Here is a 262,578-nt window from a genome sequence, read left to right on the forward strand (position 1 = left end):
TTCAGCCATAATGGTTGGAAAATTATTTTGTTTCTTCTGCAGCGTCAATGGAGCCAATCCTGGCTGGTCTAACCAGAGAGCCTCAAACTTCTGCATAACATTACATTTTTGGTATAAAAACTTCTCCAGGTGTAGAGACAAAATTTAAAAGCAGAGTTAATCTAGATTATGACTCCATTACATAAACTTCAGAAATATACCCAAGAATACACACGATTCCCGAATAAGTTATATCTGTATGATATATATATATATATATATATATATATATATATATATATTGCGTTAACAAGTTGCAACACTTCTTGCCGATATATCCTTAATCGAGGGCAGTTCCACATCAGGTTCACTAAACCAGCCGCAGACTCTTGACATCTTAGGCAAGTGTTATACGTCCTACATCCCATCTTAAAAACCGTCTAGGGATATAGTACTCTATGTAGAGACGCAGTGTGTATAGCTGACAGGCTTTGGGCAAGAACTTCAATATGTTGCGCCACTGTTCATCTGAAATAACTTACACTTCGATTTTATCATCAGAGGGGACTTCTTTATAGTTGCTTGTTAGATACACACCTAATGTAAGGAAATAACTCCTTTGGTATCACTTCCTATAGCCATCATATCTAGCACCATGTTTTTAGCAGCTTTCTCAATATAACAGTCTAACCAGATTCAGAGAAATTACATGGCAGAGTTGTAATAATTGGTATAAGCATGAACAACAGTGAGAATTCCTGTCACAACTGATTAAACACTTTGAAGTCAGGCACCTTATTATTTGACATTGCAACAAGAGCCAATACCATCTCCTCCACCGCTATAGGTGCATCAGGGGTAGCAACTAGAGATGAGCGAGTATACTCGTCCGAGCTTGATGCTCGTTCGAGTATTAAGGTACTCGAAACGGCTCGTTGCTCGGACGAGTATTTCCCCTGCTCGAGATCGAGCATTTAATTAAAAAAACACAGTGAAGAACAATGAAGAATAGAATAAAAACAGTGAACACAGTGAACACAGGATCATTTAAGTGAAAAACACAGTGAAAAACACAGTGAAGAATAGATTACAGATGTTCGGCACATCTGCTTACTTGTCGGGAGATACGCGCGGAACGGTGCGAACAAAATACTATGTGAAGAACAATATATATGTGTGAAGAACACATTGCAGAACACGGTGAGCAGGACAGAGACAACGAGGAGCAGCACAGAGACACCGGGGAGCAGCACGGAGACATGGGGCAGCGGCAGCACGAAGACATGGGGCAGCGGCAGCACGAAGACATGGGGCAGCGCAGCACGGAGACATCAGGCAGCGGCACGGAGACATCGGGGCACGGAGACATCGGGGCACGGAGACAGCGGGGCACGGAGACAGCTGGGCACGGAGACAGCTGGGCACGGAGACATCGGGGCACGGAGACAGCTGGGCACGGAGACAGCTGGGCACGGAGACATCGGGGCACGGAGACAGCGGGGCACGGAGACAGCGGGGCACGGAGACATCGGGGCACGGAGACATCGGGGCACGGAGACAGCTGGGCACGGAGACAGCGGGGCACGGAGAGAGCGGGGCACGGAGACAGCGGGGCACGGAGACAGCGGGGCACGGAGACATCGGGGCACGGAGACAGCGGGGCACGGAGACATCGGGGCACGGAGAGAGCGGGGCACAGAGACAGCGGGGCACAGAGACAGCGGGGCACGGAGACAGCGGGGCACGGAGACAGCTGGGCACGGAGACAGCTGGGCACGGAGACAGCGGGGCACGGAGACAGCTGGGCACGGAGACAGCGGGGCACGGAGACAGCGGGGCACGGAGACAGCGTATCTCCCGACAAGTAAGCAGATGTGCCGAACATCTGCAATCTATTCTTCACTGTGTTTTTCACTTAAATGATCCTATTCTTCACTGTTCTTCACATCTGCTAACTTGTCGGGAGATAATATACGCGCGGAACAGTGAAGAATAGATTGCAGATGTTTGCATACATCTGCTAACTTATCAGAAGACATTCTTTTTCAATTAATTAACACATTTTATTCCCGAACCATGGTCCCTTTGAAAAATGCTCGAGTCTCCCATTGACTTCAATGGGGCTCGTTATTCGAGACGAGCACTCGAGCATCTGGAAAAGTTCGTCTCGAATAACGAGCACTCGAGCATTTTAGTGCTCGCTCATCTCTAGTAGCAACCTTTTCTGCTGCTAAACTGCACAGAGGAACATTATTAAGAAAGGAATCCAGCTGATCTTGTGTAGGGTCTACCAGATGAGTATGAATTTTAACAGCGTATCCCTTATCTGAATAGGTTGAGTAACTATATCTACCCTTTCATTTCATAGAGCTGGTATACAGTATGTGATGAGCCCTTTTGAGCAGATGCCATAACAGCAACAACCCCCCTTATCCATCTCTGACCACTGACAAAGGGAATTTGCCTATGAATTAGAATACACACTCCCCTGGAATAGGATTCATATACAGAGTTATACAAAATATTGTTCCACCCAAGAGGCCTTCAAGGACCTTGTGGTCTCTGAGGTCTGAATACTGTTTAATTGTATCTAACATGGCCTTCCTCTTTGCTGGGTCCCCATGTCCCCTTAATATTCCATGACAACACATTGATAGGTACTGTCATTGCACTACGTACAAAAAGAGGTGCAGAATAAACCAGATGACTTGATAAGTAGAAATTGGATGGTGCCCAGAGGACAGTGGCTAATAACAGAGAAAAAGGAATAGTTTGCTCAACCCCCTCCCGCCTATATAGGAACTTAAGCAGAGCGGGCCTTATAGGTGCCCTACAAATCAAGGTCCCACTCCTGGACCCCCCTGGAAAAACTAAAACCTACGAGTAAGGTGTGGTGCTTGTCAATCACAACAGGGCATGAGGAGCAGAACAAGAGGAACACACAATAGGGCATTATTCCCCCCTTCTCCCTCACAAAACTTTATTAGCCAGTTTATTGCTGTACCTGTGCGTCACTGCGATTACACTAAAGAGTATAATTAGTATAAAACAAATCAACATATGCTTTCACTTTTAGAGGAAATAAACAAAACCACACTCAAAATATGCTGAATCTCAACACCCTGAGTCCGAGTAGCAGTATGCAGAAAACATGATCAGGGCCTCAACCGGCCCAGTTTCTGTGATCCTGTAGCAGATGTTCAATGGGTAGTTCCTACAACTTGCAGAAGAGCTGGATACATCATGGAATACAGGATCTGCAGGGCACAGACACGCTGTAGTCAGGAAATAGTGACATTTGTTGACCATCAATGGACAGATCCTCCATTTCTCTTGCCTTCCTAAAAAGAGAATCCCGGTCACAATAATGTAAGATTCGCACCAACACAGTTCTAGGAGGAGAGCCAGGAAGCAGCGGTCTAGTAGGGACACTTTGCGCTCTCAACCACAAAAAAATGGAGTTGGGGAACCTTTTCCAGAAGTATTCAGCAGCCAGGTTTCAGAGAATTTTGTTGTTCGATTCCCCTCGATTTCTTCTAGTATGCCCACCAGATCCACATTTTCAAAATCATCTTGTTTTGGGACAGTATCTAGTGCACAGGAATCTGTACATCTCTCTGAATTGGGGGTACAGATTCTGTCCACTAGAAAGCTTCTATGTTTCCTTCCATAGGATGACAGCAAGTAGAGATCTAGAAAACCGTGAGAAATTGATACAGAAAGTATATTGGAAAATTGTATAATTTTTCATCATACAAACAACAACATTAATTTGCTGAAGTGGGAATACCCCTTTAACAGTCTCCAGGTAACAGCCATTTAGTTGGAAAAATCTCACAGCTGCCAGGCAGGGATGAAAGCTCCAGTTCACCAATCTGTTTGCATTCTTGGCGACATGAGATAGTCCTGGGAAGACAACAGGCTATAGGAGAAACACAGCACACAGGCAGAGATGAGAACTCCAGCTCACCAACCTAGTGGATGCGTATTTGTGTCTGTAGATTGGGCAGGGATGAGAGACTATATGGGGAATAGCAGGCAGGCAGGGATGGGGGCTCACCAACCTGATGGATGTGTATTGGTGGCCCAAGAAAGCTCAGGGTAGCTGGCAGTCCTCGTGACTGCAGCAGTCCGTACCTGAGGGCCTTCACACTAGGATGCAGCAGCAGGGAGCAGGCCACTGGAAGCCAAGAGGAGCACCACAATGCAGTGGAGAGTTTCAGCACTGAAATCAGTCTGTTAACCTAATGGTTAAAAATAAGGTCTATTGGTTTGGTAGGAAACATTTGCAATTGGATTAAAAAGTGACTGAAGGATTGTATACAGAGATTTGTGGTCATCTAATTTTCCTCGGAATGGTCACCAGTTATAAGTGGTGTACACCAGGGCTCGGGCCAGCTTCAGGAGAGAAAGGCGACATCATAGAAGGGCCAGCTGCAGGGGAAAACGAGGGCCTTACAGGAGGGAGGCCAGCTGTGGAAAACGGGGGCCTTACAGGAGGGAGGCCAGCTGTAGAAAACGGGGGCCTTACAGGAGGGAGGCCAGCTGTAGAAAACGGGGGCCTTACAGGAGGGAGGCCAGCTGTGGAAAACGGGGGCCTTACAGGAGGGAGGCCAGCTGTGGAAAACAGGGGCCTTACAGGAGGGAGGCCAGCTGTGGAAAACGGGGGCCTTACAGGAGGGAGGCCAGCTGTGGAAACGGGGGCATTACAAGAGTATTATAGGAGGGAGGCTGCAGAAACTAGTTTGAGTTGGGGTTAGGTACAGCGAACAGCTGGTCACTGGTTATAAAAAGGTTGGAGACCACTGCCACAAGCTACTTTGCTGCAGTATTATGCTGTTATATGCTGTTAAATTGGTAGATTTACTGTTCAGGAGCCTAGGAAAGCTGGTTGCTTTTTCTGTGGAAGATTTGATGTTAGCCATGTTGGTTGTCACATGGCTTTTCCAGGTAAATTTGAAATTTTAATTGAATGAGCTTTACAAGTCTTGATACCTCCATCATTGATGAAGTATGGTGTGAACCTTTCCTGCGGAGTTAAGTAATTGTCTGATGCACAGAGGAGTCCAGAGGAATATAATTGCAATACATCAGCAGGATATCTGTGTGTCCTTTTGGTCTAGTTTATAGATGAGGCCTTTCATTAACCTTGCAGATTAAAGATGTATTCACACAGTGCAACTGCAACACATGATTCAGTTTCTAATTCTCACTGCTTAGTGCATGATGAAACTGAACATTCACAACATATCAATTTTGGTCTTGCCACATTCAACTATGACCATTCTTGAAAGCCTTCGTTCCCAATCAAATAGTGACCAAAGAAAGAAATATTAGGGAAATTTGTAACACTAAACCAACTGCTGGTCCCAGGGCCGATTCTAGCATATTTGCTGCCTGAGGCGAATATTAAAACGCCCCCCCGCTCCCTGTTAAGTAAATCCTTAAACTTTACTAACAATTAGCAATCCTACAGGCAGCGCACTGACACTGTGTGACTGACTACAGGTTCTGAGAGGCATTAGTGGCATCTAGTACCTTATAGATGACAATCTCTTCCATCAGTAGAACTTTATTCCGGGTTCTCCAATCCATGACGTATCACAGGTGAATTCATGGCCAGATATCTTCAGCTCCGTGCAGCATCTCCACCCGACATCCCTAAAAATATCACAGTCACTTACAGTATGAAGTATATACCCCTCACAACACAACTGACCGCACTCTCCCCACATATAAAACATCCCTTCATTATATATATTCTACTGGAATTATAGCATACACAGCACCAATCAATATACAACACCCTCAATTTATTAATACAGAACCCCCAACATTTGGTTTAAATGATTCAAAGTAATTACTAATCTATCCCACCCTGTTATTATGTTACATGTGATTTTATATTCAGTGCTACCCTGATTAATGTAAATATATAGCACCCCCTAATATACAGCCCACCCCAGCTTAGTAATATACAGTATCATATATACAGTTCCCCCGCTCAGTAATATACTATATCATATATACAGTTCCCCCGCTCTGTAATATACTATATCATATATACAGCCCCCCAGCTTAGTAATATACTATATCATATATACAGCCCCCCAGCTTAGTAATATACTGTACCCCATATACAGCCCCCAGCTTAGTAATATACTGTATCCCATATACAGCCCCCCAGCTTAGTAATATACTGTATCCCATATACATCCCCCCAGCTTAGTAATATACTGTACCCCATATACAGCCCCCCAGCTTAGTAATATACTGAATCCCATATACACCCCCCCCAGCTTAGTAATATACTGTTTACCCCCCAGCTGAAATCTGGCCCCATATAAATATATAACACCCCCAGGAAAAGAAGAATCTGGCCTCGTATAATATATACAGCCCCCCAGTATAAAATTATTCTGGCCCATATAATATATATAGCACCCCCCACCCCAGTATAAATGACTCTGACCCCATATAGTATATACTGCATCCCCCCCCTAGTATAAAACAATTCTGGACCCATATAATATATCAAGACACACACACACAATAAAACAATTCTGGCCCCATATAATATATCAAACACCCCCCCTCGACAGTATAAAACAATTATGGCCCCATATAATATATCAAACCCCCCCCCCCCGACAGTATAAAACAATTATGGCCCCATATAATATATCAAACCCACACACACACAGAGTTTAAAACAATTATGGCCACATATAATGCATACAGCACCCACCAGTATATGACAATTATGGCCCCATATAATGTATACAGCCCCCCCCCAGTATAAAACAAGTATGGCCACGTATAATGTATACAACCCCCCCCCCACACACACACAGTATATGACAATTATGGCCCCCACTCCCCCTTATCAGCCAGATTACAATTAATGAAAGTGCATGAAAAATAATAAAATCATACTCACCTGCAGGCAGCTGCTCCCTCGGCGCGCGGCTCCGGTCTTCACGCGGCTCTCCCGTGAACCGCGGCTCCGCACAGTGACACAGGCGTCGTGACGTCATGACGCCTGTGTCACTGATTAGAACGGAGCGACGCAGCAGCCGGAAAGGCGCTGCGTCGCTCCGCATATAAATCGCGCCTGTGTCTTAAAGAGACAGGCACGATTTATTTAGCTGGTGGGCGAATCGCCCACTTTAGAGCGGCGAATTTCGCTGCCCTGTACAAGGACCCGCAATCTGCCGCCTGAGGCGAGATTTTCATCTTGCCTCATGGCAGATGCGGCCCTGGCTGGTCCTTATTGACCTTTGGTTTGGACCTCTGAACTTTAGACTCTGTATACTGCATTATGGATACATTGCCGTTTATTGGGAAAACTCTCCTTATACATGTCAAATCTGTGACCACATATTTTGCATTGTGATTGAGGAGTTTTGAGGAGTCACATAAAATAGTGATCATAGACCAATAAGTTTTTCCTCATTCTGAAATGGCTGATAACAGGGAACAATTATGGCATAATTCAAGGCAAGATTACTTTTTTTCATAGTCTAACTACCCATACCATTCTATTGCCTATGGCTGCTTGGGACTGGAGACTATTTGCGAAAGACTTTTTACTACGACCACTCAAAAATGTGTATTAGGTGCAAATAAATAAATAAAGTTGAGAAAAACTTTCCGGGACAGGTGGAAAATTGAAGGCAATAAAATGAAGGCATAAAAGCGAAGAGAAAAAAAAAATAAAAAAAAAAAAAATATATATATATAAAATGACCCCCCTATTCGGTGGTGAATTTAAAAAGTATATCCAGCTAAATAAAACAATGTTCCAGATCGTATATATAAGACATTTAATTTACAATTTTAAGATAGATTAAATCAATGTTTAATAAAGTACATGCAGATAAAAGCAAAAGTCTTGTTTAGGGTCAATAAAATCAGTTTGATAAGTACAAAGTAAAAAGTATAGGACTTGGTTAAAAGACAAAGTCAGTGTCTGTCATATGAACTGCCCAAGCAAACTTATCCCGGTAGGTCTTATTGTAGATTTTCTCCAGAGTTACATCCCATTTCTTACACCTGTGGAAAAAAAGATATTACATAAGTAAAGATGTCACTTGTGTGTACCGTATTTTCCGGACTATAAGGCGCACTTAAAAGCCTTGGATTTCCTTGGAAATCCAAAGTGCGCCTTGTAGTCCGGTGCGCCCTATATGAGGGCAGCGGACCCTACTTACATAGGTCCCCGCTACCGGAGACAGCAGATCTCCAGCGGGAACTGCAGACCACGCGGCACGAACAACTTCTGCCGCGTGGTCTGCAGTTCCCGCTGGAGATCTGCTGTCTCCGGTAGCGGGGATCTATGTAAGTATTCTATTCTCCACCTCCCCCTCACCTTCCCCGCTCACCTTCCCCGCCTCTTCTCGGCGTCGCGTCGGGTCTCCGCCACGCCCCCGGACCCTGCGCCTTATAGTCCGATGCGCCTTATATATGGAATTATTACATATATAAGGCGCATCGGACTGTTGCGCCTTACATTCCGGTGCGCCTAATGGCCCGGAAAATACGGTAGTCCCCTCCTCTCTGTATAATAGAAGAGGGTCCGCAAACATGTCTCTTAATTGATAAAAAAAAGTTTTTCTAAACTAGACATAACCTTTAACAATCTTATGAACTGGCTATTAGATATTTGCTACAGAAATAGAAAGCATAAAGCTGTTCATAAACTATTAACAAGCCCCACATGGCAAGCTGAATGGTGGGAAGCAGTATGGTTTTACATGGCTCTATGTAAGCTTTAAAGCACAACAGTAACTTTTTTTTTCACAAATCAATAGCTCTTGGGATTTAGAACACCTTTGCCCATTATCTTTGCAATGTGTAAATACAGTATCTATATAGTGTAAAAATGTTCATGGATTTACTTGTAGGAATCTCACTAGATTTGCTGCTAAATTAGTGAATGAACACAAGGTATCATCGGAACTGTGGGCAGATTGAACTGGGCTTAACTTCAGGGCAGGTACAGGAAGATGTTAGTCTCCTCTTTTCATCGCTGGTGAGAAAGATTTTTGACAAACACTTTAAGAACAGAAAATGCCACAACTTTGAGGAGAAAATAGGCATAACACAATATGGGCATCATGCTGTTTGTTTTCAATTGGGGAATCACATATGGCAATTTGGTAAAAGCATTATAACTTCGAAGTTATACTTTAAGATGCCAATGTACACCACACAAACAACTTGATTTTTGTGGAACTGGCCAACCATGTAGATGGGATGCTAAAAAGATGGAATGATGCTGGATTTCAACATACCTGATACTAAGTTATAAGATATGGCATTGACTTTTTCTGCTCTCATCACCGAGATGAGCATTCATGTTTTTGCTGGGACATACTGGAATTAGATTTGCACAGTAACCTTCACAGACTTTATGAATTGAATGAATTACCCACCATGCCACTGAAATCCTGGGGTCCAGATAGTTTAGCTTGGAGGTGCTCAAGGCAATCTGTTTATTTTCTTCTCTGTCAGTTGCCTGCACCTCCAGTTTCATCAGCTGCTCCTCTGCCCTCATGACTGCTTTCTTCTTGCTTTCCACAACTCTAAGGCAAAAAGGTAACATTTCTCATTTCTATGGATGAAAAACATGATTCCAAGGCCTACTACAGAAATACCAAATTTATAGAATGAAAAGGTTTTTTTGCTGTAACGTTTTTCTTTTTATTCTTTTCTACATGTAGGATAACTACCTTTTATAAGTGTGTATCTCGGCTTCTGAATAATATGGCATCAGACACTAGATCTCAACTATCCATTAGAACTTATAAGGTTTCAAAAGTCAATAGGAGACTTATTTCCAGTTTTTTCTGGGATAATTTGGGTGTGGAAAATGCAAATCCACAAGACAAACTCAGTTTGAACATACTGTAAGGGTTAATAAGTGAGATTTTCAAAAATGTACAACATTCCCCTCACCACTTTCTTAATCCTGGAAGAGATTTTGGATTGGATTGGATTGGATTGGATTTGGGGGGGGGGGGGGTAAATACATACTTTTTGATCTTTTCTGTGTCATTTTCTTTAGCTTCTTTTTTAGCTTCTTTTAACTCCTTTTTAGCCAATGAAATCTGTTCTTTTTTGGCCTCAATCTAAGAAGAAGAAGAGAAGACAATGCAGGGATAGCAGGGATACAAATTTAGCAGTTTTATGTACATAGCACTCAATATTAAATTATTACCATCAGTGATTGGAAATCACAGAATTATACAAGGTCAAAACTCATTTTTCTGACAGGAGCAGCATTCCCACTGCATTGCAGTTAAAATTGCATCACAACTGTATCCAGAGATTTGCATATAGCTTAGATGTGATCTACTGAAAAAGTGATATACAACATGTTTAAAAAAAAAAAAAAACTGCAGCAAAAACTAGATCAAAAGGTGAGCGCAGTCCTCTACAATGCAGATGTGATGCAGTTTTCACTGAAGTCTTTTTCTTTAGTTCTGGTAGAAAGTGTAGACTGTGCACTGCAATCTCATCTGACTCTACGAATCACTGTAGATTGAACAGTTGTCTCAGGAAAGCCTCCCTTAGAGACGCGAGCTACACGGTGTGATTCGCCAAGGGAGGAAGCTGCTGCAGACACCCCTTGGTGGTGGTTTTTATACCTGAAAAAATATTTGTTTCATCTCCATTAGTTGACATCAGCCATTCTGAAAAGGTAACAAGCTGATATACTTAGACACTTGGGGGGGGGGGGGGGGGGGAAGCAGAAGGAGAGTGTATACACCTGAGCCTCAGATAATCTTCTTCTGTGGGAAGCATTTGCTATGTACAGCCTTGTAGACTCTGGAAGCAGAAGAGGTTACCATTCACTGACAACATACAAGAGTAGAACTTTATTATGAAGCTACAAAACTCCTCTAAAATGTGCCAGGATCCGAATGAGAATTAGTCACTGATCGGTAACAGTGCTTCTATGACAACCCCTCCAAAAAATATCCAGCATGTGACTAAATAGACAGCATATTTTGTTGCATTTCCAACCTTGGATCTCAAATTAGCCATGGATTGATCAAATGTTTTTGGTGGTGCCCGTTGATGGTTGCAAAGTATAGCAACCGCCCTGTTGGCTCGGTTGTAAGACAGGATCTTTCCCGGGACAGTGTCTTCCGCTGGGGAAAAACAAAAATATTCAGATCATTAGATTATCCTTACCCAGCAAGTAAAAGGGGTTGAATCTGCACTTTTATCCTTCCTACCCCTGAACAGAATCACATCTACAAGCTGATGAGGAATGGCAAATGATGAGAGGAAGAGAAAGAAATGCCATACAAATATTCATATACATCTAAATATTCAGACTGCATGAATTCAAGAAATTCTAAAAACACATCTTTGTCTTTGTGTCATACACCACCCTCTCCATGTTTGTACACAGAGCAAAACTATACTCCATGGTGGATTATAATATACTGTATGCGGTTTGGGAGGTAGCCTGGCCACACAAACCACCCATCAAATTTTATACTGAGAAGGACCTTCACCAATGAAATTCTCATTCATATGTTCCTGCTCTCAATACGCATATACCCAGGAGCCATTTCAAGACCTTTGAAAGGCCTCCAGAAGGTCCTTACAGATTTAAAGCAGGCAGAAAGGACATCGCCTCCATTCCGCAATAAGCTGATTATAGACAGTACCATACTGTATGTAGGAAGTGATTCCAGACTTGTAGGGGCTTTAATATTTATACAGCCCATGGCCATCTTAATCCATCCCTGACTATACTCACAGTGTCTTACTTACCCTTAATTTACATGAATCAGGGAAATAACCTAAATGCAAACGATCTCCATGATCAGGAAGACCACATACATTCTTGGATGGCTGCTTCTGTTTTTTTTTTAGTCTGTAGAACGGCCCCATTGACTTTAATTGGAAAGCTGGCTACACATGCGATCACCGTATTTCTCTCCATAGAAGTCTATGGCCTACATACAGTGATATTCACCGCATATGGCAGTTTTTGTGGTGGGGTACTCAGGAGATCAGGTCAAGTGGGTGACAGCCCACTATATTGTTTTTGGGAAGATGGCTCATTTTGGTAGCATATTGGTTACATATGGGCAAGATACAGCCCATTTATGCGGCTAAATAACACCCGCAAAAAAGAGACAGCAAAATGCATATGGTCACGTGTATGAGGCCTTAGTATTGCATCATAGCTTCATTGAACTGAATGGCTCAGATGAAATGCTACCTGTAATCTGTGGATAGTATAGTTTCCAGAAGAGAGCAGCCTCAATTACCATCCAGCTGCTTGATATCAATTTACTATATTACTCACTCTTCAGGCAGTTCAGTCGTTTTATCTCAATATTTGTTTAAAGATATAAAAAAAAGTTGTTAGTTTAATATCAATTAGCATATCTTAAGGGAATTCACAGGATTTATGTCAAAACAAGCAAAGAATTGCTCATTAAATTTAATATACTGGTTTTACACTGATGCATTATACCCACTACCCGATCTTGGGAATTTATGTACATCTATAAACAGTAACACTTTATTTAACAACTAGCTATTAGCAAATGAAGGTTTTAACGCAAAGCCTGGTTCAGGTTGTATAACATCATCCCACTGAGAACACAGGGCTGCGGATCAAGTGATTGAGTCTTACGATCTGTCAGTTCCTGAAGTTGCTGTTGCAGTGTGACTGAGGCGTTGTACGTCCTGAAAACCTTCGCCGTCAGTCCTTCCATCAGGGATTGTAGATGTTTGTTCAGCATTGGTGTCTGCAGGAAGAAGCAGGAGAGAGGCTTGATACATCTAGATAGAGACATACTTACACATCCATGCAGTGTGCTACAAAAACCTTTTATCATTCAATATTTTTAATTAAACAATGACAAAGTTGAAACAAGTAAATCTCTCGGGGAAGGGGGGGGGGGTTACAGAAGTGGGAACATGGCTTAGCAGGATAATAAAAGTCAGAGTAACAAGAGATGATATAGTTGCCGCTAGTGGGATGGATACACTGAGAGAAATGCCACACAACCTGCCCTATTTCCTTGTTTCTTAAGGCAAGGAAGTCAAGGAACAGGAGTAAGGGGGAAAGTGAAAAAGGAGGGGAGTAATGTTCCTATGTAACTTACATAGGACTGCTGCTTTTCCCTCCATGTAAAGGAGACAGCCCTGCGTAAGTTCAATAGTGCAGTGCTTTACACAGGACTGTCTGATAGGGATTGGGATCCTGCAATCCTATGTACAGTGAGTGAATAAGCATCAAGGCTGTTTGTGGGGTCGGAAATTTAAATGGAATGAGCAGAACTGAGAGTTCACCCAGCAGCCATCTCACATCCAGAACTCCTGTGCTGCTTCTTTATCTCATCTTCAGTTCTTCCTGGTGACAGGCAGGAGAAGAGCAGGGGCTGAGGCAGGAGACACTGTGTGAGTGTCCAGCGTCAGTGACTCCTCCCATATGCAACCTCTGACCTCTGTGGCCGGCTCCGTGCTGCTGCCTCCTGAAGCATGTGTAAGCTGTGAGCAGACAGCAGCGCTGGCACACAGGAAACTCCATAGAGACCTGACACCTTCACAGCAGGAAGATCGGCTGAGCAGGATCAGTTTCAGTAAGCCTGCGGCAGTGGTCCAGGCATCGCGCCCTCTTTGGCACGCGTGCCATAGGTTCGCCACCACTGCACTAGTGTATCAATGAAAATATATAAGCATAATAGTAAATCTCGGAAAGCCTTACAAAGTAATCGTAGGATTCCAAGTTCAGTAATAAATTGAAGGTTGGTGATCTGAGCTGAGCATGAGCTCCTCCATACGCTGAAGAACTAGATACTGAGGGGGTCCTAGGAGAATTCCAGAGCTGAGGAATGATGGTGTGGCATTCTCAGCATGGACCATCCAGGGAGCATTTAGCTTTGGGGATGGATGCCGGCAGGACAGAGTAAATGGTGGCGTTTAAGTAGTCCAATTGGAGATTAATAAATTCTTTCATCAGGGAGAGCAATCCCTCCCAGAATAGCTGGATAAGCGGGCAACTCCACTAAATGTGGGTCATGGTGCCCCCACAGTGCCAGCAAGTGCCTGGTGCATTAGGGAAAAAGAGATAGAGTCTCATAAGAAGGTTTGTCTAGTACCAAGTTATCCCATAGCAGGGAGTATACAGTGGTGAGCAGTTCAATAACGTATAAAAAACCATTGTCAACAAAAGTAGCGCATTTAACGTTGTGGTGTCCTACTATAAAGCCCTTCATGCCATCATTGGCTCGTTTATATATATATATATCGTATAAGAGGGGGGGATAGGGCGCAACACTGCCTCGTGCCATTTCAAACAAAGAAAGAACTGGAGAGAGTCAGAGGCAGATTTGTGCTGTGGGGCTGTGATATAGAGCATTCACCCTAGCTACCATATTTGTCCTGATTCCTAAATAAGTGAGTGTCCATTCTAAGCATCAACAGATCACCCAGTCTCTAAAGCAATTCCAGCGACAAGAGTAGCAAGAATAGGAGCTTCACCTGCCTGACTGGCTCGATAGGTGTGTAAATCCCTGGGTGGGTAAGGGGTGAGAAAATTATACAACTCTATGCAATAGGAAGTGAACGCCTCTGCAACTTCCAATGGTTTTTGGATGGTAGGGAAGTATGTATGTATGATGCAGTCCATAAGTCCAAATTCATAAGATGAATGGGTGCAGAGTCAGTAGAGATGTTTCAGGTTACGATCAAGGCCAGGCTTTAAGTAATGTTGCACCATCGCATAGTGTCTCCTTTTAGATGGTTGCTTTGTTTCAAGACTTTGAAGCAAGGTCAGGCTTTCTACTGTAGAGTTTACTTTTGTTTATAATCAGGAGCCATGCATCATCAATATACCACAAAGAGGGCTTTTTTAAGGTCTTCCATTTAGGAAAGACGGGAAAGACATGGTCTGCAGTGTGCTCAAAACAAAAGCGGGTAATTTGGGACAGGAAAACCGAGAGATAGACCGTGTCACGCCATAAGGACTCATTAAGTCGCCAGAATAACCCCGCCGACGGCAGGAAGAAGAATATTGTGCATGGTCCGATAGGTAGATATTGCCTGTTTCAATCTTGGGTATCTTACTGTGATGTGGGAAGATGTAGTCAATGCGACTATAGCAGCTGAAGACCTGGGAGAAGGAGTTCTCATGTGTGGAAGTTCAAGGCACCAAATGTTGTATAGCTGCATTGCATGAAGAAACCTTTTGATTTTGTGAAGTTTGTTGTAGACTATAGAAGTGGGTTTATTGGAATATTAAGATTAAGATTTCTAAAGTGTATCAGGGAGCCTCAAGAGAATAAACAGATTTCATCTAGGATGCAAACTAAGAAGATTGGTTGAAATTCAGTCAGTACATGTAATGACATGGAGTTGAGCACTTTCAAAATTCACTGTCCAGAGACTTAAACCAGTGGGACTGATCACAGCATTAGATCCTAACCCAGGGTTAAATAGAACCGGTCAACAGGCTTTACCAGACTACTAGCCCCCTCATGTAGGGTATGAACTGTCATTTTAAGAATTCCCTTTTATGTGAAATCTCACTTGTTTAGCTAAAAAAAAAAAAAAAATCTCAGGCAAGTCAGATAAATATGACCCTTCAACTCCTGTTCACTTGAGAGGAGTGGTTGCAGGGAAAGCGTCACTGTTCTATATTACCTAGAAACAAGATTTTAATGTCATATTAAAAGTGAAGAATCTCATCTTTCAGATCACATCAGGCACATTATGCTTTTGTGATCCACAGAACCAGAGAGATGCAGGTAAAGGTTAAGACATAGTTGGAAGACCCAGTTCCCGCCTATTATTTAGCTGCCTTTATTTCCAGTTCTGTAGCTCACAGAAGCTTGATGGGATCTGAAAGACATAAAAATGTGACACCAACCTGCCAAACACTAAACTTTACTAATTTCAAGTAAATATGACTCTTCTCACCTCATTTTCATATGATTTAGGGAGATATTATTGTCTTTATTTTATATTATCATCATCATCATCAAGATCTCCATCATCCCATCCTATCACATCATCATTATATTATCATATCATCTCATCATCATCATCTACATATCCATATCATATCATTATCATCATATCATCTCATCATCATCATCTACATATCCATATCATATCATTATCATCATATCATCTCATCATCATCATCATCTACATATCCATATCATATCATTATCATCATATCATCTCATCATCATCATCTACATATCTATATCATATCATTATCATCATATCATATCATCATCTACATATCCATATCATATCATTATCATTATATCATCATCATCATATCATTTGATATGGAGATTATGAGATGATCTGGTAATATGAAATGGTAATATGATAACGAGAAATGATATCGTAATATGATAACGAGAAATGATATCACGATTAGAGATGAGCGAGCACTAAAATGCTCGAGTGCTCGTCTCGAATAACGAGCCCCATTGAAGTCAATGGGAGACCCGAGCATTTTTCCGTGCTGCCCGATGTCTCCGCGCGTATCTTCCGACAAGTAAGCAGATGTGCCGAACATCTAATCTATTCTTCACTGTGTTTTTCACTGTGTTTTTCACTTAAATGATCCTGTGTTCACTGTTTTTATTCTATTCTTCATTGTTCTTCACTGTGTTTTTTTAATTAAATGCTCGATCTCGAGCAGGGGAAATACTCGTCCGAGCAACGAGCCGTTTCGAGTACCTTAATACTCGAACGAGCATCAAGCTCGGACGAGTATACTCGCTCATCTCTAATCACGATATGATAAAGAGAAATGATATCACGATATGATAACGAGAAATGATATCACGATATGATAACGAGAAATGATATCACGATATGATAACGAGAAATGATATCACGATATGATAACGAGAAATGATATCACGATATGATAACGATATGATAATGATATCATCATTATCATCATGTCATCAGCTCATAATATGATGCGATAATGATGCGATTATGATGCGATAATGATGCGATAATGATATCATATCATATCTCATCAGCTCATCATCATCATATCATAATCTCATAATTTCCATCTCCATATCATTATCATATCATTATATCATTTCTCATCATCAGCTCATCATATAATCATCTCATAATCTCCATATCATTATCATATCATAATATGATAATCATGATCATCATCATCTCATAATCTCCATCTCATTATCATCTCATTATCATATCATAACATTTCTCATCATCATCATATCTCATCTCCATTGCATTATCATATATTATATCATTATCATATCATTTCTCATCATATCATTATCTCATAATCTCCATATCATTATCAAATAATATGGAGATTATGAGACGAGATGATGCGATGATACGATAATGATATAATGATACGATACGATAATGATATAATGAGACGATATGATCATCATATCCCCCATAATCACCATAATCATCTCAAACTCTCCATATCATATCATTATCATATGATATGGAGATTATGAGATGAGATGATGATGATCTGATGAGGAGGATGAGCTGATGATGATGAGAAATAATATGATAATGATATAATGAGATGATATGATAATGATACGATAATGATATCATATCAATTCTCACCATCAGCTCATCATCATCTCATAATCTCCATCTCATATCATTATCATATCATTTCACATCTCATCATCATATCATTTCACATCTCATCATTATATCATATCATATCATTATCTCATATCATTTCATTATATCATATCACTATCTCATATCATCATTTCATTATATCATATCATTATCTCATATCATCATTTCATTATATCATATCATATCTCATATCATCATTTCATTATATCATATCATTATCTCATATCATCATTTCATTAGCATCTCATCATATTATAATCTCATTATCTCATTATCATATTATAATCTCCATCACCATATCATTATATCATATAATTTCTTATCATCATCATCAGCAGCTCATCATCAAGCTCATCATCATCTCATCAGTATATCATCATATCATATCAGTATATCATCATCATATCATAATATCCATCTCCATATCATATCATTATCATTATCATTTCATTATCATATTATATTATCAAATCATTATCATATCATTTCTCATCATCAGCTCATCATCATCTCATCATCATGTTATCTCATAATCTCCCTCTCCAGATCATAGCAAAATCATGGCAAAATCATAGCAAAATCATATCTCATATCATTATCACCATCTCATCATCATCTCATCATTATATCATCAGCTCATCATAATCTCATAATCTCCATATCATATCATTATTATATTATTATATCATCATCATCATGTAATTCATCATAATCTCATTTTATCATCATCTCCATATCACATATCATTATATCTTTTCTTATCATCATCAGCTCATCATTTCATCATTATATCATCATCTACTCTCATCAGTATATCATCAAATCATCTCATCAGTATATCATATCATATCATCTCATCAGTATATCATCATATCATATAATTTCTCATCATCATCTCATATGATATAAAAATCTCCATCTCCATATCATATAATTATCATATCATATATTATCAAATCATCATATCAATCATTTCTCTTCATCAGCTCCTCATCATATCATAATCATTTCTCTTCATCAGCTCCTCATCATATCATAATCATTTCTCTTCATCAGCTCCTCATCATATCATAATCATTTCTCTTCATCAGCTCCTCATCATCTTATTATAGCATTAACATCTCATTAACATCTGCCCGATAGGATATGATATGATAATGATATGATAATGATATCATCATGTCATAATCTCCATCTCCATATCATAATCATATAATTTCATCATATCATGTAATTTATCATCATCATCTCATCATTATTAAAATCATCTCCATCTCATATAATTATCATATCATAATCATCATCATCATCTCATATCATATCATATCATCTCATCAGTATATCATCATATCAACTCATAATCTCCATCTCCATATCATATCAACATATCATATCATGAAATCATCATATCATAATCATTTCTCATCATCAGTTCATCATCATTATATCACCGTATAATCTCATAATCTCCCTCTCCAGATTATATCAGTATCATATTATCATATAATCTCTCATCATTATTTCATCAGCTCTTAGTCTCATCATCAGCTCATATCATCTCATCTCCATCTCCTATTATCATATCATTATTAGAGATGAGCGAGCACTAAAATGCTCGGGTACTCGTTATTCGAGACGAACTTTTCCCGATGCTCGAGTGCTCGTCTCGAATAACGAGCCCCATTGAAGTCAATGGGAGACTCGAGCATTTTTCAAGGGGACCAAGGCTCTGCACAGGGAAGCTTGGCCAAACACCTGGGAACCTCAGAAAAGGATGGAAACACCACGGAAATGGACAGGAAACAGCAGGGGCAGCATGCATGGATGCCTCTGAGGCTGCATAATCGCACCATTATGCCAAAATTATGGGCAACAGCATGGCCATGACAGAGTGACAGAATGAAGCTAGATAGCATCTAAAACATCCAATAATTGACCCTGACACTATAGGGGACGGCATGCAGAGGCAGCGGCAGCAGGCTAGAGAGTGTCATGGCGACATACCCTAAATGGACTCAGGCTTCAAACCAATGGGTGGCAGAGAGGAACCAAAGGAGGTGAGCAAGAAGCGCTCAAATAATATCGGTACATGATAAAAGTTTGCCAGTATATTTTGTGGATTACACAGCAGGGTGGCGACAAAGTTAACATGGAAGCCATGAAAACAACCCAAAATTCTGCCTGACACAGCTCGTTTGATAAGGGGACCATGTATGGAGGCAGTGAACTAGTAGTAGATTAAAGGTGCTGCAGTTAAAACTATGTTAGTTGGATCTTGGCATGGAGCTGGCGCTCCGCTGCCAGGCGAGCTTTCGCCAATCCAAGCCCCTGTCTCTAGGCTACTCCCCAAACAGCACTTCTAAGAACCTTTTGTATAAGATCAAGTGTAGTAGCGTTCTTATAAGTTTAGGATATGGCGGGTGAGGGGAATGTAAACAGATGCGCAAGAAGCGCTGAAATAATATCGGTAAATGATAAAAGTTTGCCAGTATTTTTTGTGGATTACACAGCAGGGTGGCGACAAAGTTAACAAGTTTGATGTGGAATCCATGAAAACAACCCAAATTTCTGCCTGACACAGCTCGTTTGATAAGGGGACCATGTATGCTTACAGTTCATGCCAGTCGCTGCACTGGCTGCCAGTCTCCTTTCGAATACAGTTTAAAATAATAACCCTCATTCATAAAGCTCTGTATAATGCTGCACCCCCCTACCTCTCCTCTCTTATCTCAGTCTATCGCCCAACCCGTGCTCTTAGATCCGCCAGTGATCTTAGATTAACCTCTACCCTAGTGCGGACCTCCCACTCGCGTCTCCAAGACTTCTCTAGAGCTGCACCAATTCTATGGAATGCTCTGCCCCGGACTATCAGACTAATACCTAACCTCCAAAGTTTCAAACATGCTCTTAAAACCCATTTCTTTAGGCAAGCCTATAACACTCATTAACTGCATGAAGTTTTAACTCTTCTACTAACCCGTCCTGTGTCGTCCTCCCATCTGTTATCCAGCAACCAACAGGCACCAGACTTCTCTGCAGTCCCATTCACCCTGGACCTGGTATATAAGATGACGGCTGAGTGGTTCAAGCGACAGCAATTCCATTTATTATATTTTGTTCTATTCCCTAAGAAGAATGGCTTGACCATTAAATATTCTTTTACCTCGTGTTACCCCATCATCTTCATAAACCGTAAGCTCTGGCGAGCAGGGACCTCACTCCTGTTGTTCCATACAAATGTTGTGCTCTGTTACATTACATTTGTATTTGTTTCCTATGATTTGTAAAGCGCTAGGGAATATGATGGCGCCATATAAATAAAGATTATTATTATTATTATTATTATTATTATGGAGGCAGTGAACTAGTAGTAGATTAAAGGTGCTGCAGTTAAAACTATGTTAGTTGGATCTTGGGATGGAGCTGGCGCTCCGCTGCCAGGCGAGCTTTCGCCAATCCAAGCCCCTGTCTCTAGGCTAATCCCCAAACAGCACTTCTAAGAACCTTTTGTATAAGATCAAGTGTAGTAGCGTTCTTATAAGTTTGGGATATGGCGGGTGAGGGGAATGTAAACAGATGCGCAAGAAGCGCTGAAATAATATCGGTTAATCATAAAAGTTTGCCAGTATATTTTGTGGATAACACAGCAGGGTGGCGACAAAGTTAACAACTTTGATGTGGAATCCATGAAAACAACCCAAATTTCTGCCTGACACACCTTGTTTGATAAGGGGACGATGTATGGAGGCAGCTATATGGACGACTTTTGGAGGTAGCAATGGAGACAACGTGTGGAGGCTGCTACGGAGACAATTTAATTTGGATAGTGCCTGTATGTGGCAGTCCAAAAAAGTTTTCAAACCAGAGGAGCAGGTAGGTGGCCCTCCAGAAAAATTGAATAGATTGAGTGCCTGTATGTGGCACTCCCAAAAATTGTTTAAAACAGAGGACCGGGTAGGTGGCCCTCCAGAAAAATTAAATGCATAAAGTACTATAGCTAGAGCCAGTGGGCCCTGTCAAAAAATAGCCAGTTTCCTCTGCTTTAGTGTACAAAGAGAAGGAGAAGGAGGAAAATGAGGAGGAGGAGGAGGAGGAGTGCATAAATTATTCAGGTTGAGCTTCCTTCACCTGGTGGAGATTGGAAATTATGAGAAATCCAGGCTTTATTCATCTTAATAAGCGTCAGCCTGTCAGTCGACAGGCGTGTACGCTTATCGGTGATGATGCCACCAGCTGCACTGAAAACCCGCTCGGACAAGACGCTAGCGGCAGGGCAGGCAAGAACCTCCAAGGCGTCCACATGTCCAGTTTTGAAACCCAGTAGTTGTAGGGAGCTGTGTGATCATTTAGGACGATGGTATGGTCAGCTACGTACTCCCTCACCATCTTTCTATAAAGATCAGCCCTACTCTGCCGAGACTGGGGACAGGTGACAGTGTCTTGCTGGGGTGACATAAAGCTGGCAAAAGCCTTGTAAAGCGTACCCTTGCCAGTGCTGGACAAGCTGCCTGCTCGCCTACTCTCCCTCGCTACTTGTCCCGCAGAACTACGCACTCTGCCACTAGCGCTGTCAGAAGGGAAATACTGTTTCAGCTTGTGCACCAGGGCCTGCTGGTATTCATGCATTCTCACACTCCTTTCCTCTCCAGGGATGAGAGTGGAAAGATTTTGCTTGTACCGTGGGTCCAGGAGAGTGAATACCCAGTAATCGGAGCTGGAATAAATTCTTTGAACGCGAGGGTCACGGGATAGGCAGTCTAGCATGAAATCTGCCATATGCGCCAGAGTCCCAACGCGCAAGAATTCACTCCCCTCACTGGCCTGACTGCCCATTTCCTCCTCCTCCAACTCCTCTTCTTCTGCCCATACACGCTGAACAGTGAAGGTCTGAGCAATGCTCCCCTCTTGTGTCTCGCCAACATTCTCCTCCTCTTCCTCCTCATCCTCCTCCGATATGCGCTGAGAAACAGACCTGAGGGTGCTTTGGCTATCAACAAGGGAATCTTCTTCCCCCGTCTCTTGTGACGAGCGCAAAGCTTCCGACTTCATGCTGATCAGAGAGTTTTTCAACAGGCCAAGCAGCGGGATGGTGAAGCTGATGATGGCGGCATCGCCACTGACCATCTGTGTTGACTCCTCAAAGTTACTCAGCACCTGACAGATATCAGACATCCACGTCCACTCCTCATTGTAGACTTGAGGAAGCTGACTGACCTGACTACCAGTTCTGGTGGAAGTTGACATCTGGCAGTCTACAATGGCTCTGCGCTGCTGGTAAACTCTGGATAACATGGTTAATGTTGAATTCCACCTCGTGGGCACGTCGCACAACAGTCGGTGAGCGGGCAGTTGGAGGCGGCGCTGCGCTGCCCTGAGAGTGGCAGCATCTGTGCTGGACTTCCTGAAATGCGCACAGATGCGGCGCACCTTCGTGAGCAAATCTGACAGATTGGGGTATGTCTTGAGGAAACGCTGAACTATCAGATTTAACACATGGGCCAGGCATGGCACATGTGTCAGTCTGCCGAGTTGCAGAGCCGCCACCAGGTTACGGCCGTTGTCACACACAACCATGCCTGGCTTCAGGTTCAGCGGTGCCAGCCACAGATCAGTCTGCGCCGTGATGCCCTGTAATAGTTCTTGGGCGGTGTGCCTTTTATCGCCTAGGCTCAGCAGTTTCAGCACCGCCTGCTGTCGCTTAGCGACGGCACTGCTGCTGTGCCTAGAGCTAGCGACTGATGGTGCCATGCCCACGGATGGTAGTTCGGAGGAGGAGGTGGAGGAGGGGTGGGAGGAGGAGGAGGCATAGTAGGCCTTTGAGACCTGGACCGAGGTAGGCCCCGCAATCCTCGGCGTCGGCAGTATATGACCAGCCCCAGGGTCAGACTCGGTCCCAGCCTTCACCAAGTTAACCCAATGTGCCGTCAGCGATATATAGTGGCCCTGCCCGGCAGCACTCGTCCACGTGTCCGTGGTCAGGTGGACCTTGTCAGAAACGGCGTTGGTCAGGGCACGGATGATGTTGTCTGACACGTGCTGGTGCAGGGCTGGGACGGCACATCGGGAAAAGTAGTGGCGGCTGGGGACCGAATACCGAGGGGCGGCCGCCGCCATGAGGTTGCGAAAGGCCTCGGTCTCTACTAGCCTATAGGGCAGCATCTCCAGGCTAAGCAATCTGGAGATGTGGACATTAAGGGCTTGGGCGTGCGGGTGGGTTGCACTATATTTTCTTTTCCGCTCCAGCGTCTGGGGTATGGAGAGCTGAACGCCGGTGGATGCTGTGGAGGATCGTGGAGGCGACGATGGGGTTTTTGTGCCAGGGTCCTGGGCAGGGGGCTGACTATCAGCTGACACAGGGGAAGGAGCAGTGGTGTGCACGGCCGGAGGTGAACGGGCTTGGTGCCACTGATTCGGGTGTTTAGCATTCATATGCCTGCGCATACTGGTGGTAGTTAAGCTAGTAGTGGTGGAACCCCTGCTGATCCTGGTTTGGCAAAGGTTGCACACCACAGTCCGTCGGTCATCCGGTGTTTCCTTAAAGAACCTCCAGACTTCTGAAAATCTAGCCCTCGCCGCGGGAGCCCTCGCCACGGGAGCTTCACTACGTGACACATTTGGCGCTGATGCACCTGCTCTGGCCCTGCCTCTCCGTCTGGCCCCACCACTGCCTCTTCCAACCTGTTCTGCTATAGGACTCTCCTCCGTCTCAGAAGCACTGTGTTCACCCGGCCTCTCAACCCAGCTTGGGTCTGTCACCTCATCATCCTCCGATCCCTCAGTCTGCTCCCCCCTCGGACTTCCTGCCCTGACAACAACTTCACCACTGTCTGACAACTGTGTCTCCTCATCGTCCGACACCTCTTTACATACTTCTTCCACTACGTGAATAATGTCATCATCACCCACAGACTGGGACTGGTGGAAAACCTGGGCATCGGAAAATTGCTCAGCAGCAACCGGACAAGTGGTTTGTGACTGTGGGAAGGGTCCAGAAAACAGTTCCTCAGAGTATGCCGGTTCAAATGCCAAATTTTCCTGGGAGGGGGCAGACTGGGGGGGAGGAGGCTGAGGTGCAGGAGCTGGAGGAGTGCCGATTTCGGTGACATGGGTGGACTGCGTGGAAGACTGACTGGTGGACAAATTGCTCGAAGCATTGTCGGCAATCCACGACATCACCTGTTCGCACTGTTCTGGCCTCAACAGTGCTCTACCACGAGTCCCAGTAACTTCAGACATGATGAACCTAGGGAGTGTAGCTCTGCGGCGTTCCCCTGCTCCCTCATCAGCAGGTGGTGTCTCACCCCACCCAGGACCACGGCCTCTGACCCCTGCAGTAGATGGACGCCCACGTCCCCGCCCTCGTCCTCTACCCCTAGCCCTCGGGTTAAACATTTTGAAAATGAAAGTTATATAACTTTAATATTTTTTTTAACTTTTTTTTGTGTTTTTTAGGTTTTTTTTGTGTTTTTTAGTTTTTAAAACCAAACAATGCTATCCTATTGCTATGGCTATTTTCTAGCCAAGTATGAAAGCACACTGATGAGATGACGCTGAGTTATGAAAAAATAAAAGGAAAATAAAAAGGAAATGGCAGACTGTGCCTAATTGAAATCCAACCCCTAATAAATTTTCCCACTTCGGTCTTTGCGATGGATATGTGCATCACTAAGCGCTAAACACAGCGGTCGCAAGTCTCACTCCAAATTCCTCACAATTGGCTAGTATATGCACTGCAGCAAGGACAGCCACCAGCAGATCAACCAGAAATAAAATATATATAACGCTATTGTAGGCGTAAGTAAGCCGTTTGGATTCTCCTTTGGCTATTTTCTAGCCAAGTATGAAAGCACACTGATGAGATGACGCTGAGTTATGAAAAAATAAAAGGAAAATAAAAAGGAAATGGCAGACTGTGCCTAATTGAAATCCAACCCCTAATAAATTTTCCCACTTCGGTCTTTGCGATGGATATGTGCATCACTAAGCGCTAAACACAGCGGTCGCAAGTCTCACTCCAAATTCCTCACAATTGGCTAGTATATGCACTGCAGCAAGGACAGCCACCAGCAGATCAACCAGAAATAAAATATATATAACGCTATTGTAGGCGTAAGCAAGCCGTTTGGATTCTCCTTTGGGGTGGATATGTGTGTCACTAAGAGCTAAACACAACGGTAGCAAGTCCCCCTGCAAATTCCTCACAATATGGTACTAGCTGCACTACTAGTGCCAGCAAGCCCAGCCACAAGCAAACAAAAAAAAAAAATATATAACGTTATTGTAGCCCTAAGAAGGGCTGTTGGGTTCTTGTTGAATCACTCCTGCCTTACAGTAATCTACTAGCACCCTAACGCTGTCCCTGACCAGCAGCAGCTCTCTCCCTAGCGGCATCCAGACACAGAATGATCCGAGCAGCGCGGGCAGCGGCTAGTCTATCCCAGGGTCACCTGATCTGGCCAGCAAACCACTGCTATCGACGTGTAAGGGTACCACGTCATGCTGGGTGGAGTGCAGAGTCTCCTGGCTTGTGATTGGCTCTGTTTCTGGCCGCCAAAAAGCAAAACGGCGGGAGCTGCCATTTTCTCGAGCGGGCGAAGTATTCGTCCGAGCAACGAGCAGTTTCGAGTACGCTAATGCTCGAACGAGCATCAAGCTCGGACGAGTATGTTCGCTCATCTCTAATCATTATCAAATGCTTATCATCATCTCATCATTATATCATCATACCATCATCTCATATCATCTCACCTCATAATCTCCATCTCCTATCATTATCATATCCTATCCTATGTTATCATTATATCAGCTCTTCATCATCATAAACTCTTCATCACCATCTCCTCACCATATCATCAGCAGATCATCATCATCTCATGATTGTCATCATGTCATCATAATCTCCATCTCGATACGATAATGATATGATAATCATCGCCATATCAACGCCATATCGTCATCATATGCATCTAACCCCATCTACAGAAGGGCATGGACGAAGCCCTTTCCTATGGACCAAAGGTGCTTTTAGGCCACACTACTGTCAGCCACTGCAGTCCCTGGGAATCTAGCTGCCCCCACACTGGTTTTTATACACCGGTGGGGTAATGTTGCATACACGGTGATAGTGAAGGAGACAGTCCCAACATCACATCTCAGAACGATATATACTTGGATCAATCTTTGTGTCTTTAATAGAGATGAGCGAGTATACTCGTCCGAGCTTGATGCTCGTTCGAGTATTAAGGTACTCGAAACGGCTCGTTGCTCGGACGAGTATTTCCCCTGCTCGAGATCGAGCATTTAATTAAAAAAACACAGTGAAGAACAATGAAGAATAGAATAAAAACAGTGAACACAGTGAACACAGGATCATTTAAGTGAAAAACACAGTGAAAAACACAGTGAAGAATAGATTACAGATGTTCGGCACATCTGCTTACTTGTCGGGAGATACGCGCGGAACGGTGCGAACAAAATAGCATGTGAAGAACAATATATATGTGTGAAGAACACATTGCAGAAAACGGTGAGCAGGACAGAGACACCGGGGAGCAGCACGGAGACATGGGGCAGCGGCAGCACGAAGACATGCGGCACGGAGCGGCACGGAGACTTCGGGGCACGGAGACAGCGGGGCACGGAGACATCAGGCAGCGGCACGGAGACATCAGGCAGCGGCACGGAGACAGCGGGGCACGGAGACAGCGGGGCACGGAGACAGCGGGGCACGGAGACAGCGGGGCACGGAGACAGCGGGGCACGGAGACAGCGTGGCACGGAGACAGCGTGGCACGGAGACAGCGTGGCACGGAGACAGCGTATCTCCCGACAAGTAAGCAGATGTGCCGAACATCTGCAATCTATTCTTCACTGTGTTTTTCACTTAAATGATCCTATTCTTCACTGTTCTTCACATCTGCTAACTTGTCGGGAGATAATATACGCGCGGAACAGTGAAGAATAGATTGCAGATGTTTGCATACATCTGCTAACTTATCAGAAGACATTCTTTTTCAATTAATTAACACATTTTATTCCCGAACCATGCTCCCTTTGAAAAATGCTCGAGTCTCCCATTGACTTCAATGGGGCTCGTTATTCGAGACGAGCACTCGAGCATCTGGAAAAGTTCGTCTCGAATAACGAGCACTCGAGCATTTTAGTGCTCGCTCATCTCTAGTCTTTAACCTTTAGATGTAAAGATTTGTGAATGAAAATAGAGACTCCTTTGGATTTGATGTCAGGTAATATCCTGTTCAATCAAAATACAAATTCTATTTACAACAGGGATATGTTCTCAGTGAAAATGGGTTTCTTGTATAAAAAGGATATGGACGTTACGTTTATAAAAGGAATACAAGACTTGTGAGCTATAAAGAAATAAAGAAGCTATATTAAGGGGTTCCTCACGACTGAAATGGCAGTTTAGGGGCTATGCAAGATACTTGAAGGCACACTCTGATACCTTGGGGAGAAAAGGAAGGGGGGAATGGGAAAGGGACAGGTAGGAAACAGAAGAGAAAGGGAGAGAGAAAACAAGAAACCAGACTAAGTAGAACTTCCAGAAAACTAACAATGACAGTTGCTTGTCAAGGAATTTTGGCAGCACAAACATGGAGGCATTATACCTAGCTCTACACAGACATCAGAGCAACGAGTGAGTAACAGTTATGGAGGAAGTAAATGTAAACACTAAGTTAGAGTAAAATTCTTTGGCCAATGACAGAGGGGAACCCAAAGGCACTAAAAATGCAATTATAGGGAACAACAAGGGGGATCGGATGTGACTATGATAAGAAGGTGGGTATGTGTACTATAGCATAGTTAAATAGATCTATTAGAGAGGGCACAGATACTCACTGGTGGTATGCCAAGAGTACTCAAATAGAAAGACAATAGGGATTTGTTATAAGGGTGAGGGGTTAGTGGCTGAGTACATGTCAAAATATAACCACATATAGATAATGTCACACCACAGATGGGGAGTTGGCACCCTAACATCACCAGATTAGTTTAAGACAGTCATTTGCCATAGTAAAATGCAATAATGTTTGCACCAACAGCAGGTCAAGTAGCATATTGAAGATACCTGAGAGGGTTGGTGGAAGATTAGGAGAATGTGTCCGTTTAATCATTTTAATGTTGCGCCATTTTCTTGATGGTTTGGTTTTTACAACTTTTACTGTGCAGTCCAAATGAAATATTATCTTTCAGATCGGGCTGATGTTTTCATATATACCAATTTGGAAACCTTTGAAAATCTTTTATTAAAATTTTTTCATAGGCAACGCAATGGCATAAAAGTGGAGATTCAGACATTTTTTCTGCAACTGTTTACACTGTAGCGGATGATTATTTTTATGGGATTATTATCATTAATAAGAGGAAAGAATCGGAGGAAGAAAAAAGGTGACAATTTCATTCTCCTTTCCATCGTTTTCCTGCAAATGGATGAGACTAAAGTAGCTACCACAAGGGGGTCATTACCAGGGCGTAAGGTGTGTAGAGGGCTGCTACAGAAGGGGAGGCCTGGGGGTGTCATTAATTGAAGGTGCTGTAAAGCACATGGCATATGGTGTGGGGGCCTACAAAAAGTAGACAAATGGAGGCTTTAGAAAGAAGATGCAAGAGGTAGCTACAGAAAGGGGGCATTTTAAAAAGGTGGGCAAGAGCGTTAACATTATGTCATGGGGGGACCACTGAAAAGCATGCATTATTTGTGGCACCCATACAAAAGCGGGAATTATTTATGGCCACACTTTCGGAGGGGGTAGCTGGGGAAATATTATAATTAAGAGGTAATTATAGGACATCTGGACACTATATTTGCATACTAATGTAAAGTTACAAAAAGGAGTGGGACATAACTAATTTTTTTTATTTGTCTGTAGCTAACAGAACTAAAAGCCTTATGTGACCTAAAAGAGGGGATTACCAGTATATGATATGATTGTGTCTGAAGTGACACTCCTCCCGCAGTCTGTACCTCCTCCAAGGTCATGTGAAAATCTGCAGTTTACATAAAAGGGGGAATATTAGAAATACCTTTCATATCCTATTTGAGGGGGCTGGTAGTTTAATGGGGTAAAATCTGGTGACAGCGTCTGTGATAACGTTGCACAACTGTACATTTGTTTGTGTTTCATTTTTTCCCTTTCATTGAGTCTCCTTAAATTTATGACTGGTTAGAGGAGCAAATGTTAATTACTGCAAGTGCAGAAATTCACACCTCTGATAAGAGATCAAAAGGAATAGGGGACCTGTGTGTGTTTTTGCCGCCAAAATAACAGAAAGGAAATACCATAACTGGGGCATAATTCATAATTATGGGTCCCCAGTTACACAGGAAAGTTATGGGGTCTATATACACTCTTGGACCGAGTATTGGAAGTCTAGTCGCAGGGGATGTCAGCCAATTTCAGAACACCCCTAATATTAGGCTTGGACACCTCGAGTGTGGTATGGGGTAAATGGTAATAAGGTACCCAGTTGATTGGAAACAATGGCGCGGTTGTGCCATCTTCCAATCAAAAGTTAAGGGGTTTTACTAAAACCCCAAATCCAGAGAGTACCTCTCTGATGGGAAGGGAGATGTCCCCCTCACAGTGACATCACAGTGAAACGGCCACATGGCTTGGTTCAGTGTGAGGACTCTATACACTAGAAGATTGGATTGCTCTCCATGCCCTGTCCTTGGGCCAAAGTATCCATTTCCATAGCAAGAGGTTTTGTTTCTGTTTTCCCTAACTGTATCTGACAATTTTGTTTTGAGTGTACCGTTTTTTATGTATAAAGTGTTAACTTTAATAAGCCTCTACTTAAAAGCCTTAAAGAATCTGAGTCTCTGAAGGGAATTACGTTACCAGAGTTCATTTTAAGCATAGACCATGTCGTAACCTTTCACATGTTCTGTTTGAATTCATTATTTTAATATAGCATATGTAGTAATTGCATGTGTGAATCATCAGTGAGTGCATTGTCTGTGTGGTTGAGGTGCCTACGGCCTGCTTTGTGAAAGTAACTCGTGGGTGGTGGCAGTGACTGGATTGGCTGGGTGCAGAACATGTGGAGTAAATTTAGCGCTAGGATGCCACTTTGTAGAAATGGGGGGGGGGGGGGGGGAGTGAAGGGCTTAATTCTGGGACTCCATAGAGTAGGTGCACCTCGTGTGAACTCCATGGTGCAGGGTTAGTGAAAGAGTCCCTTTAACCTATTCATGATATGCCTTTCTTTTCAACTACAGGACTATATTGCTAGTAAAGTGGCTTCCCTAATGGTCATATTTTTTTAATCTTTCTGGAGGTAATCATTGGCTGGGGCTATGCCATTTTGATGCTATTCTTGAAGTAGTTAAGTAGCCCCTGCTTCCTTCTGCATCATTGAGGAACTATCTTGCACTTCAAGGCATTTAAGATCAGTTTAGCGAAGCAACCTATAATTTGATGTGCTTCTCTATATATTTTTCCACTCTCTAGTCAACCTTTTAATCAAATAATATATATATATATATATATATATATATATATATATATATATATATATATATATATATATATTTTTTTTTAAATCAGAAAAATTTCTGAAAGGACCCAATTTCCCCAGTATTCTAGAAGGAAATGCACTATAACCAACACACTATATTTGCTACAGCATGTAGAATCACTTCTATCACTGATTTATACATTTTTATACACTAACAGATTTAACAATGTAACAGATCATAAAATGGTAAAAAACTGGTAAATAGAATATCTGAGGTTCAATGTGTGTTAGGGATGGCTATACATAAACCTTTAGTCAATAGCAGCAAAGTGGTTCCCTAACAATACAGAAGTTACATTTGCATTTGGAGAGGTTTGCAACCTCTGCTATAGAGTGTGTTGCGTTTCAGAGTTCAGGTTGTGGATCCTTATCTAACAGCGCAGGACGCCTAGAATAAATTCTTATAATTTTTTATTTATAAAAACTGGTCATATATATATTGACCTTAGAACAGATGATTGCACATGAAAATGCTTAAAAAAATGAATAAGTTAAAAGGCACTACGCGTTTCAAATCTGTATTGGACTTTTCCGCAGGGGGAAACAAGACTTGGACCTGTTGTTCCTAGACAGCAGTGGACCACCAATTTTCTAGATTTAGTACCTACCAATAATCCCAATTTCCACTAGTCCACCATGACAGCCGCCTGGAGGATGCCCTATGACCTCTGTGGGAACAGGAAGGAGAGAGATTAAAAGTCCCCTCCCAGAATCCTCCCACTAGCGACTACCAAATAACCCCACCGGGAATAGATGAAAACTGTATTTATTAGGCCGTCATCGTGGACAAGTGGAAACTGATTTACCGGTAGGTACTAAATCTGAATTTCCACCACGTCCCCATGACGACCACCTTGAGACTTTAATGAGATGATAAGTTAGGGTGGGATAACAGATGGAAGCACCTTCCTTCCGAAGGCCAAGTCTTTATTTTTTGGAAGGTCCAGTCTATAATGCTTAGAGAATGTATTCTGAGAAGTCCAAGTTGCCGCTTCGCACATTTGGTCCATCTTTGCTCCCCTTTACTCTGCCCAGGAGGTGAATATGGCTCTTGTGGAGTGAGCCCTCAGGATCGAGGGTACCGGCGTATTCTGAAGAATGTAGCATTTGGATATTGCCATCTTGAGCCATCTAGCAATAGCAATCTTGAATGCCTTTTTACCCTTGTTAGGTCTCTGGAACTGAATAAAGAGATTATCTACACACCATGCTTCAGTGGATTGGAGGTATTTTAACATAATGCACCTTACATCAAGCTGGAGGATGATGGATTATCACAGAAAGACTGAAGGACAATCCCTTGATTTCTATGAAAGTTGAAGACCACCTTAGGAAGAAAAGTAGAGTCAAGTGTTATTATAATTCTATCGTCAGGTATAAAGGTTCTTGCATTGAAATGGCTTGGGGCTCTTCTAGTCTTCGGGCTGATGTAATGGCTATCAGAAAGACTGTCTTTAAAGTCAGGTTTCTGATTTCAGATTAAGGACTTTTTTTTAAGGACCTGAGGCCGGATTCTAGAAGAGGCGGTTATAAACCTTTTTACCCACCAATTGTCCATAAAGCAGCAGTCGTGGAAAGCACTTAAGGCAGATACTTTGACCTTTAGGGTGCTTGTAGATAGACCCTTCTCTAGTCCCCACAAAAGGATACAAATTTTTTCCATACTTTGTGATACATGGCAAATGTTATAGGTTTTCTACTTGCCTGTAGAGTGTTCACCACTTTTGAAGAAAGACCATTCTTCATTAGGAGTTCCCTTTCAGGATCCATGCCGATAGGTTGAAGTAGTCCGTCTTTGATATAGGTGGTCCCTTTTCTTCCACCAAAAAATGGAAATCCGCGCAGCTTGGTCTTGGTCAATGTCTCCTCCCTATTGCTTTAGCCAAAGAACTCTTCTGGAGGTGTTAGTGAGGGCCCCTCCTTTGGCCGAGAATCTGATAGATTCTATGAGGCATCTGCCTTTTTAAAAAAAAGAGTGCTTCTGATTTTCAATCCATAGAATCTCAAAGCTGTGCCACAGCTTCAAATGGCAAAACCATTTTATTTTTAGATACTTTAGACAACTGTACATCCACCTTAGGACCTGCATCCCAAATTTTCAAATCGTTAGGTTCAAAACAGTAAGCGTTCCTGAATTGAGATGGTTATCTTCTTTTCAGGGTCCTGCCATTCTGTAGAAATCAATTCTTTGAGAGTGTCATTAACAGAAAAAAACCTTTTCCGTTTACTCCTTAGGGCTCCGAAGAGATCCTCTTCGGAGTACCCGCTATACTACGAGTTAAATACCTTTTTGGGAGCCAATCCCTCTGTTGAAGGCCACAGCCAGCGTTCACGTTTCAAGCTCCGGTGCGCGGGAAGACGGAGAATCATTTAAGGTGCATGGAGTGCCACCGCTCTCCCTTAGGCGCTGGATGCCAGTGGGATAAGCGGTAATCAGGTCAGACAGGGAAGATCAGGGAGGACCGGAGTCGTCCGTGAACCTGGCATTGCTTGGTCCCAGACCGCACCTGGACAATGTGAGGGAGAGATTTATCTCCATCCTGACCCTGTGGGAACAGGAAGTACACTGGTGGGAGGATGATGGGAGGGGACTTTTAACCTCTCTCATTCCTGTTCCCACAGAGGTCAAAGGGCATCCTCCAGGTTGCCGTCATGGGGGTTGTGGTTTTGCCAATAGTCTGCACATGATGGTGCTCTTTTTTGTTTCTCTCTCAACCTTCTACAATCTAAAGCTGCTAGAGAGTGCATCATATAGGTAGATAACATTGTACATGGAGATAGAAAGCACTGCCTTGAGAACCCCTGTCAAATTGGACACCTTGGTGGACCAAAGTACCCAATAGAAGGGCCTGTCAAGCATTCGTATGTGCTCTTTGTTATAGGTGTAAACAGATTCCTAATTTACTCATTGCCATGGACCAGGTTCTGATTGCATGAATTGATAAATATATTTTGTAAATGGAGTTGAGTTCCTCAACTTGTGGCTTTTCCGCCTAAAAATAACAGTATGATAAAAAGGTCCATTCTACGCATCACACAGCTTATCCGCCTCTCTGATCTGTGTGCCAGTTGTATATTTCTCACACACCAAGAGGACAACAAAGTTAATTTGCAGAACAAAGCATATTTCCAAGAATTTGGATGAATGCCACTAGTGTTCATCTCTGAGCAGCGATGACACTGCTCCTTGTTCCCTGCACATGCCACTTAGCGGTGTATTTAGGTTTTATTGTAGGCATGACAAGGCTCCTCGCCTTTTGCTGGCCACCAACTCTTCTAAGAAATGAGGCAATTGCATATGGTGATGATGACTTCCACTCTCTATGGGACTACTAACACCAGCTGATGACAAGACAACGGCCAAGAGCTGCCAGCTTTAATAGATCTCTGCTAATCTGTGTTTTCATAAGGGTTACACTCACATTCAGTCTGTCAAATAGATCATCGCCTTCCTGCTTATTCTCCATAAATAACTGAACATTCTTAAACACCTGGAAAAAAAAATAAGTGGGAGATAATCATTCAACAAGCCCCTGCCGTGGCCCATACAAAGTATTAGAGAAAATTAGGTCCTGGGCAACATAGAAGTACCACAGTTACTCAAACATCCATGCACAAATGTGGCCATTTCATACCCACCCACAATTGCCTAAATGGTAAAAAGCCCTTTGCGTTTGAGGTGCAGAGCGGTGAAGTTTACTCCTGTAGATCCGTTTCTTAGGAAACACCAGGAAATGAAAGACTTGGGAAAATCGCCAATACCTTAAACCCACAGAGTTTAGCATGTGTGTGCAAGACACTGTGCTTTGGTGAATGGTATAGTTTATATCCATGCTAGATTATCTTTGTGATGGATGTTAAAGACAACATCAATCTAAATTTACAGTATATACATTAGGTTATGTCATAATTATTTACCTTTTTCTCCACTGGAACTTTGTTGTAATACCGGATGGAGTCTTTACCCAGGAAGTCAAACTCAACTACATGTTTCTCTCCATCAAGTTCTGGGTAAAGTTTAATATGCTCAACTCTCAATGAACAACAACCTACGGTGTCTGCCGTCTCCCCTTCTTCCTTTTCATTACCCGCTCTCAGAGCCAGCTGCAGGATGAAATTGCATAGTAATGAACACAAAATAAAAAGGGGAATCCATTTGCCTAGTCCCAGTTTTCTATCCCTCCTTCTGCCCAGTTATCCGTGACTGTGCTTCTTATGCAACACATGTATGTAAGTTGTGTTCACCAGTTCTCCTACACAACAGATTATCAAGGAAGGCTAATGGCATAGCAATAGACAGATCATTGAAATTCTCACCCCACTTAATGGGAAGATTAAACAAATTAGATTATTGGGGTAGAAGGAACAAGACCCCGGCATTGTGACTGCGGGGATATTCTTATATTTGTTATCCATGGCCTCCCTCCTAAAATCAACTTTAAAAAATTATGCTTATGAGCCCAAAGGGCTCCTGGGGGTGTTACCAGAGCCCCTCTGTGTTGTAGCTTCACATGCAAGAAGCACTTCCCCATCCCAATGTGTGCTTTAAAGGATATCTACAACCAGTATAAAGGACCAAGCACACTGACCTCCTGGCGTGTGTCCCCTCTGGCAGGATCTGCTCTTCTTTAAGCTTCCGATTTTAACCAAAAAAGGCATTAAAAATTATGAAAATGAGCATGAGAGGCTCCAGGCTCTATTAACACCTATGGAGCCCAGAGTGTCTCAGGCTCATTTGCATAATTTTAAAAGCCTAAAATTGTAAAAAAAAACAGGGCATAAGAAGCAAAAAGAACAGCAGATCCTGTCAAAGGGGGCACACACCAGTATGTCAGTGTGCTTGGTTTACATTCCTTAATTCTGGCGGTAGATTAATCTCCTCTAATGACTTTGTCATAGTATGTTGAGAAATTCTAGAAGTACCATGTTAGCCAGGAAAAAGGAATGATACTTATTTGGCTATCCAGAAAAATGATATTTGTTACAAGCTTCCAGGGCACACAGGCCCCTTCTTCAGGCATGGATACAAATGAAGCACTGAGAGAAAAACACAACATTTGAGGGATGTTACACTAAGATAATTAGTACATCTGGTAAGATAATTAAGATAAGGTGGGGCAATAAAACTGTAGGTTATGTTACAGAGAAAAGGGTGATGGGGGGTGGGGTGGCCTAGGATGGCAGGGGTCTGGAGTCAGTCTCTTGTGGGGTTTGAAGTGAGTCCATGTAATGAGCCATAAACCCAGGTGCAATATTGAAGCCTTTTGTCAGTGACTGGAAGGTCATCATCAGTTTGAACTCCCAGTTTTTCTTTTCTCTGTTATCCTTAAAGTCACCTTTCAGTACTAGGACCTTTAAATCCTTCCTGCTGTGGCCTGGTATAGAAAAGTGTTTCCTCTCAGGTGTGTCCATCCCCTCGCTTATGGTGTGTCTGAGAATTCATCCTGCTCTGAAGTTTTTGTTGAGTCTCCCCAATGTATACATTATTTTTGCGACATATCCCCAACACACAACAGGAGTAGAAAATCGCGGGCACGCATTCTCCTGTATATCCTCCAATGTTGTGTACATGATACTGTGCATGAGGTGTCGCAAAAATATATACATTGGGGAGACTCAACAAAAACTACAGAGCAGGATGAATTCTCACAGACACACCATAAGCGAGGGGATGGATAAACCTGTGGGAAAACACTTTTCTAGACCAGGCCACAGCGAGAAGGATTTAAAGGTCCTCTACTGGGAGTTCAAGCTGATGATGACCTTTAGTCACTGACACAAGGCCTCAATATTGCACCTGGGTTTATGGATCATTACATGGACTCACTTCAATCCCCACAAGAGACTGACTCCAGACCCCTGCCATCCTAGGCCACCCCACCACCCATCACCCTTCTCTGTGTAACATAAACTCCTGTTTTATTGCCCCGCATTATCTTGAGTCTCACCAGATGTACTAATTATCTTAGTGTAACATCTCTCAAATGTTGTGGTTTTCTCTCAGTGCTTCATTTGTATCCATGCCTGAAGAAGGGGCCTGTGTGCCCTGAAAGCTGGCCACAAATATTTTTCTGGTTAGCCGGGAATTTGGTAGTTTTTACACAAAAGTATTTACATCAGAATTCTAATGGCTTTGTAAAATTGTGAAGGATTTGGGTCACAGTTGATGGCGGGCAGTGGGATGCAAGAACCTCATAGACTGCCATCAACAGTAAGTGTGTGGTACCAATGCTTTGTATGTATGTACAGGTACGCTTGGAAACAAACAGCGAATAAGTATAAACACTGTACCTTGTCAATAAAGTATAGAGCTACTGCTCTCTGTCGTATTCTCATCTCCTTTGACTTGAAGTCCTCCCGATATGTTCTTCTAATTCTGTCAACATGGTTTCTCAGCTTTCTGGCCACTTCATATTTTTCCCAATCTTTTTCTCCCTTGAATTAAATGAAATTTATGATAAATATTCCAGAATAACTATCTTAACTGTAACCTGTAGAATATTCTTCAAAGTATGCTCGTATTAGAAACTAGTTTTACAGCTAATTTTCTTATTGTGATTTTCCATGGCCTTCCCACTGGTTACTCCTGAGGAAGTCACCATTTGGTGACGATACGTGTGGGGTCTGCCCACCTTCCCCTCTCTGTCCATGCCTCTTCTACGGGGTTACATGATGTTCATTTGGGTACTGTATTCATTTGGCAAACATGCACTAGGACCACACATCAGTCACTCAGTGTTTCATTTATATGGTCTGCATGTCTTTTGTACATTATTGTGCATTTGTATGGTTTACATTATAGGGACCACGAGTGCCTCTCAGTAGTCTTCTACACCTTGTCGCTGTACTTTTTAATTGTTTTTATATTTGTTTGTCCTGTTCTTTCATTGTGTGTGCATTTATTCATTAATAAAATTCAAGTTATTTTGTCAGTCCTGTGTACGCATCCAACTGTTCTTTGCCCACATATGATATGATATGACTAGAAAATAGGATAGAACCACGTCACATAGTAGTTTTGGTATTGGTTGCCTTGGGTTTATTTAACAGAAATTGATAATTTTTTTGGTAACAGTTTTGTATTTGTAAAATAACTTCAGTATTCCAAATACTGTCTATAGGTCTCTAGATCAGCAATATTATTAAAAAAAAAAGACTTAAAGAGGATGGCTCCCCTTTAAGCAGTCCTGCTTTTGTATTTTGTGCTTCTTGTATATTGTGTGAGAACCCTCCAAGCTTGCTTCTTTACATCTCTGAGCTCTTCTGAATAGTTGGAGCAGCAGAATATGACTCAACCTCCTCCCTCTCAGTCGGTCAGTGTGGACGAACTGCGAGAAGAGAGACACCTCACATGGACAAGCAAAGGGGGGGGGGGGGGGGGGTTGTGCAGCAGTTCAGTGCACACACCAGTGCACCAGAGTGTCCCAGGTCCAGATACAATAATGGAATATAAATGCATTATTCACAGTCCAGCTGCTACTAATATGAACTAAGGAATGATTTCCCAGATCTTCAGAGCCAATACTGAACACTGTCTGCATCTTTGTTTGGTCAGAAGTGCTAACAGATTCCCTTTAAAAGGACATCTACCACCAGGATGAAGGATTGTAAACCAAATACACTGACATACTGGTGTGCGCCCCCTCTGGCGGGATCTCCTCTGCTTTAAGCTTCTTATGCCCTTGCTTTTATGAAAAAAAGGCTTTGCCAATTATGCAAATGATCCTGTGGGGCTCCAGCCTCCATTAAAACCTATGTAGCCTGGAGCCCCACAGGCTCATTTTCACAATTGTAAAAGCCAATTTTTAAAAACCAGGGCATAAAAAGCTCAAAGAAGAGCTGATAAGTATGCTTGGCTTATAATCTTTCACACTCGTGGTATATGATCTTTAAGGATAGAAAAAGGCCCCTCATAACAGGATCATAGTTGTATTTATTCCTGTCACTAGCTTATATGCAATCCAGAATAAAAAGTCTTGTAGAAGGTTAAATTACACATTGATCACAAAAGCCTGGATGCCTGATATGCGAATTCAGGTTCTCCCTTTCCCTTTGTCCTTGACACTCACAATGTATTGTCATTTGAAATCAGTTTTGGATGATCTTCACAAATGTTTTTCCATGTTTATTACCTGTGGCAAAGCAAAAATCAAAGCTTTCCCAGACTGCCAGTAACCGATGCCAGTTCTGTTCATTCCCCGACTTAATTTGCTGCTTTTTTCTGCCGAGATTTACTCTAATTATGAGCAATGGGCATTCGTGAGTGGTAATAAAGCGACAACACATTGCACCTCAGATGGGTACTGCTCTCCATCAGCTGCAGTCATGGCATGTTATAATCTGATGCTGCACAACTTCTGTATAGTCAGATGTATGGCACCTGCACCCATACGCACAGGGTGAAGCCATTCATCAAATATTCAGAGAACAGGCCTAGGGCTGCTCAATGCCAGTTCACATAAAGCCCTGGAAAGAACTGTAAACTGGAACTGGTTGGAAACCAACATCTCTGTGCACGTACAGAAAATTTTTTTGTGATATTTTGTGACTAAAAGAGCTGTAGATCTGCTACTAGCCCCCTTAGTGTGAATGGCATCTTAAGAGAGCATCCGAATGGAGAGCATAACATATATTGTGCCCTTTAAATACCAATTCTGTTATTTGCATCAAAATGCACTTAAACCATAGTTGGTAAACCATAGTTAGAGCTTGGACCTGAAGCAAGCACTTTACCAACTAATGGCCTTCCCTCTGGGCCCCTTACACTTGGGGACCCCAAAGAATTTGCACAGTTTTCACATGAACACCTCTAGCTGTGCTGCTGTTTGAAACTGCTGAGAACTGCTGTACCATAAAACCAAACTTCCTATTATATCTTCACACCTTAAATACCTGCTTAGAAGGTCCAACAGGTCTGAATGCTCCTTCTCTCCTGGTAAACGAGACTATATTTGCAGTTGTTTGACAAGGGAATATTTGAACCCTTCTCAGCAAATGTTAGTGTTTGGCTGTAGATTGAAAATATGACTTCATTTTCAATCTATAGATCCCAGCGGGCCTAGAAATGAACTGATTGTGCTCTGCTGAGCATAGGAAGAGCTGATGTGTGGAGCGGGGCACAGCAAAGCTCTGGGTAGTAAAATCTCATTTCTAGGAGGATATAAAAAGGAGATGGAAGAATATTGGCTGGAATAATATTCATTGCACAGTAACCTTTAATAGTAATTCTACTTGCAAAAATAGGAAGTCAAACAAACACAGGAAAAACTCGCCCATACCCATTTTGGAATGACCATATTTTTAGCACTTGCTACAGAGCTGCATCCCTGCTCCTCAATGTTCAGCACTGGTTAAAATATAGAACAGAGAATGAGGCCTTGTGTGTAATTACGTGGCCCAAGGACTACCCAGGACTGCAGTTATAGAATAATAAAATATCTACATTTATTATGGATTCCAAGATTGTGTATTGATGTTTTGTTGTTCAGATTTTATAATGTGGGTAGAAATTTTAAAATCCAAGGGCGTTTGGACAGTGAAAAGATTACAGTCAGTGTACAAAATGTACAAATTTTGAAAGATGAATGAAAAGTGCCCCTTCTACTGATCTTTGGTTAAAGGGGAGCAGGGGTGTAGCTAGGTCAAATGATCCGGGGCCTGTGCCACAGATCTTTTGGCCTATGCCCCGAATGTCCTGGTCAGCAGGACACTCGTCCCGCTGCCCAGGGGTGGGGAGGGGTGAAGAGAGCCATTAGCTCAGTTTTCCACTGCAGAGACCAGGAGACACCTCCTGCTTGAAGCAGCTTATTACAGCTGCCGGGAGCAGGAGACGCCAGGTGATTACGTGGATGAATGTGTTTTTTAAAAAAAAATTATGTATGTATGTATGTATGTATGTATGTATGTATGTATGTGTGTGGGGGGGGGCTGCGGAGGACACTACATGGGGCATTACTGGTGGCATACGGCTGCCATAGGAGTGCCCGGTATGGTTAGCACACATTTGCGTCAACATGCCATCACTGACAAAAGATCTTTCCAGAAAGAACGTCCTGCATGGCTTCGTATGGAGAGGGGAGGAGTGAGGAACACTCACCCCCACCCCTTCAGCAGTCCTGGCCCAGGCGTAGCTTGAATGTGTGTGTACAGTTAGAGAGGTACAGTTGTTATTGGCACAACCACAAGTGAATGGGGTCATGTACAAGATATACTACTGAAAATTTGGTACATATGCATTGGGGCCCAGATCTTTTGCAACCCTAGCAACACCCCTGAAGGGGACAGACTTCATGAATCATAAGTGAACATTTAATTCTTCAAAGTTCAAAGAGAAACAAAAGTGTATATTTTAAAATGGCACCACATTTCTTGTAAAGTGTCAGCTTTTGAGGCTTCTCAATTATGTGGAACTTCCAGAGGTTAATACATAAACAGTGAGAACTGTTCAGTCTTCCATTATCTAACCAAATCTACAGACATCAGATTAGCTCAGTTCACACCTGCTTTAGGAATTCCTGTATTAAGTTCTTTCACAAAATGATAATGGAAGACTAATAAACCTATTAACATGTCCATCAATGTCACAGGTATTTTAATGGCTTCCATTACTTTCTGTTTGCACCACTTCGGTCACTGCTTCCAATATTTAAACAGAAAATTGGATGAAAACTGATAAAACTAATTTATAATGAAAATAATTGAAGTCACTCCCCTTTCCAGCCCACTGCCACCCCATTTACAAGTTTGTCATTTTTTTCCATACCTTTAACTTAGAATTTGCATTCAGCATCACATATTTCACAGATCCCTGCACATTTTCAGTCCATGAAGCCAACCAAGTAACCGTGTTGTCATGACGAACTTCTTTCCACTTATGACCAGTAGGGGGTACAGGTATTTTGGAGTCCCTGAAACAATGGGTAGAACAAAAAAAAAACAAAAAAACAAGCCAATGACCTAACTATTGATAGAGGAGAGCACTGTTCTTAGGTACATGGAAGCTAGATTAAAGGGGATGGCTACTCAAAACCAATGTCATGGGAACCCCTTTCACTGGAAAGATCAATGAAACCTTCCTATAGTTCATACACAAACCTTCCTATAGTTCTGCATATATTTCATTCAGATGTATGTCATGGGTGCGATATTTACATTATATTTCAATTAGAAATATATACTATTTTTTCTTCATGCATTCACAGGCTTGACTATATATATGGTTATATAAAATAATGCATATAGAAGCCTAAAAGTTCACATCTATAACATTTGTTTACATATGGTATATATTTATGTATATAAACATTATATGGTGTTTAAATGCGATGTTCCAGGGCTAATACACACAGCAGCATTATGGATAAGAATTGTACATTGATAATGAGTCATACGGAAACCAGTCAAACTACATCTATGCAGTCCTGGGATTAAATATGGATTCTGACAATTAAAAAAAATTTAAAATAATAAACTGTTGACAGATACATCCATGTCACAAACCTTGCATCTTCTCTATATCACTACGATCTTGTAGAAGGGATGCAAGCATAAGGTACATTTAGCTGTAGAGGTACTAGAAGTCTAAGCATGCTGTGCCTGTCAAAGGCTAAATTTACGAGAGTCAAAAGTTTCGCGATGCCCAATTTACTCAGCAACTGGAAATATCTCCCCATAAAGCGCTTTTATTGAGCGCACAGGAAATGTAATATACCTGGAGAGCTGAAAGAATTTGCCAAATGTTCACCTTAACTGTAAAGATAAACATTCCCTTTATCTAAATGAAACAGGACCAATGCTTCACAGTCCATAATGCAATCTTTCAATCGTATCACAGGTTATTAAATCTCCACAGAACACAAGAGCCGCAATTTCAAACAAATTTAACCTTGCGGCTCAGAGCAATGTGTCGGAAGTTCAACCTGAGAAACTAGTGAATTGTGGATTACCTGTCAGGTCACAAGTTCACGATCTGGTTGAAGGAGTAAGAAATGAGTTATAGAAGGAATAAAACATGGTTTTGTCTATTACATTAGACTTTATTGTCATTTTCAGCCAAATAAATTTCCCCGTAGGTGGCGCTGTTGTATATTAAATGGATGAATAACAGCTTTTTGTGGTTTGTTATTGCTCTGGTAAAGTAGGTTTCTACCATTCTGATTTTATGCTGAAATATATTTAAATGCAAAAAAAATAGCGCAGATTAAACAAGGTTTTAGCAACTAACTAACAAATGCGTTCACCCTGCACAATTCAGGAGGCTTGAGGAATTTCAAATGATAATCAGGGCTGCTTTTAATATGTATAGCAAGCAATCAACGGGTTTCGGTGCTTAGTGTGTCAAAAATAAAAAGTAACCAAAGTTTTAGCAGCTAAGCAACCTACTGTTATAGATAATGCACTGTGTGTAAAATATTTGGCAAGAAACCATATACAGGTGGTCCCCTACTTGAGAACACAACCTACTTACAGACGACCCCTAGTTACAAACGGACTTCTGGATGTTGGCAATTTACTCTAGCCATAGACTACAATAAATAGCTATACCAGTTAGTAAAGGTGTCTACAATTAAGCTTATTATTAATCCTGATTCTTACGACAACCCAACATTTTTAAAATCCAATTGTCACAGAGAGCAAAACAATTTGTATGGAGCTACAATTATAAAATATACAGTTCAACTTAGGAACAAACCTACAGAACCTATCTTGTGCGTAACACGGAAACTGCCTGTAATAGTTTATAGGGCGAAGACCTGATTGTAAACCAAATGAATATGTTTTGCCAGGTAACCGTAGTGCCTCACTTAGCCACTGGGTGGCGACAATCAACCATGTTATGTGAATTTGAAGACATTGCTTAGTGAAATACTTGAGCTAGTGCTAGGTTATTGCTTGAGAAGGATTGTCACCTAGTGCTAAAGTAGGTTTAATGAATCAGGTCTACACCAGTGACACACTATTACTATAGGGTTAACTCTTGACAACCATTTTTCACTCCATATTCTAAGACATAGGTATTTAGATTTTATAATTCTAAATGCTGGCTACAGCTCCTCTCAGCCAATGCCTAGCATACTTGCCATCTCTGTTGTAAAACTGGCAACTTTTAATGCTGCCATCTTCTTTGGGAAACCCTGATCAGGAAGTAGAATATATGCTCAGGAAAAGCATTGAGTGCAAGAAGAAAGCACCGTGGATGCCGGTGATACCAATGTTAGTGGACAAATACAACACAAATTTAGAGAATAAGCACTTTAATTTGGGTTTTATTATGACCACTCATGTATATCTCCATCAGTAATCAGAACTGCATCAAAAACTGCACCATTTACTAGACCAGGGCGGAGATGTAGTACAAGGCACAGTCCTATAAATGGGTACATGTGTTCTGATGATTGCAGGGTCACAACTAGAGATGAGCGAACATGCTCGTCCGAGCTTGATGCTCGGTCGAGCATTAGCGTACTCGAAACTGCTCGTTGCTCGGACGAATACTTCGCCCGCTCGAGAAAATGGCAGCTCCCGCCGTTTTGCTTTTTGGCGGCCAGAAACAGAGCCAATCACAAGCCAGGAGACTCTGCACTCCACCCAGCATGACGTGGTACCCTTACACGTCGATAGCAGTGGTTGGCTGGCCAGATCAGGTGACCCTGGGATAGACTAGCCGCTGCCCGCGCTGCTCGGATCATTCTGTGTCTGGATGCCGCTAGGGAGAGAGCTGCTGCTGGTCAGGGAAAGCGTTAGGCTGTTCTATTAGAATAGTGTTAGGCAGGAGTGATTCTCCAAGAACCCAACAGCCCTTCTTAGGGCTACAATAACGTTCTACTTTTTTTTTTTTTATTTGCATCTAGTACCATTTTGTGAGGAATTAGCAGGGGGACTTGCTACCGTTGTGTTTAGCTCTTAGTGGCACACATATCCACCTCAAACACCAAAGTGGGAAAATTTAGTAGGGGTTGGATTTCAATTAGGCACAGTCTGCCATTTTTCCTTTTTTATTTTACGTTTATTTTGTTTAATAACTCAGTGTCATCTCATCTGGCATAGTAGTGTGCTTTCATACTTGGCTAGAAAATAGCCATAGGAGAATCCAAACGGCTTACTTACGCCTACAGTAGCGTTATATATTTGATTTCTGGTTGATCTGCTGGTGGCTGTACTTGCTGCAGTGCATCTACTAGCCAATTGTGAGCAATTTGTAGTGAGACTTGCGACCGCTGTGTTTTGCGCTTAGTGACGCACATATCCATTGCAAAGACCGAAGTGGGAAAATTTAGTAGGGGTTGGATTTCAATTAGGCACAGTCTGCCATTTGTCCTTTTTTATTTTACGTTTATTTTGTTTAATAACTCAGCGTCATCTCATCTGGCATAGTAGTGTGCTTTCATACTTGGCTAGAAAATAGCCATAGGAGAATCCAAACGGCTTACTTACGCCTACAGTAGCGTTATATATTTGATTTCTGGTTGATCTGCTGGTGGCTGTACTTGCTGCAGTGCATCTACTAGCCAATTGTGAGCAATTTGTAGTGAGACTTGCGACCGCTGTGTTTTGCGCTTAGTGACGCACATATCCATTGCAAAGACCGAAGTGGGAAAATTTAGTAGGGGTTGGATTTCAATTAGGCACAGTCTGCCATTTGTCCTTTTTTATTTTACGTTTATTTTGTTTCATAACTCTGCGTCATCTCATCTGGCATAGTAGTGTGCTTTCATACTTGGCTAGAAAATAGCCATAGCAATAGGATAGCATCGTTTGGTTTTAAAAACTCAAAAACACAAAAAAAACAAAAAACACAAAAAAAAGTTTAAAAAAAATTAAAGTTATAACTCTCATTTTAAAAATGTTTAACCCGAGGGCTAGGGGTAGAGGACGAGGGCGGGGACGTGGGCGTCCAACTACTGCAGGGGTCAGAGGCCGTGGTCCTGGCCGGGGTGAGACACCACCTGCTTATGAGGGAGCAGGGGAACGCCGCAGAGCTACACTCCCTAGGTTCATGTCTGAAGTTACTGGGACTCGTGGTAGAGCACTGTTGAGGCCAGAACAGTGCGAACAGGTGATGTCGTGGATTGCTGACAATGCTTCGAGCAATTTGTCCACCAGTCAGTCTTCCACGCAGTCCACCCATGTCACCGAAATCGCCACTCCTCCAGCTCCTGCACCTCAGCCTCCCCCCCCCAGTCTGCCCCCTCCCAGGAAAATTTGGCATTTGAACCGGCATACTCTGAGGAACTGTTTTCTGGACCCTTCCCACAGTCACAAACCACTTGTCCGGTTGCTGCTGAGCAATTTTCCGATGCCCAGGTTTTCCACCAGTCACAGTCTGTGGGTGATGATGACCTTCTTGACGTAGTGGAAGTGTGTAAAGAGGTGTCCGACGATGAGGAGACACGGTTGTCAGACAGTGGGGAAGTTGTTGTCAGGGCAGGAAGTCCGAGGGGGGAGCAGACTGAGGGATCGGAGGATGATGAGGTGACAGACCCAAGCTGGGTTGAGAGGCCGGGTGAACACAGTGCTTCTGAGACGGAGGAGAGTCCTCGACCAGAACAGGTTGGAAGAGGCAGTGGTGGGGCCAGACGGAGAGGCAGGGCCAGAGCTGGTGCATCAGCGCCAAATGTGTCAACTAGTGAAGCTCCCGTGGCGAGGGCTCTTGCGGCGAGGGCTAGATCTTCAGAAGTCTGGAGGTTCTTTAAGGAAACACCGGATGACCGACGGACTGTGGTGTGCAACATTTGCCAAACCAGGCTCAGCAGGGGTTCCACCACTACTAGCTTAACTACCACCAGTATGCGCAGGCATATGAATGCTAAACACCCCACTCAGTGGCAACAAGCCCGTTCACCTCCGGCCGTGCACACCACTGCTCCTTCCCCTGTGTCAGCTGATAGTCAGCCCCCTGCCCAGGACCCTGCCACAAAAACCCCATCGTCGCCTCCACGATCCTCCACAGCATCCACCAGCGTTCAGCTCTCCATACCCCAGACGCTGGAGCGGAAACGCAAATATAGTGCAACCCACCCGCACGCCCAAGCCCTTAATGTGCACATCTCCATATTGCTTAGCCTGGAGATGCTGCCCTATAGGCTAGTAGAGACCGAGGCCTTTCGCAACCTCATGGCGGCGGCCGCCCCTCGGTATTCGGTCCGCAGCCGCCACTACTTTTCCCGATGTGCCGTCCCAGCCCTGCACCAGCACGTGTCAGACAACATCATCCGTGCCCTGACCAACGCCGTTTCTGACAAGGTCCACCTGACCACGGACACGTGGACGAGTGCTGCCGGGCAGGGCCACTATATATCGCTGACGGCACATTGGGTTAACTTGGTGGAGGCTGGGAGCGAGTCTGACCCTGCGGCTGGTCATATACTGCCGACGCCGAGGATTGCGGGGCCTACCTCGGTCCAGGTGTTTCAGGCCTACTATGCCTCCTCCTCCACCCACCCCTCCTCCGAACTACCATCCGTGGGCACGGCGCCATCAGTCGGTAGCTCTAGGCACAGCAGCAGTGCCATCGCTAAGCGACAGCAGGCGGTGCTCAAACTGCTGAGCCTAGGCGATAAAAGGCACACCGCCCAAGAGCTATTACAGGGCATCACGGCGCAGACTGATCTGTGGCTGGCACCGCTGAACCTGAAGCCAGGCATGGTTGTGTGTGACAACGGCCGTAACCTGGTGGCGGCTCTGCAACTCGGCAGACTGACACATGTGCCATGCCTGGCCCATGTGTTAAATCTGATAGTTCAGCGTTTCCTCAAGACATACCCCAATCAGTCTGATTTGCTCACGAAGGTGCGCTGCATCTGTGCGCATTTCAGGAAGTCCAGCACAGATGCTGCCACTCTCAGGGCAGCGCAGCGCCGCCTCCAACTGCCCGCTCACCGACTGTTGTGCGACGTGCCCACGAGGTGGAATTCAACACTGACCATGTTATCCAGAGTTTACCAGCAGCGCCGAGCGATTGTAGACTGCCAGATGTCAACTTCCACCAGAACTGGTAGTCAGGTCAGTCAGCTTCCTCAAGTCTACAATGAGGAGTGGACGTGGATGTCTGATATCTGTCAGGTGCTGAGTAACTTTGAGGAGTCAACACAGATGGTCAGTGGCGATGCCGCCATCATCAGCCTCACAATCCCGCTGCTTGGCCTGTTGAAAAACTCTCTGATCAGCATGAAGTCGGAAGCTTTGCGCTCGTCACAAGAGACGGGGGAAGAAGATTCCCTTGTTGATAGCCAAAGCACCCTCAGGTCTGTTTCTCAGCGCATATCGGAGGAGGTGGAGGTGGAGGAGGATGAGGAGGAAGAGGAGGAGAATGTTGGCGAGACACAAGAGGGGACCATTGTTGAGTCCTTCACTGTTCAGCGTGTATGGGCAGAAGAAGAGGAGTTGGAGGAGTTGGAGGAGGAGGAAATGGACAGTCAAGCCAGTGAGGGGAGTGAATTCTTACGCGTTGGTACTCTGGCGCATATGGCAGTTTTCATGCTAGGCTGCCTATCCCGTGACCCTCGCGTTCAAAGAATTTATTCCAGCACCGATTACTGGGTGTTCACTCTCCTGGACCCACGGTACAAGCAAAATCTTTCCACTCTCATCCCTGCAGAGGAAAGGAGTGTGAGAATGCATGAATACCAGCAGGCCCTGGTGCACAAGCTGAAACAGTATTTCCCTTCTGACAGCGCTAGCGGCAGAGTGCGTAGTTCAGCGGGACAAGTAGCGAGGGAGAGTAGGCGAGCAGGCAGCTTGTCCAGCACTGGCAAGGGTACGCTTTACAAGGCTTTTGCCAGCTTTATGTCACCCCAGCAAGACACTGTCACCTGTCCCCAGTCTCAGCAGAGTAGGGCTGATCTTTACAGAAAGATGGTGAGGGAGTACGTAGCTGACCATACCATCGTCCTAAATGATCACACAGCTCCCTACAACTACTGGGTTTCAAAGCTGGACATGTGGCATGAACTGGCGCTGTACGCCTTGGAGGTTCTTGCCTGCCCTGCCGCTAGCGTCTTGTCCGAGCGGGTTTTCAGTGCAGCTGGTGGCATCATCACCGATAAGCGTACACGCCTGTCGGCTGACAGCGCTGACAGGCTGACGCTTATTAAGATGAATAAAGCCTGGATTTCTCATAATTTCCAATCTCCACCAGGTGAAGGAAGCTCAACCTGAATAATTGATCCACTCCTCCTCCTCCTCATTTTCCTCCTTCTCCTCCTCTTTGTACAGTAAAGCAGAGGAAACTGGCTATTTTTTGACAGGGCCCACTGGCTCTAGCTATAGTACTTTATGCATTTAATTTTTCTGGAGGGCCACCTACCCGGTCCTCTGTTTTAAACAATTTTTGGGAGTGCCACATACAGGCACTCAATCTATTCAATTTTTCTGGAGGGCCACCTACCTGCTCCTCTGGTTTGAAAATTTTTTTGGACTGCCACATACAGGCACTATCCAAATTAAATTGTCTCCATAGCAGCCTCCACACGTTGTCTCCATTGCTACCTCCAAAAGTCGTCCATATAGCTGCCTCCATACATCGTCCCCTTATCAAACGAGGTGTGTCAGGCAGAAATTTGGGTTGTTTTCATGGATTCCACATCAAAGTTGTTAACTTTGTCGCCACCCTGCTGTGTTATCCACAAAATATACTGGCAAACTTTTATCATGTACCGATATTATTTGAGCGCTTCTTGCTCACCTCCTTTGGTTCCTCTCTGCCACCCATTGGTTTGAAGCCTGAGTCCATTTAGGGTATGTCGCCATGACACTCTCTAGCCTGCTGCCGCTGCCTCTGCATGCCGTCCCCTATAGTGTCAGGGTCAATTATTGCATGTTTTAGATGCTATCTAGCTTCATTCTGTCACTCTGTCATGGCCATGCTGTTGCCCATAATTTTGGCATAATGGTGCGATTAAGCAGCCTCAGAGGCATCCATGCATGCTGCCCCTGCTGTTTCCTGTCCATTTCCGTGGTGTTTCCATCCTTTTCTGAGGTTCCCAGGTGTTTGGCCAAGCTTCCCTGTGCAGAGCCTTGGTCCCCTTGAAAAATGCTCGAGTCTCCCATTGACTTCAATGGGGTTCGTTATTCGAGACGAGCACTCGAGCATCGGGAAAAGTTCGTCTCGAATAACGAGTACCCGAGCATTTTAGTGCTCGCTCATCTCTAGTCACAACCAGCCCCCCCTCTGATCATACCATGCTTATGATCCATCAATGTATTTCAGTTGAAAACCAATGGAATGAGAATATGAATGGACACATACACATGATAAGGACAGAAAGAAACATTTACATTCAGAACTTATTTGATTCTTGGGTGTTACACTGGATTACAGTGCAGCAAACACTTTAAATGTAGCAAGGTCTCCCTGACTTCTGGTTAGTATATTGAAGCTCATGCAGCAGATATTATACAGAATGCTACCAACCAGTCACCACTAAACACAGAGCTCCCTCGGGTGGGGTATGAAATATCTGGTATCAGCTGATTAGTACTACCTGGGACTGAATTAGAGAGAGAGTTTCACCAGAGGTCACATTTGTCTGAAACTAGGGGTTGTCTGTCCGGTATCCTTAAGTAAGGGACCGTCTCTACATGCACCCCCTGTCATGTATGTATTAAGTACACTTGCATTTCAATCTGAACCTTATAAATAAAGTTGCCTGAAACAAAAACATACAAGGCTTCATCTAGAACACATATAGAGAAATAGAAAAGCTGCACAAAGCTAATAATCAAATTGCAGCTATTATTTACACAATAAAAGCTATAATACAATAGCTGTAATCTAGTTGGTCAACATTTAGAACTGTTCCACTGTGTATTAGTTAAAAAGAACACTGACCTGAACTAACTTTATGTGTAGCATTTGTAACAATACACCTCTTTATAAATGAAAGCTATTCTGTGATTGGTAGCAACAAAATTACTCTTACTAATTGTTACAAATAGCATCACACATGATAGGATTAGATACACAGCTCAAAATACAGTAACACATATGACAAGATTAGATATGCAACACAGCAGACACTATCACAGGAAGGCAATAGATACACTACACCATCTTCCTGCTGTACACTTGACTTTGGGTAACTTACAGAGAACGTGACACCAGAGTTTACCCCCGCTACACTATTAGTTCCCTCAGGTAGGGTATGAAATATCCCTTGGGAATGCAAGTTCATTTATAGTTGTAATAAATTTATTTGAACACCCTTATTTCCATGTGAGTAATGTTCAAACAGAGTAAAAAGACACCCCCAGAGCCATAAGCAATGGGGGACATGACTTTGGTAAAGGGGGACCTACAACACCAGCATTTGTATGCAGTTGTATTGATTTAATATTGGTGTTCTGCTAAGAGAACATTGTACATGTTATTTGCTGTAATGCTGTGAGGACATACTGAGGCACATTTACTTACCCGGCCGCTGGAGTTCATCCATAGTGCATTTTCCGACAATGCACTGTGCCGAGATCAGATTGTGCGCATGATATGCTGCATATGTCGCTTCCCTGCTCAGGAGTTCACCCTCTTCCTGGTGTATGTAAGTGCATCGTCTTGCGACACAAATTGAAAGTTAAATCCCACACTCAGTCCGAATCCATCGGATTGTCCGACGGCCCGCCCCCAATTTTTGTTGCATGAAAGCCAGCGCAGCTGTGCCAAAAACCAATCACGTGCGACACAATCCCCGGCTAAATACCTGTCAGTGTTACGCAAATCCTGAAAACCATAAACAGTCTGACGAAAGTGCGATCCGCGACCCTTTATAAATAAGCCCCACTATATAGTGTTTAGTGTATTACTATGAGGACATAGTATGTAGTGTCTGGTGTGGTACTGTGATAGGGGCGGGGCTTAGATATAGATATTACCTCCTGTCCAATGTCTCACCAGAAGACCAAGAGAAAACATGTCACTCCCACCCACCCTGTTCTATTACTACTCTACAATTGGTTAATTTGTACATGTTATTTCAAGTTTTGTTGGATACTGACCATCTCATACCATGTAATATTGCCATTTGACCGCTTTATGAGATTCATTTCTATCCTTCTAAGCCCTGTCTCTCCATTTTGTCTTAATTTTCACACTCACAGATAACTGGTCATATACCTTGCAACGACAATTAATGAAATCACTGCCTTTTTTAAGGAGCCTTTTATTTAATTGTTAAACTAAAAGAATTCTAGAAAGGAAATGTCATACTCTACCTGTGGAGGCTAGTAGGTTAGTGGGGTAAAACCTGGTGATAGCTTCTCTACACTGAGCTGAATGGGGCAAATCCTGAAGTAGGGACCTCCCTTTCTCTTTACCTATCCAAGCTCCATCACTGTAGTCAAAATGGCCACAATAGCCAATAGCCACTACAAACCTGACTTTCCCAAATAGGGCCTACATGGACAAAGCGCTATTCTTTTAAAAAAAAACTTTCACCACATTTTTCACAAATCCAGCCTCATAGAGCCCTATTAACTGAATGCCACTTCTCCTATTTTTCCATATACAGAGCTGAATAAGGGCTTGGTTCTGTATAACAAATTTCCTAGCGAAATCTATATTTCATGCCGTGTACTGGCTATCTACCTCATGTATGTATCTGATCACATGAAATCACAGTCTGCCAACATGGACTTCTACTCCCCCTCTTGCTTCAGCATATTGTGATTTCATGTAATCAGATACATACAGAAGGTAGATATTAAAGTTAGAACGCTAAAATGTCATCTAAGCTCCTTTACTCACTCCCATGGGGGCCTGACCTAATGGCTTGGGGGAAGCTGGATTCCCCTGGTACACGAGTGGCTGGCTTTAGCATGGCCTACAGCTTGACTTGCCTGGGTTGGGTGAGGCCTGTTCTACCTGGACCAAGCAACCATGACAAGTCCAGTGATGGGATGCAAGAAGAGAGGGAGGTCACAGTATGATGGAGGGCTTCCTTGGGGCACTCCTGTAGTATGCGTTTGTTAGGAATTCCTAGGTAGATGGGAGGTCAGTGATGTTAGTGGCAGTTCGGGATCACAAGTGGAGACAAGGTGTAGATCAATAACTTAGTTCCTTATTTCAGAACTTTAAACAGCAATAACAGGCTGGCATAGTGTCCTATCTGCCAATGTCTGAGGTAGCTGTTTGGATGCAGTCTGGTAGGAGAAGCTCACAGCCCAGTTTAGGGAACTTGGTTGTGGAAAAGGTAGAGGCTTCTTTGGCAGCAATCTTAGGCAGGCTCTGTATAGGTACAGAGCTGCAACAGACCTGATGGAGGAAGATTATTGCAGGCAAGGTGTATGGTTAGCACTGTCAGAAAGTAGACTCCGTTCTCTCTCAGAACTCAGAGACCTTTCTGAAACTCCAGACCCACGTACTATACTATAGGATCTAGTTGGCTGTACTTCACCTGCATAACTAATTATGACCTGAAGTATAAAGGTTTGTAAGGGACCCATTCCACGGGCATTACAACATCAACCTGGTCACATGAAAAGAAGTGCTCAATGATGTAACAGAGCTTTCTATATTAATGTTGCAGCAAGGCACTGTGTGAAACATTTTAAGTGAAACAATTTTTTTTTTACCCCTAATGATAAGTAAACAGTGCTTTATATGTCTGTAGTTGAATATTGGCAGATGTCCCCAAGTATGAATTCCTTACAGCAGCATGTCCTAGCAGTGAGACCTTTCAATCAGGAACAAGGAGGCAGGGCAATGCAAGTAAAACGTAATATGCAGGACTCCTTTAATATTATTGGACACACATCAGTTGAGTTGTATACAAGTTTACAAACACATTTTAACATTGCAGCCATGGAAATGAACCATTTAGGGATAAGGGCAATGATTTTTAATCATAGTTTTTATGTAGCATTTATTTTGGGTGGGTTAGTATGAATAGCAAATAATTGCAAATAATTGCTTAGTCCTAGCCTGATCACTCCTAAAGTTGGACTTTAATAATCTTTCTTAAAGAGGTATCAGACATAATGGGGTATAACAAGCAGATAAATTATACAGGTGAAAGGGTTTTATGTAAAAGCTCACCCGAGAAATATGTTGCATGTAATAAACGAAACATAATTGGCTGGCATATATAAGAGTTGTAATTTTCTAGCAAATGTTGTGTATCTTGAAGTGTGAATCAGGGTGTTATATCCAGATATTGTAACTTTATGTCTGAGCTATTACTGGGGATCTTAGAGTACGGATCAGTCAACTGTTCTTGCTAAAGAAAACTGCAGTATAGCTACAACAATGTTGGACAGATGGTATTTTTGAGACCCAGATGTTTCTTTAAAGAAAAGATACAAAATTACGTAAAATAAGAGACTTTCTTCTAGTAAAAGCTTTTCATTTGTCCATAGGAAGAGAGCGGTATTGCCGCATTTGCTTGAATGTAACCATTTTCTTCTCATACAAGCCCTTTAGGGATCACTTCCTATCATAGGAATTTGCTGCAGGAGAATGAAGAATATTGGGTATACCCCAGTAACAGACAGCCTTTGATAAGTTATTCATGGTATACAGTGGTTTCAGTCGCCTTTTAAAATAATCTTTCAAACACCAAACATGATAAACCTGGCTGCTGTGTTGAATTGGATTATATGCCTGCTGAGGATACTTGGAACGGAGCAGTCTCTGTGTAATCCCCTTGTCTGCAGTTTCTGCACCTTCCTGCTGCTCTCTGCAAGTAACAGAATCGCTCTAATTTGCCTAACTGTCCTATCTTCAATGTGACATGTTTTGACATCACAGGTCAGAAAGACAAGCAGAGCTCTAATCCCATTTAAGACGGTACTCAGCAGGCACGGCACAGCACGCAGCCAGCATAAAGCCCACGATCACACATACTCCGTCCTTGTGAGTTACTAGATGCCACATCACTAAAACGTCTCTCACAGGCTGGAATTTAAGATGCAAAGAAAATAGGGTTTGCAGAATATCAAGTTTTTCGTTTATTAAAGAGATACTAACTACTCACACCCCACATGATATAGTGAATTTATTTCAGGTTAGCTTCGCCATGTGGACTCCGACTGTTGCACACATACAATGCAGCAGTTATGGCAATCTAATACAGGAATGAGAAATCATTTTCGACCTTGCCATCAGGCAACAACAGATATTTGCGACAATTCACTACAGTTATATAACCCCCATAGGCAGCAGACAACTACAATAGATTAGTGAGCTTTCATGAAGATGCCTAGGGTGTCTAGAAAGACAGGGGTTGAATGTAACCAGTAGAGTAACAAAAAAATCTGATGTACAGTAGCAGAGTCTGCATATGGCCCATTCCTAAAACTGAATATGTTTAGAATATTTTCAGTGACTGAAATTACAGCCCCGTTTCAAGAGGCTTTAAGACTGCCGCTCTGACAAATATTCCTGCTCCATCGTGTTAGTGCCTTCATTGGGACACCATATTACAAGGAAAATGGGCCTCTGGTAAAATTAGAGCAGGAGTCCTATTAATTTCTATTACACCTTCTCCACACAATATCTTTGTAATGTTGATGCACTTTTTAGTATTTACCAAGTACAATTTTAAGGTTCCTGGTTCTAGGTCAATAAAGCTTAAAAGGGAATCCATCGCCACAATTTACCTACCTGAACTGCTATGTTACCTAGGGCTATACCCACACATATCATCCATACTTTGTTTTTATTTACCAAAGAAACCCAGCATACCGTTCAATGTATTTTGGCCTTTTTCACCCTCTGTTTTGATAAAAACTAAGGCTGGCAAAAGACCAGAAGGTCAATGGGTAGAGTGCCTCAGGGCTCCAGCTCTAATGCAATAACAATGCCCACCTGCTACCCTAGCCCCTCTTGATCTGGCTTTACAGGCTATTAAACTGTTTCACCCTCAACCCTGCTCCCTCAGCAATCGTGCAGTGAACAGTGCTCACTGCACAAATACTGATGAAGAAGGCGAGAGTATAACAGCTAGTAAGGGGGAGAAGTTTCTGTTATAAGATTGGTGGATCCAGCTGTATCTAGTATAGACAATGCTCTGTGAGCTTGACTGCCTAGAATCTAAGTTATTGCTGGCTATAAACGGAAACAATTTGTCTTATTCACCAATAGCTAACTACTGTAACAAAATATCTTGAAATTGGTGATAAATGAAACATGGAATCTATAAGAAGATTGTAGAACTTTTCCTGTGTACAGTAATTAAGTAGTGCATTAAATACAAGACATGCTGGGATCTGTCCTTGGTTCTGAAGCAGCAGCTCCTTCTCATTTGACATGCCATAGATTTTGTGAAGATTATGCAGACACAACTTGTTAGTCACTTTGCTGTTCTGTGGGTCGATGGGGGTGGAGACCCATTTTCTAACTATTGTAATGGTATTGGCAATAATTACTGAACCACTTAAGTGAATTCCAAGATTTCTAAAGCATCCAGCTGTGATTCCATATTCAGAGGTCTTTCCAGACTCCTTTACAGTAACTGCCTGTGCTCTCAGTCTCAAGTCTCTTTGTAGTCTTATTTAATTGCACTTTCTTCTCTCTGATAAATGACTGCTCCCCCCCTATTTTCAATAGTAACTTTTCAATCCTACTGCTATGGCTTTCTACCTGCTGAAGAAAAACATTATTTAGAATTGACTGTAAGACATTAAATCACACTAACTAAAAAAAAAAAAAAAATTACACGTTATACAAAGTCTGTCAGAAAGAGATAAGTTTCAATGGAATGTGCTGGAGAAGTTGTTCAGTACAGCCCGCGGTCCTCGGGGGATTTTATTCCAATTGGAGTCTTGTCAATATTGTTCACCAGACAGAATCCAACTTCTAATTGCATTGGGATTATTAGCTGTTCTGTAAACTGAATAATTGTGTTTGCATATTGATCTGCCTTCTATGGCCTTCTTGTAATGGCCAGATGTGCTGCATAACTGGTGCTGAAGAGATTTAAATGAGGGGGTTAGGTAGGGCATGTGCCCAGGTGTTGGATAGGGAAGTGTTGGTGCCACAATGAACTAGAGCTAAATATTTTAATAATAATAACAACCTTTCACATTGGCAATGCAGCCAAGCAGTAACAACAATACAACCTAAGGAAAGACTAATGACTGACTAACTACAAATCCCTATATGCACAAGAGTACACAAAGATTTACATACATTACTTTGAGCTACAAGTGAGAAAATAGTTTACAGCAGAAATGACAAGCTTATAAAGGAAAATTTGGTAAAATTGTACACTTTACTATATTCAAGAGTGTGTGTTTGCTGTAGCAAAATAAGGCCACCACCCCTTTAGCTAGTATTAGCTTATTCAGAAACTTCTATGGGTCATATTTTTTTTTCAATATTCTTTGCATTCACCCTGGTATACCATTCAGGATTTTGTAATCCTACAGGTTCACTTTAACCCCTTCCTCACTTGTGCCATAATAGTAAGGCCCATAGCATATCAAATAAGCTGTGGTAAGTGGAATCATCGCCATAAGGAGAAGGTGTCAACTGTACAGTATATTACACAAAAGACTGGAGATAAGACAAGTCTGACTGGAGCATGAAAGGGGTAAATTGCATGTTTGTTTTTTTGGATTAACCTCCATCCCCACCCCCTGCCAGTTACTGGGGGATCTGACCCTTCTATGCCAACCCTGGGGTCTGACGAGTGCTCCAGGGCTCCCCAGTGGTCAGGTCCTGATACATAACACTGCAATGCATTTGTATTGCTGTGCGTTAGCTGTGTATGAGCTTGAAAAAGTGATCATATAATTTCTTGTTCAAGCCTAACTTAGGAAACAAAAGCTTTTTCAATAAAAATAGAGAAAATCTCCACAACACCACCATCACCACATCGTAAAAAACTGTACAATAGATCTAAAACATTATTGGACGTGATTGGTGAATGCCATAAAAACAAAAAGAACTGAAAACATGCCAAAAATGTAGATTTTTCATCAAATCCTTTCACTCATGTCCTAAGAAGTGATTAAGAAAGTTATGTGCCCCAAAATGGTACCACTGAATAGAAAAACTCTTCATGCATAAAGACTTTGGCCAATAAAAAATACTAAAAGTTAAGCCTCTGAAATATGGCAAAGCTGTAACAAATGAGATTTTCTCCACTTTTAATTTATTCAGTAAAATTTGTTAAATACTGTATATACTTGAGTATAAGCCGACCCAAGTATAAGCCGGGGCCCCTTATTTTAACACAAAAACCTGGGAAAACCTATTGACCCGAGTATAAGCCGAGGGCGGGAAATGCATTGGTCACAGCCTCCCCAGTATATAGCCTGCCGGACCCTGCCTATTAGTAGATAGCCAGCACCTGTCCCCCAGTATATAGCTTGCCAGCCCATATCCCCCAGTGTAAAGCCAGCCCCCTGCCCCAGTATATAGCCAGCAGCGGGGTAAGCCGGAAAGGTGAGTTCTGATATATATGTTTTTTTTTACTCGAGTATAAGCCGAGTTTGGGTTTTAGCAAATTTTTTTGTGCTGAAATACTAAGCTTATACTCGAGTATATATGGCATATTAAAAAAAACACTATATAAATTAGGTATTACTATAATACGTAGTGACCCACAGAATAAATAACATTTTTTACAACTTTGCAGTGCATTTTGGAATTTTATCCAATTTGAAGGTGTACATTTTTTGAAAAATAAATTCTATTATCCAAAGAAGACAATTTTTAAATCATAGTTTTAACCTCTGTGAAACACTGAAATTAAATGAAATTAAGTTAAATTTCTAAAAGTTGTGTAGTTTGCATATTGGTAACTTTTGGGTAATTTATGGGGTTTTACTAGTATTTCGGCTTCTCAAACGTATAACATCCTACAGAAATGAGAGGATGCATAAAAGCGTGTCAATATAGTGCAGACATTCAGTAAATGTAAGCTATGAAGTTATTAATTTTAAAAATAGAGAATTTTTTCAGAATTTTTGACAAATTTCAGTTTTCATAAACGCATTTCCTTAAAATCACCTGGGTATGTTAAAACATTCTGAAATTATAGCCACATAAGGTTACACGTATGAACTGATGTCAGGAATGTGCAAAATGGCCAAGTTGTTAAAGGGTTAAAGGCTCAGACTGGTTCCTATAGCCTGTTGGAAAAGACCGGGGGCGACAATGGGTTTTTCCAGTTATTTTCGTTGCCTCATTTCCTTCAAGTTCATTTAAATAGTGTAGACCAAAAATTTCAGGAGAACACTAGAAGCCTGGAAACAAAGTGTAGGAGCTTCTCTTTTGGCTCCAGTGCAATGGAATGATGCTGCCTTCTTCTCCACCCTTCCCTTTCAGGGCTTTGATGTATGAGCTGAATGCACATACCCTAATGCTTGCTAATTGGAACCAAATATAGTAGAAACACCTGTACATAGAAACTAGTGTCATCTAGAGATTCATGAGTTTGTGTCAAGGCAACTGCTTTTGGCCCACAAAAATTCTTTAGCGCGTCATGTGTTCACACACATACCTGCACACATATGTTTATCTATACATAAATTCTAACTAGAAAACACTTACTTGCTGCAGTTAATGATCACATCTTCTGGAAGAATACGTTTCTTCAACATCCCTTGCTTGGGGTGGTCACCTCTCCCACGGAATAACCCCGGGGGCTCAATTTTAAAGTTCCCAATTCGTTCTTTGTGGTGATCCATGACACAGAAGCCAAATTCCTCCACCAGCTTCGCATTCTCTTCTTTCACTTTCTGCCAAGTGATGAAAGAAAGCAGATAAGATTAAAATTAAGATTTGTAACTTTAATATCTAAAGGAAAGAAAAATACATTCTGCAGAACAGCAGAACTCCAGTAATATATCATATGACTGCATAAATACACAGACTTTAATATATATTTATTAGTATAATCCAGGCATTTACAAGCAGGATACAGACCGACTGGTGGGGCTTGGCTGACAGGGAGACTACAGGCTATTCCTTGGACATTTTAATTTAATTAAAAATGATTAATTCTGATATGAATCTTATAGGGAAAGTATATTCATTTGTCCTGCATTAATGCCTCATGCTCTTATGTCAAACCTCCAAATCTCTCATGCTAGGTGTTTCTGCACCCACTATGGTAATATCACCGATATTGGGTCTCCAACCAAAAGCCTTTTTCATAAAGAATGTCCCCCATAATATACCCCATAATGAAAACCCCAGCTGCTGCTTATTTAAGAGAAGTATAAATCTTATGTATACATAAAGAGTTCATAACAAAGCTGCTGTAGAACATCTTAAAAAAAACAAAAAACAAAACAAAAAGAAGACTGCTCATTTCAAGTACTGTTGAGGACTTCTCAGTGGCAGTTTTGCCAAAAGGAAAAAAAGGGAACTGCAGGGAGCCAGCAATAAGACATAGCACAGCACCCTAGTAATGAAAAGCTTGACAATTGTCTAATGACAGAATAATATTAGCAAATCTTGATATTATACAGGTAAAATGCTTGTTTGACCTAAATAAATGTTTGAGAACAGTGATACTTTTTTTTCCTACAGACAATGCAGTAAACGAAAGCATTAACATTATATCGGAGCTACACATACCATGCTGTTACAGTAAACAGTGTCTAGATCCTTCAACAGTAGGTGGATGTTATTTATGTCCCTCCACAAACCACCAATCAGCCCCACATAGAGCAGAAACAGAAAGTGCTCCTGATTATTCCAATCCAAGTCTAAAATTGGTTACTGTCCTTGACAACCCGTTACGAGCCATAACATTCTTATTAAATGGATACAACATCAAGAATTAGAATAGGTTTAAAAAGAATCTCAACATTTGACAAAAATCGACAGCAATTTGTTACACGACCAGTCTTAGTACGATTTGCCTTTATTGCATAATTCAATGTTCCATTACATACCAGTCTTGGTACTATTTGCATCATACATCACATGACCATAATGGGGGCCATGATCTGGCCACACCAAGTTTGTGGAAGCTCAGCTTTCTGTGGAGAGAAGTGACAAGCACTCCTACCAGATGCAAAGTAGTCTGAATGTGACCTTAGTCATAGCATTATTTTATAAATTCATTACAGTACTATATTGTTATGCCATTATTAATTTCACCTATATCCTGTTCTGGTACTGCGTGTGCTTTAAAATGAGGAAAGCAGGATTTAAGGGACAAGGATGCAGCCATGGTGCTTATGCTGGTGAGGAATCTGGTGCTGCAGGAGGAGATTATGCAAGATTCTCAAGAACTTGTATTGGAGGATGAGGATCTGGATTGCAGACAACCAAGACCAACAAGAGATCTATGATGTGGAATGCAATGGTCAATTTTCCTCAACCTCCACCACAATGGATACTTCAGGTTGTAGTCAGAAGTAGTCTGGTGATGACTCATTTAGTTCTAAAGTTTAGTTCTAAAGTGTTCTATATATGCTCTGTGCAAAAAGGAGGTGCAAATAAGAGGCAACATGATCTATTGTTAAAATGGAGGCAGAAATGGTGTTTTCTAACAATGGTCTTGTAATCCTGTCTGTGTAGTAGGAAATAAAAGAGGAGAAGGTTGGTCTATTATTAAGCCTACTTATGAGATTGAGAAGGAAAGGGTGTCAAAAATTTTCTGGACCGTCCAGCAATTTAAAACTGTAAATTTGGGTTAAAAGTTGCCAGCAACAGATAACCTGAGTTCTTTGAAATTGGTGCTGTGCAGAAATGTGTCCCCATCTGAGACTTATGACCCAGTACAAAAGACAGGCAGAGGAATTAAGTGACAGGTGTTACTGTTCATCAAGCTTTAGCAACTCTGGCAAGAACGTGTACAAAGGCTGACGATATCTGCTCTGCCCAAGATCTAAGCAATTAATCATCCCAACTGGAATTCAGTAAATCCAAGCGTTTTACGACTGGGTCTCATTTATCTTCCAGGAGAGAAATAAACAGATCACAACTTTTTGCTGTAAATTTTAGGCACTTTGAATCACATCAAAACATTCTTTTGTTAACGGACTATGGGAAGATGTTGCAGAGGTGACATGGATAATTTACATGCACTTTCTTTGGTATATAAATGGCCATTGTTTTCTTAGAGGATATATGAGAATTTTTCAGTATCAAATGCTGGGACTGTTCGTTCACTCAAATTCAATTGTATTCAGCAGCTGGCTGCGCTGGTATAGAATTATGTCATTGCGGGCAAACATACAACCTTGGTCAAAGGCTATAGTGTGTAGGCGCAGGTGCTGGGCAGGAAAGCCCCACACTGGCCCTCTCTGCGCTGCGGCCCCTTCATGCCCCTCCATGTCCTCATCGTTTAGACCAGTGATGGTCTTTCACCAGGTGACAAAGCAGCCCTATGGTTGCCATTTAAAAGGACCAAGAAAACTTAAAAAAGACTATTAATAAAAGAACATTCTTCTCCCAATTGAAAACTCCTCCCTTGTGTTGTCCCAGTAACATTTTCCTCAATCAGCTAGCAACCCACCACAAGTGTGCTCATTCTTCAATTCCCAATCATTCCAACATCTTCCACCTAGCCAACCACCTCCACCACTGGCTGTAAGAACAGCATATCATCTTTACACTCCATACTTGTTATTCCTCCCGTTTGAGAGGCGGCTATTGTGGAATTCCAAATAAAAGAGTTTTACCTGCTGCAGACCTTGTGTTTGACATTTCTGTGAAAAAAACTACGTACAGAGTTACTATCCTACCAGTGCAACCAAGTTATTTACAAAATAATTGCCTTCCATTGATGATTGAAAAAACACTGATTACCCAATCCAAGGTAACAAAAGCAAAGCTGAAAGTGGATGTGCTGAAGAGAGGAAACCTCAGCCAACTGTGTATGCCCATGGAAAACTGAAGTTGCTACTTTTTTTATTATACAACAATAATAAATAAAGAGGATAATTTTGTCTTTATCAGTAGATGCATATACAATAAAAATGTTTATTTTTTACCAGTTTTTCTTCTTTGGTGCGATTTTTCCTTTCCTCTACTACTCTTTTGTGATAATTGAATATTTCTGTAAAGTCGCACTTTGCCAGATCCGTAAGCACCATCCGTTCCTCGAGGGTCATTTCCTATAAAACATGAAAAGTTTTAGGTTTTCCTAGAAACAAAGCTACTTGGGTTTCTGGAGTCTTCTAGAGGTTTTTTTTCTTCTATTTTAGTCCTATCTAGTCTATTTAGTATCAATTAACATCTCTAGATTTTTTTTGTTAAATTGTCCATCCATGTCACAGTAAATGCTACCCCGGACCCCATAAACATGTACAGAAAGTAGAATAAAACCCATCAACAAAAATTTAAAAACAAACTTTTTCAACTGGTTTTATATAGGTGTGTAAATATAAAAATGTTAAATCTATCTATAATCATGTAGATATACCCATGAGTTATTTGAAAAAAAACTGGGTGATAATCCCTATGGGATAACTCATAGCTTAAAGGGGTACTTTCGTTTGGGCATTCACATCCAGATTCATTAATCTGCCATATATAAACATTTCTTCAATTATTTATTCAAATATTATTCCTATGTGAAGATAATTTCTCGTAAATGTAGTGATTTGGTCCCTTAGAAACAAGACTGTGTCCGTGGATACGGCCACCTCTGCTGGAGGGATTGTCCAAAGAAAAAAAAAAAGTTTTTCTATATGAAATGTCCAGGAGTTACTGCAGGTCCCACAGCCGTCCTGTGGTAATGATCGCTGAAGTCAAGTGGTCAGGCAGGACTCAATAGTGCATGTCTGGCCACTGCTGCCAAAATGTGAGGTTGTCGTATCCGAGGAAACTCTCTCGTTTTTAAGGGACCATATTACTACATTTATGAGAAATTATCTTCACATAGGAACATTTTTTTTTTATAACATCCAATTGAAGAAATGTTTACATATGGCAAATGAATTAAATTAAAATGCCCAGATGGGAATACCCCTTTAAACTGTAACTTGTCATAGGTAATTCCCGCTTCCTAAAGAAAACGATGCCCATATTGTGGTTGGGACATTCCGCACCCCAAAGGATATGTAAAGTCAGTAAGCTATTGATTTCACAGACACTCACTGAACACATGGGTTCTGGGAGGCAAAGGAAGCAAAGCTTAACCACACAACTTCCAGCACCCCACCCACAGTTCCCTAATGACCTAACCCTTCTCCCTCAAGAGTGAGCATTAGGTGCTCCATGTAAACAACGCCAAAATAAAAGGGATAAATCAGCTCAGCCAGAGCAGACTGCTACTTGAGGAATACACTCCGTTCAGTTTTTTCCACCACATTTGGATATTTCAGCTCCACAAAATATTAAAAAAACAAAAAGAACAAAACAGGAGACATTTTCCAGTAGATTATGTGTAGAAAAACTCCCAATCTTGAATGAACTAAAAATACTCTTCAAAACCCTCCAGAGGAACACATCCTTAAAGGGTCTTCGTAATATTCAAAAGAGGAATGACATCCTCCCTAAAATAAGAGACCACTTAATACTGGATTGCATTGGATTGGATTGACTTAAATTGACTTAAATCTGCCAGCAGTTTTCACCATACAAAGCTGAAAACAATGTTCTGTATTAACCCTGGAGATCAGTGTTACCATTCATTTGGCTTGTTTTAAAATATAGCTTTTTTCTTGCCACTACATATAGGCCAGAATTGTAGAGTACATATAGAATAGTTGTCCTCAGGAGGCAGAAGTTGTCCAAAGATCATCCAGAGTGACCATGGACTTCTTAGCCACTTCTCCTGGTTGGACCTGTCACTAAGTGAATAGAAGGTGAGCCATACTTCTTCCATCTACTGTATGAACTATGGATTCTAAAGTGCTGCACAACATTTTCAGTGCAAGACCCTTTTCTTTAAAAGGGAACCTGTCACCAGGAGACCCATTTTAGCACTCCCCCAGTCCCCACAGAGCATAGTACATACACTGCCAAAGTGTTTTTGTATAAAAAAGCGAGAATTAGACTCACCGGTAATTCGTTTTCCATCTAGTCCACCATGACGGCCCACCTGGAGGATTACCCCTTGACCTCTGCAGGGACAGGAAGAAGAGAGGTTAAATGTCCCTCCCCCTGCATCCCTCGCCAGTGTTCTACCAAATAATTACACCAATGGAAGGATGCAAGAGGTTTTATTAGCATGTTACTCCACATACAATAAAAACCAAATAATAACATTTGTAAGGGTTGGGAAAAAATTCCAGGCCGTCATGGTGGACTAGATGGAAAACGAATTACCGGTGAGTCTAATTCTCGCTTTCCATGACGTCCTCCATGACGGCCCACCTGGAGATGTACCAGATAACAACAAAAAAAGGAATTTTTTTAGGGAGGGACTACTGTTTGTAGAACTTTTCTACCAAATGCCAAGTCCTTGGCAGAATGTAAGTCCAGTCTGTAATGTTTTGCAAAAGTTGTGGAACTGGACCAGGTTGCGGCTTTACAGATTTGGTCCAGGGAGGCTCCTGCTCGCTCTGCCCAAGAAGTGGCTACTGCCCTGGTAGAATGGGCCTTGAGGATCGTAGGAGCTTCTAAGTTCTGGATGGAATAACAGTCCCTGATAGTCTGTCTAATCCAGCGGGCGATGGTGATCTTTGACGCCTTTTTTCCTCTGTTCTTGCCCTGGAACTGAAGAAACAAGTTTGAGTCTTTCCGCCAGTTATTAGTTATTTCGAGATAGTGTAGCACTATTCTTCTCACATCTAAGGTATGCCATCTAGCTTCTCCCGAAGTTTTTGGTTTTTGGCAAAAGGAGGGGAGAATAATTTCCTGGTTACGATGGAAATCTGTTGCTACTTTGGGCAGGAAATTTGGATCACGCATCAAGGATATTCTATCGTCCGTAATTTTTAGGTAAGGTTCATTAATGGAGAGTGCTTGAATTTCTCCTAACCTTCTGGCTGTTGTTATGGCAACAAGAAAGGCGGTTTTTAAGGTGCTATTTTTTATGCTTGCGTCCTCTAGAGGTTCGAAAGGGCCCTGTATAAGGCCATTCAGGACTATTGATAAGTCCCAGGGAGGGGTCCTGACAGGACATTTAGGACTTAGTCTAGTGGATGCTCTAAGGAACCGTCTTACCCACCTATGGTCAGCCAGAGAGACATCGAAAAAGACGCTGAGGGCTGAGACTTGGACCTTTAGCGTGCTGGTCTTTAGGCCTTTGGTCAACCCGGCTTGGAGAAACTCTAGTATCTGCTGTATGTTAGGGGAAGACAGATTAGGAATTTCAGGATGGCAAAAGGATACAAATCTTTTCCAGATTTTATGGTAGATTGCTGAAGTAACCGGCTTCCTACTTGCCTGTAATGTTGCAATGACTTCTTCTGAGAGACCTTTAGCCTTCAGCATCTGTTTCTCAGGATCCAGGCTGATAGATGGAGTGATTCTGGATTGGGATGATGAACAGACCCCTGATATAGGAGATCCTTCCTTTGAGGGAGAATAACTGGTTCTTCCAGTGCCAAATTCTTCAGTGCTGGGAACCAGCTTCTTTTTGGCCAGAAGGGAACTATCAAGATAATCTTGAGGTCTTCTTGTCTTATTTTTTGCACCGTCCTTGAGATCAGAGGAAGTGGAGGCAAGGCATAGGCTAGTCTTGAGTGCCAACTGTGGCAGAAGGCATCTAGAAGGTAGTCTGGGGTATTCTTCTGTAGGGAGAAGTAATGGTCTGCTTTCTTGTTTTCTCTGGTGGCAAATAGATCTATTTGTGGTACTCCCCATTTTTGGGTTAGATGGGAGAAAACTTCCTTGTTTAGGCACCACTCGTGGGGATCCAGAGTGTATCGGCTCAGGAAATCTGCCTCTTTGTTTTCTGACCCCTTCAGATGGACTGCCGTCAGAGAGAGGACATTTTCTTCTGCCCAGAGAAAGATCTTTTTTGATATTCTCTGGAGAGATGCGGACTGTGTGCCCCCCTGGCGTTTTAGATAGGCGACTGTGGTCGTGTTGTCTGATAATATTTTTAGGTTTTTGCCTTGTAGTTGATCCGAGCAGGCCTTCAGGGTTTCCCAGACTGCCTTCAGTTTTTTGTAATTTGATGATCTGTTTATCTCTGACTGGGACCACTGACCTTGAACTAGTCTTCCTGGAAGCTTTGCTCCCCAACCTGTCTTGCTTGCATCTGTTAAGATGGATGTTACTGGCCAATTGCTCCATTTTAGGCCCCTGGAGAGATTTTCCGCTGCTTTCCACCAATTTAGCGAACTTTTTACCCATAGGGGAATGTTGGTTTTCCTTTCTAGATGGTTTAGATTGTTGTCCCAGGATGAAAGAATCCAATTCTGAAGATCTCTCGTGTGATTCTGAGCCCAGGGAACACCAGCTATACAGGACGTGAGAAGGCCCAGGAGTTTCATAGCCTCTCGGATTGAGCACTTCTGTCTGCTTTGGAACAGTGATACCTGTAAGGTAAGATTCTTGATCTTCTCTTCTGGAAGAAGAGAGTGTTGATGTACTGAGTCCAGCAATATTCCCAGAAATTTTTGCTTGGTACTTGGTTGGAGATTTGATTTTTCGAAATTTATAATCCAACCTAGGTTTTTTAGGATTGCTAATGTCGTGTCTCTCTGGGATAACAGAATTTCTTCTGAGCTGGAGACTAGAAGAAGATCGTCTAAGTAGGGAATCAGTAGTATGTTCTTGTGTCTTAGTACTGCTACCACCTCTGCCATAATTTTTGTGAACAGTCTGGGAGCTGAGGAGATCCCGAATGGTAGAGCTCTGAATTGGAAGTGTCTTACCTGGTTTTCTGGGGACCGGATGGCAAACCTCAGGAATCTTTGAGAGATGGGATGGATTGGGACGTGGTAATACGCGTCTTTTAAGTCTATAGTGCATAGAGCTGCCCCCTTGGGAATTAATGGTGTTGTGGATTTTAGGGACTCCATCTTGAATCTTCTGTATCTGATATGGGTATTTAGATTCCTTAAATTTATGATCATCCTGTAGGCTCCGTTCGGTTTCTGAACTAAGAAGAGGGGAGAGTAGAACCCTTTCCTTTGATGGTGGGGAGGTACAGGAGAAATGACATTTTTGAGTAGAAGAGATTGAACCTCTTCCCACATGAGCAGAAGCATTTGTTGAGAGGATGTCTTTGTTGTCACAAATGTTTGAGGGGGCGGGGTATCCAACTCGATCTTGTAGCCGTCGCGTATGACTTGTAGAATCCAGGCATTTTTTATGCTTTGCTCCCATTGAGAGGGGAAAAGAGCTAGTCTTCCCCCCACCCTGGCGTCATTGTTTTCTGGCAGGGTTGGGCTGGGTAGTTTGGAAGGAACTATAACCTCTACCTCCTTTTGTGTAGCTCCATCTACCTTGTTTTCCTTTCCCACGATAGGATGGAACTTTGTCGCGGGAATCACGAAAGGAATGCCTCTTCTGTCTAGGTTCTGGAAAGCCTTTTTTCCTATCTGCAGCTTTCTCCAGTTCTGGACCAAATAGGAACTCGCCGGTAAAGGGTATGCCACATAAGTTAGATTTAGATCGGAAGTCTCCTGACCACTGCTTGAGCCAGAGGGCTCTACGGGCGACGTTAGAGAGTGCTCCCTCTTTGGCAGAAAATCTGACGCATTCCCCTGATGCGTCCGCAATGAAGGTGGTTGCTAATTTTAGCAGTGGGAGAGACTCCAGAAGCTTCTCTCTCGAGGTTCCGCTAATAATCTGGTTCTCCAACCCGTTTAGCCAGCAGGTCATTGTTCTGGCGATAGATGTAGTTGCGACATTTGCCTTCAAGTTTAGCATTGCCGACTCCCAGGTTTTCTTTAAGACACTGTCAGATTTGCGATCCATGGGGTCTTTAAGTTGGGTCGCATCCTCGAAGGGGAGGTCGGTCTTTTTAACCATCTTTGTAACCTGGATATCCACTTTTGGGATTGAATTCCAGTATTTTGATTTCTCCTCGTCGAACACGAGCCTATTCCTGAAATCTCTGGCCACTGATAGTCGTTTTTCTGGATCTTTCCACTCTTCCCGGATAAGGTCCTCCAGCACATTATTGACTGGAAAAACCCTCTTCTTTTTTGCTCTCAAGCAACCAAAGAGTTCGTCCTGTACGGACTTTATTTCCACAGGATCTTCAATGTTTAGTGTTTCTCGGACCGCCTTTAGTAAGGTGTCCAGGTTATCCATAGAAAAAAGGAATCTAGTGTCATTTTTTTGTTCCTGGCTGTCTAGCTGTTCTTCCTCACCGCCTTGGTAGGAACAGGAAGCCCTGTCAGGGTCTGAATCCATCTCCTCCAGATTAGGTTCAGAGGGTTTGAACCTTTTAGGAGGAATTCCTTCAGAAAAGAGGGATGCAACTGTACTTTTTACTTCAGATTTGAACATGGATCTCATCTCGTCCATGAAGGACGCTTTTTCCTCCCGCATTATGCTGTCAAGGCAGTCTCTGCATAGCGTTTTTTTATAAGATTCTGGGAGTTTATTAAAACACATGTTGCATCTACGAGATGGAAGGGTCTTAGTCTTTGACTTGTCTTCCTTCTTTTCCTCTTTTTTATCCTCTTTCTTCTCTTTATCTTTCCTCTCCTGAGAGTGAGAAGAAAAAACACGAGGAAGCATAGGGGATGTATATATATATACAGGGCCCCCCTCCACGTTCCACCCTCCAGACCCCCTTACTTACAGATGTCTGAGGAAGGGGGACTGGGTCCATACTGCCTGTGGACAAGGGAGGAGGTAGAGGTGTAAGTGGAGCGGTGATAAGAATAAGCAATCTGCCATCATGCGTTTCACTAACCTGCGCCTGTGACACACTCAGATCTGCAAAAAAACCACCTGCAATCGTCTCAGAAGCAAGAGAGGTCTCTAGTAGACTCTCTGCCTTTTAAACTCACCGCTCCACGCTCCTGACTCCCGAACGCCAATGACGTGAAAGGGTCGCGTCACTTCCGGTGCGACGCGCGGACCGGAAGTCGTCATCCGGCCCAGTGGAACGCAAAACCGGAAGTCGTCATCACAAAACCGGAAGTCGTCATCGGGTTGGTGGAACGCTGCCGCGTTCCACCCGGGAGCCGGAACATGTGGCGCTGCCGTAGATCGTCGCAGGACCGCAGGGATTGCACCAAATACCTCCCCATGATGACAGCCAGGAAGGAGATCGATCGAGGCCCGGGGAGGAGAGGATCTTAGTACCAGGTACCGCGCCTCATAAAGGCGTCCCCCTCCACTCCCACCCCCCTAAGGAGATGAGAAGGAGAGAGACCCTCTCTTCCCCCTGCCTGTGTAGGGACAGGAAGAACACTGGCGAGGGATGCAGGGGGAGGGACATTTAACCTCTCTTCTTCCTGTCCCTGCAGAGGTCAAGGGGTAATCCTCCAGGTGGGCCGTCATGGGGGACGTCATGGAAATATCTTTTTTTCTGTAAAACCTATGTTATATTGTACCTTTCATTAGCATCTGCTGTGTGACTAGGCAGTTGCCAATTGGGTGGGGCTGGAAAGGAGCAGTTCCCCCCCACCCTTGGGAAACATGTGACCTTTTCAAATATACGAATAACTCCCCACACTTGGGATTGGCTGTAGAGGAGCAGGGGGTGTTGCTAAGCCCAGTGATGGGTGTTTTCATATATTTGAAAAGGTCACATGGAGGAGCTGTTTCCCAAGGGTGGGGGTGGGGGGGGGACTGCTCCTTACCAGACCCTCCCAGTGAGCAACTGCCTAGTCACACAGCATATGCTAATGAAAGGTACAATATAACATCTTTTTCTGTAAAACCAATTTTTAATACAAAAACACTTTGGCAGTGTATGTACTATATTCTGTGGGGACTGGGGGAGTGCTAAAAATGGGTCTCCTGGTGACAAGTTCCCTTTAAAGCCCAACTCTAAAATAAATTTTGCTACAACTTTATCCCTGAGCTGTCTGTTATGTTCAATGAATTTATTTGAAGTGAATTGCTTACTAATGTTCAACATATCTGTGCTTTCAAGGATAAGCTGTACTTGTACCGAGAATGAATTACATAGACATGTGCTCCATTTACAATTTGGAAGACTTCTAAAGTAAATTAGATACACTGGATTTTATTTAGGGATATCAGAATATCAGAGGGCTGAAGACATAAATGCCAGACTTTTCAGTTTCTAATTTGCAAGAATTAGCAATAGTGTATTATTTTTTGTTTACACTTTACAGATACTTTAAATACCTTGTGTTGTCCTACCACCTTACAATAAGATCCATTTAACCCCTTCCCGACATTTGACGTAATAGTTCTGCATCGCGGGAGGTGCGTTCCCGCAAAATGCAGTACTATTACGTCAAGCTTCTGGCGCCGGCTCCTGAACGGAGCCGGCGCCAGAAGCTGCGGGTGTCGGCTATATGCTATAGCTGACACCCGCCTCTAACACCCGCGATCGGAGATTTCTCCGATCGCGGGTGTTAACCCCTAACACGCCGCGGTCGCGATGACCGCGGTGTGTTAGAGGCATTTAAAGTTGTCTAAAGCTGAATCGCTCCTCCGATCGCCCGGGGCTGCGCGATCCTCCTCCCGGTGCCGGGTCCCTGCCTTCTGACAGGACCCGGCTGTAAGACACTGGGCATGCGCAGCATGCTCAGTGTCTTACATTACACAGTGCAATACATCTGTATTGCACTGTGTAACCTGTAAAAAAGCTTGAACAAGTGATCAGAAGATCACTTGTTCAAGCTAAGATGTCAGTCACTGTAAAAAAAGGAAAAATAAATAAATAAAGGTTTTTTACAATAAAAATAAATAATAAAAGAAAGTGAAAGTCCCCCCAAACACCACATTTCCCTTTACACAAGTAATAAAGTATAAAAAACACTAAATCACGAAAAAACCCCACTTATTTGGTATCGCCGCGTCCGTAACAATCTGTACAATAAATCCTAATCATAATTGGACCCGCTCGGTGAACGTGGTTAAAAAAAAAAAAAAAAACTTGCCAAAAATTAAAACTTTTTATCAAATTGCTTTACAAAAAATGTTCTAAAAAGTGATCAGAAAAAGTTACAAGCACCAAAATGATACCAATAAAAAGAGCAACTTGTCACGCAAAAAATAAGCTTACAACCAGCTCCGTAAACCAAAAAATACTATAATTATGCCGCTATAAAAATGGCAATACTAAAACAAATGCAATTTTTTCTATTCTAGTTTTCCTTCAATAAAATTGGACAAATAAAAATAAAACTATATAAATGAGGTATCACCATAATCGTAGTGATCCGTAGAATAAAGATAATATATTATTGTTATGCTACAGCGAACACCCCCCAAAAAAATGCTAAAAATCCAAAACAAGAATTGATGATTTTATTTTCCTCCACACGTAAAAAGTTAATAAAATTTCTTCAATAAGCTAAAAACCCACTAAAATTAAGGTTTTTTTACAGTGCATCTCGTCTCGCAAAAAATAAGCCCTTATTTGTCTAAATTGCTTAAAAAATAAATAAAGATTGTATAGCCTATTCCCAACGAGCGTTGTTATAGAACGGTGCGGCGGGTAGTGACTTTCCAACACCGGTCAGGGTAAGACGGCGGCTGTTCACTGATCGGGGTAAGACGGCGGCTGTTCCTCACAGCCATCCATCCTGCCCCATGGACCAGAAGGGTTACGTCCCCCCCACACACCCCCCCAGTTTATTATCGCTGCTACTGGCTCATCAATTCAGACGAGCCAATAGAAGCGAATTTACTTATGACGTCAGTAATACCGGTCACTATGTCTGTAGACACGGTGATCGGAGCAGGGTGCAGGGTTCCTGACAGCCACCAATTTTGCCTTGCGGTCCAGAGGGGTTTTGTTGCCCCCCTCTGTCCATGTTTGCCGCTATTTGCTGGTCGATTTGGTCCAGCCAAAAGCAGCAATATTCGTCACAATGGGCATCGCTAGGGTGAATAAGAGCAACACTTGGTGATAATTTCCCTACTAAAACGAAGATATGGTACAAAAGTGCTGGCTGTACACATTGTTCAGATGATGCTGTACAACTCTTACGTGCTGTTCCAATGTGCATGTCCTGCCGTATCATTTCTCCATTTTCAAGAGGAAGATATTAGGAAACTAATATTGGGACAAGAAGGACGGGCCCCAGGACCTCTGGTTTAGATGTTCCTGTGTTTTGCCAGGACAGCATTTTCCTGGTGAATTCTGCTGCTTCTAATGGTAGGACTCAATAAAGAGTCTGTTCCAAAAGAGGAGTTAGGATGGACACTATATACTGCGACAACTCCAGAGTGACAAAAGTTTAGTTGGTCCCCTGGTATATTCTACCTCCTTATACACTAGACATTCACAATTCACGCCCAACCTATTGTGAATTAATTTCGGTAAAATGAATAATTGTAACAACTGTTATGTCCCGTTGCTCCCTATACCCCTCCATTATTTCATAAGGGGCGCCACATAACGGGCACTGAACTTTCCAGAAATAATTGAAATTTCCATCTTGGACTCCATTGCACATCATATTTGGAAACCACCTGTATGTTCAAAATGCTCATATCCCCACGTGTATTACACTACACCACATATTACACCTTGCTATATTCCCCAAGGGGCGTACATTCAACAATTAGGGTCACTTTTCTGGTTTTCCTCTGTTTTGGTACCACTACGGCTCTCCAAATGTATCCTGACACATGTGAAGGATTTCTGTCAAATTTGGCCTCTAAAAGACAAACATCCCTCTTTTCCTCTACTGTGCGCCCATAAAGCATTTTATATGCACATGTGGGGTACTTCTACACTCGGGAGAAATAATTTTACACCTTTTTTGGGGTTATTTAATATATTATCCCTTGTGGCTTACATAAATTAGGGGTAAAGTGACATTTATAGGAAAATTTTCACCTTTTTAATGATTCGGGCCTAATTGGATCATTCACCTGTAGGGGCAAATACATATATTACACATTGCGAAATTCTCTAAGGGGTGTGCATTCAAAGATTAGGGTCACTTTTCGGATTCTTATCTGTTTTATACCACTAGGGTTCTCCAAACATTTCTGTCAAATTTGGCTTTTAAAAGGCAAACATTCCCCTTTCCTTTTACTGTGCGCCCATACAACATTTTATATACACATGTGGGGTACTTCTACACTGGAGAGAAATAGGTTTACACATTTTGAGGGGTTATTAAATTTTTTTATCCCTTGTGGCTATATAAAATTAGGAGTAAAATGACCTTTATAAGAAAATGTTCACCTTTTATCTATTTAAGTCCTAATTAAATCAAACACCTTTACGGACAAATACACATATTACACCTTGCTAAATTCTCTAAGGGGTGTGCTTTCCAAAATGGTGATACTTGTTGGGGTTCCGCTCTGTTTTGGTACCACTACGGCTCTCTAAATGCATCCTGACATATGTAAAGGATGTCTGTCAAATTTGGCTTCTAAAAGGCCAACGCCCCTCTTTCCCTTCTGAGCTTCACTGCGTACCCATACAACATTTTATTTGCATGTGTGGGGCAATTTTATTCTCGGGAGAAATGCTAGTACACATTTTTTGGGGTTGTTTCATCTTTAATGCCTTATGGGATACAAAAATTAGCCGTAAAAATGACTTTTTTGGGAAAATGTTCACCTTTTTCCTTTTAGGGACCTAATTGAAGCAAACACCTGTAGGGGAAAATACACATATTACACCTTGCTGAATTCTCCAAAGGGTGCACTTTCCAAAATCGTGACACTTGTTGGGGTTCCCCTCTGTTTTGGTACCCCTAGGGCTCTCCAAATGCATCCTGACACATGTAAAGGATTATTGTCAAATCTGGCTTCTAAAAGGCCAAAGCCCCTCTTTCCCTTCTGAGCCCTACTGTGCACCCATACAACACTTTATATGCAAAAGTAGTGCAGTTCTGTGCTTAGGAGAAATAGTTTTACACATTTATGGGGTTGTTTCATCTTTTATCCCTTGAGGCTTACAAAAATTTTGGGTAAAAGTGACTTTTTTGAGAAAATGTTCACCTTTTTTCCCTTTTGGGGCCTAATTGAATCAAACACCTGTTGGGGAAAATACACAAATTACACGTTGCTAAACTCTCCAAGGGGTGTACTTTCCAAAATGGTGTCTCATGTTGGGGCTTTCCTCTGTTTTGGTACCATTATGGCTCTCCAAATACATCCTGACACATGAAAACTTTTTCAGCCTTTTTGCCCTGCAAAAACGAAACAACGCTCTTTCCATTCCAAGTGCCCCCCTGTGCCCGTACAGCAGGGTACAGTGACCAAATGGGTATTGGCATACTCAGGAGGAATTGCCCTCAACATTGTAAAATGCATTTTCCTTTTTAACCCATTGTGAAGGTGCAAATTTTAGTGTTCAATGAATCTATAGTAAGATAAAATTACATTTCTCTAATTTCACTTTCATTTATCTTTCACGCTCATGAAACGCTCAAAGGGTTAACAAAATTCCCAAAGGTTGTTTTGAATATTTTGAGGGGTGTAGTTTCTAAAATGGTGTCATTTGTGGGGGGTTTCTGTCATGTGGGCCTTATAAAGTCACTTCTAACTAAACTGACCCTCCATAAGTAGGTTTTGATGATTTTCGTGAAAATCTGAAAAATTGCACCTAAAGTTATAAGCCTCCTAACATCCTAAAAAAAGGAAAATATGTTTGAAAAATGTTGCCAAGTTAAAGCAGACATATGGAAAATGTTAGTTATCAAGTTATTTTAGTGATATGACCAACTTTCCAAAAAGTAGAAAATTTTGAATTTGGAAAACATTGTTTTTTTCAAAATTTTTGCCAAATTTCCATTTATTTCATAAATAAATACTAAATATATTGATTAAATATCTCAACCAGCATGAAGTACCATGTGTCACGAAAAAACAATCTCAAAATCAACTGGATATGTTAAAGCGTTCCAAAGTTATAACCACTTAAATAGACACATGTCAGATTTTAAAAAATGGGCCGTGTCAGGAAGGTGAAAAGTGGCTTCAGCGTTAAGGGGTTAAAGGGGATGCTCAGTGCAATTTCCGTTAGCTCCATAGAGATTAATAGTGCAGAACGGTCATCCGCGGCTGTCTGCTCCATTAATCTGACGGAGCGACATTCCGGGGGTGTCTCAGCACAGAGACTCCCACTGATCAGAAAGTTAGGCCCTATCCTGTGAATACGGCCTAACTTTAGTTTATGGTAAAACCACTTTAAGTTTGTGGCTGTAATATAAAAAAAAAAAAAAAAAAAAAAAAATAATATATATATATATATATATTTATAATAATAATAATATTATATATATATATTTGCGCACATGTTATATTACAGTACTGAGCACTGGGGGAGTCATCTTAAACTACGGCTGTTTTTAGGTTGCTGCATTCAAACTCTTCCTCAATCATTCCCTTCAGCTGTAATATCCAACCTGAAGCCGGCTACTGCTCTTACTCAGAGGGGAGTGGCTGAGCTCTGTGCAGTACAAAGACACATCAAGGTTGAATTATTTCTTCTTCTTGTTGAATGGTGAAAGATTCCACAGATACTAGGATGCTAAAATGAGGTAAGGAGGTTATCAGCATAAATGTGGTGTCTAATAGACCGTTGCATAGAAAGGTGGCAAGTTGGGTAAATATTGATCATTACAATGAAGATTATTATCTGTGATTATGCCCCTGTTGGTCAGGACCTTGAGTTATAAGTTATACACCTTAACGTTCATCTTTGTTGGAAATATTAAAAGGGGAAAAAAAGGTGCAGAATGACCAGATGTTTAGAAATTAATTGGACTGCTCTGTGCTAGTGAAAACATTTTAAAGCTTTTCTTCCCACTCCAGAGAAAGTTAAAGAGGCCCAAGTTTTGTAAAAGACTTAACGGAGAACAAGAAGTGATAAGCAGATACTCCTGATTTTTTTTTCTTCATATGATTTAGCCTTCTGTAATCTTTCAAAATGTTTCTTTTTGAGAAATCCTGCTGTTTAGGCAATTGCTCTTGAGTTGTCTTTAAACAGGGTGATATATAAATAAGCAGAGCTATTTTGCTGGTGCCCATGCTGAGCTGTAAATAAGGTTTGGTTGGGGATTAAACAAAAGGACAGAGCCCTGACAATAGCTAGAGACAACACTTAACTCTGTAGGGCAAAATCTTGTAAACCAGTCAGTGTCAACAGGACAGTTAAAAAAAAAAAAAATCCATAAAAGAATTTTGAATTCTTTGATTTGATTCCAAATGAAATAGTTTGAAGGGAACACCATCACTTTATATATGTCAGCCAGCATCATCATGTACAGCAGAAAGAGGTGAGCAGATCGATATATAGTTTTGTAAAGAATGTAAAATATGTAGTTTATTTTATTTATTTAGCTTATTGATCTATTGATGGAGGGAGAACAAACAACAAATTAAAAAGGGTGGAAAACGTGAAAACATATACAGTTGGTGATCTGTACATTAAAGTTATGTAATTAAGGACTTGTTTGAATGCGTATTTGAGATGGATGTGTTCTAGCAATATATATATGGTCTGTGTCAGCTGTAGCTATGTAAACAAAACTCGCTGCATCATAATAAGGCTGGGTTCACATCACATTACTTGCCTTAGGTTGTAAGGACACATAAGGAGGATTCCAACGTAATAATCTGTAATATATGGCACAGATGTATCCCACTATATGCCTATATGGTTTGATACGTCGCCCGGAGACTACCCTCCCTACTGAATGCAGGGAGAGGACCCGGTGATGTCACTGTCCATATTAGGACAGTGACATCACTGGGGGAATACCCTGTTCATCGGCAGCAGCCAATTGGCAGCTGCTGCGTAATATGGACAGTGACATCACCGGGTCCTCCCTCCTGCCTAGTGACATAACGCGCTAGGCGAGGCTGTGGGAGGGATGCAATATCGCTCCCCATAGCGATCTATTGCCTCTGATGAGCACATAAGACACTCAGACGAAGACTGTAGTATGAAAAGACTTCACTTGCTATGTTTTTTTCAGCCTGTATTTTTTGACAGACAGGACGTATTTGTTAATGCATATGCTAAGCATACGCAGGTGCTTTCCCGACATATACACCAAGCATATACAAAAAACGTGGTGTAAACCCAGCCTAAGTAATGATGATTTAAGATCTGGAACTCCTGAAATGTTACTTGATAACACAGCTATTTTGAAAGGTTGAGGACACAGACATTGATATAAAGAGTAATGTCAGGGGCACAAGAGTCAGAAAAAGCGATTGGTCAGCGGAACAAGAGACCAAGAGAAAGGGGAAGGCAGTAATGGCACAACAGACTCTGCAAAAGATGTAGGGGCACAAGAGAACGAGAGAGGAAGACGACAGGGAGGCACAAGAGACAGAGAAAGGGAGAGAGTGGGCAGGCATAAAGGAACAAAAAGGGAATTGTCTGGGGGCACAACAGAGAGAGAAAGGGGCAAACAAGTCAGAAAGAAAGGGAGAGGTAGACAGGGCAAAACAGACAGAGTTCAGGGAGGCATAAGAGATCAAAAAGGGGAATGGATGAGAAGGCAAGAGAAAAAGACAGAGTGGTCAAGGAGGAACAAGATACAGACAAAGAGAAGGAAAATTTAGTTGAAATGAGTAAGAAAAAGTAAGAAAAACATCAAGAGTCCTCCAAACAGAGAAGGGCAATATAGGAGACATTTTATCCTTTATCTCAGTTTTCTGTTGCACTCAGTCTAGTCTTCCCCTCCTCTATTCTTATACAGGGAAATACATTAAGACATTTTTTTCCCATAAAACCTCGGTTCATCCTCTATAATGATTGCTCTCAGCTTCATAATTACTTAAAAAGGCAAAGCAGAAAGATATACGTTTGCAGAGGCAGGAGCATGGAGACTCTGGTGGCCTGGCTGAGATGAGCAGCATAAATCGTCTTGTGCTCACCATTTTATGATTTCCCAAGGAAAGCCGTGCAGCAAAGTCTGCAATTACAAATCTTTCACTTTGTACTGAACATTCCTGCGGCTGACAGTGAAAGAAAAAAAAGAAAATTTGTATATTTGTGTTGAACAGCAGTTTTGTGCCAGAGGTGATCCAGTGCCTTATCTGAAGGTCCATCTCCAGGTCTCTGTAGGCCCAAACTCAATCACACTCTCCTGAAAGCAGATGTCCACGGTACCCACAAGACTGATAGCTTTTGGGAAGCTGGTCCAGAGGTCATTAGTGTTTTGCCAATACCTGGACACAAATTTGAATTTATGCCACAATGAAAATGACTGTGGCAGCAAAGCACCTGTCGATTACATTGAGTTTTGTGCAGCTGGAAAGGTCTGTCTCCTCTGCAGCAGTGTAATAATAGGAAATTCTTAACTTCATACAGGGAAGACTGTGGCAAACTGTAGGTATAGAAAAGTTTTTATAGATGGCCGAGAAAGGGGGGGGGGGGGTTAAAAATAAACCTCATCTTCTCTGTCCTCCCGTTCACCCTCAGCGCAGTCCATCACTGCTGACCCTCTGTTTACAAGGGCTTGCAGTGCCATTCCGACTACTGTCTGATGCTGGCTTCAGCACTAATTTCAGTCTGTAGTGGGTGTGCGGTAGTGGGTGTGCGGCAGTGGTCAGGATGGCAGCATTGGCACCTGTATCCTCTCATTTACGGTCTACATATGTATTTATATTGATACCTCCTCCACATTTGAACATATTTACATATATTATAATAGCTGATGACATCACAATGGGGCACTGGTATAAATAGAGCTAACCCTGGGTGACTCCTCTCAGGGAAGAGAGAAGGGAAAGGGGTAGGGAGGGAAATGAAGAGTTGAGCAGACGGGTAAATCGGCAATAAGGCACGGAAACAGGTGGGGAACGATGGGTGGCAAATGAAGGTAAAGGAAAGTAAATGCAGAGGGAAGGAAAGAAAGGTGATGGTGCGAGGCAGAGGCTGCACTACAGAAAAGCAATGATGCAGTGTTTTACATAGCTGCCAGACAGGAGGTTTGGGTCAAAGCCACCATGAGGAAGGAATACTGTGACTCCAGGGCCCAGGCTGTGTGAGACTGTTTGAGATTAGAAATGCTATGATGATTTAAAAATATTTGCCAAACTACTTTCCAACTTCTTCCATCTCCTTTGACCATGTGGACTGGACATACATGCAACTGACCTTAAGAAAGTTTGATTTCCCCCAAAAAGCAATCAATAGTATCTCAATCTCAATAACATCTCAAATGGGACTGCCCAGGGTCGCCCACTCTCCCCCTCTTTGTCCTCATAATGGAGACCTTAATCCAGCACATCAGGCAACACCTGCAATTATCAGGCCTAAAGGATAGAAAGAAAATACACACGACATCTGCATTCGTGGACGACTTACTAATTATAACTTCCAACCCACAAGAATCCTTCAAAATACTTTTGTACCTTTTCCAACAATCAGTCAAACTTTAAAATAAACTGTCAGAACTTGCAAATTGTACTGATGGGATCAGGTTTCAGGCTTCTTGCTGGAAAACCACACCCACAGCTGCCTGTGATTGACAGCTCCATTTCTGATCCTGGGAAAGCTGGGTGTGTCTCTGTAATTGTTTGCCTGCAGCTGCGGTTTGAGTGATGGACAGCTGAGCCAGTCAGTGCTGGAGGTAGTGTCCATTTCTGCCTTATATTCTGCTCAGCCCCTTTATTTGGTGCTGGTTATTGCAGTCTGTATCTAATGCTCTTGCTATTGCGTTTCTTGCTATTCTGTGTACTGACTTCTGCTTTGCCTACTGACCATTCTATTTGCTATACAAATCTGTTCCTTGCCGCCATCTTGGTTTTGAACTGGTTTGTTTGACTCCGCTTGTCTGTATCTGTTGTTTGTCCCTCAGTACCGTTTATCTCCTAGTGTGACCCCACCTTCCTGTCTGTCTTGTGTCGGTTGCTGTTGCATTGTGAACACTGACCTATATCTGTTTCCGGTTACCTGTCCGCTCCACCATCCAGCAGCTGCCAGACGAAGTAGGTTTTCCCTGTCATCTTGTAGGGTCACTCAGGGACCATCAGTTAGGTTCCTGATAGTGGGTTTGCCCTTACCAGGGCGGTTTATCTGCTTTAGGAAGAGCCTTAGGGTGAAGACACACATGGCGTTTTTGGGCCGTTTTTACTAAGTGCGTTTTCAGATCGTTAAAAACGCATGCGTTTTTGTCCGTTTTTCATTGCGCAATTTCGGAAAAACAGACAAACGCATGCGTTTTTAAAAACAGATGCTTTTTTTAACGCATGCGTTTTTAACGATCTGAAAACGCACTTAGTAAAAACAGCCCAAAAACGGCCCAAAAACGCCATGTGTGTCTTCACCCTTAGCCCACAGGGACATCGCAGGGTGAGTTTGCCACCACCTACCTAGTCTGACAGCTAGCGCCAAGCCTGGTTGTGGTTGTGCGGTTGCTGGACAGGTGCTGACATAAGGCCATAGCTTTTGCAGAGTAACTATTTCCTGCCCCTCCCCCCAAAATAAAGATCAGGGACAGCTAACTTGTCTTTTTCCTGGGCTAAATCACATAAAATATTTGGGGATAAACCTATCGAAAGATCACAATGAGTGGTTCGCCCTCAACTATAAACACATTCTGAACACCATTCCCGACTCCCTTAAAAATTGGAAAATCCCTTTCATCTCTTGCTTGGGCAGAGTCAATATTTACAAGATGATGCTGGTCCCATCTCTCCATCAGGATACCGACCACTTCTTCAACTCACTGAGGAAAGCAGCCCTCTCATAAAAGGGCACAGAGGGACTGGCATAAACATTACAACTCCAAATCCTACGTCCACATAGAAGAGGAAATCCTAGGCAAATCCCTGACCCAGACTAATTTGGAAAGACCACTCAACAAATTTTAAAAACCCTCTCTCACACAAGCAGTAATTAACACCTGGGTGACATCCTCTAAATACCCGAGAGTAGGAGTAATAACATCCCCCACAACAAAAATTGGAGATCTTATAGGTTTGGAAGCCTCTCTTCCCACTCAGGGCCTCCCACCTCAGGCAATATTTGTTGAGAAAACAGTATCCGACATCCTGACGCAGCCAGAGGGATCCCCCCCCGCCCTTTAACAATTCCCTAGATCTAACTTTTCTGGTACTCCCAAATCAAAGCCAATGTCATAAAACTGCAAAAAAATAGGCCCCTTTGACAGGGAATCAACATGACTTGAAGAAATTCTAAACACAATTTCACCAAATCCCAAACTCCCGTTCACTATATATAAAAAAAAAAAACACTATTAGATCTGGATAGCACTTCCACCCCTCAATACATTGTGACATGGGAAAAGGAACTTCAGATCCAACTACAACCTGCGGAAATCAAACATACACTTAAAAACTAGCTGTGGCCCCTCAAAGTGCATCACCATGCAAGAGGATTGATTTTAAAGTGCACTTTAAAAACAAGAATTAGACATCATTTGTCCGATGCAAAAAAAAAACAGACAGGCTGTTAACATATCTATGGCATCAAGGCATTTTCAGACTATACACAATGGCAATTGTTCCCAATTTTCCATAACTGCTGTTGAGAGAGTGTTTACTATTGAACAGAGAAAGTTTTGGGATTTTTTCCATTGATACCAGATATCCAGTAGGTCTAAATAAGAGACAAGATATGATATATCAAATATAGTAGCAATTAAAGGTTTGTTTGCAAAATAGAATGCATCTTTCAAATCTCCTTTGCGATATCCCAATTTGTTATTAGCTTGTATGATGTATATTGTAAGGTTTTAAATGTTTCCCGGGTATGTGGAATGTGGTCATGTGACCTGTAATTCGCACAATTTATACACACATGTGAACATTCCGCATTGGGTCAGGAGTAAGGAATATTTCCGAAACGTGTAGACTTGCTAAGCTGTGGTTGTGTGCTTACCCTCCGTTTATCTGCACGTGATGTTTTTAATGTGGAAAATAAAGATGGCTTTGAAAACGTAGTTGAAAACCGTAATCAATTGACTGCATGGAGTTTGGATATCTGGACTTTTCTATTATCTTCGTGTTTATTGGACTTGGAACAGAGTTTGTCCATGCTAAGAACTTCAGAGCCCATGAACAAGCTGTGCGGTGCGGTGAGCTGACTTTTCCTTTTTCCTTTATAGTAGTTTATTAGGCCAATTCTGATGACAGGTTCCCGTTAAGCCTTAACAGTCTTGCTGGATTTTATGCACGCCTCCTGGATGATGTCATCGCTCTCTCCAGCAGGGGAGAGGTGGCAAGTATGGCTACTGGAGGCCTGCAAAATTATTAATCCCAAGCGCTCTGTGTACATCTGTGTACTGGCATGTATTAAGAGGAGACCCCATAATGGGGACTAAACTTACAGATAAACCAACCACTATTTTTCGCAAGGCTCCCTCATTAAAAAACCTACTCACTAAAAGCTATGTGAAATTTAGAGAAGAACAAAACAGAGGAGACAAGAAAGGGAAATTTATACACTGTAAGAAATGCAAACCATGCAAAGAAACTAAACATCCCTGGTGCAGTATAGAAATTAATGGATATAAAATTTTAGGTAACTGTGCGATTAATTGTAATACTACTAATGCAGTATATTTGATGATTTGTCCATGTAATAAGGGATACATAGGTAGAACAGAAAATCAAAACTAGAATTGCTAAGCATTGCTGGAATATCAGAAAGGGCCTTATGAGCCATAGTGTTTCAGCTCATTTAAAAAAAATTCCACAATTCGGACCCAAGTGGAATAATCTTTTGTGGAATAGAGAAAATAATACCCCACTGGGGAGGGGAACAAATTAACATCAAATTAAGTAGAAGAGAGGGATATTGGATCCATAAGTTGGATACCCTGACCCCGAGGGGTTTAAATATTGATTTCTAACTAAAATGCTTCCTAAAAGACTAGCAGTGCTTCATTTATGGATATACACTTCTAAAAAAAAAAAAAAATCATAAAATTATTTAAAAAAAAAAAAAATTTAAAGTATAGAAGGAGTAGAAATTTATAGACAATACTAATACACTAAAACTTGATACACATGTTTAGAGCACAAGAAATATTAATGAACAATTGGCACATTAATGGAGGTATACAAATACAGAATATTAAAATAGATAATGTAGGGTATATGAAACAGTACTATGGAAGACATAACAAGTGGAGAAACACAAACACTGATGTAGATGAATGAATGAGAAGAGTATAGAATTAGAAGAATATATTATGGGTAAAACACACAAGAGCACTTTTCAGATAGCATTATTGAGATATCGATCAGTGTAGAAAGGATGTAGAAAAGACAAAGTTAAGGTTAGGAAAAACAAAGATTTGATTGATACCTGCCCTTATCCAGCTGCTTTGGGAGGGTGTCCTTGGGCTGGTGAGAAACTGTGGAGGGGCGGGATGCTGATGGAACCAGGTATGTATGGGAGGAGTATAGTAGGGAGTTTGCCTAAATTTGAGGTATACTATTGAATAATCACTGGAATAAAATATGAATAAAACTCCTTGGCCACAGGGTAGGATATATGATACCACTTAGGAGGAATGAGACAGATTCTCCACTCCGTTCCTAATTTAATACAACAAAAGCGAGCTAAAACACTAGTTTTCGATTAAAACCTATACTGGGGTAGTATGCTTTTGTATGATATTTTAATGTGAATTTTATTGTATTTTAAAGATTTAATGTTATTGTTATGTTAAGTTGATTAAAGTTATGATTAAAGAAGGGACGAGCATTCAGACGCAAGCAACGCCCTGGAAGAAGCCTTGGAGGCGAAACCATGGGTCGGGCTGACTTGTGAGCTAGCGTCCCGTGGCCAATTTTATTGCGCATTTTAAACTTTTATCTTTGGGAGTATGATGAATTAAATAAAATTTTAAACCTGTTGGAGCATACTACACTATCTGCTTGCATATTCCTTTTAGCAACATTGTTTGATAACAGCAAGACAAATGAGGAATAACGCGTTGGAGCTGGTCTGAACTGGGACATAGTTTCATCGGAAGAATCTGTGGTTGTGGTGCTGGACACTGTCATATGGAGATCTAATACTACAGGAGAGCAATAAGAAGTATTTTGGGAGCTCTGGCTAGAGTGAAATAAAAAATTTTTCTCTGAAAGATTCCTGAACTTATATTAAGACTTTGTGGACCAGTGTTGTTCCACGAGTAGCTCCATAGGAGCAAACTGTGCACAGCGAAAAAATTATTTTATCTCCCCATACCTCCATGGTGGCATGCTGTGATTTCATGTGATCAAATACATACATGGGATACATTTTGCAAATGTTAGGGGGGGAAAGGACCTTAGATGCTGAATGATGTAACAGAGCTCTCTCTCTCCATGTTCCAGCAAGGCACTGTTGACATAGTGGGGCAGATTTACTTACCCGGTCCTGTTGCGATCTCTGCGGTGGATGCAGGTCTTCCAGCAATTCACTAAGGCAGTTCCTCTGACGTCCACCAGGTGTCGCAGCTACACTGAAGTCCGCCGAGACCCCCGGAGTTCACAATCCTATACTTGGTGAAGGTAAGTGCGTGTCCCTCAACCCTTTTTTATTTTTTTAATGCGGCGGTTTCTCCGAATCCGTCGGGTTTTTGTTCTGCCACGCCCCCCGATTTCCGTTGCGTGCATGCAGGCGCCAATGCACCAAAAACCTGGGGCAATTCAGGGAAAAATTGGCGCAAATCAGAAATATTCGGGTAACACGTCGGGAAAACGTGAATCGGGCCCTTAGTAAATGACCCCCAGTATTTCCTACAGAGCTGTATATGTTGGAAGTTGAATAATGGAAGACTGTCCATAAGTACTGGTAGCAGTAACACCTGTCATTAAGGACTAGGTAGGCAGAGTATTGCAGTGATGACTGCATATGCAGGACTCCAAGACTCCAATATTATCATTGTAAACTTATGCAACTTACCAGAGGCAAATCCAAACTGATTTTTTAGCATTGCGGCCATGGTAAGGAACAATCTAGTGATAAGGGCATTGCTTTTTAATCAGGTGAAGTATTTATTGTGTGCGAGTTAACTTAACCCTTAGGCGCACCAGGACGTTATAGTACGTCCCCGAGGCTACATACTGAGCGCACGGGGACGTTCTATAACGTCCTGCTTCTGGCACCGGCTCGCGAACGGAGCCGGCACCAGAAGCAGCGGCTGTCAGCTGTCTAGTACAGCTGACAGCCTGCGCTAACACCCGCGATCGGAGCCGGCTCCGATCGCGGGTGTTAACCCCTTACACGCCGCGGTCAAGCATGACCGCGGCGTGTAAGGGTGTCTGCGCCGTGAATCGGATCCCCCGTGCCGCTTACCGGGGGATCCGATCCACTTCTGGGCAGCTCCGAGGACTGGCATGTGCCCCGGAGCTGCCCGGTTGCCATGGCAGCCAGACCCCTTCCGGGTCTGACTGTAAACTGTCTGAGCATGCGCAAGCTTGCTCAGACAGTTTACACTGCTCTACAATAAAATAGTATTGTAGAGCAGTGTATTGGACTTAAACCAGTGATCAGAGCATCACTGGTTCAAGTTCAAGTATGTATAAGTAAAAAAAAGTAAAAAACACTAAAGTTATCACATTACAATAAATAAAAAATGAATACATTAAAATATAAGCCCCTAAAGTGTCTCTTTCCTATAAAAACACTTAATAAAGTATAAAAAACACAAAAACACCCCGCATATTTGGTATTGCCGCGTCCGTAACAATCTGTATAATAAAACCGAATCGTTACTCGACCCGCACGGTAAAAGCCGTAGAAAAAAAAACGCAAAAACGTTCCGAAAAAAGATAATTTTTAATTAATACCCTATAAAAAATGCTCTAAAAAGTGATTTAAAAAATGTTATGCACTCCAAAATAAGCCCACTAAAAAGAACAACTCTTCTCGCAAAAAATAAGCCCCTAACTAGATTTGTCAGCCGAAAAATAAAAAAGTTATGCATATAAAAACATGGTGATGCTAAAATGAACAAGATTTTCTCCAAATTGGTTTTTATTCAGTACAATTGAATAAAATACACAAAACCCCCACATATTTGGTATCCCTGCGTCCGTAACAATCTGAATAATAAAACAGAATCGTTATTAGATTCGCAAAGTGAACCCCGTTAAAAAAAACCCCAAAGAAGCTAAAAAAAAAGACAATTTTCAATTAATACCCTATAAAAAATGCTCTAAAAATTAATTTAAAAAATGTTATGCAATCTAAAATAAGACCACTAAAAAGAACCATCCTTCTCGCAAAAAATAAGCCCTTAAACAGATTTGTGAGGCGAAAAATAAAAAAGTTATGCATATGAAAGTCGGTGATGCTAAAATTAACAACATTTTTGCCAAATTACTTTTTATTCAGTAAAAATGGGAAAAATAAAAAATCTATATAAATGAGGTCTTTTCGTAATCGTGGCGACCCATAGAATAAAAATAATATACTATTTTTATGGTATGGTAAACGGCCAAAAAAAAAAACAAACAAAAATCTTCCTAAAAAGTGATGATTTTCATTTCCTCCACCAACAAAGAGTTAATAAAATCTCACCAATTAGCCTATAGATTCCCCGAAATTACGTACCAGAAAAGTGCATCTCATGTGGCAAAAGAAATAAGCCCCTATAGGTCCACATTAAAAAAAAGAAAAAAATTATAGCCTGTACAATGTGACATAGCAAATCTGATCTGGATGGCGCCTCGTTCCCTCCTATGCCCAGGCGTGCGCCCATACAGCAGGTTACTACCACATATGGGGTATCCGTGTACTCGGGAGAGATTGGGTAACAAACTTTGTGGAGCCTTTTTTAATTTAATCCATTGTAAATGTTTAATTTTCCACCCAAAATGAGTGTATTGTGAAAAAATATTACAATTTGCAAACTGCACCTTCATTTTGTTTTAACCCCTATAAAACACCTAAAGGGTTAACAAACTTCTTAAAAGTGGTTTTTCATACATTGAGTGGTGTAGTTTCCACAATGGGGTAATTTATGAGTCTAGCTATTATTTAGGCCTCTCAGTGTCAATTAGAAGTTGAGCAGGTCCATCTAAATACAGGTTTTGGTGATTTTACAAAAAATGTGAAAAATGATACCTAAATTCTGAGCCTCATAACATTCTAGTAAAATATGTGGAATCTTAAAAAACCATCCAACATAAAGCAGACATTTGGCAAATGTAAGTTATGAATTTATTTGGGTGCTATGACTATCTGCATCAAAAGTAGAGAATTTAGAATGTTGAAAATAAAGAATTTTTCCAAATTTTTGCCAAATTTTGGTTTTTTTCATAACTAAACGCAAAAGATTTCATCCAAATTTTTAAACTAATTTGAAGTACAATGTGTCACGAGAAAACAATCTCAAAATCCCCTGGATATCTCATAGCGTTCCAAAGCTATAACCACTTATAGTGACACAGGTCAGATTTGAAAAATGGGACCGCGTCCTTAAGGCCAAAAGAGGCTGCGTCCCCTAGGGGTTAAATAGCAGGTTCCCTTTTATTTGGATTTAGGCCATGTATCAGGCCAGCAAAAGTCCAGTAGCTGGCTTACTATTTTGTAGGTGAACGGTTTACCTCTAATGTTATTTTATGCAAACTCCAAAATATACTGTGTCTGATCCCATCCTAGCAAAAGTATTTCAAGGTATATATGTGTTTATTTCATTTTTTTTATTTCATTTTTTTTTAGCCATGGTCCTAGTTCTGCCTACCAATACTTTAGAATATTGTACAGTATGTGTACATTGCCACTGCTTTGCACATAAAAGGGCATGCTTTTAGAGCTTGAGAAAACCCTACTGGGACCACTTCGCTGCAGTATAAACACCATATTTTCTTGCTGTCCTTTTGTTACCTGCATTTACTCTTCTAGCTGACAATGTTTTATTGTTATCACCATTTGTAATGACCTCTACATTAATATCCCAAAGACATCTGCTGCATGCTGACAGGTCAACCATCCCAAAGCCCCAGCACATGGCAAACCGCCAGTAGTGGCATTGACACTGACAATTCCATCTGCAGGCTTTAATAAGTACCTGAGCGTCATCACAAAGGGTTACATATCTTATGGATCATTAATTTTTGTCCCATGGCCATACAGCTGCCTTTGTTTTGTCTTTGAAGTTTAAAGATAAACTCCACCTAAAATGCTGTAAAAAGAAGAAGGAGCGAATATCTGGGTTTACAAAACATCCAACTTCAAGATATAGGAGCCAGACATGACTGCTACCTCTGCACCCCTATAGCTACACCCCCATTAATACCACTTGGGGAAATATGTATTACACAACGCCAAAGGACCAGATATTTGGTCCTTTTTGATGATTGGATATTATATAATATTGTAGTTGTAAATTTTTTTTTAACCACAAATCTTACCATCTTACCAACCTTTTGGTTTGAATATTTTATTAAATTAAAAGTTATGTTTTATAAATTTCCACGTATGGGCTTTTTTGACCACCTTTGGTGGCTTAAGGTGATTATTTTAAATAGGTCGACGCTGCCACAACATTGGTCCGCCCTTTTTCTTTTTTGGAAACTCAGCAGACTACATCTGTCTGCGGCAAGTTATACAGCAGCAACAACCAAGCATATTTTATACACTTCAATCTCCTGTATGCGAACAGCATGTTACTGAGCAGAAGCATATTGATATTTAAAGGGCTTGTCCGCTTTCAGCAAATAATTGATATGGTTTCTGTGAGGAAAAGCTAAACAATTTTCCAATATACTTTAACCTTTCACTGCCGTTTTCTAGATTTCCACTTTCTGACGTTCAACAGGAAATTTTATTGCTTACTTCGTTTTGATTAAACCTGAATCATGGTCATGTGATGTCACACAGGTGCTTGGCTCATAACACACAGCTCTGAATACTCTGACACTAGCTAGCTGTGCACCTGTGTAACATCACATGACCACAGACCAGTTTTTATCCACAGGAAGTAAACAATGAAACTTCCTGTAGAATGGCAGAAAGATGAGATCTAGAATACATTAAGGATTTGATCAATATCAATAAGTATTTTAGCAATTTTTATAACTTTCCATTACACAAACAATAATTATTTGCTGAAAGTGGACAAACCCATTAAGTTTCTGAAAAACTATTTAGCGCAAGATAGCTGTCAATCACTAATAGGACCACCTTCTTGATTTCTCTGAACAGAAAGGGCAGAGATCAAATGGATACATAACAAGTTAGGCCTCCTGCACACAAATGTGTTCAGTCCGTGGAAAAACGACCCTCTGTTCTGGTCAGATCAAACAGACTAAGCACCATGCAGTGAACAGTAATCCTGGCATCGGATTCATTCGAGGCCAGGACTCTCTATTGTACTCCGTTCTACGGAGTCTTTTCCTACAGTTTGTTCTGCTCCTCCTGCTTTATATAACACTATCTGCACATTAAGCTGAATTTTTTGTGACAAGCTCTACATGTTAGCTTTAACCTGTGGTTCTCCATCTGTTTCAAATCAGCCTCCAGCTACCATGCGGGGACTTCTAGTTTTGCAAAAGCTGAGCAGCACCACAAAAACACTTCTGTAAGCTGCCTCTCCAGTCTCCTCAGCACAACTGTATTCAGCAGTGAGTTCCTCCTGTTTGGGGTTTACAATCAGAACATGCCTCTGCATCCTGACACACGGGAACACATGGCCAGGAGCTGTGTGCATCTGTTACATAAACGCACAATGCTGCCAGGATACAATTAGAGACATCATTATTTTGTCCACATTTGCCAAAATAGTTTACAAAAGGAAAGTAGCTCAATGGAACAATTGAAAATCTGCCAATTTCTATTCTTCACACATTATTCAATCAAGTATCCTAATAAAATACAAAGTTCTCTTTTATGGCCATGTTGACTAAATAAAGATTCGGTCAAAACCTATAAGTCATCGTTAAAACGAAGTATGTAAATGCTGAACAGTCAGGAGAGCAGAAGAAACTTCTATTTGTGCCATTACTGTATTCATATTTACTCATATTCTAGTAGGAACAAAAATATTTCACATTTATTATTCTATGTTTGCCGTCATGTGTTGCGCTTGAATTGAGTTTTGAAACACTAGATGCATTTGGGAAGTAGCAACACATGTTTTGCTGGTTAAAACTGTAACAAGTGGTTTTCGTTCCTGTGTGTCCATAGGTGTGCATTTTTTGAGATCTTTTGCCTATGTTCAATGTCATCAACAGTTAAGAAAGCCTACAGCTGGGTTTACATCTTAGGATAATATGGGTTGAACCAGAATTTTATATGCCCAGCTCTTTACCAGACATGTTTGGTGGCAGTGAATGTATTAGAGGTTTTAGAGATTTACAGTTGGTACCGAAAGTATTCAGGCCCCTTTAAAAGTTTCACTCCGTTTCACTGCAGCCGATTAGCAAGATAAAAAGTTTCTTTTTGCTCAATGTACATTCTGCACTTTTTTGCTAATTTATTAAACAAGAAAAACTGAAATATCCCATGGTCGTAAGTATTCATATCCTTTGCTCAGTATTGAAGCAACTTTTGAGTTAGTACAGCCACGAGTCTTCTTAGTAATGATGCAACACGTTTTTCACACCTGGATTTGGGAACTTCTGCCATTCTTGCTTGCAGATCCTCTCCCGTTCCCTCAGGTTGGATGGTGAACGTTGGTGGACAGACATTTTCAAGTCTCTCCAGAGATGCTCAGTTGGGTTTAGGTCAGTTCTCTGGCTGGGCAAGTCAAGAATGGTCAGAGAGGTTTTGAAGCCACTGCTTTGTTATTTTTGCTGTGTGCTTAGGGTCATTGTCTTGTTGGAAAGTGAACCTTTGGCCCAATCTGAGGTCCAGAGCACTTCGAAAAAGGTTTTCATCTAGGATTTCTGTACTTGGCTACATTCATCTTTCCCTCAATTGCAACTAGTCCTCTTGTCCTTGCAGCTGGAACCTCAATAGCATGATCTTGCCACCTCCATGTTTCACTGTTGGGATTTTATTTGGCAGGTGATGAGCAGTGCCTGGTTTTCTCCAAACATACCACTTAGAATGAACACCAAAAAGTTCAATCTGCGTCTCAAAAGCAGCGAATAGTTTTTCTCATTGTCTGGGAGTCCTTCATGTGTTTTTTTGGAAACTGTATGCAGGCTTTCATATGTTTTGCACTGGGGAGAGGCCTCCATCGCCACTTTCTCCAATCTTCCTTCTGCATTTCTAGAGCTCTGCCACAATGATCTTGGGGGTTGTTCTTTACCTCTCTCACCAAGGCTTCTCCAACAATTTCTTAGTTTGGTTGGATGGCCAGGTCAAGGAAAAGTCGTGATTGTCCCAAACTTTTATTTAACGGTTATATAGGCCACTGTGTTCTTATAAAAGTGCTGCAGAAATGCTTTTGTAACCTTATCTCAGCCTTGCCACAATTCCAGCTCCTTGGACAAATCCTTAGACCTCATGATTCTCATGAGGTCTTCTATAGATAGGTGTGTGCATTTCCTAATCAAGTCCATTCACTTTAATTAAAAACAGCTGGACTCCAATGAAGAAGTAGAGGTCAAGAAGGATCAGAAGGAAATGGACAGCATGTGATTTAAATAAGATTGTCACAGCAAAAAAGGGTCCGAATACTGATCACCATATGATATTTCAGTTTTTCTTGTTTAATAAATTAGCAAAAATATCTACATTTCTGTTTTTATCTATCAAGATGGGGTGCAGAGTGTACATTAATGAGAAAAATATTTTTTTTGATCTTACCAATTTGCTTCAGTGAAACAAAGAGTAAAGGGTCCTGAATATTTTCAGTACCCACGGTATATGTGGAGGTCAAGAAAAATAGCTGATGGCCGAACAGATGTCTACTAATGAATGTGTATCAGCAACTTTATATCAAAACATAGCAGCTCCAACTACAGCAATGCTTCTCTCTAGAAAGGGGATGGTCATTACAGGCATAAAAAGGCTTAAGAAAAACAATATATACATTTTTAAAACAATGAATTAATTCATATACAATCAATAGCATGTGTCCTATAAAGCATACTCTGCTGCAGAGACCAGACACAACACTCATCACTAGTTCGTTATCCTGTTGGTTTTTAGAAAAGCTATAATACAGCTCAGTATTTATAAGACTATAATAATACTACCATTTTGTACAACTTTATGAAAATGTTATAATGTCCGCTAAGAATGTACAAGCTCCAATAACTACTGCCTGCTATGTATAGAAATATAACTAGCAAAATATTGCTCCCCAAAGTACAAAAAAAACCCCAAAAGGTCATGGCTATTCTACTGCCGCATATATAAGAACTAGAATACTGTCCTCAAGAAGCACTACATTTTACTACTACTTTTAAAGACAACAAGTGAACAGGTAACATTGAATTTATACATATTAGTATTTTCTGCTTGTAATGAAATAAGTGTATAAATTGCCCAATGTCTAGCAAGCATGATGCCCAAGGTCCCTTCCATCAGATATTAAGTTGTTGCTATAGCAAGACTTTTCACAAACTTCAAAAGCTCTGCCGTTTACATCTTCTTTCCGCTTGGCTTATAGCGGTGCTAATTGGCAAGTGTTACGTCCTTTAAGATGTAAGAGGAGATGTAAAAAATATATGAGTACAGAAGTGGAGAGGCAGCAAAGAAACTCTGTACATGCATTTTTCATGAGCAAGATTTAACAAAGCAGATGTCTGGCCAGGGGCGTGCTGCGAAATTCAGCCCTGGCACTGACAGGAACATCAGCTATAGTCTAACATCATAGACAGAGACCCTCGCATAGGTCGGGATGCTAAGGCCAAGATGTTACGCGGCTGCAAAAAGAAAATGGCATCTTGACATTCATCAGAGCTCAGCTGGGAGAGGGCTCACTAATTCCAACCATCCCTCAAGCTCAGATGAAAGCCTCCTTCCAGCTCAGAAATAAGAAATTATCCAATTCAATAGAGATCCCTCCATTTCCAAATGATCTTTACAAATGGACTGGAATAATAACTGTCCTACTATTCTACTGCCCTTTTGTATATAAATTGCCAAGGCAGAGAATTTACAACAGCTGTGTGTGTGTGTGTGTGTGTGTGCGCGCGTGTCTGTATATCCAGCAATTATTAAAGTGGATGAAAATAAGGTTATCCAGGTCCAGGTTTGGGGTTATTTTACATTTAGACCCGGGGAAATTTATTTTGTATGCTTTTGCAGTACAGGCAGTCCCCGGGTTACATACAAGATGGGGTCTGAAGGTTTGTTCTTAAGTTGAATTTGTATGCAAGTCGGAACTGTATATTTCATCATTGTAATCCCAGCCAGAAGTTTTTTGGTCTCTGTGACAATTGGATTTTAAAAATGTTGGATTGTCATAAGAATCAGGATTAACACTAAAGCTTTATTACAGACACTTTTGATAACTGTTGTTACAGCTGATCATTGTAGCCTAGGACTAAAGTACAATAAATTACCAATATCCAGAGGTCCGTTTGTAACTAGGGGTCGTATGTAAGACGAGTGTTCTTAAGTAGGGGACTGCCTGTATCTAGTTTTCATTGTGAGTATACAACTATTGTCATTCTACAAAACCCCACCTACATCTATATTTTGTCTCTGCAAATGATTCATAAGTTTTCCCCATTGATGCCTCATGCCAGCGGTAACTACAAATATTTAATCAGCCAGATCCATTTATTTCAGCAGATTTGCCTTTTTAAAGTGTATGGGTGACTTGACTGTCCAACTGATGTTGGGAGGAGCACTGGCAAAGTGATATTACATGCCCAATCTTTTGTTCCTATTCTGTGTAAGTCACAAACATGTGTATACTGTTTTCTAACTCAACACCTGTGGTGCTCCATAAAGGAATCGAATGGTAATTCAAAATCTAACGACAAGCCATAAAACCCAGACAACCAGTTGGTGCTAGTCTTGCATTCCATGCAGTGAATTCCAGATGCCCATACATTAGTTGAAGTACAAGTCAAATTTGTTGAGTACCACATTAAGTCTTGAACTGTTGCATTACACCATTTTATGTCAAATTAAAAAGGATATACTTCTCCTGTAAAAACAGGACAGTAGTATAATTTGCCTTAAAAATGTCCCCCAACTGCAGATGTCAAGTGAAAGAGAAATATATTGGTGAAACAGATGTGTATGTAATCTCTTGAATGTTTATGACTGACTAAGGAGAAGTCACCAGCCAGCCATTTCATGTGTATGCCCAGCTTACATCTGGCAGTAGACATTGGATCTTAGATTTGTCAGAAATCTAATGTACATGTGAATTTCTAGACCACGTTCTGATATGGTAAAATTATAATAGTTTGACCCTGTGTTTTCTTGGAGACTAGAAAGAGCTATTTTGCGATAACACAAGGACTCCCATTCCTGGCCCATAGAATCCAGCCAGCACACTATTCAGTTTTCAGGGACCAAGCACGGTCTTGTGCATTTGGCCTTAGTCAATGGGAACATGCATCTTTGGTTGCACTGTTGTAGACCGACTGTTGTAGACTGACTGTTGTAGACTGACTGCCAGGTTGTGTAGGAATAAAATAGACTTGGAGGAACCCATCTCTAAGCCATGGCCCCTGTCAAATACCAAAGGGCAGCAGTTTCCATATTCAGGATATATACGATAACCATATCATAGTCTTACGCCCTAAGCAATTTACGGACTAGCTATTTTATAACACATCCTGGAATGCATTGACTGGGCCTTTAAGGGTGTATTGCTACTATATACCAGAAAGCAGGCAACAGCTTGCTCCTGCCATCCTGAGCTAATTACCATTCCATTATTAATCACGCAGCTGCTTCACCAGATTAGGTCCCTCCGACGTACGATGAAGCTTCACATATGGAGTGTAGAAGTGTTTTACAACGGTATTTAGAAAAGGTATTCAGAATTTAAGACAACTTTTGACTTTCCAGAAACCAGATTGTTTTGCACAAATAGCAGAGTACAATTATCATAAAGGGCAGGCCCAATGAAATGATTATAGTGTATTTGAAATGGCGAAAGAAAGCTTTAGATCCCACTGGCCATTAACCGTTATAAAATTGCCACTTAATATTTGGGGATACAAGAGATCAGAGAGGTGAAAAAATAAACTGTCCCATAAGTTTCCATTTGACAAAAAAACATTTTCATGCAAATATACTTAAGTGATGTGCCTTTTATGTGTAGCTTAACTGGTTAACTGGATAGGAAATAAAAAATAACCCCTTGAAGAATTCTGTCCTATTTTGTTTTCCCACATTGGTAAAATTCACTGACAAACTTATCCATTTAGTAAAGCCAAAGCAATATGTATATCCTGCTACCATGATTCTCTATGCAGTAAACGAAGGTCGGAACTGCTTAAGTATACAATGGATTCCTCTATCCACCAAGAAATAGTGACATACGTAGTGGCTCTCAAACTAAACCACAGCATAGATCACCAATGGTGGATTCCCAATAGAGTGGTAAGGAAAGTGTAACACATGAGAAACAGCCAACCTTTCACATGCCCACACCCTTTTACTGTATCCCAAGATAAAATAAAGAAAGGATATTTGTATACATAGTGAGTGCTTCATAATAGCAATTCCTTTTTACACATTGCATCTAGTTTCCTTTTACAATACCTTTCTCCAGTCCATAAAGAAGTTATTTCGGAAGATATCTTTGGTGGTGTATTCATGGTCCAACATGGCTCCAAAGAACTTGGCCACTTCCTCTGCCTGAACACTCAGCTGGACAGGCTTCCCTGTAGTAAAGAAAACATTTCACATTAAAATTTACAGAACCAGGCTTGGTTCACACAAGCAAGTGAAAGCAACACTAAGATATTTGTATTTGCAGTAATGGAATACTCCAAGAAACAGTCCAGTCCTTTAAAAAAATGTGAATATCCTTTTATAGAGCAATATAAACATGGCAAAGCGTACCATTTGCATATGCTTGTTCTGAGTCTTATTCTGCTTGTTGAAGAATTCCCAAGACATGGATGTTGTGCATAATATTCAGTCACATAGTTGTAAGGGGTGTAGTAGCCCTAGGGCTCTCGTGTTTAGGGGACCCCAAAGGCATTCCAGATACCTAAGAAAGTATGGCTAGAAGTGGTATAAATAATGGCTCCAGGGCTTCTACATATTTGATTTCAAGCTATTCCTCTGGCTTTGGCAATTACAGTTGCTCCAAACTCGCTGCTAAATGCATAAATCAGCATTTCAAATGATGGAGGGGCTGCAATCCTCCCTAAAGACGTCAATTTATATTAATCTGTTTAATGAGGCTCTAAATTGCGCTGATCACTGGCTAGTAATTACGCAGAAGTAAAAACAACAAATCACCAGTTTTTGTACTTCCTTGCAGAAATAATCCTCAGGCGCATAGTACACTAGGGATCTTTTTCTAAGAAGGGTTACATTTTTTTGTCATTTGGTAGTAACTAGAGATGAGCGAACATGCTCGTCCGAGCTTGATGCTCGTTCGAGCATTAGCGTACTCGAAACTGCTCGTTGCTCGGACGAATACTTCGCCCGCTCGAGAAAATGGCAGCTCCCGCCGTTTTGCTTTTTGGCGGCCAGAAACAGAGCCAATCACAAGCCAGGAGACTCTGCACTCCACCCAGCATGACGTGGTACCCTTACACGTCGATAGCAGTGGTTGGCTGGCCAGATCAGGTGACCCTGGGATAGACTAGCCGCTGCCCGCGCTGCTCGGATCATTCTGTGTCTGGATGCCGCTAGGGAGAGAGCTGCTGCTGGTCAGGGAAAGCGTTAGGGTGTTCTATTAGCTTACTGTTAGGCAGGAGTGATTCTCCAAGAACCCAACAGCCCTTCTTAGGGCTACAATAACGTTATACTTTTTTTTTTTTTATTTGCATCTAGTACCATTTTGTGAGGAATTAGCAGGGGGACTTGCTACCGTTGTGTTTAGCTCTTAGTGGCACACATATCCACCTCAAACACCAAAGTGGGAAAATTTAGTAGGAGTTGGATTTCAATTAGGCACAGTCTGCCATTTTTCCTTTTTTATTTTACGTTTATTTTGTTTAATAACTCAGCGTCATCTCATCTGGCATAGTAGTGTGCTTTCATACTTGGCTAGAAAATAGCCATAGGAGAATCCAAACGGCTTACGCCTACAGTAGCGTTATATATTTGATTTCTGGTTGATCTGCTGGTGGCTGTACTTGCTGCAGTGCATCTACTAGCCAATTGTGAGCAATTTGTAGTGAGACTTGCGACCGCTGTGTTTTGCGCTTAGTGACGCACATATCCATTGCAAAGACCGAAGTGGGAAAATTTAGTAGGGGTTGGATTTCAATTAGGCACAGTCTGCCATTTGTCCTTTTTTATTTTACGTTTATTTTGTTTAATAACTCAGCGTCATCTCATCTGGCATAGTAGTGTGCTTTCATACTTGGCTAGAAAATAGCCATAGGAGAATCCAAACGGCTTACGCCTACAGTAGCGTTATATATTTGATTTCTGGTTGATCTGCTGGTGGCTGTACTTGCTGCAGTGCATCTACTAGCCAATTGTGAGCAATTTGTAGTGAGACTTGCGACCGCTGTGTTTTGCGCTTAGTGACGCACATATCCATTGCAAAGACCGAAGTGAGAAAATTTAGAAGGGGTTGGATTTCAATTAGGCACAGTCTGCCATTTGTCCTTTTTTATTTTACGTTTATTTTGTTTAATAACTCAGCGTCATCTCATCTGGCATAGTAGTGTGCTTTCATACTTGGCTAGAAAATAGCCAAAGGAGAATCCAAACAGCTTACGCCTACAGTAGAGTTATATATTTGATTTCTGGTTGATCTGCTGGTGGCTGTACTTGCTGCAGTGCATCTACTAGCCAATTGTGAGCAATTTGTAGTGAGACTTGCGACCGCTGTGTTTTGCGCTTAGTGACGCACATATCCATTGCAAAGACCGAAGTGGGAAAATTTATTAGGGGTTGGATTTCAATTAGGCACAGTCTGCCATTTGTCCTTTTTTATTTTACGTTTATTTTGTTTAATAACTCAGTGTCATCTCATCTGGCATAGTAGTGTGCTTTCATACTTGGCTAGAAAATAGCCATAGCAATAGGATAGCATTGTTTGGTTTTAAAAACTCAAAAACACAAAAAAAAAAAAAAACACAAAAAAAGTTAAAAAAAAATTAAAGCTATAACTCTCATTTTAAAAATGTTTAACCCGAGGGCTAGGGGTAGAGGACGAGGGCGGGGACGTGGGCGTCCAACTACTGCAGGGGTCAGAGGCCGTGGTCCTGGCCGGGGTGAGACACCACCTGCTTATGAGGGAGCAGGGGAACGCCGCAGAGCTACACTCCCTAGGTTCATGTCTGAAGTTACTGGGACTCGTGGTAGAGCACTGTTGAGGCCAGAACAGTGCGAACAGGTGATGTCGTGGATTGCTGACAATGCTTCGAGCAATTTGTCCACCAGTCAGTCTTCCACGCAGTCCACCCATGTCACCGAAATCGCCACTCCTCCAGCTCCTGCACCTCAGCCTCCTCCCCCCCAGTCTGCCCCCTCCCAGGAAAATTGGGCATTTGAACCGGCATACTCTGAGGAACTGTTTTCTGGACCCTTCCCACAGTCACAAACCACTTGTCCGGTTGCTGCTGAGCAATTTTCCGATGCCCAGGTTTTCCAGCAGTCACAGTCTGTGGGTGATGATGACCTTCTTGACGTAGTGGAAGTGTGTAAAGAGGTGTCCGACGATGAGGAGACACGGTTGTCAGACAGTGGGGAAGTTGTTGTCAGGGCAGGAAGTCCGAGGGGGGAGCAGACTGAGGGATCGGAGGATGATGAGGTGACAGACCCAAGCTGGGTTGAGAGGCCGGGTGAACACAGTGCTTCTGAGACGGAGGAGAGTCCCCGACCAGAACAGGTTGGAAGAGGCAGTGGTGGGGCCAGATGGAGAGGCAGGGCCAGAGCTGGTGCATCAGCGCCAAATGTGTCAACTAGTGAAGCTCCCGTGGTGAGGGCTCTTGCGGCGAGGGCTAGATCTTCAGAAGTCTGGAGGTTCTTTAAGGAAACACCGGATGACCGACGGACTGTGGTGTGCAACATTTGCCAAACCAGGCTCAGCAGGGGTTCCACCACTACTAGCTTAACTACCACCAGTATGCGCAGGCATATGAATGCTAAACACCCGAATCAGTGGCACCAAGCCCGTTCACCTCCGGCCGTGCACACCACTGCTCCTTCCCCTGTGTCAGCTGATAGTCAGCCCCCTGCCCAGGACCCTGCCACAAAAACCCCATCGTCGCCTCCACGATCCTCCACAGCATCCACCAGCGTTCAGCTCTCCATACCCCAGACGCTGGAGCGGAAACGCAAATATAGTGCAACCCACCCGCACGCCCAAGCCCTTAATGTGCACATCTCCAGATTGCTTAGCCTGGAGATGCTGCCCTATAGGCTAGTAGAGACCGAGGCCTTTCGCAACCTCATGGCGGCGGCCGCCCCTCGGTATTCGGTCCCCAGCCCCCACTACTTTTCCCGATGTGCCGTCCCAGCCCTGCACCAGCATGTGTCAGACAACATCACCCGTGCCCTGACCAACGCCGTTTCTGACAAGGTCCACCTGACCACGGACACGTGGACGAGTGCTGCCGGGCAGGGCCACTATATATCGCTGACGGCACATTGGGTTAACTTGGTGGAGGCTGGGACCGAGTCTGACCCTGGGGCTGGTCATATACTGCCGACGCCGAGGATTGCGGGGCCTACCTCGGTCCAGGTGTTTCAGGCCTACTATGCCTCCTCCTCCTCCCACCCCTCCTCCACCTCCTCCTCCGAACTACCATCCGTGGGCACGGCACCATCAGTCGGTAGCTCTAGGCACAGCAGCAGTGCCGTCGCTAAGCGACAGCAGGCGGTGCTCAAACTGCTGAGCCTAGGCGACAAAAGGCACACCGCCCAAGAGCTATTACAGGGCATCACGGCGCAGACTGATCTGTGGCTGGCACCGCTGAACCTGAAGCCAGGCATGGTTGTGTGTGACAACGGCCGTAACCTGGTGGCGGCTCTGCAACTCGGCAGACTGACACATGTGCCATGCCTGGCCCATGTGTTAAATCTGATAGTTCAGCGTATCCTCAAGACATACCCCAATCTGTCTGATTTGCTCACGAAGGTGCGCCGCATCTGTGCGCATTTCAGGAAGTCCAGCCCAGATGCTGCCACTCTCAGGGCAGCGCAGCGCCGCTTCCAACTGCCCGCTCACCGACTGTTGTGCGACGTGCCCACGAGGTGGAATTCAACACTGACCATGTTATCCAGAGTTTACCAGCAGCGCAGAGCGATTGTAGACTGCCAGATGTCAACTTCCACCAGAAGTGGTAGTCAGGTCAGTCAGCTTCCTCAAGTCTACAATGAGGAGTGGACGTGGATGTCTGATATCTGTCAGGTGCTGAGTAACTTTGAGGAGTCAACACAGATGGTCAGTGGCGATGCCGCCATCATCAGCCTCACCATCCCGCTGCTTAGCCTGTTGAAAAACTCTCTGATCAGCATGAAGTCGGAAGCTTTGCGCTCGTCACAAGAGACGGGGGAAGAAGATTCCCTTGTTGATAGCCAAAGCACCCTCAGGTCTGTTTCTCAGCGCATATCGGAGGAGGTGGAGGTGGAGGAGGATGAGGAGGAAGAGGAGGAGAATGTTGGCGAGACACAAGAGGGGACCATTGTTGAGTCCTTCACTGTTCAGCGTGTATGGGCAGAAGAAGAGGAGTTGGAGGAGTTGGAGGAGGAGGAAATGGACAGTCAGGCCAGTGAGGGGAGTGAATTCTTACGCGTTGGTACTCTGGCGCATATGGCAGATTTCATGCTAGGCTGCCTATCCCGTGACCCTCGCGTTCAAAGAATTTATTCCAGCACCGATTACTGGGTGTTCACTCTCCTGGACCCACGGTACAAGCAAAATCTTTCCACTCTCATCCCTGCAGAGGAAAGGAGTGTGAGAATGCATGAATACCAGCAGGCCCTGGTGCACAAGCTGAAACAGTATTTCCCTTCTGACAGCGCTAGCGGCAGAGTGCGTAGTTCTGCGGGACAAGTAGCGAGGGAGAGTAGGCGAGCAGGCAGCTTGTCCAGCACTGGCAAGGGTACGCTTTACAAGGCTTTTGCCAGCTTTATGTCACCCCAGCAAGACACTGTCACCTGTCCCCAGTCTCGGCAGAGTAGGGCTGATCTTTACAGAAAGATGGTGAGGGAGTACGTAGCTGACCATACCATCGTCCTAAATGATCACACAGCTCCCTACAACTACTGGGTTTCAAAGCTGGACATGTGGCACGAACTGGCGCTGTACGCCTTGGAGGTTCTTGCCTGCCCTGCCGCTAGCGTCTTGTCCGAGCGGGTTTTCAGTGCAGCTGGTGGCATCATCACAGATAAGCGTACACGCCTGTCGACTGACAGCGCTGACAGGCTGACGCTTATTAAAATGAATAAAGGCTGGATTTCTCAGAATTTCCAATCTCCACCAGGTGAAGGAAGCTCAACCTGAATAATTGATCCACTCCTCCTCCTCCTCATTTTCCTCCTTCTCCTCCTCTTTGTACAGTAAAGCAGAGGAAACTGGCTATTTTTTGACAGGGCCCAGTGGCTCTTGCTATAGTACTTTATGCATTTAATTTTTCTGGAGGGCCACCTACCCGGTCCTCTGTTTGAAACAATTTTTGTGAGTGCCACATACAGGCACTCAATCTATTCCATTTTACTGGAGGGCCACCTACCTGCTCCTCTGGTTTGAAACATTTTTGGGACTGCCACATACAGGCACTCAATCTATTCCATTTTTCTGGAGGGACACCTACCTGCTCCTCTGGTTTGAAAACTTTTTGGGACTGCCACATACAGGCACTCTATTCCATTTTTCTGGAGGGACACCTACCTGCTCCTCTGGTTTGAAAACTTTTTGGGACTGCCACATACAGGCACTATCCAAATTAAATTGTCTCCATAGCAGCCTCCACACGTTGTCTCCATTGCTACCTCCAAAAGTCGTCCATATAGCTGCCTCCATACATCCTCCCCTTATCAAACGAGGTGTGTCAGGCAGAAATTTGGGTTGTTTTCATGGATTCCACATCAAAGTTGTTAACTTTGTCGCCACCCTGCTGTGTTATCCACAAAATATACTGGCAAACTTTTATGATTAACCGATATTATTTCAGCGCTTCTTGCGCAGCTGTTTACATTCCCCTCACCCGCCATATCCCAAACTTATAAGAACGCTACTACACTTGATCTTATACAAAAGGTTCTTAGAAGTGCTGTTTGGGGAGTAGCCTAGAGACAGGGGCTTGGATTGGCGAAAGCTCGCCTGGCTGCAGAGCGCCAGCTCCATCCCAAGATCCAACTAACATAGTTTTAACTGCAGCACCTTTAATCTACTACTAGTTCACTGCCTCCATAATAATAATAATAATAATAATCTTTATTTATATAGCGTCATCATATTCTGTAGCGCTTTACAAATCATAGGAAACAAATACAAATGTAATGTAACAGAGCACAACATTTGTATGGAACAACAGGAGTGAGGTCCCTGCTCGCCAGAGCTTACGGTTTATGAAGATGATGGGGTAACACGAGGTAAAAGAATATTTAATGGTCAAGCCATTCTTCTTAGGGAATAGAACAAAATATAATAAATGGAATTGCTGTCGCTTGAACCACTCAGCCGTCATCTTATATACCAGGTCCAGGGTGAATGGGACTGCAGAGAAGTCTGGTGCCTGTTGGTTGCTGGATAACAGATGGGAGGACGACACAGGACGGGTTAGTAGAAGAGTTAAAACTTCATGCAGTTAATGAGTGTTATAGGCTTGCCTAAAGAAATGGGTTTTAAGACCACGTTTGAAACTTTGGAGGTTAGGTATTAGTCTGATAGTCCGGGGCAGAGCATTCCATAGAATTGGTGCAGCTCTAGAGAAGTCTTGGAGACGCGAGTGGGAGGTCCGCACTAGGGTAGAGGTTAATCTAAGATCACTGGCGGATCTAAGAGCACGGGTTGGGCGATAGACTGAGATAAGAGAGGAGAGGTAGGGGGGTGCAGCATTATACAGAGCTTTATGGATGAGGGTTATTATTATTTTAAACTATTCGAAAGGAGACTGGCAGCAAGTGCAGCGACTGGCATGAACTGTAAGCATACATGGTCCCCTTATCAAACGAGCTGTGTCAGGCAGAATTTGGGGTTGTTTTCATGGCTTCCATGTTAACTTTGTCGCCACCCTACTGTGTAATCCACAAAATATACTGGCAAACTTTTATCATGTACCGATATTATTTGAGCGCTTCTTGCTCACCTCCTTTGGTTCCTCTCTGCCACCCATTGGTTTGAAGCCTGAGTCCATTTAGGGTATGTCGCCATGACACTCTCTAGCCTGCTGCCGCTGCCTCTGCATGCCGTCCCCTATAGTGTCAGGGTCAATTATTGGATGTTTTAGATGCTATCTAGCTTCATTCTGTCACTCTGTCATGGCCATGCTGTTGCCCATAATTTTGGCATAATGTTGCGATTATGCAGCCTCAGAGGCATCCATGCATGCTGCCCCTGCTGTTTCCTGTCCATTTCCGTGGTGTTTCCATCCTTTTCTGAGGTTCCCAGGTGTTTGGCCAAGCTTCCCTGTGCAGAGCCTTGGTCCCCTTGAAAAATGCTCGAGTCTCCCATTGACTTCAATGGGGTTCGTTATTCGAGACGAGCACTCGAGCATCGGGAAAAGTTCGTCTCGAATAACGAGTACCCGAGCATTTTAGTGTTCGCTCATCTCTAGTAGTAACCCTATTTGTATAACTTTACACCATTGGTTAAAGAACAGGTCCACTACTGTATTAGGAAGCTCCATCATGTTGGACAGGAAGAATAGTGCATCATTTATGTTTTGTTTTTAAAAATTTACTGTATGCATTTGTATAAGTAACTCAATTGTAATGAAATGGAAAAGCAAGATTTGGGAGCATCAAAATGATATTTAGTAAATCATTAGATGGTCAGTACACACACACATACATATATATTTAACATCAAGTAGTTTTTGTGTCAAATCACGTGTGCAACTATAGCCCAGCAATTTGTGCAAAAATCATGGAGGCAGCCAAAATACCATTAACAAAACCATGACAGCTGTGATGGAATAATTTCAAAATTCAAAACTAAGCTTAAAGTATATTCGTTAGAATTGAAAGACTTTGTTTATTTGCACTTGTTGTATTAGTGTGAAGGTGAAGTGTGAGTGGTTTGAGTAAAGTATAAATTTTCACTACAGACTTGATTATTTGCAATAGAGGGGAATGCAAAACAATCAAGTTCTAGTCTCAATGTTAATATTAACCACTTCGCGCTACGCGCCGTACTACTGCGCCAGAGCTGAGCCGGCATCAGGAATCGGGGCCTGTCAGCAGTAAGCTACTTCTGACATCCCTGTGTAACACCCACACTCAGAATGTGGTGTTAACCCTTTAAATTCTGCGCCCACAGCATTTAAGTGGCTGCAGGGATATTCTCCCTGCTCGATCGGCACAGTTTTCAGGGGATGTTGATCATTGCTATGGCAACCCCAGGGTCTGAGCAAAGACCGCAGGGCTGTCGTTCATAAATGCCTGTAAAGGTCCTGTTACATGCAGGATTACATGCCCCCATGTCCTAAAGTGGGAAAACTGGGAGGGAAAAAAAAAAAAAAAAAAAAAAAAAAGGGAAAAAAAAAAAAAAAATATATAAAAGCTCCCAAAGCCCCAAAACACATTACACTTACATATACGATAAAAAAAAAATGAAAATCACCATAAAAACTGTTGTTGTAGCATATAGACCAAAAATTAAAAGAGTTATGCTACCTGGAAAATTGTTACGCAAAAATAGATTTTTTTACCACATGAGGTAAAATATAGAAATTTAGTATTGCAGTAATTAAATTTTAATTACAGATTTAATTTTGCATATTATTTAGGGTATTTGGTGAATGCATCTCTTCCCACAAATAGGCCTTTGCATGGCAACATTAGTGGAAAAACCAACTGAAAAAAAAATACTAAACTTTATAGGGCAAAACTGGCAAATGCACAGTTCTAATCTTCTGCGCCTCGCTGTGCACCCTTACAGCAAGTAACATCCACATGTGGGGTGTCTCAGTACTCGGGAGAAATTTTTAGATAAAACTTATCTTTTTATTTTTGGTGAACATATAAATTTTAGCGCTAAATCGACAAAATCTGACTATTCTAAATTTGGCCTCCATTTAATTCAATCCTCCTAAAAGTAGTTTCTGATATTTTGAGGGATGCAGATTTGAAAATGGATTAATATATAGGGGGTTTCTAATAATATAGATTTCAAATTTAAATCAAAACAATAATGATCCCCAAAAAAAGGTAAATTCTGAAATCTCCTTGAAAATATGGAAAACTGATCTGATGTTCGATTTGTAAGCAATGACAAAAAAAAAAGTTATCCAGACATTTCAAAAATTATGAAAATGTAAAGCAGAAATGTGGGAAATTTTTTTCAGCATATTTAGGTGATAAAATGATCTGCCTTAAAAAGAGTTTCAGAACTTGAAAATGGCAAAAAAAAAAACAACCCAATTTAATTTTTTTTATAAACTCAAAAATTATCAGCCCAAATTTACCACTAAAATGAAGTACAACATACGACAAAAAAACTAAACAAACAAGCAAACAAACAAGCAAGCAAGCGAGCAAACAATCTCAAAAATCGCTTTCATAAGTAAACATGTTCAAAAGTTATAACCACATAAAGCAACGCAAGTCGGAATACAAAAAAATGGGGCTGAGCCCTAAAGGGCATCTGCAACCAGGATGAAGGACTGTATAGTGTTAATGGAACCAGGAGCCCCTCAGACTCATTTGTATACAGTCTTTCATCCTGGTGGTAGATATCCTTTAAGCTATAAACTGACAACAAACTGACAAAGAAAGGGTTAAAAATATTGTCTATGTCTTGATCCAACAAAATCGCAACAGTGGCGTTTACCCCAGAAGCAGGTATTGACCTATGAGACATATCTTGTTGTTCCGTAGTATGTACGGGAAGTATTCAGACCCCTTTAAATTTTTCACTTTGTTTCATTGAAGCAAATTGTCAAAATCAAAAAAGTTCTGTTTTTGCTCATTAATGTACAGTGTGCACCCCATCTTGACGGGAAAAAAACTGAAATGTAGATATTTTTTGCTAAACTGAAATATCACATGGTCATAGGTATTCGGACCCTTTTCTGTGACACTCACATTTGGACATATACCCCTAGGATGCAGGATTGTAAACCAAAGAAACTGACTTACTGGTGCAAATGCATGCAAATGATCCTGAGGTGCTCTGGGCTCCATAGGTTTTAATGTTTTTACTGATTTAAAAATCTTTATATACTTTGTAGTTACACTTTAACAGGTTCACGACTGCCCGCCGGGTCCCGGTACATGGAGAGGGCTCACTGGCTGAGCCCTCCATAGCCGGTAAGTCTTTGCTGCATATTGCAGCAAAGGCTTACTGGTAACACCCGCGATCAGTGCCAGCACCGATCGCGGGTGTTTTCTTGCTGATCGCTGCCGCCAGCTTCAAAAAGATCTTTCTGAGGATCGATGCTCCCCGTGACTTCATCGGGGAGCAGCGATCCATCACCGAGGCTACTTCGTTTTAACCCATTCATTACAATGTGCTATCAGCACATTGTAATGAATGAGGAGTAAAATCCCCATATACTGCCATATTGTAGTATGGCAGTATATGGTAGGATCGATCAGACAACCTAGGGTTTAAGTACCCTAGGGAGTCTGAAAAATTGTAAAAATAAAAAAAAAAGGTTAAAAAAAATTATAATAAAAAAAACTAAAAATTCAAATCCCCCCCTTTCCCTAGAACTGATATAAATCTAAATAAACTGTAAAAATCATAAACACATTAGGTATTGCCGCGTCCAAAAACGCCCGATCAAAATATACTAACGTTTTTTCACTGCTTTTAACCCCGGAACGGAAAAGTAAAAAATGGCACTTTTTTGCCATTTAAAAAAAAATTCTATAAAAAGTGATCAAAAGTTCGTAAAGTCCTAAAAATAATATCATTGAAAACATCAAAAGTCTCAAAAAAATTACACCACCCACAGCTCCGTACACCAAAGTATGAAAAAGTTATTAGCGCAAAAATGTGTACAGATTTTAATTTGGTATCTCTGTAATTGTATTGACCCAAAGAATAAAGTAGACATGTAATTTAGGGCGTGAAGTGAAAGCCGTAAAAACCAAGCCCACAAGAAAACGGCGCAAATGCGGTTTTTGCACCATTTTCACTGCATTTGGAATTTTTTTCCCGCTTCCCAGTACAAGGAACGGGAATATTCAATACCACCTTTTTGCAATTTGTTACGCAGAAAACAAGCCATCACACAGCTCTTTATGTGCACAAATAAAATAGATTTTTGATGGTGGGGAGTGAAAAATGGAAATGAAAAAACAGGAAAGGGTCCGGTCCTGAACCTGTTAAATGTTGGCTTTTAACTATAATTTGACTTGCTAAAATACACGCTATTATACATCAAAAATAAAGTCATGGCACTGGGCATGTGACAGTGGGAAAACTACATAGATGAACAACAAAAAAAATTGCAGGTGAAAATTCATTTTCCTCCTTTAGGAAAATAATCAGTTAAATGGCCCGGCTTGCTCATGAGACTAGACCAGGAAATCTATATCCACACAAATGAAGAAACCGCGAAACCTTTACTCCAAGCATGAAATCCACAGATGAAAATGGAAAAGCAGGAATTTAAACTCGTACCATCATAGTAAAACTTCACATCTTTTGGCAGTGGATCATACAGTGGAGCAAACACAGGGCCCTTATGTTCCAGAAATTTCCATTTCATACCGTCTTCATACTTTTCTTCCTCCCACCTGCAATGAATAATATGGGGAAAGCATTATTGCTTTTTCCAGACACCTGCTGGGACACATCTAGAAGACAAACAGCCTCTCACAAAGAGACTAGATAGATTTGGACGGTGCTAAAGCCTTCATTCTGCAGACACATCCGCGGGATATTTTTACAACTCCCAAGCAGATTGTTGGCAGTTTTTGAAGTGGCTAGTGGCAGGCTTTTTTTTCTCCTGCAGACTGCATATACATATCATTTTTATTTATTCTGTAAAATTCCCAAATGCTACTTGAAGGCGAATTCATATAAGAGCGGGTCCATTAACCATGGCGTCACCCAGGACCCCTGTGTCTCTCAGAAGAGGAATTTCGGATCTGAATGTTCAGATTTATTTTTTACTGTCAGCATATGGAATACAACATAGGAATAGCGCACTAGTTTTGACAGGCATTTATCTTTATCTGAAAAACATTTTTATACGGTGTTGGCCTTTGCTCCTGGACAATATTACAGTCTCCCCAATGACAGTAGTTTATGCAAAAATAATATGCCAGCTCTCCTGACTATCCCCTGGCTGTCTATTTCTGCAATGCTTCTATTCCTCATGAGAGAATACCAGCAATTTTTTGGGCTCCTCTGTTCTTTCCAATAAATTGAAAAATGGGCATCATCATTCTTTACATCAAAGGGAAATTTCCCTGTACATACATGATTTGGTACTTTCCAACCAATACTAAATGTATTATTGGGCAGATTTAAAGTGCAACTAAATTTTGAATAAATTAATAGTTCAGATGAGAATAGTAAACTTTATAATATACCATACATACTCGAGTATAAGCCTAGTTTTTCAGCACAAAAAATATGCTGAAAAACCCTAACTCTGCTTATACTCGAGTCAAGGAAAAAAAAACAAAAAGTGAACTCACCTTCTGACGCTCCCTGCCATCCATTGCGTCTACTACTTCGTGTCCTGGTCCCTCAGTCTTCGTGACATCAGCCGCATCGGTACACACTATGATGTCAGCTTGCGGCTGACGTCATGGTGCCCGTGACAGACCAGGAGGAGCTGGCAGGCTATACACTCGAGGGGGCAGGCAGGCTGCACACTCGAGGGGGCTGGCTGGCTGGCTGGCAGGCAGGCTGTACACTCGAGGGGGCTGGCTGGCTGGCAGGCAGGCTGTACACTCGAGGGGGCTGGCTGGCTGGCAGGCTGTACACTCGAGGGGGCTGGCTGGCTGGCTGGCAGGCTGTACACTCGAGGGGGCTGGCTGGCTGGCTGGCAGGCTGTACACTCGAGGGGGCTGGCTGGCTGGCTGGCAGGCTGTACACTCGAGGGGGCTGGCTGGCTGGCTGGCAGGCTGTACACTCGAGGGGGCTGGCTGGCTGGCTGGCAGGCAGGCAGGCTGTACACTCCAGGGGGTGGCTGGCTGGCTGGCAGGCAGGCAGGCTGTACACTCCAGGGGGCTGGCTGGCTGGCTGGCAGGCAGGCAGGCTGTACACTCCAGGGGGCTGGCTGGCTGGCTGGCAGGCAGGCAGGCTGTACACTCCAGGGGGCTGGCTGGCTGGCTGGCTGGCAGGCAGGCTGTACACTCCAGGGGGCTGGCTGGCTGGCTGGCTGGCTGGCAGGCAGGCTGTACACTCCAGGGGGCAGGCAGGCTGTACACTCCAGGGGGCTGGCTGGCAGGCAGGCTGTACACTCCAGGGGGCTGGCTGGCAGGCTGTACACTCCAGGGGGCTGGCTGGCTGGCTGTACACTCCAGGGGGCTGGCTGTACACTCCAGGGGGCTGGCTGTACACTCCAGGGGGCTGGCTGGCTGGCTGTACACTCCAGGGGGCTGGCTGGCTGGCTGTACACTCCAGGGGGCTGGCTGGCTGGCTGTACACTCCAGGGGGCTGGCTGGCTGGCAGGCAGGCAGGCTGTACACTCCAGGGGGCTGGCTGGCTGGCTGGCAGGCAGGCAGGCTGTACACTCCAGGGGGCTGGCTGGCTGGCTGGCAGGCAGGCAGGCTGTACACTCCAGGGGGCTGGCTGGCTGGCTGGCAGGCAGGCAGGCTGTACACTCCAGGGGGCTGGCTGGCTGGCTGGCAGGCAGGCAGGCTGTACACTCCAGGGGGCTGGCTGGCTGGCTGTACACTCCAGGGGGCTGGCTGGCTGGCAGGCAGGCTGTACACTCCAGGGGGCTGGCTGGCAGGCAGGCTGTACACTCCAGGGGGCTGGCTGGCTGGCTGGCAGGCAGGCTGTACACTCCAGGGGGCTGGCTGGCTGGCTGGCAGGCAGGCTGTACACTCCAGGGGGCTGGCTGGCTGGCAGGCAGGCAGGCTGTACACTCCAGGGGGCTGGCTGGCTGGCTGGCTGGCAGGCAGGCTGTACACTCCAGGGGGCTGGCTGGCTGGCTGGCTGGCAGGCAGGCTGTACACTCCAGGGGGCTGGCTGGCTGGCAGGCAGGCTGTACACTCCAGGGGGCTGGCTGGCTGGCAGGCAGGCTGTACACTCCAGGGGGCTGGCTGGCTGGCTGGCAGGCAGGCTGTACACTCCAGGGGGCTGGCTGGCTGGCTGGCAGGCAGGCTGTACACTCCAGGGGGCTGGCTGGCTGGCAGGCAGGCTGTACACTCCAGGGGGCTGGCTGGCTGGCAGGCAGGCTGTACACTCCAGGGGGCTGGCTGGCTGGCTGGCAGGCAGGCTGTACACTCCAGGGGGCTGGCTGGCTGGCTGGCAGGCTGTACACTCCAGGGGGCTGGCTGGCTGGCTGTACACTCCAGGGGGCTGGCAGGCTGTACACTCCAGGGGGCTGGCAGGCTGGCAGGCTGTACACTCCAGGGGGCTGGCTGGCTGGCAGGCTGTACACTCCAGGGGGCTGGCTGGCTGGCAGGCTGTACACTCCAGGGGGCTGGCTGGCTGGCAGGCTGTACACTCCAGGGGGCTGGCTGGCTGGCAGGCTGTACACTCCAGGGGGGCTGGCTGGCTGGCAGGCTGTACACTCCAGGGGGGCTGGCTGGCTGGCAGGCTGTACACTCCAGGGGGGCTGGCTGGCTGGCAGGCTGTACACTCCAGGGGGGCTGGCTGGCTGGCAGGCTGTACACTCCAGGGGGCTGGCTGGCTGGGAGGCTGTACACTCCAGGGGGCTGGCTGGCTGGCAGGCTGTACACTCCAGGGGGCTGTGACCAATGCATTTACCACCCTCGGCTTATACTCGAGTCAAAAGGTTTTCCAGTCTTTTGTGTCAAAATTAGGGGTCTCTGCTTATACTCAGATCGGCTTATACTGGAGTATATAAGGTACTTTATTAAAGAAATATTTTTAGAGTGTTCTTTTCCCCCACCTTTCTTCCTTATTTAAGCAGCCTGTTTACATCAGCTTTCCTGTCTTGTACAACATCGACAGCTGAGAAATATAGGAACCCGACAAATAACTTCATTCTTTATAGACAGTCCCTGGAAATCTCTTTAGAGACCTGAACAATCAAGAGAAACATTCTCTAGGTATGTATAAGAGCTAATGGTCAGTCTTATCTACATAGAGTGGTGGGACCTCAATTAGCAGTGCATCTAAAAGCCTTCTGAAGAAGAAAAAAGGGCACATAAAAGCTGGTTTCCTAAAAGTGGTTGTCTGGTATTTTTTTTGGCTGGGCTGGATGTAGATATATTCACATCTCTCTGTGGTCCCATTTAGCTGTGATGGTGCAGGCCGGTGTGGGGCAGGAACTTTATGCTGGGGGGCGGGAGCACCAAGCTCCCGCGCCTGCCCACCTTCTGGCTGGTTCCGAGCCGCCCCCCCGCATACCTCTGCTCCAGGCATCGAGAACGAGCTCGCACCGGCAGGTACCAGTCTCCGGCTGGAGGGCTCAAACCCCACTCTGCTGCCGGCTCTACCCAAAGTATAACCATAAGAGAAGAGCGAATCGATTCTAACGAATCGGAATTCATTCCAGATTTCAGGAAAACTTTGATTCGTCATGAATCCTTGGGATTCGTGAGAACAGTTTTTTTCTACCTTTATTAGCAAAATGGGTGGAAGCACAACGTGTTACATGGGGCATTCTATGAAGAAGAAAGGAACACCCTCGATCACATGTGCAGACATGAAAGGCAATCAGTGACTGGCAGGCTTATGTGAGGTCACAGCCCTATAAAAACAGGCAGCCATTTCCAATCTCGTCATTTCACACTGCATGTGGCGTCTCTAGCGTCTAGCTGTTTCTACACAGTAGTTACTGGAGTGCTTTTTGCTCCAATTCCAGGGTGTGGCCTTTTTGGGGAATATGTATATGCCAATGTTCAATTCTTTTTTGTTGCTAAAGTTGAGAGAAAGAAATCCGTGTCAAATACACATAGTTGATTAACCAACATGTCAGACAAAGGTGGTAGGTGGAGCAGGCAGAGGTCGCACCAACGCAAGGGGACGTCACAGCAGGGGTGACTGAGGCCAGAACTGCCGGTGTCATCTAGCTGCAGTGGGTTGATCAACAATCCAAAGGTTGTTGATTGTTTGATTATGTCACCCAATTCCTCAAACATGACATCTACCAACCCTAGCCAAGAATCTGTGTCAGATACAACAATTAGCTGACATGGCCCAGGAGTAGGTCAGCGGCCCTCACCTGTCCTCAACCAGCCACTGTCCTGTCACTATACAGCGAGGACGAATTGTTTGAGGACAGTCAGCAGCAGTGAAGAGGTGGGGCAGACATCCGCTGCTTCATGCAGTTGGCAGGCTGTGCATACTGACACCATGGAGGAGAATAGCAGTGACCGCGAAACTCAAATTGACCATGATGTAGCCGATCGCACTTGTGAGCCGGGTGTAGCAAGGGATTCATCATCGTCGGGCGAAGAGTGTCAGCATGCACGTCACACAGCGGAGTAGGAAGCAAGTCGCTACTGTGGCCGTGAGTCAGCAGGGTGACAGCAGTGCGAGGATGGGAGCCAAAACAGCCGCGGGGTACAAAACTCGCTTAGCAGGTCCAAGTAAGCAGTGGCACAGGGGCTCAGCAAGGCAGCGGCGTTAGTAGCCACTCAGTGTTGGCGGTAATATCACCAACTCGGTGCTGTGGCAGTTTTTGTTAAGACAACAGAGGAGGCGATCGTGTATATATAGAATCTGCGGGCAGAAAAAGAAGCGTGGCCAGGGAGCCAACGTTGCCACCACGGCCCTGCACACATGCAGAGTCACCATCCAATGGCCTGGGAGAAACGTCTCTCAGATGTGGTGGTCCATCCTGCCGCCACAGCAACATCAGTACCACCTAGTGGCACACATGCCATTTCAGCCAGTCAAGGCTCCAACAACTCTGCCGAAGTGGTGACAGACAATGAGAAGAACATAGTGTCTGCGCTGCACCGAGGAGGAATGGTCCATGTGGCATGTATGGCGCACGTGTTCAATCTGGTTGTCAACACGTTTTTCAGGTCTTCCACCCATCTGCAAGACATTCTAAAAATGGCCAGGAAACCTTCCTCGAGCTGCAGCGTCAAAATGGCCTTCCCCAACATAGGCTGATATGCGATGTTTCTACCCGTTGGAATTCCAGCCTCCATATGTTAAACTGTATGAACAAAGAATAGCCATTAAGGATTTTTTGATGATGCAAGTGAACAGGAGTACTCCCCAGTGTAACTTTGATGTCAGCCACTGGCAGCTCATGCGTGACACCTGCCGCTTGATCAGGCCCTTTGAAGAGGCCACGTTATTAGTCAGTCGCCAGGACTACGGGATGAAAAATGTCATTCCACTGCTTCAAGTCTTTGAACAGATGCTGCCAAATCTGTCTGGTCAGGGCACTGGAGAAGTGGAGACTACATCTCATGGCCACATGAGTCCAGGGGGGGGGGGGGGCTGAACTGGAGGAGAACGACAAGCAGAGTCTGGAGAAATTAGTGGTTTTTCCACTAAGGTGACAGGAGAGGAGGAGCAGACAGATCTGGAGGAGGTAGAAGATGAGGCAGATGACCCAGAAGTACCGTGGCAGTATACAGTGGAGATTGAGGCCGGGAGTCCCTCAGAGTCACTTGTGCAGATGGCCCACAGCATGCTGCTTTGCCTAACTAGTGACAGCCGAATAGTCAACATCCAGCATAGGGATGACTTTTGTCTCTCCACCCTCTTGGACCCTCGCTACTGGTCCAAAATGGGGGACTTTTCTCCAGATGCCGAGAGGGAGGAACAACTGTCTGCACAGTATTTCTCTATAGTACACCAGTTGGTTGCTGCCTATGTGCTCCATTGTCCATCCTCTGTCAGGTCTGACCCAGGGATTCCTGGCAGTCATCACTCAAGTACTACTGCCACGGCTGCTTTGGTGAGTTGTTGTGGGGTAGGAGCAGTAGCAGCTCCATCAGCAGCAGCTTAAGTCTGGAGCCCTTAATGAGTAGCTTCCTTCACCAAACTAGTGAGGAGGGTAGCCGCTACAGACCCAGCACCAGCTGGTGGCGGCCTACTTGGGCAGCACTTTACCACCCCAGGTAGAGGATCCCCTGGACTACTGGGCAGCCAAACTTGGTGTGGCCGCAACTTGTGGAGTTTGCAGTATAGAAGCTGTCCTGTCCGTCCAGTAGTATGGCATCAGAGCGGGTGTTCAGTGCGGTGGGGCCATCGTTACCCCAAGGAGAACCCGCTTGTCCACTCGTAATGAGGAGACCAACCTTCGTCAGGATGAATCAGGCATGGATTGGCCAGGATTTCAACACAGCAGTGCCTTAGAATCCAGACTCATTTCTCCAACGTTTGGCATCATGGCTACTTTAATCTGATGCCTAACTACCTGCCTCAGCCACTATTCAGATGCTGCCCCCCGCCTGATGCCACACATCTGATGCCAGTTTCTCCATCTGCCTCCCACCATCTTTACCCAGGGACTGGAATTATCACCCACATCCACACTGCGGCCTACCATGTTGCTGCCAGCTCCAGATTTTGTCATTGATAGCCAAAAGCAGGAGTGGAAACAGAACACATGCAAATGTCCCATTTACTGGTCATCTCTGTTTTGGATCAACTCCTGTTTGTTTTTGGCTTTAGCAATACTGATGCGATTATTGACAGATTGATCATTTTGCCCTTCTCGTCATCCATCGGTGTCCACTTTCAGTGACATCAGTGCAAAATTACTGCCGACACCCTCTCCACTCTTTTGGGTGGTTTCTACATATATCCGAGTTTAACAGTACAGGTTCTGTCATAATCTATGGAATCATCTGATGTCAGTGTAAAAAGAGTGCACTCTGATGTTACAGTGGGATATTGGCCCTCAGCTCAGTCCTTTCAAGCTGGCACAGACGTTACCTTGTCCGGCTGCGTTCCCACTTCGCTTATTTGGTTAAGTTGGCCCCTGTAAGTGCCCATGGAATTGAAGAGTGAAGAGCGGCGGCTGCCTTGTGCGTGTCATACTAAAACACAGCATTGTTTGAAGGCCAAACCACACTCCCTATGCATATTTGAGCATGGCACAACATTCTACAACACCCTACAGGCTCTCTACAGCCAAGAAATACCCGTTTTAAACGTGATTCATCAGGTTTCGAATCGAGTCCAATCAAATTTTGTCGGAAAAGTTCTGCAAATGCAAATTATTACAAAATATTTCTGGAAATAGGGTCAGGAACAATTTTTCAGCTTTTTTGATGTCACAATTAGATTCAGGTTGACCCCATTCTGCAGGATTTATTAAGACATAACACAAGAAGGGTTTCTGTTTTCATCCTTTTCTACAAAACTAAGTGGAAACAGTAGCAAAAACTGGCAAATATTGTTGACATGACAATGCTTTCCAACAATGACATTCGTTTCACTGAGCACCATGTAATCAAATGATCTGTATACAAGTGATTGTTGGGGGGTAAAATATCTGACTTCATAAGTGGAATGTCCAGTAGGCTAACAGATGGCTCTTACATGGGAAATAACTTTTTGCAAGTTCCATGAAGTTTAAAAAAAAAAAAAAAAATTATAGAAGGCTCATTAGTATAATTGCATTTTGTGTACAAATGCAAACAAGCGGCAAGTAAAATGTCGTGCTCATCTTTCTTTATATTAAATCTTACAGGCTGGGTCTTACATACTATTCAGTTCAAGCTGGAAAGCTTATGTTTCCGCCTGGTGATTCGGTTTTTTCTCCCTATTAGGGAATCTATTTAAACATTACACATCCTCTGCAATCTGTACAATGTCCATCTGATTCGCTCTTGTCGGACTGGATATCAGATCTGTAGGGTGAGATTCTTTTTATCTCTTGCTCTGTCACCGTATAAAAAAAAGCTGAGATAATGCATTTGCTTTATAATCCAGAAACAATGGACAAATGCTTCAAAGAAATAATTGTCAGATTGTGCAGCCCATGTCACAGAAACAAATCATTTCCAGTGCTCTGCCATATTAACTCTTACTGGATCAGAAAGAAAATGTACATAGATGCCAGTATTCTCATTTGAATGACTGACATATAATATTAAATTATTCTCTCTTATCTGAGTTGGCTTCCCTGTCCAAAACAGCTAAGCAATGGTAGAGCAGCCAGCTTCCAACCCTCTGACAAAGGAGTTCACTTCAAAACATGCTTGGGGTGGAACACTGGACTTAGGACCCCCCCCCGCCCACTTTACCTGGCCATCTGTTTGCAAATATCGCAGTGTGCAACTTCTGGATCCATCCATTGATACATATAGTGGTTACTTCAGAGTTTGCCCCTTACATGTTCTGGTTACGTTGTATCAGTCTTAATCCATTACCCACTTTAAGGGCTGGATTATTGGGAGGGCTCCTGGGGTGCTCCTGGGGTGCATGTCCTGGGGCCCCCACCAGCAACAAGTAGGCCACTTTTCTGGGAGCGTTGCACAGCGGACAGGACTGGATTGTGGTCGATCAGTTGTTTCAGATGGGCGATTTTGTGGTTTCCCACCACAGCCGGTGGATAAAGCAATGGATGATCAGTGGGTGCCCTGCCTAGTGTATAATAGTGGGGGCCAACCCCGCCTTGGGTGACCAAGGGGGGAGCCATGCCTGATTTGTAACCTAGTGGGAGGAGCCATGCCTAATGGGTGACCTTGCATTATGGAATATTGATTCAGGGGAGAACTTTCCTATTACATGGATTATGGACTAACGGGGGACCCTACCTAGTACATTGATGTTAAATGGGCCCCCACAACCTTCATCTGGCTCTGCCCTTTCCTCATACTGTTTCTTTATACATTTTACTTTTGGGGTCCCATCCACTGATGCTCTATTGTTTAGCTGCACTTTTATTCTTGTTTTTACTGATTCGAAGGAATCGATAAAGCTATACCTTTTTACTATCAGATTGTGAACTAAGGAATAAAGGCTTTGAGAATCTCCCCTTTAATAGCAGGATTGTGTGTGGACACTTCCTAGGCTATATTTAAAGTTCATTTCCAAATGTAACTTTAAAAGTGAATATCTCCATTTTTGTGGGACATCCAAATACAATCTAACATTACATTAAACGGGAGATTTTGTTTCTAAGTGAGAGGGTTCAGGAGACAGAGGCCTTTGAAGTGTGCAGAATGTGGAAGAAGCTTCAGAAAAGACTTCGTTTACAGTACATGCACCCTTTGCACCTGTAGCTCAATCTGGGAAAATGTCATGGAATAACGCTGTACATATTTATAACATTTTGAAAAGGTTTATTCATATTTGCCATTACAAAAGCTAATGAAAAAGAAAAATGAAAAAAAGGGTAATTTTTCACATTTGTGGTCATTTATCGGCTAATTTCACAAAGAAAAAAAAACATGCAATAAATAAAAATATCCTAACTAGTTAAAGTCTTACATGTCATGACAAAGCAAAAATGGTTATTCCATATAGAGGTTTTCCAAAGATTTCCTAAGGAAGCAAGTAACAGAACTGCAAAAAATGACCTGGAGATTAAGGCACCAACGATCCTCAGGTTCGAAGTGGATAAATTATTATTCAAAATAAAAAAGGATGGTGTGATATTAAGATTATTGTGTCTTTACTTACCCTTGTAACAACATGAATAGCATTAAAATATCTCTATTATCATTACCAGGTCAAATGAGAAACAAGAAGCCCTTCTAAATGGCACAGATAAGAGTAAGGATTAAAAATACCATGATGTTTTCTAGTTTACCAATAAAACATTTGAGAATGAATCCTTTAAAGAACCTACCTAGAAAACAATATTGAGTTGCAGCTACTGCTATGAAGAGATTTACTTAGCTGCGGAAATTAAAACCTGTCTGTGCCAGAAATATCTCTAGAACCTGGATGTGTGTGCCATTCACTTGCCAGGTAATGCCAGTTCAATTTTCAATGCTGGAAACCTGGCAGCTGCTTGTGCATCAGACTCTGTACTCGAGGGATCATCTGATTAGAACAGTAAAAGGGGAAACACCATGGGACAAAATTGAACAATTGCTGTTATTTTCCTGCCTAATTTATTACAGTATGTGAGTCTTTTACTAATCACATAACAAAAGACTACAAACAATGTTTGAAGACGACCTACCCTCCCTTTTCATCTTATAAAAAAGGGGCACATAGGTCCTAAGGATAATGTATAAACTTCCCTTTCATTAGTTCTAAGAGACAGATTAGAGCCCTAAAATCTTTTGAGATGTTTTTTAGAGAACATAATAATATTAGAATATGGTATGTAATCTTTACCATCTCCAACGCGCTTGCTCTTCCTCTTCCTTCTTTTTCACCTTAAGGGCAAAGGCGGCTTCCCTTTCCTCTTTGGTTTTCTTTGGCTTTTTCTCATTATCATTCTTTACTTTTTTTATCTTTCTCTGCTTAAAAAACAAAAATAAAAATCAGATAACTAAAAGAAGCGAGAAGTGTAATGACAGATTTGATAGACTTTATTGGCTGATAAATTTTAAAGGTTCTGCTATCTGCCCACACTCATAGCCCACACTATCCCCAATAAATTCTTTATATAGGTAGGAATAGAAAACCCACGGGTTGCCTTATTGATGAAATGTGGAAAATTGAAGGTGACTGGTTAAATCAAGAGATCTCAGGACTTCAACTACAGTACAGCCGCTGGAGACCATGGGCATCAATCTCTATACAAAGGGAAAAAGTAGAAGGCAGATTGAAAGCCAAGAAAGAGGCCAAGGGACAACTACACAAGCAGATTTTGGGGTGGATGTTGAGGGTTAATATCTTATTTGCATTTCCAAGTTTAAAAAACAGACTAGTATGAAGTAATACATTACTGAAATACATTTATGTTCGGACGTAGTGGGATTGCAGCTTAGCAAGCATGAGATGTAAAGCAAAAAAGCTAAACAGAACACCAGTATAATAAATGGTTTATTATAGGTGGTGCTGGTGGCTGTAATAATTGCCGTGTAATCCCTATACCGAGGGAAAACAGCACAATTCCTTAACAAGGGAAGATTTCTGAAAACAGTCAACGAAAAACCGTCTTTGATGCTCATAGCAAATAGTTACAGCCCAGAGGCTCTCGCACTAGAACACCAAGTGTTCGATCTGGGAATTCGACTGCCGACTGGACAGATTTTACATTGGAAAAAAAAAAAAAAAGTTGGCTTCTTCCATGGGGAAGAAGTGGTTTGTTGCATCATATATCACTGATGTGTTATGTCACGTCCTCAACACCACCATGGTCAAGTACTTTTAGCCTTAGATCTTCAGAAATTAAAGTTGTCCTATGATTGCCTGCTTCTGGAAGAGGTTTCTTAAAATATTATTGCTAAAAAGCAAACCATTAAAAGTGGTTTACAAATTTAGAGCAAACGCTTGAAAGGGAATCCATCACCACAATTTCCCTAAATGCTTTGTGATGTAGAGCTAGGACCACACATGCCACTCATAACATCTTTTTTAATGTCTGTCTGCTCCTTCCGTAACAAAATTTTATATATACTTTAAAAATATGCAAATGGACCTAAAGTGCTTCTTTTTGTTAGCACACTTCAGGGATCTGGTTACACATCTTGCTGGACCCACCGGTGACATAGCTGAAGGGAATGCTACACCATCCTAATGCAACCACAGTGCATTTTATTTTAATTATACTTTTTGCATTACAGATCATGAGATTATTTGCCAAAACCAGATAAATAATCCATTTATCATTTACTGCATAAAAAATAGAACTTTTTAATGACTGAAAAAAATTACATCAGCAAGTCTACAGAGTTAAAAATACACCATAGCCCCACTCATGTTTTTCATGGTCTTCACCGGTTCTACATTTTGTGTTGAATTTATTCGGGTTGAATACAGAATATTATCACACCTTTCTATGGGATCCTGCCTTTGCTCTTATACACCCTGTGATTAATCAATGTTATTACATGAACCTGTACAATATTCTGTTCGGGCTTAAATCCCACAGTTCATTGTTCAGGTGTGCATTTATTACCTTGCCTGTAAACACACATTAGTGGAAAGCATTGACATCTTGGAGGGGTAGCTATAAACATTACGTTTGCTTAAAAAGGTTAAAAAAAACTGCACAAGGGAAAAAAAAAAATCTCTTTCTGTATAGATCTGGGGTATGCGAAATGAAGTGAATGGAAAAGCCTTTGTAACAATATAACCTGAAGAGGACAGCCAAGTATTCCACAACACAATTACATATCTCCCTCACAAAGGATTTGTCAACACTTGAAAATTCAGATTTTTTTTTTTTACTTTATGCATTAGCTTTGTTCTACTTGATGGCACCAAACAATTGTATCTGAATGGCACTGGTTTGCCTATTGTTCATTTTCATTAACCTGCGGCGGTTTACCTTTTACTTTTCTTTACACAATATGCTGTTATACACTATTTAACTGAGCGTTCAGAAGTGAAATGTGCATTGTACTACCAGGGCACAATTATAACGCTACTTGAAAAGTGTTGTGTACTGCGAAGTAAGGTTATATTGCATCTATGCTCATGGCACGGTTAAAACAGCTTTTTTGCCCAAAAGCATTAATGCAGGGAATGCAATATTCATACATATACACTCACCGGTCACTTTATTAGGTACACCTGTCCAACTGCTCGTTAACACTTAATTTCTAATCAGCCAATCACATGGCGGCAACTCAGTGCATTTAGGCATGTAGACATGGTCAAGACAATCTCCTGCAGTTCAAACCGAGCATCAGTATGGGGAAGAAAGGTGATTTGAGTGCCTTTGAACGTAGCATGGTTGTTGGTGCCAGAAGGGCTGGTCTGAGTATTTCAGAAACTGCTGATCTACTGGGATTTCCACGCACAACCATCTCTAGGGTTTACAGAGAATGGTCTGAAAAAGAAAAAACATCCAGTGAGCGGCAGTTCTGTGGGTGGAAATGCCTTGTTGATGCCAGAGGTCAGAGGAGAATGGGCAGACTGGTTCGAGCTGATAGAAAGGCAACAGTGACTCAAATCGCCACCCGTTACAACCAAGGTAGGCAGAAGAGCATCTCTGAACGCACAGTACGTCGAACTTTGAGGCAAATGGGATACAGCAGCAGAAGACCACACCGGGTGCCACTCCTTTCAGCTAAGAACAGGAAACTCAGGCTACAATTTGCACAAGCTCATCAAAATTGGACAGTAGAAGATTGGAAAAACGTTGCCTGGTCTGATGAGTCTCGATTTCTCCTCCGACATTCGGATGGTAGGGTCAGAATTTGGCGTCAACAACATGAAAGCATGGATCCATCCTGCCTTGTATCAACGGTTCAGGCTGGGGGTGTCATGGTGTGGGGAATAATTTCTTGGCACTCTTTGGGCCCCTTGGTACCAATTGAGCATCGTTGAAACGCCACAGCCTACCCGAGTATTGTTGCGGACCATGTCCATCCCTTTATGACCACAAATGTACCCAACATCTGATGGCTACTTTCAGCAGGATAATGCACCATGTCATAAAGCTGGAATCATCTCAGACTGGTTTCTTGAACATGACAATGAGTTCACTGTACTCAAATGGCCTCCACAGTCACCAGATCTCAATCCAATAGAGCATCTTTGGGAATTTTAAACTGACATCAGATGATTCCATAGATTACTACAGAACCTGTTCTGTTAAACACTGATACACGTAGAAACCCCCCAAAAGAGTGGAGAGGGTGTCGGCAGTAATTCTGCATTGACATCACTGATCATTTTGCCCTTCATTTCATCCGTCAGTGTCCTCTTTCAAAATCGGTCAATAATCCATCAGTATTGCTATAGCCAAAAACAAACAGGAGTGGATCCAAAACAGAGATGACCAGTAAAAGGGATATTTGCATGTTCTCTTTGCTCTGATAATAAGGTAATAAGGGGGGGGGGGCATTCCACATATATACAGGATAGTAGTAGTACTGTGATGTGCCCATATACACTGGATAGGAGTAGTAGTACTATGCCCATATATACAGAATAGGAGTAGTAGTACTGTGCACATATATACAGGATAAGAGTAGTAGTGCTGTGCTGTGTACATATATACTGGATAGTAGTAGTAGTAGTAGTACTGTGCCCATATATACAGGATAGGAGTAGTAGTACTGTACTGTGTCCATATATACAGGATAAGAGTAGTAGTACTGTACTGTGTCCATATATACAGGATAAGAGTAGTAGTACTGTACTGTGTCCATATATACAGGATAAGAGTAGTAGTACTTTACTGTGTTCATATATACTGGATAGGAGTAGTAGTACTGTGCCCATATATACAGGATAGGAGTAGTATTACTGTGCTGTGCTCATATATACAGGATAGGAGTAGTAGTACTGTGCTGTGTCCATACATACCAGATAGGAGTAGTAGTACTGTGCCCACATATACATGATAGGAGTAGTAGTACTGTCCTGTGCCAATAAATACCTGAATAGGACTATTTATTAGGAATTTTATATAAAATATTTGATAAGCAGAGCAGTAAATAGAGGAAGAATAAGGAGAGCATTGGAAATTATACACTCACCGGCCACTTTATTAGGTACACCTGTCCAACTGCTCGTTAACACTTAATTTCTAATCAGCCAATCACATGGCGGCAACTCAATGCATTTAGGCATGTAGACATGGTCAAGACAATCTCCTGCAGTTCAAACTGAGCATCAGTATGAGGAACAAAGGTGATTTGAGTGCCTTTGAACGTGGCATGGTTGTTGGTGCCAGAAGGGCTGGTCTGAGTATTTCAGAAACTGCTGATCTACTGGGATTTTCACGCACAACCATCTCTAGGGTTTACAGAGAATGGTCCGAAAAAGAAAAAACATCCAGTGAGCGGCAGTTCTGTGGGCGGAAATGCCTTGTTGATGCCAGAGGTCAGAGGAGAATGGGCAGACTGGTTCGAGCTGATAGAAAGGCAACAGTGACTCAAATCGCCACCCGTTACAACCAAGGTAGGCAGAAGAGCATCCCTGAATGCACAGTACGTCGAACTTTGAGGCAGATGGGCTACAGCAGCAGAAGACCACACCAGGTGCCACTCCTTTCAGCTAAGAACAGGAAACTCAGGCTACAATTTGCACAAGCTCATCGAAATTGGACAGTAGAAGATTGGAAAAACGTTGCCTGGTCTGATGAGTCTCGATTTCTGCTGCGACATTCAGATGGTAGGATCAGAATTTGGCATCAACAACATGAAAGCATGGATCCTTCCTGCCTTGTATCAACGGTTCAGGCTGGTGGTGGTGGTGTCATGGTGTGGGGAATATTTTGTTGGCACTCTTTGGGCCCCTTGGTACCAATTGAGCATCGTTGCAACACCACAGCCTACCTGAGTATTGTTGCTGACCATGTCCATCCCTTTATGACCACAACGTACCCAACATCTGATGGCTACTTTCAGCAGGATAATGCACCATGTCATAAAGCTGGAATCATCTCAGACTGGTTTCTTGAACATGACAATGAGTTCACTGTACACAAATGGCCTCCACAGTCACCAGATCTCAATCCAATAGAGCATCTTTGGGATGTGGTGGAATGGGAGATTCGCATCATGGATGTGCAGCTGACAAATCTATGGCAACTGTGTGATGCCATCATGTCAATATGGACCAAAATCTCCGAGGAATGCTCACAGCATCTTGTTGAATCTATGCCACGAAGAATTGAGGCAGTTCTGAAGGCAAAAGGGGGTCCAACCCGTTACTAGCATGGTGTACCTAATAAAGTGGCCGGTGAGTGTATATTATGTAATTAATTAGAGGGAATGATGTCCAATTTAATTTATTAAGTGTATCATATTATTTACTCAGGGGTGTGTTTTGAGGAGCTCAATGTAATATTTAATTTATGGAAAGGGCACAGTATGGCTTTTGTTATGGGGGTATATTTGGTATTGGTGGGGGGGGGGGGAGGCACAGTGTGGTCAGTTGTGTTGTGAGTGGTAAATATTATGATGTGCCACAGAGAGATGAAGATATCTTTTGGAAAACTCTCCAGTGATAAGGAAAAAAAAGGAGACGTCGTCTTGTGTCTTGAGGTACTGAATCCCACTTTTAAGTCTGATAACTAATTACTGACTAACTATCTAGACTATTCCTATAATGTTAGTGCCTAGTCTTCTTATGTGCTGCAGAAAACATACGAAGGAGGTGAAGGGTTATAGTTAGTTATTTTTATTGGTAATTGCAGCCACTGTGAACTCCTGTGGAATAATGAATATTTCTAGGCAACGGTATGGTGGGCCCCCAAAATCAATTTCTCTGGTGGGCCCCAGGCATCCCAGTACGACCCTGGATGTAGTCTCCACTTCTCCAGTGCCCTGACCAGACAGATTTTGCCGCATGAGTTCCAGATCATGAAGCAGTGGAATGACGTTATTCATCCCGCAATCCTGGCAACTGACAAATAACGTAGCCTCTTCAAAGGTCCTGAGCAAACGGCAGGTGTCACGCATGAGCTGCCAGTGGCTGACATCAAAGTTATACAGGGGAGTACTCCTGTCCGCTTGCATCTTCAAAAAAATTATTAATGGCTTTTCTCTGTTCATACAGGCGATATAACATATAGAGACTGGAATTCCAATGGGTGGAAACATCACATATCAGACTATGTTGGGGGAGGCCGTTCTGATGCTGCAACTCGAGGAGGGTGTGCTTGGCTTTGTAAGAATGGCTGAAGTGCATGCAGAGTTTCCTGGCCATTTTTAGAATGTCTTGCAGATGGGTGGAAGACTTGAGGAACCTGTTGTTAACCAGATTGAACACGTGCGCCGTGGAGGGCGCATGGAACATCCCTCCTCGGTGCAGCATGAACACCATGTTTCTTCCATTGTCTGTCACCATGGTTCCAATTTTCAGTTGTCGCGGAGAAAGCCACAGATTGATTTCTTGTTGCCTGACACAACGCAGTTCCTCCCCTGTGTGACTGTTCACCCAGGCAAACCAGGTGTAGAACTGCGTGACACTTCTGTGCCCTGCACAAGTGGCATGATGGAGCAAAACTTAGACATGTGGAGGCCAAGGTGCTGGTGGAGAATGAGGAGGAGGCGGACACTGGCGCAACTTGTCCTGTTCAAGTTGTTGGTGTGTCTAGGCAGGAAGCACATTCACCCAGTGGGACTTTAAGGACATGTACTGGCCCTGACCGTAGTTACAGCTCTCTGTTCATGCTCTCATAATTTCTCTGAAGGGTACAGAGTCCTTGACTTGGAAAAGGAGAGGACTTCAGTACCAACAACTTGGACAAGAGCACGGTCAGCATCTGCACCTTAGGAGGGCTGGATGCATACAGTTGTCTCTTTGTAATCATCTCGTGCAACAACTGCTGGCACCATGTGTAGCAAAGGAGCAGGAGCATCTGGACCAGGAGATGATGTCAAAGACAAACAGCTCCCTTTGGCTGGAGGTGCTGGAGCCTTGACTGGCTGAAATGGCATGTGTGCCATTAAGTGCTGCTACGGCAACATGATGGACCTCCACATCTGTTCCACGTTTCTTCCAGGCCATTGGATGGTGATGCAAGATATGTTGATGCAGAGCCGTGATGGTAATGTTTGCTCCCTGGCCACGCTTTACTTTCTGCCCGCAGATTCTACATATACATACACACTCGGCTCCTCTGTTGTCTTAACAAAAAACTGCCACACCACCAAGGTGATGATTTTACTGCCAACACTCTGCACTGAGTGACTACTAACGCCGCTGCATCGCTGACTCCCTGTACCACTGCTTACTTGGACCTCCAAAGCGGGTTTTGTACCCCGTGCCCGTTTGTCTCCCATCCTTGCACTGCTGCCACCATACTGACTCACGGCCAGAGTAGCAACTTGCTGCCTGCTCCGCTGCCCGACGTGTAAGCTGACACTCTCTTCGCCTGACAGGACAGGTGAGGGCCTCTGACCTGCTCCTGGGCCTTGCCAACTAATTGTTGTATCTGACGAACCCACAGACTCTTGGCTGAGGTTGTCAGATGTTATATTTGAGGAATTGGGTGACCTAGTCAAGCAATCAACAACCTTTGGATTGTTGATCAACACACTGCCGCTGACTCTGAGGCCAGAACTGCCGCTAGATGATAACGGCAGTTCTGGCCTCAGAGTCACCCCTGCTGTGATATCCCCTTACTGCCTGCTCCATCTGCCACCTTTCTTTCTGACATAGTGGTTAATCAACTATGTGGATTTGACACATATTTCTTGCTCTCAACTTCAGCAACACAAAAGTATGGGAATTTACGTTATCCAGATACCCGACAACGGACACCCTGGGAGAGGAGCAGAAATCACTAAAGCAACTGTGCGGATATAACACACATTTCTTCCTAGTGGCTTCAGTAACAAAAAAGAACTGCTATTTGGGGTATACAGATCCCCCTAAATGCTGTGTCATCACATAAGCCGGCTGGTGGCTGATTGGCTTACAGGTCTGCAGATGTCATCGAGGGTGTTCCTTTCTCGTTCCCAGAGTTCTCTGTCCCATGTAACACATTGTGTCTGTGGCCATTTAGCTAAAAAAAGCGTGGAAAAAAAACACCTTTGTTCCCACGAATCAGCGTGAAGCTCGGATTCGTAACAAATCAAATTTTGCATGAAATTCATATCGAATTCCACCTTGTTCGAATCAATTCGCCCATCTCTAATTGTCATATCACATTGCTGGGGTTCCTCCACCCATAACCTCTGCTGGAGAATGCGATCTTCAATATCTTTCACATACGACCAGGATACAGTTCAATCCAGTACAAGTGAATATCATCTTCTGTATCTTCCAGAACAAACGAATATCATGCAAGAATAAAATGGTGCGGTGTGAGACATTGCTCCAGAAAACAATTCTTTCCAACACCTTGGTGCAGCATCTACACACCATTTTTATCTCAATCTTTTATTCGCCGCTTAGTGAAGTAATGTTTAATTGTTCTTTATCTAAATTACTTGCAGAGGCTATTGGGGGTGTGGAGTAGCCTCAGACAGCTCCGTGGGCAAAGGCTACTCGTCTCTCCTCTTCACTGCGCATCTCCGGCAGCAGGCAAGCTCTGCGCAAGCAAGTTTCACAGTTGGAGATGCACCTGCTGCTGGAGACATGCCTGTTACTGGAGAGCTTCTGTGAATGCGCAGTAGCTTTGATTTTCAGTGACACAAGAGCATCAGGGTAGCTCTGCACTCGCACAGTAGCTCTCAGTTGCAGGCATGTCTTCAGCATTAGGTGCGTCTTCGGCAGCCAAACCTGTGCTACTGTGCTTGTGCAGAGACCTACCTGCTACCATAGACACTCAGCAAAGAGGAGCAACAAGCAAGTATGCAGGGGGGACTGAGGGCATGGAGTAGCCTTTGCCCCTGGAGCTTTCTAAGGCTACTTCACGCCCCCAATAGCCTCTTCAAGTAATTTGCATAAATTAAAAAAACATTATTTCACTTATGGCTGAATAAAAGATTGAGATAAAAAAAAGGTTGTGCAGATGCTGCACTAAGGGGGAGATCTTCATTGCCCACACGGGGTTTTCCAGAACACTAGAAGACCACCAAGATATTTAGATACCATCCTAACGCAAAAAAAACTGGTAGATTCCTGATGGTAGATATCTTTAAATGTTCGTTGACTTCTCAACGGTACAATAACAGTACTTACTGCCTGGAGAAGCTTTAGAAAAGTGCAAAACTGGAGACCATGTAAAGTTCTAGATAAAGGTTGCCCTTTCAAGTCAAATTCTATTAAAACTGAATATATTGTACTACAGCAATAAGCACAGACCTACCTTTCCGTCTTGTTTGCTTTTCTCTGCCGGCTGCTCTTCATCTCCTTCAATCTTTATTTTTTTCTTCTTGGACCTGAAGAGAAAATTTAATAAGTGTTCTTTTGTTGTGCCAGCAATTTGTAATATTTTCTCATGTTCAATATAGTTTTAACAGAGCGTATGGAATGGATTAATACCTGCACGGTAATATTGTTAAATTAAAGAGATGAATGTATCGGGTGATTTGCAATCAAAGTGTGATGTTCAATTGAACTCAACCATTTTCCACTGCTTGATGACAGAATTTCTCCAAAACAGAACTTCCAAGTTAAATTAGAATTGATTTGCAGTATATTGTACAGTGACACTTGTTTCCATTCTTTTTCAATCTCACAATATTACATTTCTGCTATTACACTGGTAATACAGTGTGTTTATATCATGTTATTGCAATCAATCACAACAATTACCCAACAGATAAAACTTTCAGAGATAAAATAAATTAACCCAAGTTTTCCCAGGAGCTCGGCCATATTCATACAGCATATAGTACTGTGGCGTATTGTTTTACCAATGTATATAGATGATCACAGTGGTTTGCTAAAGGTTCTTAATATAAAAAAAAAACCCTCTTAATTACAGATAAATAATTTTACCATCAGAATTCTGCCTATTGGCAGATTGGCAGTCTAGAGAAGGTCTTACAGCAAACTCCATGGAGACAAGGGCGTTGGTAAAAAAAAAAAAAAAATTTGCAAAATTTTGCTCCATTAGTACTTCCACTCTTTGCACTGGCAACACTTCCTGAAATAAAGAACTTCACAGAAAACCTTGGCACCATGGAGTGTCAGTCCCTATGTCATTTGAGATATCATGTAGTCTACAGTGGACACTCGGCGACTGTAGAAGGTCCAATGAATCCAGAAGATCAGGAGTACCAGTGTGATTTGGGAACTGGGAACCAGAGAAAGGTAACTACTTGTTTGGAACCCATCCATTTGCCCACACAGGGTTTTCCAGAACACTAGAAGACCTCCAAGATATTTAGATACCATCCTAACGCAAAAAAAAACTGGTTAGCACTGCCAAATGTAACCAAAGCAGTCTAGTGCAATTAAATTCAATACATGACAAAACAAAAGAAATGCACAAAACAGCTAGCAATCACATGAGTCACAAAATACATCAGAATTTTATTAATGTTCAAAGACAGACAAAAAACTAACATACATTTAAAAACAGGTATGGGTCAACCGCATACCAGACAATCCAGACAATAGATAATGGTTTTGTACTACCAGACTATTGTTCGGGTCTACATTGAGGGAGGTAAAAAGTCACATCAAAGCAGATGACATAGATAGTCTTAGGTAACAGACTTATAGGAGTACTCACAAAAGTAAGCTACTAATCACTCTCGTCCCAATAATAAACACCAGATATATAATCAGTAAACAAGTATCATAAAAGTGCAAGTGCCCTAATTCTAGCCCAATAGATGACCATAAAGGTAAGGAGTAGTAGACAAGTAGATGAGAGCCTCCCACCTTCTGTCCAGCCTTCCCTCTGACATACCTGGGTCCCCGCTTATATACAATTTTTGTATATTATATTTTTTAGATCTTTTTAAATGCATGTTAGTTTTTTTGTCTGTCTTTGAACATTAATAAAACTCTGATGTATTTTGTGACTCATGTGATTGCTAGCTGTTTTGTCATAGATACCATCCTAGGGCAGTGCAATCAATCTTTGCCCAAGTAAAGGAAAGTTAGCTCCATTTCTCTGTTATGGAAGTCTGAAGTCAGGTGGCATACAGTCACAGGGATTCCATCTTGTTGGCTGAAACCATATATACATGACTTTTTCTCAAGCTAGATAATTGTTGATATTTAGGAGATGGGTCATAAGGCAGTGACAAGACCACTGGTATGTATTATGTTATGTACGAATTGTGAATAGGATTGAGACTCCTACACAAAGCAACACAAACCAGAAAAGTATTGGTCTGAGTTGCTAGCTCTACATGGCATGGCGGAGGAAGATGACTGGCTGAACTTGCTTGAGCTTGTAGCTATGGCTGGAGCATGAGGAAGTTGGTGGTGTCTGAAACATACTCGAATGACTTTGGTGAAAAAGGATCAGGGGAGCTGTGCTCACTGCTCTAAAAGCCTGGAAGATCTGACCAGGGCTGTTGACCCCATTTTATTATTATTTATATATTAAAATACTACTTAAATGCATTTATCTCAGTAAAACTGATTAGGAAGTGTAAAAAAGGCATTTTTTTTTATCAGGTATATTACAAAAGCTTGTTGTAAGTTTTGTTATGTTCATTGTGCTTTTGATGGACATAAATGGTCCTTAAAGAGTCTCTGTGAGAGGAGGTCATGTGACATTGTATATAGCAGAGCTAGATGTGTACAGAACAGCAAATGCAGATATCTCCTGCACAGAATAGTGAGGTATACGATCTCTCTGTTCCCTATCAGTATCTCCATCCCAATCTGATTCTACAGTTGAACTGCTACTCACTTTCCCCACCTTGTTGTCGGTAGTATTAGCTCTGTGCAGATAAGTTACTAACCCCTAGTGCTCACACAGCACAGGCATAGACTTCATGTACTAACGATTTATACCACCTATTACATGTTCCCTGCTCGTCCATGTGCGTTTACTGTGCAGTGTTCAGTGAATTTACTTGTGGGAAACTAAATGGATTTACCGCTGAATTACTCAGTGAGAACACAAGGCATCATGGGATCTGTGGGCAAGCTGAGGGCATAAACTGATGGAAATTAGTCTCCGCCCACTTCACCTCTATTGAGAAAGATTTTTGTCAAACACTTTCAGAAGAGAAAATGCCAGAATTTTGGAAAGAAAAAGGCAAGCAGCAAATAGTAAGCATCGTTCTGCTTGTTTTCAAAGGGGAAATCATATACAATAATTTGGTAAAATCACTATAGCTTTACAGTTACACTTTAACTTAACAGTTTGCATTGGTTTAAATGGAAACAAAGATGAAACTTACTTAACGGATGGGTCTATGTTAGCCTCTTCCTGACGCGCTCTCTTTTTCCCTTGCTTAATCTTTACAGAAACAAAGTCTTCATCTTCAGGCTCTATTTTCACAGTGATGGAACTATAATCAAGATAAGGCAAATATTGAAAATATGTGGTAATGAGGTGAACAGTTCAAAACCAGAGCCATTAGGGTTCCTCCAAAAGGAAAAATGCAGTCGAATTTGGGGATAAGTTTCCTCAAATGAAGCAATAAGCATCTTGACATAGTTGCTTTTAAGATCCATAGAGGACTAGAACCAGGGCCGGATTATAGGCGGGGCTCCCGGGGCTAGAGCCCCGGGGCCCCCACCATCTTGCCCCCCCAGGGGGCCCCCACCAGATCGCGCCCCCTCCGGGCCTTGACTCCTCAGCCGCCACCTCCCTGAGCCGTCCGCCAGACGCCGGCACCGCTGACCGCCTCCCCGCATATCCCCCTGCATGGCCGGCCTGCCCGTCCGCCCCCGGCACAAGTTACAGCCTCTCCGCCCACCCTTCAGCTTCATGGCCGAGGCGTCCTGCCGCCCGGCACATGTTCCCGCCTACCTGCACACCCATCCTGCTGCATGGCCAGACCTTCCCGCCCGCTCGCAATCCTGCTCGCGCTCCCTCCTCCCCTACCCGAGCAAGCAGCCGTCCTCCGCAAGCCCCCCCTCCCCCGGACAAGCAGCTGTCCTCCGCTCCCAGCACCCGCCCGAACAAACAGCTGTCCTCTGCTCACGTCGGCCACGCCCCCCCCACCCGCTGGAATGAGCAGCCTTCCTCCGCTCCCCGCCCGCCCGCTGAAATGAGCAGCCTTCCTCCGCTCCCCGCCCGCCCGAACAAGCAGCCCTCCTCCGCTCCCCGCCCGCTCCGCTCCGCTCCCAGCCAACCCCGCCCCCCCCCCACGCGCGCGCGAACAGCCGTCCTGCGCTCATCCCACTCCCCACCCCCCTCGACGGAACCAGCCGCCGTCCTCCGTTGCCGCGCCCCCCCCTTCCCGAACCAGCAGCCATCCTGTCCCCCCCCCCCATGGAACAAGCAGCGGTCCTCCGACCCACCCCCCGTCCGTACACCCCCCCCCTCCGAACCAGCAGCCAACTGACCCGCACGCCGAACAAGCACCCCACCGAATACCCACGACGACTGGTCACCCTAAAAGGGTAAGTATACATTACATATGTATTTATCTGTGTGTATATATGCATATACAGTGTATATACTGTGTATATATGATGTATATATGCATATACAGTGTATATACTGTGTATATGTGTATATATGTATATATGCATATACAGTATATATACTGTGTGTATATACTGTGTATATGTGTGTATATATGCATCTGCTGTCTATATCTGTATATACTGTGTATATGTATATATATGCATCTACTGTATATACTGTGTATATGTGTATATATGCATCTACTGTCTATATCTGTGTATACTGTGTATATATGCATCTACTGTCTATATATGTATATACTGTATTTATACATGCATATGTTTGTATAAGCCTATATATGTGCACATTTAAATATATATATGTATATATGATTTATGTTTATATGCGCTGTATGTGGTATGTATGTATATGCTCTGTATAATGAATTTGTGTGTGTATTTCCCGTATGTGTGTGAAAATGCTGTATATACTGAATGTGTCTGTATTTGCTGTATGTGTGTATATTCTGTATGTATATGCAGCATGTGTGTATATGGTATTTTTATACTGCATGTATGTGTATATATGGTCAGTGTATACTGTATGTGTAAATATATATACATTTATTGTATATAATGTGTATGCCGTATGTGTGATGTATATATACTGTATGTGTGTATATACTTTATGAGTTTGTGTATCTCTGTACTCTGTGTATGGCTACATTCACACTACCATATGGAGGACGCATATACGGCCGATATAGGTCCTCCATAGACGGCAATGGGCGCACGGCGCCCTACGGGAGCGGTACGGTGCAGCACACGTGCGGCACCGTACCGCTCCGTACCCGGGAAAAAGATAGGACCTGTCCTATCTTTATCCGTAGTACGGCGCCGTGCGCCATAACTTCCTATGGAGAGGGGCGGGGGTGAGCTGCGCTCACCTCCTCCTCCTCTTCCCGTGCACTGCCGTGCACTCCCGTGCGGCTGTATGTAGCTGTGTTACTGGGAGCGAGGCGGCTGTATGTAGCTGTGTTACTGGGGGCGAGGCGGCTGTATGTAGCTGTGTTACTGGGGGCGAGGAGGCTGTATGTAGCTCTGTTACTGGGGGCGAGCCGGCTGTATGTAGCTCTGTTACTGGGAGCGAGGCGGCTGTATGTAGCTGTGTTACTGGGGATGAGGCGGCTGTATGTAGCTGTGTTACTGGGGATGAGGCGGCTGTATGTAGCTGTGTTACTGGGGGCGAGGCTGCTGTATGTAGAAGTGTTACTGGGGGTGAGGCGGCTGTATGTAGAAGTGTTACTGGGGATGAGGCGGCTGTATGTAGCTGTGTTACTGGGGATGAGGTGGCTTTATGTAGAAGTGTTACTGGGGGTGAGGGGGCTGTATGTAGCTATGTTACTGGGGGGAGGCGGCTGTATGTAGCTGTGTTACTGGGGATGAGGCGGTTGTGTGTAGCGGTGTTACTGGGGATGAGGCGGCTGTATGTAGCGGTGTTACTGGGGATGAGGCGGCTGTTTGTAGCTGTGTTACTGGGGATAAGGCGGCTGTTTGTAGCTGTGTTACTGGGGGCGAGGCGGCTGTATGTAGCTGTGTTACTGGGGGAGATGCATGTATGTAGCTGTGTTACTGGGGAGGAGGCGGCTGTATGTAGCTATGTTACTGGGGGCGAGGTGGCTGTATGTAGCTGTGTTACTGGGGATAAGGCGGCTGTTTGTAGCTGTGTTACTGGGGGCCAGGCGGCTGTATGTAGCTGTGTTACTGGGGGAGATGCATGTATGTAGCTGTGTTACTGGGGATAAGGCGGTTGTGTGTAGCGGTGTTACTGGGGGCGAGGCGGCTGTATGTAGCTGTGTTACTGGGGGAGATGCATGTATGTAGCTGTGTTACTGGGGAGGAGGCGGCTGTATGTAGCTATGTTACTGGGGGCGAGGTGGCTGTATGTAGCTGTGTTACTGGGGATAAGGCGGCTGTTTGTAGCTGTGTTACTGGGGGCCAGGCGGCTGTATGTAGCTGTGTTACTGGGGGAGATGCATGTATGTAGCTGTGTTACTGGGGAGGAGGCGGCTGTATGTAGCTATGTTACTGGGGGCGAGGTGGCTGTATGTAGCTGTGTTGCTGGGGGAGATGCATGTATGTAGCTGTGTTACTGGGGATGAGGCAGTTGTATGTAGCGGTGTTATTGGGGGCGAGGCGGCTGTATGTAGCGGTGTTATTGGGGGCGAGGCGGCTGTATGTAGCGGTGTTACTGGGGGCAGGGCGGCTGTAAGTAGCTGTGTTACTGGGGGTGAGGCGGCTGTATGTAGCTGTGTTACTGGGGGTGAGGCGGCTGTATGTAGCTGTGTTACTGGGGGTGAGGCGGCTGTATGTAGCTGTGTTACTGGGGGTGAGGCGGCTGTATGTAGCTGTGTTACTGGGGGTGAGGCGGCTGTATGTAGCTGTGTTACTGGGGGTGAGGCGGCTGTATGTAGCTGTGTTACTGGGGGTGAGGCGGCTGTATGTAGCTGTGTTACTGGGGGTGAGGCAGCTGTATGTAGCTGTGTTACTCGGGGTGAGGCAGCTGTATTTAGCTGTGTTAGTGGGGGCGAGGCGGCTGTATGTAGCTGTGTTACTGCTGGGATAGTGGAAAGGAAGCAGGCGGACGTTTATGCACGCTGCATTCAATGGGGCCTCCACCAGATTTTGCGCCCAGGGGCCCCCACCAACCTTAATCCGGCCCTGACTAGAACAGAAGCACATACTTGCATCTTACATGAAGTTAGACACTTCTCTATTACATATGAAAATCAACTATTAGATGGCTTACTTTAGTGACTTTATACTCAAAAACTGGAGGTTTCCAATTAAACTTTTTGCCATGTACACATTCCAGTATGGAAAGGAAAATTGAAAATCGGCACCAGAATACAGGCATAGTAAAGTAATATTAAGTGGATGTGGTAGTAATGCACAAGTCACATCTCTATTTCGTTATTTGAATCAGTTATTATGAACCAAACCAGAAGTGATCGTAACACACAGAACAGGTGCAGGTCTTTCCATTATAGGGACTTATCTGTCGTTGCTTCACCTGGCTTTGAGTGACAATAACGGCTGTAAATTAACTGGTTCGCGACCGCCCGCCGTGTATTCAGAGCAGCGGTCGTGTCCCGCTGCATGGAGAGGGCTCACAGGCTGAGCCCTCTCCATAGCCGGTAAGTCTTTGCTGCATATTGCAGCAAAGACTTACCGGTAACACCCGCGATCGGTGCTAGCACCGATCACGGGTGTTATCACAGCGATGGCTGCCGGCAGCCTAAAAAAGATAGCGGCGCATGGGCGCCGCCATATTGCCTAGGATCGTTGCTCCCCGTGATGTCATCGGGGAGCGGCGATCCATCTTCATGGTAGCCTCAGGTCTTCCGAAGACCTGAGGCTATTTCGTTTTAACCCCTTCATTACAATGTGCTGATGGCACATTGTAATGAATGAGGAGGAAAATCCCCATATACTGCCATACTGTAGTATGGCAGTATATGATAGGATCGAACAGACAACCTAGGGTTAAAGTACTCTAGGGAGTCTGAAAAATAGTAAAAAGAAAAAAAAATAAAAAAAAGTTAAAAAAAAAAAAATTATAATAAAAAAACCTAAAAATTCAAATCACCCCCCTTTCCCTAGAACTGACATAAATATAAATAAACAGTAAAAATCATAAACACATTAGGTATCGATGCGTCCGAAAATGCCCAATCAAAATATATCAACAGTTTTTCAATGCGTTTAACTCCGTAACGGAAAATAGCACTCGAAAATGGCACTTTTTTGCCATTTTGAAAAATATTAAAAAAAAAAAAATCTATAAAAAGTGATCAAAAGGTCGTACAGTCCTAAAAATGATATCATTGAAAATATTATCAAATGTCGCAAAAAATGACACCACCCACAGCTCCATACACCAAAGTATAAAAAAAGTTATTAGCACCAGAAGATGGCAAAAATAAAAAAAATTATTTTTGTACAGGAGGTTTTAATTTTTGTAAATGTATGAAAACATTATAAAACCTATACAAATTTGGTATACCCTTAATCGTACCAACCCAAAGAATAAAGTAGACATGTCATTTGGGGTGCTCAGTGAAAGACTTAATATCGAAGCCCACAAGAAAATAGCGCAAATGCGTTTTTTCACCATTTTCACTGCATTTGGAATTTTTTTCCCGCTTCCGAGTACATGGCATGGAATATTTAATACCATCACTATGAAGTGCAATTTGTTACGCAGAAAACAAGCCATCACTCAGCTCTTTACATGTAAAAATAAAAAAAGTTATAGATTTTTGAAGGTGGGGAGTGAAAAATGGACATGAAAAAAAAACAGGAAAGTGCCCGTTCCATAACCAGTTAACAAAAAACTAAACAGATGAGAACTGGTCCTTAGGTACAGCACTGGTGAGAAGCAACCTCTAAAAATACAACGTGAGATTACTGTACCTTGATTCATCATCTGCTTTTTGGGATTCAGATTGCTTCTTTGTCTGGAAACAGAAACAAAGACTTTCTAATGAAATGCCCAGACCTCAGTAGGAGCAACTTGTAATGACAATCAATGTTTTATTGATGATGCACTTTCTGAAGAAGCATTTTGTTTAAGCTAACCTGGCCTGTAGACTTGGGCCCACAAAGTGTGGTGACAAATTCACAACAATCTCTTTCTGCATTCTGGGAGATTCACCATTGTGCAGTAAGAGAATGCTCTAACTGACCTGTAAGGAGTCAAGGGGAAGGAAAATAGTCATGAGAAGATGTCCTCAAATGGCTTCACGGATGTCAACTACTGTATGGCAGCTGCTCAAGGCAGAAGTTTTAGTAGTCCTACAAGACATCATTAAAGCCATGAAAGGACAACCCATCACAACTCTTTTTCACCCCAGGGACTCCGTATAAAGGTTACTGAATACACATTCAAAACTTTTCCTGCATGAAACTTACTGCCCTCTATATAAAGGGACATCACTGTGATCCTGCCACCAACTTGGTTTACAGGTCAGTGGTGGTATTTAGAGCTAAACCCTCACTACTGGTTGATTTTAAATATATACATTTCTTAAATATTTCCTAAACATAGCTAGAAAATATTGAGTAACAATCAATGTAGGCTTTATTAAGGATTGATGCACCTCACCCTGTCAAATGCATAGTACTTCTGTCATGCTTCTCATCCTTAGTGTACAAAAAAAGCAATGACCCTTATCACAGATCATCAAAATGGTATATCGCTTAGTGATGAATGGCTGGAGGACCGAATGTTGGCTGGTTTAGTGGGAAAATTCCCCAATCCTTGGCTGCCAACAATGCAGTCTTCTAAAGGCAAAGGTCCTGCTCTGGCCTTTGGTAGCCAGAAGAAAAGGACATACGATCAACAAGGGCTGCACCCTATTGTCTGAACAACCCTTGCAACTCCCAAATAGATTGTCCATTCTAAAGTGTTGGAACCATTTTTTAAACTAAGGAAAGCTGCATTTAATGTGTATTATTAACATATTTTCTGCACAGATCTTATACTACAGGATAGTGCAAGGAGATCAGTGAGGGTCTGACTGCTGGGCCCCCCACAAACAGATTCCTGCAATCAAGAGAATGGATATCCCATTCTCACTAACAGAGCAGCAAGTCGAACATGTCGACTAACTCAGGCTCTTCCACAAAAATAGAATGGAGGAGCAGAGTGGATCGGCCTGCTGCTCCACCCATTAGTGAGATTGGGATCCTGTTCTCTGTATTATGCAGCCCCATTTTTTTGATCAGTTGAACCCACTCTAAATACCTTGTGTCCCCCATCCAAGGCAGCAGGGAAAAAGTCGCCAGTCAAAGCTGTTAGGTCTTCACTCACCAGTTCAGGAAGAACTGAAAATTACATCACAGACTGCAGGTGGCAAGATTCTGAATGCAAGTTACAAAATGCCCAGAAATAGTGTTATTTACTAAAGAAGTATGCTTAAAGAAAGAGCTCAAGATGTTCACTGACCTTATTCTTTTTCTCCTTTCCTTTCTTAGCCTTTTCCTTGCTTTCCATTTCTGGCTTTGTTTCGCTGTTCTCATCCCTCTCCTTTTGTTTCTTTCCCATTCTCTCCTTTTTATTCTCTTTCCCTTTGGCCGCTTTCCCCTCTGACTCAAGAGCAGGTTTCTTTTTCTTAACATCTTTGGTTTTCTTAGAGACTTCCTTAAAGCACTCCAGATCCTCAGTTTCCATGTCTTGAGTCATTGTTCTGGGAACATAATGGTAAAAGGATTCAATATGACATACTTTTATATAATGCTGAATGTAATAGCAAAATATATTCTTAGCTGAACTTTATCTTTAAAAAGTGAAGAGGAAAAAGAAAAAAAAAAGAAAAATGGATGCAGCTCTGCCAAAGTCCAACGCTACTTCCTTGAACTTAATTTTCTTGATTTACAATTGAGCTACAAAAAAAAAAAAAAAAAATTGTCATTCAGCTATGGATAAGCTGACTGACAATCTAATATTAAAGGCTATGGTTGGCAGGCAGTTTATTCCAGGAAACTACAGGCAGTCATCCGGTTACATACAACATATGTTCTGTGGGGGAGATTTAACAAAAGTGTCAGAACGAAACTGGTCTGGTTGCTCATGGCAACCAATCAGAGCTCAGCGTTCATTTTCCCACAGATGTTTTTATATTAAAAGCGGAGATCTAATTGGTTAATATGGGCGACTAGAACAGATCTGCTCTTATACGCTTCTGATAAATCTCCCCTTTAGGTTTGTTCCTATATTGAATTTGAAGTCAGAACTGATATTTTGTAAGGAACTCCACACAAATTACAAGGATTATCAATAAAGCAGACACCTTTGATCACACTAATGTAGATCATTGCAAAAGTTCAGTAAATTCCCAGCATTCGGAGAACTTCATCAGAGGACACAATGGGCAGAGAAGTCAGTTTGTAACAAGGGCCAAAAGGATCTGCAAGTCAGGTTTTCTTAAGACGGGACTGCCTGTATTTGGAGAGCTGTAAATCCAGCTAAACTACCAGGTAAAGGTGTGAAATCTACAATACAGACATTTAAATAGAGGAGATAAACTTAAACGGTCTGAAAGTTAGTGTAGAGTTCAATGGGGGAGACTTATCAGATGTCTTTAAGCAGCACTCTAGTTGCCCATAGTAACCAGACCTCAGCTTTTATTTCCCTTCAGCAGTTTCTAAAAAGAAAGCTGAGCTAGGATTGGTTTCCATTGGCAAGAAGAACAGTTCTGCTCTCAGACACTTTGAAAAATCTCCCCCAATGCACCCAATGCTGGATAGAAAATCTGTTACAGTTTAAAACTTTGTAGTCCAACCTTGTACCTTCTGTTGGTTGGTTTAGTTTTACAGCAGAAAAGAATTTAATATATGGTGGCAAGACATCGACCACACACAAATGAAATGCAGCTATGCCCCTTTTAACTAGTCATAAAAGCCTCTAAAAAAGTGATGGCCAACTTTTTGAGCCATGTGTGTGAAAACTACGCATGGCCCAACTCAGACAGCATGTCACTAGAAAAATCCATGATTTTGTGATACTTTAGCTCTAGCACGAAAAAGAGATTTCCCCCCATAGTGCTAAGTGGTAATGGTTGTGATGTAAGAAGCACACAACCCTTGACGACTCTCCTATTCCCCCGGTATTCACTGCAATGGACCTTGGTCAAGCTGTCTGCCACTATCTAATTGCAACTGTTGGACACCGTTCTAGTGTTCCTAGGTGCAAGTCCACAAATACATTTAGTGTGAGTAGGAGCTATGGCCCCACTGCCTAACTGACCGAGTCCAAAATGTTTTATGCCAATTTTATTTTATTTGGAATAAACTTATTACAATTCTAAAGTTTACTAGGCTTAAGGCGATGGCGCCTGTGCTTCCCTTTTTTATTGCACGGCTTCCAGCAGATCATGTGACCTAAATGCTAGGAGGTCTGCTGCTAGCATTCCTTTTCCGTGGCATATCAGTTTAATGACGTAGTAGATTATGCCACTTTTTGCAACCCAATTTAGTATCAATACAATGAAAACTGAAAAGTTGTAGAATATTAATGAAATTTAGTACAGGCAATAGTCTTTGAGTGCTGGATTGTGTTCCACTTTTAAGACTCAAGTACTTTCCAGAGTGATTACAAAGCTTGTTTTGCAAACTGAAGCCATAAAAAATAATTTACATAATTGTCCCATTCTTATAAGCACTTTAATTAAATTGTCAGACTTTTCAAGGCTTCCTATCTGGACGCAGCTCCTCTGTCATATTCTCATTATACTCGTTCTTTTATTATTTTTGTCTCCTGATTGTGGCTTTGTTCCCAGATTGTGTCCCTATGGCATTTCTTAGATCAAAGCTCAGCGATTCTTGACATTTTTGATTTTTAGATGGAACTTGTGTATGAAATAGCTTATCACTGACACTCTTCATGATGAATAGAAAGTTCTCTAAAGTGTGGTTATGCAATTTTATCATTTTATTTGTACATAACAGATTTTCTATTGGCCTCAATTATTAACTCATTAGGCAAACTGTACTGCATTTAATTGCAATCCGCCTGAATCAGATCTTTTCCATTTCTTCAGACTTCACAGAATAATCTTTTCAAAGGAGCGATGAATTAGAGATGAATACAAAGATACCATGTACAAGCTTCTAGTACTATTCTTCATAATAAGCATGTGCCAAGCAGATGCTTAGGATATAATCAACCATGAAAAAGTTGATATTTGAAATTTCTTTCTATTTCGGATTTTTAGATGCAGAGTTTTTTGTTAACAACAAATATGGCACATATAAGGGTCCCAAATACGAGTTTACAACCACTACACCTACAGTGGGCAGTGTTCCATCTGCAGGTCACCATCTTTGTATCATGATACACTCTTGCTAAGGTACCACATCATACTTAAATTTAGAACAGATATCATGTGCCGACACGTCCATCCCTTTTAGCTGCATTTGGTCACTTGTTTGCCTCATATTAGAATACTTTCAGAAATGTATTTCCACAATCAGATGTCCAATATCTTGTGGTTCAAAGCCAATCAACAGAGATTCCCCATATATTCTCATGCACATTCATAAAAATTGGATCCAGAGCCTTCAACTCTATGTTCTGTACCATGGACAACATATTGAATAAAATTTTTTTCACAGCCATTGTGGTTAAAACATTAACACGAAAAGTTTCAATAACTGATATGAAATACCTGATTGCGGCAAGTGACTTGAGACAATTCTGGTCTCCTCTGATATTGTGCAAAAAAAACAAAAAAAACAACTTTCCCTTGATCCATGTAACCATCATATGTAATGTTGCCTACAATTTCTGAAATAAAAGCATATCCTGGGACATTTCACTCATTCTGTACATATGAAAGCTACTTACACCAGGGCCTCTTCATTCCCACAACTTATCATCCATGATAAGGATGATTGACAAGTTTAAAACCCATCACTTTAAATTATATATCCCCTTTAGAACATTCAACTAAAGTACATTTAGAGGGGATCACACATCTATTCAAATAACAAGTGTTACCAGGGGTTTTCCCAGAAAATACATTTATGGCATATACACAGGATACAACATAAATACCAGCTTCATTTATAGCAGGGGACCACTTTGGTGGGGATAACCGCTCTGAACTATTTCTCACTTAGAGACCATGATCTCTGCCATTGTAAACCTGTGTGCATCTAGGAGGCCAACACATTTAATGTTTGTTTGCTCCACTTGGTGTGTTTTTTGTTCAAAGCACTTGATAACCCCATAAATACAATGTAGAAGATCTGAATATCTGAAAGATGCAGGTTCCAAATGTTAATTCCAAGAACTGTAGAATCCATTTGCATTATCTGGAAAACATGGCGTTCTGTTGTTGCTAGCTGCTATTCTTCCCCCTTTCCAATGAGCTACATAACTATCACTGTCAGCATGCTGAACAGCTACTGTACTTAATATTGATGCACAATGACTAAACCCATGCAGGAGCATTATAATCTAATCATTTTAGCAGGATTGCTTGCTTTCTATTCTCCTGGATAAGAGCTCATGCACATCAATAAAACCATGAAATAAGTGGGTATAGAATCAACAATCTATAAAACTAATGGTGAATATGAATCCTTCAAAATACATTGGAAGTTATTAGAAGGTCCCAATGTTTTTAGAGGATGCTAAAAGGAAATTTATTTTCTATATTTAAAGCAACCTGTCACCACTTTTTTTTAACACACAAACACCGGCCAGTGGCAGGTTACCATAAAATAATCTTAATACCTTGCCTTGCCTATAGGCACATCCAGAATGATCGATCTAGTCAGAGGGGGAGTGGCCTTCTTCTGCTGAATCCCCATGCTCCTCCCCATGCCTTCTCAGCATGTCATGTAACCAGGGTGATATCATCTAAGGCCTTTTAGCTTTCCAACATTAGCAATCTGTACCACATGCAAATACCTGATGAAGTGAAATCACAGCATGCCTCCATGGAGGATGGGAAAGAGAAAGAGTAGAAGTTCATGCAGACATGATGTGATTTCAAGTGATCAGATATATGCATAGAGTACAGTAGTAGTGTTAGTAGGCTAAAGGACCTTAGATGATGTCACCCTGGTCACATGACAGTAATTTCTGAATGCTGAGAAGTCATGGGGAGGAGCTGCTGTATTTAGCCTGAGGACGCCACACCCCATTTGACATGCTCTAGATTTGGCAATATGCATGGCAAAGTTATAAAAATGATTTTATGCGGATCTGAGGGAAACTATTTTTAGCTTAAAGAAAGGTGTCAGTTAATAGGGCTTTAGGGTCAAAATGTGTTGACAGGTTCCATCAATAGACAATAGATAGCACATGTATTTATATTTTTTTAAGTTACTGACATGACTTTAAAATCTACAGTCGTTCAAATTTCTGCTATGGATTTGCAGTGGATTTCTGTAACGCTAGATAGCCATAGGCCACCTGTACATGTTCCAGTTTGTGCATATTTAAAGATAGATTTCTATTATGTATATTGCATGATTTGTGGATATTCCACAACACACACCTGTGGATTTTCACACCAATTTCCACAAGAAAGAAAAAAAAAAAACACCTGTACTGTCTACAATCAATTAGGAAAAATCTCATTTACATTAATGTTAATAAAGAATTTAACAGTAAAACTTAACCTGCATTTATTATTCACAATAATTCTCTACACCTCCTGTTTGGAATATATTCCAAGTTGTGTTAAACAGACCTAAACCTTGCAGATTTGGGTCCCCTAGACTTACTGCACTTCCTTAGAAGTTTGGGTTTGGCTCAAACCCCTCTGTGCTGTTAAAGTCGGCTCTTGGTGGTAGCTCTAATCATGGGCGTTAACTCTTTAAATCCCGCTGACAAAGTCGGGAAAGCATTTATATCTTTGTGGCTGTGTGAGCCAGCAATAGCGCAAATGTCATTGGGAGCAATAAACCTCCCCAAAATGGAGTCACTGGCGAGGATTTGTGTGGAGCTTCAGGAACAGATTTTTAAAATTCCGGATTGGTCAAAAACAAATTTTAAAGGGTCCTTTAATCACTAATTATATGGCATAACCATTGATGTGCTCCGCTGCAGTAATTACTTTCTAACATGGATTTGCTTTTTAAGGAGTAATTCTTCAATGCCACTCAATGAATATTTTACACCCACTACACCATTATTTAGTGATGTCCAAAACATGCCACCCAAAGGTTAAAGTGTGTCCCTCTTATGATCTGTGTACTAGAGCGGTGCTGGTTTTTGTAACAAAGTAGTCATGTTCTTATTTTGTTTTGTTTAAAATCACTCCTTGCTCGGGCCTTTCCCCTGAATTACTGAGTAGTAGAGCTGACAAGTAACAGTCAAATAGTAATGGCAAACAGTCTATCTTATAACCACCCCCAAGAGCAGTGCCTACTATGGCAGACAAAAACACTTTATGAACCCTAATAAAAGTTAATTAACATAGAACCAAAATAATTTGTTATTCATTATATATACTAGATTGGATGTGTATTGAAATTGCAGAGATATTTATATCACCCAAAACTGGCACAGTTATAGGAGAACAATGATATAGGAGAACAATGATTAGACTGTGGATTTACCAAAAAATTGTCTGCAATTCTAATCACATTGGAACCCTTTTTATTTAGTCTCAATTGTCTTAAGTTGTGTGAACTATGGGGTTGCATGGTGTCCCATTTACTTAAATTCCATTTTGAATTCAAAATGTATGAGGTTTATTAAAACTGTAAAAGCATTGTAAGATATTGTAGAGATGATATAAAGTTTAAAGAACCTGAAGTTTGCTACTCCAAGCTGCCATAATTCAGTGGCTGAAGGCATCAAACACCTGGAGTTGTGTAGCTCGACCCGTCAGCTTTGTTGGTCATGCTTTAACCACCCTTGTTCACCCAGAGCCTAAGAAAAAGTTTATTATACTATGTACTCAAATTTTATACCACTTTTTTGTGTTAGACCATCCCTGTGCCACTTGTTGTGTTTTGAAATTACAGGTTTCAGCTTCAATAAGGTTTCACAAAGAGACAAAAGCGGCTTCTGCATGTTCTAGTCCAAACAGTTATGTCAAGAATCTGCTTGAAGAACAAACCTACACAACATATCTTGTTGGTAACCAGGGGACTGTCTGTACAATACATAGTGAAGGCAACATATACTGGAGATTATATTATTGTAACATTTTAACCAAACAATCGACTTAAATGGGGCCAAGATATAGATTTTTCCATCTCTTTACACTTAGTCCTGATAGGAGGATGCAGATTACGCCCTCCTAGTACATCTTTTGTTGTTTGTCATACAATTTGTTATTTCATCATTGTGTTATAACGGTCCAAATGCTGAAAGGCAGCTTCCCGATACAGAGCTACTTCTGTGTTTAGAATTTATTTGAGCCATTATTTCATCATCCTGTCAATAATCAGGCTGACATTAGCCAAGTGTCTGGCAAAACATGTCAGGGGGCGGATTGTGTTTTTAAACAGTGGAATAGCCACAATGATATTTATTTAAAGTCTCATGCATAGTTCTTGAGGTCCAGCAGTGTTTATGATTTGTGATATATCCACATAGAAAGAGCTGATAAACTATAGGGCACTATGAAAAGTTATCAGCCCCTGAGTTTACCTCCCTGAAACATTGGGTCACAGAGAACTTTAAATATCCATAACTAACTATTAATAACCATAGTGACCTATACTTTGCTTGAGTGGCGAATTATACTTCCATGTTTTTAATCAGTCAAACTCTACAACCTTGTATTTTTAATACCCACTTTTTTTTACCATTATACGTTAATAAAAGAGAAATTAAAAGCTACCTTTCAAATAGAATTGTCCGGATCTGGGCATTTTTGACTATTTATGGTGGTTTATTATATGTTATGAATTGAGTTAAGAAACACAATGCAAGCTGAGCAGGGAGGATCTTCCCCTGAGCTCAGGTGTGTTGGATGTTTTAGGTCTGAAGCATCTAGGACGGAGAGAAGCTATTCCCCCCCTGCTGCACTTGAAATCCATTTCTAATCGCAATTCAAATGTAGCAGGTGAACACAGCCTGAAGGGTTAATAATTTTACTAATCTAACTGGGACAAAGACCTGTTTCAGACCTGAAGACTTCTCTCACTATTGCAATTCTGAGTTAAAAAGTTACTTTTTCCATAGAGAAACTAGAGAATGAACCTTTGATATAAATATGTGATTTTTCTTTCTCACACCAATCACAAACCTTTCAAAGCAATGACCCCAGACCGACCCACTATACTGCAAATAGCATTATAAAAATGGTATAACTTTAAAGCAATCATCATAGGAACATAGTTCCTGCAGCTTGATTACAGGTAATATCCTGAAAGCGCCCAGAAAATCTATTTTTCTCATTAAATCTATATTTGGTCACAAAGGTTAGTAGATTTTCTCTTCTGAGCAGACATGGATGAAATGCCCAGTCTGTAGAATTATGTACTCAACCATTCCAGGCTACAAAATCAAGGAATTCCAGAATTTTAAAAGAAAGTTTAGTAAAAGGCACAGTGTATATTTCTTCAGCATACAATCCCTTTAATCCAGAAAGACACATCCCATGCATTTTAACAGTACAACACAGAACTGCACAAAGCTGATAATGGACTGTATGATAATTTAGTGCTCAACATTTTGACACCATTTAGGTCACATGAAGGGCAAGAGAGCAGACAACCTATTTAATAATTCAACAGAATCCACCCAAAATGTTGTGAATTTTTTAATGTGGTTTCCACAAAGTATTTAACCTTTGAAACCTCTTCTTCGGCTTCTGTGCCGACTTTCCCAATTAGGGACATCAGAGGACAGTTCAGGAAATGTTCAGGATGTTCAGGTGTGAAATTAATAAGGACCCACAATCAATAGCGCTATAGAATGTAGTTGCACTATGATCAAAGATTGCAAGGAACACTAAGGGCGCGTTCACACGATGCGTTGCGCTTTTTGACACAATCCAAAGGCTTCAGCCTTGATCATATTCTGAAGTTACATTGTCTTTTAACAATTGCAGTGGAAATGCCGTGTAACCTTAGCATGTGATCAAGGCTGAAGCCTTTGGAATGCGTCAAAAACGCATAAAAAAACGTGACGCATTGTGTGACGTGCCCCCAGGGTGCAGCCACAGATTCAGTTTTTCAGATGCAGTTTCTGAAGCCAAAAGCAGGTGTGGATCATAATGGGTGAGGACTAGAGATGAGCGAACATACTCGTCCGAGCTTGATGCTCGTTCGAGCATTAGCGTACTCGAAACTGCTCGTTGCTCGGACGAATACTTCGACCGCTCGAGAAAATGGCAGCTCCCGCCGTTTTGCTTTTTGGCGGCGGGAAACAGAGCCAATCACAAGCCAGGAGACTCTGCACTCTACCCAGCATGACGTGGTACCCTTACACGTCGATAGCAGTGGTTGGCTGGCCAGATCAGGTGACCCTGGGATAGACTAGCCGCTGCCCGCGCTGCTCGGATCATTCTGTGTCTGGATGCCGCTAGGGAGAGAGCTGCTGCTGGTCAGTGAAAGCGTTAGGGTGTTCTATTAGAATAGTGTTAGGCAGGAGTGATTCAACAAGAACCCAACAGCCCTTCTTAGGGCTACAATAACGTTATACTTTTTTTTTTTTTTGTTTGCTTGTGGCTGGGCTTGCTGGCACTAGTAGTGCAGCTAGTACCATATTGTGAGGAATTTGCAGGGGGACTTGCTACCGTTGTGTTTAGCTCTTAGTGACACACATATCCACCTCAAACACCAAAGTGGGAAAATTTATTAGGGGTTTGATTTCAATTAGGCACAGTCTGCCATTTCCTTTTTATTTTACGTTTATTTTTTCATAACTCAGCGTCATCTCATCTGGCATAGCAGTGTGCTTTCATACTTGGCTAGAAAATAGCCATAGCAATAGGATAGCATTGTTTGGTTTTAAAAACTAAAAAACACAAAAAAACGTTAAAAAAAAAATTTAAGTTATATAACTTTCATTTTCAAAATGTTTAACCCGAGGGCTAGGGGTAGAGGACGAGGGCGGGGACGTGGGCGTCCATCTACTGCAGGGGTCAGAGGCCGTGGTCCTGGGTGGGGTGAGACACCACCTGCTGATGAGGGAGCAGGGGAACGCCGCAGAGCTACACTCCCTAGGTTCATCATGTCTCAAGTTACTGGGACTCGTGGTAGAGCACTGTTGAGGCCAGAACAGTGCGAACAGGTGATGTCGTGGATTGCCGACAATGCTTCTAGCCATTTGTCCACCAGTCAGTCTTCCACGCAGTCCACCCATGTCACCGAAATCGGCACTCCTCCAGCTCCTGCACCTCAGCCTCCTCCCCCCAGTCTGCCCCCTCCCAGGAAAATTTGGCATTTGAACCGGCATACTCTGAGGAACTGTTTTCTGGACCCTTCCCACAGTCACAAACCACTTGTCCGGTTGCTGCTGAGCAATTTTCCGATGCCCAGGTTTTCCACCAGTCGCAGTCTGTGGGTGATGATGACCTTCTTGACGTAGTGGAAGAAGTGTGTAAAGAGGTGTCCGACGATGAGGAGACACGGTTGTCAGACAGTGGTGAAGTTGTTGTCAGGGCAGGAAGTCCGAGGGGGGAGCAGACTGAGGGATCGGAGGATGATGAGGTGACAGACCCAAGCTGGGTTGAGAGGCCGGGTGAACACAGTGCTTCTGAGACGGAGGAGAGTCCTATAGCAGAACAGGTTGGAAGAGGCAGTGGTGGGGCCAGACGGAGAGGCAGGGCCAGAGCTGGTGCATCAGCGCCAAATGTGTCAACTAGTGAAGCTCCCGTGGCGAGGGCTCCCGCGGCGAGGGCTAGATTTTCAGAAGTCTGGATGTTCTTTAAGGAAACACCGGATGACCGACGGACTGTGGTGTGCAACCTTTGCCAAACCAGGATCAGCAGGGGTTCCACCACTACTAGCTTAACTACCACCAGTATGCGCAGGCATATGAATGCTAAACACCCGAATCAGTGGCACCAAGCCCGTTCACCTCCGGCCGTGCACACCACTGCTCCTTCCCCTGTGTCAGCTGATAGTCAGCCCCCTGCCCAGGACCCTGGCACAAAAACACCATCATAGCCTCCACGATCCTCCACAGCATCCACCAGCGTTCAGCTCTCCATACCCCAGACGCTGGAGCGGAAAAGAAAATATAGTGCAACCCACCCGCACGCCCAAGCCCTTAATGTCCACATCTCCAGATTGCTTAGCCTGGAGATGCTGCCCTATAGGCTAGTAGAGACCGAGGCCTTTCGCAACCTCATGGCGGCGGCCGCCCCTCGGTATTCGGTCCCCAGCCGCCACTACTTTTCCCGATGTGCCGTCCCAGCCCTGCACCAGCACGTGTCAGACAACATCTTCCGTGCCCTGACCAATGCCGTTTCTGACAAGGTCCACCTGACCACGGACACGTGGACGAGTGCTGCCGGGCAGGGCCACTATATATCGCTGACGGCACATTGGGTTAACTTGGTGGAGGCTGGGACCGAGTCTGACCCTGGGGCTGGTCATATACTGCCGACGCCGAGGATTGCGGGGCCTACCTCGGTCCAGGTCTCAAAGGCCTACTATGCCTCCTCCTCCTCCCACCCCTCCTCCACCTCCTCCTCCGAACTACCATCCGTGGGCATGGCGCCATCAGTCGCTAGCTCTAGGCACAGCAGCAGTGCCGTCGCTAAGCGACAGCAGGCGGTGCTCAAACTGCTGAGCCTAGGCGATAAAAGGTACACCGCCCAAGAACTATTACAGGGCATCACGGCGCAGACTGATCTGTGGCTGGCACCGCTGAACCTGAAGCCAGGCATGGTTGTGTGTGACAACGGCCGTAACCTGGTGGCAGCTCTGCAACTCGGCAGACTGACACATGTGCCATGCCTGGCCCATGTGTTAAATCTGATAGTTCAGCGTTTCCTCAAGACATACCCCAATCTGTCAGATTTGCTCACGAAGGTGCGCCGCATCTGTGCGCATTTCAGGAAGTCCAGCACAGATGCTGCCACTCTCAGGGCAGCGCAGCGCCGCCTCCAACTGCCCGCTCACCAACTGTTGTGCGACGTGCCCACGAGGTGGAATTCAACATTAACCATGTTATCCAGAGTTTACCAGCAGCGCAGAGCGATTGTAGACTGCCAGATGTCAACTTCCACCAGAACTGGTAGTCAGGTCAGTCAGCTTCCTCAAGTCTACAATGAGGAGTGGACGTGGATGTCTGATATCTGTCAGGTGCTGAGTAACTTTGAGGAGTCAACACAGATGGTCAGTGGCGATGCCGCCATCATCAGCCTCACCATCCCGCTGCTTGGCCTGTTGAAAAACTCTCTGATCAGCATGAAGTCGGAAGCTTTGCGCTCGTCACAAGAGACGGGGGAAGAAGATTCCCTTGTTGATAGCCAAAGCACCCTCTGGTCTGTTTCTCAGCGCATATCGGAGGAGGTGGAGGAGGATGAGGAGGAAGAGGAGGAGAATGTTGGCGAGACACAAGAGGGGAGCATTGCTCAGACCTTCACTGTTCAGCGTGTATGGGCAGAAGAAGAGGAGTTGGAGGAGGAGGAAATGGACAGTCAGGCCAGTGAGGGGAGTGAATTCTTGCACGTTGGGACTCTGGCGCATATGGCAGATTTCATGCTAGGCTGCCTATCCCGTGACCCTCGCGTTCAAAGAATTTATTCCAGCTCCGATTACTGGGTATTCACTCTCCTGGACCCACGGTACAAGCAAAATCTTTCCACTCTCATCCCTGGAGAGGAAAGGAGTGTGAGAATGCATAAATACCAGCAGGCCCTGGTGCACAAGCTGAAACAGTATTTCCCTTCTGACAGCGCTAGCGGCAGAGTGCGTAGTTCTGCGGGACAAGTAGCGAGGGAGAGTAGGCGAGCAGGCAGCTTGTCCAGCACTGGCAAGGGTACGCTTTACAAGGCTTTTGCCAGCTTTATGTCACCCCAGCAAGACACTGTCACCTGTCCCCAGTCTCGGCAGAGTAGGGCTGATCTTTACAGAAAGATGGTGAGGGAGTACGTAGCTGACCATACCATTGTCCTAAATGATCACACAGCTCCCTACAACTACTGGGTTTCAAAGCTGGACATGTGGCACGAACTGGCGCTGTACGCCTTGGAGGTTCTTGCCTGCCCTGCCGCTAGCGTCTTGTTCGAGCGGGTTTTCAGTGCAGCTGGTGGCATCATCACCGATAAGCGTACACACCTGTCGACTGACAGCGCTGACAGGCTGACGCTTATTAAGATGAATAAAGCCTGGATTTCTCATAATTTCCAATCTCCACCAGGTGAAGGAAGCTCAACCTGAATAATTTATGCACTCCTCCTCCTCCTCCTCATTTTCCTCCTTCTCCTCCTCTTTGTACACTAAAGCAGAGGAAACTGGCTATTATTTGACAGGGCCCACTGGCTCTAGCTATAGTACTTTATGCATTTAATTTTTCTGGAGGGCCACCGACCCGGTCCTCTGTTTTAAACAATTTTTGGGAGTGCCACATACAGGCACTCAATCTATTCAATTTTTCTGGAGGGCCACCTACCTGCTCCTCTGGTTTGAAAACTTTTTTTGGACTGCCACATACAGGCACTATCCAAATTAAATTGTCTCCATAGCAGCCTCCACACGTTGTCTCCATTGCTACCTCCAAAAGTCGTCCATATAGCTGCCTCCATACATCGTCCCCTTATCAAACGAGGTGTGTCAGGCAGAAATTTGGGTTGTTTTCATGGATTCCACATCAAAGTTGTTAACTTTGTCGCCATCCTGCTGTGTTATCCACAAAATATACTGGCAAACTTTTACCATTTAGGGATATTATTTCAGCGCTTCTTGCGCATCTGTTTACATTCCCCTCATCCGCCATATCCCAAACTTATAAGAACGCTACTACACTTAACTTGGTGCAGGCTGGGACCGAGTCTGACCCTGGGGCTGGTCATATACTGCCGACGCCGAGGATTGCGGGGCCTACCTCGGTCCAGGTCTCAAAGGCCTACTATACCTCCTCCTCCTCCCACCCCTCCTCCACCTCCTCCTCCTCCGAATTACCATCCGTGGCCATGGCGCCATCAGTCGGTAGCTCTAGGCACAGCAGCAGTGCCGTCGCTAAGCGACAGCAGGCGGTGCTCAAACTGCTGAGCCTAGGCGATAAAAGGCACACCGCCCAAGAACTATTACAGGGCATTCCACATCAAACTTGTTAACTTTGTCGCCACCCTGCTGTGTAATCCCCAAAATATACTGGCAAACTTTTATCATTTACTGATATTATTTCAGCGCTTCTTGCGCATCTGTTTACATTCCCCTCACCCGCCATATCCCAAACTTATAAGAACGCTACTACACTTGATCTTATACAAAAGGTTCTTAGAAGTGCTGTTTGGGGAGTAGCCTAGAGACAGGGGCTTGGATTGGCGAAAGCTTGCCTGGCAGCGGAGCGCCAGCTCCATGCCAAGATCCAACTAACATAGTTTTAACTGCAGCACCTTTAATCTACTACTAGTTCACTGCCTCCATACATGGTCCCCTTATCAAACGAGCTGTGTCAGGCAGAATTGTGGGTTGTTTTCATGGCTTCCATGTTAACTTTGTCGCCACCCTGCTGTGTAATCCACAAAATATACTGGCAAACTTTTATCATGTACCGATATTATTTGAGCGCTTCTTGCTCACCTCTCTGGTTCTCTTTGGTTCCTCTCTGCCACCCATTGGTTTGAAGCCTGAGTCCATTTAGGGTATGTCGCCATGACACTCTCTAGCCTGCTGCCGCTGCCTCTGCATGCCGTCCCCTATAGTGTCAGGGTCAATTATTGGATGTTTTAGATGCCATCTAGCTTCATTCTGTCACTCTGTCATGGCCATGCTGTTGCCCATAATTTTGGCATAATGGTGCGATTAAGCAGCCTCAGAGGCATCCATGCATGCTGCCCCTGCTGTTTCCTGTCCATTTCCGTGGTGTTTCCATCCTTTTCTGAGGTTCCCAGGTGTTTGGCCAAGCTTCCCTGTGCAGAGCCTTGGTCCCCTTGAAAAATGCTCGAGTCTCCCATTGACTTCAATGGGGCTCGTTATTCGAGACGAGCACTCGAGCATCGGGAAAAGTTCGTCTCGAATAACGAGTACCCGAGCATTTTAGTGCTCGCTCATCTCTAGTGAGGACATATTAAGAAATGCTACTCCTGCTATATTTGCACTCCACTCCTGGTTTGGGCATCAAAAACTGCATCTGAAAAACTGAACGTGTGGCCGCACCCAGAGGGCGTGTTCACACGTTGCATTTTGACCTGCGTTTTCATTGCGTTTGAAACGCATATACAACAGCTGAGGAGGGGTGATTTGCCCAATTACATCACTGTTAACATTTCCGTTTACGAAACGCATCGCAAACGTGATGTTAACGCGTTTACACATGCGTGTTGTTAACGCATGTGTTAACATTGTGTTTACAAACGTAAACGGTAATGTAATTAGGCAAATCACCTCTCATCAGCTGTTGTATATGCATTTCAAACGCAATGAAAACGCGACCAAAACGCAACGTGTGAACGCGCCCTGAGGGCACACTATGCTAGCGACGCGAGCACACAAGGGGCTGGGTTTGGGGCGAGCGCATATGAGTTTCCAGAGAACGCGACCATTTTTTGGACCATTTTTAAGCATGCATTTTAAGTCAGTTTAAAAACGCACCAGTTTTTGAAAGTTTGGCTGCTTTCAACCTATTTATTAAAATAATTGGGAAAAATGGACAAAAACTGTCAAAAATGTATGCGATTTTTAATGGACTGAAAACACATGCTTGAATGGACTAAAAACGCCATGTGTGGCAACACCATTAGGCCTCTTTCACACTTGGATTGCAGATCACATCAGAGTCTGATCAGGGTGCGATCAGGGTTTGGTCAGTGAAAAAACTGGCATTTTTCATCAGAATTCAATCAGTTTTCAGTCAGAGTTTGTTCAGTGTCTTAGTTTTTCACACACTTTTTTTGGTATTTTGAGGGCGCGTTCACACGTTGCGTTTTGACCTGCGTTTTCATTGCGTTTGAAACGCATATACAACAGCTGAGGAGAGGTGATTTGCCTAATTTCATCACTGTTAACGCATGCGTTAACAAAACCCATCGTAAACGCGATGTTAACACATGCGTTAACAAAGCGTTAACGCATGCGTTTTGTTAACGCATGCGTTAACATTGCGTTTACAAACGTAAACGGTAATGTAATTAGGCAAATTACCTCACATCAGCTGTTCCAAACGCAATGAAAACGCAACCAAAACGCAACGTGTGAACGCGCCCTCAATGTGTTTTTCACATGCAGATAGCTCTATCTTTTCCACGGCAATTGATCAGTGAAAAACGCATTGGACTTGCATGTGTCTCAGAGTGCAATGGTTTTTTGATGCATCTCCATAGACTTATATAGTGCATTTTTCAAGTGAGTGACTTGTAAAAGTAGAACATGCCGAGATTTAAACATGCGTTGAAAAAAAAAAAAGTGTGTGAAAAAAAAACTGAAAAGAACCATTGATTACAATGGGCCAGAGTGCAATGTAAGTTCTACAGGGCAAAAGCACGCACCGAACATGTGCGTGTAAAACACGTGTGAAAGGGGCCTGAGGCCGGCGCCACACAGGGCGCTTTGTCTGCGCTTGCAAACGCAAACAAAGTCGCGCCAACCGGGGCGGGCCTCGACCCTTTTGCATCGGCGTTTCTATGGAAACGCCTGCGATCGGGAACGAGCCGCTGGTGTTTCGCGTTAAATTAACTCAAAACACCGGCGGCTCGTTCCCGATCGCAGGCGTTTCCATAGAAACTCCGATGCGATCGGGCCGAGGCCCGCCCCGGTGGGCGCGACTTTGTCTGCGTTTGCGTGCGCAGACAAAGCGCCCTGTGTGGCGCCGGCCTTAGGTTTACATGGTGCCAGAATATTGATACAAAAAACAGCACAACTAGATCTATATTGTTGCTATATGTGAGATGATGGCCAGAAATATACAAATATAAAAATCAAGGTTTTCACTGACCTGCTGGACACACAAGACCCTAAAGGATCCACTAACCAGGAGCAGGATGAAAGGAGGATCTCCAATTATAATCTTTTGTTCTGATTTGCTTGTGAAGTAGGCCATTCACTTCCTGGTTAACCCTTTCATTGAAACATTCATTTCTTTGTGTAATGTTCCTTTGAGGGTGCGTTCACACTTTGCATTCTCATTGCATTTTGAAACACATTACAACAGGTGAGGAGAGGTGATTTGCCTAATTACATTACTGTTTACATTTGTTAGGCATGTAATAAAATTATTAATGTAATTAGGCAAATCAACTCTACTCAATTGTTGTAATGCTCTTCAAAATGCAATGAAAATGCAACCATAATGCAACATGTGAATGCAGCCTGAGGGCGTGTTCACACGTTGCATTTTGACCAGCGTTTTCATTGCGTTTAATACGCATATACAACAGCTGAGGAGAGGTGATTTGCCTAATTACATCACTGTTATCGTTTTCGTTTACAAAACGCATCGTAAACGCGATGTTAACGCATGCTTTAACAAAGTATTAACGCATGCGTTAACAAAGCATTAACGCATGCGTTTTGTTAATGCATGCGTTGACATTGCATTTACAAACGTAAACAGAAATGTAATTAGGCAAAATACCTCACATCAGCTGTTGCATATGCGTTTCAAACGCAACAAAAACGCAACGTGTGAACGCGCCCTAAGGGCGCTGTCCCACGTTGACTTCGCAAACGCAGACGCATTCAAAACCGCGCCCACCGGGGCGGTCCGATCGCATCGGCGTTTCTATGGAAACGCCTGCGATCGGGAACGCAAAACACCGGCGGCTCGTACGCGATCGCAGGCGTTTCCATAGAAACGCCGATGCGATCGGACCGCGGACCGCCCCGGTGGGCGCGGTTTTGAATGCGTCTGCGTTTGCGAACGCAACGTGGGACAGCGCCCTGAGGGCGCGTTCACACGTTGCGCTTTGGTTGCGTTTTCATTGCGTTTTAAAACGCATTACAACAGCTGAGGAGAAGGGATTTGCCTAATTACATTACTGTTAACGTATGCGTTTACAAAACGCATGCGTTAACACATTGTTAACACATGTAAATAGTAATGTAATTAGGTAAATCACCTCTCCTCAGCTGTTGTAATGCGTTTTAAAACGCAATGAAAATGCAACCAAAGCGCAACGTGTGAACGCGCCCTGAGGGCATGACGTGGTACCCTTACACGTCGATAGCAGTGGTTGGCTGGCCAGATCAGGTGACCCTGGAATAGACTAGCCCCTGCCCGCGCTGCTCGGATCATTCTCTGTCTGGATGCCGCTAGGGAGAGAGCTGCTGCTGGTCAGGGAAAGCATTAGGCTGTTCTATTAGAATAGTGTTAGGCAGGAGTGATTCTACAAGAACCCAACAGTCCTTCTTAGGGCTACAATAACGTTTTATTTTACTTTTTTTTGTTTGCTTGTGGCTGGGCTTGCTGGCATTAGTAGTGCAGCTAGTACCATATTGTGAGGAATTTGCTGGGAGACTTGCGACCGTTGTGTTTAGCTCTTAGCGACACGCATATCCACCTCAAACACCGAAGTGGGACAATTTATTAGGGGTTTGATTAGAATTAGGCAGAGTCTGCTGATTTATTTTTTTTTACCTTTATTTCTTTTTATAGCTCAAAGTCATCAGGCACAGCACAAAATCCAGTTGTGTGCTGTCAGTGTAGGTTAGAAACTAGCCATAGCAATAGGATAGCATCATTTTGTTTAAAAAAAATAAATAAAAAACACAAAATTTTTTTTTTTAAAGTTTACACTTTAATTTGGAAAATGTTTAACCCGAGGGCTAGGGGTAGAGGACGAGGGCGTGGACGTGGGCGTCCAACTACTGCAGGGGTCAGAGGCCGTGGTCCTGGGCGGGGTGAGACACCACCTGCTGATGAGGGAGCAGGGGAACGACGCAGAGCTACACTCCCTAGGTTCATCATGTCTCAAGTTACTGGGACTCGTGGTAGAGCACTGTTGAGGCCAGAACAGTGCGAAGAGGTGATGTCGTGGATTGCGGACAATGCTTCTAGCCATTTGTCCACCAGTCAGTCTTCCACGCAGTCCACCCATGTCACCGAAATCAGCACTCCTCCAGCTCCTCCACCTCAGCCTCCTTCCCCCCAGTCTGCCCCCTCCCAGCTAAATTTGGCATTTGAACCGGCATACTCTGAGTAACTGTTTTCTGGACCCTTCCCACAGTCACAAACCACTTGTCCGGTTGCTGCTGAGCAATTTTCCGATGCCCAGGTTTTCCACCGGTCGCAGTCTGTGGGTGATGATGACATTATTGACGTAGTGGAAGAAGTGTCTAAAGAGGTGTCGGACGATGAGGAGACACGGTTGTCAGACAGTGGTGAAGTTGTTGTCAGGGCAGGAAGTCCGAGGGGGGTGCAGACTGAGGGAACGGAGGATGATGAGGTGACAGACCCAAGCTGGGTTGATAGGCCGGGTGAACACAGTGCTTCTGAGACGGAGGCGAGTCCTATAGCAGAACAGGTTGGAAGAGGCAGTGGTGGGGCCAGACGGAGAGGCAGGGCCAGAGCTGGTGCATCAGCGCCAAATGTTGCCCGTAGTCAAGCTCTCGTGGCGAGGGCTAGATTTTCAGAAGTCTGGAGGTTCTTTAAAGAACACCGGATGACCGACGAACTGTGGTGTGCAACCTTTGCCAAACCAGGATCAGCAGGGGTTCCACCACTACTAGCTTAACTACGACCAGTATGCGCAGGCATATGAATGCTTAACACCCCACTCAATGGCACCAAGCCCGTTCACCTCCGGCCGTGCACACCACTGCTCCTTCCCCTGTGTCATCTGCTAGTCAGCCCCCTGCCCAGGACCACGGCCCAAACACCTCCCGTGCGAAAACCCCATCTTCGCCTCCACGATCCTCCACAGCATCCACCAGCGTTCAGCTCTCCATACCCCAGACGCTGGAGCGCAAAAGGAAGTATAGCGCAACCCACCCACACGCCCAAGCCCTCAACGTCCACATCTCCAAGTTGCTTAGCCTGGAGATGCTGCCCTATAGGCTGGTAGAGACTGAGGCCTTTCGAAACCTCATGGCGGCGGCCGCCCCTGGTATTCGGTCCCCAGCCGCCACTACTTTTCCCGATGTGCCGCCCCAGCCCTGCACAAGCACGTGTCAGAGAACATCATCCGTGCCCTGACCAACGCCGTTTCTGACAAGGTCCACCTGACCACGGACACGTGGACGAGTGCTGCTGGGCAGGGTCACTATATATCGCTGACGGCACATTGGGTTAACTTGGTGGAGGCTGGGACCGAGTCTGACCCTGGGGCTGGTCATATACTGCCGACCCAGGTCTCAAAGGCCTACTATGCCTCCTCCTCCTCCTCCCACCCCTCCTCCACCTCCTCCTCCGAATTACCATCCGTGGGCATGGCACCATCAGTCGGTAGCTCTAGGCACAGCAGCAGTGCTGTCGCTAAGCGACAGCAGGCGGTGCTCAAACTGCTGAGCCTAGGCGATAAAAGGCACACCGCCCAAGAGCTATTACAGGGCATCACGGTGCAGACTGATCTGTAGCTGGCACCGCTGAACCTGAAGCCAGGCATGGTTGTGTGTGACAACGGCCGTAACCTGGTGGCGACTCTGCAACTCGGCAGACTGACACATGTGCCATGCCTGGCCCATGTGTTAAATCTCATAGTTCAGCGTTTCCTCAAGACATACCCCAATCTGTCTGATTTGCTCACAAAGGTGCGCCGCATCTGTGCGCATTTCAGGAAGTCCAGTACAGATGCTGCCACTCTCAGGGCAGCGCAGCGCCGCCTCCAACTGCCCGCTCACCGACTGTTGTGCGACGTGCCCACGAGGTGGAATTTAACCATGTTATCCAGAGTTTACCAGCAGCGCAGAGCGATTGTAGACTGCCAGATGTCAACTTCCACCAGAACTGGTAGTCAGGTCAGTCAGCTTCCTCAAGTCTACAATGAGGAGTGGACGTGGATGTCTGATATCTGCCAGGTGCTGAGTAACTTTGAGGAGTCAACACAGATGGTCAGTGGCGATGCCGCCATCATCAGCCTCACCATCCCGCTGCTTGGCCTGTTGAAAAACTCTCTGGTCAGCATGAAGTCGGAAGCTTTGCGCTCGTCACAAGAGACGGGGGAAGAAGATTCCCTTGTTGATAGCCAAAGCACCCTTAGGTCTGTTTCTCGGCGCATATCGGAGAAGGTGGAGGAGGATGAGGAGGAAGAGGAGGAGAATGTTGGCGAGACAGAAGAGGGGACCATTGTTCAGTCCTTCACTGTTCAGCGTGTATGGGCAGAAGAAGAGGAGTTGGAGGAGTTGGAGGAGGAGGAAATGGGCAGTCAGGCCAGTGAGGGGAGCGAATTCTTGCGCGTTGGGACTCTGGCGGATATGGCAGATTTCATGCTAGGCTGCCTATCCCGTGACCCTCGCGTTCAAAGAATTTATTCCAGCACCGATTACTGGGTATTCACTCTCCTGGACCCACGGTACAAGCAAAATCTTTCCACTCTCATCCCTGGAGAGGAAAGGAGTGTGAGAATGCATAAATACCAGCAGGCCCTGGTGCACAAGCTGAAACAGTATTTCCCTTCTTACAGCGCTATTGGCAGAGGGCGTACTTCTGCGGGACAAGTAGCAAGGGAGAGTAGGCGAGCAGGCCGCTTTTCCAGCACTGGCAGGGGTACGCTTTACAAGGCCTTTGCCAGTTTTATGTCACCCCAGCAAGACACTGTCACCTGTCCCCAGTCTCAGCAGAGTAGGGCTGATCTTTACAGAAAGATGGTGAGGGAGTACGTAGCTGACCATACTATCGTCCTAAATGATCACACAGCTCCCTACAACTACTGGGTTTCAAAGCTGGACATGTGGCACGAACTGGCGCTGTACGCCTTGGAGGTTCTTGCCTGCCCTGCCGCTAGCGTCTTGTCCGAGCGGGTTTTCAGTGCAGCTGGTGGCATCATCACCGATAAGCGTACACGCCTGTCGACTGACAGCGCTGACAGGCTGACGCTTATCAAGATGAATAAAGCCTGGATTTCTCCGGATTTTCATTCTCCACCAGGTGAAAGAAGCTCAACCTGAATAATGTATGCACTCCTCCTCATTGTCCTCCTTCTCCTCCTCTTGGTACACTAAAGCATAGGAAACTGGCTATTTTTTGTCAGGGCCAACTGGCTCTAGCTATAGTACTCTATGGGGCACATTTACTTACCCGGCCCATTCGCGATCCAGCGGCGCGTTCTCTGCACAGGATTCGGGTCCGGCTGGGATTTAAGAAGGTAGTTCCTCCGCCGTCCACCAGGTGGCGCTGCTGCGCCGAAAATAATCTTAACGCCCCGGAATGCACCATCCCATAGCAGGTGAAGGTGAGCGCTTCCCAAGCGACACATTTCGGTTTTTAAATGCGGCGGTTTTTCCGAATACGTCGGGTTTTCGTTCGGCCACGCCCCCCGATTTCTGTCGCGCGCATGCCGGCCCTGATGCGCCACAATCCGATCGCGTGCGCCAAAAACCCGGGGCAATTCATGTACAAGCGGCGCAAATCGGAAATATTCGGGTAACACGTCGGGAAAACGCGAATCGGGCCGTTAGTAAATTACCCCCTATGTATTTAATTTTTCTGGAGGGCCACCTACCCGGTCCTCTGTTTTAAGCAATTTTTGGGAGTGCCACATACAGGCACTCAATTTATTAAATTTTTCTGGAGGACCACCTACCTGCTCCTCTGGTTTGAAAACTTTTTTGGACTGCCACATACAGGCACTCAATTTATTAAATTTTTCTGGAGGACCACCTACCTGCTCCTCTGGTTTGGAAACTTTTTTGGACTGCCACATACAGGCACTATCCAAATTAAATTGTCTCCACAGCAGCCTCCACATGTCGTCTTTTTAGCTGGCTCCACACGTTGTCTCCATTGCTACCTCCACACGTCATCGCCATAGCTGCCTCCAAAAGTCGTCCATATAGCTGCCTCCATACATGGTCTCCTTATCAAACGAACTGTGTCAGGCAGAATTTTGGGTTGTTTTCATGGCTTCCACATCAAACTTGTTAACTTTGTCGCCACCCTGCTGTGTAATCCACAAAATATACTGGCAAACTTTTATCATTTACTGATATTATCTCAGCGCTTCTTGCGCATCTGTTTACATTCCCCTCACCCGCCATATCCCAAACTTATAAGAACGCTACTACACTTGATCTTATACAAAAGGTTCTTAGAAGTGCTGTTTGGGGAGAAGCCTAGAGACAGGGGCTTGGAGTGGCAAAAGCTCGCCTGGCAGCGGAGCGCCAGCTCCATCTCAAGATCCAACTAACATAGTTTTAACTGCAGCACCTTTAATCTACTACTAGTTCACTGCCTCCATACATCGTCCCCTTATCAAACGAGCTGTGTCAGGCAGAATTTTCAGGTGTTTCACCAGATACATAGTGGAACTCGGCCCATCTGTCGCCGCCATGCTGGAGACCTGAAGTTGCAATCATAGCAGCGCAATATGGATGCCCCATACTGTCGCTCTTAATCATGGAACCATTTCCGTAAAAACAATTAAAAATAGAACCACTATGCTATTCCATTATTCCTAGGTGAAATATTCAAGCGACCCGGCCTGCTTTGAAAATTATAATTTTTTCAAAGTAAACGCTTTTGGCCCCCAGGCCCATTTTGGGTGGGGAGGAGCCGAGAGACAGGGGCTTGGACAGGCGAAATCTCGCCTGGCAGTGGACTGCCAGCTCCATCCCAAGATTAGGCAGCCTCAGAGGCATCCATGCATGCTGCCCCAGCTGTTTCCTGTCCATTTTGCCTCCACGATCCTCAACAGCGTCCACCAATGTCTCATTTCAACTCTCTATACCCCAGACGCTGGAGCACGAGAGGATATGCAGCACATCATCCCCTTATCAAACGAGCTGTGTCAGGCAGAATTTTCAGGTGTTTCACCAGATACATAGTGGAACTGGGCCCATCTGTCGCCGTCATGCTGGAGACCTGAAGTTGCAATCATAGCAGCGCAATATGAATGCCCCATACTGTCGCTCTTAATCATGGAAGTCGTCTCCATGGCTGCCTCCACATGTCGTCCCCATATCAAAAGAGCTGTGTCAGGCTCATTTTTCGGGTGTTTCACCAGATACGTTATGGAACTAGGTCACTATGTCGCCACCATGCTGTGTTATCGACCAAATATACCGTCAACCTTTTGTTCACATAGGAAATCATTTCACCTCCTTTGGTGAAACCTGAGTCCATTTAGGGTATGTCGCCATGACACTCTCTAGCCTGCCACTGCTGCCGCTGCCTCTGCATGCCGTCCCTTATAGTGTCAGGGTCAATTATTGGATGTTTTAGATGCTATCTAGCCTCATTCGGTCACTCTGTCATGGCCATGCTGTTGCCCATAATTTTGGCATAATGGTGCGATTAAGCAGCCTCAGAGGCATCCATGCATGCTGCCCCTGCTGTTTCCTGTCCATTTCCGTGGTGTTTCCATTCTTTTCTGAGGTTCCCAGGTGTTTGGCCAAGCTTCCCTGTGCAGAGCCTTGGTCCCCTTGAAAAATGCTCGAGTCTCCCATTGACTTCAATGGGGCTCGTTATTCGAGACGAGCACTCGAGCATCGGGAAAAGTTTGTCTTTAACAACGTGGACTGACATGGCCTTAATAGATGGGCATTTTTAGTAAATTTTCTTATGTAGTGGATTTAGAGCAATAACTTGTTTGTGTACTACCTTTAAAATTTTTGCAGCATTTTTTTTTTGTGACACATAGGGTTAGGTATACATATATATATATATATATATATATATATATATATATGTATATATATAGTGTGTATTTTTTATTTTTATGTCCCCCATGTGGTCATAAAAGACCCTCAGTACCAGCTCCTTGATTCACTGCATTGTGCTACTTAAGCCCTCTGCAGTGAGGAAAGTTGAGGTGGTAATAAACTGATTTGCCTAGCCCCTAGGGCAGTGGTGGCGAACCTATGGCACGCGTGCCAGAGAGGGTACGCAGAGCCCTCTCTGTGGGCACGTGCACCAATGCCCACACCACTGCCTCAGTCTTACTGAAACTGACCCTGCTAATCCGATCTTCCTGCTGTTAAGGTGTTAGGTCTCTATTGGGTTTCCTATGTGAGAGCACAGGGGCTGCTCACAGCTTACACATGGTCAGAGTTAGCATGTGGGCGGAGTCACTGATGCTGGACACTCACACAGCTTCTCCTGCCTCAGCCACTGCTCTCCTCCTGCCTGTCAGCAGGAAGAACTGAAGATAAGCTACAGATGCAGCACAGGAGTCCTGGATGTGTGAGAGTTGCTGGGTGATGGCTGCTGGGTGATGGCTGCTGGGTGAGCTCTCAGTTTTGCTCATTCCACTTACATTTAGCCTCCTGTGTCAGCCCTGATGCTCATTCACTCATGGTATAGTGTACATACTGCAGAATCCCAATCCCTATCAGACAGTCCCGTGTATAGCACTGCACTATTGTACTTACACAGGACTGTCTCCTTTACATGGAGGGGAAAGCAGCAGTCCTATGTGAGTTACATACATAGGACTGCTGCCTCACCCTCCCTCAGGCAGCCCTGTAAAAAGTATAAAAACATTTTACACTGTACTGTTTGTGTCACATTGAGGGAAATACAGCAGTCCTAAGTAAACTATGGAACAATAGACTGTGTAAAATACAGCACTGCATGGTGCAAAAGCCATTTGAGTAGAGATGAGCGAACATGCTCGTCCAAGCTTGATGCTCGGTCGAGCATTAGCGTACTCGAAACTGCTTGTTGCTCGGACGAATACTTCGCCCGCTCGAGAAAATGGCAGCTCCCGCCGTTTTGCTTTTTGGCGGCCAGAAACAGAGCCAATCACAAGCCAGGAGACTCTGCACTCCACCCAGCATGACGTGGTACCCTTACACGTCGATAGCAGTGGTTGGCTGGCCAGATCAGGTGACCCTGGGATAGACTAGCCGCTGCCCGCGCTGCTCGGATCATTCTGTGTCTGGATGCCGCTAGGGAGAGAGCTGCTGCTGGTCAGGGAAAGCGTTAGGGTGTTCTATTAGCTTACTGTTAGGCAGGAGTGATTCTCCAAGAACCCAACAGCCCTTTTTAGGGCTACAATAACGTTATACTTTTTTTTTTTATTTGCAGCTAGTACCATATTGTGAGGAATTTGCAGGGGGACTTGCTACCGTTGTGTTTAGCTCTTAGTGACACACATATCCACCTCAAACACCAAAGTGGGAAAATTTATTAGGGGTTTGATTTCAATTAGGCACAGTCTGCCATTTACTTTTTATTTTACGTTTATTTTTTTAATAACTCAGTGTCATCTCATCTTGCATAGTAGTGTGCTTTCATACTTGGCTAGAAAATAGCCATAGGAGAATCCAAACGGCTTACTTACGCCTACAGTAGCGTTATATATATTTGATTTCTGGTTGATCTGCTGGTGGCTGTACTTGCTGCAGTGCATCTACTAGCAAATTGTGAGCAATTTGTAGTGAGACTTGCGACCGCTGTGTTTTGCGCTTAGTGACGCACATATCCATTGCAAAGACCGAAGTGGGAAAATTTATTAGGGGTTGGATTTCAATTAGGCACAGTCTGCCATTTCCTTTTTTATTTTACGTTTATTTTTTTAATAACTCAGCGTCATCTCATCTGGCATAGTAGTGTGCTTTCATACTTGGCTAGAAAATAGCCATAGCAATAGGATAGCATCTTTGGTTTTAAAAACTAAAAAACACAAAAAAAAACAAAAAAACACAAAAAAAAGTTAAAAAAAAATTAAAGTTATAACTCTCATTTTAAAAATGTTTAACCCGAGGGCTAGGGGTAGAGGACGAGGGCGGGGATGTGGGCGTCCAACTACTGCAGGGGTCAGAGGCCGTGGTCCTGGGTGGGGTGAGACACCACCTGCTTATGAGGGAGCAGGGGAACGCCGCAGAGCTACACTCCCTAGGTTCATGTCTGAAGTTACTGGGACTCGTGGTAGAGCACTGTTGAGGCCAGAACAGTGCGAACAGGTGATGTCGTGGATTGCCGACAATGCTTCGAGCAATTTGTCCACCAGTCAGTCTTCCACGCAGTCCACCCATGTCACCGAAATCGGCACTCCTCCAGCTCCTGCACCTCAGCCTCCTCCCCCCCAGTCTGCCCCCTCCAAGGAAAATTTGGCATTTGAACCGGCATACTCTGAGGAACTGTTTTCTGGACCCTTCCCACAGTCACAAACCACTTGTCCGGTTGCTGCTGAGCAATTTTCCGATGCCCAGGTTTTCCACCAGTCGCAGTCTGTGGGTGATGATGACCTTCTTGACGTAGTGGAAGAAGTGTCTAAAGAGGTGTCCGACGATGAGGAGACACGGTTGTCAGACAGTGGGGAAGTTGTTGTCAGGGCAGGAAGTCCGAGGGGGGAGCAGACTGAGGGATCGGAGGATGATGAGGTGACAGACCCAAGCTGGGTTGATAGGCCGGGTGAACACAGTGCTTCTGAGACAGAGGAGAGTCCTCGACCAGAACAGGTTGGAAGAGGCAGTGGTGGGGCCAGACGGAGAGGCAGGGCCAGAGCTGGTGCATCAGCGCCAAATGTGTCAACTAGTGAAGCTCCCGTGGCGAGGGCTAGATTTTCAGAAGTCTGGAGGTTCTTTAAGGAAACACCGGATGACCGACGGACTGTGGTGTGCAACATTTGCCAAACCAGGATCAGCAGGGGTTCCACCACTACTAGCTTAACTACCACCAGTATGCGCAGGCATATGAATGCTAAACACCCCACTCAGTGGCAACAAGCCCGTTCACCTCCGGCCGTGCACACCACTGCTCCTTCCCCTGTGTCAGCTGATAGTCAGCCCCCTGCCCAGGACCCTGCCACAAAAACCCCATCGTCGCCTCCACGATCCTCCACAGCATCCACCAGCGTTCAGCTCTCCATACCCCAGACGCTGGAGCGGAAACGCAAATATAGTGCAACCCACCCGCACGCCCAAGCCCTTAATGTCCACATCTCCAGATTGCTTAGCCTGGAGATGCTGCCCTATAGGCTAGTAGAGACCGAGGCCTTTCGCAACCTCATGGCGGCGGCCGCCCCTCGGTATTCGGTCCCCAGCCGCCACTACTTTTCCCGATGTGCCGTCCCAGCCCTGCACCAGCACGTGTCAGACAAAATCATCCGTGCCCTGACCAACGCCGTTTCTGACAAGGTCCCCCTGACCACGGACACGTGGACGAGTGCTGCCGGGCAGGGCCACTATATATCGCTGACGGCACATTGGGTTAACTTGGTGGAGGCTGGCACCGAGTCTGACCCTGCGGCTGGTCATATACTGCCGACGCCGAGGATTGCGGGGCCTACCTCGGTCCAGGTGTTTCAGGCCTACTATGCCTCCTCCTCCTCCCACCCCTCCTCCACCTCCTCCTCCTCCGAATTACCATCCGTGGGCATGGCGCCATCAGTCGGTAGCTCTAGGCACAGCAGCAGTGCCGTCGCTAAGCGACAGCAGGTGCTCAAACTGCTGAGCCTAGGCGATAAAAGGCACACCGCCCAAGAGCTATTACAGGGCATCACGGCGCAGACTGATCTGTGGCTGGCACCGCTGAACCTGAAGCCAGGCATGGTTGTGTGTGACAACGGCCGTAACCTGGTGGCGGCTCTGCAACTCGGCAGACTGACACATGTGCCATGCCTGGCCCATGTGTTAAATCTGATAGTTCAGCGTTTCCTCAAGACATACCCCAATCTGTCTGATTTGCTCACGAAGGTGCGCCGCATCTGTGCGCATTTCAGGAAGTCCAGCACAGATGCTGCCACTCTCAGGGCCGCGCAGCGCCGCCTCCAACTGCCCGCTCACCGACTGTTGTGCGACGTGCCCACGAGGTGGAATTCAACACTGACCATGTTATCCAGAGTTTACCAGCAGCGCCGAGCGATTGTAGACTGCCAGATGTCAACTTCCACCAGAACTGGTAGTCAGGTCAGTCAGCTTCCTCAAGTCTACAATGAGGAGTGGACGTAGATGTCTGATATCTGTCAGGTGCTGAGTAACTTTGAGGAGTCAACACAGATGGTCAGTGGCGATGCCGCCATCATCAGCCTCACCATCCCGCTGCTTGGCCTGTTGAAAAACTCTCTGATCAGCATGAAGTCGGAAGCTTTGCGCTCGTCACAAGAGACGGGGGAAGAAGAGTCCCTTGTTGATAGCCAAAGCACCCTTAGGTCTGTTTCTCAGCGCATATCGGAGGAGGTGGAGGTGGAGGAGGATGAGGAGGAAGAGGAGGAGAATGTTGGCGAGACACAAGAGGGGACCATTGTTGAGTCCTTCACTGTTCAGCGTGTATGGGCAGAAGAAGAGGAGTTGGAGGAGTTGGAGGAGGAGGAAATGGACAGTCAGGCCAGTGAGGGGAGTGAATTCTTACGCGTTGGTACTCTGGCGCATATGGCAGATTTCATGCTAGGCTGCATATCCCGTGACCCTCGCGTTCAAAGAATTTATTCCAGCACTGGGTGTTCACTCTCCTGGACCCACGGTACAAGCAAAATCTTTCCACTCTCATCCCTGGAGAGGAAAGGAGTGTGAGAATGCATGAATACCAGCAGGCCCTGGTTCACAAGCTGAAACAGTATTTCCCTTCTGACAGCGCTAGCGGCAGAGTGCGTAGTTCTGCGGGACAAGTAGCGAGGGAGAGTAGGCGAGCAGGCAGCTTGTCCAGCACTGGCAAGGGTATGCTTTACAAGGCTTTTGCCAGCTTTATGTCACCCCAGCAAGACACTGTCACCTGTCCCCAGTCTCGGCAGAGTAGGGCTGATCTTTACAGAAAGATGGTGAGGGAGTACGTAGCTGACCATACCATCATCCTAAATGATCACACAGCTCCCTACAACTACTGGGTTTCAAAGCTGGACATGTGGCACGAACTGGCGCTGTACGCCTTGGAGGTTCTTGCCTGCCCTGCCGCTAGCGTCTTGTCCGAGCGGGTTTTCAGTGCAGCTGGTGGCATCATCACCGATAAGCGTACACGCCTGTCGACTGACAGCGCTGACAGGCTGACGCTTATTAAGATGAATAAAGCCTGGATTTCTCATAATTTCCAATCTCCACCAGGTGAAGGAAGCTCAACCTGAATAATTTATCCACTCCTCCTCCTCCTCATTTTCCACCTTCTCCTCCTCTTTGTACAGTAAAGCAGAGGAAACTGGCTATTTTTTGACAAGGCCCACTGGCTCTAGCTATAGTACTTTATGCATTTAATTTTTCTGGAGGGCCACCTACCCGGTCCTCTGTTTTAAACAATTTTTGGGAGTGCCACATACAGGCACTCAATCTATTCAATTTTTCTGGAGGGCCACCTACCCGGTCCTCTGTTTTAAACAATTTTTGGGAGTGCCACATACAGGCACTCAATCTATTCAATTTTTCTGGAGGGCCACCTACCTGCTCCTCTGGTTTGAAAACTTTTTTGGACTGCCACATACAGGCACTCAATCTATTCCATTTTACTGGAGGGCCACCTACCTGCTCCTCCGGTTTGAAAAGTTTTTTGGACTGCCACATACAGGCACTCAATCTATTCAATTTTTCTGGAGGGCCACCTACCCGCTCCTCTGGTTTGAAAACTTTTTTGGACTGCCACATACAGGCACTCAATCTATTTCATTTTTCTGGAGGGCCACCTACCTGCTCCTCTGGTTTGAAAACTTTTTTGGACTGCCACATACAGGCACTATCCAAATTAAATTGTCTCCATAGCAGCCTCCACACGTTGTCTCCATTGCTACCTCCAAAAGTCGTCCATATAGCTGCCTCCATACATCGTCCCCTTATCAAACGAGGTGTGTCAGGCAGAAATTTGGGTTGTTTTCATGGATTCCACATCAAAGTTGTTAACTTTGTCGCCACCCTGCTGTGTTATCCACAAAATATACTGGCAAACTTTTATCATTTACCAATATTATTTCAGCGCTTCTTGCGCATCTGTTTACATTCCCCTCACCCGGCATATCCTAAACTTATAAGAACGCTACTACACTTGATCTTATACAAAAGGTTCTTAGAAGTGCTGTTTGGGGAGTAGCCTAGAGACAGGGGCTTGGATTGGCGAAAGCTCGCCTGGCAGCGGAGCGCCAGCTCCATGCGCATCATGCGCTTCTTGCGCATCTGTTTACATTCCCCTCACCCGCCATATCCCAAACTTATAAGAACGCTACTACACTTGATCTTATACAAAAGGTTCTTAGAAGTGCTGTTTGGGGAGTAGCCTAGAGACAGGGGCTTGGATTGGCGAAAGCTCGCCTGGCAGCGGAGCGCCAGCTCCATGCCAAGATCCAACTAACATAGTTTTAACTGCAGCACCTTTAATCTACTACTAGTTCACTGCCTCCATACATGGTCCCCTTATCAAACGAGCTGTGTCAGGCAGAATTTTGGGTTGTTTTCATGGCTTCCATGTTAACTTTGTCGCCACCCTGCTGTGTAATCCACAAAATATACTGGCAAACTTTTATCATGTACCGATATTATTTGAGCGCTTCTTGCTCACCTCCTTTGGTTCCTCTCTGCCACCCATTGGTTTGAAGCCTGAGTCCATTTAGGGTATATCGCCATGACACTCTCTAGCCTGCTGCCGCTGCCTCTGCATGCCGTCCCCTATAGTGTCAGGGTCAATTATTGGATGTTTTAGATGCTATCTAGCTTCATTCTGTCACTCTGTCATGGCCATGCTGTTGCCCATAATTTTGGCATAATGGTGCGATTAAGCAGCCTCAGAGGCATCCATGCATGCTGCCCCTGCTGTTTCCTGTCCATTTCCGTGGTGTTTCCATCCTTTTCTGAGGTTCCCAGGTGTTTGGCCAAGCTTCCCTGTGCAGAGCCTTGGTCCCCTTGAAAAATGCTCGAGTCTCCCATTGACTTCAATGGGGCTCGTTATTCGAGACGAGCACTCGAGCATCGGGAAAAGTTCGTCTCGAATAACGAGTACCCGAGCATTTTAGTGCTCGCTCATCTCTACATTTGAGTAACAGACTGCTGCATCTTATTGCATCATAAATTACACAGGACTTATGTAGCTAGACAGCTTTTTTTCATTACATAGGACTGCTGCCTCTTCCTTAATGTAAAACAGTCATGTTTAAGGTAGCCTCCACAATCTCGGGGGTTAAACAGTGGACTCCCTGGACCACCGTGGGAGATAATAACCTTAGCCGCACCCGGGAGCGGAGTCTAAGTGATCTGCTGGTCTTCGCCAGAGCCCGCCGCAAAGCGGGATGGTCTTGCTGCGACAGGAGTCACCAGGTTGCTCCGCGGGTGCGACTAGGCCTGCGGTTGCAGCCAAGCTAGGGACACGGGGACCACGGATGGCTGGCAGGACCACGGATGGCTGGCAGGACCACGGATGGCTGGCAGGACCTCGGATGGCTGGCAGGACCTCGGATGGCTGGCAGGACCTCGGATGGCCGGCAGGACCTCAGGACCGCCGGCAAGATACCAGGACCGCCGGCAGGATACCAGGACCGCCACAGGATACCAGGACCGCCACAGGATACCAGGACCGCCACAGTATACCAGGACCGCCACAGGATAACACGGAACAAGGGAACACCATGAAACACAGGAAACCGGGAACACAGGAACTCAGAGGCATCTGGAAACACTCAAGAAGGCTTTCTCCTCAGAAGAATGAGCTGAATATCCGGCAGGGGATGCTGGGAGTAGCCAGGCTATATAGCCGAGCCGGGAATACCAGCGCCAATAAGGAGGACACTGGCCCTTTAAACCCTTGAAGAGGCGGGACCAGAGCGGTGCCAGGAGCCTGGAGAGGTGAGTGAAGAGGAGGGGGAGCAGGGCAGGACAGCGGAGCACAGGTGCACCCGCGATCTGCAACATGGATCGCGGGGACACCCGTGACAAGAACCAGACAGGGGGCTGTGTGGCACAGCAGGACACGGGTGCCCCCGCGATCCGAGACATGGATCGCGGGGTCACCCGTGACAGTAGCAGTCCTATGCAAGGAAAGAAAGTTGGCTGACTGCAGCAGTCCTGAGTAATATATGGTGGTCTGGTATCCCAGCAGTTCTGTGTAAACTTAACACTGGACTGTTAAGCCCATTAGCTCCCTATGTACCCTGTTTCCCCGAAAATAAGACAGTGTCTTATATTAATTTTTGCTCCTCAAGAGGCGCTAGGTCTTATTTTCAGGGGATGTCTTATTTTTCCATGAACAATAATTTACATTTATCGTTGAAAAAAAAACCAACTTCTCTAACCTCCTTATGACTCTCCAAACTCTGAGAGTTTGCAGAATTTCTTGTGACTCCATTTCTATTAGCATCATTGGCCCCAATCTCTCGTGTTTAGTAAAAGCACTTTCCATAAATGACCCTTCTTATCCTGGTCGCTGCTGGTATCACATTTGTAGCACAGCACTCAGTGATTTATCCCATGAAGTCTTCCCCATGTCACAACCTTCTGCAGCATTTAAAATATTTCCCAATATTAATGTATGGTGTGGGGGAGGCTGCTGCAATGACTGCCGCTAGGTCTTATTTTCAGGGGAGGCCTTATATTTCTAAGCCGAAGCAAAATTGTACTAGGTCTTACTTTCGGGGGATGTCTTATTTTAGGGGAAACAGGATATGTAGTGATCTATTTTTTTATTTATTACTAACCTAGGACTGCTGCAGATTTTCTAGTTATCTATTTTGGCATTATTGGGCATTTTAAAATGCAATTCAACTTAAAAGCACTAGAGAACTAGCCCCGATTTTGAATTGCCTTATTGGCACTTTGCGATAAGAAGGTACATTTTGCGTTTCACTTTGGGCACTCGGTCTCTAAAAGGTTCGCCATCACTGCCCTAGGGTCTCCTGCTGTCTCTGTCTTTGAATAGCTTGTGAGCAACAGCAACAACGCTGAGAGAAAGCCAGAGACCCATTGGACAGCCTGAGATCTGGCCTGCCCAACTCGCTACAAGCATTAACACATACCATATATACTCGAGTATAAGCCGAGTTTTTCAGCACAAAAAATGTGCTGAAAAGCCCAAACTCGGCTTATACTCGAGTGAAAAAAAAACAAAGAAAAAACCCTCACCTCTCCGGCGCCCCGGCAGCCCGGCAGGCTTTGTTGTCAGCGGCGGCCCCTGGAATAGCATTGTGTGTGCCGGCTACCGGCACACACATTGATGTCAGCGGCGGCTGCTGGAATAGTATTGTGTGTGCCGGCTACCGGCACACACATTGATGTCAGCGGCGGCTGCTGGAATAGTATTGTGTGTGCCGTCAGAGGTGTGTGCTGCACGGGATTGCCGCTGACTGATGCATCACACAGAAGACCTGCCGGGGCGCCGGAGAGGTGAGGTTTTTTTTTTTTTTTTTTATCTAATGTCTGTATAATGGGGCGGGATAGGGGCTACATAACGCGGTCTTTTAGGTATAACAGATCGGGGGGGCCGCCTGCATTACGGGGTAGGTGATGGTTATATACTGGTGCACGGGGGCTGGCAGGCTATACAAAGGTAGGGCATGGGCTAGATGGCTATATACTGGGGCACGGACTGGATGGCTATATACTGGGGCAAGATGACTATATACTGGGGCAGGGGCTGGATGGCTATATTCTGGGGCAGGGGCTGGCAGGTTATATACTGGGGCAGGGGCTGGCAGGTTATATACTGGGGCAGGGGCTGGCAGGTTATATACTACAGCGGCTGGATGGCTGTGTACTGGGGTAGGGACTGGCAGGTTATATACTACAGGGGCTGGATGGCTGGGGGGGGGGCTGTGACCAATGCATTTCCCACCCTCGACTTATATTCGAGTCAATAGATTTTCCCAATTTTTGGTGGTAGAATTAGGGGCCTCGGCTTATACTTGGGTCAGCTTATACGGTATGTAGAAAAACAACGCTGTATAAAGAATTGTATAGAACATAGACTAGTAGTGACTGCCAGATGAGACAAAAACCTCTAAATATAGCATAAAATCGAAAAAAGAGAGAAAGAGGATACGACAAAAGGAGAGGATATCAAGAGGATAAAATACATGGATGCCAGGTAATAGGTCCAAAAATAAATAAATATACAGTACTGTAGTGAAATTTAATAATGTTAGCCAAAAAATCACACAAAAGGTGAATACAAAAGTAGATAATTACATCAGGTGTGAATGGCAAGGGAAATAATGTAGCCCGCAAAACACTGAAACATAAGATGATGGTGGTGATAATAAGCGATTCAGCACAAAAACAGCAATAATAGGATGCATTAATAGGATGAATGGGGCTGGAAGGACAAACTATTACCTGGCGTGCAACCCCAACTCTCGTTTCAACAACCTCAGGTCTTTGTCAAGGGATGACGCCAAGTAATGGGAAACCGATATTCAAACAGAGCTGGGGCCAATCTCTGGCAAGAGGCAGCTGATGAAAAAACTGCAGACACATGTGAGTATGGCGCATGTCCAAATGCTTGTATCCCACAGAGGAGAGATCCGTGATGTCACGTGGGCGGAGTTACCTCCGCCCCCCATGGCAGCAGGGACACACCCACCAATTAATCCGGGGAGACAGCGGCACCACTGGCAACGAGTTGTGTGGTAAGTATAGTGATGACAGCATGGGGAACAGTAATAAGGAGATTAAAAGTGGCTAGTGCATCGTTGTAGAAAATAAGTACTGTATGCTGCTAAAAACAAACAAAAAAAAAAACAGATAACAGGAGAATTGACATAGAGAAGCCCATAAATACATAAATTACATAAGCGAAGATATGGCAGAAAAAATCGTAGTATAATCAATAATTAAGATAATGACATAATATATAAATAGTAATATAGGTGTGGGATGCATATATAGTAAATGTATACATCACATAGATGATAAATACATTAATAGTTTACTTAACCCCTAGGGGACTCAGCCTCTTTTGGCCTTAAGCACGCGGACCCATTTTTCAAATCTGGCCTGTGTCACTATAAGTGTTTATAACTTTGGGACACTATAAGATATCCAGGGGATTTTGAGATTGTTTTCTCGTGACACATTGTACTTCAAATTAGTTTAAAAATTTGGATGAAATCTTTTGCGTTTAGTTATGAAAAAAAACAAAATTTGCCAAAAATATTGAATTTTTTTTTATTTTCAACATTCTAAATTCTCTACTTTTGATGCAGATAGTCATAGCACCCAAATAAATTTATAACTTACATTTCCCAAATGTCTGCTTTATGTTGGCATGGTTTTTTAAGATTCCACAAATTTTACTAGAATGTTATGAGGCTCAGAATTTAGGTATCATTTTTCACATTTTTTGTAAAAAAAACCTTCTAATTGACACTGAGAGGCCTAAATAATAGCGAGACTCATAAATTACCCCATTATGGAAACTACACCCCTCAACGTATGAAAAACCCATTTTTAAGAAGTTTGTTAACCCTTTAGGTGTTTTATAGGGGTTAAAACAAAATGGAGGCGCAGTCTGCAAATTGTAATATTTTTTCACAATACACTCATTTTGGGTGGAAAATTAAACATTTACAATGGATTAAATGAATAAAGGCTCCACAAAGTTTGATAACCACTTCCTCCCGAGTACACTGATACCCTATATGTGGTGGTAACCTGCTGTATGGGCGCATGGCAGGGCATAGAAGAGAAGGAGGCGCCATGTAGAGCAGATCTGCAATTTCACATTGTACAGGCTATAATTTTTTTCTTTTTTTTTATTGGGGACCTATAGGGGCTTATTTCTTTTGCCACATGAGATGCACTTTTCTGGTAGGTAATTTTGGGGCATCTATAGCTAATTGGTGAGATTTTATTAACTCTTTGTTGGTGGAGGAAATGAAAATCATCAATTTTTAGGAAAATTTTTGGTTTTTTTTGGTCGTTAACCATACCATAAAAATAGTATATTATTTTTATTCTATGGGTCGCCACGATTACGAAAAGACCTAATTTATATACATTGTTTATTTTTTCCCATTTTTACGGAATAAAAAGCAATTTGGCAAAATGTTGTTAATTTTAGCATAACCATCTTTCATATGCATAACTTTTTTATTTTTCCCCTCACAAATCTGTTTAAGGGCTTAATTTTTGCGAGAAGGATTGTTCTTTTTAGTGGTCTTATTTTAGAGTGCATAACATTTTTTAAATCACTTTTTAGAGCATGTTTTTATAGGGTATTAATTGAAAATTATCTTTTTTTGGAGCTTTTTTTTATGGGGTTCACTTTGCGGTTCAAATAATGATTCTGTTTTATTATGCAGATTGTTATGGACGCAGGGATACCAAATATGCGGGGGTTTTGTGTATTTTATTCAATTGTACTGAATAAAAACTAATTTGGAGAAAATCTTGTTCATTTTTGCATCACCATTAGAGATGAGCGAGCACTAAAATGCTCGGGTGCTCGTTATTCGAGACAAACTTTTCCAGATGCTCGAGTGCTCGTCTCGAATAACGAGCCCCATTGAAGTCAATGGGAGACCCGAGCATTTTTCAAAGGGACCATGGTTCAGGAATAAAATGTGTTATTTAATTGAAAAAGAATGTCTTCTGATAAGTGATCAGATGTATGCAAACATCTGCAATCTATTCTTCACTGTTCCGCGCGTATATTATCTCCCGACAAGTTAGCAGATGTGAAGAACAGTGAAGAATAGAATAAAAACAGTGACCACAGGATCATTTAAGTGAAAAACACAGTGAAAAACACAGTGAAGAATAGATTGCAGATGTTCGGCACATCTGCTTACTTGTCGGGGTGATACGCTGTCCCGGGATCCGCTCCTCTTCTTCCACTGAAGTCTCCCCGTGCTGCCCGATGTCTCCCCGTGCTGCCCGATGTCTCCCCCGTGCTGCCCGATGTCTCCCCGTGCTGCCCGATGTCTCCCCCGCGCTGCCCGATGTCTCCCCCGCGCTGCCCGATGTCTCCCCCGCGCTGCCCGATGTCTCCCCCGCGCTGCCCGATGTCTCCCCCGCGCTGCCCGATGTCTCCCCGCGCTGCCCGATGTCTCCCCGCGCTGCCCGATGTCTCCCCCGCGCTGCCCGATGTCTCCCCGCGCTGCCCGATGTCTCCCCCGTGCTGCCCGATGTCTCCCCGCGCTGCCCGATGTCTCCCCCGTGCTGCCCGATGTCTCCCCCGTGCTGCCCGATGTCTCCCCCGTGCTGCCCGATGTCTCCCCCGTGCTGCCCGATGTCTCCCCCGTGCTGCCCGATATCTCCCCGTGCTGCCCGATGTCTCCCCGTGCTGCTTGATGTCTCCCCGCTGCCCATGTCTCCCTGCTGCCGTTCCGCGCGTATTTCCGACAAGTAAGCAGATGTGCCGAACATCTGTAATCTATTCTTCACTGTGTTCTTCACTGTCTTTTTCACTTAAATGATCCTGTGGTCACTGTGTTCACTGTTTTTATTCTATTCTTCCATGTTCTTCACTGTGTTTTTTTAATTAAATGCTCGATCTCGAGCAGGGGAAATACTCGTCCGAGCAACGAGCCGTTTCGAGTACCTTAATACTCGAACGAGCATCAAGCTCGGACGAGTATACTCGCTCATCTCTAATCACCATCTTTTCATATGCATAACTTTTTTTATTTTTCGGCTGACAAATCTGGTTAAGGGCTTATTTTTTGCGAGAAGAGTTGTTCTTTTGAGTGGGCTTATTTTGGAGTGCATAACATTTTTTAAATCACTTTTTAGAGCATTTTTATAGGGTATTAATTAAAAATGATCTTATTCGGAACATTTTTGCGTTTTCTTTTCTCCGGCGTTTACCGTGCGGGTCCTGTAACAATTCTGTTTTATTATACAGATTGTTACGGACGCGGCAATACCAAATATGCAGGGTTTTTTTGTGGTTTTTTTATACTTTATTAAGTGTTTTTATGGGAAAGTGACATTTTAGAGGCTGATATTTTAATGTATTTATTTTTTATTTATTCTAATGTGTAGTGTTCAGTGTTTTTCACTTTTTTTTACTTATACATACTTGAACTTGAACCAGGGATGCTCTGATCACTGGTTTAAGTCCAATACACTGCTCTACAATACTATTTTATTGTAGAGCAGTGTAAACTGTCTGAGCATGCAGCCGCATGATCAGACAGTTTGCAGTCAGACTCGGAAGGGGTCTGACTGCCAAGGAGACCGGGCAGCTCCAGGGCACATGCCAGTCCTCGGAGCTGCCCAGAAGCGGATCGGATCCCCCGGTAAGCGGCGCGGGGGATCCGATCCATAGCGCAAACATGCTTGACCGCGGCGTGTAAGGGGTTAACACCCGCGATCGGAGTTGGCTCCGATCGCGGGTGTTCGCGCAGGCTGTCAGCTGTGATAGACAGCTGACAGCCGCTGCTTCTGGTGCCGGCTCTGTTTGTGAGCCAGTGCCAGAAGCAGGACGTTATACCACGTCCCAGTGCGCTTAGCATGTAGCTCCGGGGACGTAGTATAACGTCATGGTGTGCCTAGGGGTTAATAATGACCACTAAATAATAAGCTGTGATACTATATAATGAATGTGCAGAAAAACAAATAAAAATATTACAGTATTTTTCGCACTATAAGGCGCACCATCAATAAATGCCTGCTAAATGGTCTAGGTTCATATATAAGGCGCACTGGATTAAAAGGTGCACCTGATTATAAGGATGAATGACCAGCAGGTGGCAGACCTGTGCACAGTTCAAGGCAGCTGTTTATCAGTACGGTTCATATATTAGGCGCACTGGACTATTTCAGAGAAAATCAAAGGATTTTTTGTGCGCCTTATAGTCTGAAAAATATGGTAATGTAAAAAAACGTGAAACGGGTTAGTACAATAATGATAAAAATATGGTCAGTGTGTAAAGTGCGAGCGAGAGATAATATAGTGCAAGTGCAAAAAAATGGGAAGTAGTGAAGTGATAAAATTGACAATGTAAAAAGATATATTAAATTATAACACACAATTAAAGTATATTATTAGAACATAAATTACATAAATATTGCAACTGCCCTTGAATATGCATAATGCATAAAATGCAAAATGTGCTAGCAAGTAAGCTAAATATGTGGCTGTATGATTATACAGTGCCAAATATGCAATAGATGTGGAAATACAAAATTATGCAGTGGAATGAAAGGTGGAAAAAATAAAAAAAGAGCAAAAATAAAGCATTAAAAAGTATGCATACGGAGGAACATATGTATAAAAAATGGTGAGAAATATGTATAATGTAACAATAAGCCAGAGACAATTAGATGAAGCTGGTGAACGGGCAACAGGCCATGAAAAAATATTTGTATGTACACGGAACCACATCCCATGACATAAAAGAACTAGACCTGTTAGGGTTGGGTGACACAGAAGACAGGGGATAGTGTGCCCTGAGCTTGCCCCAACCTCGGTCCCTTCCTATAGCCCCCCCATGCTAAACCGTGGGGCGACTACTTGAAGACTCGAAATACACTGGATAAGTATGGGAAGGGAAACACAAACAGACTGGCAAACATAAAACACAAAAGAATGGTAAACTAGCCGGAGTCACAATGAGAGGGTACGTCAAGAACAAAGTCAGAAGGCAAAAAGTCAATGTCAAAAACTAGCCGAGGTCACAACGATACAGATACAGAGCGAGTAACAGCTAATGCAGCGAGCGAGTGCTGAAGGGATTTCAAACACTGGCACAGGTGACTAGTGAAGCTGCAATTTATGCAGCCAGAACTCCACCTCCAGAACCTGATAGGAGCTGGACAGCTTCTGGGAATTAACCCCTCATGGTGCAGAACAACCAGGCACCATGCAGAGGTACCACAAGTCCCAGCAGTTCCGAACACAACTCCTAGACAGCGCGAGATCTTAGCAGCCGCTGCCCTGGACAAGAGGTGGAGTTTGCGCGGATACGCGCCGGGGGTCGGAGAACGCTGCTGGCACCACCAGAAGAACCAGAAGTCCCAGCATTCTCCCTAGCGAACCTGACAAGACCTAGTAACAGATTAGCAGAAATGGACATGACCACTAACGACAGATACACAAAGGAAAATAAACAGCATGAGGAAATAAAGGAAAAATGAAGTAATAAAAAAAGAACACTGGAAATATATCAGTGAGTTAGGGATAATTAAAAACAGTGGACACAAAAATACATATAAGCAAGAGGACGTCCCATATAAAAGATGAGGCTGGCATGTGCCAAATGGCACCAAAAAAGGAGAAGCAGCAAAAAAAGAGGCAACTGAGGCAGGTGGATGGGATTAGAGGAAAGAGGCAAAGACGAAATTTTCATTCAACCCAAATGGGTGAACAGTATTGAGTGTCCAGATCCATTTCGATTCCGTTTGAAGAAGTTTTTTTCTTCAATGCTCCACCTCTCATAGTAAGGTCTATATGATCAATGCCATAAATTTTCAGCAGGCTTGAATCGCTCCCATGATGTTTACTAAAATGATGAGGAATGGGTTTAAGTTTGTCGATCTGTGAGGGATCAGTGGAGATAGCATTAGAGATGTCATTCACATGTTCTCTTGCTCTAATTCGCAGCTCATGGGTAATCATGCCTATACAAATTTTAGGACATGCACAATAGGCATAAAAGACTACTGCCTTGGTGTGACATAAAATGCTCCAAGTAATCTTGTATTCATGACCACCTCTTAAGTCAGAGAACCTAGTGGCCTGCTCAATATTGGGGCAAGCTATATAGTGGCCACAAGCTCGACAGCCCCAAGCCGGTTTGGAAGCCTCAAAGATTAATGGTTGTGCTTGAATCGGGTTAAGATAACAAGCATGTTGCACAAGTTAGAAGCTCGTTTAGGAGCAGTCGCTGGATAGGCAGTCACAATTTGATTAAGTATGGGGTCTGTGAGCAGGATCGGACAGTATTTGGCCAGAATGGAGGTCATATCCTCCCATTAGACATGAAAGGGAGTAGTGAATCTTGGTGGCTGCTGGGAATGAGGTCTCACCTGTGGACGTAGCAAGGAGGAGCGAGTAATGGAGCGGGCTCTTCTGTATGCCTTCTTAAGGACCTGTTGATTATCTCCACGGTCCAAAAAATCGTTGTTGAAGTCTAGATGCCCTTTCCTCAAATTGTTCGTTTCTAGAGAAGATTCTCCTGATCCTCAAAAATTGACCAATGGGAATGGCATTAACTGTACGTCCTGGATGAGCTGAGTAGAAGTGAAGATACACATTCAAGGATGTATCCTTATTGTAAATATCAGTATTAATATACAGAGAAAACTATTGGAATCACGTCTCACAGAGACATACACTCATATGTTAACTTAATGTTAAACATATTGGAATTGATCATACAGATGAACGATTTGAGCTCATCTTGACCCCCTCGCCAGATGAAGAATATTTTGTCTATGTATCGGACCCAAATAAGGATCCGACACAATGATACATCATGTGAAAGAAACAGTTCCCTCTCCCATAGCCCCAGAGGGCGCGCAAGCGGACCGCATCGCCGTTCCCTGGAGCTGCAGGCAGAAAGAACCGTAAAAAAGTTGTGACAAAGAACAAATTCAAGGATCATGAGGATGAAGTTTTGTTCTTCGACAGCATATTTCGTCAACTGCAGAAAGTATGGCTGTCCTTATGTCTGATGGACGTGTAAAGTGACTCGATGGTCGGATCCTTCTTGAAAAGGGCATCAGCCAAGGACTTGGAAATGATGTTGTCATCCACTGCTGTTTGGAGAAACTGAAACTGGTAGAGATAAGACCGGCACTCCAATCTGCTAAAAAAATTTTGATGCTTTATTTCATTTCCATAAAATAAGGTGCATAATATACAGAGACCTACGCATTTCGAACACTGGTATTACTGTTCTTACTCATTGTCTCAGAGACCAAGAACCAGAGACCATGAGAAAGAACAGACATACAAGTCTTCAAAAAGTGTAGGTCTCTGTATATTATGCACCTTATTTTATGAAAATGAAATAAAGCATCAAGATTTTTTAGCAGATTGGAGTGCCGGTCTTATCTCTACCAGTTTCAAGTTTACATGGAGATCTCCGACAAATGTCTTTGGACGACTCGTGCACCGGACCACACAGAGGAGTTGGCGTTTTACGTCACATTTATGGTTGACGTGAGTGAGCGGGCAGCTCAAAACTTTTTTCTTTACTAGAATGTTAAGTAATTGTAAACTAAAAGAAGAGAGGGGGTTGAAAGTACGTTTTTTATAACAATGTGAGTCGCGTAATTGTCTTCGTGACTCTTTAAAATACATGGAGTTGGACCATAACACAACATTACCACCTTGATCAGCTGGCTTAATTATCCAGTGATTTTAGTTTTCTAAGGCTGGCTCTCTCTTCTTTTGACAAATTGTCATTATGAATCTTCTTAGAGATATTCATAAATTCTTGTGAAACAGTGTTTCCAAAAACCTCAATCACAGGACAGGTAGATAAAGGAGGAAATTTAGTGGATTTAGGTCTGATACAGGAAGGTATGCAGTTTAAATTGGGTTGTTCAGGTGTATGCACACTGGGGTCCATGAAACTATGGACCATAGTGTCAGACATTCCTCGTTCAGCCAGCAATTCCTCCAGCATTTGTACGATATCTGCATCTTGTGTGTCAATGATTTGCAGTTGTTTGAGGTCAGCCGTGTGCCACACCCTCGCCGATGCAAGGCAGAGGAGTGGTTGCGAATACGTCCCACCATGTAGCTGCAGCCTGTGTAGGGTCTAGTCAGCCCCACAGCATGTCACTACATCACACTACATAGTCCTTATAGGACACAGGGGAACATTGCAGTGGTAGATCCTGCCTGGTAAGGCAGGAGTTAATTGTTTTATGTGATGTCATATGTGTCAGCCAATCACAGGTGTTATACTTTGTCTCTGTAAGCTGAGATGTGAGCTGAGATGTAATTGGAGGAGTAGCCACCACCTGACCAGGGGAAGTAACAAGATCCCTGGTTGTTCAGGAAACTTCCAGAAGAAGTCAGTTATCTCTCAGAAGAGAGTGCAGTGTGAGGAGAGAGTTCACTCTCTCAGATTAGAGACTCTGAGGAGTCAGTGCAGCTAGCACACCAGACCAGAGCAAGTGAGCCCAGCTCCCTGCTGAAGACTGTAGTGAGACAGTTAGTTAGGAAAGGGGTATCATCCTACCTTCAAGGGTGATATCTGAAGCAACCAAGGACAAGCTGAAGCATCCTTTTAGGACACAGCTACCTCCCAGCCTGCCCTCTGCATCCAGGCTGGCGCTCTACATCCTGTGGCTCCCTCCAACTGCATCTCATCACTCCACTATTCTGTTAAAGGCACGTTGCTGCGGTTCCTGTCGGTTCCAATAAAGAACTGTAAGTTGTTTTTGTTCAACCTCTGCCTCCGTCTGGTCCCTGCTACTACGGCTGCCATCATCACAGGCACCCTGTCCACTACACAGAGACTTATACTCTAGACACCAAAGGGTTGCCCCAGGGAGAACCGCTATAGCAGCCTCTCCCTCATCATTTCTTGTCAACACCACCCTGCTGGAGACCTGCCAGGCTGTAGGACAGGCCTCCGGTTCCCCATACCAAGCACCGTGACACTAGCGTGCCTAGGCCACAACCGCCAGTCACTCAGGTACTGCGGGCCCCGGCTAACTCCAAGCCCCGAGAAAAGGCTGGGCCCCGGTGGGGGATGTTGCACGTGTTATTGTGAAAAATCTGTTTAAAAATCAAATTACGTGCGAAAAGATGCAATTCTTTCACTGCCACAAAGGGGTCAAAAGGGATCAAAATCCCTTTGATAAGATCTTAGTGTTAAATCAATTAGTGTTAAATCATATGTTGAAAGGTTGATTACCTTTAGTCGATTCTGTGAACCATGATGTTTCTCCATCCTCCTCCTAGATGGCCGGGGGGGGGGGGGGGGGGGGGAGGTGGACGAAATCCCTTTTGCGGTTTTGTCGAGTATGACTCATCTGTGATCTGACTGAAATGTCGCTGTTATTACCAGCAGATGAGATTGAGGAATTAGATGAAGAGCGACAATACATTTGATTTGAAAGGCGGCCATTTTGATCTCTGTGTAGCTTCTTGATTTTAACATCATAAATCTCAAGGAGTCCATTTCTTGAAAAAAATTGAAGTCCTCAGTGCTAATCAAGGACTTTAAGTTATCCTGTAATAAGTTAATCTCAACATCTAGGGCGTCCCTGTTGTGTGAAGCCTTGTTTCGTATCCTCTTTCTCTCTTGGCTATCGTAAGTTTTCAGGGCCAGTTTACATTTTGGTTCAGGCTTCCGTTTTGCAGTATTCCGTTTTTTTAAAAGACATTTCATTTAAATGGATGTCTGGACGGATACATTAATAGCAAAGTATCCATTTTTTTAACAGATACCTTTAACAGATGTGTTAAAAAATATTTGCTTACCGATAGTGTCTGCCCCCTGATTACATGCATTTAAAAGAAAAGGAATTTGCTATTGGGCATAATCCCACCACCGGACATTTCCATGTGTTTCTAAACACAAAGCAAATTGTGTTTAAAGACGCAATACTATCAACCGGGGGCGTGCCTAGAAGGATTGGCACCACCACTGGGCATACCTGGGCAAGTGCCAGGGCTGCTGGGAGGGCCCCACATAAGGCTGTCCATAATAAATTCATGGGGTTGAGGGGGGTTGTATCTAATGAATCCATAGGATGAGGGGGATATAAAATAACCATGAGGGGGCTGCTTGGTATGATAAACTAAGGAATATTTAATAGAACAGAACTGTTTTAATTTCTGAATTTTTATTGCCGCCAGGTGAGTTCACTGCAAAGGGACCCACTGAGGCTCTGTCGCCCAGGGGCCTAATGAAACCTGTAGAAGGCCCTGGTGCCTAGGCCCGATAGTAAATGCATTTCCTGTGAAACACATGGGATTGGTAACCAGCACCGGGGGTCTTGCATTTAAACAATACAAGACACCTGGAGGGACACTTATCTTCAGTCTGGAAACAGGTGTCTAATTTTGGAGATCTTTTTTTAAGGTTTTTTAGCTTGCCTGATTTATCTTAGTGGTTGATAAATGAGGCAGTTGAGTCTGTTGTTTTTTTGGGACTTTTTTGTCTGGACCACCGCAGGAGATGGAACTAGCCGACACCTGGGACCGGAATCCAAGTGGCACCTGGTTTTCACCAGAGCCCGCCGCAAAGCGGGTTGGACTTGCTGCAGGATACCACCAGGTCGTTCCCAGGCGCGACCAGCCCGCGGTGGCAGCCGAGGTCAAGGTACCTTAACAGAAGACAGTCTCGTAGTCAGGTCCAGGCTCAGGTTAAGGGCAGGCGGCAGAGATGCGAGGTCAAGTCCAAATCTGGGGTCAGCAACGGGAGGTCCAGGTAGGTGGGAATGGGAACACAGGCACACGGAACACAGCAACACGGAGGAACTCGGCTACACAGGACTTGGGAGCGGAGACACACAGGAACGCAGGAATACACAGGAACGCAGGAATACACAGGAACGCAGGAATAATGACCAGGAAGCTTACTCTTAGGCTGTGAGCCACAAAGATCCAGCAGGGAACACAGGAAGAGGCAGGATTCTTAAAGGAAACCTACCACTTGTAGTGGCAGGTTTCCGATGGCAATACCGGGCACCAGCTCAGGGTGAGCTGGTGCCGGAGCTTATTTTCGTTAGTGTTTTAAACTGCAGTATTGCGGTTTAAAACACTTTTTAAACTTTATAGCCGGCGCAGGCAGGTACGCGCTCGGCGCTTACCATGCGCGCGGCTACATAGGAAGTGAATGAGAGCCGCGCGCATGGTAAGCGCCGAGCGCGTACCTGCCTGCGCCGGCTATAAAGTTTAAAAAGTGTTTTAAACCGTGATACCGCGGTTTAAAACACTAACGAAAATAAGCTCCGGCACCAGCTCACCCTGAGCTGGTGCCCGGTATTTCCATCAGAAACCTGCCACTACAAATGGTAGGTTTCCTTTAACTCCTTAACGCTCTGCGCCGTAGCTCTACGGCGCAGAGGTATAAGGGATGTATGAAGAGGGCTCACGGGCTGAGTCCTCTTCATACAGAGGTGGGGGTTTTTGCATTTTGCACAAAACCCCCACCGCTAATAACCGCGGTCGGTGCTAGCACCGATCGCGGCTATTAACCCTCTAAACGCCGCCCGCAAAGTCGCGGGCGGCGTTTAAAAGACGGCGGCGCGCGGGCGCCGCCATCTTTTTTTCGATCGCCACGCCCCCGAACGTCATCGGGGGGCGGCGATCGGTTATCATGGTAGCCTCGGGTCTTCTTTTGACACGAGGCTACATGGTTTATGCAGGTTCGTTACAATGAGCCAGTGGCTCATTGTAATGTAAGACCTGCAAAAACGCCATATATTGCAATACTGTAGTATTGCAGTATATGGTAGGAGCGATCTGACCATCTAGGGTTAATGTACCCTAGATGGTCTAAAAAATAGTGAAAAAAAAAAGAAAAAAAAAAGTTTAAAAAATAAAAAAAATTAATAAAATATTAAAAGTTCAAATCACCCCCCTTTCCCTAGAACGGATATAAAACATAACAAACAGTAAAAATCACAGACATATTAGGTATCGCCGCGTCCCAAAATGCCCGATCTATCAAAATATAAAAACGGTTACGGCCGGCGGTGACCTCCGAGGCGGGAAATGGCGCCCAAATGTCCGAAATGCGACTTTTACACCTTTTTACATAACATAAAAAATGAAATAAAAAATGATCAAAATGTCGCACAGACCTCAAAATGGTAGCAATGAAAACGTCGCCTCATTTCGCAAAAAATGACCCCTCACACATTTCCATGCGCCAAAGTATGAAAAAGTTATTAGCGTCAGAAGATGGCAAAAATTTTTTTTTCTTTTTTGTACACATTCGTTTAATTTTTGAAAATGTATTAAAACACAATAAAACCTATATAAATTTGGTATCACCGCGATCGCACCGAACCAAAGAATAAATTAGGTGTGTTATTTGGAGCGAAGAGTGAAAGTCGTAAAAACTGAGCCCACAAGAACGTGACGCACGTGCGGTTTTTTTTCAATTTTTCCACATTTGGAATTTTTTTTCAGCTTCGCAGTACACGGCATGTTAAAATAAATAACATTACGGGAAAGTAAAATTTGTTACGCACAAAATAAGCCCTCACACAGGTCTGTACACGTAAAAATGAAAAAGTTATGGATTTTTGAAGTTGGAGAGCGAGAAATTAGCCGAAAAACCCTCCATCCTTAAGGGGTTAAAGGTGAGGTGTTTAGCCAGTGCACCAATTAGCGGTGCGCTGGTCCTTTAAATTTTCGACAGGAGCCGCGCGCGTCCCCGCCTCCTAGGGCACGGCAGTCCGGGGAAGAGCAGGAGCCAGGAGAGGTAAGTGAGACCGGGCAGCAGCGGGGGCACACGGAGGAGCACGGATGCGCCCGTGACAATAACATTTCTTTTTTTCTGTAAAACCTATTTTATATACAAAAACACTTTGGCAGTGTATGTACTATGCTCTGTGGGGACTAGGGGAGTGCTAAAAATGGGTCTCCTGGTGACAGGTTCCCTTTAAGTTGAATTTGTATGTAAGTCGAAACTGTATATTTTAGAATTGTGGATCCAGAAAAAAATTATTTTTGTCCCAGTGACAATTGGATTTTTCACATTTTTTTGCTGTAATTGGACCAAGGATTATCAATAAAGCTTCATTACAGACACCTTACAGCTGATTATTGCCGTCTGGGCATATAGTAAAGCATTCAGAGAGCTTCATCAGAGGTCACAGTTGGCAGTGGAGTCTGTCTTTAATTAAAGGTTGTCTGTAAGTTGGGTGTCCTTAAGTAGGGACTGCCTGTAAATACACTTTCATGAGGTTCCTTAAGTGGAACCTTTAATGGCCTGTTGGGACACTAAACCAAGTCTGTATGGATTGCCATATTGCATTTATCTCTGTGACCACGATAAAAAAAAAAAAAAAAACATTTATACTTACCTTTAGGAGCTCTAGGTGTTTGCGGAGTCATTCAGCTTTGCCTGGTTTCCTCTGTGATGAGCTGTGTGTACTATACAAGCGCAGTGATGCGGGGAGATGCCACGCTGCCTTCACTGAGAAATTGCACAGGCGCTGGGAGAGCCAGAGATGTGCCCAATGCGCAACAGGTACTTATAAATGTTAGATTTATTATAGCAGCAATGGACAAAAGCAATTTGGGACACTAAACAAACAAAGTTTTTGCTTAACCTTACCAATCTTGGTCATTTATATGGATCTCTACTATCAGCTTACTATGTGACAAATTAAGCATTATGGATCTTGCTCTGGGTTATACTCTGGGGTCAGGAAGTCTTTTTTGAGACTTTGCCAATTAAGGCCGTCTTGTAGGTGTGCGGAGGCAAATAGCCATTGACACTCCACTAGGGGGATTCTGGGAAAATATTCAAATAACATTTTCATGATGGGATAAGCCTCTTTTAGCTACTTTGTAAAGTCTCCATAAGACAGAAACAGTGCTTTCTACAGTTGTAAATCTGTTCTTTCAGGAATAGATATGACGATTTGGTTTTAATCCAGCATTATGTCATTTGGCTTCCTGAAAGTCTTGCTTGATGTCAAGGGAGCTACCTTATAAGCTAAAAGAGGCATGGTTTCCTTATTCCATCTTGGAAAACGCATTTGCATATTTTCCATGGATTATACTCTAATATAGGGCATATCACCTAAAGAAGACATCCTAAAAACTGTTGCAAATTGTAAATATGGAGTCAGCTTTCAATCCCGCATTTCATAAAAAAATTTCAGGCAAAGTAGAAAGTGTGTATGGGCTGTAAAATGAGCATTTTGCCATAATACTACTAAACCATTGTTCAAGAAGGACTTCAACAGAAGGAACATCAGAGAACAGACAGGACGGCATTCTCCTGGATGGATAAAGACTGGTAGTTTATGGCAAAGCGACGTATAATAAGACTATTTTAGAAAATGACAGTTGTTTGAGTAGTATGCAGGGAACATCGCTCTACTAAATTGCCCTGGTTTTTGGATCCTGTTGACAATTTTGTTCCTAACAAATGTCAAGATGATCACAACAAAAGACACATGCGGCAGAGTTATTGGAAATTAAAGAAAACGTACAGTAAACAAGTTGTCCCAGCATGAAAAGAAGATGCCAGGAAAAGTATATGCCAGATACTGACAAACTTTGGAAAGAGAAACTGATAATAAATGTTTTAAAAATCATGAGAGAAATTACTTTTCTTCTAGGTTTAGATCTGGTTTCTAATTTTGGAATATATTAAATATGAGCTGTTTGTAAATTCAGGACACCCTTGTCACGGGAGCCCCTGCAAGCCAGCAGCACTTGCTCTTACCTACCCTTGCTCCAGCGGCGGTCTCCTCACTGCTACACGCAGGTCCCCGCCTCCACATGTCGACTTTCTAAGATTTAAAGGGCCAGCGCACCAATGATTGGCGCGGGCTGGCCACCTTCCCTATTAAATTCGGGCTGGCCACCTTCCTGTATCCCCTTCTGGATCTTTGTGCCTTGTGCCTCTGAGAAAGCATTCCTGTGTGTATTCCTGAAGTTATTCTGATTATTCATTGTGACCTTGATTCCGTTCTGGACTTTGATTTTCTGTTGCTTGTCCCTGTCCTGATCTCCTGCCTGACCACGATTCTGCCTCATGATTCTGTACCTTGTCTTGGCCACCACCACATGCGAAGTCCCGCCTGTGGAGCGACCTGGTGGTATCCTGCTGCAGCAAGTCCAACTCGCTTTGCAACGGGCTCTGGTGACGTAAGCCACTTAGACTCTGTTCCCAGGTCTCGGCTTACGTCATTGCTCATGGTGATTCAATGGGTCCACTACCCCTAATCCTGACAACCCTGCTGTGGATCTCCAGCCCTTGCTCACATTGTACAATGACATGTTTATTCATGGGAGGTGGAGACCTCGTGAGTTAAAGTTTGTGCTTTTTACATATGTTTTGTATGTCCTGATCTCCTGCTTGCCCTGACAACGATTCTGCTCAATGTCTGTGTACCTCGCCTTGGTTGTCACCACAGACAAAGTCGCACCTATGGAACGACATGGTGGTACCACGCTGCAGCAAGTTCAACCCGGTTTTGGGTGGAACGTCATCGTTCACGGTGGTCCAGTGGGTCCACTACCCCTGGAGTCTGACAGTAAGATCGGCGATGGACCCCATGAAGGTTCCCCTTCCTGAACCGCCTGATCTTACCACTGTCTTGGTCCAGCAGTCCCAGCAGATTGCCATGCAAGATCAAAAGCTTGGACAAGTCACAGCCATGTTGCAGTAATTGATGGCAACTCAGCAGCAGCGTCCAGTTCCTGTGGCTCCTCCTGCTATTCTGGTTTGCCTGCATTCTGCTGAACCCAGGCTGAGACTTACCATGCCATCAAAGTATGATAGGGACCCCAAGCTGTGCAGGAGCTTTATCACTCAGCGCTCCTTGCACATTGAGCTTATGCCGACTCAGTTAGTCACTGAATGGTCTAAATTGGCATTTATCATCAGCCTCCTATTGGGAAGGCCCTGGCATTGGCTACTCCTCTCTGGCACAGAAAAGAACCAGTTACATCTGACAGCACCTCCTTCTTAGATGAGTTCCGGTTTGTCTTTGAATACACCCTGCATGGGCGTATTCAGCTGAGACTGCACTACTGAAGCTACGTCAAGGGGACTCATCTGTTGACTATGCGGTTCGGCTCCGTACTCTGGCCTCTGAGTTAGCCTGGAACGATGCAGCCCTGATTTAAAAAAGGACATCTCATCTCTCTGGCCACTCCGATTGTTATCCGTTTATGGAGTGCTCTGAGGAACAACGTCTCGGACAGGCACAAGTCTAGGTCCAACGTATACCTTGCTTGGCTCTTGCCAAAGACTGCTTCAGCCACCTGCCATGACAGCTGCAGAGGAACCGATGCAGATGCACAGAGCTCGGCTGTCTTCCCAGGAACGTTCCAGGCGATGTCAGGTGAACCTCTTCCTCTATTGTGCCAGCCTGAAACACTTCCTTCAGACCTGTCCACTCCATCCTCAGCGTCCGGGAAACGTTTGCTAGAGTTCTTGGTAGAAGCGTCCGTAGGTGAGAACAAAGCTTCTCCACGTCTGAACATTCCCATTCTGCTGAGCTCTGGCAAAGGTAGCCAGTTTCAGGTTTCTGCCTTCTTGGACTCCGGTTCTGCAGGAAACTTGTATGCTGCTCTGGTCTCCCTGCATCACTTGCCTGTGGTCGGCCTCGAGAAGCCCCTGGTCATCTACTCTGTCAGTGGCCAAATCCTCTCCGATCCAGTCGGTACTGCAGCGAGCCTTTGTTCCTGCAAGTGGGAGCAGTACATAAAGAGAGATTGTCTTCCAATGTGCTACCTTGGTCCACACCTTTCCTCTTGTTGGGTCTTCCGTGGTTGCAGCTAAATGCACCTGTGCTTAACTGAAAGACAGGGGAGATTCTTTGTTGGGGATCTGATTGTCACTCTTGCTGTATGACGGTTCCTCATCCTGTCATGGTCTCTTCTGTAGTCTCCAAGCCTCTGGAGGGTCTCCCAGCTTTCTATCAAGACTTTGTAGACATCTTTTTGAAGAGAAGCAAGCATACACTTAGCCACCACACCGTCCCTACGACTGCACTGTTGATCTCCTGATGGGTACGTCTCCTCCTCGGGGTCAGGTATACCCACTCTCTGTGCCGGAGACTGCTTCAATGTCAGACTACATCAAAGAGAACCTGATGCGGGGGTTCATATGTAAATCCTCTTTTTTGGCTGCATCAAAAAGAATGGGTCACTATTGCGGTCTTAATAAGGTCACCGTTAAGAATTGCTATCCATTGCCAGTGATCACTGAACTGTTCGACCGCCTACTTGGAGCCAAGGTCTTCTCCAAACCTGACCTTCGTGGGGCCTAAAACCTCATCCTTGATCTGTAATGCACCAGCCATCTTCCAGGAATGTGTTAATGACATCTTCAGGGACTTTCTTTATACCTGTTTTGTGGTCTTTCTTGATGATATCCTAGTGTTCTCTATGGACCTGGAGTCCTATCGGTCCTACGTACGCCAAGTCCGCAGCCGTCTAAGAGCCAATCTCCTCTATGCCAAACTTGAGAAGTGCCAGTTCCATCAGAAGAGTCTTCCCTTCCTCGGCTACATTATCTCTGACAGGGGTCTACAGATGGCCCCTGCCAAGTTGTCTGCAGTTCCTCAATAGCCATGCCCAGTAGGACTCCATGCTATACAGAGATTTCTGAGATTTGCAAATTACTACCTTCGCACTAGTTCTCACATGGCCCGATACAGAGAAGCCTTTTCACCTGGAAGTTGATGCCTCCTCAGTAGGAGCTGGGGAGGTGCTCACCCAGAAAGGGCCCAAAAGCCGAACTCTCACTTGTGACTTTTTCTCAAAGACCTTCTCCTCTGAAGAGAGGAATTACTCCATAGAGGACCGAGAACTGTTGGCGATTAAACTTGCCTTAGAAGAGTGGCGTTATTTTCTTGAGGGAGCTAATTCTTCAGTCTGTATGTACACTAATCACAAGAACCTCCTCTATCTCCAGACTGCTTAGAGACTCAATCCACGTAAAGCTCGCTGGTCACTTTTCTTTTCCCGTTTCAATTTCCTCATCCACTTCCATCCGGCTGAAAACAACATCAAGGCTGATGCTCTTTCTTGTCTGAGATGTCACTGGGGAGGAACCAGATCATAGGCATGTCATCCCTCTTGAGGGACTGGTTGTGGCCGCTCCAGTGGATCTTCGGCAGCTACATCCTGGCAAGATCTATGTCCAATCTGCTCTATGAAAGTGGATTCTAACTTGGGGACATTGCTCACATGTGGCTCGGCACACTGGGGTGCAGCGCTCTGTCGCCCTCATTTCCCGTTTCTACTGGTGGCCAGATCTGTCAAGGATGTATGTGGGCTCTTGCACTTCCTGTGCCCGAAATAAGCCATCTCGTCTGAAACCTGCTGGTCTTCTTCAGCCGTTGCTGATACCCAGCTGCCTGTGGACTCACGGGGCTATGGAATTTATCAAAAAACTTCCGCCGTCCTCTGGCAATACCATAATCTGGGTGGTAACTGACTGGTTTTCCAAAATGTCCCAATTTGGTCCTCTGCCAGGTCTGCAGTCTGCTCCTTGCCTTGCCAGCCAATTTTTCCGTCACATCTTCCGGCTCCATGGACTTCCCCTACACATCGTTTCTGATCGGGGATTCAGTTTGTTTCCAGATTCTGGCGATCCCTGTGTAACCAGCTTCAAGTTAAATTGGACTTTTCTTCCACAGTATAATGGCCAAGTGGAAAGAGATAACCAGACTCTGGGCTGCTCTCAACGCCATTTTGTTTCTGCCTGTCAGGATGACTGTTCCCCTCTGTTGCCATGAACAGAGTTCTCTTATAACTCTCTGGATTCAGCACCTGCCGACTTTGCTCCATTCCGCATCAGACCTGCATCCCTTCCATTCTCTATATCCTTCGAACTACCACTTATACAGTCTTCTCTTCTTATACCATTTTCTTTACATTGACTAACATGTGGAGGATATCTTACTCATTGAAACAAAGTTTCAAACTGAATTTCCCACAGCTACAGAAGGCTTATTAGTTGGCAAATGGAATCAACCCTGGAGGTTGCCATAAGCTGGCCACATAGATATGGTCACTTCCTTTGCATAATAAAATGGTAGAATTCAACTGCCACCTCATATCCACCTGGAGATATTCTCTTTTTCTGTTCCCATCTACATCAAACACTACTTGTAAAGTGTCATAAATAACTATACCTTGGAAACCCAATCCAAGAATGTTACACCAGTTTTAGGTGATTGTAATAATGCTTAAACATCCTTCCATGTAAGATCAATGCATGTAAACCTGTACACATAAAAATAATATAAAGTATGTGCCTACAGGGAGGAACCTCTGTCTGGCCTGACATTTTTTATTGAAGAAGCAGAACTACATGCAGGAACCGTTTCTACCAGAGCAAGAGCTGCTTAAGTGGCAGCTTTCAGCCCTATCTGAAGCCGTTGGTCACACACACATGGCACACGTGGTGCCCATTCAAAGGCTAAGATGAGAAGCCAGGAAGAGGAAAGGAAGTAGGGGTGCAGGTCCTTGTGCATACACTTGCGGTCACCTAGTCTGCAAGATGGAGACAGTAACATGGTGGTATTTCCCACAAGTTCAGTAATCAGTAAGATGGAGTTCATGTATAATGGAGATTTACAAGGATACTGTATGATTAGGAAAAGAAAGTGCATCAGTATAATTCACTTAGCTTTATAAAAAGATCCAAAGCTGGAAGCCATAATGGTGAAGATAAAAGTCCTATGATCTGGGCAGACCTGAGTAGGGAAGGGTGGGATTACAGTTTTTATCAAAAGTTGCTCTACTTTGGGAGCGAGAAATTTGTCCCATCGCAAGAAAAAAATGCTACCTACTATTAACAACAGTTCCAATATTTAACATGCACTTCATTTAGATACTATGTAAATCAACCTTTTGGTATCAAAAATTATTTAATTACTGTATTAACTAATGTATAGACAAAGAAAGCCCCTTTCCCAACCCATAAATACATAAATGTTGTGTAAACTGTAGAGATCCAGAAGGTACAATACATATAACACCAGAACCAAAATAATTACCGCACCAATGCCAAAATCATACCATGAATACAGCCTCATAACCAAGTTTTATACATAAGTACAGCACAAGTACCAAGCCCTTGTGTAACCAATAGAACAAACACAAAAAACACCAGAGCTAAATAATAAAAAAAAATGTTTATTTATGAATCTTTATTATTCCATAAAAAAACTAAAAATACTGAGTTTAATAAAGCTCCTTTATTAGATTCCGGGATGATTCCCATATTATTTAATTTCCATATCAGGCAACGTTAATGTATGTTTAGAATTTTTATAGAATGATAAAGATTAATTTTGTTGTGGTGTGGTTAGTGCTTGTTCTATAGGTCTGTGTTAACTATGTAGTGGCCACCTCGTATACAATGGCATAATTGTAAATATTAGGGTAAATATACACTGTTTTATGATATGTGTCTGTATGAGATTAGTATTGCCACATTGGATCCCAGCGCTCAGTTATTCTTTAGTTTTGGCGTATTACAGTAAATATAGCACATTAACCAAGTTTGTACATATTTACAGCACCAGAACCAAGTTCAGTAAATAAAAACAGCACCACAACTGTGATCAGAAAATACAGCACCAGAACTCTGTACAGTAAGTAAATGTAGAACCAGAACCTAGATAACTACATAAAAATAGAACCAAACTCAAAGTAAAAAATATTACTGTAAATCCAATGCCCTCTGATTGGAGTATCTTTCATCTTCTCCTACCTGGCTGCCATTTCAGCTTCTTACAGCCATGACTCCTCTATGTTGATTTAGCAGCACAAAAATCTTAGGCTCCTCACTTCATCATCATCTTCTTCACCTTCTTATCACAAACTTAATACTGTTCTGATGTTACCCAAGAAATCATTATTATGTCCGCACAGTAAGAAAAATACAGTAGTAACATTTCCCTCCCAGTTACCAATATAGTAATGGTGCCTGAAAAAAATACCCCAAGACATCAATCAGAAAAACTCACATATCTGACAGAGCAAAGTTTTTCAAAAATGCATTTTTAAGGGAATCCAACAGTGAATGCTGTAGCATAACACAGACCCGCAACGTTTTGGGGCTCTGCCCCTTTCTCATGCATACATAAAATATAACAGGACATGTAACTACTAGAGATGGGCAAATCTAATCGAACGAAGTGGAATTCGTTTCGAATTTCAAGAAAACTTTGATTTGGCAAGAATCCGAAGTTTACGTGATTTGTGGGAAAAAACTTTTTTCCCCCCTTTATTAGCAAAACGGCCGCAAGCACAACATTTTACACAGGGCATAGAATTCTGGGAAGAAGAAAGGAACTCTGGGAGGAAGAAAGGAGCACCCTAGATCACATGTGCAGACATGTAAGCCAATCAGCGAACGGCAGGCTTATGTGATGTCACAGCCCTATAAAAACAGACGGCCATTTGCAGGCGTCTAGCTGCATGTACTCAGGAGTGATTTGTTTCTCAAAGTCCAGGGTGTCAGTTTTTTGGGTTCTGTATTCCCCAAATTTCAAGTGTTTTTTGTTGATAAAGTAGTTTTCAAGAAATCTGTGTCAGATCAACATAGTTGATTAACCAATATGTCAGACACAGAGGTGGCAGGTGGAGCAGGCACAGGTCGTGGCACTGTGAAGCCGGAACTACAGGTGTCATCTAGCGGCAGTGTGTTGATGAACAACCCAAAGGTTCTCGTTTGGTTGACTAGACCATCCACTTCCTCGCAAATGACATCTGACAACCCCAGAGTCCAAATCGGAACCATGGTGACAGACAATGGGAGGAACATGGTGTCCACGCTGCGCCGAGGAGGGATGGTCCATGCACCCTGCATGGCGCATGTGTTTAATCTGGTTGTCAACAGGTTCCTGAAGACATTCTGCAAGACATTCTAAAAATGGCCAGGAAACTGTGCACGCACATCAGCCATTCTTACAAAGCCAAGCACACCCTCCTCGAGTTGCAGTGGCAGAACGGCCTTCCCCAACATAGTCTGATATGCAATGTTTCCACTCGTTGGAATTCCAGCCTCCATATGTTAGACCGACTGTATGAACAGAGAAAAGCTATTAATGATTTTTTGATGATGCAAGCGGATAGGAGTACCTGTGTAACTTTGATGTCAGCCACTGGCAGCTCTTGAGTGACACCTGCCGTTTGCTCAGGCCCTTTGAAGAGGCCACATTATGATAGGGATGGATTCTATATCCCCTTATACATCCCCTTATTGAGAGCCTTTTCATCTTAATGTCCTAAGTCCACTTTAAGAGAATTGCGATTAATAAATATTGGGGCAGATTAATCAAGCTGTCTGAAAGTCAGAATATTTCTAGTTGCCCATGGCAACTCCCCTTTAAAATATTCATGAGCACTGGTAAAATGAAAGCTGAGCTGTGATTGGTTGCCATGGGCAACTAGAAATATTCTGACTTTCAGACAGCTTGATAAATCTGCCCCATTATTCCATAAAGAACATGAATAATGATCAGTGTAGGAGACCAGAATAGACTTTGATCAGTTATTTATACTCTTAATTATGGAACTAGCTTCACTTGGCTCTTAATCGGAAAATCAATAAGCTAATTATTAACCAATCAAGTGCTTCGAAATTATAGAATGTTTCCTTGACGCTGTCCAATGATTGTAAGACAACTCAGTAACAGCCCTTCTTTTGGGTATATGAGACGGTCTATGCTATAATAAAGTTGAATCTTTATCCTGAGAGCAAACCTGTGTTCTTGCTTTATGACTACCGGGCTATCAAGCTCGTTATCATTATGAATTTTGCTCCATTCCGCATCAGACCTGCATCCCTTCCATTCTCTATATCCTTCGAACTACCACTTATACAGTCTTCTCTTCTTATACCATTTTCTTTACATTGACTAACATGTGGAGGATATCTTACTCATTGAAACAAAGTTTCAAACTGAATTTCCCACAGCTACAGAAGGCTTATTAGTTGGCAAATGGAATCAACCCTGGAGGTTGCCATAAGCTGGCCACATAGATATGGTCACTTCCTTTGCATAATAAAATGGTAGAATTCAACTGCCACCTCATATCCACCTGGAGATATTCTCTTTTTCTGTTCCCATCTACATCAAACACTACTTGTAAAGTGTCATAAATAACTATACCTTGGAAACCCAATCCAAGAATGTTACACCAGTTTTAGGTGATTGTAATAATGCTTAAACATTAGAGATGAGCGAGTATACTCGTCCGAGCTTGATGCTCGATCGAGTGTTAAGGTACTCGAAACGGCTCGTTGCTCGGACGAGCATTTCCCCTGCTCGAGATGGAGCATTTAATTAAAAAAACAGTGAAGAACAATGAAGAATAGAATAAAAACAGTGAACACAGGATCATTTAAGTGAAAAACACAGTGAAGAATAGATTACAGATGTTCGGCACATCTGCTTACTTGTCGGAAGATACACGTGGAACGGGGATACATCGGGCGCAGCAGAGACACATCGGGCGCAGCAGAGACACATCGGGCGCAGCAGAGACACATCGGGCGCAGCAGAGACACATCAGGCGCAGCAGAGACACATCAGGCGCAGCAGGGATACATCGGGCGCAGCAGGAAGACATCGCGCGCAGCAGGGAGACATCGCGCGCAGCAGGGAGACATGGCGCGCAGCAGGGAGACATCGCGTGCAGCAGGAAGACATCGGGCACCAGGGAGACATCGGGCAGCAGGGAGACATCGGGCAGCACGGGGGAGACATCGGGCAGCACGGGGGAGACATCAGGCAGCACGGGGAGACATCGGGCAGCACGGGGAGACTTCAGTGGAAGAAGAGGAGCGGATCCCGGGACAGCGTATCTCCTCTCCCGACAAGTAAGCAGATGTGCCGAACATCTGCAATCTATTCTTCACTGTGTTTTTCACTGTGTTTTTCACTTAAATGATCCTGTGGTCACTGTTTTTATTCTATTCTTCACTGTTCTTCACATCTGCTAACTTGTCGGGAGATAATATACGCGCGGAACAGTGAAGAATAGATTGCAGATGTTTGCATACATCTGATCACTTATCAGAAGACATTCTTTTTCAATTAAATAACACATTTTATTCCTGAACCATGGTCCCTTTGAAAAATGCTCGGGTCTCCCATTGACTTCAATGGGGCTCGTTATTCGAGACGAGCACTCGAGCATCTGGAAAAGTTCGTCTCGAATAACGAGCACCCGAGCATTTTAGTGCTCGCTCATCTCTATTAAACATCCTTCCATGTAAGATCAATGCATGTAAACCTGTACACATAAAAATAATATAAAGTATGTGCCTACAGGGAGGAACCTCTGTCTGGCCTGACATTTTTTATTGAAGAAGCAGAACTACATGCAGGAACCGTTTCTACCAGAGCAAGAGCTGCTTAAGTGGCAGCTTTCAGCCCTATCTGAAGCCGTTGGTCACACACACATGGCACACGTGGTGCCCATTCAAAGGCTAAGATGAGGAGCCAGAAAGAGGAAAGGAAGTAGGGGTGCAGGTCCTTGTGCATACACTTGCGGTCACCTAGTCTGCAAGATGGAGACAGTAACATGGTGGTATTTCCCACAAGTTCAGTAATCAGTAAGATGGAGTTCATGTATAATGGAGATTTACAAGGATACTGTATGTTTAGGAAAAGAAAGTGCATCAGTATAATTCACTTAGCTTTATAAAAAGATCCAAAGCTGGAAGCCATAATGGTGAAGATAAAAGTCCTATGATCTGGGCAGACCTGAGTAGGGAAGGGTGGGATTACAGTTTTTATCAAAAGTTGCTCTACTTTGGGAGCGAGAAATTTGTCCCATCGCAAGAAAAAAATGCTACCTACTATTAACAACAGTTCCAATATTTAACATGCACTTCATTTAGATACTATGTAAATCAACCTTTTGGTATCAAAAATTATTTAATTACTGTATTAACTAATGTATAGACAAAGAAAGCCCCTTTCCCAACCCATAAATACATAAATGTTGTGTAAACTGTAGAGATCCAGAAGGTACAATACATATAACACCAGAACCAAAATAATTACCGCACCAATGCCAAAATCATACCATGAATACAGCCTCATAACCAAGTTTTATACATAAGTACAGCACAAGTACCAAGCCCTTGTGTAACCAATAGAACAAACACAAAAAACACCAGAGCTAAATAATAAAAAAAAATGTTTATTTATGAATCTTTATTATTCCATAAAAAAACTAAAAATACTGAGTTTAATAAAGCTCCTTTATTAGATTCCGGGATGATTCCCATATTATTTAATTTCCATATCAGGCAACGTTAATGTATGTTTAGAATTTTTATAGAATGATAAAGATTAATTTTGTTGTGGTGTGGTTAGTGCTTGTTCTATAGGTCTGTGTTAACTATGTAGTGGCCACCTCGTATACAATGGCATAATTGTAAATATTAGGGTAAATATACACTGTTTTATGATATGTGTCTGTATGAGATTAGTATTGCCACATTGGATCCCAGCGCTCAGTTATTCTTTAGTTTTGGCGTATTACAGTAAATATAGCACATTAACCAAGTTTGTACATATTTACAGCACCAGAACCAAGTTCAGTAAATAAAAACAGCACCACAACTGTGATCAGAAAATACAGCACCAGAACTCTGTACAGTAAGTAAATGTAGAACCAGAACCTAGATAACTACATAAAAATAGAACCAAACTCAAAGTAAAAAATATTACTGTAAATCCAATGCCCTCTGATTGGAGTATCTTTCATCTTCTCCTACCTGGCTGCCATTTCAGCTTCTTACAGCCATGACTCCTCTATGTTGATTTAGCAGCACAAAAATCTTAGGCTCCTCACTTCATCATCATCTTCTTCACCTTCTTATCACAAACTTAATACTGTTCTGATGTTACCCAAGAAATCATTATTATGTCCGCACAGTAAGAAAAATACAGTAGTAACATTTCCCTCCCAGTTACCAATATAGTAATGGTGCCTGAAAAAAATACCCCAAGACATCAATCAGAAAAACTCACATATCTGACAGAGCAAAGTTTTTCAAAAATGCATTTTTAAGGGAATCCAACAGTGAATGCTGTAGCATAACACAGACCCGCAACGTTTTGGGGCTCTGCCCCTTTCTCATGCATACATAAAATATAACAGGACATGTAACTACTAGAGATGGGCAAATCTAATCGAACGAAGTGGAATTCGTTTCGAATTTCAAGAAAACTTTGATTTGGCACGAATCCGAAGTTTACGTGATTTGTGGGAAAAAACTTTTTTCCCCCCTTTATTAGCAAAATGGCCGCAAGCACAACATTTTACACAGGGCATAGAATTCTGGGAAGAAGAAAGGAACTCTGGGAGGAAGAAAGGAGCACCCTAGATCACATGTGCAGACATGTAAGCCAATCAGCGAACGGCAGGCTTATGTGATGTAACAGCCCTATAAAAACAGACGGCCAGTTGCAGGCGTCTAGCTGCATGTACTCAGGAGTGATTTGTTTCTCAAAGTCCAGGGTGTCAGTTTTTTGGGTTCTGTATTCCCCAAATTTCAAGTGTTTTTTGTTGATAAAGTAGTTTTCAAGAAATCTGTGTCAGATCAACATAGTTGATTAACCAATATGTCAGACACAGAGGTGGCAGGTGGAGCAGGCACAGGTCGTGGCACTGTGAAGCCGGAACTACAGGTGTCATCTAGCGGCAGTGTGTTGATGAACAACCCAAAGGTTCTCGTTTGGTTGACTAGGCCATCCACTTCCTCGCAAATGACATCTGACAACCCCAGAGTCCAAATCGGAACCATGGTGACAGACAATGGGAGGAACATGGTGTCCACGCTGCGCCGAGGAGGGATGGTCCATGCACCCTGCATGGCGCATGTGTTCAATCTGGTTGTCAACAGGTTCCTGAAGACATTCTGCAAGACATTCTAAAAATGGCCAGGAAACTGTGCACGCACATCAGCCATTCTTACAAAGCCAAGCACACCCTCCTCGAGTTGCAGTGGCAGAACGGCCTTCCCCAACATAGTCTGATATGCAATGTTTCCACTCGTTGGAATTCCAGCCTCCATATGTTAGACCGACTGTATGAACAGAGAAAAGCTATTAATGATTTTTTGATGATGCAAGCGGATAGGAGTACCTGTGTAACTTTGATGTCAGCCACTGGCAGCTCTTGAGTGACACCTGCCGTTTGCTCAGGCCCTTTGAAGAGGCCACATTATGATAGGGATGGATTCTATATCCCCTTATACATCCCCTTATTGAGAGCCTTTTCATCTTAATGTCCTAAGTCCACTTTAAGAGAATTGCGATTAATAAATATTGGGGCAGATTAATCAAGCTGTCTGAAAGTCAGAATATTTCTAGTTGCCCATGGCAACTCCACTTTAAAATATTCATGAGCACTGGTAAAATGAAAGCTGAGCTGTGATTGGTTGCCATGGGCAACTAGAAATATTCTGACTTTCAGACAGCTTGATAAATCTGCCCCATTATTCCATAAAGAACATGAATAATGATCAGTGTAGGAGACCAGAATAGACTTTGATCAGTTATTTATACTCTTAATTATGGAACTAGCTTCACTTGGCTCTTAATCGGAAAATCAATAAGCTAATTATTAACCAATCAAGTGCTTCGAAATTATAGAATGTTTCCTTGACGCTGTCCAATGATTGTAAGACAACTCAGTAACAGCCCTTCTTTTGGGTATATGAGACGGTCTATGCTATAATAAAGTTGAATCTTTATCCTGAGAGCAAACCTGTGTTCTTGCTTTATGACTACCGGGCTATCAAGCTCGTTATCATCATGAATTTGGCTCTTCTCGAATATACTGACTCATCCCCCTTGTGGATGAACCTAACAGGTATTAGTCAGTCGCCTGGACTATGGGATGAATAAGACGAGGCAGATGACCAAGAAGCACCGTGGCAATATACAGTGGAGATGGAGGGCAGAAGTCTCTCAGAATCATTTGCGCAGATGGTCCGCAGCATGCTGCTTTGCCTAACTAGTGACAGACGAATAGTCAACATCTGGCAAAGGGATGACTTTTGGCTCTGCACCTTCTTGGACCCTCACTACCGGTCCAAAATGGGTGCTGCCCATCTGTTTTCCAGCTGCTGAAAGGGAGGAACAACTGCCATACTATAAAGAAATACTGTGCAGACAGTTGGCTGCTGCCTATGTGTGTCATTGTCCATCCTCTGTCAGGTCTGACCAGGGGATTTGTGGTAGTCATCGCTCACGTACTACTGCCATGGCTGATGTGGGGAGATGGGGGGTAGGAGCAGTAGCAGCTCCATCAGCAGTATCTTAAGTCTGGAATCCTTTTTGAGCAACTACCGTTACCAGCCTTGTTAGGAGGGTAAATGCCACCAGCAGCAGCAGGACATGGAGCAAACCCTGCACCAGCAGGTGGTGGCCTACTTGGATAGCACTCTACCACCCCAGGTAGAGGATCCCCTGGACTACTGGGCAGCCAAACTTGATGTGTGGCCGCAACTTGCGGAGTTTGTAGTAGAGAAGTTGTCCTGCTCGGCCAGTAGTGTGGCACCAGAGTGGGTGTTCAGTGTGGCGGGGGCCATCATTACCCCAAGGAGAACCCGCTTGTCCACCCATAATGTGTAGAGACTGACCTTTGTCAAAATGAATCAGGCGTGGATCGGCCAGGGTTTCAACACACCAGTGCCTTATGCATCAGATTAGATCAGCCACGATGCCTCCCCCAAACGGTGCCTCAGCCACCATTCTGATGCTGCCAACCGCCTGATGCCACACATCTGCTGCCAGTTGCTCCATCTGCCTCCCACCATTTTTACCAGGGACTGGAATTGTCACCCACCTTCACACTTTGTCATTGTGCTACTTACTGACGTCCTGCTGCTGCTGCGACCGGCACTTCCACACTCTGTCATTGTGCAACACTGTGGCCTACCATATTGCTGCCACCACCAGAATTTGTCATTATGCCACTCTCTGACCTCATGCTGCTCCTACTGCTGCCGCCCACCTATACACACTGTGATTGTACCACTCTCTGACCTCCTCCTGCTGCAGCCGCCACCTCCACACTCTGTCATTGTGCCACATTGTGTCAGTGTAAAAAGAGTGCACTTTTTGATGTTATAGTGGGATCTTTGCCCCCAGCTCAGTCCTTTGGAGCTGGCACAGACGTTACCTTGTCAGGCTGTGTTCCTGCTTCACTTATTTGGTCAAGTTGGCCTCTGTAAGTGCCCATGGAATTGAAGAGTGAAGCGATTCTAAGAGCAGCGGCTGTCATGTGCATGTCATACTAAAACACAGCATTGTTTGAAGAACAAACCACACTCCCTATGCATATTTGAGCATGGCACAACGTTCTACATCACCCTACCGGCTCTCTGAAGTCAGGAAATACCTGTTTTTTAATATGATTCACCATGATTCGATTTGGGTCTAATCAAATTTTTTGTAAAATTCGGCAAGCAAATAGAATTTTTGAAAAATACGCCCATCTCTAGTAACTACCGTATAATTTTGCATGTAGACCTCAAGTCTAAAATATTTTAATAATACAAAACATCTCATATTTTGAATGATACTTACTAGCTATAGTCTCCAGCATTGTCCGTGATAGTAAATAACTGCTCTTAGCTATGACAAAATAGAATGGGTTAACAAAAATATTTTATATCTATCAGTCTATCTCTATATCCATATCTATCTCTATATCTACAATAAAGAAAAACAGTAACACTCCAAATAAAGTCCAAGAAAAAAGTGATCCTCTTTATTCCATGACAAGATGTGACAGCAACGGTTTGGATCAACAAAGCCTTTCTTAAAGTGTAACCGTCATTCTGAGCAAAAAAAAAACTAAAATACATAATTCTGCTCCAGGTGTCCCTGGGAATCATTCCTCAAAGTATTTTCCCTCTCGGTTCTCATTTAGTACCTTTTTTGGCCCATAGCAACCAGGGTTTCCAGCTCTCAAAAAACTACAATCAGCAAGATGGAGGGGCGGAGCCTGCCTCCTGTCACCTCCTCACAAGCACCTGTTGACCAATGAGACCAGAGCTATCTATCTATATCCTATCTATCTATCTCATATCTATCTATCTATCTATCTCCTATCTATCTCCTTTCTATCTATCTATGTATATCCTATCTATATAATATCTATATATCTATGTATCCATGTCTATCTGTCTACCTACCTACGTAACACTCCAGCACAGCACATGAGGGCAGAGCACATGAGGGCACAGCTTGCAGACTTGGAGATTGTCTCCTGCCATTTCCTGTGTGTGTGAGGTGATGGGGGGCTACAGTTTCTGTCATTGTGGATTGTTTGTTATACAGTATACAGGTGTAGGGGAAGCTGAGGAGAGATATGTGTTTAGGTGTTTGGTTACTACATTAATGAGGTCTTCTCCCTGCACATGGCTGAGTGCTGGGGCAGTGACACATGAGGTAACAGCTGTGTGCAGGGAGACATGAGGTAACAGCTGTGAGAAGGGGGAGGGGGGCGTGTCTCCTGTTCTGTAGTCTTCTTTATGAAGACGGAATGTGAATAGTAACAGCTATCTGAGCAGTCACTGCCATCTAAGGGAAGTCTGCAGAATACAAGAGGAAGGAGCAAGATTCGGGTAACTAATCCAATTGCAAAAGTGCTTAAAATTACCTGCCCTACAACATATCAAAAGTTTTTTGAAATGACGGTTACACTTTAAGTATTGTGACAAGTGAATATAGCACACATATATATCTATATATATATATATATATATATATATATATATACAAAAAAACTGCCGTCATGTGACCATTTCCGGTTCCACCACTCCATTAAAATGTAAAAAATGTATAATGTTTGGATCAATAAGAGTAATGCATAAAACCAATGCAAATAGTATAATAATGTTAACTATCGACAATACGTACAATATTATAAAAGATTTGTTGCCATTAATGTGCTAGCAATATTAAGTGCAATATAAATGACAGGTGCTCAGTGCAATTAAAAACATAACCTGAGGAAGCCTAAAGCATATCCATATACAGATCGCCAGAATGAAAAACTCACCAAGTCGGAAAGATTTTTGTAAACGAACCTAGCACTTGTGGAACGCACGCTGGAAGCGCATCAAACTCAGCGGCTGTGAGGTTCATGGTGATGTTCATGTTTTTGTAACAATCATTCTCTATCGCCTCCCCTAAGAAGAGACGGGATGAAATCAGTGATCTAAAACCTAAGGTGATGGCCTTTTACTTTAAAATGTTTTGGAACAGGAAGATCTTTGCAAATCGCATTTTGAATTCTAGAGTAGTCTCCACAGTGTAGTATAAACCACAGGGGCAACTTAATAAAATTACATAAGAGCCGTCACATGTCAGGAAATGTTGTATATCATATTGTGTCCTATTATGGATAAAGTATGACCCCTTGTCCATACATTTACAGTTAACGTATCCACAAAATGGGACGCATCCTTTCCTAATTTGTCCAAATATACCTGTTTGTCTACACATTCTGAAGAATCCTACATCAGATCGGACCATCCGATCACAGATGCTTTGAGACTTTCTGTAAGAAAAAAAAGGGGGGGTTTGAAACACAGGACCACAATATTACTGCCAGACAATTTGGACCAATGTTTTATAATCACCTGTACAATAGGAATTCTGTCATCAGATTTTTGTTTATATTTGTGATCTTATTTTATCATTCGCTTTTTTTAGGTTCATTTCGACCACTTTGTTAGGATATCCACGCTCCAAATTTGTCAGTCATCTTATGCATGTTCTGTTCATGTTTTATGGGGTTACTAGTAATTCTCTAAATCCTAAGTAGCTGACTATACATGGCATCAATATAATCATTGCTCTGGGATGATTGCTCTCAAATCGAACTATTGTATAAAAATTCCTTTTTATTTGTTATTACGATGATTGTTCAGCCTCTATTCTGTTCCACACAGAAGCAGATGTGGGAGGGGCCAGGCACATGCACAGCACTGACAGCGGCAGTTATTCCACAACTCATTGGCCTTGCCTCAGCGCTACAGAGTGCTCAGCCTTCAGAGTCTCCTTCCACCTGCTGTGCTCAAATAGTCCCTGCATTTTTCTAGACCTCCGACATATTTACACTTTACTGTCCGCCTGACCGACCATGATGCTGTGAGAATACATTGTTTTGCTCTACTTGTATGCATAGATTGTACAAAATTAGGTGCATTAACATGGACCTTTTTAGTTGTTTTTATGACTTTTACTAATAAACTTTTGTATTTTTGTATGTTACTTTGGGGCCGTTAATTGCATCTCTTTCTGTGAAAGAGATAGATAGATAGATAGATAGATAGATAGATAGATAGATAGATAGATAGATAGGAGATAGATAGATATGAGATAGATGACAGGTGATAGATAGATAGATAGATAGATGACAGGTGATAGATAGATAGATAGATAGATAGATAGATAGATAGATAGATAGAAGAAAAAGGAAAGTTTAGAGCAGCACAGCAACTCCGGTGGGTGCAAGTCCGTAAGTCCCCAGGCAGGGGGACTGCAATATAAGGTTTAGGAAGAGGCAGCACTCCAAAAGGTAGTTTCAAAAAAGTGGGGTGTCTTTATTCCATGAGCGACGTTTCAGCTCCTTACGAGCCTTTTTCAAGCATATGCTTGAAAAAGGCTCGTAAGGAGCTGAAACGTCGCTCATGGAATAAAGACACCCCACTTTTTTGAAACTACCTTTTGGAGTGCTGCCTCTTCCTAAACCTTAGATAGATAGATAGATAGATAGATAGATAGATAGATAGATGACAGGTGATAGATAGATAGATGACAGGTGATAGATAACAGGACTTGGATAGATAAATAGGTGACAGCTTCTCACATGTAACTGATCTTTAGCTACTTCCCTGCTAGTCAGGGCCAGGGGCCCCTTTGCAGGAGAGCAGGGTAGCATGGAGGAACAGTGTATGGTGGAGAGTAGAGGAGGAGGATTGCATCAGGAGAGGTCAGAGCTCAGCCTGTTACTTGTGCAACACCCTCGCCGATGCAAGGCAGAGCTGTGTTTGCGAATATGTCCCACCATGTAGCTTGCAGCCTGTGTAGGGTCTGATCGGCCCCACAGCATGTCACTACATAGTCCCTAGATAACACAGGGGAACACTGCAGTGGTAGAACCTGCCTGGTAAGGCAGGAGTTAAGTGTTTTGTGTGATGTCATATGTGTCAGCCTATCACATGTGTTACACTCTGTTTCTGTGAGCTGAGATGTAATTGGAGGAGTAGCCACCACCTGACCAGTGGGAGTAACAAAACCCCTGGTCAGGAAACTTCTAGAAGCAGAAGAAGACTGGAATCCAGTGAAGTCTGTCTTAGTCTAGAGCTGACACAGCTCAGTTCAGCTAAGCAAGTCTGTGCAGCCAGCACACCAGACAAGAGCAGGTGTGCTTAGCCCCCTGCCTGGGTGTAGTGAGTTAGTGAGTGAGGAAAGGGGTATCATCCTACCTTTAAGGGTGATACCTGAAGCAATCCAGGATAAAGCTGAAGCATCCTTCCAGGACACAGCTACCTCCCAGCCTGCCCTTTGCATCCAGGCTGGTGATCTACATCCTGTGGCTCCCTCCAACTACATCTCGAGCACTCCACCATCCTGTTAAGGCACGTTGCTACGGTTCTTGTCGGTTCCAATAAAGAACTGTAAGTTGTTTTTGTTCAACGTCTGCCTCCGTCTGGTCCCTGCTACTATGGCTGTCACCATCACGGGCACCCTGTCCACCACACAGAGACTTATACTCTAGACACCAAAGGGTTGCCCCAGGGAGAACCGCTATAGCAGCCTCTCCCTCAGCATTTCTTGCCAACACCACCCTGCTGGAGACCTGCCAGGCTGTAGGACAGCCCTCCGGTTCCCAATACCAAGCACCGTGACACTAGCGTACCTAGGCCGCAACCGCCAGCCACTCAGGTACTGCGGGCCCCAGCTGACTCCAGGCCCCGAGAAAAGGCTAGGCCCCGGTGGGGGATGTTGCAAGTGGCGTCACGAACAGGATCTTCATCCTCGGCGGTGAGTCCCCAGGCGGTGACCCATGTGAATGCCCCATCCACGGTCATCGTGAGTACAGGCCCCATTGCCATCCACGGGCCGGACATGATTCAGGGAGCCACCCCCACCGTCTCCCCTGCAGGAAGCGCTGCCGGATCCCGCGGTTCCTCCGTGGTGGAAGATATCCCGGCTGGTGAGCCTTATCCGGAGGCTCCATGTAGACCGCCATCTCCACCTGCCGGTTACCAGTGGGGTGACGACCCAGCCCCTGAAGAATTGGAGCTGGAAGGAGCCGCGGCGCTGCCGCAGGTTCCCATATATTTATTCCTGGACCCCTCCTTGGTCCCTGGCTCCGTTGAGCCCCCGGCCGGAACAGCCGACACCCTGGGCGACAGCGCCCCTCCCCAGAATGTCAGGAGGATGCTGCCGAGCCTGCAGTACCTGCAACTGCCACCGGGTGTCCCCAGCCGGCTCCTACTTCTGCTGAGGATACACAGGATCCCCTGCTGATTCCAGATCCTGTCCCTGCTGAAACCAGCGATGCATCTAATTAACCCCTGATGGGCTGTAGCCCTCTTCAGGTACTGTGCCTATTGTAAATATTATTACTGCTATCCCATTTGGGCTGAGCACCCGCTATTCCACAAGAGCCAGAAACTGTCCTGAGACTCTTTTTCCCTGTTTACTTATCTCAGTCAAGAGACTCTCCTTGAACTGCCCACTGTCATGTGCTATGATAGCATCCCTTCCTCTGCCACAGCAGAGATTCCTACAAAGGACTCTGTCCCTCTACACATAGAGGAGACCCTTTACTTCTTTTATTGCTCTTTTCCCCACATCAAAGGCTGTACCCAGAAGATGGACTTTGCTATTAAAGACCTTCTGTGAGACTTTTGCCAACTCCAAGGAATAGTTGCTATTGCTAATGATTTATTTTTATATTGCACTTAATGCCTTCCTTGTAGGTATGGACATTTTGCTTGCACTCTTTATGCCTTTTCCTTTTCAGGTAAAGAGACATTTTATCCTGCTACCCTGAGTAGCCTACTTATGTAACGTTTGCAACGTTATGTTTAAGATGTGTACCCATTGGGCTCTTAAGCCAATGAGAGTTTACCAAAATGTTTGCACACTTTCAATTTATGCCAGTAGTTTGCACTAACCCTTTTATAGGCTTTTCAGATTGTAGTGTGGCTGTGTCGGACCGTCTCTATGTATAACCCTGACCGCAATCTAATGGCTCAAACAGAAGTTTTGTAAGTGGGGGTAGTCCGTAAACTGCGGGTCCTTCGGGGACCGGGGGTGTTAAAGAGTTAGCACCTGGATGCCACTCATACAAGGGTAAGAATGTCAGTCTAGCGCAAAGCCTCTCCTGCTGCTTCCTTGAAGAGCTCCAAAGCTTGAATGAGCAGTTACAGCTGCAAGCAGAACAAGGCCCTTTATGATGTCATGGTCCCATTTTCCAAGTGACCCGACTGTGACATGCGCAGTGTTCCGTGGGATGCAAACTAGCCTCATAGTTTCTTCTGCGGGCAGCCATTTTATATTTTTTTGCCTCTGAGGGCAGCCATTTTGAATCCACACTGCCAAGCTTCTATGAAAACGCACAAAAAATGGTGCTTGCATGCCCGTGAGAAGAAGACAACAGCCTACCAGGTAAATAGATAGAAACAGCACACAAAAGGGGTGCACCGTCAACCTTTATTCTCTTGCATTCTGCATCAGTTCCAGTTTGCAGAACTCCCAACTACATCGGCATTAAGGCTTTAGGTGTCGCAAAAAACATGTGGAGTTGCCCCAACATCCTATACAAATGAAGTTGGCATAACCCTACTTGGTCGGGTTCCACAAAGTGGGCCACTGGGGAACACTGGCACAGTAGGTTGGATGTAGGGAATTAAATGCACTCCATGAAGCAGGTTGTTCACCCAGGTAGACGCTTCTCCTAGATCAGTGGTGGCGAACCTATGGCACGGGTGCCAGAGGTGGCACTCAGAGCCCTCTATATGGGCACCCTTGCCATCACTCCAGGGTAGAGTTTTGCAGACAGGACTCAAGGCCTCTTGCAGTCCCAGGCAACCCAGAACCACAGAAGGAAGCTACAATGATAATCCAAACTTCTTCTCCTTCTTTCTACTGTACTCGTTTCCTCAGGTGCCTATACAATTTAAACCCATGAAAGAGCAGGTAGTAATAAGTTACTGCTTAAATTGTCGCATTGGCACTTTGCAAAAATACGCAGGTTTTGGTTGTAGTTTGGGGACTCAGTGTCTAAAAGGTTTGCCATCGCTGTCCTAGATGTAGACCTTTCATTCCAAAGCAACAGCGTGACTTTTAACTTGATTAATAAAGACTGGTGTTTAGCAGCAGAGGCCAGTGGCTTACGCTGATGTTACTTTGCATTAAGAAAGCTGGGAGTAGGGATGTATAGATTGTCACTTGCCCTGTTGGTATTATGCTCCAAAAACATATTTTCTGCAGGAATAAAGGGAACGGTCATCTGGTCCAATGCAATCAAATATGATGCACAACTTTTACATTTTTAGCATTAAGGTCTGCTATGGGCTTTAATTTTTCTGTAAGCCTACCTTTCTTGTCAAGGGCAGGGTCGGACTGGCTCACCGGAGGGCTGGTGAATCCTCCGGTGGGCCCCCGTTACCTTCACTATGGCAGGGGCCTCCATACACATCTGAGGCACCTTTCTCCAAGGTCGGATTGCCCACAAAGGGCCGCCGGTACGTCCGCGGCGCTACAGCAGGGGCCTCCATCCCCATCTGAGGTCCCTGCCAGTGCGTTACAGCACCAGTACTCGATGCGGCCGTTAGCGGCCACTTGAGTACCGTCTTTAATGCGCTGCATTGTGCGTGCGACGCGGTCCTTTTTATTGCCGGCACATGTCGCACTGTGACCCCAGCTATGTTCTTATATACAAGATAGGACAAGTAGTTCTCTGCTCATATGTACAGGATAAGAGCAGTTGTACTGTGCTGTGCTCATATATACAGGATAGGAGTAGAAGTACTGTGCGGTGCCCATGTATACAGGAAAGGAGTAGTAGTACTGTGCTGTGTCCATATATACATGATAGGAGTAGTAGTACTGTTCTGTGCCCATATCTACAGGAAAAAAGTAGTAGTAATGTGCTGTGCCCATATCTACAGGATAAAAGTAGTAGTATTGTGCTGTGCCCATGTATACAGGATAGGAGTAGTAGTCCTGTGCTGTGCTCATATATACAGGATAGGAGTAGTAGTACTGTGCTGTGCCCATATATACAGGAAAGGAGTAGTAGTACTGTGCCGTGTCCATATATACAGGATAGAAGTAGTAGTACTGTGCTGTGCCCATATATACAGGATAGGAGTAGTTGTACTGTGCTGTGCTCATATATACAGGATAGGAGTAGAAGTACTGTGCTGTGCCCATATATACAGGAAAGGAGTAGTAGTACTGTGCTGTGTCCATATATACATGATAGGAGTAGTAGTACTGTGCTGTGCCCATATCTACAGGATAAAAGTAGTAGTACTGTGCTGTGCCCATATCTACAGGATAAAAGTAGTAGTATTGTGCTGTGCCCATGTATACAGGATAGGAGTAGTAGTCCTGTGCTGTGCTCATATATACAGGATAGGAGTAGTAGTACTGTGCTGTGCCCATATATACAGGAAAGGAGTAGTAGTACTGTGCCGTGTCCATATATACAGGATAGAAGTAGTAGTACTGTGCTGTGCCCATATATACAGGATAGGAGTAGTAATACTGTGCTGTGCCCATATATACAGGATGGGTGTAGTAGTACTGTGCTATGTCCATATACACAGGATAGGAGTAGTAGTACTGTGCTGTGCCCATATCTACAGGATAAAAGTAGTAGTACTGTGCTGTGCCCATATCTACAGGATAAAAGTAGTAGTATTGTGCTGTGCCCATGTATACAGGATAGGAGTAGTAGTCCTGTGCTGTGCTCATATATACAGGATAGGAGTAGTAGTACTGTGCTGTGCCCATATATACAGGAAAGGAGTAGTAGTACTGTGCCGTGTCCATATATACAGGATAGAAGTAGTAGTACTGTGCTGTGCCCATATATACAGGATAGGAGTAGTAATACTGTGCTGTGCCCATATATACAGGATGGGTGTAGTAGTACTGTGCTATGTCCATATACACAGGATAGGAGTAGTAGTACTGTGCTATGTCCATTGTGAGACACTGAAGGGGTTAACTGTGGATGGGCGGTATGTTTCCCTTGGGTTTTCCTACTATGCAAGGCCTTAGTGCTGAGGTTGTGTTGTCCAGCACCTGGGACACAGGTGGAGGTAGCAGCCTAATCAGTCTGCATAAAGCTGCTGAGCAGAGCTGAGAGCGTTGCCTCTCTGAATGAAGGCTGGAGAGCACAAACAGCCCTGACTTCTGTGCCTGGAGCAGCGACATCTTTTATGTTTTAGTGGTGAGTTAGGGGAACTCTGTTTAGTTAGCACCCAGGCGGGTAGGATAGTTTGTTTTGATGCCTGAATGTAAAGGCTGTTTTATTTTGTTCCTGCTGTCGAAATGAACGCAGGCGAGACCTGTTTTGGACTGTACCTTGGTGTCACTGTCTTGAACTGCATCACAAAACCCAGCTACCTCAGACTCTACTGGGCCAAATCTCCCACATATGGTGCTTTGGATGCGGGCAGTTCAAAAGACACACACCTGAAGAGGCTCGCTAAATCCTGCAACATTGCATGGCCTGGGTGAAAGCAGCAGGCAAATTGCAGGATAAAGCCAAGATGGAGGACTTTATTAAATACCTGCAAGAGGAGGCCAGAGCTAATCGGCAGCAGCAGGCCATGCTCCAACAACAAGAGGGGAGGTCTCGCCAGCAGCAAGCCATGCTCCAGCTGCAGGAGGAGAGGTCCCGCCAGCAGCAGGAAGAGTCCCAAGCTAATCGGCAGCTGCAGCAAGCCATGCTCCAGCATCAGGAGGAGAGGTCCCGCCAGCAGCAAGCCATGCTCCAGCAACAGCAGGAAGAGTCCGAGCCATGTTCCAGCTGATGATGGAAAAGTTTTCTGGCATTATGGCAGCACCGTAAGTGACGACTACTGAGGGGTCCCATACTGGTTTACAAGGGTACCCAGTTGTCCAGCATTCCGCACGGGCTGCAGTGCAGAAGGCCTTACAAAAGATGACGGCGACCAACGATGTGGAGGCGTATCTCAGCGTGTTCGAGCGAGTAGCTGAGCGAGAGGAGTTACCAGCTGAGCAGTGGGAAGATGTCCTGGCAACGTTCCTGACAGATGAATAGAACCACAGAAGGAAGCTACAATGATAATCCAAACTTCTTCTCCTTCTTTCTACTGTACTCGTTTCCTCAGGTGCCTATACAATTTAAACCCATGAAAGAGCAGGTAGTAATAAGTTACTGCTTAAATTGTCGCATTGGCACTTTGCAAAAATACGCAGGTTTTGGTTGTAGTTTGGGCACTCAGTGTCTAAAAGGTTTGCTATCGCTGTCCTAGATGTAGACCTTTCATTCCAAAGCAACAGTGTGACTTTTAACTTGATTAATAAAGACTGGTGTTTAGCAGCAGAGGCCAGTGGCTTACGCTGATGTTACTTTGCATTAAGAAAGCTGGGAGTAGGGATGTCTAGATTGTCACTTGCCCTGTTGGTATTATGCTCCAAAAACATATTTTCTGCAGGAATAAAGGGAACGGTCATCTGGTCCAATGCAATCAAATATGATGCACAACTTTTACATTTTTAGCATTAAGGTCTGCTATGGGCTTTAATTTTTCTGTAAGCCTACCTTTCTTGTCAAGGGCAGGGTCGGACTGGCTCACCGGAGGGCTGGTGAATCCTCCGGTGGGCCCCCGTTACCTTCACTATGGCAGGGGCCTCCATACACATCTGAGGCACCTTTCTCCAAGGTCGGATTGGCCCACAAAGGGCCGCCGGTACGTCCGCGGCGCTACAGCAGGGGCCTCCATCCCCATCTGAGGTCCCTGCCAGTGCGTTACAGCACCAGTACTCGATGCGGCCGTTAGCGGCCACTTGAGTACCGTCTTTAATGCGCTGCATTGTGCGTGCGACGCGGTCCTTTTTATTGCCGGCACATGTCGCACTGTGACCCCAGCTATGTTCTTATATACAAGATAGGACAAGTAGTTCTCTGCTCATATGTACAGGATAAGAGCAGTTGTACTGTGCTGTGCTCATATATACAGGATAGGAGTAGAAGTACTGTGCGGTGCCCATGTATACAGGAAAGGAGTAGTAGTACTGTGCTGTGTCCATATATACATGATAGGAGTAGTAGTACTGTGCTGTGCCCATATCTACAGGATAAAAGTAGTAGTACTGTGCTGTGCCCATATCTACAGGATAAAAGTAGTAGTATTGTGCTGTGCCCATGTATACAGGATAGGAGTAGTAGTCCTGTGCTGTGCTCATATATACAGGATAGGAGTAGTAGTACTGTGCTGTGCCCATATATACAGGAAAGGAGTAGTAGTACTGTGCCGTGTCCATATATACAGGATAGAAGTAGTAGTACTGTGCTGTGCCCATATATACAGGATAGGAGTAGTTGTACTGTGCTGTGCTCATATATACAGGATAGGAGTAGAAGTACTGTGCTGTGCCCATATATACAGGAAAGGAGTAGTAGTACTGTGCTGTGTCCATATATACATGATAGGAGTAGTAGTACTGTGCTGTGCCCATATCTACAGGATAAAAGTAGTAGTACTGTGCTGTGCCCATATCTACAGGATAAAAGTTGTAGTATTGTGCTGTGCCCATGTATACAGGATAGGAGTAGTAGTCCTGTGCTGTGCTCATATATACAGGATAGGAGTAGTAGCACTGTGCTGTGCCCATATATACAGGAAGGAGTAGTAGTACTGTGCCGTGTCCATATATACAGGATAGAAGTAGTAGTACTGTGCTGTGCCCATATATACAGGATAGGAGTAGTAATACTGTGCTGTGCCCATATATACAGGATGGGTGTAGTAGTACTGTGCTATGTCCATATACACAGGATAGGAGTAGTAGTACTGTGCTATGTCCATTGTGAGACACTGAAGGGGTTAACTGTGGATGGGCGGTATGTTTCCCTTGGGTTTTCCTACTATGCAAGGCCTTAGTGCTGAGGTTGTGTTGTCCAGCACCTGGGACACAGGTGGAGGTAGCAGCCTAATCAGTCTGCATAAAGCTGCTGAGCAGAGCTGAGAGCGTTGCCTCTCTGAAAGAAGGCTGGAGAGCACAAACAGCCCTGACTTCTGTGCCTGGAGCAGCGACATCTTTTATGTTTTAGTGGTGAGTTAGGGGAACTCTGTTTAGTTAGCACCCAGGCGGGTAGGATAGTTTGTTTTGATGCCTGAATGTAAAGGCTGTTTTATTTTGTTCCTGCTGTCGAAATGAACGCAGGCGAGACCTGTTTTGGACTGTACCTTGGTGTCACTGTCTTGAACTGCATCACAAAACCCAGCTACCTCAGACTCTACTGGGCCAAATCTCCCACATATGGTGCTTTGGATGCGGGCAGTTCAAAAGACACACACCTGAAGAGGCTCGCTAAATCCTGCAACATTGCATGGCCTGGGTGAAAGCAGCAGGCAAATTGCAGGATAAAGCCAAGATGGAGGACTTTATTAAATACCTGCAAGAGGAGGCCAGAGCTAATCGGCAGCAGCAGCAGGCCATGCTCCAACAACAAGAGGGGAGGTCTCGCCAGCAGCAAGCCATGCTCCAGCTGCAGGAGGAGAGGTCCCGCCAGCAGCAGGAAGAGTCCCAAGCTAATCGGCAGCTGCAGCAAGCCATGCTCCAGCATCAGGAGGAGAGGTCCCGCCAGCAGCAAGCCATGCTCCAGCAACAGCAGGAAGAGTCCGAGCCATGTTCCAGCTGATGATGGAAAAGTTTTCTGGCATTATGGCAGCACCGTAAGTGACGACTACTGAGGGGTCCCATACTGGTTTACAAGGGTACCCAGTTGTCCAGCATTCCGCACGGGCTGCAGTGCAGAAGGCCTTACAAAAGATGACGGCGACCAACGACGTGGAGGCGTATCTCAGCGTGTTCGAGCGAGTAGCTGAGCGAGAGGAGTTACCAGCTGAGCAGTGGGTAGATGTCCTGGCACCGTTCCTGACAGATGAATCGCAAGAACGCCTATTACGACCTGAGTGAAACGGAGGCCCGTGAGTACCCCCAGCTAAAGGCGGAGATTCTGGCTCGTCTTAGGGTCACCATACAAGTTCGTTTCAGCCGGGTCCACCAGTGGGCATACTCAGAAAAACTACCCCCGCGGTCCCAAATGCATGACCTGATCCATCTTGTCTGGAAGTGGCTACAACCAGAGGACTGCACCCCAGCACAGATGGTCGAGAGAGTTGTTCTTGACAAGTTCATCCATTTTCTTCCCTCTCGGCTCCAGCAATGGGTTGGATAGGCGGGTCCAACCAATGCTGAGGAACTCGTGTCCCTAGTAGAGAGATATCGGGTGTCACGGGTGCTCCCGTGATCCCTGTCTCGGATCACGGTAGCACCCATGCCGCCTCAGGGTCCGGTGGCCGGCTTCTCTCACCTCTCCGGGCTCCAGCGGCGTCCTCCGCAGCTCCCGTGGCTCGGCGCGTGCGTCCCCGTCTCCTCGGGCGCGCGCGCGCCGGCTCGCTAAGATTTAAAGGGCCAGTGCGCCAATAATTGGCGCTGGTCTGTTTTAAATTCCAGCCTCTTCCTATTGTTCTTGCCGGATCTTCAAACTTCCCTGAATAGAAAGCTCCCCTTTTTCCTGCGTTCCTGTGATTCCTGCCTTCCTGTGATTCCTGCGTTCCTGTGATTCCTGCGTTCCTGTGTGCCAGTTTGTTCCTGTGTGCCAGTCCGTTCCTGTGTGCCAGTCCGTTCCTGCGTTCCTGTGTGCCAGTCCGTTCCTGCGTTCCTGTGTGCCAGTCCGTTCCTGCGTTTCTGTGTGCCAGTCCGTTCCTGTGTGCCTGTCCGTTCCTGTGTTGCTGTGTGCCAGTCCGTTCCAGTGGTCCTGTGTTCCTGTATGCCAGCCCGTCCCTGTGGTCCTGCATTCCTGTGTGCCAGCTCCTGCGATTCCTGACGTGAGTCCTGTGTGCCTTCCTGGGCTTTTCTCCTGCCATCTCTCTGGGTACAGACTGTCTCCAGTGTTACTACCTTGGCAGCCACCGCGGGCTAGTCGCACCTGTGGAACGACCTGGTGGTTACTCGACACAGCAAGTCCATCCCGCTTTGCGGTGGGCTCTGGTGAACACCGGGTTCCACTTAGACTCCGGTCCCAGGTAGGCTAGTACCACCTCCCACGGTGGTCCAGAGGGTCCACAGACTCCCAGACGTGACATCGGGCTACGGAGGATCTTCTACTTATCTCTCCCACACGAAGCAGAGCCAGTGACAAGGTCACCAAAGCATCTGGTAAGACTGCTACTGCAGAAAAGGGGAGACAGGTCAGGTTGGGAGGGAGTTCATTGGGGGGGTTCGGATACACAGACGCCCAACGAGGCTCGTGACAGAGGTCACAGTCGTATCCAGTGCTGGCAATGCCGTGAAATGAGCCATATTGCTGCCAACTATCCCCTGTCAGTGGAGCCAATGGACTGCAACCAGACCCGGCGAATGTCACTATTTGCCCGGCCGGTTCTGGCAGCCGAGTCAGTCACGGATGCAGAACCCCAAGTGTGTATGGTCACACGGTGGAAGCCTTGCCAGACTCAGGGAGTATGGTCACCCTGGTGCGGGGAACTTTGGTTGATCCTGGACTATACAGTGGGCGTAAAGTGGGGATGTTATGTATGCATGGGGACACTCGTGAATATCCCACTGCCGTCATCAACCTACATACACCTTGTGGTACTATCACCCATGAAGTGGGGGTGGTGGGGACCCTGTTGACGCTATTATCTGCAGAGACTTACCGGTGTTCTGGGACCTCTGGAGATGAAGACCCACCTCAGGTGCTATTGTTGATAATGAACATTGTATATGTCCGGCCTTGGCCCCTTTGAACCCTTTGTGGCCAAAGTACCCACACCAGCAGTAGGGGTGACCCCAGGTGATGAATTCTCTCCCCTAGAGGTCCTAGCTGGTGAGGCCAAGGGTCAAGAGGAGGTGGCCGACATGCCGAAAATTTGAGATTTCCTGTGAAAATTTTGGGGCTGCACATTTCCAGGACCCTACCTTGTTTAAAGCACGGGAGAATGTTAAAGTCATACATGGTGTGCTCAAAATAGCAGGGGCTGACAAAATGTACCCCCGAATGGTTATTGTTGGGGAACTGTTGTACAGGGTTGACCAGATATGGGGCGAAGAGGTTGAGCAGCTAGTAGTACCCCAATCTCACCGTAAGCTGGTGCTATATTTGGCACACAAACATGTGCTGGGAGGTCACTTAGGTGCTGAGAAGCCCTGAGAGAGGATCCTGCAGAGATTTTTCTGGCCCGGGGTGTGGGAGGAGATAAACCGGTATTGTAGCTCTTGCCCTGAGTGTCAACTTACTGCCCTGGTGTCCCACTTCAGGAGTCCTCTGGTCCCGTTACCAATCATAGAGGTGCCGTTTGAACAGATTGCAATGGATTTGGTTGGCCCCATAGTAAAATCCACAAGGGGGCACCAGTACATCCTAGGTCAGTGATGGCGAACCTTTTAGAGACTGAGTGCCCAAAGTATAACCAAACCCCACTTATTTATTGCAAAGTGCCAACATTTAAGTGCAATTTAAGTAGTAACTTCTTGCTCCCTTCACTCTCATACTTTCAATCGTATCAGTGTCCTAAGAGCAACAATATTGTAGAAAGAGAGAGTGACAAATTCAGGATATCCTGAATAGGAAGAATTTACGGGCTTGGAACTGAAGCTACATTGATAATCCAGATCAGGCTCACACCTTCACATTCCTCCCGTAGTCTCAAGCAGCACTGTTGCTTTAAGATAGCACTGAGTACAGCAAGTCCTGGGCTGTCAGGGAATCCATGAAGATAGATTGCATCCCCTTTGGTGATTGCCTGGGTGCCCACAGAAAGGGCTCTGGCACCCGTGCCATAGGTTCGCCACCACTGTCCTAGGTTATCCTGGACTAAGCTACACTGTATCCAGAGGCTTTCCGTTAGGAAACACCTCCTCCAAAATCATTGCTAGAAAGCTGTTCCAGGTATTCTCCCGCACAGGCCTCCCCAAGGAAATCTTGACTGACCAGGGGACACCATTCATGTCTAGAGTAATGAAGGAGATGTGTAAATTGCTGCAGGTTAAACAGCTCCGAACCTCTTTATATCATCCTCAAACAGATGGCCTGGTCGAGAGGTTCAATAAGACCTTGAAGGGTATGCTAAAGGGTGGTCAGCAAAGATGGGAAGGACTGGGATTGTTTGTTGCCTTATCTGATGTTTGCCATATGTGAAGTTCCCCAGTCTTCCACAGGTTTCTCACCCTTTGAGCTGTTATATGGCCGTTCCCCATGTTGGCTTCTGGACATAGCTAAGGAGACCTGAGAACAGGAAAGGACCCCCCACCGTAGTGTGATCGAACACGTCTCCCTTATGCAGGACCGCATAGCGGCGGTAATGCCTCTTGTAAAGGAGCACATGACAAGGGCACAAGAGGCCCAGTGTAGGGTCTACAATAGATCAGCCAGACCCAGGACCTTTAACCCAGGTGACAGAGTGTTAGTTCTGGTGCCCACCGTTGAGAGTAAGTTCTTGGCAAAATGGCAATCTCCATATGAGGTCATGGAGAAAGTGGGGGTGGTTAACTACAAGGCATATCAACCGGGGAGGAGGAAACCTGAACAGATATACCACATGAACCTCCTAAAGCCTTGGAGAGAAAGAGAGTCCCTGATAGCCATGGGAGTAGAAAAAGTGTCTGTCCCCATGAATATGACACCGAAGGTAGGTGTACCCGATGCCAAGGTGCCTGAAGTACGGATCTCGGAGTCCCTCTCCAGGGCCCAGATTCAGGAAGCGAAGGAGTTTGTTCTCCGAAACGTTGATGTGTTCTCTAAGTTACCGGGTCGTACTTCAGTCATCAAGCATGACAACATAACCGAACCCCACGCCCGGGTACACCTAAAACCCTACCAGGTCCCTGAAGCATGCCGGCAAGCAATATACGAAGAAGTCAGGCAGATATTACACCTAGGGGTTATCGAGGAGTCTAAAAGTGACTAGTCGAGTCCTATTGTATTGATTCCCAAGCCTGATGGTTCCCTAGGGTTCTGCAATGACTTTAGGAAGTTGAATGAGGTATCTAAATATGATTCTTACCCTATGCCCAAAGTTGACGAGTTGATAGAGTGGCTGGGACAGGCTAGGTTCTTCTCCACCCTTGACCTGACGAAAGGGTATTGGCAGGTACCCCTCACAGACAGGGCTAAAGAGAAGACAGCTTTTGTTATTCCTGATGGGCTATTTCAGTATGTTGTACTCCCTTTTGGGCTACATGTGGCTCCCGCCACATTCCAGAGGTTAATGGATCTCGTGCTAAAACCTCACCGGAGATATGCCTCGGCCTACCTGTTTGACATCATAGTTTATAGTAACGATTGGGAGAGTCATCTGGCCAAGGTAAAAGCAGTGATAGACTCCCTCAGTGCAGCAGGGTTGACGGAAAACCCCCAAAAATGTGCCCTTGGCCTGGAAGAGGCCCGTTACCTGGGGTACCGTATTGGGGCGAGGTGTCATCAAACCCCAAGTAAACAAAGTGGAGGCGATACAGCAGTGGCCACGACCTGTGAGCAAGAAGCAAGTGAGGGCTGTCCTAGGCATAGTGAGCTATTATCGCCGATTTATTCCCGATTTTGCGACAATAGCGGCACCCCTGACTGACCTGACCAAGGGTAATGGGTCGGTAATGGTAAAGTGGAGGGAAGAGGCTGAGGGGGCGTCTCAGCGACTTAAGACGGTTTTGTGCAAGGGACAGGTACTGATCACCCCTAACTTCACCAAGACCTTTATTGTGCAGACTGACGCTTCTGACGTGGGCTTAGGGGCTATCCTGTCCCAAGTAGTGGAGGGTGAGGAACATCCCGTGACATTCCTGAGCTGCAAGCTCACACCCCCTGAGAAGAACTATAGTATAGTTGAGAGGGAGTGCTTGGCGATCAAATGGACCCTAGAATCCCTGAGATATTACTTGATAGGGCGACAGTTTACGCTGGTAACTGATCACTCTCCCCTCACCTGGATGAATCAGGCTAAAGAGAGGAATGCCAGGGTAACAAGGTGGTTCCTTATGTTACAGAATTTTAAGTTCACAGTAGAACACAGAGCAGGGAAACTACATGGGAATGCCGATGCCCTGTCTCGTACCCACTGTCTGATGGCCAAAGCTGTTCGCCCCCACAGGGTCAAACAGAGGGGGAGGGGGGCGTGGCTAAGCGGCCGACGAGAGCAGTCGCTTGTAAGAGCAGCTCCGCACTTACCCAGTGTTACTTACTTAATCCTGCAGATATCCTGCTGTCAAGATACCAGGCAGCAAGGTTAAACGTGGCTCCGGCCATTACCAGCGGAGAATGAGCAAAACTAGAGCCTCCGGAGTCGCTGCAAAACTCCGGGAGTATGCATGGCATGGCTCACAAGATGGCACCGGCCCCTCAGAACCAGCGATTCCCGCCATTCCTCCCACACCTTGTGAACAGGATCCGGACCTCGAATCTGATCTAGAAGACGCCGACCTGACTCTCAAGGAGGTTTCCAACCAACTACTGACGGCCATACAGACCTCCACCACGTCCCTCACCTCTAAGATAGACGAGGTAAGAGTGGACGTAGGCCTAATTCGACAGGACCTGCAGAGACTCAGAGATCGGGTCAAGGAAACCGAGACCCGCATATCGCAGGTGGAAGACCTGGAGAACCGCCTCAGGCGCAACAATGTGCGCATATTGGGCCTCCCTGAAAGGGCAGAGGAGAACGACCCGGTCGCCTTCATTGAAAAGTGGTTCAAAGATGTCATACCTACTGCAGCACTGTCTCCAGCCTATGCGGTCGAGCGAGCCCATCGCGTTCCCGCTAAACCACCGCCTCCGGGTGCAAGACCTCGGCCATTCTTGGTTCGCCTGATGTGCAGTAAAGATCGCAACGCCATCTTGCAGGCCTCAAGACGCATGGGGTCCATCTCATATCAAAGTGTAGACATTTCCCTGTTTCCAGATTTCTCTGCAGCGCTGCAGAAGACCAGAGCATCTTTCCTAGGAGTCAAGAAAAGGCTGCGGGAACAGCAAGTGGCATACTCCATGCTATTTCCAGCACGGCTACGTGTGGTGCATGAAGACCGCACCATTTTCTTTGAAACGCCACAAGAAGCGGATGACTGGCTTAACGCCAGGAGAAGGCCTCCTCGACGCTGAAGCCTCCGTCTGCACCTGGGACTCAGTTCTCGAAAGGGACTGGTGTGATAAGTACCCAACATTTGTGATTTTACATTTTGGGCCTAGGCCCCTATTCTGTTTAGCAGAATGTCTTCTGCCATTATATATATGTTACTAGCAGGCCATAGAGGCGTACGGATTAGTCTATGCCATCAATATTTTGTCGTTATCCGAGCGCTGGGTGTTCGGCGCATAGGTCTGTAGTTTTCCACCAAACCTACACAGACCTCCCCCGTTTCTTTACTTTCCTTTGAATCCCCCCCCCCCCCCACGGGGCTCTCGCCACTGCCCCCGAGGTTACGGGTGGCACGGCGGGTGCGCCGAGGTGAACACGGCCCACAGATCTGGACAGCCCCCGGTGTGTACTGGACAGATCTAGTGTATAATATATAGCTAGCATTTCATCTGTTTTGTTTTATTTTGTGGTTAGTTAATTAGTTAATTGGTAACACTCAAATGTCTTTGTCTGTTTTAACGTAGAATGTCAGAGGTATGAGAGACACCCGCAAACGCAATATAATATTTTCTTCCATAAGGGCTCAGAACCCTCATTTAATATGCCTGCTGGAAACTCATATAGCCACCGGCCAATCTGCCAGAATGGACCGCCCCTGGGTCCAGTGGTCAGCACATGCGATGCTCTCAACGCATTCTAGAGGGGTGTCTTTGCTGGTTCACAGAATGGTTAGGTGGGAGTTGGGCTCTGTATTAGTGGACCCGGAAGGGAGATATGTGTTTACCCAAGCCTGGATAAACTATGTGTCATATGTCATTCTGTGTTTATATATCCCCCCCTCTTCAGGCTTAAAGCTTCTATATGAGGGTGCTCGATTTGCATCTAACTACCCTGGATCCACGACCATTTGTATGGGAGACTGGAATACCACACTAGATCCATCTGTAGACAGATTCCATGGTCCAAACCCTACCCCACAGAGTCATCGCCCCTCGCTCCTGGCCAGGTTTCTTAGTGAGATGGGATGGTCAGACCTTTGGCGTACTAGTCACCCAGGGACCAAAGAATTCACATGTTACACCCCGGGAAGGGAAGCTTTGTCTCATATAGACTATATCTGTGGAAACGATAAGGCATGTCTGGCACTAATATCAGTGAATCATCTCCCCCGTGGACCCTCAGATCACTCCCGAATACTTGCAACATTCCAAATTCCAGACCAACCAATAGGGGGTGCCAAGCGCAAAATACATCAGTTTTGGTTAAGTTTGATAGGCGACCAGAATCGCACTCCTGCGCTACTAGATGATTATATTTTGTGTAATAGTCCTAACAATGCTTACAGTTATTATTGGGAAGCACTCAAGTCATATTTAAGAGGTTGCCTACAATCTGCCATCTCGCACATTAAACGCTCAGCGGCCAGGGAGGAGGAGGGGCTGGCGCAGAGCTGTAGCAATTTGAAGGCAGCATTTGTAGCTTCCCCCACTGAAGAAAATAGGCGGGCATGGCTCCAACAGGGGAGGGACTGTGTAAACTGTCTTTATGAGAAAAGCAAGAGGCGCCTATTCTTCACCCAACAAAAATATTTCGAATTGGGTAACCAATCCAGTAGCCTCATAGCACACTTAATCCATCGCAACACTGCCTCCCCAGCTATTCTTAAAATAATGAATGAATCAGGTATGGTGGTAAATACAACCAGAGACATTCTCTCAGCATTCTCGACATTCTATAAAGATTTATATAGTTCCAAGGTCAATAGGACCTCACATCAAATAGATGATTATTTAGCTAATATTTCCTGCAAGACATTGGAAGCTGAACAGAGAGATTCACTAGATGCCCCGATAAGTTTAGAGGAGCTACAGGAAGCCCTTTCCAGCATGTCTAAAAGGAAGGCCTCCGGGCCTGATGGCCTTCCTCTAGAGGCAGTAATAAAATATCAGGACTCACTACTTCCTGCCCTGCTTCAGGTACTTAATGACTCATTTAAGGTGGGCTGCCTACCCCCATCCTTTTACGAAGCGGTCATAGTCATATTGCTCAAGCCAGATAAGGACCCCATGGACTGCGGATTCTCACCAAAGTTCTAGCTAACCGGTTGAATCGGGTGGTGGCATCGGTAGTTCATGGGAATCAGACCGGATTTATTCCCGGACGCTGCACCACAGATAATCTCCGAAGAGTGCAGGCCATGCTACAGATAGGTGTTGAGGTAGGAGAGGATTGGGCCTTGGCCTCGTTGGATGCGGCCAAGGCCTTTGATTCCATTGAATGGCCATCCCTCAAGGGGTCCTCCGGGCAATGGGCTTCGGCCCAGTTTTTCAGAAATGGGTCTCCATCTTGTACAAAGCCCCCAAAGCCTGTATATCGCTGAACGGGACCTGTTCCGAACAATTCCAACTAGCAAGGGGCACACTCCAAGGGTGCCCATTGTCACCGCTGCTTTTTGCGTTGGCAGTGGTATGCAGAGGACCTCCTCCTCTTTTTGTCTGATCCCAAACAGTCCCTCAACAGGGCAGTGGATCTTATCAACGAATTTGGGAGCTACTCTGGCTTGACCATAAATTGGACTAAATCATGTGTCATGTACCTACAAGACAGATCGATTATGGGCCTTTCAGCTGCTAGTCAGGCACTAGAGAAGGTATCTACCTTTAAATATTTGGGGATTCACATATCTAGGTCCCCAACAGAGATGCTAGCCAAGAACATTTGGCCTCTGGTCGCTCATTTCAAATCCAAATTTGAAATTTGGTCCAAACTCCCTCTCTCAGTGGCAGGGCGTATAAACCTCATTAAGATGGTAGTGCAGCCTAAGTGCTTATACATGACCACTAATGTCTTTGTCCTTATCCCTAAAGCCTTTTTCAAAGACATGGATTCCATGTTCATCCCCTTCATCTGGGGGGCAGGTCGGTCCAAACTAAGAATGGCTAGCCTACAGCGTCCAAAACCCATGGCAGGGATGGCTTTGCCAGACATTTACTTATATTTTCTGGCGGGGCAATTGAAACATTTAGGACCATGGGTGGGAGATGTGACTCTTAGCTCACCAGATTCACACCTAGCGGCATACCTAGAATTAGAACAGCTTTGGCACCTCCTACACACCCCATGCTGGACAGGTAAAAAGCTCTTACCGATACATAGAGTGGCCAGACTCGCATGGCGGGAGGGTAGACGTCTTACCAACTACAAGGATATCCCCCTGGAAACACCTCTATTGGAAAACCCTAGTCTATCCCACTTTTCTCAAGAGATAGGTTCGGTATTTTGGTGCTATCGCGAGGTTCATAAGATATCTGACGTTATGCAGGACAATGTTTTTATGTCATTTGAACAATTTTCCACAAAATACCAACTACACAAACATGACCTATACCGTTATCTCCAGCTTAGACATGCCTTTCAGACCCAATTCCCAGCAGCCTCCAACCACATTTTTTCATCCTGCCCTTTGATAGGGGTAGTAAGGTCCCAGGGATCAGCAGTTTTGATTTCTACATTTTACTCATTTCTTATTCAAGCTAAAGCCGAAGCCAACCAGAACAAGGCACTCACAGATTGGAAGATGCTGATTCCCACCTTAAGTGAGGAGGACTTTGCGGATCTACTCGAGTCGCACCGCTTTGTTTCCCCTTCCATTAATAACAAACTTATTCAACTCTATATAATTCACCAATGCTACCTTACTCCGATACGATTGCACAAGATGGGCCACATTCCTGTCCTCAGTTGCCATAGGTGTAATCACTCACCTGCCACCTTTTGGCACATGATTTGGGCATGCCCATTTCTGCAGACCTTTTGGTAGGAGGTAATTGACACCTTAGCAGATGTAGTCGAGACCCCGATTGACCTCTCCCCGTCTATATGTTTATTTGGGCTCCTGGACGAGGAGCAATGGCCCCATCACACTAGAATCTTCCTTCGAGAGGCATTGTTTATGGCCCGAAAGGCAGTGGCGCTCCGCTGGATGGATCCTCGTCCACCCAGATTCTCTCAATGGAAAGCCCTAGTTAATAACATAATTCCATATGAGAAGATAGTATTCCTGCATAGGAAACGCCCTGAGAAATTCACTAAGGGGGGGGAGGAAATGGTGCCCCTCACAATGTATTCCGCCTCTGCTATGTCCTCCTTGCTTGATGTCCTTGCTTGCCCTTGATGAGGGTGTTAGCATCGTATATATTGAACTAATGCTATGTATACATTCCTGCATACTGTTTGCCGGCGTATCCTCCTTTGATCTGACTGCCCGCGATATCATATGTTTTATGTACAATTTGACAGATGAGTGTATGCCAATACTTGTATTTGATTGTTCTTTATTTTGTATGGTTGTGTTTATTGAATTTGCACATTTCAGTGCCCTCTTGTACTATTATAGCATTACACACCAACTCGGTGCCTCCAATGATGATGATACTGTACTGAGAAAACTGTCTATGTATGACTACTTGTTTTTATTATTCAATAAACGAGTTTAAAAAAAACAGAGGGGGAGGGTATGTGAGACACTGAAGGGGTTAACTGTGGATGGGCGGTATATTTCCCCTGGGTTTTCCTACTATGCAAGGCCTTAGTGCTGAGGTTGTGTTGTCCAGCACCTTGGACACTGGTGGAGGTAGCAGCCTAATCAGTCTGCACAAAGCTGCTGAGCAGAGCTGAGAGCGTTGTCTCTCTGGAAGGAGGCTGGAGAGCACAAACAGCCCTGACTTCTGTGCCTGGAGCAGCGACATCTTTTATGTTTTAGTGGTGAGTTAGGGGAACTCTGTTTAGTTAGCACCCAGGCGGGTAGGAAATTGTTTGTTTTGAAGCCTGAATGTAAAGGCTGTATTATTTTGTTCCTGCTGTCGAAATAAATGCAGGCGAGACCTGTTTTGGACTATACCTTGTTGTCACTGTCTTGAACTGCATCACAAAACCCAGCTACCTCAGACACTACTGGGCCAAATTTCCCACACCACATATACAGGATAGGAGTAGTAGTACTGTGCTGTGCCCATATATACAGGTTAGGAGTAGTAGTACTGTGCTGTAGCCATATATACAGGATAGGAGTAGTAGTACTGTGCTGTGTCCATATATACAGGATAGGAGTAGTAGTCCTGTGCTGTGCCCATATATACAGGATAGGAGCAGTTGTACTGTGCTGTGCTCATATATACAGGATAGAAGTAGTAGTACTGTGCTGTGCCCATATATACAGGAAAGTAGTAGTAGTACTGTGCTGTGTCCATATATACAGGATAGGAGTAGTAATACTGTGCTGTTCCCATATATACAGGATAGGAGTAGTAGTATTGTGCTATGTCCATATATACAGGATAGGAGTAGTAGTACTCCACCCATATATACAGGATAGGAGTAGTAGTCCTGTGCTGTGCCCATATATACAGGATCGGAGTAGTAGTCCTGTGCTGTGCCCATATATATATACAGGATCGGAGTAGTAGTATTATGCTGTGCCCATTTATACTGAATAGTATTTATTAGGACTTTTATATATAATATATGATTAGAGGAGCAGTAAATATAAGAATATTTAAGTAGAGCATTGTATAAAGCATACTTAATAAGCAGGAGCACTATAAGACTGTATAGATGAAGTGATTAATTGGAAATTATATATTGTAATTATGAATGATGTCCAATTTAATTCATAAGGTGTATCATATGATTTACTCAGGGGTGTGTATTGTAATATACTAAGGAGCGCAATGTAGTATTTTATTTATGGAAATGGCACAGTATGGTTTTTGTTATGGGGGTATATTTGATATTTGTGGGGGGCACAGTGTGATCAGTTGTGAGTGGGACATTGTTATCCAGGTGACATTATGCTGTAGTGACAGGTGATATTTTTAGTTGCACAGTGTGGAGATGTGCCACAGAGAGATGAAGATATCTGGTGGAAAATTCTTAAGTAATAAGAAAAAAAAGGGAGAAGTCGTCCTGCAATTCAGTACCAATACCGTAGGAGAAGGTGTGTGACATGTGAGGTACTGAATCCCACTTCTGAGTCTGATAACTGTAATTACTGACTAACTAGCTATACTATTTCTATAATTTCAGTGTTTAGTCTTCTTATGTGCTGCAGAGAACATACGGAGAAGGTGAAGGTTATAGTTAGTTATTCTTATTGATAAGTTAGTGCCAAGCACAATGCAGCAACTGTGTACTCTGGAATATTTCTAGGTAGCGGTATGGTGGGCCCTAGTATCAATTTCTCTGGTGGGCCCTAGGACCCCAGTCCGACCCTGGGCAAGGGCCAATACCCCCTCATGGGTTATCCATGAACCCGGAGATGAGCGGTCTAGTGCAAAGCCTCTCCTGCTGCTCACTTGAGGAGCTCCAAAGGTTGAACGAGCAGTGAGACAGTCACAGCTGCCAGTAGAATAAGGCCCTTCAAGAAGTCATGGTCCCAGTTTCCAAAGGACCCAACTGTGACATGCGTAGAGTTCCGTGGGATGCAAACTAGCCTCCTAGTTTCTTCTGCGGGCAGCCATTTTATATTTTTATGCCTCTGGTGGCGGCCATTTTGAATCCCCACTTCCAAGCTTCCATGAACACGCAGAGAAAATGGCGCTTGCTAGCGCTTAAGAAGACAAATGCATACCAGGTAAATAGATACAGCACACAACAGGGGTCCTGCATAGTTTCTTCAGAGGGTAGCCATTTTATATTTTTCTGCTGCTGGGGTGGCCATTTTGAATCCCCACTGCCAAGCTTCCATGAACATGCATAGAAAATGGCACTTGCAAGCCCCTAAGAAGAATACAACTGCATTCCAGGTAAATATATGCAGCGCACAACAGGGGTGCCGACATTGACTTTTATTCTTTTTTAATCTGCATCAATCCCAGTTTGAAGAACTCTTAACTACATTGGCATGAAAGCTTCAGATGTCGCAAAAGACATGTGGAACTGGCCAAATATGCTTTACAAATGACGTTGGCATAACCCTACTTAGTTGGGTTCCACATAGTGGGCTAGTAGGGAACACTGGCACAGTAGGTTGGATGTAGGGAGCTAACTGCACTCCATTGAGCAGGTCGTACACCCAGGTAGACGCTTCCCCTAGATGTAAACCTTTCGGTCTAATGCAAAATTGTGACTTTTAACTGGATTAATAAAGACTGGTGTTAAGCAGTAGAGGCCAGCGGCTCAGGCTGATGCTACTTTGCATTGTAAAAGCTGGGGTGGGGATGTCTAGATTGTCCCTTAACCTGCCAGTATTATGCTCCAAAAACATATTTATCTGCAGGAATAAAATGAACGGTCATCTGGTCCTATGCAATTGAATATGATGTGCAACTTTTACGCTTTTAGCATTAAGGTCTGCTATGGGATTTAATTTTTCCCTAAGCCTACCTTTCTTGGCACCGGCCAATACCCCTCCTGGGGTTTCCATGAACCCAGAGATGACCGGTCTAGCGCAAAGCCTCTCCTGCTGCTTCCTTGAAGAGCTCCAAAGCTTGTATGAGCAGTGAGACAGTCACAGCTGCCAGCAGAACAAGGCCCTTTATGATGTCATGGTCCCAGTTTCCAAGGGACCCAAATGTGACACACGCAGTGTTCCGTGGGATGCAAACTAGCCTGATAGTTTCTTCCGCGGGCAGCCATTTGATATTTTTCTGAATCTGGGATTGCACCATTTTGAATCCCCACTGCCAAGCTTCCATGAACATGCACAGAAAATAGCACTTGCAAGCCCCTAAGAAGAATACAGCTACCTACCAGGTAAATATATGCAGCACACAACATGGGTGCCGCCATTAACTTTTATTCTTTTGTAATCCGCATCAATCCCAGTTTGCAGAACTCCTGACTACATTGGCATGAAAGCTTCAGATGTCGCAAAAGATATGTGGAATTGGCCAAATATGCTATATAAATGACATTGGCATAACCCTACTTAGTTGGGTTCCACATAGTGGGCTAGTGGGGAACACTGGCACAGTAGGTTGGATGTAGGGAGCTAAATGCAATCCATGAATCAGGTTGTACACCCAAGTAGACGCTTCCCCTAGATGTAGACCTTTCTAATGCAAAAGTGTGACTTTTAACTGGATTAATAAAGACTGGTGTTTAGCAGCAGAGGCCAGCAGCTCAGGCGGATGCTACATTGCATTGGGAAAGCTAGGGGTGGGGATGTCTAGATTGTCACTTGCCCTGCCGGTATTATGCTCCAAAAACATATTTGTCTTCAGGATTAAAGTGAACGGTCATCTGATCCTATGTAAAAGAATATGATGATGCACAACTTTTACGCTTTTAGCATTAGGTCTGCTATGGGCTTTAATTTTTCCAAAGCCTACCTTTCTTGGCACCGGCCAATACCCCTCCTGGGGTTTCCATGAACCCGGAGATGACCGGTCTAGCGCAAAGCCTCTCCTGCTGCTTCCTTGAAGAGGTCCAAAGCTTGAATGAGCAGTGAGACAGTTACAGCTGCCAGCAGAACAAGGCCCTTTATGATGTCATGGTCCCAGTTTCCAAGGGACCCATCTGTGACACGCACAGTGTTCCGTGGGATGCAAACTAGCCTTATAGTTTCTTCAGCGGGCAGCCATTTTATATTTTTCTGCCTCTAGGACGGCCATTTTAAATCCCCACTGCCAAGCTTCCATGAACATGCACAGAAAATGGCACTTGCAAGCCCTTAAGAAGAAGACAACTGTATTCCAGGTAAATAAATGCAGAACACAACAGGGGTGCCGGCATCAACTTTTATTCTTTCAAAACTGCATCAATCCCAGTTTGCTGAACCCCTAACTACTTTGGCATGAAAGCTTCAGATGTGGTAAAAAAAATGTCGGATTGCCTCAAACTGCTATACAAATGAAGTTGCCATAACCCTTCTTAGTCTGGTTTCACATAGTGGGCTACGTGGGAACACTGGCACAGTAGGTTCGATGTAGGGAGCTAAAATCACTCCATGAAGAAGGTTAAACACCCAGGTAGACGCTTCCCCTAGGTGTAAAGCTTTCATTCCAAAGCAAAAGTGTGACTTCTAACTGGATTAATAAAGACTGGTGTTTAGCAGCAGAGGCAAGGGGCTCAGGCTGATGCTACTTTGTATTAAGAAAGCAGGGGGTGAGGATGTCTAGATTGTCACTTGCCCTGTCGCTATTAGGCACCAAAAACATATTTTTCTGCAGGACTAAAGGGAATGGTCATCTGGTCCTATGCAATAGATTTTGTTGCCCAACTTTTACGCTTTTAGCATTAAGGTCTACTATGGGCGTTTTTATTTTTCCCTAAGCCTACCTTTCTTGGAAAGGGCCAATACCCCTCCTGGTGTTTCCATAAACCCGAAGATCACTAGTCTAGCGCAAAGCCTCTCCTGCTGCTTCCTTGAAGAGCTCCAAAGCTTCAATGAGCAGTGAGACAGTCACAGCAGCCAGAACAACAAGGACCTTTATGATGTGATGGTCCCAGTTTCCAAGGGACTCAACATTGACATGCAGAGTGTTCCGTGGGATGCAAACTAGCCTCATAGTTTCTTCTGCGTGCAGCCTTTTTAAATTTTCTACCTCTGGCGGCGCCATTTTGAATCCCCACTGCCAAGCTTCCATGAACACGCACAGAAAATGGTGCTTGCAAGCTCGTGAGAATACAACAGCCTACTAGGTAAATAGATGCAGCGCACAACAGCGGTGCCGCAATCAACTTTTATTTTTTTGCAATCTGCATCAACCCCAGTTTGCAGAACTCCTAATTACATTGGCAGGAAAGCTTCAGATGTTGCAAAAAAACATGTGGAATTGCCCCAAAAATGCTATACAAATGAAGTTGGCATAACCCTATTTAGTTGGGTTCCACAAAGTGGGCTACGTGGGGAACACTGGCACAGTAGTTTGGATGTAGGGAGCTAAATGTATTTCATGGAGCAGGTCATACACCCAGGTAGACGCTTCCCCTAGATGTAGACCTTTCATTCCAAAGCAAAAGTGTGACTTTTAACTGGATTAATAAAGACTGGTGTTTAGCGGCAGGGGCCAGCAGCTCAGGCGGATTCTACATTGCATTGGGAAAGCTATGGGTGGGGATGTCTAGATTGTCACTTGCCCTGCCGGTATTATGCTCCAAAAACATATTTGTCTTCAGGATTAAAGTGAACGGTCATCTGGTCCTATGTAAAAGAATATGATGATGCACAACTTTTACGCTTTTAGCATTAAGGTCTGGTATGGGCTTTAATTTTTCCCTAAGCCTACCTTTCTTGGCACCGGCCAATACCCCTCCTTGGGTTTCCATGAACCCGGAGATGACTGGCCTAGCGAAAAGCCTCTCCCGCTGCTTCCTGGAAGAGCTCCAATGCTTGAATCAGCACTGAGACAGTTACAGCTGCCAGCAGAACAAGGCCCTTTATGATGTCATGGTCCCAGTTTCCAAGGGACCCAACTGTGACATGCACAGTGCTCCGTGGGATGCAAACTAGCCTGATAGTTTCTTCTGCGGGCAGCCATTTTATATTTTTATGCCTCTGGGGACGGCCATTTGGAATCCCCACTGCCAAGCTTCCATGAACATGCACAGAAATTGGCGCTTGCAAGCCCTTATGAAGAAGACAACTGCCTTCCAGGTAAATAGAAGCAGCACACAACAGGGGCAGAGCCGGATTATAGGCGGGGCTCCCGGGGCGCGCGCCCCGGGGCCCCCACCATCCCGTTCCCGGGGTGGGCCCCCACCATATCGCAATTAAACTTGTAAAAATCATGCGGGCATTAGATTTGCGGCGCCAGCGGCAGACCGCTAGCGCTCCGGGACACTGACACTGAGCTCTCTGGAACTGGGAGCGATGCGCTGCGGCTGTGCTGCAGCGCATCACTCCCAGCCATGCACGGACATTTCAGCTGTTTGCAGAGCGGTGCGCTTCCACCCCCATCCGGATGCCTACCAGTCCCTGGTAGGAGACGATAAGCTGTCTGTCTCCACCTGGAGCGATGTCCTGCAACAATGCAGCACATCGCTCCCAGCCAGAGATTGTCAGCTCCTGAGACGGTCAGCTCCCTTCTTCAGTGTCACAGGGTCACGTGCATTTTATTCTCACGTGACCTGCTGTGAGCCCGGGAAATGCCAGCTTCTGTATACTGCCGGCTTATCTACTGTGAGAGGAGGCTTCCCTGCCTGTCATGGGTCAGCGCTTCCCTTCACAACTTGGCTGAAAGGTAATTTTTGAGAGAAGCTATGTTCTGGGCAGGGGGAGAGGAGACTGTATATAGATGTATTGCAGGGCGAGAGGAGACTGTATATAGATGTATTGCAGGGCGAGAGGAGACTGTATATAGATGTATTGCAGGGGGAGAGGAGACTGTATATAGATGTATTGCAGGGCGAGAGGAGACTGTATATAGATGTATTGCAGGGCGAGAGGAGACTGTATATAGATGTATTGCAGGGGGAGAGGAGACTGTATATAGATGTATTGCAGGGCGAGAGGAGACTGTATATAGATGTATTGCAGGGCGAGAGGAGACTGTATATAGATGTATTGCAGGGCGAGAGGAGACTGTATATAGATGTATTGCAGGGGGAGAGGAGACTGTATATAGATGTATTGCAGGGGGAGAGGAGACTGTATATAGATGTATTGCAGGGGGAGAGGAGACTGTATATAGATGTATTGCAGGGGGAGAGGAGACTGTATATAGATGTATTGCAGGGGGAGAGGAGACTGTATATAGATGTATTGCAGGGGGAGAGGAGACTGTATATAGCTGTATTGCAGGGCGAGAGGAGACTGTATATAGCTGTATTGCAGGGCGAGAGGAGACTGTATATAGATGTATTGCAGGGCGAGAGGAGACTGTATATAGATGTATTGCAGGGCGAGAGGAGACTGTGTATAGATGTATTGCAGGGCGAGAGGAGACTGTATATAGATGTATTGCAGGGCGAGAGGAGACTGTATATAGATGTATTGCAGGGCGAGAGGAGACTGTATATAGATGTATTGCAGGGCGAGAGGAGACTGTATATAGATGTATTGCAGGGCGAGAGGAGACTGTATATAGATGTATTGCAGGGCAAGAGGAGACTGTATATAGATGTATTGCAGGGCGAGAGGAGACTGTATGTAGCGGTGTTACTGGGGGCGAGGCGGCTGTATGTGGATGTATTACTGGGGGGTGAGGCAGCTTTGTTACTGAGGGGTGAGACGGCTGTATGTGGATGTATTACTGGGGGTTGAGGCTGCTGTATGTGGATGTATTACTGGGGGGTGAGGCGGCTGTATGTGGATGTATTACTGGGGGGTGAGGCGGCTGTATGTGGATGTATTACTGGGGGGTGAGGCGGCTGTATGTGGATGTATTACTGGGGGGTGAGGCGGCTGTATGTGGATGTATTACTGGGGGGTGAGGCAGCTGTATGTGGATGTATTACTGGGGGTGAGGCAGCTGTGTTACTGAGGGGTGAGACGGCTGTATGTGGATGTATTACTGGGGGGTGAGGCGGCTGTATGTGGATGTATTACTGGGGGGTGAGGCGGCTGTATGTGGATGTATTACTGGGGGGTGAGGCGGCTGTATGTGGATGTATTACTGGGGGGTGAGGCGGCTGTATGTGGATGTATTACTGGGGGGTGAGGCGGCTGTATGTGGATGTATTACTGGGGGGTGAGGCGGCTGTATGTGGATGTATTACTGGGGGGTGAGGCGGCTGTATGTGGATGTATAACTGGGGGGTGAGGCGGCTGTATGTGGATGTATTACTGGGGGGTGAGACGACTGTATGTGGATGAGTTACTGGGGGGTGAGGCGGCTGTATGTGGATGAGTTACTGGGGGGTGAGGCGGCTGTATGTGGATGTGTTACTGGGGGGTTAGGCGGCTGTATGTGGATGTATTACTGGGGGGTGAGGCGGCTGTATGTGGATGTATTACTGGGGGGTGAGGCGGCTGTATGTGGATGTATTGCTGCAAGCATAGTGGATAGTGAGCAGGATAATTTGTATCTTTGTTGTATTCGGTTGGGGCCTCCACCATATTTTGCGCCCAGGGGCCCCCACCAACCTTAATCCGGCCCTGAACAGGGGTCCTGCATAGTTTCTTCAGCGGGCAGCCATTTTATATTTTTCTGCCTCTGAGGGCAGCCATCTTAAATGCCCACTGCTAAGCTTCCATGAACATGCATAGAAAATGGCACTTGCAAGCCCCTAAGAAGGAAACAACTGTATTCAAGGTAAATAGATGGAGCTTACAATAGAGGTGCCGGCATCAACTTTTATTCTTTCAAAACTGCATCAATCCCAGTTTGCTGAACCCCTAACTACATCTACATTGGCATGAAAGCTTCAGATGTGGTAAAAAAAAAAGGTAGAATTGCCTCAAACTGCTATACAAATGAAGTTGCCATAACCCTACTTAGTCAGGTTCCACATAGTGGGCTAATGTGGAACACTGGCACAGTAGGTTGGATGTAGGGAGCAAAAATCACTCCATGAAGCAGGTCGTACACCCAGGTAGACACTTCCCTAGGTGTAGACCTTTAATTCCAAATCAAAAGTGTGACTTTTAACAGGATTAATAAAGACTGGTGTTTGGCAGCAGAGGCTGATGCTACTTTGTATTAAGAAAGCAGGGGGTGGGGATGTATAAATTGTCCCTTAACCTGCCAGTATTATGCTCCAAAAACATATTTATCTGCAGGAATAAAATGAACGGTCGTCTGGTCCTATGCAATCGAATATGATGTGCAACTTTTACGCTTTTAGCATTAAGGTCTACTATGGGATTTAATTTTTCCCTAAGCCTACCTTTCTTGGCACTGGCCAATAGCCCTCCTTGGGTTTCCATGAACCCGGAGATGACCGATCTAGCATAAAGCCTCTCCTGCTGCTTCCTTGAAGAGCTCCAAAGCTTGTATGAGCAGTGAGACAGTCACAGCTGCCAGCAGAACAAGGACCTTTATGATGTCATGGTCCCAGTTTCCAAGGGACCCAAATGTGACACACGCAGTGTTCCGTGGGATGCAAACTAGCCTCATAGTTTCTTCTGCGTGCAGCCTTTTTAAATTTTCTACCTCTGGCGGCGCCATTTTGAATCCCCACTGCCAAGCTTCCATGAACACGCACAGAAAATGGTGCTTGCAAGCTCGTGAGAATACAACAGCCTACTAGGTAAATAGATGCAGCGCACAACAGCGGTGCCGCAATCAACTTTTATTTTTTTGCAATCTGCATCAACCCCAGTTTGCAGAACTCCTAATTACATTGGCAGGAAAGCTTCAGATGTTGCAAAAAAACATGTGGAATTGCCCCAAAAATGCTATACAAATGAAGTTGGCATAACCCTATTTAGTTGGGTTCCACAAAGTGGGCTACGTGGGGAACACTGGCACAGTAGTTTGGATGTAGGGAGCTAAATGTAATTCATGGAGCAGGTCATACACCCAAGTAGACGCTTCCCCTAGATGTAGACCTTTCATTCCAAAGCAAAAGTGTGACTTTTAACTGGATTAATAAAGACTGGTGTTTAGCGGCAGGGGCCAGCAGCTCAGGCGGATTCTACATTGCATTGGGAAAGCTATGGGTGGGGATGTCTAAATTGTCACTTGCCCTGCCGGTATTATGCTCCAAAAACATATTTGTCTTCAGGATTAAAGTGAACGGTCATCTGGTCCTATGTAAAAGAATATGATGATGCACAACTTTTACGCTTTTAGCATTAAGGTCTGGTATGGGCTTTAATTTTTCCCTAAGCCTACCTTTCTTGGCACCGGCCAATACCCCTCCTTGGGTTTCCATGAACCCGGAGATGACTGGCCTAGCGAAAAGCCTCTCCCGCTGCTTCCTGGAAGAGCTCCAATGCTTGAATCAGCACTGAGACAGTTACAGCTGCCAGCAGAACAAGGCCCTTTATGATGTCATGGTCCCAGTTTCCAAGGGACCCAACTGTGACATGCACAGTGCTCCGTGGGATGCAAACTAGGCTGATAGTTTCTTCTGCGGGCAGCCATTTTATATTTTTATGCCTCTGGGGACGGCCATTTGGAATCCCCACTGCCAAGCTTCCATGAACATGCACAGAAATTGGCGCTTGCAAGCCCTTAAGAAGAAGACAACTGCCTTCCAGGTAAATAGAAGCAGCACACAACAGGGGTCCTGCATAGTTTCTTCAGCAGGCAGCCATTTTATATTTTTCTGCCTCTGAGGGCAGCCATCTTAAATGCCCACTGCTAAGCTTCCATGAACATGCATAGAAAATGGCACTTGCAAGCCCCTAAGAAGGAAACAACTGTATTCAAGGTAAATAGATGGAGCTTACAATAGAGGTGCCGGCATCAACTTTTATTCTTTCAAAACTGCATCAATCCCAGTTTGCTGAACCCCTAACTACATCTACATTGGCATGAAAGCTTCAGATGTGGTAAAAAAAAAAGGTAGAATTGCCTCAAACTGCTATACAAATGAAGTTGCCATAACCCTACTTAGTCAGGTTCCACATAGTGGGCTAATGTGGAACACTGGCACAGTAGGTTGGATGTAGGGAGCAAAAATCACTCCATGAAGCAGGTTGTACACCCAGGTAGACACTTCCCTAGGTGTAGACCTTTAATTCCAAATCAAAAGTGTGACTTTTAACAGGATTAATAAAGACTGGTGTTTGGCAGCAGAGGCTGATGCTACTTTGTATTAAGAAAGCAGGGGGTGGGGATGTATAAATTGTCCCTTAACCTGCCAGTATTATGCTCCAAAAACATATTTATCTGCAGGAATAAAATGAACGGTCGTCTGGTCCTATGCAATCGAATATGATGTGCAACTTTTACGCTTTTAGCATTAAGGTCTACTATGGGATTTAATTTTTCCCTAAGCCTACCTTTCTTGGCACTGGCCAATAGCCCTCCTGGGGTTTCCATGAACCCGGAGATGACCGATCTAGCATAAAGCCTCTCCTGCTGCTTCCTTGAAGAGCTCCAAAGCTTGTATGAGCAGTGAGACAGTCACAGCTGCCAGCAGAACAAGGACCTTTATGATGTCATGGTCCCAGTTTCCAAGGGACCCAAATGTGACACACGCAGTGTTCCGTGGGATGCAAACTAGCCTTATAGTTTCTTCTGCGTGCAGCCTTTTTAAATTTTCTACCTCTGGCAGCGCCATTTTGAATCCCCACTGCCAAGCTTCCATGAACACGCACAGAAAATGGTGCTTGCAAGCTCGTGAGAATACAACAGCCTACTAGGTAAATAGATGCAGCGCACAACAGCGGTGCCGCAATCAACTTTTATTTTTTTGCAATCTGCATCAACCCCAGTTTGCAGAACTCCTAATTACATTGGCAGGAAAGCTTCAGATGTTGCAAAAAAACATGTGGAATTGCCCCAAAAATGCTATACAAATGAAGTTGGCATAACCCTATTTAGTTGGGTTCCACAAAGTGGGCTACGTGGGGAACACTGGCACAGTAGTTTGGATGTAGGGAGCTAAATGTAATTTATGGAGCAGGTCATACACCCAAGTAGACGCTTCCCCTAGATGTAGACCTTTCATTCCAAAGCAAAAGTGTGACTTTTAACTGGATTAATAAAGACTGGTGTTTAGCGGCAGGGGCCAGCAGCTCAGGCGGATTCTACATTGCATTGGGAAAGCTATGGGTGGGGATGTCTAAATTGTCACTTGCCCTGCCGGTATTATGCTCCAAAAACATATTTGTCTTCAGGATTAAAGTGAACGGTCATCTGGTCCTATGTAAAAGAATATGATGATGCACAACTTTTACGCTTTTAGCATTAAGGTCTGGTATGGGCTTTAATTTTTCCCTAAGCCTACCTTTCTTGGCACCGGCCAATACCCCTCCTTGGGTTTCCATGAACCCGGAGATGACTGGCCTAGCGAAAAGCCTCTCCCGCTGCTTCCTGGAAGAGCTCCAATGCTTGAATCAGCACTGAGACAGTTACAGCTGCCAGCAGAACAAGGCCCTTTATGATGTCATGGTCCCAGTTTCCAAGGGACCCAACTGTGACATGCACAGTGCTCCGTGGGATGCAAACTAGCCTGATAGTTTCTTCTGCGGGCAGCCATTTTATATTTGTATGCCTCTGGGGACGGCCATTTGGAATCCCCACTGCCAAGCTTCCATGAACATGCACAGAAATTGGCGTTTGCAAGCCCTTAAGAAGAAGACAACTGCCTTCCAGGTAAATAGAAGCAGCACACAACAGGGGTCCTGCATAGTTTCTTCAGCAGGCAGCCATTTTATATTTTTCTGCCTCTGAGGGCAGCCATCTTAAATGCCCACTGCTAAGCTTCCATGAACATGCATAGAAAATGGCACTTGCAAGCCCCTAAGAAGGAAACAACTGTATTCAAGGTAAATAGATGGAGCTTACAATAGAGGTGCTGGCATCAACTTTTATTCTTTCAAAACTGCATCAATCCCAGTTTGCTGAACCCCTAACTACATCTACATTGGCATGAAAGCTTCAGATGTGGTAAAAAAAAAGGTAGAATTGCCTCAAACTGCTATACAAATGAAGTTGCCATAACCCTACTTAGTCAGGTTCCACATAGTGGGCTAATGTGGAACACTGGCACAGTAAGTTGGATGTAGGGAGCAAAAATCACTCCATGAAGCAGGTAGTACACCCAGGTAGACACTTCCCTAGGTGTAGACCTTTAATTCCAAATCAAAAGTGTGACTTTTAACAGGATTAATAAAGACTGGTGTTTGGCAGCAGAGGCTGATGCTACTTTGTATTAAGAAAGCAGGGGGTGGGGATGTATAAATTGTCCCTTAACCTGCCAGTATTATGCTCCAAAAACATATTTATCTGCAGGAATAAAATGAACGGTCGTCTGGTCCTATGCAATCGAATATGATGTGCAACTTTTACGCTTTTAGCATTAAGGTCTACTATGGGATTTAATTTTTCCCTAAGCCTACCTTTCTTGGCACTGGCCAATAGCCCTCCTGGGGTTTCCATGAACCCGGAGATGACCGATCTAGCATAAAGCCTCTCCTGCTGCTTCCTTGAAGAGCTCCAAAGCTTGTATGAGCAGTGAGACAGTCACAGCTGCCAGCAGAACAAGGACCTTTATGATGTCATGGTCCCAGTTTCCAAGGGACCCAAATGTGACACACGCAGTGTTCCGTGGGATGCAAACTAGCCTCATAGTTTCTTCTGCGTGCAGCCTTTTTAAATTTTCTACCTCTGGCGGCGCCATTTTGAATCCCCACTGCCAAGCTTCCATGAACACGCACAGAAAATGGTGCTTGCAAGCTCGTGAGAATACAACAGCCTACTAGGTAAATAGATGCAGCGCACAACAGCGGTGCCGCAATCAACTTTTATTTTTTTGCAATCTGCATCAACCCCAGTTTGCAGAACTCCTAATTACATTGGCAGGAAAGCTTCAGATGTTGCAAAAAAACATGTGGAATTGCCCCAAAAATGCTATACAAATGAAGTTGGCATAACCCTATTTAGTTGGGTTCCACAAAGTGGGCTACGTGGGGAACACTGGCACAGTAGTTTGGATGTAGGGAGCTAAATGTAATTTATGGAGCAGGTCATACACCCAAGTAGACGCTTCCCCTAGATGTAGACCTTTCATTCCAAAGCATGTGTGACTTTTAACTGGATTAATAAAGACTGGTGTTTAGCGGCAGGGGCCAGCAGCTCAGGCGGATTCTACATTGCATTGGGAAAGCTATGGGTGGGGATGTCTAAATTGTCACTTGCCCTGCCGGTATTATGCTCCAAAAACATATTTGTCTTCAGGATTAAAGTGAACGGTCATCTGGTCCTATGTAAAAGAATATGATGATGCACAACTTTTACGCTTTTAGCATTAAGGTCTGGTATGGGCTTTAATTTTTCCCTAAGCCTACCTTTCTTGGCACCGGCCAATACCCCTCCTTGGGTTTCCATGAACCCGGAGATGACTGGCCTAGCGAAAAGCCTCTCCCGCTGCTTCCTGGAAGAGCTCCAATGCTTGAATCAGCACTGAGACAGTTACAGCTGCCAGCAGAACAAGGCCCTTTATGATGTCATGGTCCCAGTTTCCAAGGGACCCAACTGTGACATGCACAGTGCTCCGTGGGATGCAAACTAGCCTGATAGTTTCTTCTGCGGGCAGCCATTTTATATTTGTATGCCTCTGGGGACGGCCATTTGGAATCCCCACTGCCAAGCTTCCATGAACATGCACAGAAATTGGCGTTTGCAAGCCCTTAAGAAGAAGACAACTGCCTTCCAGGTAAATAGAAGCAGCACACAACAGGGGTCCTGCATAGTTTCTTCAGCAGGCAGCCATTTTATATTTTTCTGCCTCTGAGGGCAGCCATCTTAAATGCCCACTGCTAAGCTTCCATGAACATGCATAGAAAATGGCACTTGCAAGCCCCTAAGAAGGAAACAACTGTATTCAAGGTAAATAGATGGAGCTTACAATAGAGGTGCTGGCATCAACTTTTATTCTTTCAAAACTGCATCAATCCCAGTTTGCTGAACCCCTAACTACATCTACATTGGCATGAAAGCTTCAGATGTGGTAAAAAAAAAGGTAGAATTGCCTCAAACTGCTATACAAATGAAGTTGCCATAACCCTACTTAGTCAGGTTCCACATAGTGGGCTAATGTGGAACACTGGCACAGTAAGTTGGATGTAGGGAGCAAAAATCACTCCATGAAGCAGGTAGTACACCCAGGTAGACACTTCCCTAGGTGTAGACCTTTAATTCCAAATCAAAAGTGTGACTTTTAACAGGATTAATAAAGACTGGTGTTTGGCAGCAGAGGCTGATGCTACTTTGTATTAAGAAAGCAGGGGGTGGGGATGTATAAATTGTCCCTTAACCTGCCAGTATTATGCTCCAAAAACATATTTATCTGCAGGAATAAAATGAACGGTCGTCTGGTCCTATGCAATCGAATATGATGTGCAACTTTTACGCTTTTAGCATTAAGGTCTACTATGGGATTTAATTTTTCCCTAAGCCTACCTTTCTTGGCACTGGCCAATAGCCCTCCTGGGGTTTCCATGAACCCGGAGATGACCGATCTAGCATAAAGCCTCTCCTGCTGCTTCCTTGAAGAGCTCCAAAGCTTGTATGAGCAGTGAGACAGTCACAGCTGCCAGCAGAACAAGGACCTTTATGATGTCATGGTCCCAGTTTCCAAGGGACCCAAATGTGACACACGCAGTGTTCCGTGGGATGCAAACTAGCCTCATAGTTTCTTCTGCGTGCAGCCTTTTTAAATTTTCTACCTCTGGCGGCGCCATTTTGAATCCCCACTGCCAAGCTTCCATGAACACGCACAGAAAATGGTGCTTGCAAGCTCGTGAGAATACAACAGCCTACTAGGTAAATAGATGCAGCGCACAACAGCGGTGCCGCAATCAACTTTTATTTTTTTGCAATCTGCATCAACCCCAGTTTGCAGAACTCCTAATTACATTGGCAGGAAAGCTTCAGATGTTGCAAAAAAACATGTGGAATTGCCCCAAAAATGCTATACAAATGAAGTTGGCATAACCCTATTTAGTTGGGTTCCACAAAGTGGGCTACGTGGGGAACACTGGCACAGTAGTTTGGATGTAGGGAGCTAAATGTAATTTATGGAGCAGGTCATACACCCAAGTAGACGCTTCCCCTAGATGTAGACCTTTCATTCCAAAGCATGTGTGACTTTTAACTGGATTAATAAAGACTGGTGTTTAGCGGCAGGGGCCAGCAGCTCAGGCGGATTCTACATTGCATTGGGAAAGCTATGGGTGGGGATGTCTAAATTGTCACTTGCCCTGCCGGTATTATGCTCCAAAAACATATTTGTCTTCAGGATTAAAGTGAACGGTCATCTGGTCCTATGTAAAAGAATATGATGATGCACAACTTTTACGCTTTTAGCATTAAGGTCTGGTATGGGCTTTAATTTTTCCCTAAGCCTACCTTTCTTGGCACCGGCCAATACCCCTCCTTGGGTTTCCATGAACCCGGAGATGACTGGCCTAGCGAAAAGCCTCTCCCGCTGCTTCCTGGAAGAGCTCCAATGCTTGAATCAGCACTGAGACAGTTACAGCTGCCAGCAGAACAAGGCCCTTTATGATGTCATGGTCCCAGTTTCCAAGGGACCCAACTGTGACATGCACAGTGCTCCGTGGGATGCAAACTAGCCTGATAGTTTCTTCTGCGGGCAGCCATTTTATATTTGTATGCCTCTGGGGACGGCCATTTGGAATCCCCACTGCCAAGCTTCCATGAACATGCACAGAAATTGGCGTTTGCAAGCCCTTAAGAAGAAGACAACTGCCTTCCAGGTAAATAGAAGCAGCACACAACAGGGGTCCTGCATAGTTTCTTCAGCAGGCAGCCATTTTATATTTTTCTGCCTCTGAGGGCAGCCATCTTAAATGCCCACTGCTAAGCTTCCATGAACATGCATAGAAAATGGCACTTGCAAGCCCCTAAGAAGGAAACAACTGTATTCAAGGTAAATAGATGGAGCTTACAATAGAGGTGCCGGCATCAACTTTTATTCTTTCAAAACTGCATCAATCCCAGTTTGCTGAACCCCTAACTACATCTACATTGGCATGAAAGCTTCAGATGTGGTAAAAAAAAAAAGGTAGAATTGCCTCAAACTGCTATACAAATGAAGTTGCCATAACCCTACTTAGTCAGGTTCCACATAGTGGGCTAATGTGGAACACTGGCACAGTAGGTTGGATGTAGGGAGCAAAAATCACTCCATGAAGCAGGTCGTACACCCAGGTAGACACTTCCCTAGGTGTAGACCTTTAATTCCAAATCAAAAGTGTGACTTTTAACAGGATTAATAAAGACTGGTGTTTGGCAGCAGAGGCTGATGCTACTTTGTATTAAGAAAGCAGGGGGTGGGGATGTATAAATTGTCCCTTAACCTGCCAGTATTATGCTCCAAAAACATATTTATCTGCAGGAATAAAATGAACGGTCGTCTGGTCCTATGCAATCGAATATGATGTGCAACTTTTACGCTTTTAGCATTAAGGTCTACTATGGGATTTAATTTTTCCCTAAGCCTACCTTTCTTGGCACTGGCCAATAGCCCTCCTGGGGTTTCCATGAACCCGGAGATGACCGATCTAGCATAAAGCCTCTCCTGCTGCTTCCTTGAAGAGCTCCAAAGCTTGTATGAGCAGTGAGACAGTCACAGCTGCCAGCAGAACAAGGACCTTTATGATGTCATGGTCCCAGTTTCCAAGGGACCCAAATGTGACACACGCAGTGTTCCGTGGGATGCAAACTAGCCTCATAGTTTCTTCTGCGTGCAGCCTTTTTAAATTTTCTACCTCTGGCGGCGCCATTTTGAATCCCCACTGCCAAGCTTCCATGAACACGCACAGAAAATGGTGCTTGCAAGCTCGTGAGAATACAACAGCCTACTAGGTAAATAGATGCAGCGCACAACAGCGGTGCCGCAATCAACTTTTATTTTTTTGCAATCTGCATCAACCCCAGTTTGCAGAACTCCTAATTACATTGGCAGGAAAGCTTCAGATGTTGCAAAAAAAACATGTGGAATTGCCCCAAAAATGCTATACAAATGAAGTTGGCATAACCCTATTTAGTTGGGTTCCACAAAGTGGGCTACGTGGGGAACACTGGCACAGTAGTTTGGATGTAGGGAGCTAAATGTAATTCATGGAGCAGGTCATACACCCAAGTAGACGCTTCCCCTAGATGTAGACCTTTCATTCCAAAGCAAAAGTGTGACTTTTAACTGGATTAATAAAGACTGGTGTTTAGCGGCAGGGGCCAGCAGCTCAGGCGGATTCTACATTGCATTGGGAAAGCTATGGGTGGGGATGTCTAAATTGTCACTTGCCCTGCCGGTATTATGCTCCAAAAACATATTTGTCTTCAGGATTAAAGTGAACGGTCATCTGGTCCTATGTAAAAGAATATGATGATGCACAACTTTTACGCTTTTAGCATTAAGGTCTGGTATGGGCTTTAATTTTTCCCTAAGCCTACCTTTCTTGGCACCGGCCAATACCCCTCCTTGGGTTTCCATGAACCCGGAGATGACTGGCCTAGCGAAAAGCCTCTCCCGCTGCTTCCTGGAAGAGCTCCAATGCTTGAATCAGCACTGAGACAGTTACAGCTGCCAGCAGAACAAGGCCCTTTATGATGTCATGGTCCCAGTTTCCAAGGGACCCAACTGTGACATGCACAGTGCTCCGTGGGATGCAAACTAGCCTGATAGTTTCTTCTGCGGGCAGCCATTTTATATTTGTATGCCTCTGGGGACGGCCATTTGGAATCCCCACTGCCAAGCTTCCATGAACATGCACAGAAATTGGCGTTTGCAAGCCCTTAAGAAGAAGACAACTGCCTTCCAGGTAAATAGAAGCAGCACACAACAGGGGTCCTGCATAGTTTCTTCAGCAGGCAGCCATTTTATATTTTTCTGCCTCTGAGGGCAGCCATCTTAAATGCCCACTGCTAAGCTTCCATGAACATGCATAGAAAATGGCACTTGCAAGCCCCTAAGAAGGAAACAACTTTATTCAAGGTAAATAGATGGAGCTTACAATAGAGGTGCCGGCATCAACTTTTATTCTTTCAAAACTGCATCAATCCCAGTTTGCTGAACCCCTAACTACATCTACATTGGCATGAAAGCTTCAGATGTGGTAAAAAAAAAGGTAGAATTGCCTCAAACTGCTATACAAATGAAGTTGCCATAACCCTACTTAGTCAGGTTCCACATAGTGGGCTAATGTGGAACACTGGCACAGTAAGTTGGATGTAGGGAGCAAAAATCACTCCATGAAGCAGGTCGTACACCCAGGTAGACACTTCCCTAGGTGTAGACCTTTAATTCCAAATCAAAAGTGTGACTTTTAACAGGATTAATAAAGACTGGTGTTTGGCAGCAGAGGCTGATGCTACTTTGTATTAAGAAAGCAGGGGGTGGGGATGTATAAATTGTCCCTTAACCTGCCAGTATTATGCTCCAAAAACATATTTATCTGCAGGAATAAAATGAACGGTCGTCTGGTCCTATGCAATCGAATATGATGTGCAACTTTTACGCTTTTAGCATTAAGGTCTACTATGGGATTTAATTTTTCCCTAAGCCTACCTTTCTTGGCACTGGCCAATAGCCCTCCTGGGGTTTCCATGAACCCGGAGATGACCGATCTAGCATAAAGCCTCTCCTGCTGCTTCCTTGAAGAGCTCCAAAGCTTGTATGAGCAGTGAGACAGTCACAGCTGCCAGCAGAACAAGGCCCTTTATGATGTCATGGTCCCAGTTTCCAAGGGACCCAAATGTGACACACGCAGTGTTCCGTGGGATGCAAACTAGCCTCATAGTTTCTTCTGCGTGCAGCCTTTTTAAATTTTCTACCTCTGGCGGCGCCATTTTGAATCCCCACTGCCAAGCTTCCATGAACACGCACAGAAAATGGTGCTTGCAAGCTCGTGAGAATACAACAGCCTACTAGGTAAATAGATGCAGCGCACAACAGCGGTGCCGCAATCAACTTTTATTTTTTTGCAATCTGCATCAACCCCAGTTTGCAGAACTCCTAATTACATTGGCAGGAAAGCTTCAGATGTTGCAAAAAAACATGTGGAATTGCCCCAAAAATGCTATACAAATGAAGTTGGCATAACCCTATTTAGTTGGGTTCCACAAAGTGGGCTATGTGGGGAACACTGGCACAGTAGTTTGGATGTAGGGAGCTAAATGTATTTCATGGAGCAGGTCATACACCCAGATAGACGCTTCCCCTAGATGTAGACCTTTCATTCCAAAGCAAAAGTGTGACTTTTAACTGGATTAATAAAGACTGGTGTTTAGCGGCAGGGGCCAGCAGCTCAGGCGGATTCTACATTGCATTGGGAAAGCTATGGGTGGGGATGTCTAAATTGTCACTTGCCATGCCGGTATTATGCTCCAAAAACATATTTGTCTTCAGGATTAAAGTGAACGGTCATCTGGTCCTATGTAAAAGAATATGATGATGCACAACTTTTACGCTTTTAGCATTAAGGTCTGGTATGGGCTTTAATTTTTCCCTAAGCCTACCTTTCTTGGCACCGGCCAATACCCCTCCTTGGGTTTCCATGAACCCGGAGATGACTGGCCTAGCGAAAAGCCTCTCCCGCTGCTTCCTGGAAGAGCTCCAATGCTTGAATCAGCACTGAGACAGTTACAGCTGCCAGCAGAACAAGGCCCTTTATGATGTCATGGTCCCAGTTTCCAAGGGACCCAACTGTGACATGCACAGTGCTCCGTGGGATGCAAACTAGCCTGATAGTTTCTTCTGCGGGCAGCCATTTTATATTTTTATGCCTCTGGGGACGGCCATTTGGAATCCCCACTGCCAAGCTTCCATGAACATGCACAGAAATTGGCGCTTGCAAGCCCTTAAGAAGAAGACAACTGCCTTCCAGGTAAATAGAAGCAGCACACAACAGGGGTCCTGCATAGTTTCTTCAGCGGGCAGCCATTTTATATTTTTCTGCCTCTGAGGGCAGCCATCTTAAATGCCCACTGCTAAGCTTCCATGAACATGCATAGAAAATGGCACTTGCAAGCCCCTAAGAAGGAAACAACTTTATTCAAGGTAAATAGATGGAGCTTACAATAGAGGTGCCGGCATCAACTTTTATTCTTTCAAAACTGCATCAATCCCAGTTTGCTGAACCCCTAACTACATCTACATTGGCATGAAAGCTTCAGATGTGGTAAAAAAAAAGGTAGAATTGCCTCAAACTGCTATACAAATGAAGTTGCCATAACCCTACTTAGTCAGGTTCCACATAGTGGGCTAATGTGGAACACTGGCACAGTAAGTTGGATGTAGGGAGCAAAAATCACTCCATGAAGCAGGTCGTACACTTCCCTAGGTGTAGACCTTTAATTCCAAATCAAAAGTGTGACTTTTAACAGGATTAATAAAGACTGGTGTTTGGCAGCAGAGGCTGATGCTACTTTGTATTAAGAAAGCAGGGGGTGGGGATGTATAAATTGTCCCTTAACCTGCCAGTATTATGCTCCAAAAACATATTTATCTGCAGGAATAAAATGAACGGTCGTCTGGTCCTATGCAATCGAATATGATGTGCAACTTTTACGCTTTTAGCATTAAGGTCTACTATGGGATTTAATTTTTCCCTAAGCCTACCTTTCTTGGCACTGGCCAATAGCCCTCCTGGGGTTTCCATGAACCCGGAGATGACTGATCTAGCATAAAGCCTCTCCTGCTGCTTCCTTGAAGAGCTCCAAAGCTTGTATGAGCAGTGAGACAGTCACAGCTGCCAGCAGAACAAAGACCTTTATGATGTCATGGTCCCAGTTTCCAAGGGACCCAAATGTGACACACGCAGTGTTCCGTGGGATGCAAACTAGCCTCATAGTTTCTTCCGCGGGCAGCCATTTGATATTTTTCTGCCTCTGGGGTTGCGCCATTTTGAATCCCCACTGCCAAGCTTCCATGAACATGCACAGAAAATAGCACTTGCAAGCCCCTAAGAAGAATACAACTACCTACCAGGTAAATAGATGCAGCACACAACAGGGGTGTCGCCATTAACTTTTATTCTTTTGTAATCCGCATCAATCCCAGTTTGCAGAACTGCTGACTACATTGGCATAAAAAGCTTCAGATGTCGCAAAAGATATGTGGAATTGGCCAAATATGCTATATAATTGACGTTGGCATAACCCTACTTAGTTGGGGTCCACATAGTGGGCTAGTGGGGAACACTGGCACAGTAGGTTGGATGTAGGGAGCTAAATGCAATCCATGAAGCAGGTTGTACACCCAGGTAGACGCTTCCCCTAGATGTAAACCTTTCTAATGCAAAAGTGTGACTTTTAACTGGATTAGTAAAGACGGGTGTTTAGCAGCAGAGGCCAGCAGCTCAGGCGGATGCTACATTGCATTGGGAAAGCTAGGGGTGAGGATGTCTAGATGTCACTTGCCCTGCCGGTATTATGCTCCAAAAACATATTTGTCTCCAGGATTAAAGTGAGCGGTCACCTGATCCTATGTAAAAGAATATGATGATGCACAACTTTTACGCTTTTAGCATTAAGGTCTACTATGGGCTTTAATTTTTCCCTAAGCCTACCTTTCTTGGCACCGGCCAATACCCCTCCTGGGGTTTCCATGAACCTGGAGATGACTGGTCTAGCGAAGTCCAAAGCTTGAATAAGCAGTTAGATAGACAGTTACAGCTGCCAGCAGAACAAGGCCCTTTATGATGTCATGGTCCCAGTTTCCAAGGGACCCAACTGTGACACGCACAGTGTTCCGTGGGATGAAAACTAGCCTTATAGTTTCTTCTGCGGGCAGCCATTTTTTTTTTCTGCCTCTGGGGCGGCCATTTTAAATCCCCACTGCCAAGCTTCCATGAACATGCACAGAAAATGGCGCTTGCAAGCTCGTAAGAATACAACAGCCTACCAGGTAAATAGATGCAGCACACAACAGGGGTGACGCCATCAACTTTTTTTTTTTTCGGAATCTGCATCAACCCAAGTTTGCAAAACTCTTAAATACATTGGCTGGAAAGCTTCAGATGTCGCAAAAAAAAACATGTGTAATTGCCCCAAAAATACTATACAATTGAAGTTGGCATAACCCTACTTAGTTAGCTTCCACATAGTGGGCTAGTGGGGAACACTGGCACTGTAGGTTGGATGTAGGGTGCTAAATGCACTCCACGGAGCAGGTCATACACCCAGGTAGACGCATCACCAAGATGCGTCTACCAAAGCATTCCAAAGCAAAAGTGTGACTTTTAACTGGATTAATAAAGACTAGTGTTTAGCAGCAGAGGCCAGCGGCTCAGGCTGATGCTGCTTTGCATTAAGAAAAAAGTCTAAATGGTGAATAAAATATAACTTTTAATATAGCTTTGCTAAAAAATGATAAAGATAAAATGGTGTGTAGCTGTATATTGTTACTCCTAGAAGATAACAGTCTAAAACATATTAGGTCTAACTTTTGGCGTCCTTATTATCCGTGAGGAGTGTATCAGTGACTACGGTAACAAATAAATGGTTACAATATAATATACAAGTAGGACTGATCTCTGAACGGTATGGACTCATCATCCGGACATTTCTGTCTTGTTGTTGATGTTATTGCTGTCTGTGCAAGTTGGAGTTGGTGTTGATAGTTCGATCAATGGACCAAAAGCAGTCACGGAGGAACAGTGCAGGTGATTAAGTATACACAGGGTGTAGATACAGTGCAGGTGATTAAGTATACACAGGGTGTAGATACAACTGTCGAGAGGGAAGAGGGATAGATACGATTGCCGTACAGTACTGACCCTATTAATCCCTAATCAGACAGATGGCTAATATTCCCTGTGCAACCTAACCTCGGAGCCGCAGCCCTATAAAGCTGCCACCCTGACCGGAACCTGTCCCTAGAAAAACTGGCCCTGATATTAGCCTAGAGGTCCAGGGGAAGGTATGTACAAGAATATCTCATATAGTTATCAGGTGGAAGTCCCAACATGTCATGTTTCGCCTTACTTCAGGCTCATCAGCGGACATTATTAGCGTAGCCACCTGACAAAAGAAGTTTTAAAGAAACCAAAAAGAAGGTAAGGTTACCTTCTATGGAAACGTGGGCAAATAAGCAAAAAAGTTTACATCTTAAAGAACAAAGTTTCTCCTACCTTGATAGATGTCAAGGGTGCTATGTAGTGTCAGGATGTCTCCTATGCAGGAGGTAGATGCTTATCCCGAGGGAGTATGTCCTGTTGACGGTGCTCACAGTGAGGAGCTTCCGCTGTCCTGTGTGAACCAGTGGGTCCCTACAGAGTGCTTGTGTTTAAGGTATTTATAGGAGTAAACCGGATGGCGCTTACCTCGAAGGGCCCACCCATATGGGCGCGCACCTTGGAAGCCATGAGACGCTCCAGGTGCCGGCGTGCCGGTCTATGTGCTGCGCATGTCTGGTTAGATTGCGTGTAGGGTGCCCGGTCTCGTGATGTTCTGAGACATCGTGCGAATGCCGGTGTGCTAACCCTTCTACTGCGCATGCCCCAGCAATGTGCCGGGGAGATGCGCGGTGTCGCGCTGCACTGGATACTCGCACGTGCGCATAAAAAAAATAATGTCGCACACGCGCATAAGCACTGCGTGCGTGCGCATAAACAATGTCGCACGTGCCCGGCTGTAAGAGACTGTGCCCTGGGAATGACAGGTGCAGGTAAGGTATATGCATACTGGTGCTACCCACTACAGTCGTTCCATGTTTAAGTGTATACGAGGGGTGGAACCTGGAGGTGGGGTTAAAGGCAGTATCGCCGTCCCCTGCGCCAGAAGGTATTCTGCCCTCTTGGTGCAGAATAATGTGGACCGAGTGCATGCCATTGAAGATGAATAACACAAGAGCAAATGTACCCGGATGCCTATGGTATGAGGGATTTTGGCTGGTGATTGGGCCCTACAGGGCTGACAGTATAGGTATAGTGGAGTGCCCGAGAATCAAGGACAACCAGAAAGTGTAATGGCTGGGGTGTTGAATTGCTGTGTAAGAGTGTCAGAGAAAACAGGCAAAACTTAATTTTTCATTCAGGCCTCGTGGTGTCATAGTTTTTAGCCTAAAAATCCATTTTGCTTCTCTCTGTCTAAGGATGCGATCCCAGTCCCCCCCTCTTTGGGGGGGTTTTACCAGATCAATCCCAATGAAAGTAAGTCCCCTCATATTGCCATTGTGTTCGTAATGTATATGTCTAGCCAAGGTTTTGTCTCGATTATTTCGGATGTCTTCTAGATGGTCACTGACACGGCGGCGAAATTCTTGGTAGGTTTTACCTACGTATTGTTTCTGACATATACAGGTTGCTAGGTAAATGACTCCCCTGGACCGGCAATTAATGAAACTATTGATTTTGTAACTAATGCCAGTGGTGCTGCTGGAAAACTCTTTACCGCTGGTCATGACACTGCAAGCCACGCAGCCACTGCATCTATAACAACCCTGGATCTCTTGATGAAGCCAAGTACCGGCCGCTCTTGTTCTGGTGTAATGGCTGTGAATAATGCGGTCACGTATATTTTGTCCCCTTCTATACGTTATGTTAGGGTAATTGGCAATGACTGGTGACAGGTCAGGGTCCATTTGTAAGATGGTCCAATGTTTGGAGAGAATATTTCGTATTAGGGGAGCAGCACCATCGTATGTCCCGATGAGTCTGATCTGTGGGGTTTGGGGGGGTTTGGGCTTGGGGACCAGTAGCTCAGTTCAGTCCTGTTTCAGTGCTCTCTGATAGGCAGTGCGGAGAATAACATCAGGATAGCCTCTGGCTTTGAAGCGTGTCCGTAAGTCCTTAGCCTGGATCTTGAATTCCTTAACTGATGAGCAATTCCTACGTAGCCATAAATATTGGCCGAAGGGGATGCCCCTCTTTAGTGCCGGTGGGTGGTTAGACTCCCATCTAAGCAGAGAGTTAGTTGAAGTGGGTTTTCTGTAGATGGTGGTTTCTAACTCTCCATTGTTACCCTTTTGAATGAGTATGTCCAGAAACGGTAGGCGTTTCTGATGCATTTCATATGTGAATCTAAGGCCTAGATTATTTCGATTAAGATCTTCAAATAAAGAGGTGAATTCTCCAGGCGTACCTTCTCATAGAATGAAAATATCATCAATATAGCGGGCCCATAGGCCCGCCATATCAATGTTCATGGGGTTGGTGTGGTCCTCCCCAAAGACGTGCTGGTGTTCCCACCAGCCCAGGAACAAGTTGGCATAAGAGGGGGCGCAAGAGCTCCCCATAGCCGTGCCCCTGAGCTGGTGGTACAACCTGCCGTCGAAAGTGAAAAAATTATGAGTGAGGGAGAATTCAAGGATCTGTAGTACAAATCTACTGTGGGCCTTGAATTGGTTCCCTCTAGAATCAAGGTAGTACTCAACGGCTTTGAGGCCCAATGTGTGTGGAATAGATGTATACAGTGCCTCTATGTCGATACTAGCCAGCCACGTGCTGGAGCCAATGGTGAGTCCCTCTAGTTTCTTTAACCCCTAGGCGCACCAGGACGTTATAGTACGTCCCCGGGGCTAGATGCTTAGCGCACGGGGACGTTCTATAACGTCCTGCTTCTGGCACCGGCTCACGAACGGAGCCGGTACCAGAAGCAGCGGCTGTCAGCTGTCTAGTACAGCTGACAGCCTGCGCTAACACCCGCGATCGGAGCCGGCTCCGATCGCGGGTGTTAACCCCTTACACGCCGCGGTCAAACATGACCGCGGCGTGTAAGGGTGTTTGCGCTGTGGATCGGATCCCCCGTGCCGCTTACCGGGGGATCCGATCCACTTCTGGGCAGCTCCGAGGACTGGCATGTGCCCCGGAGCTGCCCGGTCTCCATGGCAGCCAGACCCCTTCCGGGTCTGACTGTAAACTGTCTGCGCATGCGCAAGCTTGCTCAGACAGTTTACACTGCTCTACAATAAAATAGTATTGTAGAGCAGTGTATTGAACTTAAACCAGTGATCAGAGCATCACTGGTTCAAGTTCAAGTATGTATAAGTAAAAATATGCAAAAACACTAAACACTACACATTATAATAAATAAAAAATAAATACATAAAAATATAAGCCCCTAAAATGTCACTTTCCCATAAAAACACTTAATAAAGTATAAAAAACACAAAAACACAAAAAACCCCGCATATTTGGTATTGCCGCGTCCGTAACAATCTGTATAATTAAACAGAATCGTTACTGGACCCGCACGGTACACGCCGTAGAAAAAAAACGCAAAAACGTTCCGAAAAAAGATAATTTTTAATTAATACCCTATAAAAAAATGCTCTAAAAAGTAATTTAAAAAATGTTATGCACTCCAAAATAAGCCCACTAAAAAGAACAACTCTTCTCACAAAAAATAAGCCCCTAACCAGATTTGTCAGCCGAAAAATAAAAAAGTTATGCATATGAAAAGATGGTGATGCTAAAATGAACAAGATTTTCTCCAAATTGGTTTTTATTCAGTACAATTGAATAAAATACACAAAACCCCCACGTATTTGGTATCCCTGCGTCCGTAACAATCTGTATAATAAAATAGAATCGTTATTAGATCCGCAAAGTGAACCCCGTAAAAAACAAAACAAAAAAAAGCTCCAGAAAAAAGATCATTTTCAATTAATACCCTATAAAAATGCTCTAAAAAGGGATTTAAAAAATGTTATGCACTCTAAAATAAGACCACTAAAAAGAACAATCCTTCTCGCAAAAAATAAGCCCTTAAACAGATTTGTGAGGCGAAAAATAAAAAAGTTATGCATATGAAAGACGGTGATGCTAAAATTAACAACATTTTTGCCAAATTACTTTTTATTCAGTAAAAATGGGAAAAAATAAAAAATCTATATAAATGAGGTCTTTTTGTAATCGTGGCGACCCATAGAATAAAAATAATATACTATTTTTATGGTATGGTAAACAGCCAAAAAAAAAAACCCATAAAAATCTTCCTGAAAAGTGATGATTTTCATTTCCTCCACCAACAAAGAGTTAATAAAATCTCACCAATTAGCCTATAGATTCCCCCAAATTACGTACCAGAAAAGTGCATCTCATGTGGCAAAAGAAATAAGCCCCTATAGGTCCACAATAAAAAAAAGAAAAAAATTATAGCCTGTACAATGTGACATAGCAAATCTGATCTGGATGGCGCCTCCTTCCCTTCTATGCCCGGCCGTGCGCCCATACAGCAGGTTATCACCACATATGGGGTATCCGTGTACTCGGGAGAGATTGGGTAATAAATTTTGTGGAGCCTTTTTTCATTTAATCCATTGTAAATGTTTAATTTTCCACCCAAAATGGGTGTATTGTGAAAAAATATTACAATTTGGAGACTGCACCTCCATTTTGTTTTAACCCCTATAAAACACGTAAAGCGTTAACAAACTTCTTAAAAGTGGTTTTTCATACGTTGAGGTGTGTAGTTTCCACAATGGGGTAATTTACGAGTCTCACTATTATTTAGGCCTCTCAGTGTCAATTAGAAGTTGAGCAGGTCCATCTAAATACGGGTTTTGGTGATTTTACAAAAAATGTGAAAAATGATACCTAAATTCTGAGCCTCAGAACATTCTAGTAAAATATGTGGAATCTTAAAAAACCATGCCAGCATAAAGCAGACACTTGGGAAATGTAAGTTATGAATTTATTTGGGAGCTATGACTATCTGCATCAAAAGTAGAGAATTTAGAACGTTGAAAATAAAGAATTTTTCCAAATTTTTGCCAAATTTTGTTTTTTTTCATAACTAAACACAAAAGATTTCATCCAAATTTTTAAACTAATTTGAAGTACAATGTGTCACGAGAAAACAATCTCAAAATCCCCTGGATATCTCATAGCGTTCCAAAACTATAACCACTTATAGTGACACAGGTCAGATTTGAAGAATGGGGCCGCGTCCTTAAGGCCAAAAGAGGCTGCGTCCCGTAGGGGTTAACAGATCTGTCGTGTCGCAAGTGTATGAGGGAAGTGAGGTCACAAATGGTGCCAGAATCTTATCAATGTATATTCCTAGATTCTGACAGAGTGATTGGACTCCTGAAACTATAGGTCTACCTTTAAGCGGGGACATGCTTTTATGTAGTTTTGGCAAACTGTAAAAGGTAGCAAGTCTAGGGTGGGAGGGAAATAAGAAGTCGTGTTCTTCTTGTGAGATGAGTCCTTGTGTCAGTGCTGTAGATAGAATAGTCCCTAATTCTCTACGGTACTCAGTCGTGGGGTTGTCCTTCAAAATAGCATATCCCTCTCTATCCTTGAGAAGTTCGAGACACATTTTAGAGTAATCAGTAGTTTGCATCACTACAATGTTGCCGCCTTTATCTGATTGCTTGATTACTACGCCATCGTCCTGTTCAAGTGAGGTAAGGGCGAGTCTTTCTTCCCTATTGCAATTGATAAAGCATGAGGGAAAATTGGTGTTCTCGAATTCATCAAGGACTAGTTTCTCAAAGACGTCAACACTGGAGATGTCACCAATAGGAGGGGAACTTTTACTGTTGTTTTTAAGGTCAGTAAAGGGACCCAGTCCTTCTGATGAAACAAGCGGTTCTGCCAGACTATTAAGTAAACGTACGTCCGACAGGATATCAGGGGTTATGCCTAATTCCTGACATTCCTTTCTTTCTTTTATTTTGAAGAATTTATGCCAACGTAGCTTCCGTAAGAAAAGTTGGATATCTTTATACTAGAGATGAGCGAGTATACTCGTCCGAGTATACTGCTCGGTCGAGTATTAGCATACTCGGACCGGCTCGTTACTCGGACGAGTATCTCGCCGGCTCGAGATCGAGCATTAAATTAAGTGAAGAACAGTATTTTTATTACATAATAAAATAACCCAGATGTTTACTGATGTTTTGCTTGTAAGAACACATTGAAATAACACTATTCTTCACTTTCCAGGTGTTCGCGCGTGTCTCCCGCTAAGTTAGGAGATGTTCGGAACATCTGGAATGTGAAGAATAGTGTTCTTTCAATCTGTCCTGCACTTAAATGTTCGTGTTTTCACTGTTTTTAATGTTTTAATTCTATTCTTCACTTTACAGCTGAACCTATCGGGAGACACGTGCGCACACCTGCAATGTGAAGAATAGAATTAAAACATTAAAAACAGTGAAAACACGAACATTTAAGGGCAGAACACATTTAAATAACACTATTCTTCACTTTGCAGCTGTGCGCGCGTATCTCCGAACCTATCGGGAGACACGCGCGCACACGCAATGTGAAGAATAGAATTAAAACATTAAAAACAGTGAAAATACGAACATTTAAGTGCAGAACACATTTAAATAACACTATTCTTCACATTGCTGATGTGCGCGCACATCTCCGAACCTATCGGGAGACACGCACGCACACCTGCAATGTGAAGAATAGAATTAAAACATTAAAAACAGTGAAAATACGAACATTTAAGTGCAGAACACATTTAAATAACACTATTCTTCACATTGCTGATGTGCGCGCACATCTCCGACATTATCGGAAGACACGCGCTAACATCTGCAAAGTGAAGAATAGAATTAAAACATTAAAAACTGTGAATACAGGACCATTTAAGTGCAGAACACATTGAAAGAACACTATTCTTCACATTCCAGATGTTCTGAACATCTCCTAACTTAGCGTGAGACACGCGCGAACACCTGGAAAGTGAAGAATAGTGTTATTTCAATTTTTTCTTACAAGTAAAACATCAGTAAACATCTGGGATATTTTATTATGCACTGTTCTTTTAATGTTCTCTTTTACTAAAAAAATGCTTGGGTCTCCCATTGACTTTAATGGGGTTCGTTATTCGATACGAGCACCCGAGCATCGGGAAAAGCTCGTATCGAATAACGAGCACCCGAGCATTTTAGTGCTCGCTCATCTCTACTTTATACCAGTTAAAAACGTCACATTTGTTGGTTGGAACGAAGGACAGCCCTTTACTAAGAACAGTGATTTCTGTCTCAGTGAGGGTTCGCTGTGAGAGATTGATAATTAGGGAGCCTTGGTGCGTCCCCTGGGGTTCCTGTTCCGTAGGGGGTAAACAGGGGCGGCCCCTAAAAAAGGCTGTGAGGAGGAGGATGAGGAAGAGGGGGCCAGTGTGTTTGGCATAGGTCCTCGAGATGGAGATATGTGATTTTGTGTGTCTCCCCATGGTTGATTGGGGTTACCCCTACCACGTCCCCTCTTGGTGCGTCCCTTGCCCCTCTGCCCTTTTGCTATGTGTTCTGTGTCTGAGACGTCAGTGTCTGTTGAGATGTCAGTCTCACCTGGTGTGGTTCTGGCGTTTGTAAAACAGTAAGCTTTGTTCTCTTTTAAGTCGCAAAGGTCTCTATTAAACTGTTTATGCTTACGGTCTTTAAAGTGGAACTGAAACCTTTCGAGGTTATTTTGTAATTGTTTCTCACTGTTCGCAAAGTCGTTGTCTGATGAGAATTTATTGGTTATTTCTATTTGCTATTGAAGTCTAGCTGTGAGAATCTCTAGACGTGCCTTTTCTTCCTGTAGGAGTAACTGCATTAGGCGTACTGAGCAGTTAGTGACCTCCTTTTCCCATCTCCCATTAAATCCTGGTGCTTGATATCTTGCTGCTGGGGTCAGGGGTACGCGGAGGCCTCTAGGGACTATGTTGTTTTTAATGTAGTTTTCAAGGGAACCCCACCTCCAGGTTCCACCCCTCTTATACACTTAAACATGGAACGACTGTAACGGATAGCACCAGTATGCATATACCTTACCTGCACCTGTCATTCCCAGGGCACAGTCTCTTACAGCCGGGCACGTGCGACATTGTTTATGCGCACGCGCGCAGTGCTTATGCACGCGTGCGAAATAATTTTTTTTATGCGCACGCGCGAGTATCCAGTACAGCGCGACACCGCGCATCTCCCCGGCACATTGCTGGGGCATGCGCAGTAGAAGGGTTAGCACACCGGCACTCGCACGATGTCTCAGAACATCGCGAGACCGGGCACCCTACACGCAATCTAACCAGACATGCGCAGCACATAGACCGGCACGCCGGCACCTGGAGCGTCTCATGGCTTCCAAGGTGCGCGCCCATATGGGTGGGCCCTTCGAGGTAAGCGCCATCCGGTTTACTCCTATAAATACCTTAAACACAAGCACTCTGTAGGGACCCACTGGTTCACACAGGACAGCGGAAGCTCCTCACTGTGAGCACCGTCAACAGGACATACTCCCTCGGGATAAGCATCTACATAAGACATCCTGACTCCACATAGCACCCTTGACATCTATCAAGGTAGGAGAAACTTTGTTCTTTAAGATGTACACTTTTTTGCTTATTTGCCCACGTTAGCATAGAAGGTAACCTTACCTTCTTTTTGGTTTCTTTAAAATTTCTTTTGTCAGGTGGCTACGCTAATAATGTTCCCTGATGAGCCTGAAGTAAGGCGAAACATGACATGTTGGGACTTCCACCTGATAACTATATGAGATATTCTTGTACATACCTTCCCCTGGACCTCTAGGCTAATATCAGGGCCAGTTTTTCTAGGGACAGGTTTATAGGGCTGCGGCTCCGAGGTTAGGTTGCACAGGGAATATTAGCCATCTGTCTGATTAGGGATTAATAGGGTCAGTACTGTACGGCAATCGTATCTATCCCTCTTCCCTCTCGACAGTTGTATCTACACCCTGTGTATACTTAATCACCTGCACTGTTCCTCCGTGACTGCTTTTGGACCATTGATCGAACTATCAACACCAACTCCAACTTGCACAGACAGCAATAACATCAACAACAAGACAGAAATGTCCGGATGATGGTGCCTCGTCCTTGGTCCTAGCACAACTTTTGGTGAGTCCATACCGTTCAGAGATCAGTCCTACTTGTATATTATATTGTAACCATTTATTTGTTACCGTAGTCACTGATACACTCCTCACGGATAATAAGGACACCAAAAGTTAGACCTAATATGTTTTAGACTGTTATCTTCTAGGAGTAACAATATACAGCTGCACACCATTTTATCTTTATCATTTTTTAGCAAAGCCATATTAAAAGTTATATTTTATTCACCATTTAGACTTTCTTCAATATACAAGGTGATATTACGCAACTAAACTTGACCACATCTATAATTCTAAAATTTGCATTAAGAAAGCAGGGGGTGGGGATGTCTAGATTGTCATTTGCCCTGTCGCTATTAGGCTCTAAAAACATATTCTCTGCAGGACTAAAGGGAACGGTCATCTGGTCCTATGTAATAGATTATGTTGCGCAACTTTTACACTTTTAGCATTAAGGTCTACGGTGGGCTTTCATTTTTCCCTAAGCCTACCTTTCTTGGCAAGGGCCAATACCCCTCTTGGGGTTTCCATAAATCCGGAGATCACCAGTCTAGTGCAAAAACTCTCCTGCTGCTTCCTTGAAGAGCTCCAAAGCAGATGCAGCGCACAACAGGGGTGCCGCAATCAACTTTCATTTTTTTGCAATCTGCATCAACCCCAGTTTGCAGAACTCCTAATTACATTGGCAGGAAAGCTTCAGATGTCGCAAAAAAACATGTGGAATTGCCCCAAAAATGCTATACAAATGAAGTTGGCATAACCTTATTTAGTTGGGTTCCACAAAGTGGGCTAGTGGGGAACACTGGCACAGTAGGTTGGATGTAGGGAGCTAAATGTACTCCATGGAGCAGGTCATACACCCAGGTAGACGCTTCCCCTAGATGTAGACCTTTCATTCCAAATCAAAAGTGTGACTTTTAACAGGATTAATAAAGAGTGGTGTTTGTCAGCAGAGGCTGATGCTACTTTGTATTAAGAAAACAGGGGGTGGGGATGTCTAGATTGTCCCTTAACCTGCCAGTATTATGCTCCAAAAACATATTTATCTGCAGGAATAAAATGAACGGTCGTCTGGTCCTATGCAATCGAATATGATGTACAACTTTTACGCTTTTAGCATTACGGTCTACTATGGGATTTAATTTTTCCCTAAGCCTACCTTTCTTGGCACCGGCCAATAGCCCTCCTGGGGTTTCCATGAACCCGGAGATGACCGATCTAGCATAAAGCCAAACCTGCTGCTTCCTTGAAGAGCTCCAAAGCTTGAATGAGCAGTGAGACAGTCACAGCTGCCAGCAGAACAAGGACCTTTATGATGTCATGGTCCCAGTTTCCAAGGGACCCAACTGTGACACACGCAGTGTTCTGTGGGATGCAAACTAGCCTCATAGTTTTTCTGCGGGCAGCCTTTTTATATTTTTCTGCCTCTGGTTGCGCCATTTTGAATCCCCACTTCCAAGCTATCATGAATATGCACAGAAAATGGTGCTTGCAAGCTCATAAGAATACAACAGCCTACCAGGTAAATAGATGCAGCACACAACAGGGGTGCCGCTAGCAACTTTTATTTTTTTTTGTAATCTGCATCAACCCCAGTTTGCAGAACTCCTAACTACATTGGCAGGAAAGCTTCAGATGTCGCAAAAAAACATGTGGAATTGCCCAAAGGCCATACAAATGAAGTTGGCATAACCCTACTAAGTTGGGTTCCACATAGTGGGCTAGTGGGGAACACTGGCACAGTAGGTTGGATGTGGGGAGCTAACTGCACTTCATGGAGCAGGTCATACACCCAGTGTTTAGCAGCAGAGGCCAGCGGTTCAGGCTGATGCCACTTTGCATTGAGAAAGCTGGGGGTGGGGATGTCCAGATTGTTACTTGCCCCTGCTGGTATTATGCTTTAAAATTTTTTTCCCTAAGCCTACCTTCTTGGCACTGACCAATACCCCTCCTGGGGTTTCCATGAACCTGCCGTTAAACGCTCTAGCGCAAAGCCTCTCCTGCTGCTTTCTTGAAGAGATCCAAAGCTTGCGTGAGCAGTGAGACAGTCACAGCTGCCAGTAGAACAAGGCCCTTTATGATGTCATGGTCCCAGTTTCTAAGAGAGCCGACAGTAACATGTGCAGTGTTCCATGGGATGCAAACTAGCTTCACATTTTCTACTGCGGGCAGCCTTTTTATACTTTACTGCCTCTGAGGGCGGCCATATTGAATCCCCACTGCCAAGCTTCTAATAACACACACAGAAAACGGTGCTTGCAAGCCCGTAAGAAGAAGACAAATGACTACCCGCTAAATATATGCAGCAGACAACAGGGGTGCCACCATCAACTTTTATTTGTTCTAATCTGCATCAATCCCAGTTTGCAGAACTCCTAACTACATTGGCATGAAAGCTTCAGATGTGGAAAAAAGAAAGTGGAATTGGCCCAAAATGCTATAAAAATGAAGTTGGCATAATCCTACTTAGTCGGGTTCCACATAGTAGGC

The 262,578-nt window shown here is 44.2% G+C and overlaps 1 protein-coding gene across 3 annotated transcripts; it reads right to left on the minus strand.

The window, feature by feature from the left end:
* Window positions 1–7,788: 7,788 nt before the first annotated feature.
* On the minus strand, window positions 7,789–174,152 carry LOC140070595 (DNA topoisomerase I, mitochondrial-like). 3 transcript variants are annotated; one of them, XM_072117264.1, is made up of 19 exons: window positions 174,124–174,152; window positions 139,214–139,454; window positions 137,680–137,723; window positions 132,027–132,137; window positions 129,020–129,092; window positions 119,527–119,654; window positions 108,787–108,902; window positions 96,615–96,736; window positions 63,076–63,198; window positions 59,675–59,862; window positions 41,948–42,092; window positions 37,477–37,620; window positions 35,104–35,289; window positions 34,608–34,676; window positions 12,647–12,761; window positions 11,011–11,138; window positions 10,018–10,112; window positions 9,417–9,566; window positions 7,789–8,034 (listed from the first exon to the last, which is right to left on the minus strand). In XM_072117264.1, the coding sequence occupies exons 2-19, from the start codon at window positions 139,448–139,450 to the stop codon at window positions 7,932–7,934; spliced, it is 2,277 nt and encodes a 758-aa protein (XP_071973365.1). In that variant the 5' UTR covers window positions 139,451–139,454; window positions 174,124–174,152; the 3' UTR covers window positions 7,789–7,931. The 3 variants fall into 3 exon arrangements, with proteins under 3 accessions (XP_071973365.1, XP_071973366.1, XP_071973364.1); XM_072117265.1 differs by lacking the exon at window positions 174,124–174,152 and adding an exon at window positions 155,792–155,944 and having other exon boundaries at window positions 119,527–119,651; XM_072117263.1 differs by lacking the exon at window positions 174,124–174,152 and adding an exon at window positions 155,792–155,944.
* Between the last annotated feature and the right edge of the window lie 88,426 nt (window positions 174,153–262,578).

Source organism: Engystomops pustulosus, chromosome 7 (genome assembly GCF_040894005.1).
Source record: "Engystomops pustulosus chromosome 7, aEngPut4.maternal, whole genome shotgun sequence".
NCBI classification, from domain to species: domain Eukaryota; kingdom Metazoa; phylum Chordata; class Amphibia; order Anura; family Leptodactylidae; genus Engystomops; species Engystomops pustulosus.

Excerpts from the sequence above, each read along its gene's own strand:
- LOC140070595 (XM_072117264.1), bottom strand. The coding sequence starts at position 139,450 with ATGACTCAAGACATGGAAACTGAGGATCTGGAGTGCTTTAAGGAAGTC. Across the intron at positions 132,138-137,679 it reads AAAGCAGATGATGAATCAAG|TTCCATCACTGTGAAAATAG; the intron begins GTACAGTAATCT and ends TCTTGATTATAG. Across the intron at positions 96,737-108,786 it reads TGTGAAGTTTTACTATGATG|GGAAGCCTGTCCAGCTGAGT; the intron begins GTACGAGTTTAA and ends TCTTTACTACAG.